The sequence below is a fragment of the Dipodomys merriami genome, unplaced genomic scaffold, assembly GCF_024711535.1.
Source record: "Dipodomys merriami isolate MVZ:Mamm:240054 unplaced genomic scaffold, mDipMer1.0.p SCAF_25, whole genome shotgun sequence".
NCBI lineage: Eukaryota > Metazoa > Chordata > Mammalia > Rodentia > Heteromyidae > Dipodomys > Dipodomys merriami.
In genome coordinates, this window is record NW_027203937.1 from 13,697,931 (window position 1) to 13,976,103 (window position 278,173).

The following is a 278,173-nucleotide window of genomic DNA, read 5'->3' on the forward strand; positions in this document are numbered from 1 at the left end:
AAGTATAGTCTGGTGTGGAAAAAATAGCTTCTTTCCAGGTTCTGCATCTTTCTGGCATTGACCATGTGAACCCGATTAGGAAGTAGCATTTATACAAAGTAACCTCACTGACAGATATTTCTCATTCTAGGAAGTTTGTGCATATTTTTTTTCTTGTCCTCCTCTCTGCCTCCCTCCCTTTTCTGAGTCAGGTCTTTTTATGTAGCTCAGGCTGACCTTGAATTTGTGATCTTCCTCCCTCAGCTTCTGAATGCTGGAGATTGGTTGTGCATTACTTTACTCTGATTAATTTATCATTCATGTAGGGCTCGACACTGCTGAGTTACCATCCACTGGGGCTGTCTTGCCTTATGTTTTAAATAAATAAAATATCAATGTAGGTAATATAGAAATAGTCCTAGGGACATAGGCATTAAGAGCTTGAGGGAGGGGCTGGGAAGGTGGCTCAGTGGTACAGCGCTTTCCTTGCCTGCATGAGGCCCTGGGTTCGATTCCTCAGCATCACATAAGCAAAAAGCCGGAAGTGGTGCTGTGGCTGAAGTGGTAGAGCGCTAGCCTTGAGCTGAAGAGCTGAGGGACAGCGCCCAGGCCCAGCGTTCAGGCCCCACGACCAGACCCAAAAAGAAAAAAAGAGCTTGAGGGAACAGATCTAGAAAGAGCTTGTCATCTCACTAATACAGATAGAGTTGTATGAAGGGCACTAAGCAAGACTTCCTTAGATTCTCTGTGTAGAACTCATTCCTGGGGTTTGGAGCCAACAGGTCTATTGCTAGAAAGAGATCAAAACAGTGTTGAGTACTAAGTTTAGCTCTGCTGCTTGCTGGGTGAAGGTGGAAAATACCTTCACTTTCCATTCTGATTGTCTTAGTTCCTCCCTTCTTGCCAAGCCACATCTTAAGTTGCTGTCTGGTCTATGGCCCAGTCAACGGGGCCAACCAGATGGTAGGATCACATAGAGGAAAAACCAGCCTTCTAAGGCTGTTGCTTCCACAACAGCAAGGGTAGAACAATTAGTTAAAGTTGTGATATCATACCAAGTAAATGTCTACCTCAAGTGGTTTCCAAGTAAATGTTTGTTCAGTGAATGAGTGTACATTTTCATTCTTTAAAGACTCAGCCTAAGTGTCATATCCTTGGTATCTTTCCTAATTACCTTTCTATCCTGAAAGGATACATTACTTTTTATTTATACCACCACTGAACCTTGTAAGTATTATTAAAGTACTATGTCATTGTCTGTTTCATCCACATAACTCCTAAGGTCAGGTACTATAATTTAAAATACCCTGTAGTCCCAAGATCCAGCAACAAGCAGATAAGAACATTAGCAATACAGTCTCGGTAAATGAGCATGAAAGAGACTTGCTGAATCAACTAATGTGATCATTCCTTTGGGCCCTAACTTTCTATGAATCTGTGAAATAATGAGATGCTATAAATAGAGCGATAAAATGAAACTAGTCAGTTTATACAGTAACTGTTAATGGAAGCATAATAGCAACAATGCTTTCCATTTATTGAGTCCTATAGGCCAGACTGTGAGCTCAGACTGAATTACCTCATTAATACCTGCAGTGATTCCAGTTACTAATATTAATATATCTGAAAGGTTAAATAAATGGCCAAGCAGTGAAATAGTACAGAACTAAAGTTCAAACTCAAGGCTATTAGACATCAAAGTCATACTCAACGCTCTTCAGAGGCAAAATATAAAAGTGTGATAGATGGCAGTGTAAAAGTTCTCTGTCTTTTTTTTTTTTTTGGTCATGGGGCTTGAACTCTGGGCGCTGTCCCTCAGCTCTTCAGTTCAAGGTGATAGCTCTACCACTTGAGCCACAGTGCCAGTTCCACCTTTTCCTATTTATGTGGTGCTGAGGAATCAAACCCAGGGCCTTATGCATGCAAGGCAAGCACTCTACCACTAAGCCACCTTCTCAGCCCTTCTCTCAATCTTTTCTAAGGCTTTACATGGGCCACTTGGGTATATAATAGAAGGAAGACCACAGAGTCAGCAGGGACCTTTAAAGGACATCCAGTCCAGCCCAACATTGCACAACCACAGGATGTCAGAACTGTGTGGCTCAGGTTTCAGGGATAGTTAGTAGAGGAGCATGCCTAGAACCCAATGAGGATATACTCCTACTGTCACTGTCGCTCAACTGCTCCCTCATTTTACTCTTCATAAGCCATTTTCAATACCCTCTATCACTTCTGCCTTCTTACTTGCTCTATTTTCCTTCCTAACTGACTTAATAAACAGCACACATTTTATTTGTTGCCTTATCTTCCTTACTAGAAATATAAGCTTCCTAAAAACAAGACAACATTTTCTGGCATAAAAGTATTCTAAAAAGTTAGTTGGCTTGATGGTCAACTACCATGTGATTTTAGTGCACTGAATTTTCTTTGGCCTTCAAGGTATAGCCTTTACTTTTGTCTGAAATTTCTGATTTTGCCAGCCTGTATAGAAGTTTCAGGGGGTATATGTGTTTGCTGATTTTTAGTAACTACAAGGACAGGGGTCTTGTCTTAGCCATTCATGTATCTCATTAGCCTGACACAAGATTTGACACAAGCTGGTGTTTAAAAAACAAAACAGAAAACCACACATACACACACAAAGCACAAAGGGAAGCAGGGCTCAGATGGCTTATGCTTATAACCCTAACTACTCAAGAGGTTGAGATCTGAGGACCAAAATTTGAAGCCAGCTTGGACAGAAAAGTCTATGAAACTCATCTCCAGTTAACCAGCAAAAAGCTAGAAGTGGAGGGGGTGGGAAAGCACCAGACTTGAAAAGAAAAAGCCAATTGAAAGTGGGAGAACCTGAGTTCAAGCCTCAGGACCTGCACCAAAAATAAATAAAAGTTTAAAAATGCAAAGGGGAAGCTAGGTGCTGGTGGCTCACACCTGTAATCCTAGCTACTCAAGCGGCTGAAATCTGAGGATCATGGTTCAAAGCCAGCTGGCACGGGAAAGCCCATAAGATTCTCATCTCCAGTTAGCCACCAGAAAAGCCAATAGTGAAGCTGTGGCTCAGGTGGTAGAGCACTAGCCTTGAACATAAAAGCTTAAGGACAGTGCACAAGCCCTGAGTTCAACCCCCAGGACAAGGACCAAAAAAAAAAAAGAGGTGAAGTTGGTGTGGAGAATGTGCAGAGTGACAGTCATAAGCATCATTGCTTCATGGTTTATTCTCCTCTTAAGACTTCATCAGCAGGTGGAATGGAAGACGCCTCCCACCCTGACCCCTTTGGCAGCCAAGGCATTGTACTCTTTCACTGCCCGCTCTGTCTGGAGGACCCGTACATCAATGCCTTGTTTCTCGAGGTATTCCACAGTGGATGGGGGCACCTGGAAGGAGGAAAAGAGATGACTACGTAGAACAAGCCTTCCCTCCCTCCCAGCTTAGTTTCCTGCCGTAAGGCAAGCACATGCTATAAAATTAGTAATAATTATCACTCCTAAATCACCTTGTGTGTTACCAGTCCCTAACTTGGCACTGAACCCAAATGAGTGAAAAAGGCATCTGAGGAGCTGGATGTTAACACAGTGGCAAGGTGGTAGCAATATATGAGGCCCTGTGTTTAATCCCCAACACTCAATGTGGGTGTGGAAGACCTTCTAAAGTTGTAATACAATAATATATATATATAATATATAATATCAGCTGTAATCATAATATCTATGCATAAAGCTCAAGTGAAATGGAAATGAGAAAAGCATGTCTTTTGGAGCAAGGTTTTTTTTTTTGTCAGTCATGGGGCTTGAACTCTGGGCCTGGGCGCTGTCCCTCAGCTCTTCAGCTCAAGGCTAGTGCTCTACCACTTGAGCCACAGAGCCACTTCCCATTTTTTCTATTTATATGGTGCTGAGGAATTGAACCCAGGGCCTCATGCATGCAAGGCAAGCACTCTACTACTGAGCCACCTTCCCAACCCCTTGGAGCAAGTTTTGTATTTAAGTCCTTGCTTCCAGTATAACTTGGATGAGTTCTGAGTCTTCTATAATTAAAGTAGGGGTACTAAACCAAGAAACAGTGTTTAATGAGACTAAGTAAGCAATAGTATGGAAAATGTCTAGTATTATGCGTAGTTAAAACCATGTAAAGTTTGAGTTGGTCCAACCTAAATCTAGATGCCAACTAGTTGCCAGGTACCAACCAAAAGACTTTGACCAGCTTTAAAAAAAATTGTGCCATACTGGGGGCTTGAACTCAAGGCCTCAAACTCTGACTTGGCTTTTTCATTCAAGACTAGCATTCTACCACTTGAGCCACCCCTCCACTTCCATTTTTTTCTAGTCCTAGGTCTTGAGCTGAGGACCAGGGGACAGTCCTTGAGCTTTTTAGATTCTACCACTTGAGCCACACTTTCATTTCCAGCTTGTTAGTAGTTAAGAGTCATACAGACTTCCCTGCTTGGACTAGCTTTGAACTGTAATCCTCAGATCTCAGCCTCTTAAGTAGCTCAGATTATTGGTGTGAGCCACCAGTGCCTGGCCATATCCAACTTCTTTGGAGTTAATTGGAGATAAGAGTCTCATGGGCCTTGTGCTGGTGGCTAATGCCTGTAATCCTAGCTACTCAGGAGGCTGAGATCTGACGATCATGGTTCAAGGCAGCCTAAGAAGGAAATTGGATGAAATTCTTTTTTTTTTGGTCGGTCGTGGGGCTTGAACTCTGGTCCTGGGCACTGTCCCTCAGTTCTTCAGCTCAAGGCTAGTGCTCTACCACTTGAGCTACAGTGCCACTTCCGGTTTTCTAGGGGTTTATTGGAGAAAAGAGTTTCATGGACTTTCCTGCCCAGGCTGGCTTTGAATCACAATCCTCAGATCTCAGCCTCCTGAGTAGCTAGGATTACAGGTGTGAGCCACCTGTGCCCGCTTCGAGGAAATTCTTTTTATTTTTTTTATTTTGGGGTCCGGTCATGGGGCCTGAACTCTGGGCCTGGGCACTGTCCCTCAGCTCTTCAGCTCAAGGCTAGTGCTCTACCACTTGAGCCACAGCGCCACTTCTGGCTTTTTTCTTTTTGCTTATGTGGTACTGAGGAATCGAACCCAGGGCCTCATGCATGCAAGGCAAGTGCTCTACCACTGAGCCACCTTCCCAGTCCCTTCGAGGAAATTCTTATCTCCAGTTAACCACCAGAAAACTAGAAGTGGAGGTGTGGCTCAAAGTGGTAATGCTAGCCTTGAGTAAAAAAACTAAGTGACGGTGCTCAGGCCCCATGACTGACCAAAAAAAAAAAAAAGTCTCACAGATTTTTCTGCTTTGGCTAGTTTCAAACTAAGATCCTAAGATCTCTCCCTCCAGAGTAGGGTTATTTATAGTGTGCTTTTTTTTTTTTTGGGGGGGGGTCCAGTCGTGGGGCCTGAACTCTGGGCCTGGGCGCTGTCCCTCAGCTCTTCAGCTCAAGGCTAGCGCTCTACCATTTGAGCCACAGTGCCACTTCCAACTTTTTTTTTTTTCTGCTTATGTGGTGCTGAGGAATCGAACCCAGGGCCTCAAGCATGCAAGGCAAGAACTTTACCACTGAGCCACCTTCCCAGCCCGTATAGTGTGCTTTTTAAAAAAGTGACTCAGCCCAACTTCTCAAATAAAATAGGAGTAATATTTACATCAGAGGGTCTGCATAGGAAGATATGATCTAATGGAATGTATACTGTAGTTCAACTGTTTTCTCAAAATCCTTTCATGGCCATCTTATCTCTCCTAAATACTATTTTTGTAGCATTTGTTTTCTGAAATTTTCTAGTCATTAATTATCCATGAGTGGAATACACTTGTTTCACTGTCTTCAGTGCCTAGAATGGTGTGACCTTGCTTGCTAGTTACAAATGAACATATATAGGAGATATATCAACAGTGGCAGCTATTATTGGATAATTTCTTGGATCTGGCTTGTCCTGAATATTTTAAACAAAAGATTTCCATCAAAGCAGCTCTGCTGGGGCAGAGGTGAGTATCAATGGGATCTGGGAGAGCTAATGGGTAGAGTAAATAAGGACGAATGTGGGGGCTGGGAAGGTGGCTCAGTGGTAGAGTGCTTGCCTTGCATGCCCGAGGCCCTGGGTTCTATTCCTCAGCACCACATAAGCAAAAAGAAAAAAGCCAGAAGTAGTGCTGTGGCTCAAGTGGTAGAGCACTAGCCTTGAGCTGAAGAGCTGAGGAACAGCGCCTAGGCCTCACAACTGGACCCCCCCCCAAAAAAAAAATTACTGTAATGGAAAAAAGTAGTTTGAATTTAAAAATTTTAAGTACCACTTTTTCAGTAGGAAACAAGATTGTAAGATATCTATACAAAGAAAAGAATGAGGTAGAGCTCTGTATACTTATGTGAAAAGGCATCTGTAACAAGTAGAGGGGAAAGTAAAAAAACAATACATACAGTATTAGTAGTATTTATGTGGTGTGGTTGAAAGTATACATACAACCTATTATCTCAGCTACTTGAGAGGTCAAGGCAAAAAGATACTGAATTTTATGCCAGACTAGGCTCCATAGCAAGATCCTGTCTGAAAAACAAAACAGTGTCTATACATGTATGTCTGTACACACACACACACACACACACACACACACACACACACACACACACACACACACACACACACACACACACACACACACACACACACACACACACACACACACACACACACACACACACGAATGTATCTGCAGATGCAGAAAAAAAAATTGGAGCAGTTTACACCAAATATTGGAGACTGGGAAGTGAGATCTTCACCTTTTTACTTTCATATTTCTTCATTGACTGTAGAACTTACTTTACAGTGAACATGTGTTATTTATAAAAAAAAAAAATCTTTCCCCAAAAAGGGAAAAGCATAATGTGAATGTGTCTAAGAAAAAAAAGGAAAAGGTTCTTTGAAACAGGTTATAAAAATAACAAGTAATAAAATTTACAGGACCAACTAGTCATGGGCCTCATGATGGCCTTTTCAGTCAGCAAAGACCCCATGCACGAGGGTGGTTCTATAGATTTTATCACCTTGTGACACTGTGTGTATGTACGTTAGGTTGTTTACAGAGTGATGAAATAAACTAATGATGCACTGTTCAGAATGTATTCTTGCCATTAAGCAAGAAATGATTTTATTGGTAAGTGTGGAAGCTGAGAAGCTCTGGGGTTGAGGCATTTCTAAGAGCTAAAACAACATTCTTGGTTGGGGTGGGTCTAACCCTGATGAAGCAGAGTAAGTAAACTTTCATTCTAGGTCATCTACTGGTTCAGCAAATGAGGTAGAGAGGTGAACTCCAACAAAGGACAGATCTGAACAGGTTCAGGCCCTGGACATCACCACTGTCCTCACGGGTACTATCTGGTACCTACCTTTAAGGCCTCACTCATCCCTCTGCCAATCACTAGGGTCTGTACACCCTTCTCAGCCACTTCCTTTACATCTGCGGGCTGCACACCAGGAGAGTGCTAGATGTGGAAAAAGAAAACAAAAATACTGATCTTTCTTCACAATAGGCATTCTTAGGGGATTCATGCATTTAAGACATGCTTACTGAATTTCTCTGTAACCAAGTTATTTTTCTGAGCCCTGTGAATAACAGAGAAGATGGATATAGAGCTGCCCTGAAGGACATACAAGCCAAGTGAAAAAATATAGAAGGGTAAAAAGGAAGCTGGGTGCCGGTGGTTCATGCCTGAGGATCATGATTTAAGCCAGCCCAAACAGGAAAGCCCATGAGACTTTCCAATCTCCAATTCATCAGGAAAGAAAGAAAGGAAAGGAAGACAGGAAGACAGACCCTGGAAATGTAGCTGTAACTCAAGTGGTAGCATACCAGCCTTGATTGAAAAAGCTAAGGGACAGTACCCAAGGCTTGAGTTCAAGTTTCAGTGCACACGCGCCTCCCCACCCCGCCAGAATTCGATAGTTTTACAAGTGGCCCTTTGAATAAATGTCAAAATCCCTGAATTGTTTTGTAAATTCCAGCTGTTTCTCTGTATTCTTTTCTCCTGTCCCAACTGCATCACACTGGCTTCTGTCAGGGCACATCCTCCCTCACCTCTGATAAGATGATGGAAATACTGAGCAAGACAAATGCATTCATAAAATGACATGTTGATTGGAATCCCTTTTGTACAATTAAAGATTATAAAGAAAATAAGATGAAAATAAAATCTATAAATTATAAAGAAAATAAGATGAAAAAATCTATAGATTGGTGAAAATATCTGTATATCACATATCTTTTTATTTTTTTGTCGGTCGTGGGGCTTGAACTCTGGGCCTGGGCGCTGTCCTTCAGCTCTTCAGCTCAAGGCTAGCACTCTACCACTTGAGCTACAGTGCCACTTCCGGTTTTCTGGTGGTTTATTGGAGATAGGAGTCTCACGGTCTCTCCTGCCCGGGCTGGCTTTGAACCGCGATCCTCAGATCTCAGCCTCCTGAGTAGCGAGGATTACAGGCATGAGCCACCAGCGCCCGGCTTGTATATCACATATCTGACAGTGGACTTATCGTCAGAAGATATGAAGAACTCTCACAGTATCAGACAGAAACTTCTGGCTGGAGATAACAGAACTGAAACTGAGCCATGTATTATAATCACACTGGCACGGTTTTAATAGATGCTTCATGTCTGAATGAAGAGATGAACTGAGGGGCTGGGAAGGTGGCTCAGTGGTAGAGTGCTTGCCTTGCATGCATGAAGCCCTGGGTTCGATTCCTCAGCACCACATAAGCAGAAAAAGCTGGAAGTGGTGCTGTGGCTTAAGTGGTAGAGCACTAGCTTTGAGCTGAAGAGCTGAGGGACAGCGCCCAGGCCCTGAGTTGAAGCCCCACAACTGAAAAAAAACTGAAAAAAAAAAAAAAAAAAAAAAGATGAACTGAGAGAGAATGAGTGAGTGATCAGGCTGCCCATAAAAAAAGGTAAAGGTTTTTAAGTGCACAGATAGGATAAAGTCTGGGAATGTTTGCTGGTCCTCTACAGTTTTAAAAGGTGTTTTATTTTGTGTAAGATTCTAGCCTTGAGGAATAAGATTCTAGCCTTGAGGAATGAGTTATCAGATTTAACAGGCACCTTTATATTCCTTTTGTTAGTACTCTGCCATCCTACACAAACACCCCGGTCATGTGATAAGGATTCTCTGTAGCTGCTAAAATACATTCATGTGAGAGAAGAAAATTCCTGTTATCATTTAAGGGCTCAGGAGATTGTTTGCCGTCTGTCCTTTTGTGGGAACCCTTTAACAGTCTCATTCTAGTTTATTTTTGGAGAGGTTCTAGGGGTGGTGTCCTAGATTTATAGTGCACCTGATTTACTGTGATGGATTAGATCTATTGGAAGAGAGAGGGGGTGGGGAAGAGAATGTATCATGCTTCAAATGGCTAAGAGGTTACGAGCTAGGGCCTCAGGAGTACTCTTTGATCCCCAGGTAGTCTCTGATTGTCTCAAATCAAAGCAAGGAAACAATCTAGGTGTTTTTGTTGTCATTGTTGTTGTTTTATACATGTCCTGGGGCTTGAACTCTGGGCTGGATTCTGTTTCTGAGCCTCTTTTTTTTCTTTCTGTTTTGGTCTCGGGCCTGAACTCTGGGCCTGGGCACTGTCAGCTCTTCAGCTCAAGGCTAGCGCTCTACCACTTGAGCCACAGTGCCACTTCCGGCTTTTTCTGCTTATGTGGTACTGAGCAATCGAACCCAGGGCCTCATGCATGCAAGGCAAGCACTACTGTACCACTGAGCCACCTTCCCAGCCCTCCAGACTGGCTTTGAACTGAGATACTCAGATCTCAGCCTCCTAAGGAGCTGGGATTACAGGCATGAGCTACTGCCGTCCAGCTTAAGAATATAGTTTTTAAAATAGGCAAAATATTTAGCACTTTATCAGAGAAGATTATATGGATGGTTAATATACACTTGAAAAGAATCAATATCATTCACCACTATGGAAATGCAGATTAAAAGCACAATGAGGTATCAAGTGCCAGAGAAGAATTTGCTTAAGAAACGGAATCTCTCATATACTGCTAGTGGTAGTGAAAAATATAGAGCTACCCTGGGAAATAGTTTGGCAGTGTGTCATAAAGATAAACATATTTATCATGCAACTCAGCAATCATACCTCCTGGATATTTATCCTAAAGAAATTAAAACTTGTATTCACACAAAAGCTTTTAAGTGAATGTTCTCAGGAGCTTTACTTATAATAACCTAAAACTGGAAATAACTCAAATGCTCATCAACTGGTAAGTAGGCAAGTAGATTGTTATATTCAATAGTGGAATAGTACTCATCAGTATACATGAATAATCTAAGGATGTATGTGGAAACATGGATGAACCTAACTATATACCAAGTGAAAAACACAAATCTGAAAACGTTACATAATTACCCAAATAAGTTATATTAGATAATAGTATCTGTTAATTTCCTTATTTTGATCATTGTGATTATGATACTGTCCTTTTTTTTGGGTCCGGTCGTGGGGCCTGAACTCTGGGCCTGGGCACTGTCCCTCAGCTCTTCAGCTCAAGGCTAGTGCTCTACCACTTGAGCCACAGCGCCACTTCCGGCTTTTTTCTTTTTGCTTATGTGGTGCTGAGGAATCGAACCCAGGGCCTTGAGCATGCAAGGCAAGCACTCTACCACTGAGCTACCTTCCCAGCCCATACTGTCCTTTTTTTGATATACATAGATATTTAAAAGTAAAGGCTTATAGTATTTTCAATGTTCTCTAGAGTTTTGCCAAAAGGGAGGAGAAAAAGGTGGGGAGGGACAATACAAAACAGATGGTCCAGGTAGAGTGCTTGCCTTGCATGCATGAGGCCCTGGGTTCGATTCCTCAGCACCACATAAGCAAAAAGAAAAAAGCCGGAAGTGGCGCTGTGGCTCAAGTGGTAGAGTGCTAGCCTTGAGCTGAAGAGCTGAGGGACAGCGCCCAGGCCCAGAGTTCAGGCCCCACGACTGGACCCCCCCCCAAAAAAAACAAAAAAAACAGATGGTCCAGGAGGTGCAAATTGATTTCCAGGTCCTACTTGTCACTCTCCTGAGTGGCCTTTACTTTCTCTTTACTAAACTCCTTACAGCTATGAAAAAAGTTTAGATAAACATTTTATCTATAAATGAAGAAAATGATTAAAAAATAAAATATCAACTTCTGGATCTGGGTGAAAGATACATAAAAACCCTTGGAGCTGGGTGCCAGTGGCTCATGCCTGTAATCCTAGATACTCAAGATGCTGAAACCTGATGACCATAGTTCAAGGCAAGCCTCAGCAGAAAAGTCCGGGAGTCCCTTATCATCAATTAATTACCAGAAAACTGGAAGTGGCACTGTGGCTCAAAGTAGTAGAAGCAAAAAAGCTCAGGGACAGCTCCCAGGTCCTGGAGTTCAAGCCCATGATGAACCAAAACAACAACAGAAACTTTGTATAGTCTTGTAATTTTTTGTAATCCTAAAATTATTTGAAAATGAAATACATATAACTTAGTGTGTAAGCTGTATATGCAAGTTATAAATTACCCAGAAGAGACCACATCAGGCATATGCACACACCCACCTACTCCCTGATTTATTTCACCAGGGACACTGAGCTGAACAGAAGTCAGGTGGCTACATAAAACAGAAGGGAGGAGTACATTTTGTGGGCTTCCTATAGTCTCAGTTCCTCGTGGAGTGTGCAGTTGCTGGGATGTTCTTTACTAATTCAGTTGTTTGAGAAAACAAATTTGCCTTTTGTATTCATGCTTCATGACTTAGCATCTTCCTGAGGAGTTTACACTAAGGCTGTCTGCACTCATGTTTAAATATCGAAATGTGAGCTAGGTTAGAGCACCTGCATGTCAAAGGGCATCCACATTTTGGGACAAGGTGTAGAGCTGCTACCAGTGTGTTTGTAAAGAATATAGTGCCACTGCTCTAGCTTTATCTGTTTCCCACAAAGATCAGAAGAAGAGTTGGGGAAATGAATTAATTAAAAGAAATTTTTTGTCAGTGCTAGATACAACCCATGGTATTGAACTTGCCAGCATTTGAGCTATGCCATAGCTCTAGATTGTTTTCTTAAATGTTTTCTAAACTTGCCAGGTACCAGTGGCTCATGCCTATAATCCTATCTGTACCCGAGGCTGAGATCTAAAGATCTTGCTTTAAAGCCAGCCCACAAGACTTCATCTCCAATTAGCCAGCTGGAATGAGCAGGCCCTCATGGACTTTCCTGCCCTGGCTGGCTTTGAACCGTGGTCCTCAGATCTCAGCATTCTGAGTAGCTAGGATTACATGAGTGAGCCACAGGCACCCAGCTGTGGTTCACTCTTATAATCCTAGCTATTCAAGAGGTTGAGATCTGATGATTGTAGTTTAAATTCATCCCAGGTAGACAAATCCAAGAGACTCACGTCTAATTAATCAGTTAAAATCCAGAAGTGGAAGGTGTTCAAGTGGTAGCATGCCAGCTCTAAGTAGAGAAAAACTGAATAAGAGTGGTTATATCCTGAGTTCAACTCTCAGTGCCAGCATACACACACACACACACACATACACACACAAATTACACACACACAAATTACCTAAGCTTGTCACTTTTTAAAAGGAGAAGCAAAATACCAGAGGTGTTTTCACTCAGTCACACCTAGCTCTTAAAGACTGGAAGAAAGGTGGATTAGATGCTCTTTAGTTTTCATTCTAAAGTAAGTGATCAAATCTAGGATTACCTTAAGCTAAACAAATATGATTTAAACAACTTAAATATTTTTCTAGAGATAGTATCACAATTAATAGTTATTAAAATAATAGATTAGGATTGGAGAGCTTCACTTTCCTTAAACAAATGCATTTACATGAATTTTGAATGATTCTTCTTTTAATAAAGAATAGCAACTTCTCTGAACACCACTATGTTCCCTAGACTCCAAGTTCACTTTCTAGTATAATGAAATAGGCCACCACACTAGAAATCAAGTGAAAGGTCCTAAGAGTGCAAAACTATGATCCTCTGGAGATTCAGAGATTGGAGACAGCCACAGATCATCAGAGTTGCTGGATCAATGGGAAGTCACGTGATGAATTTGGCCATGGCTGCTGTACTGCAGGGTGTCATGGACAGAGCAATGAAAGAAAACTGCAATGGCCTGTGGAGCCAGGCACTAGCAGTGATTATGCTCAAGTTCGTGCAGAGGCCATGATTGGAGCATCAACTGTGACTGAGGCATCTTCTGCCTGCTGGTTGCTCCTGTGCTTCTTCCAATCTGGGAAGGCACCACTAAGGCTCCTGTCCTACTGAATGTCAGATTCAGTTCCTCTTCTGTCATATAACCTCAGGTTATAAAAGCTTATTGTTCTTTCCCTTGTGGAAACATTTCTAGTTACTATACATTATATCCACTAAACCATAGGATTGCATCCCTTGTGGGCTCAGCCATTTTATGATTAATTTGAAAAGAAAACTTACCTAAATTAAAATTTCAAACAAGCATTTACTTCTGCCAAAATTAAGGGAGCATAAATGAGTAGAAGCAATACCATTAGCTGACAAAAGCAGAGTGAAGGTTAAAGGATCTCTGTGATGCTGCCTGAGTCACATTCTCATTCTCATTTGTCTGAATGAACAGCCTCTTAAATGATCTCTCTGCCTCTCAGGGTAGTGGCCTCCTTTGGTGCCACAGGACCTTCTAGTAGCCTGACAAGACCTTTGGCTTCTTTCTCTAAGTAGTTTTTAAAATGCATAAAATAAAATATATAGGATTAGAAAGGAAACTGACTTTATAGAAATGACCAAATTCTTACTATTTTGGTGGTCCTGGGGTTTGAACTCAGGGCCTCACTCTTACTAGGTAACTGCTCTGTCACTTGAGCCATTTCAAATTTAGCTATTTTGCAGATAGTGTATATCCAGTCTGACCTAACAGGAAACCTTATACTTAAACCTCCGATGTAGCTCAAATCAAGGCATGTGCCTAGGTTATTGGTTTAGATGGACTCTCACTAAATTTGTGCCTAAGCTGGGCTGGACTACAAGCATTCTTATCCCTGCTTCCTGAGTAGATGGAATTACAGGTGTGAGCTATTGTATTCAGGTGAACTGAAGAAATTCTTATTCTCTTTTTTTGGTCGGTTGTGAGGCTTGAACTCTGGCTTGGGAACTGTCCCTGAGCTCTTTTGCTCAAAGCTAGTGATCTACCATTTGGGGCCACATTGACACTTTTGGTTTTTAAGTTAATTGGAGATAAGAGTCTCACAGGGACTTTTCTGCCTGGATTGGCTTCAAACCACAATCCTCGGATCTCAGCCTCCTGAGCAGTAGGATTATAAACATGAACCACCAGTGCCTGGCAATGAAATTATTTTAAGGCTAGGGAAGTACTTCATTATTAGAGCTACTCCTAAGTACTTTCCTAGCATGTGGCCCTATATTCCTTCCCAGTACCACATATATGAAATTAATGTGAGGTCTAGTAATCTATGTGGGGTATTTGGGGGAAGGGGGCTAGGGTTTGAACTTATGACCTTGGCACTTTTGAAACAGTGAATTTACATATTTTCTACACTACCACAGATGGACATTTATAAAAGTCCTACCAGCCGGGCGCTGGTGGCTCACACCTGTAATCCTAGCTACTCAGGAGGCTGAGATCTGAGGATCGCAGTTCAAAGCCAGCTGGGGCAGGGAAGTCCATGAAACCCTTATCTCTAATTAACTACCAGAAAACTGGAGGTGGCACTGTGGCTCAAGTGGCAGAGTGCTAGCCTTGGGGTGAAGAGTTCAGGGGTCATGCCCAGGCTAAGTTCAAGCCCCACAACAACAACAACAACAAAAAATCCTATAACCAAAGTCCTTTCCCCCTGATTCTCAGAATATTCAACTTTTCCTCTCGAATCATAACAAGCTTATAGAAACACAGGGATATAAAGACATATGAAAATTTTTAAATTTTTTAAAAGAAAAAGTATCTGTCATTACAAGTAACTGAAAACATTAGTGAAGTTGGCTGTAATCTAACTTTGACTGTTAGTATCAGTCTAAATTTTTGAAAAACAAAAACTTACTTGATTTTCCAAAGCAATAGGCAGCTCGTAAAGTACTCCAGAATTAACAGGTCATAAAAATGGGAAAATTTTTGGTGGAAACTTAATTAACATCAACTAATTCTCCTGCAGAAAGTTCTAAAATGCCAAGGAGAGCTCCACAAGGATCTATACTAGGCTGCCTATTAGGACAGACCACTCTTAGGTCTGCTTTAGAGGTGTAAGAATATTGGCAGATGACTGTTCAAAGTAGGCCAAGAAGCCTGGAGTGAATTATTCTGGCCTTTCATGCGATGGGGCTTAAACTCAGGACCTGAGCTTTTATGCTGAAGGCTAGCCACAATTCTACTTCTAGCTTTTTGGTGGTTAATTGGAGAGAGAGTCTCAAACCCCTGCCTGCCTGGGCTGGCTCTGAACTTAGGTCCTCAAATCTCAGACTTCTGAATAGCTAGAATAACAGGTGTGAGCCACTGGTGCTCAGCTTTAAGACACTTTTTAAAATCTTTTAAATTGTTATTATAAAGGTGATGTACAGAGGTGTCGGAGGCATGGACTCGCAAGACCTCATCTGAGCTCCTGTGTGCCACAAGCATACATGCTAGCATGCATTCCTCTGGGGGATGCCGGGGGACGCCCCTTCCTCCAGGCCCGGCAAAGGTCCTGTGCCAGTGCCAGACTCAGGTGATAGCTTTCGGGAAGTGCCATTCATGCTACTCCTAGTTAATTGTGTAAAACTATGCCTCAAGATTCCTCTTGTGTTTTTTTATTTTTATTTTTATTTTTTGGTCCGGTCGTGGGGCCTACTCTGGGCCTGGGCGCTGTCCCTCAGCTCTTCAGCTCAAGGCTAGCGCTCTACCATTTGAGCCACAGCACCACTTCTGGCTTTTTTCTTTTTGCTTATGTGGTGCTGAGGAATCGAACCCAGGGCCTCATGCATGCAAGGCAAGCACTCTACCACTGAGCCACCTTCCCAGCCCCCCTTTTGTGTTTTTTAATGGAGCCCCACCTGCACCTTGCTTCCTCTTTTATTACCTTGAACGACTCTAATCACTGATTAAAGGTTGCTGATCGTCCACATTCCCCAAGAATTGGTTAAGATCATCTTTTTGTCCTGTGATGATTGGCCGCTGACTACAGCCTTACCCTCTATGCCCCTATGCCCAATATAAGCATATGTTTTAATAAACTTTATCTATACCCGCATGGTGTGGTCCGTTTCTACCTACCAGACACCGTGTTCCTGGGTCTTGCTGTGCGAACAGCAACACAGAGTTACAATTACAGTAACGTAATTCAGGTAGAGTACATTTCTTTTGAGAAAGTGTCATCCATGCCCTCCTTCTCTCCCACCCACATTATATAGTTTATTTTCAACAGAGTGTCTAGTGAGTACCACTGCTACATTTGTTCACCTTTTGTCTCACCATTTCTATGACACTTTATTTTTATTGTTATTATAAAGGTGATATGCTGAGGGATTACAGTTCTATAAGTCAGGGGACAATGTCACCCTTTCCCTAGCCTTCTCCCTTAAGTCACTTTGTCGGTCATGGGGCTTGAACCCTGGGTCTGGGCACTGTTGCTCAGCCCTTCAACTCAAGTGTAGTGCTCTACCAGTTGGGCCACGGTGCCACTACAGGTTTTTTGGTGGTTTACTGGAGATAAGTGTCCCATGGACTTTCCTACCCGGGCTGGCTTTGAACCATGATCCTCAGATCTCAGCCTCCTGAGTAGTTAGGATTACAGGTGTGAGCCACCGGTGCCCAGCTTCAAGTCACTTTTTAACACAATGCACTGACTGTACACCTAGGTGTGATAAAAAAAAATAATGACCCTGACTTTTATTGTGTGAGGTTAGTGTATATAGCAGTATTAGTAAAATGATTAAAAATATTTCATAAATATAATGACAGCAAATAAGTAATCATACTGATGGTTTGATAAATGAGGGTTCTCACTGTTGGAGAAGGAAGGTACAGATTGGGATGGGGGAATAAGAATATTGAAAACTGGATACTCGTGGCTCACACTTGTAATCCTAATTAGTCAGGATGCTGAGATCTGAGGACTGAGGTTCCACGCTGCTAGTCCAGGTGGACAAATCTAAGAGACTGTTATCTCCAATTAATAGCAGAAAGCTAGAAGTAGGGAAGCATGACCCCGGAAGTAGAATGCCAGCCACGTGCAAAAAAAGCTATGCAAGAGCATGAGGTCCTGAGTAATTAAAAATAAAATCTTGAGGTGTTTAACTAGTGATATCTCTATCTGTCTATCATCTATTGATACATATATTCTCTTGGCATGGGTGCATCTACTCATTTTCTGACTCTTTATACAGAAAAGCTTTAAATGTATTGATTCCTAGCAGAAATTAGTATACCTAGTATCCAGACTGGTTTTCCCACTAGCAGGGATTCTTGAAAAATGGCTGGATTCAGGGAAATATGTCTTGCTATGCCAGAAAGCAAGGAAATGCTCAAAAACTGACAGGAGCATGATTAAAGGACACTGGCCAACTTAAACCTCAAAAATACCAATCATGGTAAGGGATTCAAACAAATTAGAACAAGAAACAGAGTCCACAGTAATAGTAAAATGCTGAGTAGCAGAAGGGAAAGCTCTTCTTTGGAAAAGAATATTAGCTAATGAATGTAAAGAAATCATAGAAGTACAAAAACATTTTGCAACTATTATTGAAATTATTAATTCAAAATAAATTGCTGAGGAATAAGATATTGACAAAGTCTAAAATTACTTAAGATTATTTTCTGATAGAAAAATGTACCTTTATAATGGGGAAAATTTGTTGGATAACATAACCAAGTGATTGAACTTAAAAGTCATTATTGGGACTGGGCGCTGGTGGCTCACGCCTGTAATCCTAGCTACTCAGGAGGCTGAGATCTGAGGATCACGGTTTAAAGCCAGCCCGGGCAGGAAAGACTGTGAGACTCCTATCTCCAATAAACCACTAAAAAACTAGAAGTGAAGGTGTGGCTCAAGTGGCAGAGCACTTGAGCTGAAGAGCTGAAGGACAGCGCCCAGGCCCAGAGTTCAAGTCCCACGATCGACCAAAAAAAAAAAAAAAAAAGTCATTATTGGGGCTGGGAAGGTGGCTCAGTGGTAGAGTGCTTGCCCTGCATGCATGAAGCCCTGGATTTGATTCCTCAGCACCACATAAGCAAAAAAAAAAAAAAAAAAAAAGCCGGAAGTGATGCTGTGGATCAAGTGGTAGAGTGCTAGCCTTGAGCTGAAGAGCTGAGGGACAGCGCCCAGGCCCAGAGTTCAGGCCCCACAACCGGCAATAAAATAAAAAATAAAAATAAATAAAATTATTAACTAGACAAACTGACTTTATAGGTTTCCTTGATATAATGCATCAAAGGACTTGCACCATTTCAAAAAAACTTTTTTTTTTAGTCAGTCATAGAGCTTGAACTCAGAGCCTGGGTGCTGTCCTTGAGCTCTCTTGCTCAAGGCTAGCACTTTACCACTTTGAGCCACAGTACTGCTTCTGGTTTTCTGGTGGTTAATTGAAGATAAGGGTGACATAGACTTTCCTGCCCTGGCTGTCTTCAAACTATGATCCTCAGATCTCAGCCTCTGAATAGCTAGGATTACAGGCATGTGTCACCAGTGCCAGACTCCAAAACATTATTGAGAGGCAAATAATCAGAGAAATCTAAATTATAGAACATTTTACAAATAACTGGGTTGGACACCTCAAAACTGTCTGGTTGATGCAAGGCATAATCCTAGATACTTAGGAGGCAGACAGGAAGATCACAATCTGAAGCCAACTCAGATGAGTTAGTAAGACCGTATTTCAAGAACAAGCCAGGTAATGCTGAAAGGGGTGACAGTAATCAAGATGCATTGTAAGCCAGGGATTGCTAGCTAGTCAAGGATGGTGGGATCTGAGGATCTCTCAGTTCTAAGCCAGCTAGGACAGTAAAACACATGAGACTCTCATCTCCAATTAACCACTAAAAAACTAGAAGTGAAGGTGTGGCTCAAGTGGCAGAGCACCAAAAAAAAATGCACTGTATTAATAAACAGTTTTAAAGATAAGATTTTTTTTCTCTTTTTTTTGTCAGTCCTGGGGCTAGAACTAAGGGCCTGAGCAAACTGTCCCCTAAGCTTCTCTTGCCCAAGGCTAGTACTTTACCACTTGGGCCACAGCACTACTTCCAGCTTTTTCTGGTTCTGAGGAATCGAACCCAAGGCTTTATGCATGCTAGGCAAACTCTCTACCACTGAGCAATCTTTCCAGCCTCTACAGGTACGTTTTTAAAAACTGAAAAAAAACAAAAAAAGAACAAATCTGGTATGGTACACACCTTTAATTTCAGCTATTGGGGAGGTGGAAGTAGGAGGATCACAGTCCAAAGTGGCCAGGGTAAAAGTATAAAACTCTATCTGAACAATTGAAAAAAAAAAAAAAAAAAAAGGAACTGGAAGTGTAGCTCAACTGTTGCATTCAACCCCAAAGCCCTGTATTCAAACCCCAGTACTGCCATATTAATTAGTTAATTAAGCTCCACTTAATTAATTAAGCTCTACTTGTTTAGGCCCATGGCCAACCATAACATTACCTGATCTTATACCTCTTCAGGTTTACTTCAGTGGAGCCATTTGGTTCAAGTAGGTCACAAAATATATGACTTATTATTACTTAGCCTTCTTTTACTCTGTCTCTGCTATATCTCCATTCCTTTCTTTTTTTAAAAAAGAATTTTATTGTCATGGTAAAGGTTACACAAGTCAGGTAATAAGTACATGTCTTTTTAGATGATCTCACCCTTTCCCTCCCTCTCTCCAGTTTTTCCTTAGGCTTCCCATCTCCATTCCTTTTTAATTCCTTTTACCATTCCAAAGAATACCTGATGGACATCTTTATAGTGGGATGTGCTTACATAGGCACAATTGTTTACTTTGAAAAACAACGTGATATTTACAAAACAATGTGGTATTACACACCTGTACTGTTTCTTTAAACTGAATGTCTTTGAAATACATAACTTGAGCTCATAAAAAGGAATACATAAACTTGAGCTCATAAAAAGGAAAGGGAAATTTCCAGGAGCCACAAATGGAGAAAGAGTTAAAATAAAAATTGTAAACTGATACTAAGTTTACCTTCAGGCATTTGTCAATCTCTGCCTTACATTTAAATTTTTTAGTGTTATTATAAAGGTGATCTACTGGGGGATTATAGTTATATAAGTCAGGTAAAGAGTAATTTCTTTTTGGATAATGTCATCCCTTCTCTCCCATTCCCCCCCCCCACCCCCCCCACACCTATCCTTACAAGTTGTATAGTTCATTTTCAACATAGTATCTAGTGAGTAGGACTGCTGCATTTGCTCACCCTTTGTCCCTCTATTTCTGTGCCTCCTCTTATACTCCCAAGGACATATAAACGAACAAACAACAAAAGGAAGAGAAAACAAAAACAGCAAGAAAGAAAAACCTTGTTTCCATTTCCTGGAGTTCATTTCAATAAATATTATGTTGTATGATTAGATGCACATAGGCATTGTGCCTTCATGTTCCTCTCCTGAGTCTTACTTTTTTTTTTTGTCGGTCGTGGGGCTTGAACTCTGGGCCTGGGCGTTGTCCTTCAGCTCTTCAGCTCAAGGCCAGCACTCTACCACTTGAGCTACAGCGCCACTTCCGGTTTTCTGGTGGTTTATTGGAGATAGGAGTCTCACGGTCTTTCCTGCCTGGGCTGGCTTTGAACCACGATCCTCAGATCTCAGCCTCCTGAGTAGCTAGGATTACAGGCGTGAGCCACCAGCGCCCAGCTTGTCTTACTTTTTAAATAAGCATAATTAAATTAATCACAGCAGGGGGTTTCATCATGAAATTTCCTTGTATGCATGTAGAATATATACTATTATTGTATTCCCTCCCTCTATCAATCTTTTTTTTTTTTTTTTTTTGGTCAGTCATGGGGCTTGAACTCTGGGCCTGGGTGCTGTCCCTCAGCTCTTCAGCTCAAGGTGAGTGCTCTACCACTTCAGCCACAATGCCACTTCCCATTTTCTAGTGGTTTATTGGAGATAACCTGCCCGGGCTGGCTTTGAACCGAGATCCTCAGATCTCATCCTCCTGGGTGGCTAGGATTACAGACGAGAGCCACCAGGGCCGGCTCTATCACTCTTTCTTATCATCTTATACACCCTTCCTCTCATTGCCTTTTTTTCTTACCTCGTATTAGTTCCTCCTTAATATTTGTAACCTTGCTCCCACCCTCCACAATAGCTTCCTTGCCTATGCCTATATCTCAAGTGTTCCCTTATATTTTTCTCAAGTAGTTTCAAAATTTTGGGACTTAAAGTTGTTGATCTGTTCTTGTACAGAGTGAATGACAGGGATCTAGCTTTAGTTTCTACATGCAAATATCGTTTTCCCAACAACACTTGTTAAACAGGCTGTCTTCATTCTGAGGTATGGTTTTGGTACCTTTGCCAAGGTTCACATAGCAGTACATGCTTTGGCTTTTTTCTGGATTCTTCTACTCTCGTCTATGTTAAGCTGACGAGTTAGCTCTTCTTTTCTCTATTCTTCCATGTGTCTGTTTTTGTGCCAGTACCAAGCTGTTTTTATTACTATGGCTCAGGATAGCTTTGGTTATTCAACATCTTTTGTGTTTCCATATGAATTGTAGGATTTTTTTTATTTCTGAGAAAAATTTCACTGAAATTTGGTGAGGAATTGAATTAAATTTCCTTTAAATGTTCCATTACATGTTCTTTCAGTAGTAGGGCCATTTTAGGCACATTCGTTCTGCCAGTCCCTTAATACGAAAAGTCTTTCCATCTTCTAATGTTTTCTACAATTTCTTTGGTTAGTTCTAGATTTTGAACGCAGGGTCTTGTACTTGGTAGTTAAGCACTGCTACTTGATCTATTCCTCTGGTCCTTTTTTTTTTTTTTTTTTTGTTGGTCATGGGGCTTGAACTCTGGGCCTGGGCGCTGTCCCTCAGCTCTTCAGCTCAAGGCGAGCACTCTACCACTTGAGCTACAGCGCCACTTCCGGTTTTCTAGTGGTTTATTGGAGATAGGAGTCTCACAGTCTTTCCTGCCCGGGCTGGCTTTGAACCGAGATTCTCAGATCTCAGCCTCCTGAGTAGCTAGGATTACAGGCGTGAGCTACCAGCGCCTGGCTCCTCTGGTCCTTTTTGCTTTGTTTTTTCAGGTAGGCCTTGCACTTTTGCCAAGGCTAGCCCTGGACTGCAGTCCTCCTAAGTATGCTTTTTGCATAGATGGGATTTCAGGCATGAATTCCAGCTTGCTGGTTGAGATGGACTATAACATTTTACCTGGACTGGCCTCAAACCCTGATACTTCAAATGTCCGGTTTTGTTTTTTATTATTTTATGTTTTGTGGCTGTCCTGGGGCTTGAACTCAGGACCTGCAACTGTCTCTGAGTCCTTTTGCTCAAGACTAGTGTTCTACCACTTGAGCCACAGCTCCACTTATAGGAATTTTATTTCACTTTTTGGTAGTTTATCGGTGATCAGAGTCTTACAGACTTTCCCACTGAATTTGCACTGTGATCCTCAGATTTCAGCCTGCTGAGTAGTTAGGATTGCAATCATAAACAACTAGTGCCTGGCCCAATATTCTATTTTAAATATGTCAAAAATGGTTCAGTGGTAGAGCGCTTGCCTTGCATGCATGAGGCCGTAGGTTCAATTCCTCAGCACCACATAAGCAAAAAAGAAAAAAACCGGAAGTGGTGCTGTGGCTCAAGTGGTAGAGCGCTAGCCTTGAGCTGAAGAGCTGAGGGACAGCACCCAGGCCGAGAATTCAGGCACCATGACCGGACAAAAAAAAAAAAAATGAATAAATATATAAATATAAATAAATAAATATGTCAAAAGTACTAAAGGAAACAAAATCCAAATATATCCATAAAGAAATAAAAATTATTTAAAAAAATCAATCTGGGCACTGGTGGATCATACCTGTAATCCTAGCTACTCAGGAGGCTGAGATCTGAGGATTATGGTTCCAAGCCAACCTGTGCAGGAAAGTCTGTGAGACGCTTTAATAAACTACTCAGGAGAAGCCGGAAGTGACACTGTGGCTCAAGTGGTAGAGTGAGAGCCTTGAGCATAGAGAGACATGGGGACAGCGCCCAGGCCCTGAGTTCAAGTTTCCAAGACTGGCATTAAAAAAAGGGAGGGGAAAGTTTAATGGTTTAATGGTAATGTTATATTTCAGTAGCATGGGATGGGAGTGGAGAGAGGAAGGGAGGGAAGGAGGGAAGAAGGGGGGAGAGAGAGAGAGAGAGAGAGAGAACATACTTTTTGCTTTGCTGGTGGAAATCACTTGGTCAGACTCATGTGCTATCAACCAAACACTAGTAACTTACCTCAGTTCCTGTTTCTCTCCAATCCCAATCTCGGCTACCACCTGGCCATACTTTGCAATCCTTATAGGTTCTGGTAGAGCCTTGTACTTTCATCTGTCCCCATGAGAGGGAAGCTATTTCAGGGGAGGACATAAGGAACTGAACTGAAATCTGAAATTAAAAGAAAAAACATGCTAAATCAATTATAAAACAGGGTTAAAACAGATCCAAGATACAGAGTTGGTAAGTGCAGTTATCTATGATGCAAGAAGCATCTTTCTCATTTAAATGGTGCCACGTTTCCCCTTGAAGTGGAAAAAGTATCTGTTATATCTTGAGATCTGAATCATCCAAGCATGGAAGCCAGACACTCCAATCACTTCTCATACTCCCAAGAGAATCCTCAGGATATTGTTTGAGATAAAATTCAAGGGTGGAGATTTACTTCAGCATGATGGGGGAAGAAGCTGACACATCCTCCCCCATAAGAACTGGTACAGCTGGGGAGAAAAGCTGTCAAAAACAATGATTTGTTGCTCTAGAAATAAAATTCAAGGCACAACATAAACTGAGAAGTGCTTATTTATGTAAACCGTGAATTTCAGGTAAGAACAGTAGGTGTTTTTATTGTCCTTGTCTGGGACTATGCCAATGCCCCACCTGGATTTGCTGGCACTGAAGTGCAGTGAGGTTCAGCTTGAGACTGAACAGCCTTGCTGCCAATGCCAGAGGGAAGAGGTGCACTAGATTTGGACCATTATCAGTTGAAAATGATCTTATTGGCAGACAAAAGATTGGCAGACCAGGCAGGGACTTAAGAATTTCTCAGAGGTAACATAGTCATTCATAGACCTTCTAAGCTCTCTATAAATCCCCAATAGGCCAGAAGCTAAGAGCTTATGCATCCAAGACCTTATAATTTACCCAAATATTCCATGCTGGTGCCTGTGCACATGCCTTAGCATGTGCACAGAGGCAAAACGGAAGGGCTTACAGGGGCCCATGAAAGGTAAAAGCCAGTGAAAGCAGGTGGAACTTTCAGTATACACCCCAGAGCACATACTGATGAAAGAAGGCATGGACAACATGAAAGTCTTGCTGGCTCAAGGTGTTTGAGTAAAATCTTAAGTGGATTTTTGGTTGAACCACTAAGCTATGTAAACACAGAGGAGACCCCTGGAAAAACAGGATTAATACAAACAAGAACAAACAAAAACAATAGATTTCAGTGGCCACACAGTGCATGAGAGACAAAATCCACAGATTAGTGCTATGGTTTGGATGTCTGTCCTCCAGCATCCTATGGAAATGTAACTGCAAGATGTTTAATAGCTTTCATAGGTGGGACCTGGAAGAAGGGCATTACTTCAGTGAATTCTTTAGGAGTAAGCTCCTCAGGATGAGGTACCCTCAGGTACCCTTGCATCTCTCTTCCTCTTGTCCTCTCTGACCTTTCACCATGTGGCACTTTGGCCACAGGATGGTGCAGCAAGAAGATGCCTGCTATATGTTGGTTCCTTGACCTTGGACTCCACAGCTGTAGTTATCTGTGAGAAATACATTTCTTCCTTTTCACTATAACTTACACAGTGTTGGGTATTTTCTTATAATAGCACAAGATAGACTAAGATACATAATATAGGAAAGTGACTACACACAAAGAACAACTTTCAAGACTTTCTATTTGTTTTATTTATTGATTCTGAAGTAGTTGGAATTTTGAATTCAGGGCCTCATTCTGGCTAGGCAGATATGCTACCACTTAAGCCACATCCTCCTATAGTATATTATCCCAGATGTCCAATTTTCTTTTTTTTTTTTAATTTAATTTTATTTTATTTGTGAACATACTGTACAAAGGAGTTACAATTACATGGGCAGGATAATGCGTACATTTCTTACCAAGCATTGCAGCCTCTTCCTTTGTTTACCCTTCACATCCCTTCCCAGCCTCCCCCCTCCCCCCCAATCCCAATCCTTCTCCTTCCCCCCCCTTCCCCCCCCCCCCCACGTTGTAAAGCTCGTTTTGGACATGACAACTTGTACTTCTCATTGTTGCAACAGGTCCACCTGTATCCTTAAACAACTGGTTTTTCCCCATCTCCTCCACAAGTTATACTGACATCAAATATAGTGAAAGCAGGGGTTATACTGTGGGGGAGGGACATACAAAGCAACAAAGAGATAATCTTATAAATGCGTTAGAAACACATGCATGAAAGAAAAAAACAAGATGTCCAATTTTCAATAAAATATGTAAAGAAACTAAAAAGTGTGGCCTATACTATCACTTGAAACCCTATGCGTTATCAGATGTATCATTTATGTAATGTTTCATAGATGCTATTATAAAGGAAATATGTATAAGGAGGTTAATGAAAGCCAGGTTTAGCCAGGCATCAGTGGCTCATACCTACAATCCTAACTCCTGAGGATGAGATCTGAGGATCACGGTTATAAGAGTTGAGGCAGGAAAGTCTGAGTGACTCTTATGTCCAATTAACCACACACACACACACACACACACACACACACACACACACACACACACACACGCACGCATGCACGCATGCACGCACGCACGCACGCACGCGCACGCGCGCCAGAAGTAGAGCTAGCCTTGAGCACAAAAGCTCAGGGACAGTGCTCAGACCCTGAGGTCAAGGCCTAGGACTAGTGTGTACACACACACACACACACACACACACACACACACACACACACACACACACGCACACACGCAGATCTCCATCAAACATCAAATTGCACCATTTTGGAAGCTAAGAGGAGGATTAAGACTAATGCCAACCAGCCTAGGCTACATAGCCAGACTCTGTCTCAAAAACAAAACAACAATGCTATTTTGTTTCTAACATATTTATAAGATGATTTCTTTGTTGCTTTGTATGTCCCTCCCCCACAGTATAACCCCTTCTTTCATAGTATTTGATGTTGGTATAATTTGTGGAGGGGAAGGGAAAAAACAATTGTTTAAATAGGGATACAGGTGGACCCATTGCAACAATGAGATGTACAAGACGTTATGTCGATAAAATGAACTTTACAACTTTGGCATGGGGGTTGGGGGAGGGAAGATGGGAAGGGATGGGAAGGGGAAACAAAGGAGGAGGCAACAATGTTTGATAAGAAATGTACTCATTATCCTACTCATGTAACTGTAACCCCTCTGTACAATATTTTTACAGAAATATATGAAAAAGGGCTGGGAAGGTGGCTCAGTGGTAGAGCGCTTGCCTTGCATGCTCAAGGCCCTGGGTTCGATTCCTCAGCACCACATAAGCAAAAAGAAAAAAGCCGGAAGTGGTGCTGTGGCTCAAGTGGTAGAGCACTAGCCTTGAGCTGAAGTGCTGAGGGACAGTGCCCAGGCCCAGAGTTCAGGCCCCACGACCGGACAAAAAAAAAAAAAAGAAAAAAAAAAAAAGAAATATATGAAAAAAAGCATTTAATGTAAGTATCATGTCAATGACTTGATAAGTATATAACCTCAAATAAAGAGACATTTCAACTAAGGATCAAATGGAAATTCCACTATTATTGTTTATGGGATAGTTGTGACAGGTCCTTGTCTAAACTCATGGAGAAAATTTGCAGTGGTGTTGGAAAGTAGAATCTTTAAGTGAATAACGTCCTTGTCCTGAGATTGACTAAGTTTTCATTAGTGCAGGTTGCTATAAAGTACATCAGCTCTTTTGTTGCCTCCTTCCTTAACAAGCTAGCTGCTGGGTCTGCTTTTTCACTATATATAGGGCATCCTGTGGGACTGAGCTGTTGCCAGTCCTATGCTTTCAGACTTCCAGAACCATAATCCCAAACAGACATCTTTGCTTTATAAATTATCTAGACTAGGCTATTATATTAAGGCAACAGAATATGGAACAAGAGCCAGGCACTGCTGGCTCACACCTGTAATCCTAGCAACTCAGGAGGCTGAGGTCTGAGAGTCACGGTTCAAAGCCAGCCCAGACAGCAAAGTCGGTGAGACTTTTACCTCCAATAAACCACCAGAAAACTGAAAGTGGTGCTGTGGCTTAAGTGGTAGAGCACTAGCCTTGCATGCATGAGGCCCTGGGTTCAATTCCTCAGCACCGCATAAGCAGAAAAAAAAAAAGCCGGAAGTGGCGCTGTGGCTCAAGTGGTACAGTGCTAGCCTTGAGCTGAAGAGCTGAGGGACAGCACCCAAGCCCAGAGTTTAGGCTCCACAACTGGACCCTCCCCCCCCCCCCAAAAAAAAAAAGAATATGGAGGAAGGCAGATGGTAAAGCTCAGCAACAAATAGGTGCTTGTATTACTTGGAGTTCTCCACAGAATCAGAAGTAGGGACATATATTACAAACATATACATACACTAGCTTCTCAAGAAAGTGGCAAACACAATTGTAGAGGCTGACAAGTCCAAAATGAGTAGGAAATGTTGGTAGGCGTTAATCACAGGGGCAGGAGTTGTTGAGAGTAGTACTTCATTTTTTTGTCCATCATAGGACTTGAGCTCTGGGCCTGGGCACTGTCCCTGCGCTCTTCAGCTCAAGGAGAGCATTCTATCACTTGAGCCACAGTACCACTTCCAGTTTTTTGGTGGTAATTGGAGATAAGAGTCTCATAGACTTTTCTGCTGGCTTTGAACCATGATCCTCAGATCTCGGCCTCCAGAATAGATAGGATTATAGGCGTGAGACACCAGCGCCTTTCTTTTCCTTACCTCCCTCTCTTCCTTCCTTCCTTCCTTCCTTCTTTCCTTCCTTCCTTCCTTTCTCTTTCTTTTTGTCGGTTGTGGGCCTTAACTCCAGGCCTGGGCACTGTCCCTCAGCTCTTCAGCTCAAGGCTAGCGCTCTCCACTTGAGCCACAGCGCCACTTCCAGCTTTTTCTGCTTATATGGTGCTGAGGAATGGAACCCAGGGCTTCATGCATGCAAGGCAAGCGCTCTACTACTGAGCAACCTTCCCAGCCCCCAGTATTTCTTTTTCCTCAAGGAAAAAGGCCTTTAAACTGATTGAAGTCTACTCAATGTATCAAGGATAATCTTTATATATATATATATATATATATATATATATATATATACATTACAATTGATTATAAAAGGTAACCATATATACAAAATAACTTCACAGCAATACCTAGATGAGTGCTTGATGGAATAACCAGACACTACAGCTAGCCAATTTGATATATAAAACTAATAGTAAACCATTCCTTGATAATTTGGTACCCGTCTCCTTAAGCTATACTTCATCTTCAATAATGATAATTACAAAGTCAGATTTTGTTTACCTAACAATACTAACAAATACAATTTTGCTAATTCAACTTTGGAATATTCATTTAAAGAATATATAACAAAGAAGGTAAGCACACTGTTTGGGATTTATGGGAGGAGGATAAAAAACTTACATGATTTTTTTTGAGGCACTAATATTACATTAAAGAAGACATATACAAATTCTTATAATGCAAGGTAAGGTTTTTAAAACAAAGCCAGGCACAGTGGTACACACTTGTAATCCCAGCTACTTAGGAGACACAGATATTGTGGTGGTTTGATGGCCAGCTGGGTAAAAAGTTAAAGAGAGCCAGGCGCTGGTGGTGCACGCCTGTAATCCTAGCTACTCAGGAGGCTGAGATCTGAGAATCAGGGTTCAAAGCCAGCCCCGGCAGGAAAGTCTGTGAGACTCTTAGCTCCAATAAACCACTAGAAAACCGCAAGTGGTGCTGTGGATCAAGTGATCGCGTACTCGCCTTGACCTGAAGAGCGCAGGGACAGAGTTCAAGCCCAGAGTTCAAGCCCCACAACTAAGAAAAAAAAAAATTAATGGCCCCCTTCAATTTCAACAAATAAGCCAGGTGTAGTGGTGTATACTTGTAATCTAGCAGTGCAGGAAGTATAGGAAAGAGGATCATGGTCTGAGGGCAGTTTCAGGCAAAAACACAAGATATCAAAAAGATCAAGGTTAAAAAAATCAAGGTGCCAGCATGGTTAATTTCTGATGAGGTTTTTTTTTTTTTTTTTTTTTTCTGGCTTGCAAATAAATGCTTGCTTATTCTGTTCTTACATGACTTTTCTATTAGCACTTTTTCTTTCTTTGTTGGTCATGGGGCTTTAACTCTGGGCTTGGGCACTCTTCAGCTCAAGGCGAGTGCTCTACCACTTGAGCCACAGCACCACTTCCAGTTTTCTAGTGGTTTATTGGAGATAAGAGTCTCACGGCCTTTCCTGCCCAGGCTGGCTTTGAACCACGATCCTCAGATCTCAGCCTCCTGAGTAACTAGGAATACAGGCGTGAGCCACCGGCTCCTGGCTTACGAGCACTTTTTCTTTGATACACTTTTGGTGTTTTCTTCTTCTTCTGGTAAGTACACCAGTCCTATTGGATTCGGGTCCCACCCTTATGACATCCTTTAACCATAACAACACTTCCTAAAAGAATTTCTCAAATATAGTCACATTTGAGGATAGTGTTCAACATAGGAAGTGAAGGGTACTGACCAGTCCATATCAACTTCTAAGTAGGGCACAAAAGAAACCAGATTCAGGACAGTGTTGGAACTGGAAAAGAAGGAATTTAATATTTACTGTGGACCAACATATGCCAAGTAAGTCAGAGTTTTTTCTTGACACCTCCACAATTACAGTAATGAAGAAAATTTCTCCAGATTACATAGTTAATAGATAGATCAACCCAGATTTGAATCCAGTCCTGTAGAATATCCAGCTTGTGCTCTTTAACTTACTTTGCTGTTTCACATTCAACAATTAAATAAGGAGATGCACTGAGAATTAATTACCTAGGAATTTTTTTTTTTTTTTTTGGGTCCGGTCATGGGGCCTGAACTCTGGGCCTGGGCGCTGTCCCTCAGCTCTTCAGCTCAAGGCTAGCACTCTACCACTTGAGCCACAGTGCCACTTCCGGCTTTTTTCTTGTTTATGTGGTGCTGAGGAATCGAACCCAGGGCCTCATGCATGCAAGGCAAGCGCTCTACCACTGAGCCACCTTCCCAGCCCCTACCTAGGAATTTTGTAGTAGCAAAATAATTTCCTGGAGATAAAATGCTACTGCTTTTATAAGTATGAAGGAAGATGGTCTGAAGTAGAAAATAAACCATAATCATATCAATTAAATATTCCTGAAGCATGGTGTGTTAAGAAGTTTAAAGTCCTGTGATAATCGTTAAATAGGGCAGGCAGCAAAGTTATTGACAAAAGCAGTATGAAAGTTGCTTACAGCTTCCCAGTCTTGAAGATGGGAAGCTGTTAGCACATCCACATGCCAAGCAGAATGTAGAGAAAAAGTAGGAAGGGGCAAAGGGCATATACCAGATGCCTTTAAGAAAATTTCTTGGAAGTTTCATGTAATATTTGTTTGTTATTAGAATATGGTGAGATAATCACCCTGAGATTCATGTACTGTTCATTCTAAGAGTCAATGTACCCACTTATAAATTAGGGACTCGAACGTGGGGGGAATGAATAGTATATCATGAGAAACTACCAGAATCTGATAAGTTATTCATCCCAATAACTCAGGTTAATTTGAAAAAGTATGGATACTATTTGGTCTAGTCTGACTTAGTTCAGTAAATTCTTTTTATTTTCCTCTGTATCTCAAGATGGTTATTGATGGAGCTACATGGACTTGTCTGCTCGGGCTGGCTCAAACTATAATTATAATCAAGTGTGTTTCCTGGGGAGCTGGCTAAGTTTTTATGTAATGTGATGAGATGAAAGTCCAAATTCATTAGTTTGCAAGTAGTCTGCACATTTACTACCGTGGAAAAGACAACTATAGATTTTAATTTTATTTTTTGATAGTACTAGGGTTTGAACTCAGGATCCTGAGCTTGTTAGGCAGAAGCTCCACCACTTAAGCCAAGCTCCCTATTATGGACTTCATTGAAAGTTCTTGGCACACTGGCGTAAACACAATTTACCATATATAGATGTGGGTTTGGTTTTGCCTCTTAATTTTATTTCACTGAACCACTTATTTATCATTCTTGAAAAACTATGATCTTGATTAGTATAACTCTGGAATTTACCTTTTGCAGAATGTCTTTGGCAATTCTGAACTCTATGCCCACTGTGAAATTAGTTATTTGTATTTTTATTTTTGAATTATGATTATCTATGTATTCTAGGTACACATGCTTTGTGTACCTTCACTCATGTGGGCTTATGTGTGTGTATGTGTGTGTGTATGTACAAGTATTGGGGTTTGAACTCAGGGCTCCTCACTCTCATTTGGCTTTTTCACTCAAGGCAGGTTGGTACTCTATCACTTGAGCTACACCTCTGCTTCTGGCTTTTTGGTGGTTAATTGAAGATAAGAGTGTCACAGACTTTTTTGGCCAGGCCAATTCATAATATTAGACATCTCAGCCTCTTGAGTAGCTGGGATTACAGGCATGAGCCACCAGTGCGTGGGTATGAGGGATGTTTTGTCATATTGTTTACAGTATCCTTTGATTCAAAAGTTCTTAAATTTTGTGAAGCATATTTTACCTATCATTTTTTCTTATTGCTGTGTCCTTGATGTCATACCTATAAAACCACTGTCTAACCCAAAGCCAGAAAGATTGATGCTTGTATTTTCTTCTAACAATTTTAGTTTTAGGTATACATTTATGTGTCTGAACAATTTAGAATTGTTCTGCGTATGGTGTGAATGATGGAATTCACCCTAATTCTTTTGTATGTGGCACATCAGTTTTGCCAGTATTGTTTGTTAAGAAGACTACTCTTTCTTTGCTGGATGGTCTTGGTTTCCTTGTTAAAAATTAATTTTCTCCATATGTATGGATTTAAATCTTGACTCTTTATTCTATTACTTCCATTTATTAGTCAACTCAATTTTTTTTTGTTGTTGTTTTTTTCCTTTGGTCGATCATGGGGCTTGAATTCTGGGTCTGGGTGCTGTCCCTCAGCATTTCAGCTCAAGGTGAGCGCTCTAGCGCTTGAGTCACAGCGCTACTTCCAGTTTTCTGGTGGTTAATTGGAGATAAGTATCTTATGGACTTTCCTTCCCAGGCTGGCTTTGAACCATGATCCTCAGATCTCAGCCTCCTGAGTAGCTTGGATTACAGGAGTGAACCACTGGTGCCTGGCCATGGGACTTGAACTCTGGGCCTGGGCGCTGCCCCTGAGCAAGGCTACCACACTCTACCACTTGAGCCACAGTGCCACTTCCGGTTTTCTGGTGGTTAATTGGAGATAAGAGTCTCACAGACTTTCCTGCCCAGGCTGGCTTTGAACCGCGACCTTCAGATCTCAGCCTTCTGAGTAGCTAGGATTACAGACATGAGCACCGACACCCAACTTAACTCAATTGTTATAACTACTATATCTCATTTCTCATTCTGGAGGCTGGGAAGTCCAAGGTGGCCCCAGGATGTGGTGTAGTGAGGCCTCTCTCCTTGGTTACAGATAGCCATTTCTTGGTACATAAATGTGGAGAAAGGAAAAACTCTCTCAATCCTTCCTCTTTTTTGCAACACTTTGAGCTCAGGACTGTAACTTTTAGGTAGGTGCTCTACCACTTGAGTCATGTTTCCAGCTCTTCTTGTTTTTGAAGTTGTTCTATATCTGACCTCTAAGCCAGAATTTGCCATCCTCCTGCTTCAGCCTCCTGAGTGCTGGGATTATAGGCATAAACTGCCATGCTGGGTTCAATTCTTCTTATAAAATCAGCAATATGCCAATTTCCTCATCAAAGATAAAGAAATCCCTACACTGGCTTCACAACTAAGTTCATTTACATACGTACTTATAAAGACTATATTATCTGTAATTTTTTTTTGTCAGTCATAGGGCTTGAACTCTGGGCTTGGGCACTGTCCCTGTGCTCTTCAGCTCAAGGCAAGCACTCTGCTTGAGCCACAGAGCCACTTCCGATTTTCTGGTAGTTAATTGGAGTTAAGAGTTTCATGGACTTTCCTTCCTGGGCTAGCTTTGAACCATGATCCTCAGATCTCAGCCTCCAGAGTAGCTAGGATTACAGGCGTGAGCCACTGGCACCTGGCAGTAATTTTTTTTGATAACAAGTATAAGGATAACATGTGGGGAAGAAAGAAATAAGCATAAACTTACAACTCAGTGCTAACCGAAGCAAGACAGTGGTTTAAATCCTTAGCACCAAAGGGTAGATGGAAAAATACATATAAATTTTACGATAAAAAAAAAATAGACTGCCGCCAATGCAATTTGCGTATACGTAGAGATAAACCATTAAAATTTTAACACAGATGGGCTGGGAAGTTGGCTCAGTGGTAGAGCACTTGCCTTGCATGCCCGAGGCCCTGGGTTCGATTCTTCAGCACCATATAAGAAAAAAGCCGGAAGTGGCGCTGTGGCTCAAGTGGTAGAGCGCTAGCCTTGAGCTGAAGAGCTGAGGGACAGCGCCCAAGCCCAGAGTTCAGGTCCCACGACCGGACCCAAAAAAAAAAAAATTTAATACAGCATGATTATATTTGCTTAAATGTACAGATGTTACCTATGGTTAGTTTTGACAGACTTAACAATTGAGATACAAAATACATCGACAAAGACTCCTTCTCCTCCTTTTCTAATTCAAAAGAAACAATTATTTTTGTTTCTATTTGCATAGATTAGTGGAATTGTGTAGTACTTTTGTGTTTGCCTTCTTTGTTGTTGTTGGTCATGGGGCTTGAACCCTGGGCCTGAAAGTTGTCCCTCAGCTCTTCAGCTCAAGGCTAGCATCCTACCACTTGAGCCACAGAGCCACTTCTGGTTTTCTGGTAGTTTATTGATAAAAGTCTCACAGACTTTCCTGCCAGGGCTGGCTTTGAATTTCGATCCTCAGATCTCAGCCTCCTGAGTAGCTAGGATTACAGGCGTGATCCACTGGCGCCCAGCTTTGCCTTCTTTTATTCAACACTTTTTTTTTCCACTGCCACTGGAGCTTGAATTCAGGGCCTTGTATGCTTGCTTGGCTTATTCGCTCAAGCCTGGCACTGTACCACTTTTGGCTTTTTGCTGGTTAACTGGAGATAAGAGTTTCTCAGATTTGTTTACACATACTGGCTTTGATGCTTGATCTTAAGATCTCTGCTTTTTTTGAATAGCTAGGGTTACAGGATTGAGTCACCAGTGCCCGACTCTCTCAACATAGTTTTAAGAATCACCAATATTTTGTCAATAGTGTGCACAGGTATGCACGGTACTATAGTACAGTAATTCATAAATCATTTTTATTTTCTGAACATGGAAATGTTGTAAAAGGGGATTAGAATTTCATATATCTGTTTAAGTGTCTAATACTTCTCAATCAGAGTCACTTCTGTAACTTATCAATTCTGTTGATGGATATTTGGATTATTAAAAAATATTTTATTGTTATTACTAAGGGGTAGTACGGAAGAGTGTTATTTTTGACATTTATTTTAGAATTGTGTGCAAATATGCCATTAATTCTAACTTGTCAAATTAATTCTTTTCGTAAGAGGATGTGGGTATTTATCCAATAGAGCACAAACAAGGAAACACTAAAGCATTCACCATAACCATGTTTATTACAGCATTATTTACCACAGCCAAGATATGGAATCAGTCCAGATGTTCCTCAATGCACATATGGATCAAAAAAAATACGCACACACGTGCACGTGCACACACACACTCGAATTTTACTCATCCATCAGAAAGAATAATATGGTACTATTTGTAAGGAAATGGAACAATATGGAAAAAGTTATATTCAGTGAAGTAAGCCAGACCCAGAGAAATACAGGTTGTAGGAGCTAGGATGTGCCTATAAATCTAGAAGTAAACACACTGGGTGACACCAAGGCAGTTAACATAAGTTAATATAATATAATATAAGACTAAGTCAAAGCCCAACAAAGTAAGTACCAGGAAATGGGTACTAAAGGGGGACAAGGGAGAGAGGTAGAAGAATAAAGGGGGAATGAGTAGAATGAAGGCAAGAATGCATTGTATATGCCACAGAACTGAGAAAAATAGTGGAAGGGGTGCACTGAGGGGGTGAAGGTGTTGAAAGATGACATAGATCAAGATACATTGTATAATAAAATGCTTTGTTAAATGGCAAAAATTCAATATATAACCTAAAAATTAAGAAACATGAGGCTGGGCGCCAGTGGCTCATGCCTATAATCCTAGCTACTCAGAAGGCTGAGATCTGAGGATTGAGGTTCCTAGCCAGATGGGGCAGATGGGCAGAAAAGTCCTTGAGACTGTTATCTCCAATAAACTACTTAAGAAAAAGCTGGAAGTGGCACTGTGGCTCAAGTGGTAGAGTGCTGTAGCCTTGAACTGAAGAGTCAAGGGACAGCACCCAGGCCCAGCGTTCAAGCCCCACGACCATGACCACCACCACCAGCACCAGCACCAGCACCAGCACCACCACCAGCACCACCACCACCAACAACAAAGAAGATGTGAAATTTCAACTACCTTAAGAAATTTCTTACAAAGTTAAACTATGTGTAATTTAATGCTTAAAGGCCTCTTCGTAAAAGTAGCAATACTGTAAATTAATAACAGGCTTTAAAAATAGCTTGTTTTTACTACCTTCACACTTAAATCTGAGAATATATGTGTGTGTATATACTTATATTTATATATGTATGTGTGTATAAATATAAAACTCAGATTAGACTGTTATAACCTACAATTTCACTTGGCCCAGAAAGCCTGATATGATAAGTGGTATCTGGGTGTGTGTTGCTTATTTTCAAGAATGGACTTTGTGAAGCATGACCTGAACCTTGCTTGGTCCTAAAACATGTCTTATCTTCTGGGTGTATATAGTTTTCTGATACTCAAGAGATTTTGTTCCCATGCCAATCTGGATTAGAAAAGGCAGACATTCTAAACTCATTGTCAATCTCCTTTGAATACTACTTTTTTTTAAAGCTTTCATTTCTTTTTTTAAAATATTATTTTCCAATCTCTTGGGAGAGCGGAAGGCAAGGTGCTAGAAAAGCTGAGAACTAAAAAAATCTGGGTTAAGGTTTATATGATATGTAATGAAATCTTCCTTTTGTTTGGAAGGGCCTTCCATACATACTACTTCACAAAGATCTGTACCTGTTGTGTACTTGGCTTTTAAAGTTGAGCTGTTAACTAATGATTATATAATTTTCCTTTAATTCTAGTCACATAGTGGTTGCTAGAGATGCATGTGGGTCAGATTTTTCTTAAATTGGGCTCTTTAGTTCCCCAAGGGTGAAAGATAAGTACAAAGTTCTATCAAAATGTTGGATGTCTTAATTTAGTGGTTGTTTAAGAACACCTTATTTCCCTAAAACTATTTTTGCCAAGTTTCAAAACAGTCTTTCCTTTAAAGGGCTTGCATTTTCCTCAGATTAAGAATCACTGTTTTAGGTAATAAAGTTCTCTTGCATAATTTTTTTTCTTTTGGTAACTGAATATTCTTTCTCTCTTTCTTTCTTTTTTTTTTTGGGGGGGGTTCGGTAGTGGGGCCTGAACTCTGGGCCTGGGCGCTGTCCCTCAGCTCTTCAGCTCAAGGCTAGCGCTCTACCACTTGAGCCACAGCGCCACTTCCAGCTTTTTTCTTTTTGCTTATGTGGTGCTGAGGAATCGAACCCAGGGTCTCAGGCATGCAAGGCAACCGCTCTACCACTGAGCCACCTTCCCAGCCCTGAGTATTCTTTCTTTAGATAACAAAAATGATATGGAAAAGTGTGGTTTTCTTTTCTTGCTCACTTCCCTTTTTTACCTGCAGATGGAACAACAACAACAACAACAAAACCCCACAATGTGAATTCGGAAATCGTGATATAATTATTAGCCACTATTTATCTTCCTTTAGTCCCACATTTTACTATTTCATATGATTTGAGTTGTACATCCCTTTATTTTTAGGAAGTACGCTGCGAATGTACTCTGAACATTTTGGCTCAAAGTAATAAACTGTAGACCTCGGATACCTACCTTCATTCTACTGAAATGGCACACCTTTGCTGGCAAAGAACCAATTTTAAAACACGACATTGTGCTAATCACTTAAGGGGTCCCCCCACCACCACCACCATGAGGTAGGTACAACTGACACCCTATTTGCTCCAAGAAATGTCATGCAGTGATGTCATGCAGTGATGCCAGCAGGATTCAAGTGTGGCTGAATCCGAAATTCCAGCGGCTCCTCAGCATGGTGCACATTCTATTTCCCGGTGTTAGTGGTCCCCCCCCTCCCTCGGGGATTCTCTCTGGGAGAATGTCACCGGCTAGCCCACGCTCCCGCCCCCCACGGAGTGGAACTCGGTCTCCCGACAAACTTTTTTGTTTGTTTGTTTGTTTTTTGCTGTTCCACGGCCTCCGACCACGTTCTTCTCCTCCTCAGTGGAACTCTGCTCCAGCCCTCGCCGCTGGCGTCCACAGGGCCTCCTCCCCCTAGACGCCCGCAACCTCGATCGGCCCCCCTCCCCCTCCCCCCCCCGGCCTCGGTGCCGCGGTCCCCCCCTCACCTGCTGATCCCCACGGTGCGAGGCTCGTTCTCCCGGGCTCGGGTCCCCCCCCCCCCCGGCAGAGCCCGCCCGGTAGCACAGCCGCGATTCCCGGGCCCCAGCAGAGAGCTGCTACCCCTCGGCATAACTTTCGCAGATCTCCGGCACCGCTTCAGTCCCAGCCTGACCAACCGCGGGCAGCTCCTTCCCTTTCCTCCCCGCACCGGCGCGCTCCCACGCCCGCCAGGCCCCCCGTCTTCGTCTCCTCATACTTCCCCCTTTCTCTTTCTCCGGACCGAGTTAGCTCCTAGATTCCCGCACCCCCTCCTCCCCCCCGCCGCCCCGAAAACTCACGCGGAGCTGCTGGTCTCAGAAATACTCTTCCCGGCCGCTCCGAGGTTTTCCTCTCTCCCCAGCGGTCCGGCTCCGGGATCTCTGCCGGCGGGCGCTCCTCCAGCGCTCCGCCTGGGAACCAGCCAGCAGCGGGCTGGACACTCCAAGCCCCGCCCCCTCCGATTCTATTGGCCGTCGTCCCCGAGAAGTCCCGCCCCTCCGGATTGCAGCTCGCCTCCCCGCCCCGCTTCCCTTGTTTTCATTCCCCCTGTCACACGAGGCTGTGGCGGACCCGAAGTGGGAGGGGAGAAGCCCAAGAGGGGCAGGCGGTGGAAAGAGGGCGGAAAGTGAAAGGCTCAGGGCGCCTCTCTGTCCCTCGTCTGGCTGCGCTCTCGACTGCTCTGGGCCGCCGTTGTATTGTGGGATCGCGGCGCCGTCCCTGAGTCGGTCGGATCCTCAGGGGGAGGGCCCGCTCGAGAGCGCCTCCTGTCGCCCGTGAGGTTGTCCTGCCATTCCTCGGCACCCCAACTCCTCCCGCCCCCCCATCGCCGCCTCCTCCATCCTCCAGTTCAAAATGGCGACGGCGGCGGCGGCGGCAGCGGCGGTGATGGCTCCTCCAGGCTGCCCGGGTTCGTGCCCCAACTTCGCCGTAGTCTGCTCCTTCTTGGAGCGCTACGGGACGCTGCTGGACCTTCCCGAGCTGCCGTTCCCCGAGCTGGAGCGGGTGCTGCAGGCGCCGCCGCCCGACGTCGGCAACGGGGAAGGTAAGCCTGGGGCCCGAACGCCCGGCGGGAAGCGGCCCTGGTGCGCTCGCTCCACCGCCCCGCTCCTCGCCCACAGCCCGGGCCGCGACGCCTCGGTCTTTCCCCCCTGGCCGGGGCCCGTCTTCCCCGCCGGGCCCCCGGGGTCCCGGGCTGTGGGGAGGCGGGGCGGTGGCCCCCTGGGGCCACGGTGTCCCGCGGGGAGCAGAGGTGGGGGCGTCGGTCGCTGGATGGGGGCTGGGGGCGGGAAGGGGGCTCATTGTGCCTCCGGGCCCCGCGGCGGGGCCGGCCTCCCCCCCACCCCTCTCTTTAGGTGGCGGGGGAAGGGGAGCGCAGGTTCCGGCCAGCTTTGCGCTTTTCTCCTCTTCCCCTCCTCCCACCCATTCTCCAGACCTTCTCGGGGGAGGTTAGGCCCATCTCCGCGCCCCCTGATCTCCCTCCACCTGAGTGGGCGGGGGCCGGCGGTCCCTCGACTGTCCCTCCCTCTGGTGGGAACTCCCCCGAGAGAGTAAGCTCATCCCCTCTCCTCTTCCCCTCCAGGGCTGGTTTAACTCCCCCCCCCCCCCTCCACTCCCTCTGCCCAGTCGGGAGATCTGCTCCTCCAGCCAAAGGAGGGAGGTTCTCCACCATTCTCGTCCGGGGGGGGGGGGGGGGAGAGGATGAAGTCAGTTCAGCTTCTCCACTTTGGGGAGGAGAGGGTTAATTTCTCCTCCATAGTTTTCTTCCTTCTCGACACCTCCCCCCCCAAAAAAATAATAGAAAAGCATCTCCCCACTTTTCCAATCCCTTCCCCCCTTCATCTCAGCGGCAAGGGGAAGAAGTCGCCCTTCCATTTGCTGGGTGGGGTGGGGTGGTTAGTCTGTAAGCTGGAGGAGGGGCTCTGGCGACGGGGGAAACAGTTGAAGAAGGTGCTTGTTGCTCATGTTTCTCTCTCTGGTGCCGCTGGTCTATTATTGGTGTTCGCAAGTGGTGCTCCTTCCACATAAGGCCACCGCGCGGTGCAGGGCGCATGCTCTGCCCGGCCCCATTGAAACTTCCTGCTGCTGCTACTGCTGCTGCTGCTGCTGCTGCTGCTGGTGGCGGTGATTCTTTTGCTGGAGCATCTCAGCGTTGTGCCTGCTGCCTCCAGCCCTCACACTGAGCGCTGAACACTCACCCTCATTTATTCCCGTCCGTGCCTCTCCCTTTTCTGGCACATTTCTTCCCTCAGAGAAGGCTTGTGTACTCTGAGCATTGCTTTTATCTGGGTACAGCCCCTGGCTGGAGAAGAAACGTTTCCAAAGAGGTTTTTCTCTCGTTCTTTTTTTTTTTTTTTTTTTTGATTTGTATTAGATGGCCAGAGTGGAATGGGGATTGTACAAGACAGATAGCTGTTTCCTCGCCAAGCAAGAAGAATCGTTCTTCTAATTTCCTAGGGAAGTGAAGAAGTTTCTGATTAACAGAATGTGTGCATTTTGCAAGGAAGGGCCCAGGTGTGAAAGTTGATCCAAGTATTATATAGAGAATATGAATGATGCTTTGGATATCCAAGACTCAGATTAATGCAGCAATTATAGTACAGGACTGTATCTCTTCACCTGGCCATTTCCTCTGACTTATCAGTGACATATTTTTAAAATAGTATAAAATAGGAGCATGATTTCATAAAGACTTTCTGCAGAATTTATTTAAGCATTAGGCTCCTAATGTAGTAATTTCACTGTCAAATTGGATTTACATTCCTTTTTAAAAAGAAATGGCCATTGTGAAATAGGATCCCTTAATAAGTTACTTTTAGAATGCATTGAATAATTAGAGTAATGCATCTTTCAGAGAGGGTGTTTGGGGAATGAACTGCTGGTAAATTGTTCTTGGAATTTGCTTGGACCAAGTCTAGGCACAAGCATAGGCTTGGGGAGGGAGGGGTGGAATTGTATTTTGAATAGTGTACAAGATTTGTTGTTTATCCATTTCTATTAGGTATTTTGACCAGTGCATTCAGTTTATATTAGTAACAGAAGAAACAAGACAAAAAATATTAGAGTTAGTGTTGAGTACTGGGCCACTAGCTAAGTAAAAGTGAGAAATTATCTGGGTTAAGAGGAATCATTTAGCTGAGCCATGGTTTTAACCATTGGTATAGTTGCTAAGAGCAATGAAAAGAATAGATACTGTCAAGATAACCTAAGAATAATTGTTAATTGTCACACAGTTCACAGTTGGCAAATAAAACCTCTGTAGGTGAAAGCCTTTACTGTCCAGGAAGAGGATTTTCAGAACTTTGATGACAGCCTGTATATATTGGTTGATAAAACATTATTAGTTCAACTAACAAGACTTGTACTGTGTGTTGTTGCGGAGGAGTTATGATATAGAAGAAAAGGTGTGGACTTCAATGTTGAGTAGTATAATATATAGATTGCAGACTGGATCATTTAATTTATATGGATGTAAGTTTATAACTGAGCATCAAATTAAATAATGTTTTAAAAATCTTTCATAAGCCAAGTATTTATTTTTGCATTACAAATTTTATTAACGATGTCTTCCAAGTAAAAGGCAGCACAGGCACACTAAAGCATTTGGAATTAAAATGTTAAATTTTATGTATGTTTTCTGCAAAGAATGCTCATTAAAAGTCTTAACTACAATCAAATGACTTTTACTTTGTAATTTGTTTTTATTTTTTGAATTTAATTGTTTTTAAGAGGCAATGCTAGTGCCTTAAAAAAAAAAAAGAAAGAAAATGAAAACTCTTAAGCCAGGCACCAGTGACTCATGCCTTTAATCCTAGCTACTCAGGAGTTTGAGATCTGAGGATCATGATTCCAAGCCAGCCCAGGCAGGGAAGTCTGTGAGATTCTTCTCTCCAATTAACCATTTTAAAAAAGATAGGCATGGAGCTGTGGCTGAAGTGGTATAGCACCATCCTTGAATGAAAAAGCTAAGGGACAGTGCTCATGTTCTGAGTTCAAGTCCCAATATTGGAGGGAAAAAATGTATTCAACTTTTGCTTTTTTTCCTTACAATATACTTTTAATATATATTCTGCAGTGTTGCTAGATTAGTACTTTTTACATAGCATATATTGTATTAAATGTATCCACATTTTGACATGTGTGGAGAAAACTAATTTACTGATTTGACCTTGTTTAAGCACTTTGTGATCTTTTTCCTTAAAAAAGTTGTTTACAAGTTTTAAATTTGATATTGTAGCTTCGAAATCATGAAAATCAATGTGGAACAGAGAATGGGAGAGAAGTATCCACCCTGAATTTCAAAATTTGAGAAGTTGTACAGTACCCAACAATAATAAATGTTCTATAAGCAATTATGGTTATTTAATTATGTTATTATGGTTATTTAAGAATGAAATGAAAACATGAGTCTTTTTCTATTTAGGAGATTTTCAAATGTCTGCCAAATATTTAATATGTAGAACTGTTGTTTCTTCCTCCTCTTCCTCCTTCTCTTCTTTCTTTCTTCATTTTGGTGCTAGCGCTAGGGCTTGAACTCAAGGCCTGGTTGCTGTCCTTGAGGTTTTTTGTTTGTTTGTTTGTTTTGGCTTGTGATCTACCACTTGATCCATAGTTCTATTTCTGGCTTTTTGGTGATTAATTGGAGATAAGAGTCTCGTGGGGGTTTTTTTGTTTTTGTTTTTTTTTTTGCTCCAACTGGCTTTGAACCACCATTCTCAGATCTCAGTCTCCTGAATAGTTTAGGATTACAGAGGTGGGCCACTGGTGCCCAACAGAACTGTTATGTGGGGTTGCTGTGAGAAAATTACTGAAGTACTGAGTACCATAAGCCTAGAAAGTTTGATGATTTGTGTTCTAGAGGACTTATTGCAATTTTAGGAGCAGAAAGGACTAATGTATTACTTTTGCTTTTATTTTTCAAGGAAGAAAATGAAGGTATATACAGATTTTTAGTGCATACAACTAACTGTTGGTGTTATTCACTGTTACTTGAACTCCACCTATAAGCCAAATTGTCAACAAAAAAATTAAATTCATAGTTGATGTTAAAATAGTTTGAGCATCATAGTACAAAGCCAGCCATGGTAGAAAAGTCCATGAAAGTCTTATCTGCAGTTCATCAGCAAAAGGCCAGAAGTGGAGCTGTGGCTCAAGTGGAAGAGCCCAGGCCCTGAGTTCAAGCCCAGTACTGGCACCAAAAAAAAAAAGACATTTCAAATGAAAAGAATTATATTGTCTTCCTTTACTTACATGTATGCTATTTTAATTCTCCCAATTCTGTACTTGGTGTGGAGTTTGATACTCCCTCATTGGAGGTAGATTATTTTGGAATAGAGATTAAAAATGAAGATGGACATTGACTCTGAGCGTGTTGATACACAAGATCTCTTTTTTTCTCCTTAAAAAAGAAAATATACTCTGTGTGTGTGTGTGTGTGTGTGTGTGTGTGTGTGTGTGTGTGTGTGTGTGTAGGTGTGATATTGGTGAAAGTAGCATATATATATAATAATAAGTCTGTCAAAGTATACATGGATGAATGGATTCTCATAGATATACAACTTGGCTGAATGATTTGCATATTAAATAAGTTGAATTGTGAGTGTTTTAATTTCATTATTTTTCTTTGAGATGATCTTATGTACCTATATATACTATATATAGTATTACTATATAGTATAGTATATAGTATACTATATACAGCATTACTATGTAGTATATATAGTATGCATAGTATATAGTATATGTAGCATATAATATGTATATTTGTATATATATAATATAGGTTATATATATTCAGTAACCACACTGTTTATCAGGCTGACCTTGAACTGATGATCCTCCTGCCTCAGCCTCCTGAGTGCTGGGACTATCTGCATATTCATTTATTCTTACATTTAATGTTTATGACTTAAAGCTTTAGTTTATAGTCACGTATAAAAGGACAAAACTTTTGCTGGATGCTAGTGGCTCACACCTGTAATCCTAGCTACTCAGGCTGCTGAGATCTGAGGATCACGATTCAAAGCCAGCCTGAGCAGGAAAGTCTGTGACAAATTTGTGTGTGTGTTGGTGTGGGTGTGTGTGTGTGGGGGGGGGGGGGTCACCAGGCTTGAACTCTGGGCCTGGGCACTGTTCCTGAGCTCTTTAGCTTAAGGTAAGTGCTCTACCACTTGAGCCATAGCACCACTTCCTGTTTTCTGGTGGTTAATTGGAGATGAGTTTCACAGACTTTCCTGCTCAGGCTAGCTTTGAACCACAGTCCTCGGATCTCAGCCTCCTGAGTAGCTAGGATTACAAGTGTGAGCCACTGCATCCAACTGTCAGAATCTTTTTTTTTTTTTTTTTTTTTTTTTTTTGGTCGGTTGTGGGGCTTGAGCTCTGGGCTTGGGCACTGTCCTTCAGCTGTTCAGCTCAAGGTGAGTGCTCTACCACTTGAGCCACAGTGCCACTTCTGGTTTTCTAGTGATTTATTGGAGATAAGAGTCTCACGGACTTTCCTTGCCCGAGCTGACTTTGAACTGTGATCCTCAGATCTCAGCCTACTGAGTAGCTAGGATTACAGGCATACCCGGTAGCTGTGAGATTCTTATCTACAATTAACCACCAAAAAAAGTATGGTATTAACCTTGAGCAAAAAAACTATAGTCCCCCCAATAAAGGATATACCTTTATTTAAATGATATATTTGAATATAATAGTAATTTTTTGTTCTTTCCTGGAGGGAATTGAATTGTGAGATAATACATATTTTAGGCTGATAAAATGGAAACATTGCTACCATAACTGGGTTCACTATCTCTTAATTTAAGTAAAAGATGCATATGTCATAGTTTGTATTGCTTTGTTGTAGTGTTGATTGTTGGTGGAAACATTGCTACAACCAGAATGATAAATTTTGTTCGGGCTCTTTGACCTTAAAGAATAAATATTCTTTTTTTTTTTTTTTTTTTGCCAGTCCTGGGGCATGAACTCAGGGCCTGGGAACTGTTCTTGAGCTGCTTTTTTTCCTCAAGGCTAGCACTACTACTTGAGCCACAGCACCACTTCCGGCCTTTTCTGTTTATGTGGTACTGAGGAATCGAACCCAGGGCTTCATGCATGCTAGACAAGCACTCTACCACTAAGCCACATTTTCAGCCCAGAAAAAATGTTCTTTAGGGCATTTATTAGATTACTAAATGATTATCATAATGTGAAAGTAACCAAAAGTTTACAGAGTGGTTGTTAGTATTCTACTAGGACAGGAGGTAAAAAGGACAGGGGCACTTTTTGTTAATGCAAACTATCCTACTTTTAAATTTTTCTAGTTACTTAGAAGTTTACTTTAATGTTTAGATAATGTTAAAAGGGGCTGGGAAGGTGGCTCAGTGGTAGAGTGCTTGCCTTGCATGCAGGAGGCCCTGGATTTGATTCCTCAGCACCACATAAGCATAAAAAACTGGAAGTGGCTCTGTAGCTCAAATGGTAGAGCGCTAGCCTTGAGCTGAAGAGCTGAGGGACAGTGTCCAGGCCCAGAGTTCAAGCCCAATGACTGACCAAAAAAAAAGTCTCACCTAGGCAACTTCATTTAATGTGTATAAAGTCTAGTAAATACTATAAATTTTAAAAATAACAGACATGAACCCTTTCAAAAGAATTCTGGTGGGCTGGGAAGGTGGCTCAGTGGTAGAGCGCTTGCCTTGCATGCATCAGGCCCTGGGTTCAATTACTCAGCACTACATAAGCAGAAAAAATAAGATGGAAGTGGCGCTGTAGCTCAAGTGGTAGGGTGCTAGCCTTGAGGTGAAGAGCTGAGGGACAGTGCCCAGGCCCAGAGTTCAGGCCCCACGACCGGACCCCCCAAAAACACAAAACAAAAGATTTCTGGTAAGAAGTAGCTAAACTGAAGTTTGAACTGTTGTCACCCTTCATAGACTAACTTTTTCCTTTTGGTTTCATTAAGTGATATATATGTATATATATATATATATTTTTTTTTGTCATAGACTAAAATTATCTATACAAATCCTTAGTAAAGTAAACATGAATCATCACATGCTCTGTAGAAAAGATTGAAGTATGTTTTAACTTGAACCATGTATTCAAGCAAAGGCATTTATGTGTGTTGCTGGAGTTAGGGAAAATTTTTGATTCTGTATAGTCATATTATGCTTATTTTCTTTTGGTTGTTGTTTTTAAAATTAGTGCTGGTACTGGGATTTGAACTCAATACCTGAGTGCCATTCTTGAGCTTTTGTTCCAGGCTTATCACTTGAGCCCCAGTTCTGACTTTTGGGGGCTGTTTTATTGGAGATAAGAGGTTCATGGACTTTTCTTCCCTGGCTTTGATCTGTTATCCTCAGATCTAAGCCTTCTGAGAGCTAGGATTACAGGTGTGAGCCACTAGAGCCTGGCTCTAGGTGTTATTATAAATGATATAAGGATGTTTGGGGTTTTTTTTCCCATGCTAGAAGTTTTATAATATCAAATACTGCTTGAGCTTCCTTTGGGGCAGTATTAGGGTTTGAACTCAAGACCTTGTGCTTGCCAGGTAGGACATCATTCTACCATCAAGTGGTAGAATGAGAGAATAATCTGAGGCTTCATTTAAAAAAAATTTTTTTTACCAATAGTATATGCCAGGTATGTTACTCTTGGGGTATAGTAAAAGAAATAATACCCTTGCCTTCATGGAGCTTACAGTTTAGTAGTAAATGTAGACATTAAAGCAATAAGATTTTAAAAATGTAGATTGATGGAATGTCTCAAGTGGTAGAGGACCTGCCTACCAAGCATAAGGCCCTGAGAATTCAAATCCCAGAATCATCAGAAAAAAAAAAAGCTTATTATGTAGTTAAGTATAATGCATACTTTATAAAAAATAGTAATGGCCGGGGGCTGGTGGCTCATACCTGTAATCCTAGCTATTCTGGAGGCTGAGATCTATTATCAAATAATATTTCATTTAGCCCTAAGAATGATTTTTTTTTAAGGTAAATGTCCAGTTTATAAAAACTTCTTGCTTTTATTCCTGGGTTTAGGGATGTGTGACTACCAATTAAGCTCTGATATCATTTCTTCATCATCTTCCTTTTATGGATTCTAAATGACAAACTTTGATCTCATCCTTTTTTCTATTAATCATTTGACACTGATCCTAAGTACCCTTTATTTTCAAATTGCTCAGGATTACTTAATACTCATTTAAAAGCATTTACCATGTAAAATTTATTTCTCCCAAAATAAGTCTATGAGGGCCCATTTTTGCAAAATTTGTGCATTGTATTTATTTTCTCAAAAATTTATTTTTGCTGTGCTGGAATGAAACATGACTGCCTTGCTCAGGCTAGGCAAGTTATCCTCAGCCCTTTATGTTTAAAAATGCTAAACATTTGAGAAGGAGCAGAATGTGGGGGGTAGGAGTGGGATGGAATGGGGTAGTTGCAGTGTTTGTCATCTTACTAGTTTAGAGGTTGGTGGGTTGGTCACTTTGACTCAGTGTGACAAAATATGTCAGAAAACAATTTAAAAGGATAGAAGATTTATTTTGGTTCCTGGTAGGTGAGGTTTCAATCCATGGTAGGCTTGTTCCATTGCTGTGGTCCTTTAGTGAGGCAAAACATCATTGTAGAAGGATGTAGTAGAAAAATGCTGTTCTGTGCTTGGTAGCCAGTAAAGGGTTTATGAGGATCCAGGACAAGGTATACCTTTGAAAGCCATGGTCCCAGTGATCCACTTCCTCCAACCAGGCCCCCCTCTCAGCTATGAACTGGTGAATGGATTAATCCATTGATAAAGTTAGTACCTTCATGATCTAGTCACCTCTTAATAGCATTACCATCTGGGGACAAGCCTTCAGCTCATGGACTGTTTTGGGTGATACTTCATACCCAAACCATAATGCTGGGCAAATTAATAAGAACTAACTATGCTTGGGAAGTATTTTCCTTAAACCAGTGTAACCTCTGTAAGAACAGAGGTTCTAAGAGTATATTGAGGTTGGGTATGTGGCTTAGTGGTAGAGTGCTTTCCTTGTAGGCATGAAGCCCTGGTTTGATTCCTCAGTACCACATAAACACAAAAAGGTGGAAGTGGTGCTGTGGCTCAAGAGGTAGAGTGCTAGCCTTGAACAAAAGAGGCTTAGGGACAGTGCCCCAGGCCCTGAGTTCAAGCCCCAGGACTGGCAGAAAAGGAAAAGAAAAGAATACATCAAGCAGAAACTGCACCAAGTTAGTAGTTAGGAAGAAAACAAAAGTGAACTTGACAGATGCTTCCTAACAGACAGACCGCATTGCAGACTTAGATACTTGAAGAAAGTTGGCTTTAATGAATAGACAGTATAGTGTGTATTGCTCCTTAAGCAAAATTCAAGAAAGCATTCAGAGTAAAGGCTGTTTGTATTTATTGTAGTTTCTAAGACTTTTTCCTATATTTGTACTTGTTTATATTGATCATTTTTCCTGAAGTAGGATTATTTTCCCCATTCATACTTCACATTTTATTTTCTATATTATGTATCTTTTTATTAATTACCAAAATTATTTTAAAGTAGTTTTCTATAGAAGCTTTATAAAGTAAGTTGAGTTGCTGTTTTTATTTACTTCTATATTTATTGTTTGGTAGTAATGGGTCTTGAACTAAGGGCCTGTTCTCCTGTGTTGTTTTATTTATTTATTTTTGCTCTGGTACTCTGCCACTTGAGCCACAACTCTTATTTCTGGCTTTTTGCTGGTTAATAGAGATAAGAGTCTCTCAGGTTTGTCTGCTTGGTAGCTTGCAATTTCCATCCTCAGATCTCAGCCTCTTGTGTAGCTAGTATTTTAGGCATGAGCCAGCTGGCTTTTATTTACTTTGAATCCTGAATCTCCTCTTACACTGAGTGTTGCCATCATCCACTCAAAGTCACCTAGATTACAACCAAGCTCTTCTAGGTACTGACGTACTTTCTATTCTGCTGTCAAAGGTTGTTGAGTCTGTTTTCATTATCCTACTCTATATTCAACCTCACTTTTCTATTGTTATGACTACAGTTTTAGTTATGTTGAACTGCGAACAGGTCTCTGAAGATGTAGAGAGTTTCACATCTTTTCCCCCTCTTCCCTTGGAGTTGCATATTTGCTCCCTTTTCTCCTTTGCATGCACACTGTACCATTTACCCATCTGGTGTGCTCTGTGAAGAATTTCTTTTTTATTTATTTTATTTATTTATTTTTTTTTTTAGTGGTTGTGGGGCCTGAACTCTGGGCCTTGGCACTTTCCCTCAGCTCTTCAGCTGTAGACTAGTGCTCTACCACTTGAGCCACAGCGCCACTTCCAGCTTTTTCTGCTTATGTGGTGCTGAGGAATTGAACCCAGGGCCTCATGCATGCAAGGCAAGCACTCTACCACTGAGCCACTATCCCAGCCCCAAGAATTTCTTTCTTGTTCCTTGTCTTGAAGATTCCATAGCCACTTCTATACACACACACACACACACACACACACACACACACACACACACACACACACACACACACACACACACACACACACACACACACACACACACACACACACACACACACACACACACACACACACACACACACACACACACACACACACAGAAATCATAATATATCATTCATCTAGCCTGGGAGACAATAAGCTGCTTGAGAATGAAGGTTCTTGAAGGTTCTTGTTTATTGATTTATCCCTAGTGACTAATGAGTAATAGTGTTTGATAAATGCTATGGAATGAATAACTTTTTCCTAATTTCATACAGAATCAAAGCCTTTTTTAAAAATTAACTTTTACATAAAATGAACTTTTATATTAAACATTTGCCCAGTAAATGAGAGAAGCATTCTTTTTATTAATCGTTGGAAGTAATAGACATATTGGCTGCCACTGGAATTAAGCAGAGTTCATGATGTTTTCTTAGATGTGACATTATAATTAAAAGAAATGCATGTAATAGAAAGTTAGTGCTTATCTGTGATAGTTTACTACTGGGGTGGTCAAACTACAGCCTGTGGCCTGAATCTGGCTTGTCATTTATTTTTGTAATAAAACTGTTGCCCCACAGCCATGTTCATTTATATATTGTCCTCTTTGCTTTCATACTACTGTAGCAGAGTGGAGTAATTGTCCCAAAGAACTTACTGCCTGGGCTGGGAAGGCAGCTCAATGGGAGAGTGCTTGCCTTGCATGCATGAGGTCCTAGGTTCAATTCCTCAGCACCACATAAGCAGAAAAAGCCAGAAGTGGTGCTGTAGTTCAAATGGTAGAGCACTAGCCTTGAGCTGAAGAGCTGAGGGACAGTGCCCAAGCCCAGAGTTCAGGCCCTATGACTGACAAAAAAAAGAATTTACAGCCAACAAAGCCTTGTAAGTAAAAGCCCTTTCCAGAAAAGAAAAATGCTAATGCTTATTCCAGTATATGAACAAGAAATTGTATCAGGTGATTATCCCTGTTTTTAAAAACACAGATTCAATGCCTACCGTTTTCTATGAATGAAAATATTGGTAGAGCAGTTATTTCCTTATGTACTTTTTCACACAACTCTTCTTTCTTACATGAGTTGACTTTTTAAACTTCTGTTAACAGTGTGAAATATTATATTAATTTCTCCCACTCAAAGGTAGCCATGGGTTTCTCTACATAACTGTCATAAGACAATCTAAGATGGGGGCCTACTGGCACAATGATTGGTATTCAGGGCAGGTGTTGTAGTCTTGCTCTAATCTAGCCTCAAAGTCTCATTCAAGTGGGCTGATTGAAGATCTGATCTGGCTGTGTGGATTCCAAGTCTTGGTGAGATGAGCGATGATACTATTCACTCAGAAAAATATTTATTTAAACTTCAAAAGTTTAGAGGACAGAAGGTTGGGAACATTTTAGACTACTTAGTAGTAGTAGGATTATTAAGTGTCTGATCAGCCAGTATTTCCTTGTTTTTGGTGGTACTGTCACTGAGTCTAGGTGAGGATTTGTGAAGTTTCCCTCTACAAGTTGGGACTCTACACTTAGGGCCCATCACTTCATTTGAAGTGTAAGAATTTCTGGACAGGTCATAAAGGTAAGAAAACTTGGCAGAGCAAGCAGACAAACGGACAAGAAGCAGACAGCAGTCCGGAAGGCAGAGGCACACTAACAGTGTGGTGCTCTCAAAGGGAAAAAGACACTAAGCTCTTTTACTTCAGGGTTATTTGTATGATAAAGGCTAAAGGCAGTGTGTGTGGGGGTCTGACCTCAAAGTTACTCAAAGAAAGGTGTTCATCTTTACTCTTAATCATTCTTGGTGTTACATTTGGTAAATTCCTGGCACTTATTATGCACTCTAATTATGCACTCTAATTCTTGGGCATTTCTCTCAGGAATGCATCCTGCTACCAAACAAATGCTAATTCTTGAGGTAAGGAATTCATCCAGTTGTCTCTCTTAGAAGTAAAGATAGTACTTCTGTTTGTGAGGTGCCCTCATTGGGCCTCATTTTCCTTAATCTGTCATGACTCAGTACTACTGCTCACTCTGCCACTTAAGCCACACTGCAGCCCTTTTCACTTTAGTTATTTTTCAGCTAAGGTCTCATGTTTTTTTCCTGAGCCTGCTTCAGATTGTGATCCTCCTATATAATAGCTAGATTACAGGCATGCTTCAGCCTACTTGGCTAGTCAGTGTTTTACAAGAAAGTATAGTGTGCTAGTTATAAGGTCCTGGTACTGGGGCTGGGAAGGTGGCTCAGTGGTAGAGTGCTTGCCTTGCATGCCAGAGGCCCTGGGTTCGATTCCTCAGCACCCCATAAGCAGAAAGAAAAAAGCCGGAAGTGGCGCTGGGGCTCAAGTGGTAGAGCGCTAGCCTTGAGCTGAAGAGCTGAGGGACAGCGCCCAGGCCCAGAGTTCAGGCCCACGACCAGACCCCCCCACCTCCCCCCCCCAAAAAAAAAGAAAAAGAAAAAAGTCCTGGTACTTAGTATGTTCTATGCCTCAGGAAATACATTTTGCTATCTTTTCTGTTTCTTTTGTCCTGAAATCTTACAAGGGGTGCTACAAATAAATGCAATTGCCACTTTCTCACTATTTAAATGTTGAAAGCCTTTTAGGAAAGCTATTAGGTAGAATGGTTTGTTCCCATTTGTTTTGATGTCTAGAGTTTGGAATGTAGCAAAATAGTGACATATTGAAATAGTTTAATCAGAAATCTAGAAGATATTAACTCATATTTTCTAATTTATATTATTTTTATTATAGTGTTTCTAAGCTCTATTAGAAACATAAAAGAGCTGTCCATACATGAGAAGACATCTAGATTTTATTTATTTATTTATTTATTTATTTATTTATTTAGTCAGTTGTGGGGCTTGAACTTTGGGCCAGGACACTGTTGCTCAGCTCTTCAGCTCAAGGCTAGTACTCTACTACTTGAGCCACAGCGCCCACTTTTGGCATTTTCTGTTTATGTGGTACTGAGGAATACAACATAGGGCCTCATGAATGCAAGGCAAGCACTCTACCACTGAGCCACCTTCCCAGCCCCAAACATTCTGACTTTCTAAAGCAAATTTGTCTTATAAATGTTGACTGAATCAACTGATTGGCCTTGCTGTACCTCATTTTTCCACCTCCTCCTCTTTTTTTTTTTTGTTTGTTTTTTTTGTTTTTTGTTTTTTGGTCCGGTTGTGGGGCCTGAACTCTGGGCCTGGGCACTGTCCCTCAGCTCTTCAGCTCAAGGCTAGCGCTCTACCACTTGAGCTACAGTGCCACTTCGGCTTTTTTCTTTTTTCTTATGTGGTGCTGAGGAATCAAACCCAAGGCCTCATGCATGCAAGGCAAGCGCTCTACCACTGAGCCACCTTCCCAGCCCTTTTTTTTTTTTTTTTTTTGGGTCCGGTCATGGGGCCTGAACTCTGGGCCTGGGCGTTGTCCCTCAGCTCTTCAGCCCCCCACCTCCTCCTCTTCCTCCTTCATCTTTCTCTTTTGATATAGCCTGTATTCCCTTCCGAAAGTGGTTTGATTCACCAAGGTAATTATATCTTTTCCTACTGCCTGTACTTTGGACCTCTTTTTTCATCATTAATCATATTCTCCATTTTCTCTTTTATCTATTTGTGGTACTAGAGATGGAAATCAGTTCCTCATACATACTAGACCAGGTACATTACCATAAGCCTTCTCCCCTTCTGACTTAGGCTTTTGAGTTTTTATTTATAGTGTTCTTTTTCATTCATACTTTTTGCTGTTAAAAATTCCAATTTTAGCCGGGCGCTGGTGGCTCACGCCTGTAATCCTAGCTACTCAGGAGGCTGAGATCTGAGGATCGCGGTTCAAAGCCAGCCCGGGCAGGAGAGACCGTGAGACTCCTATCTCCAATAAACCACCAGAAAACCGGAAGTGGCGCTGTAGCTCAAGTGGTAGAGCGCTCGCCTTGAGCTGAAGAGCTGAGGGACAGCGCCCAGGCCCAGAGTTCAAGCCCCACGACCGACAAAAAAAAAAAAAAAAAAAAAAAAAATTCCAATTTTAAGCTGGGTTTCAGTGGTTCAAGCCTGTAATCCTGAGGATTGTGGTTTCAAGTCAGTCAGAACAGAGAAGTCTGTGAAATTCCTATCTCCAGTTAACCACCAAAAAAGCCAGAGGTAGAAATGTGGCTCAACTGATAGAGCTTTGATTGGGAGAAAGCTAAGGGACAGTGCTCAGGTCCTGAGTTTAAGCTCCAGTACCAGTATACACACAAAAATAAAAATGTTGGGCTGAGAAGGTGGCTCAGTGGTAGTGCGCTTGCCTTGCATGCATGAGGCCCTGGGTTCGATTCCTCAGCACCACATAAGCAGAAAAAAAAAGCCGGAAGTGGTGTTACTGCTCAAGTGGTAGCCTTGTGCTGAAGAGCTGAGGGACACTGTCCAGGCCCAGAGTTCAGGCCCCCTGACCAGACCCCCCCAAAAAAAGTCTAGTTTTATTACTATTAGCATTACTCTTTTATTGTTGTTATAACAGTGATGTACAGAGGGGATCATTACTTTTGTAAAAGGTGTAATACATGAATGAAATATTGAAACATAAGTACAAGTTCATAGACACAGTGAATTTCTTGTATATGAATCTTCATAGATGCAGTGAATTTCTTGTATATGCATTTTCACCTGCTCATCATTGCTTAACCATTGTCTTAAACTTCTTCCCATTTAGAGATCATTTCTTCTTAGATATTTTGAAATAAAACTTCCATCTCTTGTAGCTATAAATTTTTTGTGCAGATGTCAAATAAAGTTCTCCAGGTTGACAGGCACATGCTTGTAATCCTAATTATTCAGGAGAGAAAGATCTGACAATAGCAGTTCAGAGCTAGCTAGGGCAGGAAAGTCCCATGACACTCTTACCTCCAAATAATCACCAGAAAACTGGAAGTGGCACTGTGGCTCAAAGTGGTAGAGTATTAGCCTTGAGGAAAAGAGCTTAGGGACAGCACCCAGGCTTGGAATTCAAACCCCATGATGAACAAGAAGTCTCCAGGTTGTGTTCTATTGGAAGTTACTGGAATTTACCCTAATTAGATAATGGTCTTACTTTTCCTTCTAGTTCAGTGACTTTCAACCCTTATAGTCAAATGACCCAGTTAACTATGTCTGCCTGGACATTGCAGTCACTCAAATCCTTTTTAAAAAATGCAGGTGTTTGAGACTTTTGCAGCATTGTTAAAATCAAAATGTCTAGAGTTTGAGGCTTTTGCCTCACTTATCCTAATGTGGGGCGAGGAATGTATATCCCCATCATTGTTTCAAATTTTGCTTTAAAGTCTGTTTTGTCTTAACATTAGATAGCCCTTACAGCTGTCTTTTGCTTGCTGCTTTGCACAGAATGTAGTTTTCTATTCTTTTATCCTTCTTGTGTCTTTAATTCTAAAATGTGTCTCTTGTAGACAGCATGTTTATATTGTGTTTACATGGTCATGTTTCCATGATTCTAATTAAGCAGTTTATAATTCAGAAGTATTACTTCTATTTAAAGGAAATATGAAGGAAGAAGAATCTAGCTTTGCTCAGGGGAAAGTCAAAACATTACTGTAATAATTATGTAATTTCAGTGGTTGAATAGAGATTGGAAAGCATTCCAAGTAGGAAACAGCATCAAAAAAAAGCACAGTTGGTTTATATATATATATATATATATATATATATATATATATAATATAATTATTATATATTATATATTAAGTATAATATATAATGCTGTGTATTCAGGAAATTGCAACTAAACTGTAGGCATTGGATTTCTGATAAGATTTGTGATTGAGGAATATAAGACTGTTAGAAAATTATACTGGGAATCAACACTCTTTAGTATGGCTATTTAGTCAACAATAAATCAGTGTGATATGTATTTTTCAAAAGGCTGAGGTATTTCTTGTGTGTACACTTGTCTAATAAATTCTGTTAAGTGGGAAAAAATTATATTAGGAGTTGTTAACTGTCTTAGAAGTTCCCCTTCCTCCTTTGCCGCCTCACTTCCTTTCCTTTCACTACCTTTCTTTCTTCTCTCTCTTTTTTTTTTTTTTTTTTTTTTGCCTTTCTTCTTTTTCTGGTACTGGTGATTGAGCCAAGACCTTGAGCATGCTAGACCAGCACTCCATAGCCTACTTCCTTTTTTTTTTTTTTTGGTAATGCTGGGGATTGAATTTGTGCTCTTGTCCTTGCTAGTTTAGAAGTCTATCACTTGAACTACACCCCCTCAACTGAGATCTCAACTGAGATCTGAGCATCTCAGCCACCTGAGTGCCCACCTGAGCCACTGGTGCCCAGTTGTGTTTAGGTTTTCTGTCATCCTTTGCTTACAAGGATGACATTTTTCAGGGTGTAATATCCCTTTTCTTTTTGGATATTTCTTATAAAGAAAGATAAAAATGAGTCATATATGTCTTCCTGGATCCTTCTTACCTTAGTTTTATAATGAAGTACCTTTCAAACCTGAGACGAAAATCTTTGGTTAATTTTCTCAGTGTTTTTCCTGAATTATATGATAATATCACATGGTGACTTAATGCCAAAGTGCATGTTGTTGAGCCCTGCTTTCTAAGGATATTACCTTGTACAGAAATCTTTAGAGCAGTTTTAAAATCAGGGTTTTTTTTATCTTTCCCTAGACAAAATGTCATTATTCCTTTGTGTTATTTATGTTTACTTTTTTATTTAAATCATCATCTTATTATGTGGCCTAGGCTGTACTAGAAATTGTAATTCTACTTCAGCCTCCAGACTAGCTGGGATTACATGTATATGTAACCAAGCCTGGTTTAGGATGGGATATTCCCTCCCCTCCTTTCCTCCCTTTCTTTTCTTTTCTTTTCTTTTTAATATGAAAATATGGTACAGAGGGGTTACAATTACATGGGCAAGATAATGAGTACATTTCTTATCAAGCATTGTTGCCTCCTTTGTTTCCCCTTCCCATCCCTTCCCATCCTCCCCCCCCCCCGCCACTCCACCCAATCCTCCCCCCCCCCCACCAAAGTTGTAAAGTTCGTTTTCGACATAACAACTTGTACATCTCATTGTTGCAATGGGTCCACCTGTATCCCTATTTAAACGATTTGCTTTTCCCCTTCCCCTCCACAAATTATACCGACATCAAATACAGTGAAAGCAGGGGTTATACTGTGGGAGAGGGACATACCTAGCAACAAAGAAATAATCTTATAAATGTGTTAGAAACAATCGCATGAAAGAAAAAAAACATTTGAATACATATCTTAGGGTTCATTTCCCTAACATCATCCATCACCTTATCTGACCTTTTCTGCTCGACTCAGACGTATACCTCTCCTCCCATTCTTCTTCCCTCTCTCCTCCCTTTCTCCTTCCCTCTCTCTCTTCTCTCCTCTCTCTCCCCTTCTCTTCCCCTTTCTCCCTTCTTCCTTCTCTCTATTCCCTCTCTCTCCTTCCCTCTCTCTCTCTCATCTCCTCCCCCCTCTCTCTTTTGAGACAGGGGTTTGCTTTGTAGCCCCAGCTAATGAACTTGCCTTCCTCCTGCTTTGTCCTCCTGCTCCCAAGTGCTAGAATTACAATGTGCAACATATACCCAGCTGAGATTTATGTGTGTGCCTGTCCTGAGGCTTAAACTCATGGCCTGGGTCCTGTGCTTTTGCTCAAGCCTAACACTCTACTACTTGAGCCACAGTTCCACTTCTGTCTTTTTTGGGTAGTTAGTTGGAGATGGACTTTCCTGCCTGGGCTGGCTTTGAACCATGCTTCCTGAGTAGCTTTGCTTGGTTAAGATTAATAATAGATGGGCATGAGGTAGAGCTAGGAGGATGGTGAATTTGAGACTAGCCTAGGCTGTGTAGCAAGACTGTCTTTTAAAAAAGTTCCCACTCCAGTTTCTTCTTCTTTTTTTAATGCTCTCTAGTGGGTGATTTGAAATTCTCGTTTCTAAAACTAGTATTTTTTAGAGTTGTTGGAAAGGCAGTGGGTAAGTAGAGAATAGAGAAAGCAGCTAGAGGTTGTTACAATTTGCGAGTGTATAATTTGTATATATTTGTGAAATGTGAGTTTGGATGTTGGTTGTTAGGAAGTTTTTTGCCACTGGAAAGATCTTGCTGGTAGAATTTAATAATGGCTTTGTGAATAGATTTCTTACCACAGGAAGAGCTTGGTATGAGTTCTAGGTTTCTGGCTTGTAAGTAATAGTTCCATTGACTAAGGAAGGAAATAGCTGAAAAGGTGTATCGTTTATAGGGCAAAAGTATGATTTCCTTTTTTTAAATATTATTAATAAGTTTTTATTGTGAAAATACCGTACAGAGGGGTTACAATTACATGAGCAAGGTAATGAGTACATTTCTTATCAAGCATTGTTGCCTTCTTTGTTTCCCCTTCCCATCCCTTCCCATCACATCTCTCCCCCTCCGCCCCCCCCAAAGTATGATTTTCTAATTTAAAAAAATTAGAATTCTAATGAAGTGGTATTCACTAGACACTTTTTTGAAAATGAACTATACAACTTGTAGGTAGTGACAGGAGGGAGAAACTGGGAGAAGGCAAGGGAAGGGGTGACACTGTCCAAAAAGAAATGTGCTCATTACCTGACTTATGTGACTGTAACCCCTCTCTGTACATACATTTATAACAGTAAAAAAATACAAAAACTCAGAATCTGTTAATTTACATTTAAGTACTGTTTGAAGAACTCAGGTGTTAATTTCATAGCTTTCTAAAAGCTTTCTTTGAATAGAGAGATTATAGAAATATCTTACTTCATTTCTTTTGACTTTTGTAAATTATTTAAGCTGTTAGATGTGTATATTCGATGCCTGTTAAGTATATAGAACTTATTTTGTTATACCTTTAAGAATAGTTTTTAGAATTCTTTGTATATTTAAGGTAATTGAAATTAGCTTTGATAAACTACTTTGGCTTTTGCTCATGTTTTTTTGTTTGTTTGCTTGTCTGTTTTGTCTGTATCTGCCTTGCTATCTAATCCAGTTGTCTGTAGGCCTGTGGATATTCCCCCTACCCCAGCTATAAAGCTTTTCTTTTTTTCTGTACTGGGGATTGTACTTAAGTTTGCAGACTTATTGGACAAGTGCTCTACCACTTGACCTACACCCCCAGTTTATTACCTTTTTGTATATGTGTATGTATATGTATGCAGGTCCTGGGACTTAAACTCAGAGGCTGGGGGCTGTCTCTAAGTTTTTTTTTTCTCAAGGCTAGCACTCTAGCCTTTAACCACAGCTCCACTTCTCCACTTCTGGCTTTTTTAATGGTTAATTGAAGATAAGAGTTTCATAGACTTTCCTTCTGGGCTGGCTTGGAACTGTGATCCTCAGATCTTAGCCCCCTGGGTAGCTAGGATTGCAAGTATGAGCCACCAGTGCCTGCTGTTAGCTTTCTTAAGCAGAAATATAATGCCATTTTTATTTGCAAAAAACACTTATAATTTTGATAGTTGCCTTTTTTGTGAGTATAGAATTGATAGTCTTCACACATTTTTTTGATCCCTTTTCCCTACAAAGAAGCACATGAAACTTCCAACAAATTGAAATGACAAGTATATATATTGAACATGTAGTGTAGATTGAGTTCACTATATAGATGAGAATTATATTTGTACATTGTTGGCTTGGAAATTGATAAGGAAGTGAACTAGGCCTGGTGGCATACCTCTGTAATCACAGCTCTTTGGGAGGAGGGAGCAAGAAGATCATGGTAGAAGACCAACCTGGGCAAAGTTACTAAGTCCCCTGCCACAAAAAGCAGAAACAAAACCAAAGCCTGGGATATAGCTCAAGTGATAGAGTGCTTGACTAGGAAGCATAAGGCTCTGGGTTCAATCCCTAGGACCACCAAAAATAGAAAAGAAAGTTGGAAGAGTTAAAGGGTACATCACCTTTATAATAACAATTAAAAATTAAGAAATATCACAGCAGGGCAGGGGGGTGTGGGACAGTTAATTAAAAGGAATCTTGAAAGATTCTTCAGCAGAGATTTGGTTTGAAGTCCATGTGGAGAGTGGTTTTCTCCAACTATTACAAACACTAGAAAAAAAGAAGTCTGGTGGCTGGCTCATTTCTGTAATTCTAGCTTCTTGAGTTTGAGGACAGTAGGATCATGGTTTCAATACCAGGGTGGGCAGAAAAGTTTATGAAATTTCTTCTTAACTCATAGCTGGGCTCAGTAGTGTGCACCTGTCATCTCAAGCAATACGGGAGGCTGAGATAGGAGGATCATGATGTTAGGGCCAGCCCAGGCAGAAAAGTCCAAGAGATTCTGTCTCCATAGAATGGAAACTTGATGTCCCAGCAATGAGGGGAAGCCTAAAATTAGGCAAGTCACAGCTCAGGTGCACACAGGTGAGAAGCAAATCTCGGTCCTAAGAATAACCAGTGAAAGACAAGAGTGGGGGTAGGTGGCTTAGCAGTTTTTCCCTAGGTAAGTACAAGGCCCTGAGTTCAAACCCCAGTACTACCAAAGCCAAAGCACAACAAATGTAGAAAATACCACATGCAGAGATTTCTAAAGTTTAATGCCACACCATTATATTAGTGAAAGATAGTTCCATTGTGTTAAAGACAAAATGTGACCACTTAAAAATTATGTATAGCCAGGTGCTGGTGGCTCAACGCCTGTAATCCTAGCTACTCAGGAGGCTGAGATCTAAGGATCTCAGTTCAAAGCCAGCCTGTGCAGGAAAGTCCCTGTGAGACTCATCTGCAGTTAGCCCCGAGAAAACTGGAAGTGGTGCTATGGCTCAAGTGGAAGAGTGCTCGCCTTGAGCTGAAGAGCCTGAGGGAAAGCACCCAGGCCTGGAGTTCCCACGACCGACAGGAAGAAAAAAAAAGATGTATAATTCTTCAGTTAGCACTATCAAAAATTAAACTAAGTATCTACTAGGAAATTATGAGATTTTTCTCTTTTTTTCTATAGAGTTGATACCAGAGCACAGGATAAGAGTAGGTACCCACTCTTATCCTGCTTTTCAGTCCTATTCTCTAGCTGTTGTGTTTTAATTAGTTCAGATTTTTAATTCCATATTGTCTTTTACTTTTATGTTCTCCTAAATTATTTAATTATGTCTTGTTACTTTGCTAACCATTGTTCTTGATCACTATTTTCCCTGCTAGATTCATTCTTTCTTTTTCTTTCCTTTTTTTTTCCCCTTTGGCCTGAGACTGGGACTTGAACTCTGTATCTGATGCTTTTTTGTTCACTAGCTGCTACTCCACCACCTGAGTCATGCCTCCAGCTGCTAGTAGAGTCATTCTTTGGTTGTAGTCTATCTTCTCCAATGAAGGCTCTAAGTGAAAATTTTGAATTTTTCATGTCCAAAGTATATTTTGCTCTCTGTTCTTTTTTTTTCCCCCTTGGTCGATCATGGGGTTGAACTCAGGGCCTGGGTGCTGTCCCTGAGCTTTTGCACTCAAGGCTAGCTCTCTACCACTTCAAGCCACAGTACCACTTCTGGTTTTCTGATGGTTAATTAGAGCTAAGAGTCTCATGGACTTGCCTGCCTGAGCTGACTTTGCACCATGATCATCAGATTTGAGCCTCTTGAGTAGCTAGGATTACAGACATGAACCACCAGTGCCCAGCATTGCCCTGTGTGCTGACTGCTGGTTTAGACTGAATGTAGTATTCCTCTGTTTAACTAATTCCCCTGCCCAGAACTTTAACAATATTGTGTATTACATCTAGCATCTACTGTTGCTGATGAGAAACTTCAGTCTGGGCTGGGAAGGTGGCTCAGTGGTAGAGCGCTTGCCTTGCATGCATGAGGCCCTGAGTTTGATTCCCCAGTACCACAGAAAAAGCCAGAACTGGTGCTCAAGTGATAGAGCGCTAGTCTTGAGCTGAAGAGCTGAGGGACAGCACCCAGGCCCAGAGTTCAGGCCCCACGACCGACCAAAAAAAACAAAAAAAACCTTAAAAGATAAACTTCAGTCTGATTCCTTTGTTAAATGAGTTATTTTTCCCCTTCCTGAACGATTTTTATGACTTTTTTCTTCAGAAGCTCCTGGAATTCTAATTTCCTAGAATGTGTCTTTTTCTTTCAATTTTTCTTATTTTTGCTTTTACTCTGAAAAGTGTAAAAGTTACTGAAGTCCTACTTCCCATATACTGTTCCTATTCTGATTCCTTGCCACTGGCAAATCGAATTTTGGAGGCTATTTTTGAACTGCAGTCCTCAGACCTCAACCTTCTGAGTAGCTAGGATTACAGGCATAAGGCCACTGTTGCAACTATGATTTTCTTATAAAAGACCTAACATAAGCTGGGTGCCAGTGGCTCATGTCTGTAAGCCTAGCTACTTAGGCTGAAATACCAGGATTGTGATTAGAAGTCAGCCCAGTCAGAAAATGATACTTTTATCTCCAGTTACCTGCCAGCTTTGAGCCAAAAAGCGGGACTAGGGGCTGGGAAGTTGGCTCAGTGGTAGAGCACTTGCCTTTCATGCACCAGGCCCTGGGTTAGATTCCTCAGCACCATTGAAGCAGAAAAAGTCACAAGTGGCGCTGTGGCTCAAGTGATAGAGTGCTAGCCTTGAACTGAAGAACTGAAGGACAGCACCCAGGCCCAGAGTTCAGGCCCCACGACCAACCAAAAAAAAGGGGGGGGGGGGGCTAAGGTACAATGGTAGGCCCTGGGTTCAAGCCCTAGTATTAGTAACAAAGAAACAAAAACAAAAATGTTACTTCAGTTTAGCGAGATGACAAGACCTGTATGTCACCTTGTTGGCACAGCATTGTACTAGTCAGCAGGAGACAACAATATGCTTCAGCATGATAATTCTCTTAAAGGGGTTGTCTCTGTAATTGAACTCACTCTTTAGCCCCTCTCTGTAGGAGCTCTTGGGGCTAGTATGTGGCTCCAAACATTGTTACAAACATTTTTACAAACATTGTTCCAATCCTGATAAAGCTCACTTGGTTATGACATGCATTCTCATCCAGATGCTGCTGAATTTAGTTTGATGGTAATTTGTTGAAGATTTATAAAGGATACTTACCTGTAGTTGTCCACATTCATAAAGGATACTCGTTTACAGTTTTCTGGTGATACCTTCATATTAAAGCAAAAGAAAATATTTTTCCTGTATCCACAGAACATTTCTGACACCAAATGTGTGTTTTTTTTTTTTTTCATAACAAGTATGCCTAGTTAGTTCTTTGTGGACAAAAACGGAATGTCTTCCAACTTATTTCATTTTAAATACTGTTCCCCTATACCCCACTGGTCTAGTAACCACCACTCTGGTCTTCTATAAGCTCAGCTTTTGTTTTTGAGACATGTTCTTACTATGTAGTCTAGGTTGGCCTTTAAGTAGTGATCCTCCTGTCTCAGCTTCCCTAAGGCTGAAATTACAGATGTACCCTAATACCTGGTCTCTGTGAGGTCAATCATTTAGCTTCCATATATAATAGAGCATGTGATAATTTGCATTTCACTGTATGACTTATTTCATTGTATAATGTCCTCCACTTTTATCCATGTTGCTATAAATGACAGAATTCCATTCTTTTGACTGGTCCTGGGCTTGACTGTTTCCAGCTTCCTTTGCTCAAGGTTACCACTCTGCCACTTGAGCCACAGCACCACTTCCAGCCTTTTCTGTTTATGGGTTACTGAGGAATCAAACCCAGGGCTTCAATGAATGCCAGGCAAGCACGCTACCACTAAGCCACCTTCCCAGCCCTCTATTCTTCTTTATAGCTGGAAAATATTCTGTTGGTGTATATACTTTATTATCTTCATCCGTTCATCTGTTGATGGACATCTGTGTTGATTCCGTATCTTAGCTATTGTAGAAAGTAGTAAAATGTATGTTGTAGGAGTTCAGATAAGTTTCCCAAATACTGATTTTGGTTCCTTTGGATATATACCCAGTAGTGAGATTGCTAGCTCATACTTTAGCTAGTTCTAGTGCTTTGTTGAAGCACTTCCATGCTCTTTTCCATGCAGCTATATTAATCTGCATTCCTCCAATAATTACAAGTTCCTCTTTGTCTGCCTCTTTGTTATCATGTAGTAAAACTTACAGAAAAGTCTTCAGAATATCAGATTGATCTGAAAATAGCTAATTGCCCAAACAAAGCACAACTCTCTTTACAGAATGATTACAAAGTCCAGACACTCAGGCTAGGCATACTGGTTTATATTTGTAATGCCAGCTATTCAGGAGACAGAGATAGGAGGATTACAGTTTGAGGCCAGTCCAGACAAAAACTTGGTGGGACCCTACTCAAGAGACAATCCAAGTACAAAGGATACACAAATCCAGCAGTGGTACTCACTGGCCAGTAAATTGACAATGAACTATACAACTTGTGGGTGAGGATGGGAGAGCAAAACTGAATGAGGGAAGGGTGACATTGTCCAAAATGAAATATACTCTTTACCTGATTTATGTAACTATAACATCTCTGTATATCATCTTTGAAGTAGTAATTTTTAAAATTTACAAAAGAAAACCAGCCAGGTGTGGTAGCATATGCCTGTAATCTCAGCTACTCCTGAGATGGAAATAGAGGATCATGGCCTGAGACTGGCCTGGGCAAGACCCTACCTGAAAAATAAGTTTAAAAAAGGAGCTGGGAGTGTGCGTCAAGTGGTAGAGTATTTGCCATACCAAGTAGGATGCTCTGAGCTCAAACACCAGTCCTGTTATATGTAGAGAGAGATTGAGAGGCAGACTGAGACTTAACAATATCAGAGTAACATTGATATTTTTCAGCCTTCAAGCAGAAATGACCAAATATATTAAGGAACTGGCTCAGAATAACCCCTAGCTTGGAAAAAAATCAGTATAAAGGAGCACACTCAGATATGACAGAAATGTTTCATCTAGCAGATATTATTAGTCTTTATAAAAGTACTTAAAGAAAAAAGTGAGTATAAGATAAATCATGGTATAAAATAGAATGATATAAAACCTATAGTTATGAAAAATAGCATTTTTTAAAATAAAAGTTGTTGGACTGGGAAAGTGGCTCAGTGGTAGAGCATTTGCCTGGCATCCCTGAGGCCCTGGGTTCGATTCCTCAACACCACATAAGCAAAGAAAAAAAGCCGGAAGTGGCGCTGTGGCTCAAGTGGTAGAGCGTTAGCCTTGAGCTGAAGAGTTGAGGGACAGCACCCAGGGCCAGAGTTCAGACCCCATGACTGGACCCCCCCCCCCAAAAAAAAAAGTTGTTCTAAAACAATGGAAAATTAGAAAAACAAATGGAAATGGAAAATGTAGAAAAACAAAGAACTCAGAAGATGTATCTTTCAATATTACATGAATGAATAAATCTAGCTGTGCCAATAAAATTTTACAACACTAAAATTTGAACTTCATATAATTTTTATGTGTCACAAAATATTCTTCCTTCCCCCCAACCCCATCCAGCCCTTTAAAAATGTAAAAATATTGTTAGCTCATGGGCAGGATTGGCTCATAGGCAAGCTATGCTTATAGTAGCTAACCTTTAGTCTAACCCCTTTTCTCTAATATGGCACCACTAGCCACATGAGGTTTAGGTTATATTTAGTTAAAATTAAAGAAAGGTGGAGGTTGTCAGAATGGATTCAAAAGCAAGAGCAAAGTTTATATTTTCTTCCATTTAAACATAAAGATACAGGTTAGAGGAGGAGAGGAAATGACACCATTCCAAACTAATTATAGGAAATCTGGAGTCACTATACTAATATCAGAGCATGGACACTAGCAAAAGGGATATTAATAGAAGTAGATGGAATATTTATAATGCCAGAGTTGATACTATAATTCTCTTTCACCAGTAGCAGAGCTTTCAAATAAAGCAAAAACTGACTACTTAAGAAATAATGTTCCATTCACTTTATTTTTATTTTTGGTCCCTGTCCTGGGGCTTAAAGTCAGGGCCTCAGTGCTATCCCTGAGCTTTTGTGCTCAAGGCTAGCGTTCTACCACTTGATCCAGCTCCACTTCCAGCTTTTTGGTGGTTAATTGGGGATAAGAGTCTCACAGACTTTCCTCCTGGGCTGGCCTTGACTGTCAGTCCTCAGATTTCAGCCTCTTGAGTACCTAGGATTATAGTATCCAATACAATCCACATTTTATCTAAGTTTCCAGACCTCGTGATAGTGTATCTAGACAGAACACCAGTCAACATACAGAAGACATGAATGTGTTATCAACAATGAATGACACTTCATTCAAAGTAGAAAATGACTTTCTTTTTTAAGTGACTGACAATACCTTGCCTGGGTGAGGTTGTGAAACAGTAGGAATCCTGACATATTGATGATGAGTGTAAGTGGCTGGAGTAGCTGCTTTGGCAAAATGTTTGGGATTTTAAGTTAATAAAACTACGTCACACAAACTGTCAGTTCCACTACTATGTATCCAAAATTTAAAAAAAAAAAATAAGTGTCTAGCTCCTGCTTTCACAGCCATTGCAACACATTGAACTCCATAGAGCTGATGCCAGGGCAGTTGAGATTCCAGTGCCTTGGTGTCTCAGAAGAAAAACATCTAAACTTGGGCAGAAAAGATCGTAAGAAACCCAGAGGCAAAATGTCATCATGAGCAAATTCACCAGGAGGACAAGTGTCCAGATGCTTAAAGTGGAGAACTGTGTCTGCCACAAAGAAAGGAAAATTTGAAGACATGAAGGTGACCAAGGCCCATTATGAAAGGGAAGAAAACAATCTTAGAAGTCATCTGGTTCTTTGCTGAGCTCTGTAGTACCTGCCTATAATCCTTGCTATTCAAGAAGCTGAGATCTGAGGATTATGGTTCCAAGCCAGCCCTGGTTGGAAATTCTGTAAGACTCTTACCTCCAAGTACCCACCAAAAAACTTGGAAGTAGAGTTGTGGCTCAAGTGGTAGAACATTAGTCTTGAGCAAAAAAAGCTCAGGGCCAGCATCCAGTCTCCATTCTCTGAGTTCAAGCCCCTGGACCAGCACTAAATAAAAGAAAAACTTGTATTATTATTTATTCATTTGCTACTCAATCAGTTTTTTGATTAGGAAAGTTCATGTTTATAAAAATCAGATTATTTTTGTTGTTTTTGTTTTTTGCCAATTCTGGCGCTTGAACTCAGGGACAGGGCGCTTTCCCTGAGCTGTGTTTTGCTCAAGGCTTGCATTCTACCATTTGAGCTAGAACTCCACTTCCAGCTTTTTGAGGAATAGTTAATTGTAGTAATAATCTCATGCACTTTTCCTGCCCAGGCTGGCTTTGCACAATGATCCTCACTCAGATCTCAGCCTCCTGAGTAACTAGGATTACAGGCATGAGCCACTGACACCCGATTTGAGAATTGTTGGTTTTTTTTTTGGGGGGGGGTCCGGTGGTGGGGCCTGAACTCTGGGCCTGGGTGCTATCCCTCAGCTCTTCAGCTCAAGGCTAGTGAGTGCTCTACCACTTGAGCCACAGCACCTCTTCTGGCCTTTTCTTTCTGCTTATGTGGTGCTGAGGAATCGAACCCAGGGCCTCAGGCATGCAAGGCAAGTGCTCTACCACTGAGCCACCTTCCCAGCCCTGTTTTTTTTTTTTTTTAATCTTTTTAAGAGACTAGATTGATGAGCATTCTATGTGCTTGGCACTGTCCTAGGTGCTGAAGACACAGATTTATTTAGTATAGGTTACATGTAATCACAATTTATAATGCATTATGATTTATCATGACAAGTAGCGTTTTTTTTTTTTCGGATAACTCTCAAGAACGGCACTTTATTTTGCCTTGCATGATAAAGTAAAATGATCATTTCCTAATGAAGTAGCAATCAGTCTGAGCAGGAGAAAAGGAGATGAGGGATAGAGAAAACTATACATTTTAAGATTTGGAGGCTAGGAATAGTGTGGTATCTTTAGCAGCTTCAGGATTCAGGAGAGTGAGTATGAAAGAGTTGTTGAGCCATTAAACCAAAACTAGCAACTCATTACTCTGAGCTTCTTATTAACAGCCTTATAAAACCATTCTGTTAAGATGTTCTATTGTTTGAACATATTCTTCAGCCAGCACAGTGACAATAGTATATTCATAATGAAGCAGAGGAATTTAATTTGAGACAAAGGGAATGAAATTCTAGTTCAATGCCATGGCTCATGCCTGGAATCCTAGCTATTTAAGAGGCTGAGATTTGGAAGATCGAGGTTCAACAAAAAGTTCAAAAACTTCCTTTCAATAAGAAAAACCTAAGCACAGTGATGCATGTCTACCATCCCACCTATAGACAGGATTGCTGTTCAGGCTGGCCTGACTAAAAAAAAGTGAGACACTACTCAAAGAATAATGAAGACCAAAAGAGCTGGAGGAATAGCTCAAGTAGTGGAATGCCTGCCTAGCAAGCATGAGTGCCTGAATTTGAACATAGAACACTAGTGCCACCCCCCCCAAAAAAAAATCCAAATAGGACTAGCTTTCGAGGACCATAAGGCTTGCACAGGTATTTAAACGGGTATATAAAGAAGAGAAAATCTGAGAAGTGGTGCCACATAATATAATGTCCAAGTTTTGAGAAAAAAGATTCAGTCAGCAACAGAACATACTGCTGAGTTAAGATGAAAAGTAGAGTTCTTTTAATTAGTGAAGTCAGATTATAGTGGGTGCAGAGAACTCTTTCAGAAAAAGAAGACTTTTTGGGGGGGTCTTGCCTGGCACTAGGGCTTGAACTCAGTGCCACATACTTGCTCTGTTTGCTCATAGCTGGTACTTATCTACTTGCTCAGCATTTTGCTGATTATTTGGAGATGGAGTCTCTTGGACTTTTCTGTCTAGGCCGGCTTCAAGCCATGATCGTCAGATCAACCTCCTGAATAGTTAGGTGTCAGATAATGGCACCCAGCATAACCTTAATTTTGATGGAACACTTTTTTCTTTTTTGTTGGTCATGGGGCTTGAACTCTCAGCCTGGGTGCTGTCCCTGAGCCCAAGGTGAATGCCCTACCACTTGAGCCACAGCATTACTTCTGGTTTTCTGGTGATTAATTGGAGATAAAAGTCTCATGGACTTTGCCTGCCTGGGCTGGCTTTGAACCACAATCCTTAGATCTCAGCTTCCTGAGTAGCTAGGATTACAGGCTGGAGCCACCGACACCCAGCCTGATGGAACACTTAAAAAAACACACACACCATAATCTCAAGAGGATAGCTCTTTAAACTGGTATCTTGGAATGCTTCTGGATATTACATGTGTGTAAAATCTCATGAACACTTTCTTAGATTTTTTTTGTTTACTTTTTTTGTGAGACTCAGAAGTTATACTGTGTTGGGTTTCCCAAGAAACAAACCCTTGAGACAAAATTTTTAGTGCAAGTAGTTTATTTGTGAAGTGATGTTAGGAAACAATGGTGGGGGGAAGTAATGTGAGGGTGAGGAGGGAAAAAAGCCAATACAGCATGTGTATCCTGTAAATCACCTGTTTGGGTAGCTGGAGCTGATAGTGCTCCATTGAGCTCTAGGAGACAGTGTAAATAGAATCTCTGGTGGGTTACTGAGCTGGTCCCAGGAAAGGTTTAACTTCCTTACCGTATGGTCAAAAAAAGTCTTTGTGAAAATTTGGATATGCTGCCTGGAATCCTTGGTACTGAGGGTTAAGTGGGAGGTGCTGGGGGCATCTGCTACACAGACAAATAAAGTACACTTTAATTTCTTGGTTAAAGAAAGGTTTTAAAAATTCTTCAGTTGACTACAGATGGTATGACATTAAAGAGTTAGCCAAATTTTAGATGGAAACAATGGCATTAAGGTTATTTTGAAGTAATTATTTCTAGTTAGTACCATAAGGGTATGGCTATATTTAATGAGATAGTATGGTACTGGGATTATTTCATTGTTTGGAGATATGTCCTGAAGTATTTATGGATAAAATCATGATATCTGGAATTTGCTTAAAATAATACATTGAACTAGGAAAACGTCTTGTGTGATATATATATATATATATATATATATATATACACACTACTATATTATATGTATACATATATATCTGCATATATATATATATATATATATATATATATATATATATATATATATACTATTCTCATTATATTGCTTGTTTTGGCTCTTTATTGTTTATTTGCTTAAGATAGGCTGGCCCTGGACTCCCCTTCTGAGATTTTAGAATTAGAGGCCTGCAAAACTATACCCACCTACTCTGTTTTTTAGTTTATTGCCACATTTTCCTAACTATTTTTTCTAAAATGTTTCACCTCTCAGTTTTGATTCGTTTTTCTGTCTGTAGTTCACATAGTTGAGAGTGTAATAAATGACTTAATGACCTAAGATTGCACGAAAGACATGCATATTTGTGTTTTTCCTTCACTATCAGAATTATCAAGTGTTCATGGCATAAACCTGGTTTTTATTGCTTGTGATTGGCTGATGTTTCATGTACTTGTTTTGTTTTGTTTTTTAACATCAGTATGTTATTTTGACACCCTGATTTACTTAACTGGCTCCTATGTAAGGTGTCAGAATTTTCCTTTAATTAAGACACGATCACCATCTGGTGGTGAATAACAGTAATTGATTTGAATAATTCTTTGTGGCCTATAAAGTGTTTATACACATAATCCTGTTTATTGAAATATCTATAAATTACAAATAGCTCATTTCAGCAAGATCTCAGTTAACAGTGATATAGTAATCAGTTATCAAGCACTTCTTTGTGTTTGAAAGAAAAGTGTTAAGTGATCACTTGTTTGCTTATTTAGTGAGAATTCATAATTCTGTAGAATTTTCTGTAAAAGAAATATTAAACTGACTTCATAATACCTAAAATAATGGCAGTGAATCATAAAGGTATCTTTTAATGTGATGTTCAAGTTTTTAAATATTGTTGAGGATAGAAGCCTGGTACTTCAAAATCAAAAACAAAAACCATACAATTTGATCATGTGGTCATAGATGAATACTTTTCAGCTGCCCTATCCAAAACTATACCCTCTTACTATATCTCTGTATAAATTTTTTTTTTTTTTGGTCGGTCATGGGGCTTGAACTTTGGGCCTGGGCACTATCCCTCATCTCTTCACTCAAGGTTAGTCCTCCACCACTAGAGCCACAGTACCAATTCTGGTGGTTAATTGGAGATCAGAATCTCATGGACCTTCCTGCCCAGACTGGCTTTGAACTGCGATCCTCAGATCTCAGTCTCCTGAGTAGCTAGGATTGCAGACATGAGCCACTAGCACCTGATTGTATTAAATTTTTTAAATTTAAATTAATTCAGAATGAATAAAGTAGAAGCTTAGTTCCTTGATTTTGGGGGGGGGGTGGAGGAGTGGCTGGGGGTCGGGACAGTGGTACTAGGATTGAGTACATGCTGAACCATGTACTCTATCATTGAACTACCCTTCAAACTCTAATTAATTTTTCTAATGAATTTTTTGCCTTTTTTATATCAGTTAATAAATTCTGTGTTACTAGTGCTCCTAAAGGTCATTAACTTTAGCCACATGCTAGTAGTTTATGCCTATAATCTTAGCTACTCAAGAGACTGAGATTTAATTCATTAACTTCTCAGTTCTATTTATAACAAAGAATATAAGTAAATTTAATTAAATTGTGAACCACAATCCTCAATATGTCCTGTATTAGCTTTTTAAGAAGTTCCAAGGGATGGGAATGTGGCTTAGTAGAGTACTTGCCTAGCATGCATGAAGCCCTAGGATTGGCAAAAACAAAAACAACAACAACAAACAACAACCCAAAAACCCCCAGAAGTCCCAAGAATATAAAGGTATTCCATGACTTCTTTGTGATGTAGAGAGCATGTGTGAAAAACTGCTGTCAGAACCACTAGAAAGTGAAAGACATGGGTAATGTGGGTGACAGGCATTCCAAAAACAAAGGTGTCACTGGTGTTGGAAAGCCAGTCCCACAGAGACTTGGGACGTGTACTTCCTAGGCGTTGAAGGATGAATATGATTCACAGTAGAAAAGACAGTATGCTGGAAAGCTTAAATAAAGCTCACAAAGGGCTGATGTAAAATGGACCGACACTGAATAGTCCAAAACAGTTTCTACCAAGGATTTCATTGTAGAAGTGAGAGAACAGGATTGAGAGTTAGAATGACAATATTGGGACTATAAAGCTGGGGTGAGAGGGGCTGGGAAGTTGGCTCAGTGGTAGAGCGCTTGCCTTGCATGCCTGAAGCCCTGGGTTCAATTCCTCAGCACCACATAAGCAAAAAGAAAAAAAAAAAAAGCTGGGGTGAGAAATGGTGGGTTTAAACAGGTATTTAGGAGCTATAAAATATTTATCAGCTGGAAAGTAATAATAGCAACAATATTTTGGAAGATTGATTTGGTTTCAGACTTGCCTTAGCTATTTTTCTAAAGTGAGAAAGAAGTATAGTTATATCCTAGAGAAAGAGGGAGTTTGAGATGTAGGAAGGGAGAACCATGAAGATCACTGCATTCACGGAAAGGAGAAGTTGAAAGTGACCTTAGTTTTTGAAAAATCACAACAGAAATAAAAACCAAGTGCTTTAGCTTTAAATAGTGTTTTTCTGTTAGGAACTTCCTTGAAATAATTGATAGCCAACACTTCCTTTTATTACAGATAGCGAAATTGAACGTTTAAAGGACTTGACTACTTGTATAAGTGATAGAGCTGGAAATTGAGCTCAAAAATTTGTTTTCTTTCTTCTTAACTTGACATCCTAATCAGTTGTCTAACCCAGCACTTCAGTTTTTCATGACTCTCTATCACTACACAATTAGTCACTTGTTTTATTAATTTTATTTCCCAAACATTTCTTAGATCTACCTACTGTTCTCGATAGAACCTCTGCCTTTGTTCAAGGAACTCCTGTCTTTGTGGATTAATGTATTTCTGAATTTATATCTAATCTATACCTTGTACCATACTTTCTAAGTCTGACTTCCAAAGTGGCGTTGTGGCTCAAGTGGTAGAGCCCTCATCTTGAGCAGAAGAGATCAAGGACAGCGCCCAGGCCCAGAGTTCAAGCCCCATAACCGGCCCAAAAAAAAAAAAAAAAGAAAAGAAAAGGTCTGACATCTACTGGGCACCAGTGGCTCATGCCTATAATCCTTGATACTCAGGAGGTTGAGATCTGATGATCGTGATTTGAAGCCAGCCAGGGCAAAAAGGTCCCCAGGAGACTCTTATCCCCAATAAACTACTTAAAAAAGCTGAAAGTGGCACTGTGGCTCAAGTGGTAGAGCACTAGTCTTGAGCACAAAGAGGCTCAGGGCAGTACCCAGTCCCTGAGTTCAAGCCCCAGGACTGGCAAGAAAAAAAGTCTGTTAATGCTGTCATCCCCTGGGTGGTACTTCAGTAGAGATTAATTGTAAACATTCCTTGCTTAAAGGCCTGAGAAGCACTAGCAACATTTGGCTATAATTGTTTGCTAGTCAATAACTTCTAGGTCTAACCCCAGCCAAAGATGACAGCAGAAAAACATAATTTACACTGTGATTTATATTTTTGCTGAGGGGGTGGGGAATGTAAAATGTTTTGAAAATTAACTGCTACCTTTGTGGAAAGTTTCAGCAAAGGTTCTTGTATAGTGGGAATAGGAAATTTCAAAATAAAAAATTAAGTATATTCTGTGTTTTCATTTAAAAAAATTTTTTTTAAAGTCTGACTTCCTCCAATTTAGTCATTGAGGTATTTCTAAATCCAGAATAATGTAGTACTTAAACCTTGAAAAATCAAAACTTCTTAGTCTGGTCTCATGAGCTCTTCTCAATCCTGTTGAGGCCTCTGGTTCCATAATTACTTTTTTTTTTTTTTCCTGTTAATATCTGTTGTTTCTACAAGCAGTGTTCTTGTCACACTTTACTCCACCTTCAACCTCATATTTTTGCTTAGGGTGTCTATTATATTGTCTTTGACCACTCTTCCCTTTCTTCCTTTCCTCCTTTCCCTCCATCCCACCATCCTACCACTCTACCTCTAGAAGACTCAGTTCTCACAGGTTCATTGAGGACAGTAACTATGTTCTACTTGCAAATAGTCCCACAGAAATTGAGCAAGTGAATGTTTTTATTTTTTTATTTTTTTATGTTTGGGTTCAGTCATGGGGCCTGAACTCTGGGCCTGGGCGCTGTCCCTCAGCTCTTCAGCTCAAGGCGAGCGCTCTACCACTTGAGCCACAGAGCCACTTCTGGCTTTTTTTCTTTTGGCTTATGTGGGGCTGAGGAATCGAACCCAGGTCCTCAAGGCAAGCACTCTACCACTGAGCCACCTTCCCAGCACCCTGAATGTTTTTATACTGTAGAATTTTGAGGTAGATATGGCTTCAGTGGAGAATGAAGAGTGAAAGGGTAATTGAAAAACAATTAGGTCATCCATCCCAATGTCTGAGTGTTGCTCAGAGCATTTGTATCCACCTGGATATTGGATGAAATGTACTAGTGAGTGCTACAGACAAAATTTTAGTTTTGGAAAGTCACAGTATAACATAAGGGCTATCAATACGTATACTTGCAGAAGGCTATTGTAGAAAACTTTGTTTTTAACCTATCATTTTTCTAATATATTTAGTTATGGAAACTTTTTAGATAGGGTACCTTTCTTTTGGGATTTGAGGGATGTAGAATTTGGTGGTCATTTTTGTTCTTTATTTCCCTCCAATCTAGTTAATATAATTGAAAAAAATCAGATCTTCCCTAATGGATATTTGGAGGAACTCTGGTAGTTTGCAGTCACAGTAGAGAATCTGGGGGGAAGATAAAGCAATCGTCAAATATTTAAAGCGTCCAATAGAAAAGAAATTGAAGTCTTTTAAACAAGAAAATTGGAAAATAAACAAGTGCGTGTACGTGCTCGTGCACATGCATGCGCACATTCCCTGAGCTGCTTTGCTCAGGGCCAGTAGCCCTCTGCCATTTGAACCACGATTCTACTTTGAACATTTTGGTGGCTAATTGGAGATGAGAGTCTTTACAGACTTTCCTGCCTGGACTGGATTTGAACCATGATCTTCAAATCTTAACCTGAATAGCTAGGATTACAGGCATGAGCCACCAGCACCCAGCCCCAGGAGAGGTTTATAAAGGTGGATTTTTAGATAGAGTAAGGGTAACTCCCCAGAAAATGAAACTTGTGCTTTAGAAGAAAAGTAAGTTTTGGCTGGGAATGTGGCTTAGAGGTAGAGTACTTGCCTAACATGCATGAAGCCCTGGGTTTGATTCCTCAGTACCACATAAACAGAAAAAGCAGGAAGTGGCACTAAGGCTCAAGTGATAGAGTCCTAGCCTTGAGCAAAAGAAGCTTAGGGGCTGTGCCCCGGCCCGAATTCAAGCTCCAGACTGGCCAAAAAGTGAAGAAAAGTAAAGTAAGTTTTGTCTATGAAGGTTGTCAGGCAATGATCTATAGAGATGCTTTAGAGAAGTTTTGCATATCAAATAAAGAATAGTGAGCAGTGGCTCACACCTATAATCCTAGCTGTTCTGGAGGCGGATAGCTGAGGATTGCAGTTTGAAGATATCCTGTCTAAGAAAGTCTATGTGCCTCATCCCAGTTAACTAGCAAAAAGCTGAAAGTAAAGCTGTGTCTCAAATGGTAGAATGCCAGCCTTGAGCCAGAAAAGCTAAGGCCCTGAGTTCAAGCCTCAGTACTAGCACCAAAAGAACAAAAACAAAAGAAAGCAAATTAGAAGAGTAGTTTTCTGAAACAGTTTTGAAAAACATTAAAATCAAGTTGTCAGGTACATACTAACTTTAGAAATTTATATTTCTTGATTCCTTTTAAATTATATGAATCTATATATTTTCTGAAATACCAGTGTTGAAACCAATATGAGGTATCAAAAACAAGCAGATTAAAAGTTTTGGATGTACAGTGTTATTTACTGTTTAAATGATTGATTGTGTTACTAGGGAATGAATTAGACTTTGTATATGCTAGACAAGTAAGTACTCTAGTGCTGAGCTCATCTCCAACCTGATGTTTTATTGTTTTAAAATAGATTTAATTTTTGGAGGGGGAGCAGTTTTCTGTTCACAGAAAAATTAGGCAGAAAATTCTTAGTATTCACATATACCTGCTGTTCTCATAAATGCACAACTTCCCCTACCTATACTATGGTGGTACATTTGTGAAAACTAATGAACCTACAATGACTGTGGTTGACACCGTAGTCTGTAGTTTACATTAGAGGTCATTACTTATGGTAGTTGAAAGAAAATATGAATATTCCTTCTTACCTTAAAGAATATGTTTTCAGTCATTTATTGCTCTAATTCATGTTGTTGTTGTTTTTTGATTCAGAGGTCTAAAAATTAGAATTAATGTCATCTATTTTGAGAAAGGATTAGGGAAAAGTTCTCTGTTTTTTTGTTTTGTTTTGTTTTGTTTTGTTTTGGTCAGTTGTTGGGCTTGAACTCTGGGCCTGGGGGCTAACCCTGTGCTCTTCAGTTCAAAGCAAGTGCTTTACCACTTGAGCCACAATGCCACTTCTGGTTTTCTGGTGGTTAATTGCGAGATAAGAGTCTCATGGACTTTACTGTCTGGGCTGGCTTTGAACCATGATCCTCGGATTTCAGCCTTCTGAGTAGCTAGGATTTACATGTGTGAGCCACTGGTGACCGGCAAAAGTTCTCTTTTATTATAATCTTAAATGTTTATAAATAATACTTGTATTATGCTGACTAATTTTTCTTCTTCCCTTTAAGTACCAAAAGAATTGGTGGAGCTGCATTTGAAGTTGATGAGAAAGATTGGCAAATCTGTTACAGCAGACAGATGGGAAAAATACTTAATTAAGGTAACCCTTTATAAACTACTTTATCAGTGAAATAATATTACTCCTAGTATAAATAGACATTTACATCTCATAATATCTTTTGAAATAGTTTTCTTGAATTAACAAAATATGACTCCTTCATATTACTACTGTAATTTAAGTGTGTGATTCTTTTTCTTTTCCTTGTTACTAAGCAGTAGTCTTGAGTCCTACTGTTAGGTTTTATTGTTATATCTCTCTTGTGTGCAGGCTGTGTTTTGTGATAGGATTTCACTATGTAGCTTACTTGAACTTGTAATCCTCCTGCCTCAGTATTCTGAGTTCTGGGATTACAATTGTACACCACCACAGTTGGCTCTGCCTAAAATGTTGCTCAGGATTTTTTATATCTTCTCCCATTTAATCTTTAGGATTATCTTTATCAATCGAATAAAATACAGATACACAGGAATGTTATCATTTTTGTTTGTGATCACCCAATGTAGTAGGCAGTGGTAGAAAAAGATAAAACATTCAAAATCCATTAGGTCAATTTAAAACTCTTCTAAGTTATCCATAACACCAAACTTGTTAATGAGGATAACCTGAGTAATCATCTTTAGTTTAGGCTCTATTACCAGACAGCATTTGGAGTTGTATCCAAATGCTAAAACTCACATAACTGATTGAAATATAATTTTCTTGTTTACTTTAAAATATGTTTATGTATACTTAATATTTCATTTCTGTTCTTTTTGGGAAGGTTCTGAATATAGTATGGTATGAAAAGAGAAACCATCAGGGACAAAAATAGTTTTTATTATAAATAGTCTAAGTGCTCACCCAGTTATCTCTTTTGTATTGTACACCCCTACAAATGAAATAACATTAAACAGCAATCATTTTTCAGCTGGTTGATTGTGGCTCAGGACAATAATTCTAGCTACTATGGAGGCTCAGATTTGAAGATTCAAATTCAAAGCCAGCCTGGGAAGCCACTTACCTTAAATTAACCAGCAAAAAGCTAGAAGTAGAAGCATGTCTCATGAAGTACAGGGCCAGCTGTGAATGAACAAGCTAAGCCAAAGGTAGAAGCCCTGAGTTTAAGCACCAGTACACACACACACATACTCTCTCTCTCTCTGTCACACACACACACACACACACACACACACACACACACACACACACACACACACACACACACACACACACACACACACACACACACACACACAAACACACTATCATTTAAATCAGTTCAGTGGCTCTCTAGGTCAGGAACTTAGGTCAGTTCCATCATAATATGTTGACCTACCAGTGTCAAGGGAAAGTAGCTTCTAATATTAATATTATTGTCTAACTTTAAAAAATGTATTTTGCACAAATTTAAAGCACTGCAAAGTTGGCTTAGCATTTAAAATATTTGATACGAGATTCTCTGAAAGAAGTAATAATTGAATCTTTGAAATATATTAAACTGTGAATGACTGTTAGACATAGCTCTGGATGTTGGGTTGTCAAATAGGAATAGGGACACCAACTGGAAAGGAACTGGGCAAGGCAACTTTTACTTCAGCAGAAGGGTACGACATCTGCCAGGAATCTGGTAAGCAAGCACACAGAGCAAGCAGGCTGCTCCTTTTTTAATCGCTCTCCTAATAGGTTAGGCCCATTTGGGCCTCAGTTCTTTTGTAAGGTAGAATTGAGATGACAAGCCCAGATACCACAAAGATATCTGTGTTCATTGCTGCATTATATGGTACCTATACACAATAATTTTATATAGCCATTAGAAAGAATATTATGTCACTTGCAGGGAAATGGATGGACCTAGAACAAATCATGTTAAGTGAGGTAAGTCAAGCTCAGAGAGAGAAACAGCATGTTTTCTCTTATGTGAGCATAGATCTAAAAATACAGTGGGATAAGATAAATTATATAGAACTCTAGGCATTCATCCACAGTGAGACCAAAGGAGGATAGTCAAGAAAAAAACATAAAGGCACGCAATCTTTATGTACATCTGATCATATAAAATAACATCAAAATGAATTCTAGGAAATGGAAACAAGTTTTTTTTTTCCTTTGTTGTTTTTGTATCTTTTCTTTTTGTCCTGTTGGTTTGTTATCTGTCTTTGGGAGAGCACAGAGGGGCACAGAATGGAGGGACAAAGGGAGAACAAATGCATCAGTGATACTCACTAGATTATGTTGAAAATGAACATATAGCTTGTGGGTGAGGATGGGAGGAGTCAAGTGGTAGAGAGCAAGGGAAACGGTGACATTGTCCAAAAAGAAATATATTCATTACCTGACATAAGTAACTGTAACCTCTCTGTATTTCACTTTTATAATAACAGTACTTTTTTTTTTTTTTTTTTTAAGAATTGTGAGGAGTTAGGCACCGGTGGCTCACACCTATAATCCTAGCTACTCAGGAGGCTGAGATCTAAGCTGAGATCTGCAGTTCAAAGCCAGCCAAGGCAGGACAGACCTTGAGACTCTTATCTCCAATTAACCACCAGAAAACTGAAAGTAGAGGTGTGGCTCAAGTGGTAGAGTGCTAGCCTTGAGCAGAAGAGCTCAGAGACAGCGCCCAGGCCCAGAGTTCAAGCCCCATGACTAACCAAAAAAGAAAATTGAGATGACATGATTTTTATAAGACAGACTCTCCACTTCTGTGGTTGTGCTTCTAGTTCCAATTTTTTGAATTGAGACATAATCACATACCACAAATTTGCTCTTTTCAAGTTATAATACTCTAGTTTTTATTATGTTCACAAAGTTATGTTGCCATCACTTCATGTCTAAGGCCTTGCCTAGCCTTAAGTGAAAGTTTTGTTTTAGTTTATTTATTATTTATTTATTTTAGTAGTGCTAAGTATTGAATCCAGGTCTTCGTTGCCACTGGGCTATTCCCTGGCCCCTACAGTGAGATTAACTTCTCTATTTTGTTGAGTTTTCTAGTTCAGGCTCCTAAATTTAGAATTATGATTGTTTTTATGTATTCTGTGAGATAGGAGTCAAATTATATTCTTTTTTTGTGTGGAGGGGTGGTCCTGTCATGGGGCTAGCGCTCTACCACTTGAGCCACAGAGCCACTTCCGGCTTTTTTCTTTTTGCTTATGTGGTGCTGAGGAATCAAACCCAGAGCCTCAAGCATGCAAGGCAAGTGCTCTACCACTGAGCCACCTTCCCAGCCTCTCAAATTATATTCTTGACATAGGGATATCCAGTTGTTCTAGTACCATTTGTTGACGAGACAATTCTTTACCCTTATTGAATTACTTTGACATCTTCATAAAATTTTAAAAATATTTGATGGTGTGTTTCTGAAGTCATCCTCATCAGTGTGTACCATATTCTACCATACCAAATTACTGTCGCTGGTTCCTTGGTTCTTTGTACAAGAATAAAGTTAAAGTAGTTCTTTTCCTATAGTTTTTCCTCACTTTTATTTCCTCCCTAGTATTATTTTATTCTCTAAAATTGTGTTTACTTTGTGTGTGTGTATGTATGTGTGTGTATGTGCACATACATGTCGTCATCCTGGGTCTTCAATGCGGGTGCTGAGTGCTGTTCCTGAGCTTCTTTTTGCTCACAGCTAGCACTCTACTACTTGAGCCACAGCACCTCTTCTGGTTTTTTCTGTTTATGTGGTACCAAGGAATCGAACCTAGGGCTTCATGCATGCTAGGCAAGCACTCTACCACTAAGCCACATTACCAGTCCTCCCTGAGCATTTCTGCTCACCACTAGAGCTCTGCCTCTTGAGGTCTAACTCCATTCCCAGCTTTTTGGTGGTTAGAGAGGAGAGTCTTACGGACTTTTCTGCCTAGGCTGGCTTTGAACTATGATGCTCAGAACTCAGTCTCCTGAGTAGCTAAGATTACAAGTGTGAACCACTGAGTCTAGGCTGAAATTGTGTTTACTTTTAAAATGAAGGTCCTGGCCTTGAACTCAGGGCCTGGGTGCTGTCCTTAAGCTTTTCTGGTCAAAGCTAGCAGCTTCCCACTTGAGCCACAGCTCCACTTGCAGCTTTTCCTGATTAACTGGCAGTAAAGAGTCTCATAGACTTTCCTGTCTGGGTTGGCTTTAAACCACAATCCTCAGATCCCAGCCTCCTGGGTAGCTAGGGTTATAGGTGCCAGCCACTAGTGCATAGTTTGTGTTTCCTTTTTAAGAATCAAAGCTCTGTGATGGGATTTTTGTCAGTCTCCATAACATTTTTAGGACCTAAGCCAAGGGCCTCATACATAGCTGTCATTCAATAAATCTTTGCTAATTCTGTTACTAGATGAATATATACAATGCGTTTCCTGGAAGTGCCTTTAGTAACAGCAGCAATATCAGATAATATACATTGTTTTATAATTTTTCTTTTATTTTTCTATATCTTCCCCTTACCTTACACACTCCTGTATACAAAAATTGCAAATTCTATGAGATTAGGAAGGAATATAGTTTTCAATATTTTGCCATCAAAGGCTATACCTTAAAAAATGACATACAAAAATAAATGTTATATACTCATTGTAAATGTTGAAAAAGATTAAGTTCATATTTTTATCAGATGACAATTTTTGGTATTCAGTATTTTGAGTTTTTTTGTTTTGTTTTGTTTTGTTTTTGGTGCAGTTCTTGGGGTTGAACTTGTCCTAAGTGCTGTCCCTAAGCATTTTTGCTCAAGGTTAGTGATCCAGATCTCCACTTGAGCCAGATCTCCACTTCTGGCTTTTGGTACTAAATTGGAGATAAGAATGTTAAAGACTTTCCTGAGGTTGCTTCAAACCTGATTCTCAGATCTCAGCCTCCTGAGTAGCTAGGATTATAGGTGTGAGCTACCTGTGCCTAGCTACTCAGGGTTTTCTACTAGTAAGTTCTTAGATATTTTAGCTTTTATTACTAACCTATAACATTTTAAATAATGTCTGAGTGTCTGTCTGTCTATATCTAATGAACTACTAGCTGTCTGTTGTGTGTGTTCTGGGGCTTGAAATCATAGCTGTGCTCCATTGGTTTTGTTCTGCTCGTGGCTGATATTCTACTATTGGAGCCACAATTCCATTTCCTGCTTTTTTTGCTGGTTAATTGGAGATAAGTTCATGATTTGTCTGTGAGGGCTATAAGATAGTTTATAGAGGCTACAATGATTATATCTCAGTACTAAGGGAATGAAGTTGAGAAATGTTTCCTTCAGCCTCTTTTTTTTAAATTAAAAAATATATAAATTTTTTCCCTTAATTCTGAAACAGTTTATTTATTTAGTTATTTTTATTATTGTGAAAATGCCATACAGAGGCGTTACAATTACATGGACAAGGTAATAAGTACATTTCTTATCAAGCATTGTTGCCTCCTCCTTTGTTTCCCCTTCCCATCCCTTCCTATTTCCCCCTGGAAATGGCCCGTAATGACCTGGTTATGGCCTGTAATCCAAACACTTGGAGGACAATGAAAGGAAGGCCATGAGTTCAAAGTCAGTCAGTGATGGGAATCAGAATGCCAACAGCCCATGCTACTAGTGAATTTCAGGCCAGCCTGGGCTACATATTAAGAACTTGCATCAAAAATAAAGAAAAGGAATAATGTCTATATTTCTATCTCACCTAATTAAATGTTTTTCTGTTTCATTAGTCTTTTTCAGTTTTGCATGGAGGGCAGTACTGGGTTTGAGCTGAAGGCCTCATGCTTCAGGTAGCATCTAGCCTTTGTTTTGTTTTGTTCTGTTCTGCCAGGGCAGGCCTGAACTAAGGGCCTCAGTTACACCTCCCATCCATTTGCAGGCCACCACACTAAGATTGCAGAGATCAGATTATATTAAATTCTTGCCCATGCCGTTCTCACACTTGAGTCTTTCCGATCTCTTATCTCTTAAGTAGCGGGGATTACAGAAATGAACCACTGTGCTGGCTTTTTTATTTTTTTGGCATATACTTGAGATTTTAGTCATGCTAGTGAACATAGTACACTTTTTTCTTTCTTTCGGTTCTAGTAGTAGATCTTTTCTTTTCTTTTCTTTCTTTCTTTCTTTCTTTCTTTCTTTCTTTCTTTCTTTCTTTTTCTTTTTTAATTGGTTATGGGGCTTGAACTCTGTGCCTAGGTGATGTTCCTGAGCTCTTCAGGTCAAGGTGAGTACTCTACCTCTTGAGCCACAGTACCACTTCCAGTTTTCTGGTGGTTAAATGGAAATAAGAATCTCCTGGACTTTCCTCCTGGGCTGTCTTTGAACTGCCATCCTAAGATCTCAGCCTCTTGAGTAGCTAGGATGACAGGCATGAGCCATCGGCTCCCTGATGGTATGGGATCTTACACTTAGAGCTTCTTGCTTTTGTTTAGATTTTTTTTTGAACTAAGGGTGTCTTGCCCTCTTGCTTAGCTTTTTTGTCTCTAGGCTGGCACTTTGCTACTTGAGCCATATCTCCCATTTCCAGCTTTTTGTTAGTTAATTGGAGATTTTATTTAAAACCTCTCCAATTTGTAAACCTGGACTGGCTTTGAAACCTAATCCTCACATCAGAGCTCAGCCTCAAATAGCTAGGATTACACCTGTGAGCCTGTATATTCTCTGTTCTCCTTGTCCTTTTCCTTCTTCTTCTGCCTGAGCACTGTCCCTGAGCTTCTGTGCTCAAGGCTAGTGCTGTACCAGCTTCACTTCCAGCTTTTTAGTAATTAATTGGAGATAAGAGTCTCAGGGACTTTCCTGCCTGAGCTGACTTTGATCCAGGATCCTCAGATCTAAGCCTCCTAAGTAGCTAGGATTATGAGTGTGAGCCCCCAGTGCCCAGCTTTTCACTTGTTTTTAGGCAAAATTTTTTCAGTGCTGAGGATCAGCATTCAGAAAGCACATACTCTATTAATGTGTTATCTTTTCATTCATTAAGCACTTCTAAGCAGTTTTCTCAACTATATGATAAATTTCTGTCTTGCTGGTCATTATGAATACTCATTAGACATTTGATCATACTTGGAATAAATTAACTTAAAATTTAGTCTTAACATACAGAATCATGCCTTTTGATTATGGAACAAATATACAGAAAGTTTTATGTTTGGCTTGCTTTTTTTTTTTTTTGGTTACTTGTGGGGGACTTGAATCCAGTGTCTGGGCGCTGTCCCTCAGCTCTTCAGCTCAAGGCTAGCACTTTACCACTTGAGCCACAGCGCCACTTCCAGCTTTTTCTGCTTATGTGGTGCTGAGGAATCGAACCCAGGGCCTCTTGCGTGCTAGGCAAGCACTCTTACCACTGAGCCACCTTCCCAGCCCATGTTTAGCTTGGTTTAAGAATTAATATATTCAGTTAATAATGATAGGGGAGAATGGTAAAAAGGATGACATGGATAAAGATACACTGTGCCCATAACCTGAATTATGGAATTGAAACCCCTTTGTGTAAGTACTTAATTAAAATAAATTTCAAAAAGGAATCATTGTATCAGGCAATCTTTTACAAGTGATCATAAAATAAAAATTAGATTGTGCTGGTTTGCAGTATATAAAATTTGGGAGGGAGCAAGGGGATGGGTCGGTCCTGGGGCTTGAACTCAGAGCCTAGATACTGCACCTGATCTCTTTTGTTCAAGGCTAGTGCTCTGTCACTTTGAGTCACAGCTTCGCTTCTGGTTTTCTTTTCTTTTCTTTTCTTTTTTTTTTTTTTTTTTTTGGGGGGTCCGGTTGTGGGGCCTGAACTCTGGGCCTGGGCACTGTCCCTCAGCTCTTCAGCTCAAGGCTAGCACACTCTACCACTTGAGCCACAGCGCCACTTCTGGCTTTTTTCATTTTGCTTATGTGGTGCTGAGGAATCGAACCCAGAGCCTCAAGCATGCAAGGCAAGCGCTCTACCACTGAGCCACCTTCCCAGCCCTCGCTTCTGGTTTTCTGACATTCTCACAGACATTTCTACCTGGGCTGGCTTTGAAGCATGATCCTCAGATCTTAGCTCCCTGAGTAGATAGCATTATAGGAGTTTCTCTAGAATTCCTTTGGGAACACTGCATTATTAATCTTCTAGAGCTTCTATAACAAAATATCCCAGCCCATAGCTTAAACAACACAAATTTATATTCTCTGAGGTTTAGAGCCTAAAAGCATAAGATTATAATTCTGGAGAATTTGGTCTTGGGTGGGCTCTTTCTTTAGCTTGTAGACAGGTGCCTTCTTGGTGTGTCTTCATGTGGCATTTCCTCTTCATGCAAATGGGAGATATCTATCTCTGATCTGTGTGTGTGTGTGTGTGTGTGTGTGTGTGTGTGTGCACGCGTGTGTGTGTGTGTGCATGTGTGTGTGCGCGCGCGCATGCATGCGTGCGTGCGTGCATGCATGCATGCATACTCACAGGCGCATAGTCCTGGGGCTTAAACTCAAGGCCTGGGTACTATCCCTGAGCTTTTGTGCTCAAGGCTAGTGCTCTGCCACTTGAGCCATAGCGATGGCCCTGGCTTAACGGAGGCTTAATTGGAGATAAAGAGTCTCAGGGACTTTCCTGCCTCAGCTGGCTTCGAACTGCAGTTCTCAAATCCTAGCTTCCTGAGTAGCTAGGATTAACAGGCAAGGGCCACTGGTGCCCAGCAGATCTCTATCTTCATGTAAAGTCATCTGTTCTACTGGATTAAGGCCCCGTTTAACCTTTGTTAACTTCTCAGAGACCCTGTCTCTAATTACAGCCAAATTCAGGGTTAAAACTTCAACATTTAAGTTTTGAGGACATATATTTCAGTTCCTAACTACACATGAAGATTTAATTAAACGAAAAGGATTAACAAAAGGAAAGAAGAGATTGAAAATTACTGCTTTCATAATTGCATGATTCCTTCAATGTAAGAATTTCTTAAAGTTGCATTCAACTTAAAAAGAAAAAAAGAAAACCCTGTTTATTTGTGAAATGGATACTTGCCCTGGTCAAGTGTCTTTCCTTGGATTCTAGATTTTGCTTAATCTCTTAGTAATTTACATTTATTGTATCTGAATCAATTGAATACTTCAGGTATTATCATTGGCATTAGGGTTCATTGGGGACATTAAAATGTTGATAGTATAGTATGGTTCAGTAAGTTGCTGAATAGTTCAGTTTATTATAGTATAGTATGGTTCAGTAAATTACTGTAGAGTCTATAATGATCTCTAGGTTAAATATCAGAATTGTTAGCTGGGCATGCTGTTGCACACCTGCAACCCCAGCTAGATAAATATCTCAAGTTTGATAGGAAAAATTAATGAGACCCTATCTCAAAACAAAATATATGGCTGAGGACATGGCTTAAGTGGTAGAACACTTGCTTAGCAAACTTGAGCCCTGGGCCCAGGGTTCAAACTCTAGTACTACCAAATCATCTAAGTAATCATTTGAATCAACAATCAGTCAAAGACACAGCAAGGGATAGAGCTGTGACTTAAGTGACATACTGCTTTCCTAGCATATACAAAGCCTTGGGTTCAGTCCCCACTTTTGTAAAAAAGAGAATGCTAACAAATATTGAATTAAAAGCTGGGTATGGTAACCCACTCATATAATCTTCCACTCAAGTGGCAAAAGCATAAAGATCAAGAGTTTGAGGCCAGCCTAGGCCATGTATTTATATCCTGCCTCAAAACATTAGATATGAAACAAAACAAGTATTGGGTTAAAAAATAGGAGTTTGCCAAATGCGGGTTGCGTGCACCAGTACTCAGTACACTAAGGCAGCAGTCTCAGGACTTCAAGGTTAGCCTGAGGTATATTAGCAAGTTAAGTTGGGATTTTAACTTTCTTACTAATTAAATTTTGATCCTGATTAAGTAAGTTTTGCATTTGTTTCTTCCCAATTACAATATCAAAGAATATTAGGAATACCTATAGTCTCTTGCTAGTTTGGAGATTGGATAAAAGCATTGCTTGAGTCCAGGGGTTGGAGATCAGTCTGTACAACTTAGAGAGCCCAGATTAAGCTGGGCATTGTGGTACATCCTTATAATCTCAGCTCCTTTGTTGGAAGACCTAGGAATATCTCAAGATCAAGGCTAGTCTGGTTGAGTAGTGACAAGACAAAAAGTTAAGAAAGAAGGAAGTTTTTATTCTGTTTAGTTTTAGTAATTATTAGGTAGTTACAAACATATTCTGAAAATTTAAATTTTTAGGAATATAAATTGCCAATTTTACCAGTAATTTGCTTGAATTTCTCAAGTAAATAGTTCTATTTCATTTTGAATTTATGTTCAAACTCTCTTAAGAAGGGAAACTGTATTTATTTGTCATTGGCTAGCTTTTTTGTGTCAGCTCCTAAATAAAAATGTTAGATAGAATACACTCTTTTTTTTCTTTCCTAGTTGTTGAGATAACTTTGACTCTAGCATAATATGAAATTCCATCTATCATGGTTGTTGTGGTAATATCATCAGTTTCTATCCTTGTCTTTTAGGTCTGTTACATCTTATAGAATGTGCATTGGGAAACTTTTGACTAACATTTTGTTTAAAAATAGCAGTGCCAGCTGGGCAAAGTGTCCCATACTCCTGCAATTTTATTATTTTTTTTTATTTTGTAGTATTTATTTATTTATTTATTTTGGGTCCAGTTATAGGGCCTGAACTCTGGGCCTGGGCGCTGTCCCTCAGCTCTTCAGCTCAAGGCTAGCACTCTACCACTTGAGCCACAGCACCACTTCTGGCTTTTTTCTTTTTGCTTATGTGGTGCTGAGGAATCGAACCCAGGGCTTCATGCATGCAAGGCAAGCTTTCTACCACTGAGCGACCTTCCCAGCCCCACTCCTGCAATTTTAGAGTTCAGGAGGATCAAGAGTTCGAGGCTAGAGCTAGGTGCTGGTGACTCACGCCTGTAATCCTAGCTACTCAGGAGGCTGAGATCTGAGAATCGCGGTTCAAAGCCAGCCCGGGCAGGAGAGACCGTGAGACTCCTATCTCCAATAAACCACCAGAAAACCGGAAGTGGCGCTGTAGCTCAAGTGGTAGAGCGCTCGCCTTGAGCTGAAGAGCTGAGGGACAGCGCCCAGGCCCAGAGTTCAAGCCCCACGACTGACAAAAAAAAAAAAAAGAGTTCGAGGCTAGCCTAGATTACATAGCAAAACTCTGTCTCAAAAAGAAAAAAAAGTATAATTGTGTCTGTCTGTCTGTCTGTCTGTCTGTCTGTCTGTCTGTCTGTCTGTCTGTCTCAATTGTGGGGCTGGAACTTGGGCCTAGGTGCCCTTGAACTTGGGCCTCAGTTCTTCAGCTCAAGGCTAGCACTCTACCACTTGAGCCACAGTGCCACCTCGGGCTTTTTCTGCTTATGTGGTGCTGAGGAATTGAACCCAGGGCCTCATGAATGCAAGGCAAGCACTCTACCACTGACCCACCTTCCCAGCCCCAATACAATTTCTTTTAAAATGTATAATTTTTACTGCATATTATAGCCATGTTTCTCAAAAAATGTCCACATGTGCTCAGTTTGTGGTTTCACTTTGTACTGACACCTTCTCATCTGGTTTATACCCCACTAGCACTATCACAGTAGCCTTTGCTTGAGATTGTGCCATCCATGTCATTAACTGCACTTTTTTTTTTACTAAACGTGTTAAATTCTTCCTCAGTTATGGGATCTCAGCTTCCTTGGTGTTTCGTGTTTCACTGGACTTTACAGTAACATTTTATTCCAAAAGACAAAACCAGAATAGTCAGAAGCTGGAATATGTACTAAATAACTTCTTCAACCACATCATCCATCTATATATGCTGTCAGCCAACGAGCTGTTAAAACTAGCAGTGTTTTATCTACCTATTCAACAAACATTTTTTGCAAAACTTCTATAAGGGAATCAGGAAGGTAGCTACTATAGGGACTCAGGGATGTATATAAGACATTGATGTTCTTCAGTCTAGACCTAATAAAGAAAGAAAATAGGTGCACATATAAATATAATGCCAGGCAGAATGTAAATGTTGCAGTGTGGTAGCAAGAATAAAGTAGTTTGTGAGTGTGCAAAATACCCTTAAATTTTCTGTATCCTTTTCCCTATTCGTGGTAAAGATTATGACTAATAGAAAAAAGTAAGAATTGGTCTCTTTCTTTCTAAAAAATAATGCTTAGGTAATAATGTGAAAGATACAAGTGGTCCAAAGTGGTAAGGTCTAGAAAGTGTTCAGGATAAAAGAATAGTAGTAGTTGCTCATTGGCTTTTATAGAAGGCATTCAAAACAGCCATTACAGGTTGTATTGTCTGAAATTTCAACATTCTGGCCTCTGCTTTCTGATGTAACACTGATGAATATGTTACATGGTCCTATTGTTAGGAAATGGATTTTGCAAATAATCTAAATGATTTTGGAAGTCATTTTTTGTTTGTTTTTCGTGGTACTGGGGTTTGAACTTGGAGCCTTGTGCTTTCTTGGCAGGAGATCCACAGCTGAGCCAAACCTCAACCCATTGCTTTGTTTTTCTGAGAGCTTCCAAAAAGGAACACAATTTGATGTTAATTTTGTGGGGAAGTAGGGTAGAGCCCAGCTGAGCCTTGCAATACCTGCAGTACCCACAGAATCACTATGATTGTGATGAATTGGGGTTTTTGTTGTTGTCTTTCTTATGAGATTCTCATCGGTTTTATAGACAGGCTGGCTTGAATTCCAAGAGTAGCTGGTATTGTACCATGATGCCTATCTTAAAGGGTATTTTCTTTAGTTAATTTTTGTGCCAGTCCTGAGGCTTGACCTCAAGGCCTGGATACTGTCTCTGAGCTTCTTTTAATCAAGGCTAAGGCTCTATCACTTGAGCCACAGTGCCACTTCTGGTATTTTTCTGAGTAGTTTATATTAGAGATAAGAGTTTCCTGGACTTTCCTTCCCCAGGCTGGCTTTGAACCACAATCCTTAGATCTCTGCCTCCTGAGTAGCTAGGATTACAAGTGTGAGCCATCAGTGCTTGACAAGGGTGTTTTGTTTTGTTTCTTTTTTGTTGATTGTAGAACTTGAACTCTGGGCTTAGGCACTGTCCCTGTGCTCTTCTCAAGAGCAAGTGCTGTACCACTTGAGCCACAGCGCCACTTCTGGTTTTCTAATGGTTTATTGGAGATAAAAGTCTCATGGACTTTCTTGTCCAGGTTGGCTTTGAACAGTGATCCTCAGCTCAGTCTCCTGAGTAGTTAGGACTACAGGTGTGAGCCACAGGTACCCGACTAGGGTATTGTTTTTCAGAAGCTGTGTTTATGGCAATTTGGTATGTAGAAATAGAAAATAAATAGATTTCTTATTTTAATAGAAGATTTATAATGCAATGAGAAAAGCAAAGGCTGAAAGTTTCCAAAAATTACTTACAAAATTTTTCCTTTTTTTAATGAAAAGCATATTCTTTTTCTATAAAAACTGTGACCATAGTTTTAAAATTCCTAAATTAGTGGTTATAATTATTAACTCTAAACCTAATTTGTTTTACCAAATCAAATATGTATTTTGTGGTTAATGGAGAGATGGAGTGTTGGAAAATCTAGGCTTCATTCTTGACACCTTAGCACAGTTGATATCAGCAAAGCTGACCTTACTTATCTGAATCTGAGTTGCTTCATCTATAAAGCTAAGTGCCTGCCATTTTTCTTGAAGGGTTAGTAGAATTCAATTAAATAGGAAATACATTTCCAAATTGTCTGAACAAAACCGACTGAAAAGTTATTGTAGGTAGTGTAGTATTGAAGAAACTATTGAGGTTTATATGGTGGCTAATTGTTAAGGCATGTGAAAGCCTTTCAGATCTCAAAGCCCAACATTATTTACTACCTGGCCCTTTACTCAGAAAGTTTGCTGACCTCCAGTGTGTCTGGAACACTGCTTAACATGTGTACTTAGTAATTGTTAAATGAATTAATGATTGTATTTAAATAACTTTGTTAAATACACAAAGCCAATCCATATCTTTAATGGTATAACTTGAAAAAATGATGTTTTCTTTTTTGCAATAAAAGAAAAATCCCTAAGTTGTTTTAAAAAGTTTTTTTTAATTATTACTCACATACTGTATATTATTTTCTGAATAATCTGAGTGGTCACTTTATGTGATATTTGATGTAGTATGAACCTTGGTTATAGCTAATAAACATGATAATAAGCTTTGTTTTTATAAAGTTGTTAGTCATGGCTTTTCTAATATTTTGAAGGGCTGGGAAGGTGGCTTCGTGGTAGAGTGCTTGCCTTGCATGCATGAAGCCCTGGGTTTGATTCTTCAGCATCACATAAGCAAAAAAGAAAAAACTGGAAGTGGTACTGTGGCTCAAGTAGTAGAGCGCTAGCCTTGAGCTGAAGAGCTGAGGACAGTGCCGAGGCTCAGAGTTCAGGCCCCACGACCGGACCAAAAATAAAAAGAAATTTAGAAGTCCTTGGTACAAGTTTTACTTTTCTGAGACTGTATTTTTTTTTTCTAAGCCCCTCTTATCTCTATATTATTAAAAGCGTTATTAATAGTCTAGAACAGGAACTGGCAAACTTCATCCAAATTAACTAACTGTCTGTTTTTGTAAATAAAATTATATTGAAACACAACCAAATTGGTTTTTAGGTGATCTGTGACTGCTTTTAACAGAATACATGGCTCTTTAACAGAATACATGGCTCTTAAAGTCTAAAATGCTTACTGTTGGCCCTCCACTGATAAAATTTACTGATAACTGGTTGAGACAGCACATAAACTGTTGATTTTTCTGAGCTTATTTTCAAAATTAAAGCCAAAATAAAAAACATAATGTTAGGCAGCTGGATTGCTAGAAAGCACAGCAAGAAGCAGCAACTGGAGCTGCTTTTATCTATTTTCTTATCTCTTATGTTGTCTGCTGATTCATGAGCTTTGGAAAGTGGTACTGACTGCATCTACCTCTTTGACCGTGGTATTACTAAGTTCTAAGTACATCAGATATACACACACTTGGGTGCATGCATACACAGTAGTTAAGTTTTTTTTCCTTCTTAATTGTTTCTCTTCAGAGTTACCACTGTCTAACTTAGGCTATTATCCTCTCTTGCTTGATCCTTTACCTTCTAATTGGTCTTCTAGCTTTTCACCTTGGAGTTATCTCCTGCTATGAAAGTGTTCCTTTAAACTAAAAAGAAAAATAAAAAGTCACTATAGCACCTTCAGACTTAAAAGCATTTCCCTGTCACCTACAGATCTACTTATTCTACACAGATGGTACAGAGCTTACCGTCTTTTTCATCTTTCCTAGTTCTTTCACATACTGTGTCTTCTCACGAACTTGTTTTCTTTTTTTTCTTTTTTTTGTTGGTGGGGGTCCAGTCGTGGTCCTGAACTCTGGGCCTGGGTGCTGTCCCTCAGCTCTTCAGCTCAAGGGTAGAGCTCTACCACTTGAGCCACAGTGCCACTTCGGGCTTTTTTTCTTTTTGCCAATGTGGTGCTGAGGAATCGAACCCAGGGCAAAGGCAAAGCACTCTACCACTGAGCCACCTTCCCAGCCCCTAACTTGTTTTCTTGACAGACTCATTCATCCCGTTTCAAGTATCACTGTCTCCTTGACATCTATCTTTTCCTCAGAAGATGTTTCTTCGTGGACTTAAGTTTAACTTCATTATTGGAAATATTGTCAGATTTTTTGTTGTATTTCATGTTCATTCTGTATGTAGTAGACAATGTTTAATGCTTTTTAAAGAGTTGTCTCTACTTTGAAATGCTGATTATTTTTGCTTTATGTGCATAGAAAATTCTACTCGATCCAGAGAAAGTGTCCAGGACCTACTAGCTCTTTTTCTTTGTTAATTGCGGACATTACCAATCTAAATCTTCCATACTAAACCAGACGACTCCACTGTCAAAATTAGTTAGCACTGGCGACTACTCATCCTCTCTTGTTAGTGTCTCCATGAGATAGCTAAAGACCTATAGAGTGGTGAATTTGCTAGGAAATTGCCAATAGCCCAGCCTTACTGCAACACATTTTGAAGAAACGTGTTGTGAAAAAATGCCAGTTGAGAAAAAATGCTCTAACTGAGCAAAGAGGAGGCCAAAATTAAGGTTTAGGTGTTCAAACTATTTGGAAGGTAGAAATCAGTAACTCTTGATGATTGATAAGAGTAACAAAGTAAGATGTCTAGCAACTCAGCTCAACTAAGGGCATTCATTATTGATTTCTATCTTGTATTTGCAAACCTATTATCCAGTGTTATCCAGATTGGCTTAGAACTCAAAAATCTAGACTGGTGACTACCCTTTTTTTTTTTTTTTTTTAAATTGTAAAGGTGATGTACGGAGGGGTTTCAGTTACATAAGTCAGGTAATAAGTACATTTCCTTTTGAACAGTATTGTTCCTTCCCTCATTCTCTCCCAGTTTTTCCCCTCCCGACTTTCTTCTCCTCCAAGTTATATAGTTTATATCAACATAGTATCTGGTGGGTTTCATTGTTGAACTTCCCAAATCAGATAAACTTACATACAAGACAAAGGATACAGTAATAAATTAAAAAAAAAAAAAACAGTGGCAGAAGGGAATAAGCCAAAGGAAAAAGGAAAGAAGAAAAGAAAAAAAATGAAAAGAACTGCAAGTCCTGGGGCTTGATCTCAAGGCCTGAGGACTATCCCTGAGCTTCTTTTGCTCTACCACTTGAGCCTCTGTGCCACTTCCTGTTTTTTCTGTTTATGTGGTACTGAGGAATTGTACCCAGGGCTTCATGGATACTAAGCAAGCACTCTATCACTAAGCCACATTTCCCAGCATATCAATAAGCATCATTTTTTTTTTCTTTTTTTCTTTTTTTCTTTTTTTTTTTTTTTGGGTCCGGTCGTGGGGCCTGAACTCTGGGCCTGGGCGCTGTCCTTCAGCTCTTCAGCTCAAGGCTAGCACTCTACCACTTGAGCCACAGTGCCACTTCCGGCTTTTTTCTTTTTGCTTATGTGGGGCTGAGGAATCGAACCCAGGGCCTCGAGCATGCAAGGCAAGCGCTCTACTACTGAGCCACCTTCCCAGCCCCTCAATAAGCATCATTTTATATGGTCGTATGCACATAGCTATAAAGCCTTTGTGATTATCTCCTCTATGGCCAGTAGACATCTCTGGCCATAAAAGAAATGCAGATCAAAACAGCATTGAAGTTCTACCCCACCCAGTAAGAATGGCCATTATCAAGAAAACTAACAATAATGTATACTGGTAGAATGTGGCCAACTGTTACACTGTTATTGGGAACATAAACTTGTTCAACTACTCTGGAGAGCAGTATGCAGAATCCCCAAATGACTTTTTACTTTTAAGGTAGAATTAACCTCATAAAAATAAACCCAGTAAGTGGAAATTTAAACTACCTGACCTGCTAAGACCTCTTAGCATGCCATTTTACATGCATTTACATTTTAGTTTAGTTAGGTAGGCTGTGGACTTAAATACTTCACATTCCTTTTACTTGGCAAGGTACAAAGAAATTTCTCCATTTGAACTCTCATACTTCCGTGAAATGCTTCTCTTTCCTTTGGTTGTTAATGATAAGCAATTTCAGATACCTTAACTAATGAATACTACTTTACTAATACATATAAATTTGCCTTCACAAATTAAGCACCTGTGCCTCTCTTTTCCTGCAATCCTACTTCTTTCTGCCATCCTACTTCTTCCCAAAGCCATACGAAAACTTTCAAAAATAATAAGGAAAACAAAATTATTAATTGCATATCCTTTAAAAAAGAAAGAACAGTAGATGTTCTTTAGCCTCAGAACAATTTCTAAGAAACAGGGGGTGTGGGTTATTGCTGTTTAGTCTCTTCAGTGTTTGCCCCCTTAGGTGATTTAGAGGTTTTTAAAGAAGAAATATGATCCATTTTAGTTCAGTTGTTGATTTTTTTTGTTTTTGGTCGGTCGTGGGGCTTGAACTCTGGGCCTAGGCACTGTCCCTGAGCTTTTCAGCTCAAGGCAAGAGCTCTACCACTTGAGCCACAGCACCGCTTCCTAAGTTGTTGATTTTAAGAGGACCCAATTCCAAGAAATGTTTAAATATGCAAGCAAATATGCTTCTTTGCAAATAAGCAAGGAGTATTTCCTAGGGCTTAATACTTAGAGTGACATTTACTAGGAAATAACCTAAAGTGTCTCTTCTGGGGTGTATTTTGCATTTCAGCAGAAATTGATGTCATTCCTTTGTTCCTCAGAAGAAAAGGGAAGACAGAGTCATTTCTACTACTTGGTGCTAGCAACAGATTGAGAAATCCTTTGAAAATAAGTAAATTGATAATAGATGGCTTTGATCAAAACAATGGTTTGGGGGCTGGGAAGGTGGCTCAGTGGTAGAGCGCTTGCTTTGCATGCCTGAGGCCCTGGGTTCGATTCCTCAGCACCACATAAGCAAAAAGAAAAAAAAAAGCCGGAAGTGGTGCTGTGGCTCAAGTGGTAGAGCGCTAGCCTTGAGCTGAAGAGCTGAGGGACAGCGCCCAGGCCCAGAGTTCAGGCCCCATGACCGGAACCAAAAAAAAAAACAAAAAAACAACGGTTTTAAAAAAAACTGTATACCACTCTCCCTCCTTTTAGTCTTGCTGATTTTTTTAATTCCTTAATAAGGCTCATCAGAGCTGGGAAGGTGGCTCAGTGGTAGAGCGCTTGCCTTGCATGCATGAGGCCCTGGGTTCGATTCCTCAGCACCACATAAGAAAAAAAGCCGGAAGTGGCGCTGTGGCTCAAGTAGTAGAACACTAGCCTTGAGCTGAAGAGCTGAGGGACAGTGCCCAGGCCCAGAGTTCAGGCCCCACGACCGGACCAAAAAAATAAATAAATAAATAAATAAGGCTCATCAGTCATCTTTTGTCATTTGTTAATTTGGTCACATTTTGACAAGCTTCAGATGTTTCTTTACTGTTACATTTCTCAATAATAAATTAAAAGTGATATTTTTATTTTTTATCATTAAAATACTGTGTGTGTGTGTGTGTGTGTGTGTGTGTGTGTGTGTGTGTGTGTGTGTGTGTGTGTGTGTGTGTGTGTGTGTGTGTGTGTGTGTGTGTGTGTGTGTGTGTGTGTGTGTGTGTGTGTGTGTGTGTGTGTGTGTGTGTGTGGAGGGTGTGTTCATGTTAGTACCCGGGACTAAACTCAGGTCCTCAAGCCTGATAAGCAAGCATTCTACCACTTGAGCCTTGCCCCAGTTCTAGCTTTTTGATATTTAGTGGGATATAAGAGCCTGTGTATTTGCCTGTCTACAGGGCTAGCTTTGGACCTTGATGCTCACATTTCTACCTCCTGAGTTGCTAAGATTATAGGCATAAACCATTGGCACCTGTCCTGGTTTTCCCTTTTATTGAGATACAATTTACATTTTAAACTGTAAACGTCATTGGTTTTTAATATATTCACTGTGTTATGCAACCATAACCACCATCTAGTTCTAGAACACTTCTATCTACCCCAAAAGATACCCAGTAACTATTACTAGTCAGTTCCAATCCTACTTACTATTCTACTTCGCGTATTCTGGACTTCTGTATAATTTTCTAGCTTTTCTGGCTGCTTTAAAATATTGCTATGCAAATTTATACACAAGTTTTTTCTTTACTCTGCTGTATTTATCTAGTTGCTGAGTATTGGGAAGTCTGTGTTCAACTTTTAGAGGACCTATCAGATTGTCTACCAGAAATTTTTTAGTATTCTAATTTCTTCATGTTTTAAAATCAATAATGATAAAAGCTAATATTTGAAAACTTACTTTAGGTACCATGCCATTTTACATGCATTACCTTTTACTCTGTGACCTGGATCATAGACAGGTAAGTTACGTCCAGGGTCACATAGATTATAAATTAAGAAAGTAAGAATTGAAAGTAAGTAATACCATAGCATTAGCATAAGCGCTAAATTCTTTTTATTATGAAGCATTTTCACATTCTTTTTTACTTTGTAGAATGTTTCTTTTCTTTTCTTTTCGACCAGTCCTGGGGCTTGAACTGTCCCTGAGCTTCTTTTGCTCAAGGCTACACTCTACCACTTGAGCCACAGGAAGTTACTTCTGGCTCTTTCTCTGTATGTAGTACTGAGTAATTGAATCCAGAGCTTCATGCATGTTAGGGAAGCACTCTACCACTTAAGCCACATTCCGAGCCCTAGAATATTTCTTAAAGAACACCATTTTGCCCAGTGCCAGTGGTTCACATCTGTAAGCTTAGTTATTCAGGAAGCTGAAATCTGAGGATCATGGTTTGAAGCCAGCTTGGGCAGGAAAGTCTGTGAGACTCTTAGTTTTAATTAACTACCTTAATTTTTTAAAAAAGTTAGAAGTAGAGCTGTGGCTAAAGTGATAGCCTTGAGCAAAAAAGCTTTGAATTCAAGCCATACACGCACACAGAACAAACACCATTTATTCTATGGATAAGAATAACCCTAATTTTGGCTGGGCATCAGTGGCTGACACCTATATTCCTAGCTACTCAGGAAGCTGAGATCTGAGGATCACAGTTCAAAGCTAGCCCGGGCAAGCAAGTCCTCCAAGAGACTCTTATCTCCAATAAAGCACTCAGAAAACTGGAAGTGGCACTGTGGCTCAAGTGGTAGAGTGCTCTCCTTGAGCTTAATTGCTGAGGGACAGCACCCAGGCCCAGAGTTCAAGCCCCATGACTGACCCCCCCCCCAAAAAAAAAGACCCTGCTTATAAGTGAATTACAGGTAGTAGTGTACAACAAATACTGAATTTGCAATGGAGAGGCACCTGACTCTGCTAATTCTTTTTTTAATATTTTTATACTAGATATATAAATTATTTAAGTTTTGTGGTAAAAATTATCTGGTCTATCAAAAGTGTATTGCTTAAAAGTTCCTGCTTTGGCCTGGTAGCTTGGCTCTGGTTTAGGAAAAGAGGAACTGCTCTGGGATTAGAGAGGATTTTTGAAATGTAAGGTTTTTGTCTTAAAATGATTTCTTTTTAAGATGGAATTAGGACATGCCCCAGACTATTCAAGAAATAGCAGAGTGGGCTGGGAAGGTGGCTCAGTGGTAGAGTGCTTGCCTTGCATGCATGAGGCCCTGGGTTTGATTCCTCAGCACCACAGAAGCAGAAAAAACCAGAAGTGGTGCTGTGGCTCAAGTGGTGGAGCAGTAGCCTTGAGCTGAAGAGCTGAAGGACAGTGCCCAGGCCCAGAGTTCAGGCCCCACAATCAGCAAATAAAGAAAAAAAAAATAGTAGAGGGCGTGGTAAATTTTGAGATTACTTTTGTACTGTTAATCCTATTTCAAAATCATCTCATTTAAATACATTATAACTATTCAGTAGCCAATCGTAAGCAGATTGTGAACCTGATCCCAACCAATCTGAGCAGAGGAGCAGGACCTGCTGTATTAGGAATTAAGTATCAGATCTGCCTGCTCTGTGTGCTTGCTTGCCAGATTTTGGGCTGATTGTGTACATTTCTGCACAGGAGTAAATTTTGCGTTGCTGAGATAATTCTTTTATTTTCATGTCTATCCTTGTGACTTCAATGATTCTTGGAGAGCATATTTAAAACACTTTCTTGACCCAGATCTTCTCCCCACGCCCCCGTCCCCCTTCCCCTCCTCCCCTTCTGTTCCCCCCACCGGTTGTTAGGCAGTAGTCTACCACTTGTGTCACACCCAGCACTCCTAACCTTTTTTTTGGGGGGAGGGATAAGAAAACTTGGCAGAGCTTATTAAGTAAACAAGCAAGGAAACAGACAAAAAAGCAGACAAACAGAAGGGCAGGGGCATACTCTAGCAGAGTGTGGGTACTATGGAGGGACAGGACACAAAGATACAGACACACACAAGGAGAAACCCTTTTCTTCCTTTCTTTCTTTCTTCTTTCTTTCTTTCTTTCTTTCTTTCTTTTTTTCTTTCTTTCTTTCTTTCTTTCTTTTCTTTCTTTTTTTTTTTTGTGGGTGGTCCTGTTGTGGGGCCTGAACTCTGGGCCTGGGCGCTGTCCCTCAGCTCTTCAGCTCAAGGTTAGCACACTACCACTTGAGCCACAGTGCCACTTCTGGCTTTTTTTTTCTGCTTATGTGGTGCTGAGGAGTCGAACCCAGGGCCTCAAGCATGCAAGGCAAGTGCTCTACACTGAGCCACCTTCCCAGTCCCTCTTTTTTTTTTTTAATGAAGGTATATGTGAATTAAATAAGTCTATCTTATTTGTGGATTTATTATATACAGTTTTGACCAAATGTGGTTAAAAACCACTCAGAGAACCACTCAGTTTCATATTATCTTCAGTTGTGTTTATAAACTCTACATCCTGAGCACTCAGTTTCAACATTGTTTGAACCCAGGTATCAATATTAAGAATTCCTGCAACTTCATTATAATGCTTGTCAAATTGTTGGGACTCAGCAATATTAAATATTAGTACTAAATTACCATAGAACTAGCACATTGCTTTTATTTATTTAATTAGTAATCTATTTTATTTATTTATTTATTTGATGGTACTGGAGTTTGAATGCAGGGCCTCATATTCTACTTCTTGAGTCACACAGAACAATTTCAGGGACATTTTTTTCCCCCTAAAAAATTTCTGGAACTCATTCAGAAAATGATAATAACTTGGCTGAAATTGTTTATACTGTGGGTTTATAAATGTTGATTTTATTTATTTTTTTGTTTTCTATGGAATGTCTGTGACTTCTAGTAGTCCAGTGAATTGTATTATAACATATCTAAAAGCTTCCCCATAGAAAATGATGTACTAATACCTTAATTATGGCCAGAAAAATTTTTATGTAATGATTGCCCTTTAGATAGACATCAGAAACCTGTTCCTCTTAAGAGTTTTATGAAATTGTAACCCCTTTGTACAACTATTTAATAATAATAAGATTGTCTTAAAGTTCTTTCTTAGTCAGATACTTGCTCAGTAAGCATACTTACCAGTATATCAGTGTTTTAAAAGAAATTACAGCCGGGCACTGGTGGCTCACGCCTGTAATCCTAGCTACTCAGGAGGCTGAGATCTGAGGATCGCGGTTCAAAGCCAGCCCGGGCAAGAAAGACTGTGAGACTCCTATCTCCAATAAACCACCAGAAAACCGGAAGTGGCGCTGTAGCTCAAGTGGTAGAGCGCTCGCCTTGAGCTGAAGAGCTGAGGGACAGCGCCCAGGCCTAGAGTTCAAGCCCCACGACCGACGGGAAAAAAAAGAAAAACTTTCGCCTTTTAAGAAATTACATTAAAGTAGCAACCTAAAAGCATTCCTCATTGCTTTAAATTTGATCAGTATAAAAGGATTTGGATATCTATTGAAAACTACTATTGTACTAACCCATATTTTTTTTAAATCTTGACTGAACCGAAAATGAGAGAGACTATAATATAGATAATGTAAGATTTTATTGCCAGGCACTGGTGGCTCATGCCTATAAATCCTAGCTACTCAGGAAGCCGGAGTTGTGAGCATTGTGGTTCAACCAGCCCAGGCAGGAAAGGCCTTGAGACTCTTATCTCTAATTAACCAAAACTGGAGAAATAGTGCTATGGCTCAAAGTGGTAGCACACTAGCCTTGAGCAAAAGAACTCTGTCAGTATCCGGGCTCAAGAGTCCAAGTCCCATGATTGGAAATTTAAAAAAAATTTTTTTTTTTATTGAGTACTTACTGAGGTTCTTTTTTTTTTTTTTTTTTTTTTTTTTATGGTCGGTCATGGGGCTTGAACTCTGGGCCTGGGTACTGTCCTTCAGCTCAAGGCAAGAAGTGCTCTACCATTTGAGCCACAGCATCACTTCTAGTTTTCTGATTGGTTTATTGGAGATAGGAGTCTCACAGACTTTCATGCCCAGGCTGGCTTTGAACCGTGATCCTCAGATCTCAGCCTCCTGAGTACCTAGAGTTACAGGTGTGAGCCACTGGTGCCTGGCTTTGTTTTTGTTTTTTAAAGTGGTACTGGTGTTTGAACTCAGGGCCTTGTGCTTACAAAGCAGATGCTTTGTCACTTGAGCTGTATCTCTAGCCCATATTATTATTTTTGGCTGAATATAACAATTTCCAAAATACTATAGCTATCTACTTTATATCATATACAAAAAAGTACTTAAAGTGGATAAATAATATAAGTATAAGACATAAGTCTGTAAAATTCTTAGAAGAAACAATAAGAATCTTTGGGAACTTGGATTTAGCAATGATGTTTTTAGATATGACAACAAAGGATTGAACAACCAAAGAAAAAAATGGGTCATGGACACTTCATCATAACCAAAAGCTTTTGTGCATCAGAGGATTTGAAGAAAGTAGAAATGAACCTGTAGAATAGGATAGGTGATGTTGCAAAGTGCATATATTGCATCACATACCTGGGGCAGGAGGGTTATATTCCAGATTTCACAAATAACAGCTAAAACTGAGCAACAGTAAGAACCTATTTCAAAAATGGATAATGAATTTGTATAGACATTTCTGCAAAGAAGATATACGAAGACTAATAATAAGCATGTCAAAAGATGTTCAATATCATTAGTCATTAGGAAAATGCAATTCTAAACCACAATTATATGCTACTTTATACCTAACAGGATAAACAATTGAATGTGAATAGTGTGGTATGGTGATGGGGAAATTGAAGCCCTCCATATTCTTTATGGAAATGTGATATGGTACACCTGCTCTGGAAAAGAGTTTGTCAGATCTTCCAAAAGCTAATTGTAGATTTGCCATATGACTTAGAAGTTTCACTCATAGGCATATTCATATGAGCAGGGACTCATATACTTTACACCAATATTTACATGTTATTACTTACTGTAGCCATGGATGGAAACAAATCATATCCATCAGTAGGTGACTGAGTGTTGCATTAAAGATTACACTTTAATGAAAACATTATATCAAATGAGAAAATAGACACAAATGAACAATATTATGTGGTTCTAATTACACAAGCTATCTTGAATCTGGATTTGCCAATCCAGACACCAAAAGTAGATTAGAAAGTACTTTGAGTTGAGAGGAGACTTTAATGGCTAAAAGATGTCTGTTTGGAGTTATGCACTGGTGGCTTATGCCGGTGATTCTAACTATACAGGAAGGTAGAGTTTAGGGGATTGAGATTTGAAGCCAGTCCAGGTTCAAGTCTGCAAGATTCCATCTCCAATTAAAAAAAGAAACTTCATTTCCAGCAAAAGACAGACTGATCATGTGGCTTAAGTGAGCAAGCAGACTGAATAAGCACAAGGTTTTTAATTCAAACCATAGTAGTGACAAGGAAAAAAGGGAATTTCTTTGTAAGTGATGAAATAAAAATTGGTGATGGTTGGGGCTGGGAAGGTAGGTCAGTAGTGGTAGAGTGCTTGCCTTGCATGCATGAGGCCCTGGGTTCGATTCCTCAGCACCACAGAGGCAGAAAAAGCCAGAAGTGGCACTGTGGTTCAGGTGGTAGAGAGCTAGCCTTGAGCTGAAAAACCTGAGGGACAGCGACCAGGTCCAGAGTTCATGCCCCAGGACTGACCCCCCCCCCAAATAAAAATTGGCGATGGAGACAAAAATTTTGAGTGTAGGGGCTGGGAAGTTGGCTCAGTGGTAGAGTGCTTGCCTTGCATGCATGAGGCCCTGGGTTCGATTCCTCAGCACCACATAAACAGAAAAAAGCCGGAAATGGTGCAGTGACTCAAGTGGTAGAGCGCTAGCCTTGAGCTGAAGAACTGAGGGACAGCACCCAAGCCCAGAGTTCAGACCCTACAACCGGACCCAAAAACAAAAAAAAAAATTTTTTTTTGAGTGTACTTAAATTGCTAGTAAATAATTTTGTATTATACATTCATTATAAGTATGTAAGCTTATATTACCTATCTTCACCATAAGAAATATTTAGTGTTATAGAAAGGAAATTTGACTAGCTTTAGCAATAATCTTAGGCTCTAACATATTCAGTATCAAAATAGGTACATAACTTAACAATGGAAAATTTTAATATAAGATACTATTAATTCCCTAGAAAAATAAAAGCAGGAAATTATTTTTTTTAATATTATTTTATTTTATTTGAGAACATACTGTACAGAGGGGCTACAATTACATGGGCAGGATAATGCATACATTTCTTACCAAGCATTGCAGCCTCCTCCTTTGTTTATCCTTCACCTCCCTTCCCAGCCTCCCCCCTTCCCCCACCCAAAAGCAGGAAATTAAAGCAAATCAGTCACTAGTTATTTTATTTACATCATCGATATGCTTCATCTCCATATCTGAAACTAGGTGTTATTAAATATTATTTATGTAATTTTGACCATTTCTGACCTACCTTTTCGTAACTTTTAACTCAATTCCGTTTTTGTTCTAATTTATCTTTTTTTTTTTTTTTTTTTTCATTTTTTGCCTATCATGGGGCTTGAACTCAGGGCCTGGGCACTGTCTCTGAGCTTCTTTGTCTCAAGGCTAGTGCTCTACCATTTGAGCCACAGCAGCACTTTATGCTTTCTTCTGTTTATGTGGTACCAAGGAATTGAACCTAGAACTTCATGCATGCTAGGCAAGCTCTCTACCACTGAGCCACATTCGAAGCCCTCTAGTTTATCTTAATGGTGATTTTTCTGCAATAGTTTTTGGATCATATTTATGTAATAAAGCTGTGACATAGCAAGTATTTATTGGCACATATTCTTTTTTTTTTTTTTTTTTTTTTTTTGGTGTAGGGCCTGAAGGCTAGCGCTCTACCACTTGAGCCACAGCACCACTTCTGGCTTTTTTTCTGTTTGCTTATGTGGTGCTGAGGAATTGAACCCAGGGCCTCAGGCATGCAAGGCAAGCACTCTACCACTGAGCCTAACAAACAACCACTTGGCACATATTCTTGTACTTACCACAGAATCTACATTTTACAGAAGACAAATTTGAAATTGAAATAGGTGGCTGGTCCGACAAGACCGTTAGTAGAGAGAACCAGGATTTGGATCTCAGTCTGTATGATTTTAAACAGCTATGTCTGTTTATATTTACGCTGCTTCTAGGCTACTTACAGAACAATACTTGGAAAAGCTACTTTCCAATCATACTCTTTGCATTTGAGGCATGCTGTTATGGTTAATAAAATGTGTGAAAATAAAACAGCTTTATAGAAGTTTTATTTTTCTTGGTAGTCTATGTTAAATGTTTTCAGTATAACTTCTGCGCGCCCCTTCCTCCCCATCCTCCCCCCCCCCCTCCCCCAGTCGCGGGGCTTGAACTGTGGGCCTGGGCACTATCTCTTCAGTTCAGGGCGAGCGCTCTACCACTTGAGCCACAGAGCCATTTCCAGTATAACGTTTCCTTGAAGGAAAGAGTTTACCGAAAGATTGCAAAGTTGACATTATTACTTATTTTTGAGTTAGCATAGATTTATAGTATGAAGGGTTTTCTTTGTTATCTTGCCATACAAGGTCATAGTATACTTTGAAAATTTCACCTCAGGGGCATGGCTCAGGTGGTAGAGCACCAGCCAATGAGTAAAAACATCAGATACTTAGTTCAAATCCTAATGTGGTGGCAGGGGAGAAAAAAATATTACCTCAGAATTGGCACCTTTTTTATATGTGTATACTGGTACTGGAGCTTGAACTCAGGACCTGTCTTCTGACTTACCTTTCATGCTAGTGTATATAAGGAGTAAGCACCCTGTCTTGATTGCAAAATATTTTTTATTGCTAAACATTTTATTTTCTACCCATTAGAACTCATTGTCCCTTTGCCTATTCCTTCCCAACTACTAATATATTTTCTGTGGATTTTATTATTTGAAACATTTTGTCTACAGAGAATCAATAGAATCATATACTTAACATTTTTTTGTGTGTGGTGTTGGGTATCAAATCTAGAGTTTTATACTTGCTAGACATGTGACTGAATAAACTATTAAATAGATTGTACGTTTTGTGTAGCCATTTTAGTGGACATTTCTGTTGTTTTTAACCTTCAGTTATCTGTCTAGTTGGGGTAAAATGTTTTAGATCTTGATCTTTTAGCTTTTGATTCAATCACTTTAGGGTCTAACCTGTAAATACATTTAATAAATTTTCCTTTTACTCTCAGGTTCTCTCTTTTGCTCTCCCTCTTCATCTTCTCTCTCTCTACCTGTACCCCTTAATACCCCCTTTTTAAGTTCACTTATCTGACATTAGCAAACACTTCTGATGGATTTAGTCATTTTAGAGTGTAATTGGGTTAGTCAGCTTTCTCATGTAAATTCTCTTTTATAAATATATATTAACAAGAACATGTAGCTTCATATTAGGAGACTATCACTGTTGTGTTAGTAAGCCAGAGAGAGAGAGAATAAGAGTGGAGAGAGAAATCATCCATGCAAGTGATAGGAAGACATGGAGGAAGGGATCTAGGCCAAAATGTGCCTTCTACAACCTTCCAATACCCCCCAAGCTGGGACCAGACTTTGAGAACCAAGAGCAGTTGCAGGACATTCCCAATCCAACCTAAATGTTAGTAAAAGTGTTTTCTTGTATCAAGATATTAATTTTCTCTGACAGATATGCCAAGAGTTTAACAGCACCTGGGCATGGGAGATGGAGAAGAAGGGCTATCTTGAAATGAGTGTTGAATGCAAACTAGCGCTCTTAAAGGTAATAAGTGTATTATTTGTTACAGTTGTTTTTTAATTCAAGTTTTCACTTTTGACTACTTGTTAGATTAGAAAATAAATGAAAAATAGACATTGAGACAGAAGACTAGATTCTTTTAATCTTTTACAGTTCAGTGATTTTTAAAAGTGTTCTTTCTTTTTTGTGTGTTTTAAAATTGTACTCAAAACATAATGAATTTGAATTATTTCTGCTTCTAAGAACATTAATAGAATGGGCAAACAATTGCCTTAAATTCCATTTACCCACTGTTTTCAGTTCCTTGCTATATTATTCTAAAGAAGTTTACCAACCTAGTAATTCAATAATAATTTGATTACTAGTAATTTTATATTGTTTTTGAGATGACTAAGGGCATCCCATTGTATATGATTAAAATATACAAAAGCACTTGGTCATCTCAATATAGGCTTATTTTGAAGTTTGAGTTTTCCTTTTTTCTCATTTTCTAATTAGTAATTAGCCATCATAAAAGAGGAGAAAATATGCTTTGTGAAAAATGTAACAATAAATTCACTACTTGTAAGATTTGCAGTAATTTATAACTAGACTTATTGAAAGAACTTCAAGATATTTATGATGGTTCTAAAAATATATGTCAATGTGTCTGTGTTAGAGACAGGATATGGTTATTACTATAACCATAGAGATATTCATAGCTATCCCTTTAGTGCCACAAGTTAATACATGTTAATTGCTGTTTTCAAGATGCATATAGGAAACCTTATGCCTTTCAGGTACTCTGTTCATTCAGCATTTAAAACTTTAAAATGTCCAACTTTGTTTTATTTTATGTTGATATTATTTGTTTGTTTGAAATGAGATTTTACAATGTTGGCCGCAGATCTCAAATTTCTGGGCTCAAAAGATCCTTCTGCCTCAGGCAGCAGAGTACCAGAAAACATATTATTACCCTTTTTTTTGGGGGGGGGGTCCAGTCATGGGGCCTGAACTCTGGGCCTGGGCACTGTCCCTCAGCTCTTCAGCTCAAGGCTAGTGCTCTACCAATTGAGACACAGTGCCACTTCCGGCTTTTTTTCTTTTTGCTTATGTGGTGCTGAGGAATCGAACACAGGGCCTATGGCATGCAAGGCAAGCGCTCTACCACTGAACCACCTTCCCAGCCCATTATTACCATTTTTTAAATACCACTTTGAAACAAAAAGTAGGGATTTTCTCAGAAATTTTAAGATGGCACTGCCAAATGATTTAGTAATCCCACTGATTAGGTATGTAGTCTACAGAAATGGAATCTTTAGGTCAAATAGTCATGTGTACTCTGATGTTTACTGCAATAATGATGCAGTAATGGAATCAAATCTAACTTGAATACAAATGAGTAGATTGAACATAGTATATATACATAGTAGAATATTATTGAGCTGGAAAAAAAAAAAGAAGGAAATCCTGTCATTTGTTCCATGATGAACCTGGACAACATTAAGTGAAATAAGCCAGATACAAGTACCCCTTATAATATCTAAAAGCAACGTTTTATATGGTTGTGACCATAAGTTACAGTTAGGGTAGTCTGATTGGAGAGGTTTTTGGTCTGACTTTCAAAAATTGTGCTAGGCAGAAGATCTATCATACAAGATATAATATACAACATATTACATACTTGAAAATTACTAATTTTGTCAATCTTACCACAGAAATATGTACATTGAGGTAATAGATGTGTTAACTAGTTTGATTTGTCAGTTCTACATGACCAATGTCTCTCTATATCAAAACCTACTATTGTATACTATTAATATATAAGATGTTGTTTTCCAGCGTAATTCATTACTTAAAAATAAATGAAACCTTAAGTAAAGTTTTATGTAATTGTGATTTTTACTGTAATTAGACTTATTGCTATAGAAATATGATTTGACTTGCTAGATGTGGTAGCACATACCTATAATCCTAGTTACTGGAGATGCAATAGGTAAGGAGAATTGCGGACCAAAGCCAAGAGAGGCAAAAGATATTGTGACACACTGTTTAAAAAGCAGAGGACAGAGAAAAGGCCTGGGATAGACCTAAATAGTAGACAGCTTAAGTTCCATCCCAGTACTGTTACACAAATAGTCCTCTAAAAAGAGAAATAAATTAAATATAATTTGATTTCTGTGTCATATTGATACAATCAATTTGATTGTATTAAATTGATATATTCGTGTAAATTTAAATGTTAACTTAAAATATATTTTTATGTTTATTATTTTAAATGGATTTTACATAAAAGGTAGACAAGGTAGTGAAAATAGATGAATTGAGTGTTCTATTTCCTTTGTCCTTGAATAAACCAGTTATGTGCTTGTATATTTATTGTGATGAAATATCTGTGAGATATTTTAAACCATGTTATAACTATTTTTCAGTATCTCTGTGAGTGTCAGTTTGATGACAATCTTAAATTCAAGAACATTATTAATGAAGAAGATGCTGATACTATGCGTCTCCAGCCAATTGGGCGAGACAAAGATGGCCTCATGTATTGGTACCAGTTAGATCAAGACCATAATGTCAGAATGTATATAGAAGAACAAGATGATCAAGATGGCTCATCATGGAAATGCATTGTCAGGTACCTTTTATTAGAATACCTTTACATTTATTTAATTATTTCTTATTTTAATCTCTTCTCCACAAGAACATGTTCTAGATATCAAGGATGGTCCTTTTTTACAAAGTTGATAAATTTCTAGTACCCAATGAAGTGTCAGTAATTTGCGAAATAAATGTAAATAATTGACCATTTGGTCTGTATCAGGGCATATACTTTACACCTCAAAAAGTGTTATCTAGAAGTTGGGTGCTGGTAGCTCACACCTATAATCCTAGCTACTCAGGAGGCTGAGATCTGAGGATTGCAGTTCAAAGCCAGCCCAGGCAGGAAAGTCCGTAACACTTGTATCTCCAAGACCACTCAGAAAACCGGAAATGACTCTGTGGCTCAAGAAGTAGAATGCTAGCCTTAGGCTGAAGAGCTGTGGGACAGTACCCAGGCCCAGAGTTTAAGCCCCACGATCTGCAAAAAAAAAAAACAAAAGAACATTGTTTGGCTTCTTAGCTATTGTATGCTGTCAGGTGTTACATTTCATAATATATTAATTTGGCCAATTCATCTTGATACAGTGTATTTTGTATTTTGCTACATACACCACTCTCTCTCTTCCCCCCTCCATCTCCCCTTCTCCTTCTCTCCCTCTCCTTCTCTCTCTCCCCCTCTCTCTCTCCCTCCCCCTCTTCCTCTCCCTCCCTCCTTCCCTCCCTCCCCTCTCTCTCTTCCAGTCTTGGGCTTGAACTCAGGGACTGGGCACTGTCCCTGAGCTGCTTTTGCTCAAAGCTAGCAATCTACCACTTCAGCCACCACTTCTGGCTTTTTCTATTTATGTGGTACTGAGGCATTGAATCTAAGACTGCATGTGTGCTAGGCAAGCACTCTACCTCTTACCTCTAAGCCACCTTCCTAGCCCCATATGCCTTTCTTTATTGAAGTTTTAAAGAGCATTTAGAGAACTTTTGTGTCATAATTCTTTTTATTTTTTTAATTCCTATTTGTGCTGACAATAATATTTGAACAGAAACATTTAATGAAAATACTTTTAGAACACTCAATTGGCATTTCTGAATTTCATTATTGTTAAGTAGTTCTACAAAGAGGTTTTAATTCTACATATGAGTACAATGTATCTTCTTCTTTTTATTTTTGGTGCCATCTTGGGACTTAAACTCAGGGCCTAAGCCCTGTCCCTGAGCTCTTTGTGCTCAAGGCTAACACTCTTATCACTTGGAGCCACAGCTCCATTTTTGGCTTGTTTTTGCTGCTTAATTACAGACTTTCCTGCCCTGGCTGGCTTCAAACTGAGATCCTCAGATCTCAGCCTCCTAGGATTACAGGCTTGAGCCATTGGTGCCTGCCTTGGTGTATTATTTTTTGAGCAAATATAATTGCATGATCTTCATGTAGTTTTTCTAAATGTAGGTAAGTATTCCTGAAGTAAAATTAACTCACCATCTCTCTCTGTGAATGTAGACACTTAATGATGTTCTGTTTATGATGTTTGATAGTGCTTCAATGTGTACTATTCCATGTGTACATATATTAGCCTTACATAGATTGGAGGGGGGGGGTGCAGTTCTGAGGCTTGCACTCAGGGCCTGGGCACCACTCCTAAGCTTCTTTTGTTCAAGGCTAGCACTCTACCATTTGAGCCACAGTGCCATTTCCAGCTTTTTCTGTTCATGTGTCCTGCTTTATCTGTTTATGTGGTACTGAAGAAGCAATCCCAGGGCTTCATACATGCTAGGCAAGCACTCTACCACTAAGCCACATTCCCAGCCTACATTTTTTTTTAAATATCCTCTCTAGAGCTAGGTACCAGTGGCTCACTCTGTAATCATTGCTACTCAGAAGGCTGAGATTTGAGGGTCTTGGTTCAAAACCAGACTAGGCAGGAAGGTCTGAGATTCTTTTCTTTTTTTCTTTTTTTGTTGGTCGTGGGGCTTGAACTCTGGGCCTGGCTGCTGTCCCTCAGCTCTTCAGCTGTAGACTAGCGCTTTACCACTTGAGCCTCAGCCCTACTTCCGGCTTTTTCTGCTTATGTGGTGCTGAGGAATCGAACCAAGGACCCCATGCATGCAAGGCGAGCACTCTACCACTGAGCCACGTTCCCTGCCCCAAGAAAGTCTGAGATTCTTATCTCCAATTAAGCACCAAAAAAGCTGGAAGTGGAGCTGTGGCTCTAGTGGTAGAGCACTAGTCCTGAGCAGTAAAGCCCAGGACCTGCGCAAAAATGAAAAAGGGGAAAGTAAGTGTGTGTGTGTGTGTGTGTGTGTGTGTGTGTGTGTGTGTGTGTGTGTGTGTGTGTGTGTGTGTGTGTGTGTGTGTGTGTGTGTGTGTGTGTGTGTGTGTGTGTGTGTGTGTGTGTGTGTGTGTGTGTCTTATTTTATAGAAGAAAATATCTAAGGGGAAAATCAATCACAGTCATACATGCACCAGACAACTTCTCATGTGCACTTAAGTTTTTACCCTAGGATTCATGTTGTAAAAAAAAGTTTTGTGGTTATATTTACTTTTTAATATCTAGTGGGATTGGCTAATAAAATTTATGTTGAGAACTGTTGCACCTGAGGGTTTAGGGTGTGTATTTGAACATTGTCTTGTCTAGCTGGACTGAAAGAAGGCTCAGTTCTCCTTGGGACTTGGAGCAGTTTTCCTTAAATTTTTTGCTAAAGTTAACAGGTTCAATCTGTTGTCCAAGAGGCAAGTTATCATCTCATTTCTTTGATCTCCTTTCCTTGATCCTTGTTAATTCCATTTGGAGTCCTCCCTCAGGACAACATCTCTTCCTTAGGGGGTTTCAAGGACCTTATCAGCCTAAGCCTCAGCTAGTAACCAAATTGTAGATCTTTCCTCATAAGTACAGAAATGTCTAAGATGCCCAAATGTTATTCCAGGGAATTCCTTAATAAAAATGGAAGAGTCTTGGCTGAAAAGCCAAGCCTGGCTGGGAGGGTGTTATTCTTGTATATTAAGTGTCCTGATCTAGTTGGTGAGCATGATGTAAGATTTATGTTCAAATCTAAGTTTATCCATTGATTCTTTGTAGCTACATTATTTCCATGTGTTACTTTTCTGTGCTTTAACTCCCCGCCCCCACCCCCCAAATAGTAAGGAATATATGACAAGACCCTGAAAGCTTTTAAGGATGTGGATGACAAGGTTGATATGACTGGATGATGGAAGAACTTCAAGTCCAAAGTCTTACTCTGTCAGTACATAGGAAAGTTGCTTAAGTTTGAGTAGAGATGACTGTTGAGAAAGTGGCCTTTACATTGTTGGACCAGGAGGGCTGTAGTTGTCACAAAATGAAGCAGACATTACAATCAACAGTAAAAGGCACTCAGTAGCCTCTTCCACAAGAAGTTTATCCATCAGTCCTGTTTTATCCAAGGTGACTTGAGCAGACAGTGTCATTTGCAAGTCCATGTGAAGTGTCACTTTTTTTGTTTGGTTATTTTTTGTATTTGTTCCAGTACTGGGCTTGAACTCAGGACCTGAGCATTGTCTATGAGCTTCTTTGCTCAAGGCCAACACCAGAGCTGTAGCCACAGCTCCACTTCTGGCTTTTTTGTAGTTAATTGGAGCTAATAGTTGCACCAGTTTTCCTGCCCCAGGCTTGCTTTGAACTTTGATTCTCATATCTCAGCCTCTTGAGTAGCTAGGATTACAGACATGAGCCATTGGTGACTGCAGACGTGTCACTGGGTTTTTTGGTGTTTTGTTTTATGTTTGTTTTTTTTAAAAAACAGAAACAGTTTAATTACCTCTTGTAATTTTCTCTACATGTTTTCAGTCCTAAGGGAATTTGTGTGTTGGCTAATTTAATTTTGTAGCTTCCTGAATGACAATAAACCAGTATATGAGAAGGGGAGAACCTAAATATCAAAGCCCCATTATAAAGCAGAAGTAGTAGAGGTTGTCAAAGTCAGAAGACATACCATCCTAGATACCAGGAAGGCTTTAGCATTAGATAACCATAAGAACTCTTTTTTCTATAACCTCTAGTTTTTAGTTACTATCAGAAAGCCTGGTCCCAAGTGATTCTTGTTTTTGCTGTAGTTTAGGCTGGCCTAAAGTAGTTATGTCGCCCAGGCTCACTTCAAACTCCTTCTGTTCTAGCCTGTCAAGTGCTAGTACTACAGTCATGTACCTCCATACCCAGTTTGATTCCACTTTTATTGTGACCATTTCACATTATATCTAGACAATTTGCTCTTAAGATATTGGGGATTAATCACTCTGTGGCTGGCTTTAATTGTCCCTAGCCACTGGGATATTTCCTTTTCAGTCTGATTTGAACCCCTATTGGGGGAGAAGTGATAACAGGTAGAAATCAATTTGTATAACTAAAAAACTGAGAAGGAATAGTTTTTCCTCTTAGCCTTACCTAATGTCCATTCCAGTCCTGGGGCTTGGACTGAGGGCCTGAGTGCTGCCCTGAGCTTTTTCACTCAAGGCTAGCCCTCTACCACTTGAACCACAGCTCCACTTCTGGCTTTTCTTATTTATTTATTTTCATTTTCAAATATATATATATATATATATATATATATATAAGTTTTTTATTGTGAAAATACTGTACAGAGGGGTTACAAACATAAGAGCAAGGTAATGAGTACATTTCTTATCAAGCATTGTTGCCTCCTCCTTTGTTTTTCCCCTGCCATGGCTTTTCTTTTTAGTAGTTGACTGGATATAAGTGTCTCACACTTTTCCTGCCCTACTGGCTTTGAACTGCAATCCTCAGATCTCAGCTTTCTGAATAGCTAGGATTATAGGTATGAGCCACAGGCACTCAGTCTTATGTCCATTCTTAAGTTTAATTCTATCTTAAGTTTAATTCTATCTGTCCTATAGGTGATGTCTTTTCAAACAGTACTGCTCTGATAGTTCATAGTTGCAGTGACTTGTGTGGAAGATGAAGATTGGTGGAAATATGTTTCAAAACCAACCTCGCCAAGAATCTGTTGAGATCCTATCTGAACAGTAGTTAACAACAAAATCATCTAAAAATAGTAGGAGTTCAGTCAACACCTCTGGGGTAAAAACTCAATATCCTATCTCAAAAATAACCAAAGCAAAAAGGAAAGAAATGTTACTCAAGTGATACAGAAGCTGCCTAGCAAGTGAAGTTGCACTTCTGCTAACGTCAACAAAAAGCCAGTAAGAGCAAATATTTAAAGAAAACTAATTCATTTGACACATAAGTACTTTCAAGAGTCATCTTCTATGAGGCCAACTGCAAATGCTCTGAAGAAGAAAGCAAAATTTAGAATCTATGGTTCAGTAGGACAGAGCTAAGCCAATCACCAGAATAGTAACTATTTGGGGGGAAGGGTGTTGATATGATCGCTCTCTGGATTCATGCTTGGCCATATGCTATGACCATTTTCCCAGTCATCTCCAGAATAAATAATTGTAGGATGGTGTTCTTATCTTAGAGATCCATTGGTCAGCCAGGATTTCATAGAGAATGCTGCAGGGGATAAAAATAACACATTTTTGTTTGGGGCTTGGGAGCTCAAATTTTTCAAATTTTACAACTGGGGGAGATTTCTGAGATGTGAAGGGATGGTTTCCCATTTGAGGAAGAGAGAGGTGTTGGACATATAAACCACCATTGAAAGCCTAGAGGTATTCCCTCAAAGGGTACTTCCATATAAACCTACTTACTGGGGGGGAAAGTTCCCACCTTCCAGCTTGAGGCTAGAAGGTGTCTGTCTTGGCATGCTGCTGAGCACATTGACCTTTGGGTATTCACTTTGTAGTTTACAGTGATTCAGGGCACCCAGGTTGCATGCTCGTACCCTTTGAGCAGAATTGAGTCATAGCACCAAATTGTTACTGGTGGTGAGATTGTGTGAGCCTCTTAAATACAAGGATTTTATGTGTGAACCCAATGCCGAGCTTAGGATTCTGTTGTTTTTTTTTTCTTCTTGTTTTGTCATTTTCTTATGACTGTATTCTTCACTTCATATATGGTATATATGTGTGTGTGTGTGTGTGTGTGTGTGTGTGTGTGTGTGTGTGTGTGTGTGTGTGTGTGTGTGTGTGTGTGTGTGTGTGTGTGTGTGTGTGTGTGTGTGTGTGTGTGTGTGTGCACAACTGAGAGAAGGTTGGAGGAGGGCACAGAATCAGTGGAAAACAGGTGAAAAAGTACAGCAGTGGAGCCCACAGGCCACACTGGTCATTGATGAAAGTGAACTATGCAACTCATGGGCGGAGATGAGAGGGAAGGAATGGGAGAAAGGGAGGGAACATGATACTATGAAAAGGAAGGAAATGTACTTATTACCTGACATATGTAAAGGTAACCCCGCTATATATCACCTCTAAAACAACAATAAAGTAAAAGAAAAAAAAGCCACAGGAGGCTCTAAGGCCCTGAGTTCAAGCCCCAGGACGAGCAAAAAATAATAATAATTTGTGAGGAGACAAAGTAGTAAAGGGAGTGATTTCAATTAAAGTACATTATGTACATGAAAAGAAATTATAAAAAGAATCTAGATTAAAATGTTATTTATTGGGAATTTTCTAATATTACTGAATCAAAATGAATTCCCATGTTGTACTTCTAAACTATAATTTTCAAAAGAATATCAGGTAAATTTTGAACTCTATTATTAAAATTGACTTTCTTCCATAATCAAAAAGTTATAGATAATTTATAGCAGTATCAAATAATATTAATCTCAAGATAGAAACTTATTTTTCAAATGAATCATGAGCTTGAATTGTTTGAAAAATTTTGTTTAGCTGTACTAGTGTTTTGGATGTTCTTAATGTATTTATCTTTCTGTAATTTTAATTTCCATTGGGTATTACTCAGTTCTTTGGGATAAGAAAAAGATTTTTATATTGTCTTGTTTTTTTCCCCTTGTTTAGAAATCGAAACGAGTTGGCTGAGACTCTTGCACTGCTGAAAGCACAAATTGATCCTGTACTATTGAAAAACTCTAGCCAGCAGGACAACTCTTCCCGGGAAAGCCCCACCTTAGAGGATGAGGAGACTAAAAAAGAGGAAGCAACACCTAAACAAGGTTTTTTTGTGTGTTTTTTGGCTTTTTTGCTTTGCTTTGTAATCTTTTAATCTTCTACTCCTCTACAAACTATATTTGATCCTAGTTTGAAAAATTAAGGAGTTTCCTATACATTAAAGCTTTGTTATTTAAAGGGGAAGAAGGCAAAGAATTTTTTTTAGCATTCTAAAATATAAATATAAATCAAATATTTTCTAACTATTATAACAATTATCTTTTTTTTTTTAATTTTAATTGTGTATTTTGTGGATTACTACATTGAACCAGACAGGTCCGCCTCAGTTTTGCTCATCAAAGTTTTATTAATTTAAGAATGGTAAAACATATAGTGAACTTTTGTGGGAAAAAATACAGCATAGAATTGACTGTTTAAAGCATTTTTAAGTATATGGTTCTATGGTTCTATTAAACACATTTACTGTGGCATACCATTACTACCATTTATCCTTTTTTTTTCCCCCTAACTGAAACTTCCTTCCTGTAACATACTATCTTCCCATTTTCTCATCTTCAATCCCTAGCATCTACTTCTGTCTATGTGAATTTTTTTTTGGGGGGGGGAGGGTGGGTCCGGTCATGGGGCCTGAACTCTGGGCCTGGGCACTGTCCCTCATCTCTTCAGCTCAAGGCTAGTACTGTACTACTTGAGCCACAGCACCACTTCCAGCTTTTTTTTTCTGCTTATTGAACCCAGGGCCTCATGCACACAAGGCAAGCGCTCTACCACTGAGCCACCTTCCCAGCCCCTGTCTATGTGAATTTGACTACCAAAAACTTCATATGAGAGGAATCAAAAAATATTTGTCCTTCTATGACTGGCTTACTTTGCTTAGCATAATGCTTTTAAATTATCTGTATTATATCATGAATGAACCATATTCATATTATATATATATATATATGTGTGTGTGTGTGTAGATATATATATGACATTTTACCACTTTAACAGTGGTCACTTGACGCTGAGTACCAGTGGCTCGTGCTTGTAATCCTAGCTATTCAGGAGGCTTAGATCTGTAGAATACAGTTTGAAGCCAGCCTGGCAGGAAAGATTCTGATACTCTTACCTCTAATTAAACACCCAAAAAGCCAGAATTGAGCTGTGGCTCAAGTGGTAGAGTGCTAGCCTTGAGCACAAAAGTTCAGGGACAGTGCCTAGTCCCTGAGTTCAAGCCCTAGGACTGCCCCCACCTTTGGGCTATTGTGAATATCCTTTGAATGTGGTGCACAGATAGGGTTGAGCCTTTTATTAGGTATATATCCTGAAGTTGGTATTATTATGTTTAATTTTTTGAGGAACCACTGCAGTATTTTCCATAATGGTTATATCATTTACGTTCATACCAGCAATATTCAGGACTCCAATTTCTTTGTGTCCTTGTGAGCACTTGTTAATTTTTGTTTTATTTGCTTTATTTTGGGGTATTTTTTGTTTTTTGTTTTTTTAGTCAGAGCCCTTCTTAATGACTAATGGTAAATGAGCATCTTTTCAAGTACTTATTGGCCACTTATATTTCTTATTTGGAAAAATGTTTGTTCAAGTCCTTTGTCCATTTTTCTGCACGTGTGCTTTTGTGATAGGGTCTACTTTATGTTGCTCGGTATAGTCTTGGTTAAAAATCCTCCTGTCTCAGCCTTCCAAAGTAGCTGTATACATGCATGTCACCATGTCTGGCCTGACCATTTTTTGATGGCGGTGGCGGTTGTACTAGCATTTGAGTTTGGGCTTCATTTTTGTTAGGTAAGCACTCTGCTTTAGCTTAACTTAGTTTCACTTAGATCATTTTTCTTCTGGTTATTCTTGAGATAGGATCTCACTTTTTGCTGAGCCTACCTCAACCACAGTCTCTTATATATGCTTCCTGTGAAGTAGTAAAAACAGGCTTTTCCCACTTTGCCCATGTGTTGGTGGAGATGTGGTCTTGGAAACTTTGCTTGGCTGGCCTTGAGCCACAATCTTCTCAGTCTCTACTTTCAGCCTGTCCATTTTTAAATTGTAACATTTTTGTTGTTGAATTTAAATTTTTTTTTTCTTTTGGATTTTTCAAACTCTTATGTCTATGAGAATTACAAGTATTAAACTTGGTTTCTGATGGAGCATCTTTTTTAATTTTTTTATGTTAGTAATGGGGCTTGAACTCAAAGAATTGTACTCTTTATTTTTTTATTTTTATTTTTTATTGTGAAAATACTGTACAGAGGAGTTACAATTACATGGGCAAGATAATGAGTACATTTCTTATCAGGCATTGTAGCCTCCTCCTTTGTTTCCCCTCCCCATCCTCGCCCCCCCCGTCCCCCCACCCAATCCTCCTTCCCCCCCCCACCAAAGTTGTAAAGTTTGTTTTTCTACGTAACGACTTGTACATCTCATTGTTGCAGTGGATCCACCTGTATCCCTATTTAAATGATTTGTTTTTTTTCCTTCCCTTCCACAAATAATACCAACCTCAAATACAGTGAAAGCAGGGGTTATACCATGGGGGAGAGACATACAAAGCAACAAAGAAATAAAAGAATTGTATTCTTGATGAGCTTTCTTGCTCATAGCTGGCAAAATTGTAGGAGTGAGCCACTGGCTCCCGGATTGATCGAGCTTTCTAATTTCCCTAACTAAGCAGCTGAAATCCTTACCATTCTGGATGTAAAGAGCCTAGTTTTAACCTTTAAAACAAAACCAACATAAGTTGGTTTTTTGTTTTTGTTTTTTGCTGGTCCTGGAGCTTGAACTCTGGTCCTGGGTGCTATCCTTGAGGTTGTTTAGCTCAAGGCTAGAGCTCTATTACTTCAGCCACGGGGCACCACTTCCAGCTTTTTCTGAGTAATTCTTTCCTGCCTGGGCTGGCTTCCAACTGCAATCCTCAGATCTCAGTCTCCTGAGCAGGTAGGATGACAGGCATGAGCTACCAGCACCCAGCTCCAGCTTAAGTTTTTGTTTACATCTTTCTAGTCAAACTTACTGATAACAATAACAAGGGAAATTAGTTTTACCTACCTTTTTTTTTTTTTCTACTAAAGACTTTTAATTTTCCTCTATTCTTCTGTATAAAAGCCCAGACTTTGTATTCTTTACTTGATGCTTTGAAGGAACTCTTTATAACACATGCCATATATATGAAATGTATTGCCTGAAAACAAAAAATGAAATATTTTCATTGAGACATACCATTCCTACATGTTAAGTATTCCTTTTAGTTCATATCCTCATTATTTCCCTGCTTATTATTTCAGATATTGGTAGTACTTGATGCATTAGCCATCTTTCTGATTTGAAATTTCTCTCTATATAATTTGTAAGTTGCCTCAATAAAATGTAGTAATTTTAAAGTAGTATGAACACTTCATTCAGTCTTTAGACTTTTTACTATCATCTTATAAAAATTTGTTCTAACTTTAACCTTAATTTGTGTTGTTTTGGTTACTCATTTGTTCATTCATGTTATTTGATCATTTTATTCATGGTATATATTTCCATGCACAATTGAAATAAAAACTAGAAAATGTGAGTTTCAAAGAAACACCAGGGGGACTGGGAATGTGGCTCAGTGGTAGAGTGCTTGCCTTGCATGCGTGAGACCCTGGGTTCCATTCCTTAGCACCACATAAGCAGAATAAGCCAGAAGTGGCGCTGTGGCTCAAGTGGTAGTACCCAGGCCCAGAGTTCAGCCCCACAACAGAAAGAGAGAGAGAGAGAGACAGACCGACAGACCGACCGACTGACTGACCAGGATAACAGAAATTTAAGAGACTTACTATTACTGCCATGAAACTTTTTTTTTTTTTTTTTTGGCTTGAACTCAGGCCCTGTGCACTGTCCCTGAGCTATTTTGCTCAAGGCTAGCACTCTTAACACTTTCTGTTTTTTTTGGTAGTTAATTGGAGATAAGACTCTAGGATTACAGGTATGAGTTATGGGCCTTCAACTTTTTAAGGTTGTTACTATTTCTATTCAATTTCTTAGAGTGGCATTCAGAATCTTAAGAGTTTGGCTTCACCCCCTCTTTATAGTATGGTCTTCCATTTCCTTACATAACTACTAGTTCTGTTTCATTTTCTCTTTATGTTGTAACCATTTCTCTTTGGCTTTATCATGTTGTCCCCTCAGATACTGCCTTCTTCTATTCCTTATAGAAAGCCTGAATGTACTTCAGGAATCATGTGAAGTAGGTTCACATGAATTCAGGGTGTGGGTGCTATCCTCAGCTTTTTTGCTTAAGACTACTCTGCCACTTGAGCTACAGCTTCACTGCTGGCTTTTTGGTGGTTAATTGGAGAGAAGATTCTAACAGATTTTCCTACCTGGGCTGACTTCAAACTGGGATCCTCAAATCTTTGTCCCCTGAGTAGCTAGGATTACAGGTATGATCCCTTTCTCAGCTCTTCTAGGACTTTATACTGTTTTAATCTTATATTAGAGCTAGTCATAGCACTAGGCTTGAAGCTGTCAAATATTAGTTGAATTGCTAGTTTAAAAGCATGGTAGATGTTTAGGTGGGTTTTAGGAGCCTTTTATAGCTGTTGAAGATTTCAGTATGTCATCTTAGGTACCTGATAATTAATTGTGCTTTTAAAACTTTATAGCATTTAATACACAGTTTCATTCTATAGTAGGTACTGCATTCTAAGTTGGAAGGTACCAGAAAATTTAAAGGGAACTTTTCTGAGATAAAATTGAGGAAAATTCAGCCAACCAATCTATAATTTGGCTAATTGGAAAAAGACTATCCTTTTGTTATTTTTTTATAGTTATATACTTTGTTTGTACACATGAAAAGATAAAGCATTATTTGGGAATCTGTGGTAGAAAATTGAATTTGCAGATTGGCATCTTATAAGCAGTAAACAAGATTAATAAATAATACATTACTTGTATATTTAGTATATATACTATATGTGCTATAGTATTTGTATGGATAGTAATGAGATATAAAGAAAGCAAATAATTTGGGGAAAGAGAATATGTATAATCTCAGATTGGGGCACTAACAGGCCTCATTGAAAGGGTAACACTTGGGTTAAAGACAAAGGATCATTGTAGATTTAGAAGATACCTCAGAAGTTTGTGTGTGTGTGTGTGTGTGTGTGTCTGTCTGTCTGTCTGTCTGTCTGTCTGTCCTTGGACTTGAGCTCAGGACCTGAGCCTGGTCCCTTAGTTTCTTTTGGAGATTAGATTTTCACAGACTTTCCTGCCTGGGCTGGCTTTGAACTGCCATCCTCAGGTCTCAGCCTCCTGAGTAGCTAGGATTACAGGTGTGAGACACTGGCACTTGGCAACCTGAGACCATTTTTATACAGGCAAAAAGAAATGGGTGACTATAAAGTAGGAGCAAGTCTACATAATTTATAAAGAAAATCAGACTAGATCAAACAGGTCCAATTTTACCTGTCCCCTATTTTGTTCATTTGTTAATCCTTTTCTAAAACTTTAATACAGGATTTCATTACATTGTTCAGACTGGTCCCAGATTCCTGGGCACAAATGATTCTCTCCATCTCTAGTTGCAGGGGCTGAAGTCACATCTGGCTTGTACTTAAATTGTGTTTATTTAATATCTTAATTGTCAGTGATGGTTTGTACACTATAAATGCAACGTTTAGACTTAGGACAGATGGTTTTCAAAGATTAAATTACTTACTGTCTGACCCTTTATGGCATAAGTTCCTAGCCACTGTGAGCAATGTAGCTAAAGCACAGTAAGAGTGTAATATTGTAATATAGAGAGAAATGAGATCAGGTAACTTAAGTCTTGGAAAGATGGAACAGAAAAACAGATTGTATACATTTCCTTAAATTTATTGAAAATTTTTATTTAAAATCTAAATAATGTGAGATGGCCATGAAGAATTGTCATTATTAATTATCTTCCAACATTTTTTTTTCCTCTCACTTAATTTCAACATTGCAGCCAGAGAGAACTCATTAAATCCGGGAATGATAACAATGTACTCTAAAAATTCTGAGTAGCCTGGAAGAATGAGATCTGAAACTTGGGTGGAAGCATTTGCCTTAGTTTTAAATAAGCATCTCTGTTTTTACAGGAGCAAGTTGATAGGCCTGGTGATTGAAAGGAGCTGCTGCCTTGTGCCTTCTGTTTTCCCTGTGCAGTTGAAAGCAGAATCATTTGAAAATGTGAATGTAACAGAGAGATTGGAGGTTTAAGGATAAGGAAGAAGATTAAAAGAGTTGTTGCAAAAGAAAATAGATATCTAGGCAGTGGCAGTGTGTCAGGGATACCTGGTAGCCCTGGATTCAGTGTAACACCAATTTTGTTTTCTTTTGTACTAATAAACATGAGTACCTGATGGACTTCTACTTATAATCGGCTCATTGTGCCTGTTTATTATGAATTAACTCTAAATATATCTTTTTTTGGGGGGGGGTCCAGTCGTGGGGCCTGAACTCTGGGCCTGGGCGCTGTCCCTCAGCTCTTCAGCTCAAGGCTAGCACTCCACCACTTGAGCCACAGCGCCACTTCCGGCTTTTTTCTTTTTGCTTATGTGGTGCTGAGGAATCAAACCCAGGGCCTCATGCATGCAAGGCAAGCGCTCTACCACTGAACCACCTTCCCAGCCCTCTAAATATATCTTGATAGAATAAATACAACTTTGAATCAATTCATGAATACTGGAATCCAAAAAAAATATTTTGGACAAGATTAGATTTTTATTTTTGTGCTATAATCTATCTTTCTCTTTCTTTCCTTCTTTCCTTCTTTCCTTCTTTCTTTCTTTCTCTCTCTCTCTCTCTTCTCTCTTTCTCTCTCTCTCTCTCTCTCTCTCTCTCTCTCTCTCTCTCTGTCTCTCTCTCTCTCTCTTTTGTGGGTTATGTGACTTGAACTCTGGGTCTGGGTGCTGTCCTTCAGCTCTTCAGCTCAAGGCAAGCACTCTACCACTTGAATCACACCCCCACTTCCGGTTTTGTGGTGGTTTATTGGAGATAAGAGCCTCATGGATTTTCCTGCCCCGGCTGGCTTTGAACTGCGATCCTCAGATCTCTCCTAGGTAGCTAAGATTATAGGCATGAGCCACCAGCTCCCGGTTTTGTGCTATAATTTTCTTAAGCCCCCAATTGGCCATATTACAAAATGCTCAACATACTTTACTCAATTGGTACATTAATTAAGAACCTCTGATTTCAAATATATGCAGCAGTATAAAAGCAGTAACTGCTTTTAGTTTTAGTGACAGTTCAATGTGAATGGAAGTGGTATAGCCCTCTTATCTTGACATATTTGGGGTTTTTTTAGTATTGAAAGACCCATTTCCTAAGAAATCACTCTTGGGGAAAAATCAGGATATTTGGTCATCCGAATTTGGTCTTTTAAATTAGGTTCCTTATGATTTATCTGAGTATAGCGGTATTACATGTTCACAGTAGAAAACATGAAAGAATATAAAACAAAAAGTAAAAATGAATATTCTGTGATCAAGAAGCAGGACCACTATTAAATAGTTGCTCTATTTCCTTCTGGTCCTATTTTAGCCATGATTATTTATTTATCTGTTTGTTTGTTTGTTTGTGGTTAACATTGTGTGCTCAGAAATTTCTCATGTTTTTATTTCTACAAAAGAAAGTTGTAGATTATACTAACTGCAAGTGTTTGAACATATTCCTATTACTATAGACTTAAAAAAACTTAAAAACATATACGTTACCTCTAGAAAACACTTTATTGACTGATTTGCTTTTTCAATTCAAATTTCTTTGAGTTATTTGTTGGTATCCATAGTCCATTTTCTTAAAGTCTTTAGTTTTATGTTTTACTTTAAATGGTCATTTAAGTGAATCTATTACTCCTTCAGTGCATACCATAGTATTTGTTAAATCTTACTATGAAAGTGGGTCAAATGCACTTAAAAGAATTTTAAATTAAATGAGATTATTGGAATATGTTGTACATGTGGAAATGTAACAATGAAATCTTCCTTTGTTTAACTAATGTGAAGTAATAAAAACTAAAAAAAAGGGCTGGGATGTAGCTCAGTGGCAAAGCACTTGCCTACCAAGTGCAACGTCCTGGGTTCGATCCCTAGTACCAAAAAAGAAAAGACAAAAAAAACAAAAAACTAAAAAAAAAGAATTTTCAATTAAACTTGATTTTACAATTTGTATAAAAAGAATTCTTGTTAATAAAACCTATATCTTAGTAGTTATTGTAAATAAAACCTGTATCTTAATAGAGATATCTGAATAGCTAATGGTGTTCTTTGTCAACATTTAGACTAAACTTTGTTGAAAATCCAGTTTATTCAATTTAGTTAGCAGGTATTCAACCATCTTCCTGATGAATAATCCATGAATTTGCCCTAAAGAAAGAATTCTATAGATTAGTAGACAGAACGATTGTGAATAATTATAATTCTGGATAATAAATGTTACAGAAAAACCTTTAACCGGGCATGGTGGTACACATTTGTATTCCCAGCACTAAAAGACTGAGAGAAGAAGATCATAAATCCAAAGCCAGCTTGGGTAAGCCCCAGTATGTATAAACAAAAAAGGAATAATTCTTTATAGAAAAGGAATCCATAATGACATTAACTGGGCTCAAAGGATGCAAAAGTTTAATCAGCCAACATTGATGCTTTCCGTGCAGTTATTAATAGTCCTAGGAAATAGTTGCTGTTAGAAAGTGCTTCATATGCCTCACTTGAAGTATTTAAAAAAGAGTAACTCCATGAAGATGGAGCTTGTTTTTTTGTTTTTTGTTTTTTGTTTTTCCTTTCAAGACTAGTACTCTACCACTTAAGCTATAGTTTTACTTCTGTCTTTTTGGTGGTTAATTGAAGGTAAGAGTCAGACTTTTGTGCCTGGGCTAGCTTTGAGCTTGATCTTCAGAGCTCAACTTCCAAAGTTGATGGCCCCTGACAAAGTATAGATATTTGTATTTCAATGTTAGTGACTTCAGAGTCAGCAAAGACTTAGCAGTTCTCTTAATTTTCCAAAGGTCTCATTGCTGGTCAGTGTGGATATGACTTAAGGGCAGTAAAATTTATTTAATTTATTCTTTATTTTTATTGAGTTAGTTCACATTGACAGGAAATAGCCTAAAACACTTTGGTTCTCAGCATTTTGGCCTAACAGCTCTCAGGGGTTTGCTAATGTTTGCTTTTTCTTTTTGTTTTTGTTTTTCTTTGGACATTGTGGGGCCTGGGCACTGTCCTGAGCTCTTCAGTTAAGGGCTAGCACTCTACCACTTGAGCCACATCACCACTTCCAGTTTTCTGGTGGTTAATTAGAACTAAGAGTCTCATGGACTCTTCTGCCTGGGCTGGCTTTGAACCGTGATCTTCAGATCTCAGCCTCTTGAGTAACTAGGATTACAGGTGTGAGCCTCTGGCACCTGGCTTTCTTTTCATTTTCTATCCATCCCTCTTTTCTTTTCCAGGAACAGCAAGAATTCTCTGAATCATTCCCACACATTTATTTATAATTGTGTTGTATATGTACACAGCCATATCAATATCAGACAATTTGTGTTTTAAACTTCTACAAATGCTATTATAGTACAACTTACTTTTCCAGTTGATTCTGTTTTTGAAATCTGTATTGATTCATGTATACTTGAGTTTTTCTTTTTTACTTATTATGTGGTGTTTATCCCTTCCCCTGATTCATAGTCATGCTTATCTTCTTTTGTATTTAATGTAAGTATACTCCCTAGAAATAGAATTGATGAGTGATATAGAATATTTCAAGCTTTCATGTAGATTGTTCTAATTTTTTTTAAAGCTGGTCTATTTTATTTTCTTTTTTATTCTAATTTTTTTGTTTATATTATTTGTACTAAAATTTTGGTAGAGTCTGAAACTTTCATACTAGTTTGAAATGTTTTATTTCATTATAGTAGCAGAAAAGAACTAGAAAGAAAACTAATAAACCTTACCAGGGATTAGTCACCCAAACAATGACAAGTCCAACATATACAAAGTAGATAAAGTTTTGTGCTTATGAGAAAGAGGAAGAATAGGAAATAAAAGTGGAAGAACATCAGAAAGTATTGTTAATTTTTTCTTTTATTGCTTGAAATAAAAAGTCAACTGGTAAGTCTAGGTGTGATACAGTATTTACATAAGACCATCAAGAAACTTATTTAGACTGTTGACTAAAAAGTCTGTTGATTTAGTCAGTCTGTAACTTTGATTGCTGCTGCTTCAGGTTGTGTGTTTGTCTGGACACAAGGACAGGAAAAGGGCAAAAGGCCCAAGTCAGCTGAATCTTGTATCATGACCCCAAATCTTCTTGATCATAACCAGATCATATGACTTACCGCTATAAGGTGTCCTGAGGCCAATATTAAAAAGCATGAGGCCCCAAGCTTGACTCCTAGTACCAATAGTAATTTACATACCAGTAATGTAATAGTGAAGGTTATTTAGTCCAGATGTGTACATGAAGATGAGGATGTAAGGCTCAGACACACTACTAGCTGAATATTAGGATCCGTGAACTTGATGGTCATATTAGGTTAAAGCTGATTTTCAAGATATATGTTTGTTTTGTTTTGTTTTTGGTCAGTCATGTGGCTTGAACTCAGGGCCTGAATGGTTGTTCCTGAGCTCTCTGCTAGCACTCTACCACTTTGAGCCATAGCACTACTTCCAGTTTTCTGGTAGTTAATTGAAGATAAGAGTCTCACAGATTTTTCCTGCACAGGCTGGGTTTGAACCTAGATTCTCAGATCTCAGCCTCTTAGTAGCTAGGATTATAGGCTTGAGCCAGCAGTGCCCAGCTATGATCTATAATTTAACTTAAAATATTTAATTTGTTTTCCTGCTATACTAGCCAAGCTCAGTGAATAAAAATTTACTAAACCTGTTTTGAAAAAGAAATTGAAGACAGACGCGCACGCACGCACACACACACACACACACACACACACACACACACACACAACTACAGTGATAATATCTCTAAATATTTTTAGCAATAGACCGAAAGCATTGATGGTGTAAAGAAAAAAAGCTAATATTCACATCTCAGGCTGTGTTTTGTAAGTCTGTTATTTGCCTCATAATTGCGCAAAAAAGGGAAGGTTACAGTGAAGGCATTTACTTGTAATGAAACACTGTATTCTTATTTTCTAAAAAGCCCTGTTTTATCTCCTCCCTTTTGTCCATTCCACTTATTTCTTTATGAAATAGATTCTTGTTTATCAATAAGTATTTGCAGGGGCTGGGAAGGTGGCTCAGTGGTAGAGCGCTTGCCTTGCATGCCTGAGGCCCTGGGTTCGATTCCTCAGCACCACATAAACAGAAAAAGCCGGAAGTGGCGCTGTGGCTCCAGTGGTAGAGCGCTAGCCTTGAGCTGAAGAGCTGAGGGACAGAGCCCAGGCCCAGAGTTCCTCAGGCCCCATGACCAGCAAAAAAATAAAAAAGAATTTGCAAACAATTTTAAAAGAAATTTCTTTTTTAATAATTTTTTATTGAGATTAAGTGATTGCACAAATTTCATAGTATTGTGAGATAGTGATACTTAATTAAAGTCACAAACAAATTTTAACTTTCACAAGGCAAATCGTCATTATCGTGGTCTATAAAGTTTGTGAATTTTATGAGCTTTGACAGTACAACTAAGAAATTAATGTCTTAATAAACCTTGGTTTAGAATTAAGTTTTTCACTTTGCAAAGACAAGGTGAAGAGATGAATAGTATACTAAAATTAGTAGTAACAGCTTCAGAAAACAGCTTAATTTGTGACCTCATTCTGTTTACCGGTGTGTACTTCTGTCACATTCAAATTTTCTGTATTGGATATTCCATAGAAGTAGAAAATATGTAGTCATTCAGGTAAAAATGATGGATATATCTAGAATGTTTCTTTATAAATATTAACTTTTCGCCGGGCGCTGGTGGCTCACGCCTGTAATCCTAGCTACTCAGGAGGCTGAGATCTGAGGATCGCAGTTCAAAGCCAGCCCGGGCAGGAGAGACCATGAGACTCCTATCTCCAATAAACCACCAGAAAACCGGAAGTGGCGCTGTAGCTCAAGTGGTAGAGCGCTCGCCTTGAGCTGAAGAGCTGAGGGACAGCGCTCAGGCCCAGAGTTCAAGCCCCACGACCGACAAAAAAAATAAAATAAATAAATAAATAAATAAATATTAACTTTTCAATAGTGAAATTTGATAAATTGTTATACAACCACCTTATGACGTTTGATTTTTGAATATAGCCCTTCTTTCCTAAGAAATGTCAGTGTTTCTATGAGATTCTTAAGGCAGCAGGACCCCAACCAACTTTGTGAGAAATAAACAAGAACAAAGGAAATAACCTAAAGCATTACTAGCAGTTGTCCTATGGTAGCAGGATTATGGGCATTTTTCTTGCTTTTTTAAAAAAAATTGTTGTGTTCATGTTGCATCAGTGATTTGAAGTGATTAGTAACTTGCAAAGCATGTATGTCTGACTGGAAATATTTTATGTAACATTTTTATTTTATAGTTTTGAACTATTGAGCTCGTATAAATGGAGTTGTATAATATTTGCATTCCAATTGAGAACACTAAAGCTAAAAATAAGATGCAGAAACCCAAGATAGTTGTTTTTTACGCCTTTTATTATTATCATTGTCAAATGTTTTTGTTGAACATCCAGGGACAAAAAAAAATCTCTCTCTCTCTCGCTCTCTCGCTCTCTCTCGCTCTCTCGCTCTCTCTCACTGTCTCTCTCTCTCTCTCTCTCTCGCTCTCTCGCTCTCTCGCTCTCTCGCTCTCTCGCTGCCAGTTCTTGAGCTTGAACTCATGGCTGGGGTACTCTCCTCAGGCTGGTGCTCTACAACTAGAGCCACACATCTACTTCTGACCTTTTTTTGCTAGTTAATCAGAGATAATAGTATCATGGGCTTTTGGTTAGCTTTGAACTGTAGTCCTCAGATCTCAGCCTCCTGAGCAGCTAGGATTATAGGCATGAGCCATAGGGCTCAGCAAAAGCCACCTTTTTTAATAGAGAACTTTCTAATGGTAAAGTCTCTTGTATTTTCTAATCTTGAAAACTTCTGTAATTAAACTTTTCTGGTTTTTAGAGGAACAAAAAGAAAACGGAAAGATAAAAAGTGATGAACGACCAAAGGATTCAGTAAACCATTCTACAGCCAGTGTTCTAGAAGAGACTACTGTAAAAATTGAAAGAGAAGATGAAACAGAACTTGTGAAACTACCAGTCATAGTAAAACTAGAAAAACCTTTGCCAGAAAATGAGCAAAAAAAGATTATCAAAGAAGAAAGTGATTCATTCAAGGAAAATGTAAAACCAGTTAAAGTAGAAGTAAAGGATTGCAGAGGAGATCCCAAAGACAGCAGAGGTAGTGTGGAAAAGCTTGGGCTACAGGAGCCTGAGCGCCTAGAATTTGGTGTCAGCATCAAATCTACTCAAGACATTTCAGAGAAATCTACTGAAGAAACTGAGAAACTTAAAAATGATCAACAGGCCAAGATACCACTAAAAAAAAGAGAAATTAAACTGAGTGATGATTTTGACAGTCCAGTAAAAGGACCATTATGTAAATCAGTTACTCCAACAAAAGAGTTTCTGAAAGATGAAATAAAACAAGAAGAAGAGACTTGTAAAAGGGTCTCTACTATCACTTCTTTGAGTAATGAAGGGAAACAACTAGTAAATGGAGAAGTTAGTGATGAAAAGATAACTACAAATTTTAAAACAGAACAAATAGAGACAAAGTTTTATGATATAAAGGAAGATAACTCTAGCAGCCCATCTAAGGACAAAAATGTTCTCACAGAGGAAAATGGAGGTGAATGTTTAAATTCTGTTATAACAAATATGAAAACAAATGAGCTTGACAAAGAAGCTGTCCCTTTTGGTGTAGATAGTTCATTGTCAGTCTTAGAGACTCACAGTCAGAGGGGGCAGTCAGAGGAACCTGGTTCTCCAAAAATGGAAACATCTCATGAGTTTTCTGAGTTTCCAAAGGATCTTTCTTTAAAGACTATTTCATCTGCTGCTGAATCTTATACGATGAAAGTTGAAGCAAAGTCCCCCAAAAGTAAGAAAGAGAACCTCCCACCCATCATAGAATGTCTTGAAAAAATAGAGAAGTCCAGAAAGTCTTTTCTTGATAAAGATACACAAAGATTAAGTCCAATACCAGAAGAAGTTCCAAAGAGCACTCTAGAATCAGAAAAACCAGGGTCTCCTGAACCTACTGAAACTTCCCTACCAACTAAAATGAGTGGCCACAATGAGAAACTAGCCTCAGAAAAAGAAGCAGAATGCCAGAGTCCAAGTTCTGTTGAAGCTCAGTCCCTGGTAAAAGCAGATCCAGAAATTCTAAAAGAGAGTTCTGAGTCCATGAAGGTGGAATTGGATAATCTGGATAATGCCCAGACTTCTGGCATAGAGGATGTTTCTGAGACAAAGAGTTCTACCCAAAAAAGCAAATTTAAATATAAGTTGGTTCCTGAAGAAGAAACCACTGCCTCAGACAATACAGAGATAACCTCTGAAAGACAAAAAGAAGGCATCAAATTAACAATTAGGATATCCAGTCGGAAGAAGAAGCCAGATTGTCTCCCCCAAATTCTAGAACCAGAAAGCAAACAAGAGAAGACAGAAAAAGAAGAAGAGAAAACAAATGTTGGTCGCACTTTAAGAAGGTCTCCAAGGATATCTAGACCCACAGCAAAAGTGGCTGAAATCAGAGATCAGAAAGCTGAAAAAAAAAGAGTGGATGGGGAAGATGAAATAGATGAAGAGTCAACAGCTTTACAAAAATCAGACAAAAAAGAAAATATGAAAAAAAGCGAGAAGGATACAAATTCTAAAGTAAGCAAGGTAAAAGTTACATTCTTTTACATTTTAATTGGAAATACAGTCTATAGCTTTGTGTTTTGGGCTAAAATATAGTCATTCAAAGACAACTAAAAACTTTCTTTATCTTATCTCATCAGTTATCCCCACATACTAAATTTCAGACCTTATAATCCTATTATCTTTTCAACTTTTAAAAAATTATACGCAGTATTAGGAATATATTCTTTTTATACACTCTTCAAGTTGCAATCAACCTATAGAATTATAAAATGAAAATTCCCCATAACCACTATTAACAGTTTGGGGTATATAATATTTTGATCACTTTCTATGCACTTATATCTATGTTTATAAGCATATTATCAATTAAAATAAATTGAATGAAGTCTGATTATCAAATAAGAAATAAATTAAACCAAGTGTTCATTCTGCTAGAGTTTTTCACACAGGAAGTTTCTATATTTTTCCATGTCAGGAGATATAGTCTACGTTTTGTTTTATTAATGACCACATAGTATTTCATAGTGTGGATATACCTCAGTGTATTTAAACACTCCCTTATTAATTGACATTTAGGTTGTTTCCAATTTTTCACTATTACAGGCAATGCTGCATTTTGAAGATCCTTTTGGACATGAGTGAGTATTTCTTTAGAATAGACTCCTAGAATTGGAATTGCTGGGTCAAGGGGCATATGTATTATATATTTATATATAGTTTTTGCCACACTGCCCTTCACAAAGGCCCTAATCATGTACTGTGTCATTATCAGTGTCTTGACAGTACCTATGTCCCTCATTTTAATCATTAGACTTAGAATTAAGAATTTGGTTCCCCTCTCCCCTCCCTGTCTCTTTTTTAAGCAAAGTCTTGTACTTGGCTAGCATATATGAATTTGTTATAATTACAGATGCTGCTTTTATTTTTTATTAATTTAAACCAATAAATTATCATTGTATATGATCTCTTGTTTCCTGGAATATGGAACTTTTAATTCTTTCTTTTTTATTATTGTGAGAATACCATACAGAGGAGTTACAATTACATGGGCAAGATAATGAGTACATTTCTTACCAAGCATTGTTGCCTCCTCTTTGTTTGGAACTTTTAATTCTTTTGAAAAAGTACTTTTCTTTTTTGTTGGAGACATAGAAATGAAGTGAAATATTAGTTAAGAGATTGAGAAACTAACTAGGCACTAAAATGTAAGAACATTATAAATTTATTCTCTAGATAATACATTTTTTTTTCAGGATTTTGACCTTTAAGTTCATCTAAAATATATGCTTTAAAATTTTGCATAACTGTGACTATACTTTCCTATTACTGATTGAGCCTTTAAAATTTACTACATGGCCTTTGACCCAGAATCCTCTTCAAGGAATTTATCCTAACCACAAGGACTTTTGTAAAAACAGTATATATACAAGGAAGCATAGTGAAAGTGAACAAATGGGAAACAACTATCTAAATGTCTAATAGGGGACCAGACAAATACAGCCTTGATCGCATATTACAAAATGATTTCTAGTGATTTTAGAAGGATATTTTATGACTAAGAAAAATGTAGTGGTCATTTTAATGCCATCTTTAAAGACTCCAAAATACAGAAAAAAATGGTAGAAGTATATTCCAAAATTTAATCAGATATATTGATGTATATTTTTTGTATATTGGCCAAATACTATATGAGGGATATATAATCAAGAGACATTTTCCCAAAACTTATAGCAAATTTATCCCAATTTTAATTTTATGCAAGGTAAAGCCCAAAGGCAAAGTTCGATGGACTGGTTCTCGAACACGTGGCAGGTGGAAATATTCCAGCAATGATGAAAGTGAAGGATCTGAGAGTGAAAAATCATCTGCAGCTTCAGAAGAGGAAGAAAAGGAAAGTGAAGAAGCTGTCATAGCTGATGATGATGAACCCTGCAAAAAATGTGGCCTTCCAAACCATCCAGAGCTGGTATGTGTCTTGTCTGAAAGAACAGTGTTTATATGATCAGTTACACTGTGGCTGTCTGGAGTTGCCTAACTCGCCTGGGTTTGATTATGTATTACAAGTGATTTACATTTCTATTTCCCAAGTAACCCAACTTGAGGAAGGGCAAGAACTAGAATCTTGTTTCTATTTTACTTAGGTTATATGTTAAAACTTTCCTCCTTGTGTCCTTTAATCAGTGGACTTAAATATTCTTCTGACTTACTTTTTTTTTTTTTTTTTTTTTGTCGATCATGGGGCTTGAACTCTGGGCCTGGGTACTGTCCCTGCAGTCTTCAGCTCAAGGCGAGTGCTCTACTGCTTGAGCCACAGCACCACTTCCAGTTTTCTAGTGGTTTATTGGAGATAAGAGTCTCACGGAGTTTCTTGCCTGGGCTGGGTTTGAACCGTCATCCTCAGATCTCAGCCTCCTGAGTAGCTAGGATTATAGGCGTGAGCCATCGGTGCCCAGATTTCTTCTGACTTTTAAATTTATGTTTCCCTTTAAGAATGATTGAATGAAGCTGGTGCCGGTGGCTAAGTAGCAAAGTGCTGGCCATAAGCTGAATTGTTCAGGGACAGCAGCCAGGCCCAGAGTTCAAGCCCCACAACCAACCAAAAAAAAAAAAAAAAAGAATGATAGTTTATCATAGAAAGATAATTTTAAAATGTTAAGCTAGAAAGAAAATAAAATGTTAGACTTGAGACTTGATCACCTGTCCATAAAAATATAAATCAACTAGTCACCAACTAGGACTTTAAAGTTTTTAAATAGTCAATGTTTAAAAAAAATAAAGATATCAAATTATAGCTGAGTTATACTCATACAGCTTACCCAAAAAATAAGTTCTTCAAAGATGGTTTACAGGATGTGAGGTGAATCTGGTTGCAACATCTGTCCACCCATTGATCATTAGGGTTGATCATGCTTATCTGGATGGCTGGGAATATGCCCTTTTCCCTCACTGCTACATGTACATTTTTCCAAAATCTGCATGCTGTGTCAGAGGACAACCTTTCCCAGTAGAGGAGACAATTCTTGGGTCAAGTAGCCGCACTCTCTTGCTAGAACCTCCACACAGGCTCTCAAAAATAGTCTACATCAGAACAAACTTCCTAATCTACATACCATGTGCAGTAGATAAATGAGTCTGCTGAGAAACACTCAGATTTTGCTTAATCTGTGCTACTCTATTGTTCTTTTGAATAGATTTGACTTTAAGGAAAACCTCCAAGTATTAAGTAGAAAAAAATGAACAATCCTTCTATATGTTGAGAACGTGAGGACTGAGGATAATTTGAGGTGTAGTAAGGTTTGCAATAATCCTAGGAGGTGCTTCAGGTTCATTTTTGTATGAAGCAGTGTAATCTGAGAAAGCATGGGGCCACACAGACAGCAAGTTAGATCCTACCCCCACCCCCAACCTCATAACAGTTACCACCCTTGGTTGTTGGGTTGGTTTTTTTTGCCAGTCCTGGAGTTTGAATTCAGGGCCTGGGCACTTTCCTTAAGCCTCTCTGCTCAAGGCTAGTGCTTTACTAACTTGAGCCACAGTGCCACTTCTGGCTTTTTCTGTTTATGTGGTACTGAGGGATCGAACCCACATTTCCAACCCCCACCCTTCGGTTCTTAATGTCTTCCTTGTACAATAAAGCTAGCTCCATGTGCTTTTGAGGTGTTTTTTAAACAGCTCTTATAAGATTGCCTGATATGTATTATATGCTGGCTTAACGTGAATTCTGGTTTACTTATTCTTTTCTTCCTTACTGTTAAAATCATTCTGTTAAAATTAAGCAGTAACATTTATTGTATCACAGTAGTTTCTGAGGATTCAAGTAAAAGATTTAAGCTAGAACCAGAAAATGAGTTATCTCTGATAAGAATAGGTAAGCACTTATAATGAAAAGATCCTTTTAAGCATTTTATGATTATCAAGGCTATGAAATTTAGGTCAAGAAAAAAGGGCAAGAGAAAATAGTTTTGCAAGGGCAAGAGAAATGTCTTTTTTGCCCTGTGTTCTCTCTTTACAATTTACTCCAAATCATCTCTTTAAACTAAAGAAATATATCTGTCAGTAACAAAGAAGGTGTAATGAAATTGGAAGTAAAATCCCGTAAGCCAAAATGACAAGATGAGATAGTTATCCTCCTTCTGTAGTACACATATGAGTTTTATTTATTTGGCTATTTAAAAAATTTTTGGTGGTTATAAAGGTGATGTACAAAGGGGTTACAGTTACATAAATCAGGTAAAAAGTACATTTCTTTTTGGAAAATGTCACTCCTTTCCTTATTCTCACCCAGTTTTTCCTTCCCATCTCCACCCAACAAGTCTTTAATTCATTTTCAACATAGTATCTAGTGAATACCACTGCTGTATTTATTCACCCCTTGTCCCTCTATTTCTGTGTTCCTCCTCCCCTTACTTATTTGGCTATTTAATAACCACTTGGAAAATCCCATTGCTGTTTACTGTGCCAAGGAAAATGCCATTAAAAACCAAAGATCCAAAATGTGATGGCCAAGGGTATATAGATAATTCTCAAATCAAAATAACAACTGATAACGTTAAATGAAAGAAATGTGATGCTAATGAGGAGATGTAAAGTCCTTGTCCTCTTGAGCCTATAGCAACAAAGTAAGAAACTAAGGAGTAAAGAGAACACTCTGGGAGGACAAAATAGTGAGGACTAGAAAGGGAGAGAAACACATTCTCCAATACCCAGAGAAGAGGATCTGATAGGCTGGCTGGCTCCTCCAAAAGTGTTAGTTGAAATAAATAGATCAAGTAAAAGTAAAGTATTTTACTACAAGATTGGAAGTCTTGTTTGTTGTTTGTTTGTTTTTAACAATTTTTATTAGCATACCTTAGTTACACCATAGGGATTTCGTTGAGTCATTCCATACTATACAGTGTATCCTCATCAACTCTCACCACTCACTCTCTTCCTCCCTCTCCTGTCTAAAAGAATGTCAGCTGGTTTCATTATTCTATTCTCATAATGTGCAAATAAACAACTTGAGCCATATTTATCCTCATTCACCCTGTGAGTTCACCCTTCAGAAACCCCCTCTCTTTTTTTGTTATTGTAAAAGTAATGTACAGAGGGATTACAGTTAATATAAATCAGCGGGGGCTGGGAAGGTGGCTCAGTGGTAGAGTGCTTGCCTTTCTTTCATGCATGAGGCCCTGGGTTCGATTCCTCTGCACCACATAAGCAGAAAAAGCCAGAAGTGGCGCTGTGGCTCAAGTGGTAGAGTGCTAGCCTTGAGCTGAAAAGCTGAGGGACAGGACCCAGACCCAGAGTTCAGGTCCCACAACTGCAAAAAAACAAATAACAACAACAAAAAAAGAATACATTTGGCTTTGGACAGTGTCACTCCTTCTCTGGCTCTCCCAGTTTTTCCCTCCCTGAAACCTCTCTTGAAGAGAGTCTGGTTTAGTTTTCTGTCAACCATTACCACAGGATTTTACCATGTTATTTCATATGTACATGTATCATATTCGTGTAATAATAACCCTCTATTCTTTACCCCAAAATGCCCTCTGAGCAACATTTTCACTGAGATTCCCTAATGGAACTTAAAGCTCTTCTTTGGGGGCTGGGAAGGTGGCTCAGTGGTAGAGTGCTTGCCTTGCATGTATGAGGCCCTGGGTTCCGTTCCTCAGCACTACATAAGCAGAAGAAGCCGGAAGTACCATTATGGCTCTAATGGTAGAGCATTAGCCTTGAGCTGAAGAGCTGAGGGACATCTCCCAGGCCCAGAGTTCAGGGCCCACGACCAACCAAAACAAAAACAAAACAACTCTTACGTGGTTGTTTTTTTTTTTTTTTTAGTATTTTATTTTGGTTGTGAAGTAGAGACAGTCTTTATTTTAGAGGTAAGTTAAATGTTGAAGTTTTGTTAATTTTTAACTTAAATAATATATATATTTTTAAATTTTATTTTTATTTATTTATTTATTTATTTATTTTTGGTTGGTCGTGGGGCCTGAACTCTGGGCCTGGGCGCTGTCCTTCAGCTCTTCAGCTCAAGGCTAGCACTCTACCACTTGAGCCACAGCACCACTTCCAGTTTTCTAGTGGTTTATTGGAGAGAAGAATCTCACGGACTTTCCTGCCCCGGATTGCTTTGAACCGTGATCCTCAGATCTCAGCCTCCTGTGTAGCTAGGATTACAAGTGTGAGCCACCAGCGCCCAGCCTAAAAGTAGTTTTTAAAGCTTTTTTTAAATTAAACACTTATAAATATAATGTCCCAAGTTTTAGAGTTGGTCATCTTTTTACACTCAAATACCAATAAAACACAAATTCTAAGGCTGGGATGTAGTTTAGTTGCAAAGCACTTGCCTAGCAAGTACAACATCCTGGGTTCAATCCCCAGTACCAATAATGAAGATAAATAAAAATACAAACTCTTAACACTAGCCGTTATTACTTATGTTGGTGTTTGAACATGACAGTTCTAAATATAGTTTGAGTTCTTTTCTATTCCTGTCCATTTCTTATTTGAATTTACAGGATTAAAAAGAACCATGAGTGTTTTTCTTTGCATAAACAATGTTATTATCATCCTATGGTGTATGATAGGATAACTCTAATTCTAATTAAGAAAGCACTTACTATGTTTTACTAAATTTTGTCCCTTTATATTTTCTTAAGTATTAGTGGAGAGATTTTTTTTTTTTTTTTTTTTTTTTTGCTGGTCATGGGGCCTGAACTCTGGGCCTGGGCGCTGTCCCTCAGCTCTTCAGCTCAAGGTTAGTGCTCTACCACTTGAGCCACAGCGCCACTTCCAGCTTTTTCTGCTTATGTGGTGCTGAGGAATCGAACCCAGGGCCTCATGCATGCAAGGCAAGCGCTCTACCACTGAGCCACCTTCCCAGCCCCATGGAAAGGAAAAATTTTAACTGTTGAAAATATTAGCATTTCCGATTCCTACTTATTAGAGCTTTCTTTTATTCATTAACCTTATGCAAGTAAAATTTACTTTGCAGTAGCATACTAAGAAACACTGAAATATTATCTTTTTTTTAAAGTATCTAAAATTTTAGTTGGGTTGATATTGATGTCGTTTATTTCAGATTCTTCTGTGTGATTCTTGTGACAGTGGCTACCACACTGCCTGCCTGCGCCCTCCTCTGATGCTCATCCCTGATGGAGAATGGTTCTGCCCTCCTTGCCAGCATGTATGGCCCAGTCCATTTCTGTCTCCAGTCTTTGGTTTTATGTTCAAACAAATACTTTTTAACAGTCACTGAACATCTTCCATTTTCAAAACAGTTTGTAAATTGTGTTTATTTCTTGCTTATTCATCTACCTTTTGTTAATAGTTTTTAGACTCTTTGCTTTTTATTTAAAGTAATTTTCAGGAGCCCTCTAACACCCTCGGACTTGTACAAGAGTACCAATGTAAGCTATATATGAGTCAGAAATAAATTTCTGTAGTTTATCCCTTTATTTCATTCTTTTCATTTCCACCTTTTTTTTGTTAGTAGTTTTGTAGTTGATATTATAAGGATTCTTTTGTATTGATTCTCCTATATTTCTTTTGACAGTTAAGGATTTCTGTGTCGCTGCTCTATTTAGATACTGTATCTTAAAAGCCCAGTTCATTTTGCTTTTCAAATGATGAGCTATATGCATTTCTTGATTTCCAATGGCTTAGCATAACTCTCTCAATTACATTTTCAGGCTTTTTGTGGTGTTTTCTGTCTTGTTTTTCTTTGTCAGTTGTGGGGCCTGAACTCTGGGCCTGGGTGCTGTCCCTCAGCTCTTCAGCTGAGGAATCGAACCCAGGGCCTCATGCATGCAAGGCAAGCACTCTACCACTGAACCACCTTCCCAGCCGTCTGTCTTGTTTTTTAAAACAATAGTTAATGGTGTGTGTGTGTGTGTGTGTGTGTGTGTGTGTGTGTGTGTGTGTGTGTGTGTGTGTGTGTGTGTGTGTGTGTGTGTGTGTGTGTGTGTGTGTGTGTGTGTGTGTACACACTAGAATTGGGGCTTGAACTCGGCGTGTGTGTGTGTGTGTGTGTGTGTGTGTGTGTGTGTGTGTGTGTGTGTGTGTGTGTACACACTAGAATTGGGGCTTGAACTCGGCCTGGTGTACTGTACCTTTTTCCCTCAAGGCTCACTCTCTACCACTTGAGCCACAACTTTACTTCTGACTTTTTGGTGGTTAATTGGAAATAACCTCAGATATCAGCCTCTTGACTAGCTAGGATTTCAAGCATGAGCTACTTGTACTCATCTACTAGTCATTTTTTAATTTTTTTTTTTTTTTTTAGGTCCAGTCATGGGGTCTGAACTCTGAGCTGGGCACTGTCCCTCAGCTCTTCAGCTCAAGGCTAGCGCTCTAACACTTGAGCCACAGTGCCACTTCCGGCTTTTTTTTCTGCTTATGTGGTGCTGAGGAATCGAACCCAGGGCCTCATGCATGCGAGGCAAGCACTCTACCACTGAGCCAACTTCCTAGCCCCTCTTTTTTAATTTTTTTAATTGTACATTAAAGCTTTCTAAATATGTCTTGAAATCTGTGCTTTAATTACACTCACTTTATTGACTGAAATGCTATTTTCTTACTTTTTTTTTTTTTTTTTTTTTGCGTTGACCACAGTAGGCACAAATGTGTTGGGTTTTTTGGTTTTTGGTGAAAGTATACATTTCTCTGACATGTTTTAATTAAAAAATATTATGCTTTCCTTAAACACAAGAAACGTCAGTATTCATTCACCATGTGGCTTCTTCTCAGGGGTTTAATGTTCATGTGATAAATGACTATGGGAAGGTATTAAAAATGACACATATATTTTTCTCATTCAGAAACTGCTATGTGAAAAATTAGAAGAACAGTTGCAAGATTTGGATGTTGCCTTAAAGAAGAAGGAGCGTGCTGAACGAAGGTATCTTATTATGTGTTAATGTTTTGCTAGGAATTTGACTTGTAATAAATGTATATAAACACATTTGTCTAAAACAACTAGCAAACTGTGGTCTTTGACCCAAATCTGGCCTACTTCTTTTGTGCTACTCATTGAGAGAGAGAGAGAGAGAGAGAGAGAGAAAGAATGTGTGTATGTTTGTGTGTGTGTGTGTGTGTGTACTGTTTCAAAGCTGGCACTCTACCTCTTGAGTGACACCTTAACTCCCAGCTTTTCACTGATAAATCACAACTTTTCTTCCCAGGCTTGCTTCAAACCTCAATCTTCAGATCTCAGCCTTCTTAGTAGCTAAGATTACAGGCATGAACCACCAGCACCTGGCTATGGTTTATATTCTTAAAGAGTTGGAAAGAAACCAAAACTAGAATCATATTTCATGATAGAAAAACTAAAAAGTATTAGATTTAATTGACTATAACTAAGCTTAATGAAATACATCTTTGCTAATTTTTTATATGCTGTGTTTGCTTTTGCTTTACAGCAGTAGAGTTAAGAAACCACAGAAGAGACCTATGACTCACCAGTAAAGTTTGCTAACCCTTGATTTTTAATATATATATATTTATATATATCAGAATTTGCTGTGAATAAATTCTGGCCCAAATAATGTACCTAAGTATTAAAGGAGACTGTGATTAGTCATGTCATCTCTTTTGATGGGAAGTATTAAAACTGGTGAGCAAAGACCATTTAATCATTGAACTGTGTCCTATTGGCTGAAGGAGATGCTCCATTTTTATTATGCCACTACAGTATGGTATAAATGAAGAAAAAAAGATGAGAGAATAAACCCCTTGTTCATGTGGCACTCATGAATACAGGTGTTTCAACCAATGATATAATAAAATACAAAAATGGAGATATATTAAAAATAACACCAGAATATTTTAGAGTAGCAATTTAGTTTTCTTAGTTGTTACTGTTATCAGGAAAGATTTCAGAATGTAAGTTAGGATTATATAAGTGAACATGGAAAGAAAAGATATTCTAGGCATTGAGCATAAAAGGCAAAATGTCAAAGTGAGGGATAGGATATTGTTAAGGAACAGGACCTCTAAAAGCAGAATGAGTCCAAATTGCAAACAGTTTCCCATAGCTGGTTAGGGAGTTTGAGTTATTTTCATTAGAAATCAGGGAGCCATTAAAGAAAATATGTAGAAGAAGGAATTAGAGTTGGGATGTAGCTTTAAAGAGTTTGAGAGATGTCATTATCATTCTAAGGTAGATGGGAATGACTTTCAGAGGAATAATCTATAAGATAAATTTCCCACCTATATCCTAGTATAGTTTGAGAAAATCTAAGCAGTGTGTTCTGATTGGCCTTATTTACATTCATTTGCTACTTCTGTCTTGAACTCATGCTAATTTTTCCCCCCAAAATTTAGTTTACCTTAAGACAGCAAATTCCATATTCTGCTCAGGGTGAACCTAAACAATAAGTTTAGCTTTTAGAAATCTGGCTTTGGTTTGGTGTAGTATTTTACTATTAAATTGGAGCTATCTGGCACATAAATGATGCTACTTAGTTTATAGGCAAGTTAAGAATGGAGATGTAGCTCAGTGGTAGTGTACTTGTCAGTTTCACAAAAGGCTCTGAGTTGATCCTCATCACTAAACACACACAAATACACATTCATCTTTAAAGTTTACTAAGGAAGAAGCACTTAGCTTTTGAAAGTTATGTGATGTAATCTCAACCTTAAAGAGTGGTAATCTGATGGAAAAGAGGTACCAATGTGTACTAATCAGCAACTGTGTACAGATCTGAACTATTGTATGAAATATGATGATTTCAAAGTCCACTCAGTAATTCTTTTTTTTTTTTTTTTTGGCCAGTCTTGGAGCTTGAACTCAGTACTTAGGGTTTGGGTGCTGTCCCTGAACCGCTTCTATTAAAGGCTAGCGCTCTACCACTTTGAATTATAACATCACTTCCAGCCTTTTCTGGGTATTTTATTGGAAATGAGTCTCACAGACTTTCCTGCATAGGTTGGCTTCAAACTGCAATCCTCAGATTTCAGCCTCCTAAGTAACTAGGGTTGCAGGCATGAGCCACCAGCACCCAGCTCCACTCAGTAATGTTTAAATGTTTCCTCTAGAGCTAAGTGCCAGAGATTACTTAGGCATTCAGACAGCCTGTATTCCTAAGACACTATTTCTAGTGCTTTTTTAGAAGATAATTGGATTTAATCAAGTTTGGAATTTTTCAAGTAATATAACAGAGGGAAGGAGAAAAGGAGACAAACAACTCAAAAGTATATGCAAATGATAGAGCATTGAGTCTAAGCCAGGTCAGTAGGCGTAATGGATAATGTTTAACAGAGGATAGACTCGACAGGCACTGGTGACTCACACCTGTAATCCTAGCTACTCAGCAGCTGAGATCTGAGCATTTTGGTTCAAAGACAGTCCAGGCAGGAAAGTCCATGAGACTCAATCTCCAGTAAACCACCAGAAAACTGGAAGTGGCGCTGTGGTTCAAGTGGTAGAGCACTAAGCCTTGAGCTGAAGAGCCCAGGGACAGTGCCCAGACCCAGAGTTCAAGCCTCTCCCCGCCCCCCCCCATACACACACCCAAAAAAATAGGATAGAATCAAATGTTTGAGATCCTATTGTAATTGAAGAATTGTTGGAACCAGTATATATAACTGAGCAAATTAGAAATGGAACTAGGACAAGTCAAGAGAATAGGATATCATTTGGAATTTATTAAGAGTGGAGTTTTTGTTAACTATTAAGACTGGCCAAAACCAAGGTGAACTAAAAGATGTATCTTTACAAACAAGATAATGATTTGATGAGACTGCCTCCAACTCAAATGTTAATGTATTTAAAGCCTCTCCAAATTCCTCAGTTCTTCAGACTAAATCTATACTTTTTTCGTTTCTTTTATTCTTGTTCAATAATCCTTGTCTGTAAATAATTGTAAGACCAGAAACAGTATCTTACTTATGGATTCCCAAACCCAACACAGTCCTAACCTAATATGATGAATGTGAATAAATGTTTGCTCAGTTAAATTTAGGAAAAAGGGGGCTGGGAAGTTGGCTCAGTGGTAGAGCGCTTGCCTTGCATGCCTGAGGCCCTGGGTTCGATTCCTCAGCACCACATAAGCAAAAAGAAAAAAGCCGGAAGTGGCGCTGTGGCTCAAGTGGTAAAGCACTAGCCTTGAGCTGAAGAGCTGAGGGACAGTGCTCAGGCCCAGAGTTCAGGCCCCACAACCGGACCAAAAAAAAAAAAAATTTAGGAAAAAGTAACCAACTGAATGTAGAGATTTTGAGTTGTAAGGGAGAAAACTGTGATCTCAGTAAAAGTGATTATGACAGAGATAAGTTCACTTTATATAACAGAAATAATTCAGACCATGCTGATACTGTTGGTAATGTTCTTACCTTTCCTAATTAGTACTTTATTAATTGTATTTTTATCAGGTCTTATTAAAATAATTTATTTTCATACATGCCAGTTCTTATTTAATTGCTTTATAACTTCTCTGACATTCTTGTTAACAAATCAAGATTTTGTCAGGCAGTAGAGGCTGATCTCTAAAGGACCTAGATAGGTAGACACATTAATTTCCCTCTGGAAGAGATATGACAAGTAAGGGAAGAAGATTGCTTTGTATTTTACTTCACTTGTACACATGCCCTGACAGGTTGGAGCTCAGCTGCCCTTAATGAACCAGATTAATGTTGTTATAGAACTAGAGATAGCATCTACTGTATATAACTAGATATGTGCTCCATCACTTACACAAAGTGACTAGAACCTTTGGCATATAATTGATTATACTTATAATTGAATATATTACTCAAAACTTCTAACACTTCAAAGATCTAGTCTGGAGCTAGCAGGGGGCATGCCTCAAGTGTTAGAGTGACAGCCTAACAGGTACAAAGGCCCACAGATCAAATCCTAGTACCAGTTCCACCCCTTACTCCCCAATTTTTTTTTTTTTTTTGTCAGTTGTGGGGCTTGAACTCAGGGCCTAGGCACCTGTTCCTGAGCTGTTTTTGCTTGAAACTAGTGCTCCACCACTTTGAGCTACAGCTCCATTTCTGTTTTTCTGGTGTTTTATTTAGAGATAAGAGTCTCACAAACTTTTCTTGCCTGGGGCTGGCTTTGAACCACAATTCTCAGATCTCATGTGAGCCACCAGCGTGCAGCTCAAAAAAAAAAATTTTTTTTTTAATGAAAAAAGATGTAGTTTGATCTAGAGACAACTTTTCAAACAATGTCATCAAGTTATGACGTTCTTCATGAATTTTTTTGTCTTAATTTTATTTACAGGTTTTATGTAGCTAATACAGGTCAACTGTAAAATAATAATTTTATACCTTCAGGTAGTTTTTGCTCAAGTTATTAATACTCAGAAGTTTCATAACTAATATCTAATATGTCTGTAGTAGTCTTTATATATACCTGTAATTGTAACATTATTATTTGCATTAATGATATTTTTGTAATAATTTTATTTTTAGCAAATCTTACATGTGTGTGTTTTTACTTAAAGGAAAGAACGCTTGGTTTATGTCGGTATCAGTATTGAAAACATCATTCCTCCACAAGTAAGTTTCTTTAAAGGGGGTATTTTGAGAAGCACTGTAGAGAAATTATTCATAATCTGCAGTGCTTGAGATTATATGTATATAGATAACCCATAAATGTGATTACCATTTCTACACTAAACGTGTAGCTTACCACTTTGGGGTAATGTTCTGTTGTTTTCATTCTAACCTGGATAATTTGTGTTTAGCTTTTTGTATGTTATTCATGTAAAATGGTTAGATAATGGGTTGAGATTTTATTTTTAGCTTCCTGCTTTTCAGTTATTGTAAACTTTAATTTGTATTTTTTACCCGAACTTCGGTTTCTTTAAAGAATTACCATTGTTTTACATTTGTTAGTACATAATTAAAAGATGTTATCTCAGGTCGGGAACTGGGGGTTCAGGCCTGTAATTCTAGCTACTCTGGAGCTGAAATCTAAGGACTGAAGTTCAAAGCCAGACAGGCCAGGAAAGGCCATAATACTCTTTATCTACAATTAAAGAAAACTGGAAGTGGCACCATGGCTCAAAGTGGTGGAGTTCTATCCTTGAGCAAAAGAGCTCAGGGACAGCTCCCAGACCCTCAATTCAAGACCCATGACCAACAAAAAAAACATTTATTTCATGAATCTTCAAAGGTACAAGGAACTTGATTTCCCATTTAGCATGAACACACTTCCATAATTTTATAGGCAGTTTCATTTAGGCTTAATTTATTAATTACAGACTTAAATACCCCATTGAGTTATTTTCCTTTAGCATCAAACTCTTTATGTCAATTATTTCATGCACTTGACATACATATCTACTGAATATTTTCTGTTTGCTATATTTAAATATTGGTTAAAAAACTATATTAGTGCCGGGCGCTGGTGGCTCACGCCTGTAATCCTAGCTACTCAGGATGCTGAGATCTGAGGATCGTGGTTCAAAGCCAGCCCGGGCAGGAGATACCGTGAGACTCCTATCTCCAATAAACCACCAGAAAACCGGAAGTGGCGCTGTAGCTCAAGTGGTAGAGTGCTCGCCTTGAGCTGAAGAGCTGAGGGACAGCGCCCAGGCCCGGAGTTCAAGCCCCATGACCGACAAAAAAAAAAAAAAAACTATATTAGTGGCAAACTTTTATTTCATTTCTATTTTTTTGTTGGTCATGAGGCCTGAACTCTGGGCCTGGGCTCTGTCCCTCAGCTCTTTAGCTCAAGGGTAGGGCTCTACCACTTGAGCCACAGCTCCACTTCTGGCTTTTTCTGCTTCTGTGGTACTCAGGAATCGAACCCAGGGCTTCATGCATGCAAGGCAAGCACTCTACCACTGAGCCACCTTCCCAGCCTTATCTTGATTTTTTTTTTTGGGGGGGGGGTCCAGTCATGGGGCCTGAACTCTGGGCCTGGGCGCTGTCCCTCAGCTCTTCAGCTCAAGGCTGGCGCTCTACCACTTGAGCCCCAGCGCCACTTCCGGCTTTTTTCTTTTTGCTTATGTGGTGCTGAGGAATCGAACCCAGGGCCTCAGGCATGCAAGGCAAGCGCTCTACCACTGAGCCACCTTCCCAGCCCCTATCTTGATTTTTTTTTGGGGGGGGGTCCGGTCATGGGGCCTGAACTCTGGGCCTGGGCACTGTCCCTTAGCTCTTCAGCTCACGGCTAGCGCTCTACCACTTGAGCCACAGCGCCACTTCCAGCTTTATCTTGATTATTTTTAACAGGCTATTGTAAACCCACAATATAAGAATTTCAGTACAGAAATCTTTCATTCTTTGATTATTAGTATTCCTCTTTCCTCCTATATAATTAAGCTTGTCATGTATATTCAGTTTGTAGGGGTTGAAAACTCACATCTTTTAAAATCTTTCATATAAAATTACAAAGGAATAATGTCAAGAAACTTTTTTCATGCTTGTATATTTATTTTTGAAGGAACCAGATTTTTCAGAAGATCAAGAAGAAAAGAAAAAAGATACCAAAAAATCCAAAGCAAACTTACTTGAACGGAGGTCAACGAGAACACGGAAATGTATAAGTTACAGGTATGAAAAAAATAGAAGTAAATGACAGAGTATATAATTATTTTATAATTAGTATAACACAGAAACATAAACTTTTCTTAGGTTTGTAGGTACAGTTATCCCTTGTTATCTCTTAGGGACTGAGTGCAGGCCCCAAAGTGCAGGGGTAGAGATTAATGATAGCTAAGGTAATAGACAAAAGACCCTGGACTGGATCCCTAGGACACCTTTAAAACAAAAGAGAAAATGCAAGACTTTCAAGGATACCCATGTCTGCAGATGTTTAGTTCCCTCCAATTTTAGTATGACCTATGTTTACCTTCCTATACACTTTAAATCTTCTTTACTTATGATGTCTAACATTGCAAATGCTAGGTTAGTGTTGGATTTGCTGTACTGTTTAGTAACTACTAACAGGGAAAAAAAAATCTATACATGCATTGGTTTTTCCTTAATATTTTTAATCCAAGTTTGGTAGAACCTACAGATAGAGAACATTTGAGGACCATCTGTAGAATTTTACAGATGACAGTGATCTTTTCCAAATCTAGTCTGCTCCTGTCATCTTTTTTTGCTTAACCTGCTTTATATTTGTGGATTTTTTTATAGCTCTTAGAATAAGAATTGATACTCTAATAAGGTCTATAAGACATTTATATCTTCTATTTACTTTCCCAACTCCATCTCATTAACATTCTTTCTCTATGTATTTTCTACACTGTCCTTTAGTTTCTCTTGCATATGAGATTTACTTTGCCTGTAATTACTTTCGCATTTTTACCTTAATTATCTCTAGACTCAGACCTCAAAATGGGCACTTGGTCTTGTTTCCATTACATATCACATGATGTGGCAACAGATTCCTATCCAAAGTTCTTCATCTGAATTATATTTTTTTTTTCTTTGTGTAAAGAAAAACTTAGGTCTGGGTGCTATCTTCTTTTCCCTCAAGGATAGCTCTCTGTCTGTTGAGTTATGGCTCCAATTCTAGCTTTTTGCTTGTTAATTGGTGATAATCCTGAGTCTCACACACTTTTTGAACCATGATCCTCAGACGTCAGCCTCTTGAGTAGATAGGAGTGAGCCTCCGTTGCTGCCTAGTATTGTAAATTAAAGCCACTTGTTTGTGTTAAATACGATAGCAGATCTTCAGCTAAGGGCAAGAAGTTTATTCTTAGTGAAAAATAATGTCTGAAGTTTCTGATGGTTTTTAATTTTAGAAAGCAGGTTGTTTTTTTGTTTTGTTTTTTGTTTCTTTTTTGTTTTTGGTTGGTCATGGGGCTTGAACTCTGGGCCTGGGTGCTGACCTTCAGCTCTTCAGCTCAAGGCTAGCACTCTGCCACTTGAGCCACAGTGCCACATCCAGTTTTCTGATGGTTAATTGGAGATAAGAATCTCATGGACGTTCCTACCCAGGCTGGCTTTGAATCATGATCCTCAGATCTCAGCCTCCTGAGTAGCTAGGATTACAGGCGTGAGCCACCTGTGCCCAACTCTAGAAAACAATTTTTTAGTGAATAAGAAAGTAGTAGTAAGTGGGAGAGAATGATAGAAGGGGTAACATTCATCAAGGTGCATTATACTCATAATCTAACTTTAAGGAATTATAACATCTGTTTTGTTTTGTTTTGTTTTTGGTGGAGGGGGTCCGGTCGTGGAGCCTGAACTCTGGGCCTGGACACTGTCCCTCAGCTCTTCAGCTCAAGGCTAGCACTCTACCACTTGAGCCACAGCGCAACTTCCGGCTTTTTTTTTTTTTTTTTTTTGCTCATGTGGTGCTGAGGAATAGAACCCAGGGCCTCATGCATGAAAGGCAAGCTCTCTACCACTGAGCCACCTTCCCAGCCCTTATAACATCTTTGTACAACTACTTAATACAATTTTTAAAGATAAAAGTTTATTCAAAGAAATAGGTTGTTAGGGTACTTTTCAGGCACAATATGTCCTTTATACAAGTAGTCATTTTGATTAATGTTGTATCTATCTTTATATCTCATTGTATCCTGATGAGTAGATGTGTAGGTGTTTTACTTTAAAAAAATATTCTCTTCAAGTATAGTTGTATAAAGGGGTTTCAGTTCAACAAGTAAATTTATAAGTGCATTGCATCTTCATTAATGTCACCCCTTGTATTGTTTTTCCTATCTTTCCCAAAATAGTCCTAAAGAAAAAAGTCAAACTGTTGCAAGGATATTATTCATAACATATGAACACTGAAAAAATTCAAAGGGAAACTGTTTAACTAATGTTATATCTATAAGATGAGATACTATCCAGTCATTAAATATGTTATTGTGTTTATAGGTGTAGCTCAGTTTAGAGCACTTGCCCTGCAGTAGCAAAGTGTCCTGGATTGGATCCTCAGCACCATGAAAACAAATCAATAAATAAATTACAAATAACATGCATCAAAATTTAAAATCTGCTCATATAAATACATATGCTCACACATATATCCATATATATATATATATATATATATATATATATATATATATATATATATATTCTCAACTCAGAACCAAATACTATTTTATTCTTGATGATAATTGTTAATTAACTGGTGCCACTCTTTCTAAAACTACTTAATGTGGTGATAGAAATACTGTATTTCTTTGATAAACAATGGCCAATAGCCATTTGCCACCATTGAGTACATAAAATAGAAGGAATGTGGAAACAGTTTTAAATTTTTACTCACTGAAATATTCCCTTTTGACTAGTATTACTATATTTAATTTTTTATTATTATATAATAATTTTCCAAAGAGTTTTCATTGTGATATTTCCTTAGGTGCATACTTCGATTACATTCATTCTCTGTGTTGCCCTTTGTGTGAGGGTGGGAGGGAGGGTCCTGGAGATTGAACCCAGAACCTGGGCACCATACTGAGCTATTTTTGCTGCTGCTTGAGACACAGCTCCACTTAAAGCATTTTGAGGTTAATTGAAGATGAGAGTGATGAACATTCCTGTTCATTCTGGCTTTAAACTACAATCCTCAGATCTCAGTCTTTTTATTACAGGTATGAGCCACAACTGGCAGGCTTGTTGGTCTTTCTAATCTCCCCCTTTTAAAGGAATTTTTAATGAGTTCCATTAGTCTTTTCATACATAAATACAAGCTACTTCAATCATGTTTACCTTTGTCCTCCATGTTCTTGCTGGTACCCACCCACTAAACTTATTTTCCCATTCACACTGGTGTCACCTTTTTAAGGTCTAGATTCTTTCTGTACATGAAAGAACACATGCAATATATTGTCTTTTTCGGTCTGGTTGATTTTACTTATTATGATCATTTCCAGTTCCATCCATTTTCCCACAAACTACATAATTTCCTGTTTATGACTGAATAATACTCTTTAAGTTACTGTCTTTTATCATTTGATGGACACTTAACGCTGATTCCATAGTTGGCTATTATGAGTAGTACTGCTTGATAGCCATTCTGAATTACATTATGATTCATATTTTTATGGATCAGAATATTAAATATCTCTTCATGTATTTATTGGCAATTTGTACTTCTTTTGAGAACTGTCTAATTCATTTAGCCATTAATTGGATTGCTTATTCTTTTGGAATTTAATTTTTGGATTTTTAAAATATATTCTGGATATTCTTTACTGAATTAATGAAGAGCTGGTACAATTTTTCTCCTACAAGATTGTCTTTTGATTCTGGTTATTATTATTAACAGTGGGGTTTCATTCAGAAAAGCCTTCAGACCTGTCTGATGTAGGTCTCAGAGGTGACCCTAGGCTATGTATCTCACCTGATTTCTGGGCTCACTGTCCTCAGATTTACCTAAACCAATACCTACAGCCAGAAGGCAAGCCCTGGAGGCCCAGATACTGTGCCAGCTATTGGCTTGGTGCTGTTTCTCTTACAGCCCTCAGAGGATAGGACTGGCTCCCTGCCAGAGAAGATAGGGCCTCCAACCACCACTTAATTTTTTTACAGTACTACATCTTTCCTTCTCCTACTCCACAACCACCTCTCCTATCTTCCACTCAAACACTGGTAGGCTGTCCCAAGACTCTAGACATAATAGTTTCTTGTTTTCAATTAACCCCCTTTTTTTCAATAAGCCTCCGTTCCGAGACAAGAACATCTCTGCCCAGTCTAGTCATCTAGCCTGGAGCAGTCACTGTCTCACCAAATCCCCACACTGGGGATCTTATGGGAAGGGGGACCATCCTGTAGCTAGTATTGGCCTTCTATTAGCGGGGTTATCTAGCTTACCTTGAGATTTTATTTTCTCATCTGTTCCCCTTCGCGACTGGGCAGTGACAGGGGTGGCACTGTTTGAAGCTTTTTCCTGTGGCCTCAGTTTGTCGATGCTCTTCTGTTGTCCTGCTGCCTCTTTCATGATTCCCCATGCTCTTTTTCTCTTTCTCTCAGAAAATACTCTCTCCTATGCTTCCCATCTCTTATTCACTGAATCAAAACAGTGGATGATCATAATCTGCCATATTGCTCTGCCAGCCTATTTTTCTTCTTCACTATTTTACTTTGCTTTGCTTTTTTACCTTTTTTTTTTTTTTTTGAGACAAAGTCTTATTATGTTTCCCAAGATGGCTTCATACTGTTTGATGTTCCCAACTCAGACTCCTTGTTGGGATTACAGGTGTGTGCCACCATACCCAGCTAGTGATTTATATACTAGCATGATTTTAGAAGAATCGGTTCATAGTTCTGGTTACTTAAACTCTGGAGTGAAAGAGTTGTATATATAAAGAAATCTTGGGAATTATTTGCTCTGTCCTTTTAAGACAAAGGAAAATGCCCTTTAAGCAAAAATAGATTTATCTGGTTCTACTCTTTGATCATCTGTATATGAATTTTATTTTTTTATTTTTTGCAGTCCTAGGGCTTGAACTCAGGGCCTGGGCACTGTCCCTGAGCTTCTTTTGCTTAAGGCAAGGATTCTATCACTTGAGCTACAGTACCACTTCCAGCTTTTTCTGTTTATGTGGTACTGAGGAATAGAACCCAGGGCTTCATGCATGTTAGGCAAGCACTCTTCCACTAAGCCACATTCCCAGCCTATATATGCATTTTAATAATACTACATTTCTGTACCAATAATTAGTCCTAACTCCCTCCCCCACAGTATAATCTCTGCTTTCACTGTATTTGATGTCGGTATAATTTGTGGAGGGGAAGGGGGAAAACAAATCATTTAAATAGGGATACAGGTGGACCCATTGCAACAATGAGATGTACAAGTCATTATGTCAAAAATGAACTTTACAACTTCAGTGGGGGGGCAGAAGGGGGTTGGGAAGGGGAAACAAAGGAGGAGGCTACAATGCTTGATAAGAAATGTACTCATTATCTTGCCCATGTAATTGTAACCCCTCTGTACAGTATTTTCACAATAAAAAATAATAATAATAAATGTAATAATTAGTCCTATTTATGGAACAATAATTTCAATAACTTACCTAGATATATGATTTGTATAATTAGAGGTGGGGCCTAGAAACTAACTACCAGTTTTTTAATAGCCCATGAGCTAAGAATGCTTTTGACATTCATAAATGGCTGAATAAAATGAAAAGAATGCTATTTAAAGCTGGGTGCCTATGGCTCGCATCTGTAATTCCAGCTACTCAGGAGGCTGAGATCTGAGGATCGCAGTTCATAGCCAGCCCAGGCAGGGAAGTCCGTGAGACTTTATTTCCAGTTAACCACTAGAAGTGGCACTGTGGCTCTAAGTGGCAGAGTGGTAAAGTGTTAGCCTTGTGCATAAAAAGCTCAGAGACAGCACCCAAGCCCTGAGTCTAAGCCTCATGACTGACAACAACAACAAAAAAATACTATTTTATAAAAATTACATGTAATTCAAATTTCAGTGTCAAAGTTTTACTCGAACTTAGCAATATCAATTACTTAACATATCTGTACCTGTTTTTATACCACATTGGCATAGTTCATCGTTACAAGCAAGATTATAGAAGACTGAAAAGCCTAAAATGTTTACCTTCTAGCTCTTCAAAGTTTTTTGTTGTTGTTGTTTGCATGCTTATTTGGTATTTTTTGATTGTCTGGGAGCATAACATTATGGTTTAATGTATAACTGTTGTTGCTGACACTGTCTTAGTTCATTTGTTAGTTCATATTTTGTGAAGGACTGCCTTGTCATGTTTGTTTGTCTTCTAATTTTACATAGTGGATGGCTCTTGCTTCTTTTATGAAGGCTTTAATTCTGTTCATTAATAGAATTAATACTATTACCTTGGTACTTCAGATTTCAGCATTTAAATTTTGAGACTCAGCCAAATCATATTAGATGCCTAGTATAAATGACCTTTAGAAATAAAAAATCAGGGCTGGGAATGTAGCTTAGTGGTAGAGTGATTGCCTAGCATGCATGAAGCTCTGGGTTTGATTCCTCAGTACCACATAAACAGAAAAGGAAGTGGAGCTGTGGCTCAATGGTAAGAGTGCTAACCTTGAGCAAAAGCTCAGGGACAGTGCCCAGGCCTTGAGTGCAAGCCCCAGGACTGGCCAAAAAAGAAAAGAAAAGAAAGAAAGAGAGAAATAAAAATTAGGACAGGCAGTAATTTGATCATATATATATATTTTAGATTTGATGAGTTTGATGAAGCAATTGATGAAGCTATAGAAGATGATATCAAAGAAGCTGATGGAGGAGGTATGTATTATCATTTGCTCATTTTCTAGTACTCTGGTAAGTTGCTCTCCCCAATATGGACCACTAGACTTCTAATGTTAATTGTCTCCGATAAAAAATAATCTGTTGAGCCAGGTGCCAGTGACTCACGCCTGTAATCCTAGCTACTCAGCTGGCTGAGATCTGAGGATCACAGTTCAAAGCCAGCCCGGGCACAAAAGTCTGTGAGATTCTTTTATCTCCAGTTAACCACCAGAAAACTGGAAGTGGTGCTGTAGCTCAGTGGGAGAGCACTTGCCTTGAGCTGAAGAGCTAAGGGACAGTGCCCAGGCCCAGAGTTCAATTCCCAAGTCCAACAACAACAAAAAAGGTCTGTTGCCCAGGTACCAGTGGCTGACTCCTGGATTCCTATCTACTCAGGAGGCTGAGATCTGAGGATAGCCATTCAAAGCCAGCACCTGCAGGAAAGTCTGTGAGACTCTTATCAGCTGAAGAGCTCAGGGACAGTGCCCAGGCCCAGAGTTCAAGCCCCACGACCAACAACAACAAAAAAATCTATTGAAGCCATTGCCAGAGGCTCATGCCTGTAATCCTAGATAGAGAAGGATGAGATCTGAGGATTACATTTCAAAGCCAGCCTGGGAAAGAAGGTCCAATAAACTACTCAGTAAAATCCAGAAGTGGGGCTGGGAAAGTGGCTCAGTGGTAGAGTGCTTGCCTTGCATGCCTGAGGCCCTGGGTTCGATTCCTCAGTACCACATAAGCAAAAAGAAAAAAGCTGTAAGTGGCGCTGTGGCTCAAGTGGTAGAGTGCTAGCCTTGAGCTGAAGAGCTGAGGGACAGCGCCCAGGCCCAGAGTTCAGGCCTCACATCTGGACCAAAAAAAAAATCCAGAAGTGGTGCTATGGCTCAAAAGTGGTAGAGCATTAGTTTTGAGCAAAAGAGCTCAGGGACAGTGCCCAGACCCTGAGTTAAATCCCCATAACAGACAAAAAAAAAAAATCTATTGACATGGATTTTACTCATTTTTAAAGTAGTTTTTTAAATTAGCTAATACAAAGTATTAATTACTTCTACATAGATTAAAATTTTTACATTTTGTTACAATTAGAATACTGAAGAACTGTCCTGTTGTTTTTGAGACTACAGAATTTCAAGATCTATACATAATGAAAATGTAAATGACTGATTAAATCTGTTAAAATTAGTTGAATAATTTTAGTCTTTTAAAATAGCATTAATAATAGAGGAATTTTAAGGTAATTTACTAAAGCATTTTAAGCAATTACTAATATGGTTTCTATTCAGTTATTATAAAAGCTTCTGAAAGGATTAATAAGTAGGTAGTTTTTAAAGGAACTAAGATACTGCAAAATACTGCCAAAACCTGTATCTCTCTCTATCTCTTTCTCTCTCTCTCTCTCTCTCTCTCTCTCTCTCACACACACACACACACACACACACACACACACACACACACACACACACACACACACACACACACACACACACACACACACACACACACACACACACACACACACACACACACACACACACACACACAGAGAGAAGTTATTACAGTATAAGAATTTAATCTGGAGCCTAGAAATGTGGCTTAGTGGTAGATTTGCTTGCCTAGCAAGCATGAAGCCTTGGCTTCAATTCCTCAGTACCACATAAGTAGAAAAAAGCTGGAAGTTGTGCTGTGGCTCAAGTGGTAGAGCACTAACCTTGAGCACAGAGAGATTCAGTGCAAGTCTGAATTTTAAAATACGAAGTTTTCAGGGGTAGGCATCAGGGCGCAAGTAATAGAGCTCTTACCTAACAAGCAAAAATTTACAGTTTAAATCTTACTACTGGGAGGGTGAAAAAAAGGTAAAAATACATGGTTTTCTACATTGTGAACTTCTATTCAGATGTAGATCTTAATAAGAGCTCTATCAACTGAAGGTGTGAGAAGTATGCGTATTTGAAGGAAGAAAATAACCAAGCTCCTCTTTACTAATAGTAGAACAACCTGCACATTAAGGGAATTATAACCAATTAACTAAAATGAAAGGAAGTTGACATCTTATTAATTTCCCTGAAAATTAAAGGAAAAAAATTAATGAACAATTACCTCTCCTCCTCAGGAGTTGGCCGGGGCAAAGATATATCTACCATAACAGGTCACCGTGGGAAAGATATCTCTACTATTTTGGATGAAGAAAGAAAAGAAAATAAACGACCTCAGAGGGCAGCTGCTGCTAGAAGAAAGAAACGCCGGCGACTAAATGATCTAGACAGCGACAGCAACTTAGATGAAGAAGAGAGTGAGGATGAATTCAAGATCAGTGACGGGTATGTGCTGAAGACCCATTCTCTAGGTCCAGCTTAAATAGCCACCAGAAAGACTTGGTCATGCTATATTGCTATATTGGTCTTTTGTTTTTCTTTTCTTTTCTTTTCTTTCCTTTTCAAGCCAGCTTGGGCAAAAAAGTTCCCATGAGACTCATCTCCAGTCAACCACTTAAAAACCAGAAGTAGAGCTGTGACTCATTGTGGTATAATACTAAGCCTTGAGAAAAAAAAAGAAAGAAAGAAAAGAGCTCAGGGATAGCACCCAGGCCCAGAGTTCAAACTCCATGACTGACAAAAAGTAAAAAAAAGATAAGATAAAAATGAGGATAGATACTAATTATTTTGATTAGATAGGTGATAATAACCAGATACCAGGCTGGGGAAAGAAGAGAAGTAGTTTGCAAGATAATGTCATCTTTGGACATGCTGAATTTAGGGTACATGTACACATGGATGTACACATCCATCCCAAATGTTATTTTTTTACAAAAGTCAGTTTGTCTTTATAGCTCTTCCTAATAGAATAATTGGCAAGATATTTCATTTTATAGACAAATAATTGCCCAAGTATATTACATTAAATATTACTTAATGTTTTACTAAGTTTTATCTGTTTTTTTTCTTGGACAGATCTCAAGATGAGTTTGTTGTATCAGATGACAACCCTGATGAAAGTGAAGAAGATCCACCATCTAATGAGGACAGTGACACTGATTTCTGTAGCCGTAGACTGAGGCGGCACCCATCCCGTCCAATGAGGCAAAGCAGGCGTTTGCGGAGAAAGACTCCAAAGAAAAAGTATTCTGATGATGATGAAGAAGAGGAATCTGAGGAAAATAGTAGAGACTCTGGTAAAAAAAAAAAAAAAAAAATAACATGTGTCAATAAGTCTATATGACGAGTTCTTCTAGTTTCAAACTTCCTGATTAAACCTGAAGTTGTTTTTTTGTTTTTTTTTTTTAATTTTTTTTGGTCGTGGGGCTTGAACTCTGGGCCTGAGCGCTGTCCCTCAGCTCTTCAGCTCAAGGCTAGTGTTCTACCACTTGAGCTACAGTGCTACTTCTGATGGTTTATTGGAGATAAGAGTTTCACAGACTTTCCTGCTCGGGCTGGCTTTGAACTGCAATCCTCATATCTCAGCCTTCTGTGTAGCTAGGATTACAGGCGTGAGCCACTGGTGCCCGGCAGTTTTATCCTTTTTTTTTTTTTTTCTTTTTTTCTTTTTTTTTTCATTTTGCTGGGTCCTGAGGCTTGAATTCAGGGTTTAGACGCTGTCCCTGAGCCTCTTTGTGCTCAAGACTACAGCTCTACCACTTGAGCCACAACACCACTTCTGGTTTTTCTGAGTAGTTTATTGGAGATAAGAGTCTCACAGACTTTTCTGCCTGGCTTGGCTTTGAACCGGGATCCTCAAATCCTAAGTAGCTAGGATTACAGGTTTGAGCCACCAGCACCCAGCTATTCTTTTCTTATGAATCATTTGTGACTCATTTTTCACAAACATCAATTGAGAAAAACCATACAAATGGATGTATTAACTTCATGCCAAGATTGATTTACAGTTGTGATGGCACCTTTTGGTGTGAATGTTGCCATGCTTAAGCATCATCGTAGTGTTTCTTGGGGAATTAGTCTCAAAACAGTGAGAATATTTTCTTCATATACCCAGAGGATAGAGAGAGAAAAGAATGCCAAGTGTCTCAAATATGTAGAACACAATCAGTGATTTGGTTTTTCTAGATTGTGGTTACTGTTACAATAGTATATATTTATCCTTATTATCTGCAGAAATACTAAGAGATACACAGCTTTAAAACAATAACAAAAACACTTTACGGGGCTAGGAATGTGGCTTAGTGGTAGAGTGCTTGCCTAGAATGCATGAAGCCCTGTGTTCGATTTCTCAGTAATGCATAAACAGAAAAAGCCAAGGGCTGGGAAGGTGGCTCAGTGATAGAGTGCTTGTCTTGCATACATGAGACTCTGGGTTCAATTGCTTAGCACCACATAATCAGATAAAGCTGGGGAAGTGGCACTATGGCTCAAGTGGTAGAGCACTAGCCTTGAGCTGAAGAGCTGAGGGACAGCACTCAGGCCCAGAGTTCAGACCCCAGGACCAACAAAAAAAAAGAGGGGCTGGGAAGGTGGCTCAGTGGTAGAGTGCTTGCCTTGCATGCATGAGGCCCTGGGTTCGATTCCTCGGCACCACATATGCAGAAAAAGCTGGAAGTGATGCTGTGGCTCAAGTGGTAGAGTGCTAGCCTTGAGCTGAAGAGCTGAGGGACAGTGCCCAGGCCCAGAGTTCAGACCCCACAACCAAAAGAAAAGAAAAGAAAAGGTTGGAAGTGGTGCTGTGGCTCAAGTGGTGGCCTTGAGCAAATTAAGCTCAGGGACAGTGCCCAGGCCTGGAGTTCAAGCCCCAGGACTGGGGGAAAAAAACTGGGTTATGTGATTAGCACATCTGGAAGTGCCACAAATATGGGTGTTGTAACCCTGCCTGGCCATCATTATGGTTGTTTCTCAATCTTCTAAATCTTTGAATAAGTGGCAGAAGAATGCATCTTTGTGTGATTATTTGGAAAAAGACAAGAATATTTCATTATATAATCACAGTGCAATTATCAAAATCAGAATTTCCATTGATCGAACACTATTATCTATCAACAATACTTAATACAATCAATACAATGTCCCCAAACTGTCATGTATATCCTTTTTTCCTAGTCTATAATTAATCTAAATTATACGTTTTATTTACTCATAGTCTTTGTTTTCCTTAAACTTGTAATGCCCCTTAAATTTTTACTTTACTATTACATTTTGAATAAATATGTAGGTACCAGTAAGCCTCATTCTGGTTTATTGACCAGAGATGACAAAAAACAGTTCTATTTAGCAGTGCTTTGAGAGTTTATGTAACCCTATGTGTCTTACTTACCAGATTTACATTCCAAATACAGAAAGGTAAAAATGTATTCTTCTTTGGAATAGGATGATGAGTTTTCTTTTGTTAAAGAGTTTCGAGTGTAGCCACAGTAGGATCAGCAGATTATCAAATGAAGATTCTGATGACTTGTCCACGAAGAAGTGCACATATGACAGCTTTGTACCTGATCAGGAAGCAAAAGGTTGAATACAATAAATATCATTTTAAAATATATTTATGACATTTTATTTGTCCTTTTGTTTGTTTGCTTTTGCATCTCTGAGGATTAAGCCAATTACCAAAACAAGCACTGTGCCCTGAGTTAGCCCTATTTGCTCCAGCTCTTTTTTCTACTTTCTTCTTCTTTCTTTGTTTCATTTTTCTTCCACACTTGGTTATCTTGAAAATTAACTAGTAATAGTATATGTATAGAGACTTGGCATTAAAGACTTTCATAGATGACTCATTAGGAAGAAAATAAGATTTAAAAGTTACTATTCATGGAACATTTTTTAACTAAATTGTAGTTAGTATCCTTATATTTTTTAATAGCCTTATTCTAGTTATACTGCTACTAAACAGACATAAATTTTCTACTTCTTTTTTCTTTTTAATAGAAAGTGACTTTAGCGATGATTTTAGTGATGATTTTGTAGAAACTCGACGAAGGCGGTCAAGGAGGAACCAGAAAAGACAAATTAATTATAAAGAAGATTCAGAAAGTGAAGGTTCCCAGAAAAGTTTACGGCGTGGTAAAGAAATAAGGCGAGTTCACAAGCGCAGACTTTCCAGCTCAGAAAGTGAAGGTAAGGATTAAGTGTCCTATTCATGGAAGTACGGACAAGGCAGAAATACACTATAGAAGTGAATTCAGATTGTGATTTTTGCAGAATTTTTTTAAATTCCTGTAAGAAATAGCTTTGAAATCTTTCTTTTCAATCACTAATTATAGTGTAAGCTGAGCACTATAGCTGACACCTGTAATCCTAGCTACTCAGGTGACTAAGATCTGTGGATTGAAATAGAAAGCCAACTCAGAAATTTCCAAGAGACTCTTCAGTTAACTAGTAAAGAGCCAGAAGCAGAGGTATGGCTCAAGTGGTAGAACACCAGCCTTGAGTAAAAAAACTAAGTACAAATGAGAGGCCTTGAGCTCAAGGCCCAGTACCAGCACACACAAAAAAAAAAAACAACCAAAAAACCCACAATCCCCATAAATATAGTTTAAATAAATGACCCTTGATACGATGTTAGTTTTTGAGAATTCTTCATTGAAACTGAGTCTTTAGAGGTCTCAAAAGAGTGTAGTTTGCTTTGTAATTGTCTCTATTCCTTTTTCTGCCCATTATTTTGGGCCTTTGTAATAACTTCCTATGCCCTAAAGAGCCAATTTTTAACTAAAGTATCTACTGTCTCTCTCCATTCTTACTGTGTCCCATCCCAGAAGGTATAGGGAAAATTCTACTTTACAAGTTTGTCCGTGTAGTTTTTGTATTTAAAATTTAGAGCTCTTCCAAAGTTCATTTTAAATAATCTTGCTTTCCTACTTTGTGTATGTGTGTGTGCATGCATGCTTATGTTCATGCACACGTGAACCTAGGCCCTGGCCACTGTCCCTAAGCTTTTTCTGACAATGCTAGTGCTCTTCCACTTGAGACACAGCTCCACTGTGGATTTTTTCTGGTTCATTGGAGATCAGTCTCATGGATTTCTGCTTGGGCTAGCTTTGAATCTCAATCCTCAGATCTTAGCCTCCTGAATAGCTAGAATTACAGGTAAGAGGCACCACCAATGTTCAATGCCACCTTTTCTTTTTATACATTTAATTCATCACTATTTATGACCTGTTTTGAAAATGATTTTGTTTTATAGATTAAACATAAGAAATTGAATTTACATGAAATCCAGAAAAAGAAGAATGTATGAATGTATTACATGCTTGTTTTCCTTCACATGTAATGGATAAATTGATTCAGCCATTAAGTATATGTTAAATTTTACTGTATTCTAATTTAATTTAACAGAAAACAAACTAGCCCTCATGTAACTTAGGGAGGGGGAAAACCAATCTAGATAAATAAGTAGAGTGTGAAGCATTAGATGGAGATATGTGTTAGGATGGATTGAAACAAACAGGAGATAGGAGCTTGGGAGAGTAGTTGGGACTTCAGATTGTGTACTAAAGAAAGTCATTACTGGAAGGGGTATAGCATTTGTGTAGGATGCAAAAAGCCCTGAGTTCAGTCCCAGAAAGGAAGGATGGAAGAACAAGAGCAAGAGAGGAATGAAAACAAAGTTTAAGTAAAGAAGGAATATTGGGTATGAGGCAAGCAGTTAACTAAAAGAATGATACTGACAGATGGAACAACACATGTGACAGCCTTGAGCCAAGTTTGTGCCTGGCATGCTAAGGAAACAGAAGGGGGTCCATGGTTGTTTTAACTGAATGAGTAAAAGCTTCCAAATAGAGAATGAGATGAAGCATTGAGATCAGTGGGTGCCAGATCATATAGAATAAGAGTCCATAGGGGCTGGGAAGGTGGCTCAGTGCTAGAGCGCTTGCCTTGCATGCATGAGGCCCTGGGTTCGATTCCTCAGCACCACATAAGCAAAAAGAAAAAAGCCGGAAGTGGCACTGTGGCTCAAGTGGTAGAGTGCTAGCCTTGAGCTGAAGAGCTGAGGGACAACACCCAGGCCCAGAGTTCAGGCCCCATGACCAGACCCAAAAAAAACAAAACAAAAAAAGAGTCCATAAACTGTATCATACTTGTTTGTACAAATAAGCTTTTCACAAAGTTTTACTGAAAGGTAGCTATACCACTTTGTTTATATAATATGTAATTGTTTTCATAAAAAGTTGAGTAGTTGGGACAGAGTCTGGATCTACCCTTTGCAGGGGAGAAAAATGCTGGTGTCTGATGTAGACCAGGGCTATACTGCTGTATTTCTACAATGATGGCAATATTCTGTGTCCATACTCATCAGTTCAGTGAGCAGTAATATTATGTGGCTGTTGAGCACTTAAAATGTAGCTAGTTTGATCAGAAAACTGAATTTTGTTGAATTTTAATTAAGTTAAATAACCACATGACTAATTCTTAATCATTGGATAACATGGCCATTGTAGATTTTATTCTGTGTGAACTGAAAAGCAATTGGAAGATTTTGAAAGTTTCATCTGACTTTAGTTTTAAGTTGCTATGATAGTTGTATTTATGAATAAATTGAAAGGGACCAGGGAATAACATGGAGACCAGTTAGGAGGTTCTTAAACCATCTTAAGTGGGAGATGATGGTGACTGGTACTAGGGCCATAGCAGTCAAGTTTACGGATATGTTTTGAAGCTAGAATTTATTGAGGACTGGGTGAGATATAGAATTGTGAGAGCCAAGCACTAGTGGCTCATGGCTCAATCAGAAGACTGACATTTGAGGATCAAAGTTCAAGCCTCCTCTCCAGTTAAGCCACCAAAAGTGGAGCTGTGGCTCACATGGTAGAATGCCAGCCTTGAGCAGAAAAGCTAAGCTTAGGACAGTGTCCAGGCCCTGAGTTTTTTGTACTCAGTACTGTCACACACAAAAATAGAAATTAAGCCAGGCACCTTTGGCTCACACATGTAATTCTACTACTCAGGAGACTGAGACCTGAGGATTGTAGTTCAAAGCCAGCCTGGGCAGGAAAGTCTATGAGACTCTTATCTCCACTTAACTACCATGAAACCAGAAATGGCACTGTGGCTCAAGTAGTAGAGTGCTTAGTCTTGAGCAGAAGAACTCAGGACAGTGCCCAGGCCCAGAGTTCAAGCCCTACAACCAGCCAAAAAAGAAATTAAGATGGTAGAAACCACAGTGCCACAAACTTAAAGGGAATGTTTTGTTTGATATGTTTATATGTTTGTTAAGTTTATATCAAAGCTCTTTAAGTTGAGGAGGCAGTTTGACAGGGGACTCTGGAATATAGTGATTTCATCTAAACCAGAAAGAGGATTATCAGCATATAAGTGGTATACAAAGCTACAAGAGTATATGAGATCATTTTTGAGGTAAGTATAGACAGAAGAAGACATTTCTAGACTATCAAAGGCATTTAATAACATGAAAATTGAATGGTATTTCAGATGAACAAAGGGCTGCCCAGTTTTAACTTGTCTTTAGTGTAAGTCCTAATTTTTAGGACTAGTGAGAAGGGATTTCCTCGTCTGTGATCAACCTATCTTTCAATGCAAGGATCATCAGACTTCACTAGGAAATCTTCTCTTTCCTAAAATCATAGGTTGAGTCCATATGAATTCTTTTTTTTTTTTTTTTGCTAGTCATGGTGCCTGAACTCTAGGCCTGGGCACTGTCCTTCAGCTCTTCAGCTCAAGGCTAGTGCTCTACCACTTGAGCCACAGCACCACTTCCAGCTTTTTCTGCTTATGTGGTGCTGAGGAATCGAACCCAGGGCCTCATGCATACAAGGCAAGCACTCTACCACTGAGCCACCTTCCCAGCCCCCCACATGAATTCTTGGACACTGTTTGTTAGAGGACTGAAAGCGGCCATTTACTGAAGAGAAATACTTACGTACACTTAGACGTGAAAGCAGACTATAAGTGCATATAGATAGGGAAGGAGCACTGTTTATGGTTCACTGTGCCAAAAGTTTAAATATGCTGTTTATTCTAGAGAGCTATATGTCCAAGAACTCTGAAGATGATGAGCTAGCTAAAGAATCAAAGCGATCAGTTCGAAAGCGGGGCCGAAGCACAGATGAGTATTCAGAAGCTGATGAGGAAGAAGAAGAGGAAGGCAAACCATCCCGAAAACGGCTACACCGGATTGAGACAGATGAGGAAAGCTGTGACAATGCCCATGGAGATGCAGACCAGCCTACCCATGACAGCCAGCCCAGAACCCTGCCCTCAGAGCAAGAGAGCACCAAAAAGCCCTACCGGATAGAAAGTGATGAGGAAGAAGACTTTGAAAATGTAGGCAAAGTGGAAAGCCCATTGGACTATAGTTTAGTGGACTTGCCTTCCACCAATGGACAGAGTCCTGGCAAAGCCATTGAGAACTTGATGGGCAAGCCAGCTGACAAGCCCCAAACCCCCAAGGACAATAGCACAGCCAGTGCAAGCCTAGCCTCCAATGGGACAAGTGGTGGGCAGGAGGCAGGAGCACCAGAAGAGGAAGAAGATGAGCTTTTGAGAGTGACTGACCTTGTTGATTATGTCTGTAACAGTGAACAGTTATAAGACTTTTTTTCCATTTTTGTGCTAATTTATTCCACGGTAGCTCACACACCAGCGGGCCAGTTATTAAAAGCTGTTTAATTTTTCCTAGAAAACTCCACTACAGAATGACTTTTTAGAAGAAAAATCACAACAGACCCTGAAGTCTTTCTGTGAAGTGACCAGTTTTGAACTTTGAAGATAAATAATTGCTGTAAATTCCTTTGATTTTCTTTTTCCAAGTTCATGGTCCTTGGTAATTTCATTCATGGAAAAAAAATCTTACTATAATAACAACAAAGATTTGTATATTTTTGACTTTATATTTCCTGAGCTCTCCTGACTTTGTGAAAAGGGTAGATAAGAATGCATTCCATATCTATCAGGGCCCAAAACAGAATTTAGGGGTGGGAGAAAGCACTTGTGCTTTAGCTTTTTCATATTAAATATATATTATATTTAAACATTCATGGCATAGATGATGATTGACAGATTGTCTAAAAGTCCAAATCTGTATCATTGCAGATTGAGAATTGTAGGTAACATCATACATGTGTTAATTAGTAATAACCTTCGCGAAATCAACTTGGTTTTTATTAAAGTTACCACACTTTAAATAAAGAAGAGACCGTGAAAGTATCATCATCAAAACACTTTTACCCAAGTTTCTGTTACAGCGGAGTTTCTTGTTTGGAAAAAGAAAAAAATCATCTGAAAAGCATTTGTATAGTAAAGTGTGTAATGAAGCTTTGACAACCGGATCATGCTAGTAACAAATGTTTTACATTAGCTTTATGCAGTGGTAATAAGGTGGCCTCTCTAATATCCTGTGTCTCCAGGGAAGTTAGTGAAATGAGTGTGATCTTTCCTAAAAAACCCTGGTGGACTATGTACTTTGCTGGTACTCAAACCCTTGTCTTCTGGCCACTTGATGTTTAAAATCTGAAATGTCATTTTGAGCGAAATAACATCCATGTATAATGTACATAAAGAGATACTAATCTGACAATGGCACATTTTGAAGACTGGAAAGGGATTTTCAGGTGAATTTTAGCTGGTCTATTCTTGCCCTTAGTACCTACTTCAAATTGAAGTCTACAAACAAAGCAGTTCCTTTGGGAGGTTTTTAATTTGAGTTTTAATGTGTGTGTATGTGTGTGTGTGTGTGTGTGTATGTGTGTGTGTATGTATGTGTGTTGAAATTTTCTATCTGCCTGGATATATTAGCAGGGTTTGAATGTAGTTTTGGCCTTTGGCCATTAGACTTATATTAAAATTCATGAGTAGTCACACAACCAATATAGAATTGAATGAGAACTGCCAATATACCTAAAAAGCTTGGTATCCATTTCAAACATCTCAACACTTTAAAGAACAATAAGCCCTGTTTTGGTGGTTTGTAACTAAATAACTTAACAGAAGCTGACACTAAAATATGAACTTCATTTTCTTTTCTGTTACAGCTGTAAATTTTCAGGCAGAGCCATAACATTGTACAGAGTATAGTGCTTGTGATCAAATCTTGCCTGTAACGTTCTGAAACCTTTAACCATTAGTTCTGTGAGTGCTCTTGCCCTGAGGTTTGGGTTTTTCTGTTCCAGTGTTGTCTGTTGCCGGCAACTGACACACCATATCTGCTGCTGGCCCAGGGAACTTCATTTCTCTTTCCCAATTAATCATTATCTATGGTAGTCAGTGTGTAGTGTGAACCACTCCTTTTTATTACAAAGCTGGCTTTAGACTTACATTACAAATATCCCACCCACCCACCCCCCCAAAAAAAAACTTTATACTTCCTATTTGTCCTTCCTCAACAGGTATTGATTGCCCTTAAATCTTCTTTGGGCCTTGAACATTTATAGCTGTTATTTTGCAGTTGTTATTTTTTTTTGTTTTACTTTATTTCTATAGTACCTGCCCATTAATATTTTTGCTTTGATTCTAACAATGTATATGTATCTGTATCAAAATAAAATAATGAAAGCAGCCTAAAAATAGGATGCAACAAGAGCATATGGTTCCAAGCAAGTTGTGATTTTTATTTTGAGATAATGTTTCATTGAAAAGGGAGGGGACGGTTTATCACAAGCAGCATAGTAGGGCTTTAAAAAAAAGGAGCCCATTAACCTTTCTAGGTAGGTTTGTTTCATTTATTTGAAAGTCACTAAGAATTTTAATATTTTTACCTAAAAGGATTTCTATCCATGCAAGGTAAGTGGTTCAACATTCAGGCAGTCTTTCCTGACACCCCGTCTCCCTGCCCTGTTTCACTCCTACAACCAGGTAAAGCCACTAAATAGAAACTCTCCCATGTGCCCTGCCTCTCTACCTCTGGATTGCCTCAGCTCCTGCTTCCCCTATTATTCCTACTTCTCAGTTAAGCAGTTGTTAGTAGTATTAAATGGATAATTGAACAACAGATTTCCTGGTATGAAATAAGGAGTTTTCTCTCCTCCCATAGTAAAGACTGAGTGTACCATTAGCAAATGTCCCAACATGGGTTACAAAACCACTTGTGCTGCCTGACACTTATCAAACTTGAATAAACTGTCAACTTGATACTCTTATGTGGCTAAATTCCCATTAAACCAATTACTTATGGTTCATCTACTAAGAATGTAATCTAGGCAGCTAATTCTTACTGTACAGATAGACTGATCAAATGGTGAACAGTTGTACTGCTTGTTTTTTTTATTCTGGTTTTGTTTTTGATCTGTGCTGAGGAATGAACCCAGGACTTCATCCATGCTAGGCAAGTGTTCTAGCACTGAGCTAAGTCCCACCCTTGTTTAATGTTTATAGAGTCAGTCCTCAGAATCTATTATTTCTCAGAAATACGTATTCTGAACATGTTCTGAAGAAGTACTCTTTAAAATGGAAAAAATATGTTTATATTTAAAGGCATGAAACAATCTTCAGCACTGGACAGAAAGGAAAGCAGCAATTCATCTTTTGGTTCTTTTCAACTATGGATTTAGTGTCTCAACAACTGCTATAGAATAGCGCCCTTTCCTAGTTTATACCTCCCTTTTACTGAATAAAGGTGGGCTCCCAATATTAAACTCTAGTATAAAGCAAATATATTAAGGGAAGATATAGTTTAGTATTCAGACTGTTTAGTTTGCAATTTCTGTAAAGGTTTGGAAACTAGCTAAATTTTCACAATGCAGAAACTTTGAACTGAATTATATGAAAAGGACTCAGACTGGTTTTGTACATTTGTCCTGATGAAATAATGTTTAATGTAAAACATTCTGTTGTCACATTACTATGAAAGGGTGACAAGTACTTTCAAGAAGAATATATGTGATATACTAAAGTTGATTTTCCTTGACATCCTTTTCCACCTGGCCAAGGTTGTAGATTAAGAGGATAAAAAGAAGTTCCATTAAAAATAAATTCATGTATACTGGTAAATCTATTTTTTAAAAAAGTGACCAAAGAATCAAGAACTTTGAGTGATAATGATATTACTGAATAAAAGGTTTTTTTAACAAATTTATTTTCAAGAATATTACATGCCAGTTTTCACTTCCTTGTTGACCAGAACCCATCGTACATATTTACAAAAAATACATGTATTAAGACAAATGTGGACATTTACTTGTTTAGTCAAAATGAGAAAATATTTTTTTTAAGTAGAATTGATGGAATTTCTTTTGTCACAAGGAATGCCTGCTTAGCTTGTTTGTAGGCATAAGAGATGTTCAAGATCCTAATGAAACTACAGGTTCAACACACAGAATGTGTGAACTTCATTCTTTACCAACAATGGAACAGATCCCTAACTGTTCCCTCACAGCTTTAGAACAAGTATTTAAAGACAGATTCTTTTTCAAATGGAATACACACACACACACACACACACACACACACACACACACACACGACAGTTTACTAGAATGAAACCACATTAATTTGTAAAAAGAAGGCCAATAGTTGCATTACAAATGATTTAAAAAAATAAGAATATCATTTGATTATAGAATTAGCCTGGAGAAAAATAGTTTCTCTTGTTGGTTTGAATCTCTTAAAGTGTATTCCAAGAAGCAGAGAATGCCAAGAGTGAATATGTGCCATAATCTACCCAGTTCTCAGCTGCTTAAAAGTAGTACAGGTGCATATTAAACTCTTTGAATATCCATTCCTCTTCTACCCACCATTCCCAGTATAAATGTGTAATTCCCTATAAACCTATCTTGGAAGTGGTAAGTAACTGCTGATTTTTGTTTTCATTTTATACCAATCATGAAAGATTGCTGTCAATGTTTTTAAACTGGGCTATTGTGTTTTACTGATGTCTTTTCAAAATATTTCACTCCAACTTAAATTATTCTAATGTTTTTTGAGTGCCAAGAATTGCTAAAGAACTATATAACCACATTGAGGATTGTCATTCCCAAGTCAACAGTCATAGGCCAAAATACAATAAGCTAGGTGTATATTCACTGTAGATAGTGCACCCAATACTTTTTTACTCATAAAGGGCCTCTCTGGTATTTTATTAGAGATGTGTTCCCTTAGTGGATTTTTTTTCCCCACATTTTGGCCATGTAAGCTCAATTACTTTTTCATTTCATACTTACGCCACTTAGTTCTGGGAGATTCTGTCAATCCCGTTTTGGTACATTGTAGTTTTGGTTACTGAAGATGTTATGTTAATAATTTTAAGTATGTCTATCCTGTACATAAGGAATAGGAGAGGACATAAGTTATTATATAAGTAGGAATTTATTACGCTGTAGACATTTTGAGTAACAAATTCTAAAAAGAGAAATTAAAAAAAAAAAAAAAAACATTTGTGCTTTTTTTTTTGCCAAACCAGTACAAGCTAGAAAATGTGCAAAGGACTGAATAACCTGCCTTGTTCTTTTTTGCCACTGGATGATGTAAGTTGAGAATGGAGTTGTTAACCTTAACTATATTTTCCTGACTTTCATCAGTTGCTAAGGAAATCTAATTTAAGTGTTTGGGGATTTTGTTTGATCTGTATTTATTGAGTTCTGATCATAGACCAGGAGCCTGCCTATCATGCTTATAGGCAGCCAGAACACCTTCACTGAGAAATTTAATGGCTCAAGACCTGAATCATTTAACTTATTTTGTATGTTGGGGGAAAAAAAAGTTTATTTTGCTCGAGAGTCACATTTTTTTATAACTGTACAGCTTTTAAGGGATGGGAGGTGGGAAAAATACCCTAAAATAGGATGTAGATTTTTACAATTGTGTTTATGCTAGAACCTCTACAGGTGCATTATGTAATTAAACCTACAATTGTTTAAAAATTTGTGCCATGGTCTTTTTCATTCTACTGCCTTTAAGCAGAGTTAAGCATGTCAATACTGCTGTATGGAGAAGACTTGAAATTAGGCTAAAATTTGTTTCCAAAGCTTTGTGATCATTGCATGATATACTCACCTACATGTAGACATACACACAAACACACACACACACACACACACACACACACACACAAATCTTTATATTAGAGTCAGTGGACTTTTCAGGATCAGAACAACTGTAACAGCCCAATTTTGACAGCCAACAGCATATTCTTTCAGTGCATGGTTTTCAAGATGCCTTATAATTTTCAATGTTGGTCTGGTGTTTTATTATCAAAGTAGCTTCAGAATCATAGTATCTGAACAGTAGCTTGCCCTTAACTGCTATATGCACTTCAGAGAGGATGGATGTCCTGTGTTGGTAGGGATAGGACAGGGCTTGTTTTCTAGTTATTCAGAAGACTCAGTTACCCAGGAATACTTGCTGAAAGATGGCTGGAAAGGATATATTCAATTTGAGAAATCTTGAAGAACTGCTGGTTTGATCTGTGTGACACATTTTTATCAGTACATTGACACCTTTTTTTAATGCCAGGACTTTTTGCCATCTGATGATTTACTATTCTAATTTCTCATCTTTGTAGTGCAAATGTATTTTGCATCATCTAGCAGGGCACCAGTGGCTCACACCTGTAATCCTAGCTACTCAGGAGCCTGAGATCTGAGGATCATGGTTCGAAGCCAGCCCAGGCAACAAAGTCCATGAGACTCATCTCCAAAAAACTGCCAGAAAACCAGAAGAAGTACTGTGACTCAAGTAGTAGAACAGTAACCTTGAGCAGATGAGCTCAGGGACAGCACCCAGGCCCAGAGTTCAAGCCCCATGACCAATAAATAAGTAAAATCATTTAAATCTGTAATAATTTCTAAGCAAACTTTACTGTCAATGTAGGAAGTCTGTTGGGTTTTTTTTCATATTACTTGGGGCTATGAATATCCACGTGAACAATACAGATTCCAGATAAGATACAATAAATAGTCTAATTGATCTTAAATCACTGGAATCCAAGAAGCATTTGCTCTAGATCACCTGGATTTTCATATGTACTTTAGTGAAATGCTTTATTTCTTACGCATAAAAAAGTTTCCAGATAAACACTTGGAATATTTTATTTGGAGATGAGGGCTAAAGAAGAAACTCCAAGATAGGCATAAAACTCTTCAAGTTAAGCTAGAGTGCTATCATATAATAATGTACTTCATGGTGTGAGGGAGGTGGAAAGAGAACTGAAAACTAGAAATGTGATTCTGGTAACACTAAATTTTGTGTATAATAAACATGGCGATTCCTGATAGCTTAAAGAGATTCAGGAATTAACTGCAGTGTATGAACACCTGGTGTGTTAGAATTGCAGTGGATAGTTTAAATACAATATTCCTTGTGACAACCAAAATACGTTGTGGCTGGTGCCAGTATTTTTGTTAACAAAATGTTTAATGTCTCACTACAGTCTGGTCAGAACTTAGTGTTATAAGCTAGGCCTAAAGCCATTTTATAGCTGCTGGCCTAATTGTGTAATTTTTCTTTAAAATGTTTTATTATATACTGTCATTTCTTTCATTTAATATATGTCAATTGTCACAATAAAAAATTTAAATACTTTGACTTACTTAGCATGTGTTTGTAAGCCCAGTTTGTTTTAAATTTTGTGACATCTAATAGTTTTCTGTTAAAGGCTCATGAAGGTTAAGATATTTTAATACCCGGTTACAGACTTATTTTTCACTATGTATAAAGCAAATTTGCAAGTGCACCAATTTCTCTAAAATAATTTGTTTTTTAAAATACAGATACTTAAATACAAAGTATTTGTGCATTCATATGTCAACATTGTAACAATTCGAAGTAATTTTAAGGCAACTTGCCAATTCAGTATAAACAGATAATAGAAAACTATTTTTTGACTGTGCTGTGTGGTCCCACTGGAGCTCTGAACTATACACCACTGAAACAGCCAGAGACAAAAGTTCTGTTCTTTGCAGAGGGTGAGGGAGTAAATGAGTCAAAAAAAAAAAAGCTCTTTTGTAGTTTACTTACTTTGGGTGTGAATTCTTGAAATAGGGGACATTTAGGTAGAGGCTGACTTGCCTACCAGTAAGCAGGTGCATGATATAGATCAGCACATTTAAAAAGGGAATAAATCAGATTAATGGACCAACCCTGAGTATGACTCTCATCACCAATTTATTTTTATTATTATTAGCAGGGGTAGCCTAGACTGGCTTCAAATGTGCCATCCTCCTGTCACTTCTCAAGTGGTGGGATTACAGGTGTGCAACACAATACCTGGCGCTCATTTCCAAATTTTGATTTGACAGTTCTTCCTCATTGTTGGAATACAGTAAAATTCAAGCTGAACTTTTTACTATTGCCTAACAATAGACTGGCAGACTTTTTGCAAATTGTGATCAGACATATTAACTAGGTGAAGAGCTTTTGAAGTTCAGTCAATTAATAGAGTGAAAGCTAGTCCATGGAGAGAAAATGATGATTTATTTGAAGGTTGTCGACATTGGTCTTCATTTTTTTTTTAATTTTTCTGGGGCAAAGGTGGTGGGAGGCCGCATTTGTTTCGATGGCCTTAGGGGATTTGGAACTGGGTTTGGCCCTATCAGTCCGGAATGGTTTTTTTTTTTTTTTTTAGTTTTTCTGCATTGTGAACATTTCCACCGCGGTCAGTGCCATCTTCATAATATCTGAGACCCCAGGTTCTGCCATATTCCCAAAGCGGGCGCCGGGGATTTGTTAGAACAAGGACTATTATGTGGGACCCATGTAGCAGAATTTTTGCATTGTCGTTTGATTACCCTAATATGGGGGTTGGCACGAGATGGAGTCCAGTTAGTGGCTATTGTGTCACACCCCCAGTAGAATTGATCTGGAGCGTTACAAGGTGGGGCTGCGACACTTGGACACATATAAAAGTGGTGGGGCCTAGTAACCCTGGTAATGCAGCCAGATATGGGGGGGGGGGACAGCTGGCACAGGGACACATTACCTTATACAGTTTGGTGGGTTGTGTTTTCACTACTTTGTATGAGCTTTTTTACTTCTCCTGATTTGTCTTATCTCCCAGCTGTTTTTCTGTCATGTGAGGTGACTCAGAAGCTCCCATACCACCAGGCAACAATAAAGGCAACAAGGAAAACAATAAAGTCATGGTCTTCTGGGTCTCAGTTTTAGTCCACGGTCGGCGGGGTCCATCGGCAGCGGCTTCCATCTCTGGGGGTGTCCTCGTCCTCGGCGTGTTTCACGTGGCACGTGTGAATGCGGGTCCTCAGACCTGCTACTTTGAAGGTCACCGGGGGGGGGGGGGGTCAAGATGACCGTCGATGGTCCCTTCTGATGATCTCCCACTTGGTGGCTCAGATGGCTGCGTGCAGATGTACGCCTGCAGTGACTGGAGCGCAGGCTGCTCAGTCATTTCCGCCAAGGCAACCTCTTGTAGTGCGCAGAGTGGAGGGGGGTCCCCCACGCATTACCTCAAATGGGGTAACCTTGTGTAAAGTAGGGTGTGCTGGGCACCCTAAGGAGGGTGAAGGGAAGGAGATCCACCCACCCACCGCCAGTCTCCAGAATTAACTTTGTCAAGGGCTCTTTGAGAGTCCGGTTCGTTCTACTTGTCCACAGCTCCGGGGCCGGTAGACACGGTAGTTTCCCATTAGTGCCCGCGGACTTGGCCAAGGCCTGGGAGACTGAACTCACAAATGCAGGGCCGTTATCTGACCCGACCGCGAGAGGCACCCCAAACCTAGGAATTATTTCCTCTGGTAGCTTTTTGGCCTCTAAGGTTTGGTGGAGAAAGCCTCTACCCAGAAAAGGTATCCACAAAAACTAGCATATACTTGTATCCATACCTTCCCTGTTTCATTCTCTGTGAAATCCACTTCCCAATACATTCCTGGTGCCCTCTCTCTCTTTCTGTCCCTCTCTGTCTCTCTGTCTGTCTCTCTTTCTCTCTCTGTCTCTCTCTCTTCCCATCCTGGTTCCCCCCGCGTTTACCGTCTGACATTGAGCACGTCTGTTTAGCACATCTTGAACCACACGTCCTAGCTTAGGAACATGACAAGTCTTAAGCTTGCGTGTCCCCAGAGGAGTGCTGCTTTGTCCCCAGCCTTTGGGGAAGAACCAACTTTCCTTGTCCTAATTTTGGCCCGCTCCCCTTCCCCCACTAGTTCGCCCCACTTTTGTAAATATTTTAAATCCTCTTCGGAATAGCTTGGCTTTTCCTGTAGGGCTGGAGCCGGGAGGGCAACCAGTTCTTGCGCCTTTTCTCGGGCTGCTTGCTTTGCGGCTCGGTGGGCTAGGCCGCTCCTTGGCTCAGGGTCCCTAACCTGAATCTAAGCCCTCCACCTGCTTTCCCGGCGCTTAGGCTTTTCTCTCCACTGACCATCTCCTACCTGCCTCTTTCCTTTCCACTGACCTCCTTCCCCGTTTCTTTCCCGCCTCATGGAACGCCAATACCTTAACCATTTTCCTGGTCTGCCTTTCATCCTCTTGCACGTCCCTGTCGTTGAACACCTTTTCTGCTGTGCCCACTAATTCAGTCAGGTTTTTCCCTTCAAACCCCTCAATTTTCTGGAGCTTCCTCCTCCTGTCTGGGGCCGACTGGCTAGCGAAGGCAAGGCTAATTGCTCTCAGATTTTTGGATGCCTCCATAAGCCTTTCCAGAAAAGCCCCTGGGGACTCATCCTTACCTTGAGTCACCGCGCTGATCTTAGATTTATGGGCCTCCTTGTAGCCGCATGGAGTCCCCCCAACAGAGTCTGGAGGTAGAAATGAGGCTCTCCTTACCTTCATTGGTGTTTGGGTCCCAGTTGTGGGGGGGTTCTCTTGGGCAGTAGTCTTCCATTTTCCGGGGGACTCGGCCCAACCTCTCAATTATCACTTGATGTGTTTCCCTTATAATGCAATTCCTTTCCTCTGCATTAAAGCGGGCCATAAGGAGCTGTGGTTGGTCCACCCAGGTGGACCAGTGGGTAAAGAAGGCAGTTTCCAAGAGACTAATCAGATCCTGGGGGTGGGCACAGAAAGACTTATGCTGGGCTTTCCAGTTATAGATGTCAGAAGAAGAAAGGGAACATCGGTTAGGTGGGGGCGCCCTCTCCCATCCGGTGGAGCTTCCTCGCGAAGGGCAGCATTGGCGCCTTTGGAACTGGAGGGGGAGAAGGTGGCAGAGGAGGGTAGAGGGAGGGGGAAGAATTGGGTTGGTCTTTCTGTTCAATGGGTCCATAAGCGGTTCCCTTCCGCGTATGGGGTGAGCTGGTGAGAGTTCCTGGGCTGAGACTTCAATCTAGAGGAAGACTAGGGAGGTGGGAAGTCCAAATCATCTGTATCCGTCCAAGGTAGGATGGTCTTTTTATTTTATTTATTTATTTATTTATTTGCCGGTCGTGGGGCCTGAACTCTGGGCCTGGGGCACTGTCCCTCAGCTCTTCAGCTCAAGAATAATGCTCTACCATTTGAGCCACAGTGCCACTTCGGGCTTTTTCTGCTTCTGTGGTGCTGAGGAGTCAAACGCAGGGCCTCATGCATGCAAGGCACGCACTCTACCACTGAGCCACCTTCCCAGACCCGGATGGTCTTTTTTAGCCTCCCCTTTTCTTCTGTTTCTAGTTTCGGGGACCTGGCCTGCCTCAGAGAGATTTTTTTTTTTCAGGAGAAAGGTGTGGTTTTAGCCATGATGGAGGCTCTTTGACCAGGCACCACCAGGCCACGATGTTCGGTGGAAATCCAAGACCTTAGTCTGGGTAGACTAGATTTGGGCCAAAGCGAACATCCCCTCCGGCGGTCATCCTGTAAAGAAAGTGGGCCACTCCATCTGGTAGTGTTTTTAGTTTTTCCGGATAAACTTTGTCACCCAACTGGGTGGCTTTACCTTGAAAATCCTCCAAGTGTTGCAGAACAAGATTCAGCGGTGTCACAGGTTCCTTGCTCCCTGCCTGCCCCATTTCTTCATTCACAACAAATAACAGGACAGACAACGGAAAGACAAGACAAAGACAACCGCAGACCCAGCAGCCCCTCCTCGACAAGATAGCAAGTCTAAGGGCAGACAAGATGTAACCCCAACTCAAAAACGCAACCTACTGCTAGTGGTGATTTACCCAATCCCGACTGCCTCGGGGAACTTGAACCCCCTCCTAGCGATCTACAGACGGAGGGATGGGGCGTCCCTGCATCCGCTCCGGCCCTGGGGAGCCAGTTTCTCCCCAGTGGGCCAGAAACAGAACAGGATCTAGCAGAACAGGACCTCGAGATCTTACCTCCGGAGATTTTTTTTTCCTAGAAATTCTGATGTTGGCTCAGTCCTCGTTTGATCCCGGACACCCCATTATTTTGGGATCCTTGATCAAAGGAACGAGACTCATACAAGATGAAAGTCAAGCAGAGCTTTATTTCGCACCAAGCATCGAGAATCAAACTGACCGGTCAGGGCCTTCTCTAGGGCAAGAGTGGACCCCGCCTTGTCTTACAGGCTAACTTTTATAGGGCAAAACCGCAAAAAACGCAGGCTAACTGTGAGCACATAGTTGTTATGAGCTAACCCTCATCTTCATTGGTTAAAAGCAGAAGGGTTACATAGGTGCTTTTTGCTGATTGGACGCCTCCACCAGGCCGGCCCCGACCTGGTTTGGCGGGCGTTGTTATGGGGAACTCGCTGGTTCCTTGGAATCGTTTTGTAAATAAGTTTCAGTTGCACAAACAACAGGTTTTAGTTTCTTTGTGGGCAAGGTCGGCTTGTACTTACTTTACAAACACCAAATGGCTGCCCGGACAAAATGGAGTTACTTAGGCTAAACCGGTCCTAACACCAACTCCGCGTCTGGCTTTTGGAAATAAGTTATCGTGGACTTTCCTGCCCGGGCTGACTTCGAACCGCGATCCTAGATCTCAGCCTCCTGAGTAGCTAGGATTACAGGCGTGAGCCACCCCCAGCCCGGCACAAAATACCCTTCTTCATGCTTCCTCTCCCACGGAGCTGCCGTGATGACCTCGAAGCAGCCTGTCCCAGAGAACATGCGGTATTCCCAACCTAGAGACACAAAAAGAAAGAGATGGGCCACGGCGTCCGGTAACAAATGCCCTAGGAACGACAAAGACCTCCAAACAATTTCCTAGAATGCCTCATCTCTATGATCCGCAGCGCCTAAGCTTCCGTGTAGGCAAGGTTGTCTTTCCGGGTGGCTGCGATCGCTTCCGGGGCGTGCCGCCTGGAGCTGTGCTAGCTGCGCGCGCGGCTGCCCTAGGTTTTTGTGTTTATATTCTCCCGACTGCAATGAGCTTCCTCAAAAGTTTCCCGCCGCCGGAGCCGGCGGAGGGGCTCCGGCAGCAGCAGCCGGACACCGAGGCTGTGCTGAACGGGAAGGGCCTCGGCACCGGTACCCTCTACATCTCTGAGAGGTACGGTCCCCCCGTGCGCCCGCGGCGGCCTCCCTCGCCGCGCTGCTGGGCTGCTCGTGTGCCGGGCGCCGGCGGGGCGGGACGCGGGCGAGCCGGGACCCGCTGCCGCGGAAGGCGTCGGGGGGTGGCGGGGACGGGACTCGGGGTCGCAAGGGAGTCCGGAGAGGGCGGCGGGGACGGGACCTGGATGGCTGAAGAACCCCGGGGGCGGCGGGGACGGGCCCCGGCGTCGCTGAGGGAGCCCGGGGTCGGGGGGGGGACGGGGCGGGGACCGACTCGGAGTCACTGAGGGGGCGGGGGGGGGCGGGGGGGGGAACTCGGGGACGCTGAGGGAGCCCGGGGTCGGGGGGGGGACGGGGCGGGGACCGACTCGGAGTCACTGAGGGAGCGGGGGGGGGGCTGGGGGGGAACTCGGGGACGCTGAGGGAGCCCGGGGTCGGGGGGGGGGTACGGGGCGGGGACCGACTCGGAGTCACTGAGGGAGCGGGGGGGGGGGGCTGGGGGGGGACTCGGGGACGCTGAGGGAGCCCGGGTGCCGGGAGGCCAGTTGGAGGACTCCAGGCCTGAGGGGAAGATGATGAATTCTAACGTCCCCTCAGCCCCGTGTGAAAAGCATCCAGTGAGTTTCCACAGAGTCTTTGGTGCTCTTGAGGAAAGTAATTTTCTTTTTTTTTTTTTACTAGTGGAGAATGGGGACAAGCACATTCCTATCTCCCCCCCCCCCCAGATCCGTATTGGTGGTCATGGCTTTGTTCATTCTGTCTGTAATTCGTTTTTGGCCGGTCCTGGGGCTTGAACTCAGGGCTTGGGCTTTGTTCCTGAGCCTTTTTTGTGTGTGCTCAAGGTTGCCCTACCACTTGAGCCACAGCGCCACTTCCGGCTTTTTCTGTGTATGTAGTCCTGAGGAATCGAACCCAGGGCTTCATGCGTGCTAGGCAAGCGCTCTACCACTGAAGCACCTTCCCAGCCTAATTCCTTTTTTTTTTTTTTTTTTAAAGATAAGAATGTAATTTTGTCATTATTTAAGTAGCTGTACCAAGGGGTTAAAATTCCGTGAGTCAGGTGATGAGTACAGTTCTTGGACAGCGTCACTCCTTCTTTTGCTTTCCTCCAGATTCTCCCACCTTTCACTGCCCACAAGTTGCATAGCTCGTTTTTTTCTTTTTTACATAGTGTATATTGAATACCATGACTGCATTTGTTCAACCTTCTTCCCTTTATTTATAATTCCTTTTGAGGGGAAGATTCTGTACTTGTTTTACATTATCTATTTAAAAAGTTCACATTCCAACCTTTCATAAAAATACATGTAAAACTTATACAGGTTATGTATACATGATTTGAGAATTATAATTAACACCTATATACGCACCACCCTCCTAGATTAAGAATGCAGTACTACCAGTGCCTTAGACTCCTCTGTTTTGGCAGTACTGAGGTTTGAACTCCAGGCCTTGTGTTTGCTAGGCAGACATTCTACCATTTGAGGCCCCCCCCCCATCTCTTTTAGTTATGTTTTTCTGGTTAGGGATGTTTTACCCCATTCAAGAATAAAGAAGAGGGCTGGGAAGTTGGCTCAGTGGTAGAGCGCTTGCCTTGCATGCCTGAGGCCCTGGGTTCGATTCCTCAGCACCACATAAGCAAAAAGAAAAAAGCCAGAAGTGGCGCTGTGGCTCAAGTGGTAGCGTGCTAGCCTTGAGCTGAAGAGCTGAGGGACAGCGCTCAGGCCCAGAGTTCAGGCCCCACGACTAGACCCCCCCCCCCAAAAAAAAAGAATAAAGAAGAGTTATCCTACTCGTGAAGAAATGTTAAGAGTTTTGCAAAACATTTTTCTCCATATTTACCGGCTTTCTGATTCTTGTTATATTTTGGGTTAGCTAGCATATATGAGATACAAAGACTAAAACTTAATAGTAAATTAAGTATTGTCTCTTTTTTTTTTTTTTTTTTTTGGCAAGTCCTAGGGCTTGAACTCAGGGCCTGGGCACTGTCCCTGAGCTTCATTTGCTCAAGGCTAGTACTCTACCACTTGAGCCACAGCATCACTTCCGGCTTTTTCTGTTTTTTCTTTTTTTTTTTTTTTTTTTCAGTCGTGGGGCTTGAACTCTGGGCCTGAGTGCTGTCCCTCAGCTCTTCAGTTCAAGGCGAGCACTGTACCACTTGAGCCACAGGATCACTTCCATTTTTTGATTGGTTTTTGGAGAGTCTCACAGACTTTCCTGCCCAGGCTGGCTTTGACCCATGATCCTCAGATCTCAGCCTTCTGAGTAGCTATGTTTACAGGCATAAGCCACTGGCACCCAGCCTGTTTTCTGTTTATGTGGTACTGAGGAACTGAACCCAGGGCTTCATGTATGCCAGACAAGCACTCTACCACTAGGCGACATTCCCAGCCCCAGTATTTTCTTTTTTTCTTTTCTTTTTTTTTTTTTTTTTTCGGTGGTGGTGGTGGTGGTGATGCTGCGGTTTGGACTCAGGGCTGTGTGCTTACAAGGCAGGTGCTCTACTGCCATTAGCTAAGTATTACCTTTATGTGCAGTTTGCCTTTGTGCTGTGGAGTGCAGAATCCACAGCTATGTAGGAGGTGATCCAGACAGAAGTGGTCTTAGGGAACACCACTGGCAGTAAGTGCTGTGCTGAGGCAGCATCCTGTCATCCTGGAAGAACTACAAAACAATTACTATGTGCTTTCAACTAAAGGCTATAATTTGATAATTCTAGTTCTGTTACTGGATTTCAAACTTTCCACCTCCCATTTGAAGCATTGGTGTTTTGCCATACTGGAATTATTTTGGACATTTAAGTTTGGATTGAGCCTTTCTAAATCATGATTGTATCAGCAGATTTTTTTATTAAAATGATTGCTTTAGTAGAGTGATTCTTCCTTGATCTGAGAATAGTTTTTCATCTCCACATTAAAAGCACAGCATCAAGCAAGAAAGGGGAGAGCCCACTACACACAGCCTAATTATGTAGTGAAATCAGTTTTTATCACCACAATCCAGCATTTATCATAACTGAGGGTCTTATGTTTGACTTGGATACTGCTATTACACATTTACTTTCTGGGGGAAGAGGTATCAAATTCATTCTCTTGCAATGACCTGGAACAGGTTCACATTACTACTGTCATTTTTTCTGCCCCAGGGAATCCTAGGATCTCTCACTGTACTGTGGTTTTGCTTGGTTAGAAACTAGTTGCCCTGAGCTAAAGTTAAGTTAAAAGTTATGCAGAAAATACAAAAATTCTCCTATATTAACTTTTTTCCTTGGTGCCCAGGATTTTGAGTATACTAACCCTATGCTCTTCTGCTGAACTATACCCTCAGTCCTTTAACTTCGTTAAGCTTTTTTTCTGCGTGCGTGCGTGCGTGCGTGCGTGCGTGCGTGCGTGCGTGCGTGTGTGTGTGTGTTTGTGTGTGTGTTTTGTCGTCGTCGGACTCAAACTCTGGGCCTGGGTGCTGTCCCTCAGCTCTTCAGCTCAAGGCTAACATTCTACCACTTGAGCCACAGTGCCACTTCCGGTTTTGTGTGGTTTTTGGAGATAAGAATCTCACAGTCTTTCCTGCTCAGGCTGGCTTTGAACCTCAATCCTCAGATCTCAGCCTCCTGAGGAGTTAGGATTATAGGCATGAGCCACCGGTGCTTGGCTGTTCCTGAGCTTCTTTTGCTCAAGGCTTGCACTCTACCACTGAGCCACACAGCTCCACTTCTGGCTTTTTTGGTGCTTAATTGGATACAAGAATCCATGGACCTTCTTGCCCTGGCTGGCTTTGAACTGCAATCCTCAGATCTCAGCCTTTTGAGTAGCTAGGATTATGAGCTACTGCTCATTATGAGTGCACTGCTCCAAATGCAAATATATTATTGATAATTGCATTTCACCACTTTGAAAGGAAAAGTAGACCTACCTTGTCAGGGTTTTTCTTAAATGTGGTACTGGATAGAAAATCTTCATAGTTTATTTTTCAAGGTAATAATTAACTGGTGAATGTTCTTAAGGCTAGTTCCTGTGTATTTCACTTAATATAAGGATTAGTAAAGAAATTGTTGATTACAAGGTATTTATTACATGTTTACCTGCTGTGAACTCTGCTAAAGTTTTTGGAAAATGTTTAAAAGAACATGACAGGCAGTGTTCTGCTGTCAGGTAGCAAAGAACATGTAAGATTTGTTGCCATAGAGTTAAGTTCATAGTATATTATGAATACAAATGAAGAGTAGAACAGAAGAGGTCATTATGGACTGTAGCAGTTGAAAGGAGGCCTCCTACATTGGAACTACTGGGGACTTAGGTAGGTGAGGACTTGGAAAAGCAAAAAGGGCACCTGAAAAATTCCAGTGAAAATGATAGAATAAAAAAATAAAATCCAAACAAAGCCCTGAAAAGAAATGGGGGCTGGAAGCATGACTCAGTTGGGGGCTAGAAGCATGGCTCAGTTGGTAGAGAGCCAATCAGTGAGTGAAAGTGTCGGTTATCCTGTTTGAGTTCTGATCTCTGGCCTAAGAAAATAAAAAAGTAAACTCCTGAAGAATGGTAGAAATACACATGATTAGAAAAACAGTATTTTGTATTTGAATTTATAGCTAGGAGAAAATAAGCTATAATACAATTATCTTAAAGAAAATTAAGTACCTGCTGCTAAATTTATTTTAGGAATACATCTAAAGAAACATCTAGGTTGAACCTTTGTAAACTTTGAGATATTAAGTTAGGGTTGAGTTTCTAATCTACTTAAAACATGTTTTTCAGCCGCCTGTCTTGGTTAGATGGTTCTGGATTAGGATTCTCACTGGAATACCCCACCATTAGCTTACATGCAGTCTCCAGGGATCTAAATGCCTATCCTCGAGAACATTTGTATGTTATGGTGAATGCCAAATTTGAAGGTATGTATGATGTAACTTTTTTGTTTTGAGGTATTGGGGTTTTAACTCACAGACTCACACTCAGCTTGCTTGCTAGGCGGGCATTCCTGACTTGAACCACGTCTCTACCTGGCTTTTTGTTGGTTGTTTTGAAGATGGTATCTCACACTTTCTGCTCATTTTGCCTTTACACTGATCCTTCAGATCTTGTTCCCTGAGTAGGATTTTAGGCATGAGCCTAGTTCTTGGCTTATAGGGTATCATTTAATTCAGTGCTTCTTTTGATAGTAAAGTATATTTTAGAAAATAACGTTTATTTTTCCTTCCTTTCTTTCTTTTTCTTTTCTTTTGGCTTGAACTCTGGGCCTGGGCACTGTCCCTGAGCTCTTGGGCTCAAGGCTAGTGTTCTACCACTTGAGCCACAGTGCCACTTCTGGTTTTCTGGTGGTTTATTGGAGATAAGAGTATCATGGACCTTCCTGCCCAGTCTGGTTTTGAACCTTGATCCTCAGATCTCAGCCTCCTGAGTAGCTAGGATTACAGGCTTGAGCGACTGGCACCTGGCTCTTACTTTCTTTTTGGTTCCTGTTCTTGGGCTTGAACTCTGAGCCTGGGTGCTGTCCCTGAGCTTTTTTGCTCAAGGCTAGCACTCTACACTTGAGCCACAGCTCCATTTCTGACTTTTTTTTTTGGGGGGGGGGGTAGTTAATTATATGAGTTTCACAGACTTTCCTGTCTGTGCTGGCTTTGAACTGTGATCCTCAGCTAAGATTATAGACATGAACCACCAGGCCCAGATTACTTTTCCCGTGTGTGTGTGTGTGTGTGTGTGTGTGTGTGTGTGTGTGTGTGTGTGTGTGTGTGTGTGTGTGTGTGTGTGTGTGTGTGTGTGTGTGTGTGTGTGTGTGTGTGTGTGTGTCTGTCTGTCTGTCTGTCTTTATGTGTGTGTGTGTGTGTCTGTCTGTCTTTGTGTGTGTGTGTGTGTGCGTGTCTTTGTGTGTGTGTGTGTGTGTGTGTGTGTGTGTGTGTGCACACATGCCTGAGCATATGTGTGCCAATATTGGGGCTTGAACTCAGGGCCTTGAACTCTCTTAGTTTTTTCACTCAAGGTTGGTGCTCTACCACTTGAGGCATACCTCCACTTACAGCTTTTTGTTGTAGACCCCTGCACTTTTCAGCTCAAGGCTAGAGCTCTACCACTAGAGCCACAGCCCCACTTCCAGTTTTCTGGTGGTTAATTGGAGATAAGAGGGCTGTCTTTGAACCTCTATCCTCCTGAGTAGCTAGATCACAGGAGTGAGCCACTGGTACCAGGCTATTTTATTTATTTATTTATTTATTTATTTATTTATTTATTTATTTATTTATTTATTTATTTATTTATTTATTGTCAGTTGTGTGGCATGAACTCTGCCTGGGTGCTGTCCCTGAGCTCTTCAGCTCAAGGCTAGTGCTCTACCACTTGAGCCACAGCACTACTTCCGGCTCTTTCTGTTTATGTGGTGCGGAAGAATCGAACCCAGGGCCTCATTCATGTGAGGCAAGCACTCTACAACTGAGCCACCTTTCCAACCCCTCTTTCTTAATTGAGAGACTCAATTATGAATTTTGTGCTTCCATGAATTTTGGATAAAACTGTGTAGGCTTTTGTTTTTCGTGCTTTTTGCTCTTTTTGTTGTTGTTACAGCAGTGGTTCTCAGCAGGTGAATGGGAGGATTATTATGTACCTCAAGTTAACCTTCTATCCTCTCCCCCCATCAGCAATGACAGTGGCAGAGGTGCATCTGGCATGTAGAAGTTAAGGTGGCAAGAAAGTTGTATAACATTCTACATATACAATTCTGTGGCACTTCCACAGAATTGAACTTTTAGTGCCAAAGTTGAAGTGTTCTGGTAACACAATTCCCAAGTTGTGCTTTTGAAGATAATTGAAGATTTATAAAAATCTAGTGAAGTTTTTTACTATTAGAAAAATGACATGCTACCCAGGTGCCGGTAGCTCACACCTGTAGTCCTAGCTACTCAGGAGGCTGAGATCTGAGGATCTCAGTTCAAAGCTAGTCCAAGCAGGAAAGGCCATGAGACTCTTATCTCCAGTTAACCACCAGGAAACCAGAAGTGGCACTTTGAACTTAAGCCCCATGACAAACAAACAAACAAACAAAGACGAAGAAGAAAGAAAAATGACGTGCTTTTCTATGAAAATAGTGTGCAACAGAAAATCCCATGAAACTATTGAGTCTTTCCTGTGGTTTGAGATTCACTGTGGCCACTTATCTACAATAGTCCTGACACTATTAACTTTTAGAGCTTTAGTGAGCTCTGTCTTATTAATTGATAATGTCTGATTTAGCTATCTAAAAATATTTTTGTTGTAAGTTTTTAAATTGTTACTACTGGGAAAGTTTCAAAGTATATAAATACTTGGTGGAGTTTGAAAAAGAGAGTAAAAGACCATTCAGAACATGAAATGTAATAAGACTTCCTAAAGAGTTATTAGCCACAATTCACTCATAATGTAAGTATATGTAGCTATGATTTTTTAATTGTTAGTCAACTTTCTGCTGCTGTGACAAAGTCCCAGAGATAATCAGCTTAATAAGAAAAAAGTTTACTTTTGCTTAGTTTCAGTCTGTTGTCATTTGGCCGTGCCTCTGGTGTCACAGTACACTGTGGCAGAAACACATGGCACTAGAGGCCTGTTGATCTCCTGGCAACCAGAAAGCAAAGGAAAGGACTGGTGAGGTTTCAATAACTTCTTTAAAGGCATGTATCCCAAAGACCTACTTCTTTCCACCAGGCTCTTCCATTTCCCAATAGTACTTTAGACTGGTGATGAACCTTTTACATACAGGCCTTTGAAGTGAGATTCATGATCCAAACTATAGCAGTAACTAAGAAAAATATGTGTCATGTTGAAAGTATTCATTCAGTGATAGAAATGCAAAACATTAAAGATAACCTTGTTAGTCACTTTGAAATTGGCATCTTGATGCTCAGAGTATAGTGTAGCTCAGTGGTAGAGTCTGTATTTAGCATGCATGAGACCACTCATCCAATCCTCAGCACCAAAGACCAGAACAAAAACAAAAAATACTCCTAGATAATGTCCAACAATGACTTTGGACAAAGGTGCCTGTCCAGAAAAAGGGCCAGAGAGGTATTATTTCAATAAATGGTAGCTAAAATGTGGTTAACTTGCAAGGCAATTTATTTTCTCTTAAACTCAATTTTATCGAGAAAATTAGAGGGTTCTTTTAGATTCCAACTCTAAAGCCTGCATATTAGAAGCAGCTGGGGAGCTTGTTAAAAATGTAAATGTAGCCGGGTGCTTGTGGTTCATGCCTGTAATCCTAGCTATTCAGGAGACAGATCTGAGGATTACGGTTGAAAGCCAGCCTGGGCAGGAAAGTCTGTGAAACTCATATCTCTGATAAACCATTCAGAAAACTGAAAGTGGTGTTGTGGCTCAAGTGGTAGAGCGCTCGTCTTGAGCTGAAGAGTTGAGGGAAAGCGCTCAAGCCCAGAGTTCAAGCCCCATGACCAACAAAAACTGAATGAATGAATGAGTGAATGAATGAATGTAGATATAAACTAGGCACTGGGCTCAGATCTAAGAATTACAGTTCAAAGACAATCTAGGCAGGAAAGTCTGTAAGACTCTTAACTCCAATTATGTACCAAAAAGCCAGAAGTGGAGCTGTGGCAAAAATGGTAGAGCACTAGCCTTGAGTTTTAAGCTCAGAGGCCCTTAGTTCAGGCCCTTAGTTCAAGCCCCAGGGTCAGCCCCAAAACAAACAGACATAGTTCAAGATACTTTGGAGGCCAACCAGAAAGATTACAGCTATAGTTGGTCCTAGCAAAAGTGCTAGACTTTCATGGAAAACAGAAAAGGGCTGAAAGGTAGAACACCAGAGTCCCTGAGTTCAAACCCCAATACTGCAAAAAATAAAAATAAAAAATAAAACTACTGCTGGGCATTGGTGGCTCATGCCTGTAATCCTACCTGCTCTGGAGGCTGAGATCTGAGGATCACAGTTCAAAGCCAACCTAGGCAGGAAAGACTCTTATCTCCAATTATCCACCAAAAAAACAGAAATGGCAACTCTGGCTCAAGTGGTAGAGTACTAGCCTTGAGCTGAAGAGCTCAGGGACAATGCCCAGGCTCAGAGTTCAAGCCCCACAACCAAAAAAGAACTATTAATTTTGAATGTTTCAGGGGCCTATTTAAATTTTTTTAATTTGTTTTTGCATGTGTGTTTGTGCTCAGACCTGGTCTTGAACTCAGGGTCTTCCTGCTCCTTTTTTTTTTTTTTTTGGCTCACATTTGGTGACCTACCATTTGAGCCATGCCTCCAAGTCCAGCATTTTACTGGTAATTAGAGATGGAGTTGTGCAGACCCTTGTGCCTACATTCGTCTTTTTTTTTTTTTTTTTTTTTTTGTCAGTTGCCGGGTGCTGGTGGCTCATGCCTGTAATCCTAGCTACTCAGGAGGCTGAGATCTGAGGATCACGGTTCAAAGCCAGCCCGGGCAAGAAAGACCGTGAGACTCCTATCTCCAATAAACCACCAGAAAACCGGAAGTGGCGCTGTAGCTCAAGTGGTAGAGCGCTCGCCTTGAGCTGAAGAACTGAGGGACAGCACCCAGGCCCAGAGTTCAAGCCCCATTACCGACAAAAAAACAAAACAAAACAGAGTAGCTAGGATTACAAGCATTAGCCACTGACACCCAGCTTATATTTTTCTTTTTTTTTTTTTTTTGTCGGTCGTGGGGCTTGAACTCTGGGCCTGGGCGCTGTCCCTCAGCTCTTCAGCTCAAGGCGAGCGCTCTACCACTTGAGCTACAGCGCCACTTCCGGTTTTCTGGTGGTTTATTGGAGATAGGAGTCTCACAGTCTCTCCTGCCCGGGCTGGCTTTGAACCGCGATCCTCAGATCTCAGCCTCCTGAGTAGCTAGGATTACAGGCGTGAGCCACCAGCGCCCGGCCCAGCTTATATTTTTCATTATGAAATAACTCATATGTAACACAAAATACAGAATGATTAGAGATTTGTTTGATTTTTGTTTTTTACAGTACTGATGATTGTACAAAAAATGTCTGTGATTCAATACCAGCATGAATTGTAGCACTTTTCCATAATTACTCTAAACTTTTAAAGGAACCCACTGTTGTACTGTTGTGGCCTGTTTTGTATGGCTCCAACATCATTTCCTACTCTTGGAGTTAAGCAGTATCATGAAGGTGACGTGGTCCTTCCTTGCTGTGCTTTAATTTTTAACTGATTATATGTGCCCATGATCAATATAATGGTTTTGTTTTATATGTTTCAATTTTTTTGCAGGGGGGGGTTCCGGTCGTGGTGTCTAAACTTTGGGCCTGGGCGCTGTTCCTCAGCTCTTCAGCTCAAGGCTAGCGCTCTACCACTTGAGCCACAGCGCCACTTCCGACTTTTTTTCTTTTTGCTTATGTGGTGCTGAGGAATCGAACCCAGGGCCTCAGGCATGCAAGGCAAGCGCTCTAGCTCTATATTTCAAATTATTAAGTAAGTGATACCATATGCATTCTACAACTAGCTTTTTTCATTGTTATATTTTAAAATCTAGGTTGGTATACACATACATATATGGTATTTTTTTTATCTTTTAACTGCTCTTATCTGCCTGTCTATATTTCAGTGTGAAATATGACTAGGTTACAGTACATTCTTTTTTTGGGGGGGTAGGGGTTCATTTGGGCTTGAACTCAGGGCTTGGGCACTGTCACTGAGCTTTTTCGTTCAAGGCTAGGTCTTTACCACTTTGAGCCACAGCTCCACTTCCGGTTTTATGATGCTTAATTGGAGGTACTCATGGATGGGATGTAGCTCAGTGGAAAAGGCTTGCCTAGCAAGTGGAACATCCTGGGTTCGATCCCCAGTACTCAAAGAAAAGACAAAAAAAAAATACAGTTAAAAAAAAAAATTGCCAGGCGCTAGTGGCTCACACCTGTAATCCTAGCTACTCAAGAGGCTGAAATCTGAGGATCAAGGTTCAAAGCCAGCCCAGGCAGGAAAGTCCCTGAGACTCTTAATCTCCAATAAACCACTAGAAAACTGGAAGTGGTGCTGTGGCTCAAGCGGTAGAGCGTTCGCCTTGAGCTGAAGAGCACAAGGACAGTGCCCAAGCTCTGAGTTCAAGCCCCACGACTGGAAAAAAAAACAACAACTAAAAAACACCTTTGAAAAGCCAGGCACCAGTGGCTCATGCCTATAATCCTCGCTACTCAGGAGCCTGAGATCTGAGGAAGACAGTTCAAAGCCTATACCCTGGGCAGGAAAGTCCATGAGACTAACTACTCAGAAAAAGTGGAAAGTGCTACTATGGATCAAATGGTATAGCACTAGCCTTGAGCAAAAGAAACTCAGGGACAGCATCCAGGTCCTAAGTTGAAGCCCCAGGATAGACAAAAGAAAAAAAAAATAAGTATCATGGACTTTCCTGCCTGGGCTGGCTTTGAACCCTCAGATCTCAGCCTCCTTAGTAGCTAGGATTACAGGCATGAGCCACTGGTACCCGACTTGGATTTTTGTTGTTTGTTTTGTGTCAGTTCTGGGACTTGAACTCAGGGCCTATGCATTGTCCCTGAGCTTTCTTTTGTTTAAAGCTAGCATTCTATCACTTGAGCCACAGCTCCACTTCCAGCTTTTTTGGTAGTTTAATGGAGATGAGTCCTACAGACTCAGCTGTCTGGACTGGCTTTGAACAGCTCTCCTCAGATTTTAGCCTCCTGAGCCGCTAGGATTACAGGTATGAGCCAGTGGCACTTGGCTGTTTTTAAAATGTCAAGTAAAGGATACATTAAAAAATATTTTTATTCCTTTTCTAGAAGAATCAAGAGAATCTCTTTCTGATGAAGAAGACGACAGTGATGATGATGTGGAACCTATTACTGAATTTAGATTTGTGCCTAGTGATAAATCAGCATGTGAGTGTTCTATAATATTGATCTTTTTGCATTTGCATGTAGGCAGTCTTCTTCCTCCCCTCTCCCACACACACCCTAACTCCTTTATATCCACTTTATTGTTTTCAGGGGATCATGGTTTTGGTATGTAGTACAGGCTGGCCTAAAATTCCTGATCTTCTTGCCTCAGCCTCCAGTGATACATGTTCCACCACACCTGGCTGTCTGTTTTTCTTTTCTTCATTTTATTATCTGTAATTTCATTGAGGATCAAGTACATATTAATATGAAAGATAGTGAGAGGATTGATATCTGGTATGTTACCAATCTGTTACCTGGTATATTCTGTAAGTGGAGGACTCTGCTTCCTTTTATTGAGTGATATTGACTGAATCTCACCTATCAGGGGGGACAGGAGTCAATAACAATTCCAAAGCGGAAGATGCTAGAATCATTGGAAAGTGACTTGTCAGCTGAGAAGGGCTCGTCCTGATTCATCAGACCATGGACTGCTCTTTTTCTTAGACAATCCAGCAGCCATGAAGAGATCTCAGTGAAACCTTGACTTCTTGGTTTGGGACTGTCCATTGTCTTGGCACTTTCAGGGTCAGTCCTACTTGGAGTTTGGTAGGTTTTATAAATATTGGCATCGTTGTGTACCTCTTGAGCCTAGTCAATTTATTTATATCCATGTTTTTATTACAAAATGTTAATTACAATCTGAAAGACATATTAGTAACAACTTAATGTCTTTATTCAGTGGAGGCAATGTTCACTGCAATGTGTGAATGTCAGGCCCTACATCCAGATCCTGAGGATGAGGATTCAGATGATTATGATGGAGAAGAATATGATGTGGAAGCACACGGTCAGTGAAATGTATTTTAGTATTTGTTTTACTGTTTCATGTTAAGCTCTTATTTTTGCTGGAGGCAGAGGATTATGGTTCTTTGTTCTACATGAGGTATCCAGTATAAAATGGTTGTAAATAAAAGTGAACCTATATAGTGGCACACTTTGTGTGTAGGTCCTTCTGGGGTAGGCAGTACTAAGATTTAAACTGGGATCTTGAACTTGCTGTTGAACCACAACCCAAACCCTTTTTGCTTTCATTATTTTTCAAATAGGGTTTCACATTTTATGCTTAGGCCAGCTTGGACTGCCATCCTATTCTGTATAGTTGGGATGGCAGGCTTGTCATACCACCCCCAACTTCTGCGAACAGCAGAGTTGGAGTCTCAAAATCTTTTTGCCTAGTCTGGCTTTGAACCATGATCCTCCTGGTCTCTACTTCCTGAGTAGCTAAGATTACAGCCATGAACCACCAGGCCCAGCAGTGTGTCTTGGCCCTTTGAACAGAAAAATTGGGACGATTTATGGCCTTCCCAAGCTTGAAGGTAAAATTTGGAAAATTTTTTCTAGAAAGAAAATGGATAAATAGAGACAAATGAAGTGAAAGAAAAGTAGTAGCTAGAAAATGAACAGTCAGAAAAGCCTTTTAGCTGGGTGCTGGTGGCTCATGCCTGTAATCCTAGCTACTCAGGAGGCTGAGATCTGAGTATCAGTTCGAAGCCAGCTGGGGCAGAAAAGTCCTTGAGACTCCTATCTCCAATAAACTACTCGGAAAAAGTGGGAAGTGATGAGGTGCCTCAGGTGGTAGAACACTAGCCTTGAGTACAAACAGCCTTGGGGGCAGTGCCCAGGCCCTGAGTTGAAGCCCCACAACTGACAAAAGAGAAAAGAACAGCCTTTTAGGCTAAAGTAGCTGCCCCCAGGAAACAGCCTTTCTACCATTTGAGAAGCTAGCTTGTTTCTGTCTTTATTTAACAAGTTTCTTGAAATGGCTCAATGCCAGGATCATTTTTCCCCCCACAATACATTTCACTGCCTTTTCAGACTAAAATACATTCACTGGTAAGGTGCTGTTACTCAGCTTTTCTGTATATACCACTTGAGCCATGTTTCTAGACTAGCATTTTGCTAGCTAATTGGAATTAAGAGTCTCATGGGCTTTTCTACTTGGACTGGCTTCGAATCTCAATCCTGTAGGTCTCCACTTCCTGAGCACTTAGGATAGGTGTGAGCCACTGGATGCCTGCCCAGTCTCATAGCTTAAGGAAGGTGTTACTCTTTTTCTTTTCTTTTTCTTTTTTTTCTGTTGGTCATGGGGCCTGAACTCTGGGCCTGGGCACTGTCCCTCAGCTCTTCAGCTCAAGGCTAGCGCTCTTCCATTTGAGCCACAGCGCCACTTCCGGCTTTTTTCTTTTTTCTTTTTTTTTTAAATTTTATTTTATTTTATTTGTGAACATACTGTACAGAGGGGTTACAATTACATGGGCAGGATAATGCATACATTTCTTACCAAGCATTGCACCCTCCTCCTTTGGTTTACCCTTCACATCCCTTCCCAGCCTCTCCCCTCCCCCCCAACCGGCTTTTTTCTTTTTGCTTATGTGGTGCTGAGGAATTGAACCCAGGGCCTCATGCATGCAAGGCAAGCACTCTATCGCTGAGCCACTTTCCCAGCCCCCCCTCTACTCTTTTTCTTATCCCCACTGGTCTTACAAACACTTGCCTGGATATCCAAAGCTCTTTCCTGCATAAGTGCCTGGTCTGAGACATCCTCATTTCTGGGATTCTCCTTTATATAACTTATTTACTTTTTTGTGTTTTCTGGAATTTCAGATTTTTTTTTTTTTTTTTTTTTTTTTTTTTTTTTGCCAGTCCTGGGGCTTGAACTGTGGGCCTGGGCACTGTCCCTGATCTTCTTTTTTGCTCAAGGCTAGCACTCCATCAGTCAAGCCACAGTGCCACATCTGGCTTTTAGCTGGGTGCTGGTGGCACATCTGGTACTGAGGAATTGAACCCACGGCTTCATGCATGCTAGGCATGCACTCTACCACTAAGCCACATTCCCAGCCTGAATTTCAGATTTTTTTAATGAAAGGATCATATATGTTAATGAGATTAAAACTTCAATATCAAATTAATTTTTGTTGTTGGTCGTGGGACTTGAACTCTGGGCCTGAGCACTGTCCCTGAGCTCTTCAGCTCAAGGCGAGTATTCTACCACTTGAGTCATAGCACCACTTCTGATTAATTTGACATAAGAGTCTCATGGACTTTCCTGCCTGGGCTGGCTTTCAACTGAAATCCTCAGCTTTTAGCCTCTTGAGTAGCTAGGATTAGAGGTGTGAGCCATCAGCGTCTAGCTTCAAATTAATTTTTAGTCAACTTGCAAAATTACTACCTTGAGATTATACAGGAATCCCTTAGTTTAGGAGCACCTTCTTTTCCATCAAGCTTCTAAACAGGTCATTTCTCTGGGAATTACTGTTATTATCTCTCAGAATCCCTTCTCTATCCTGAAGGGTAGGGATGTTTTCTTTGTATCTCTTCAGCAGTATCTTTGTCAATAAACATTGGCAATATAGTTCCTGGAAACCTCTTAGAACTGCACCTTGTAAGTGCATTGTTGATTATCCATTTTCTTTTTTCTTTGTCAGTCCAAGGTCTTGAACTCTAGGCCTGAACGCTGTCCCTGAGCTCTTCAGCTCAAGGTGAGCACTCTACCACTTGAGCCACAGCTCCACTTCCAGTTTCCTGGTTGTTTATTGGAGATAAGAGTTTCATGGACTTTCCTGCTTGGGCTGACTTTGAACTGTGGTGCTCAGATCTCAGCTTCCTGAGTAGCTAGGATTATAGGCATGAGCCACCAACGCCCAGCCCATTTTATTTTTTTCTAATTGTTGTATCATAGCTTAAAAGTTTTCTATTTTATTTAGAACAAGGACAGGGGGATATCCCTACATTTTATACCTATGAAGAAGGATTATCCCATTTAACAGCAGAAGGGCAAGCCACACTGGAGAGATTAGAAGGAATGCTCTCTCAATCTGTGAGTAGTCAGTATAACATGGCTGGAGTCCGGACAGAAGATTCAATAAGAGATTATGAAGGTGAGTGTCCTTTTTCTTCAGTGTGAACAAATGACTACCTGGGCAAAGAGAGAAATTACAGAGAAATGTGGGTTCTTTTGGAAACTGTAAGACAAAGAATTCTCAAAAGTAACTATGATATGAAAAGCAAATCTAGACTTTTTTTTGTTGTTTTTAGTCCCCCATCCCCCACCCCACCCCCAAATACACCACCAGCTATAAAGTAATCCATGTTTTGGTCAAATTTTCTTTTTTTCTTTAAATTTGGTTTTAGCTTTGATTTTTGGTGTTTTGTGCCTTTGTGCTGTTCCTAAGCTTTTGTGCTCAAAGCTAGCATTCTACTACTTGATTCTTAGCTCTACTTTTGGCTTTTTTAGTGCTTAATAGGAGATAAGAGTCTTGTGGAATTTCCTGCCTGGTCTGGCTTCAAACCACATTCCTGAGATAGCCTAGGATTACAGGTATGAGCCACTAATGCCTGGCTATCATACTTACTTAAAGGGCTATACAGCTCCAACAACCCTGAGTTCAGGCAGGTTTCAGTGGTGTATACTACTTAGAAGGCTGAAGGAGAATTTCTTTTTTTTTTTTTTTTTTTTTAAATTTTTTTTTTTTTTTGGGTCCAGTTGTGGGGCCTGAACTCTGGGCCTGGTTGCTGTCCCTCAGCTCTTCAGCTCAAGGCTAGCGCTCTACCACTTGAGCCACAGCGCCACTTCTGGCTTTTTTCTTTTTGCTTACATGGTGCTGAGGAATCGAACCCAGGGCCTCAGGCTTGCAAGGCAAGCGCTCTACCACTGAGCCACCTTCCCAGCCCTGAGGGAGAATTTCTTAAGCCCACAAATTGTCCAACTTTTTATTGGTTGAGGCACGGTATTTCAAGTTTTTTACCTAGGCTGGCCTCAAAATGAAATTTTACTGATTTCTGCCTCCCTTGTAGCTACAATTATAGGCATAAGCACTATGCCTGGCTTACTGGTTCCATTCTGAATCCCTTCATGTTTCATATAGAACCTTGAAGTATTCTTCTTTTGACCCAATCTTTCACCATTAATTACCTTTTTCAGTTTAATAACTTCATGGATTTTTTTTTTTTTTTTTTTTGGCCAGTCCTGGGGCTTGAAGTTGGGGCCTAAGCACTGTTCTTGAGCTTCTTTTGTTCAAGACTAAGCACTGTACCACTTGTCATAATGCTACTTCCAGCTTTTTCTGTTTATGTGGCATTGAGGAATCGAACCCAGGGCTTCATGCATTCTAGGCAAGCACTCTACCACTAAACCACATTCCCAGCCCCATTCCATGGATTTTTTTTTTCCTTCATGTCTTCTTGCTAAGACTTCAGCCATACTCTAAGCCTAAGCCCTTTTTCCTATGCGTTGATCCATTCTTGAGTTTTTGTGTTGATATTAGGGGCTTGAACTCATGGCTTTGAGCTCTCTTACTTGGCTTTTTGCTCAAGGCTCTACCACTTGAACCATATGACTTTTCCATACATTGTGTGCGTACACACACACACTAATCCTGTGGACTGAACTCACTGACTGGGGTGCTGTTCCTGAGCTTTTCTGCTCAAAGCTGATGCTCTACCACTTAAACCACAGTTCCGATTCTGACTTCCTTTTTGGTACTTAAATCTCCAGTCCTCAGATCTCAACCTTCTGAGTAGCTAGAATCACAGTGTGAGCCACCACCTTCCCTTTTTTTTTTTTTTTTTTTTAAAGACTCACACTGTTGTCTAGGGCTGGCCTTAGACAATTCTTCTACTTCCTACATATCTGGGATTACAGGCATGTATGACCATACAGGGTCTACATCATTCTTACTGCCTTTTAAACACTCATTGTCTACCAATAGCATTTCAGTGTTCCCATGTATTCATTTATATAAGAAGTATTTAATAAGCTGCTGTGTCTGGTATACTGAGTACTGTAGTCTTTGGAAAGATCTCTGTCAAGCATTCTACTAGAGAGAATAATAATTGACAGTATGTGGCAATGTAGCCATGAAATACAGGAGATGCTTAGGAAGCTGTGGAGCCTTAGAGGCAGGGCCCCTCACCCAGTAGGGATAATCAAGCCTCTTAATGTAAGTGGTATCTAAACCAAGACTGAAAAACAAAGAGAAGTAAATCTAAGGACTTACATACAATTGGAGAGAGAGGGACAGGCAAAGAGATGAGCCATGTGCAAAAGATCTAGAGACCATTCACCTTTGGCTAATTATAGTTCAGTGTGTCAGTGTGTTCAGTGTGTGAAGGATGAATATTATAACAGAATGGTGGAGAAGTAGAAGGGCCTTGTGTTAGAGGAACTTGAAAGACTCATTAAAGAATTTGAACAATACCCATAATTCAGTGGATAGCAACTGAAAAATGATTACATTTGGTATGACAATTATGCAAAATAGATTGGGGAGGAAAAATACTGAAAGAATGAAGAGAAGCTCTGTTTTGTGACTTTTATATTAGATTACAGATGGAAGCCCAAATTTTACTAGAGGGTGTGAATACAAAGGATTTGACTGAAAGAGATTTAAGAGACAGAAACAGAAGTTAGGGATGTAACAGGATTTTCTGGCTTCAGCAAGACTGGAAAGAGAAGCATTTTTATGTGGAAAGATGATTAGTTAATTGTAGACATATTACATTTGCATGTTCAGATGCTGGGATGCCAAGGGGCTTCAGCAGAAGTGTGTGGTAGGCTGAAAGGTTGAGAGCTGAGGGGCAGTAAAGAAGTAGAGAAAGCCGGGCGCTGGTGGCTCACGCCTGTAATCATAGCTACTCAGGAGGCTGAGATCTGAGGATCACGGTTCAAAGCCAGCCCGGGCAGGAGAGACCGTGAGACTCCTATCTCCAATAAACCACCAGAAAACCGGAAGTGGCGCTGTAGCTCAAGTGGTAAGAGCGCTCGCCTTGAGCTGAAGAGCTGAGGGACAGTGCCCAGGCCCAGAGTTCAAGCCCCAAGACTGACCAAAAAAAAAAAAAAAAAAAGTAGAGAAAGCACTTGCAGAAGACTTTGCAAAGGTCTTTTCTTCTCCTCAACCCCTCTCCGCTTTCTTTTTAGTAAGATGAAGAAAACAAATAGGCAAAAAGTTTGTTTTGCTGGGTTTGTCTTCTCTCCTAAATTGTGTTCTCTCCTAAATTGTGTTATAGGCTTTGTAATCCAACTATCTACCTTTAAAAAATGATCTCTAACAATAAACATTGAACACAGACATGTGAAGAGTGTATAGCTACTAGCAATATTACACTTGAATGTTCCCACCAGCATTAGGAGGCATAGACAGGAAAATCATTAGGTTGAAGCCATCCTAAATTGTGTAGAAGAATGTCTCAGAAGCAAGAAAGGAAAAAAGAAAGCTACTGTAGACTTAGAGTTTTATTAGTTTTGAGGTTGAAAATTTAACAAAGTAAACTTAGATATATAGACCTATTTCTTGTGTATGTGCCGGTCCTGGGGCTTGAACTCTGGGCCTAGGAGCTGTCCCTATACTTTTAAGCTCAAGACCACTTGAGCCACGATGCTGCGTCTGGCTTTTTCTATTTATGTGGTACTGAGGAATCAACCCAGGGCTTCATGTATAATAGACAGGCACTGTACCACTAAGCCATGCTCCTAGTCCTTTAGACTAATTTTAACTTGCCCTAAATCTAGAAAGCAGCGCAACTTTATATACCTGGACGATTTAAAAATAAAATGAAAAAGCAGATCCTACCAGCAGAGGGCACTAGCCTCTTTCTGATTGAATCTTGTCCTATGGTTCAGCAATTCATTTATTTGTACAGATGGCATGGAGGTGGATACTACACCAACAGTTGCTGGACAATTTGAGGATGCAGATGTTGATCACTGAAAGGGCTTCAATTTGCTTTAAGGTGAGTAGTTTCTGGAACTTGAAAATCAAGAAATTTTTTGTTGTGTTGTTTTTTGCAGTATTGGGAATTAAACTTAGCCTCATGCCTATTAAGCAGGTACTCTATCCCTTGAGCCACACTCCAACCTTTTTTTATTTGTTTATTTTATTGTTATTATTAATGGTTACTGTTGCATAAGTCAGGTAATGAGTCCAGTGCTTTTTTTTTTGGGGGGGGGGGGCAGTCGTGGGACCTGAACTCTGGGCCTGGGCACTATCCCTCAGTGGTAGAGCGCTAGCCTTGAGCTGAAGAGCTGAGGGACAGCACCCAGGCCCAGAGGTCAGGCCCCAGGACCGGTTCCAAAAAAAAATTTTTTTTTTTTAAACACCAAAATGTACATACCCAAAAATGCACATACCCGAAATCCTAGCTGTGTGGAAGGCTTCGGTAAGAGAGGCTAATGGTTTCTTGCTGGTCAAAAAGTATAAGAATCTATTTGAAAAATGACCAAAGCCAAAAGGGCTATGGCAGCGTGGCTCAAGTGATAGAGTGTTGGCCTACTAGTCTGGAGACCCTGAGTTCAAATCCCAGTAATACACACAAACAAAAAAGAAGTAAGAACTCTACAAGGTTATCAGTTTGAAAAAAGGTTCCTCATCTTTGAAATAATGGAAAATTATATAGCTTTTTCCCTAAGAAATCTCAGGATCTGCTGTATACCTACCACATGCCAAGTACTGCCAGGCATGGTAATTGAGAAGCTGACATGGGGATCATGAGTTCAGAGCCAAGTCTGGGCTTACATAATAGGAAAAAAGAAAGAAACATATGAGATGTAGCTGTTGGTGTTAACCATTTGTTCAGAAAGACTTCCTTTTCGACTTACATTGGAGTAGTCGAGTATAAGATAATGGCTTCCTGTCCATTTGATTCACCTTTCCTCACCTATAGAACCCATAATGTATTCACAATCCCTGCAGCTCACTACTTTTCAATTTAGGAAGAAAATAGAAGATAATTCCAAATTGAAGCCATTAATCATAATTTTGTGTTGGTTTCTGACCTCCTGTAAACAGTGGGAGACCAAGGTTCTGGTACCATTGTGTTTCAAGGCTGAAATAACTACATTTGTTAATCATAACAAGTCCATGTACAATCATCCAAAGGCCACCATTTTCCAAGTTGTTTGTTTCTTGCCTGGTTTTCATTCATGGCTGATAGACAGGTGCTCTGCCAGTTTTATCTCCTGAGCATTCTGGACTTTGCCTTAAGTTTATCTGTATTTACCATTTTGTTATTGTGAGAAATACATTGTCTTTTCTCAGCCTAAGTCTTTAAACTATATGAAAATAATGAAAGATCGTAACGTTATTTTATGTCATGCAGAGTGTCTACAGTAGTCCTGCCTTTAAGTTGTTACTCATCTTTCCTGTCCTCTTGCCTATCTTTCCAGCTTTTAGCCATTGCTCTCTAACTTGGTAAGAGTTATGTACCTTGCTTAACTCTGCTACTACCATCAGTCATCCAGTTAGGTTAAGTGCCCTCACTCTCCCCTGTTGTGGCTAACATGCGCAAACCCCTGAGTTCCAACCTCAGGCCACCAAACAAATTTCTTTGTTCTGGTTTAAATTTTAGTTCCAAACATTAATAATCAACAGGGTTGTTTTTTTTTCCAAGTTAAAAGTTTTAAATTCTTCCTGGGTACCAGTGGCTCATACCTATAATCCTAGCTACTCAGGAGGCTGAGATCTGAGGATTGTGGCTGGAAGTCTGTCTGGGTAAACAAATCCAAGAGACTTTTTTTTTTTGGGTCCAGTCGTGGGGCCTGAACTCTGGGCCTGGGCGCTGTCCCTCAGCTCTTCAGCTCAAGGCTAGCGCTCTACCACTTGAGCCACAGCGCCACTTCTGGCTTTTTTCTTTTTGCTGATGTGGTGCTGAGGAATCGAACCCAGGGCCTCTGGCATGCAAGGCAAGCACTCTACCACTGAACCACCTTCCCATCCCCCCAAGAGACATTTTTAACTAGCATAAGGCCCAAAGTGGAGGCATGACTAAGATGGTAGAGTTCCGACTGTGAGAAAACACTAAGCGTGCAAGGCTCTGAGTTCAAGACTCAGTAACACACACACACACACACGCACGCACGCACGCACGCACGCACGCACGCACGCACGCGCGTTTAAATCCTCTATCCCTGTTCCATTTAAATCACTGGTCTTTAAATTATAAACCTTCCAAAATATTGCCATTGAGCATAGCATGTAACATTACTTCTTCTACCAGCCGTGAATTGTGATCTCTGCTTTCTTCTCAGGTCCTACTAGTAGAACTGTCTGAAAACAACTTCCTAGAGGGCTGGGAAGGTGGCTCAGTGGTAGAGCGCTTGCCTTGCATGCATGAGGCCCTTAGCACAAAAAAAAAAAAGCCGGAAGTGGCGCTGTGGCTCAAGTGGTAGAGCACTAGCCTTGAACTGAACTGAGGGACAGCGCCCAGGCCCAGAATTCAGGCCCCACGACTGGACCCCCCCAAAAAACAAAACAAAACAAAACAAAAAAAACAACCTCCTAGAGGTCTATGAATTATATCTTTTCCCATAAATACTGAATTATTATTTCCATTTTTACTTCTGTCACTGGTAGCCATGTGGTCTTAAAACTAGCAGTCTCCTCTGCTGAAATGATATCCTCTTATGAGTACTCTGTAACTAAAATTCTCAGCTCTCACAGTTTTATGTTTAAAAGTTCACTTTTTTTACTCATGGGAAACTTTATGAAACTAACTTATTTCTCATCATATTTCATAGCATGTTGATTTTTCAGTTTAATTATAGTTGTTAGTAACTTTTGTTGAAACTGGAAGACACAGGGCTGGGAAGGTGGCTCAGTGGTACAGCGCTTGCCTTGCAATGCATGAGGCCCTGGGTTCGATTCCTCAGCACCACATAAGCAAAAAGAAAAAAGCCGGAAGTAGCGCTGTGGCTCAAGTGGTAGAGCGCTAGCCTTGAGCTGAAGAGCTGAGGGACAGCGCCCAGGCCTAGAGTTCAGGCCCCACGACCGGACCCAAAAAAAAAAAAAAAAGAAACTGGAAGACACATTTTTGGATCATGGGACTTTCACATTTGTCTTCTTGAAGAATAGACTGTTCAGAGGACATCAGCCACTCTGTGGCTAATGACCATGAGAAACTCATTTGCCAAGTCACTAATGGTTGCACAAGTGGGATGCTACTGTACTTCCTGGCAAGGATTCTTAGGATTCTTTGTAATAGTGAAGTAACCATAAAATAGCCACAAATATCCTAATGAGTTAATATTTATTTGTTCATTTCATGGTTTCTGTTTAGAGAAATATTTTATAAAGCTCATTGTTCATGTTCTTCTATACAATAGACCTGACTCCAAACTATGTCTGTAAATTTTTAATCATTTAAAATTGTATGCCCTTTTGAAAAATGAACTAAGGAATAATTAGAGTGTTTATGCAACCATCACTAATATCTAGATAATTGGAACTCTTCTATGGCAAGGGAAGGCACACAAAGAGGGCCTGTCAAATACTGCTTCATGCCTTTATGCAAGGTTTATAACTTATCTCATCTTCAGTTTTATCATCTGTAAAGTGAAGATGATAACTACCTGGGAAAAGTTGTTGCAAGGACTGAGTTATATAATATATTTAAGTTCCCTGGCACTCTTGATAAGACTTTCAGTAAATAATTGGTATTGTTGTTATAAATGCTGTAAAACTTTTGTTTTTCAGATTCTGCTTGGGACTGTAGGAGGAAAGTTGGTGCCTCTTCCACTGTGGAATGGGGCTGATGAAAGGCTTTTTTTCCTTCAAAACTCACTTGAACCAGTTCTTTCTTAAGACAACTATGAGGCAGCAGGTTGTCACCAGCAGAAGAAACTATGACCTTTATTAACAAAGGTGAATTAACTTAACCAAGGGGGTGTTTGTACTTTATCACTTGCCCTTCTGTGTTTGGTGTTGTCTGAGTAGGCCACTCCTTCCTGCCTTTGATGCACTTCTCTGACCACTAGCAAGTCTCGGGTGAAACACACAGGAGCTTGGGGTATGGGTTGACCAGGGTGGGGTTTGCAAGAGAGAGTCTGAAGCTGAAACGCCTTTGTAAGGAAACCTTTTCCCTTAAGAGACAAAGCCAAGATCACAGAGAAATTAGCCTCTGTTGTGTTCCACATGGACATGACTCTTTATAATTTTGAGCCCAGATGAATGAATTCAGACCTTGCTGGCAACTCTGGAAAACCCCAACTGAATCCCACCACTGATGCAGTGGGTAGCTTCTGCCCTGCTTTACCATCTTCTCTGGTCTCTTAAGTTATAGCCTTGAATTTCCACTCTCTTAGGTTCTATAACAGATCAAAAGAACTGCGATGAAGTCCTCAGAGTCCTTCCCATGATAATTGTTTTGTCTTTGTAATAGCTTAACAAATAAATCTAGATTTTCTATATTACTGTGCTTCCTGAGTTTTGTTTTGTTTTTTGTTTTTAATGGTTCTGGGGCTTGAACTCAGGGCATGATGCTGTTCCTGAACTTTTTAGCCCAAGACTAGTTCTCTACCACTTGAGCCACAGCTCCACTTCCAGCTTTTTTGTTGGTGGTGGTGCCAATCTTTGTGCTGTACCACTTGAGCCATAGCTTCACTTCTGGCTTTTTGGTGGTTAATTGGAGATAAGAGGCTCATGCACTTTCCTGCCTAGGCTGGCTTTGAACCAGGATCTTCAGATCTTATCTCCTAAATAGCTAGAATTACATGTGAGCCATTGTCTCCCAGCTAATTGTTAATGAAATTTAAAGGAAAAAGGCAGTGCTGGAAAAAGATGAGGAAACTGAGTTACAGAGAGAGGCGACTTGCTTGAGGTTTTTTTTTTTTTTAATTTTTTTTTGGGGTGCGGTCGTGGGGCCTGAACGCTGGGCCTGGGCCCTGTCTCTAAGCTCTTCAGCTCAAGGCTAGCACTCTACCACTTAAGCCACAGCACCACTTTCTTTTTGCGTATGTGGTGCTAAGGAATTGAACCCAGGGCCTCAGGCATGCAAGGCAAGCGCTCTACCACTGAGCCACCTTCCCAGCCCCTTGCTTGAGGTTTCATTGATATTACTTAGTGGTTTTGAGCCTGTGCTCCAAAACACCGTACAGTATCAACTACTTTCTGGCTGAAAGGAAGCAAATTTTTGGCTGCAGGGATTTTAATGTTAACATTTCATTCAACAGTACAAGAGGCACCAGCATTCAAAATTTTATCCTAGGAAATTACAATTTTTCAATAAAGGATTGGGATTTTCTTCTTCTTCTTTTTTTTTTTTTTTTTTTTTGCCAGTCCTGAGGCTTGAACTCAGGGCCTGGGCACTGTCCCTGAGCTGCTTTTGTTCAAGGCTAACACTGTATGAGCAACAGCACGACTTCCAGATTTTTCTGTTTATGTGGTACTAAGGAATCGAACCCAGGGCTTCATGCATGCTAGGCAAGCACTCTACCACTAAGCCACATTCTCAGCCCAGGGTCATGATTTTCTGATGGGCTGATTTTAGATATTCCATTTGAGAGGTTGTCTAGATAAATGGATAATTTGTGACTTGGTGAAGCAAGAAATTCTGTACATAGTGTCTTACTGTTTTGTTCAGGTTAGTATGGTACCTACTGTGTCTATTCCCCCTACTTATTCCTCCATATTGATGGGATTACAGGTGCACATTACCATGCTAGGTTTACGTGTTTAAGATGAAAGTTTCACTAATGTTTGTTTTTTTGGCCCACGTTGGCCTGGAACTGTGATCTTAATCTCCATCACTGACCTGTCTCACTGACAAAGTTCTAATTGTAACCTGTAGCTGAGTTAAATCAATAGTTTTGAGAAGAAAGATGAGAGTATTAAAGATATAATTCATAATTATCAGCAGGCCAACATTTATTAATTCTATTTGAGCTTAATTTTAGTGTTGCTGGAATTTTTGCTTGTGTGTTTTTTGATGTAGCGAAACTTTAAAAAGCATAGACATTTTGTCCTTCCTGCAAATGTGAGCATCTGTAGTATTCTTACACCAGGCACTGGTGGTCATGCCTAATAATCCTAGCTATTCAGGAGGCTGAGATCTGAGGATCTTGGTTCAAAACTAGCCTTGGCAGGAAAGTCATGAGCCTCTTAGCTCCAACTAACCACCAAAAAGCTTGTAGTGGAGTTGTGGTGCAAGTGGTGTAGCACCAGCTTTGAGTGAAAAGGGACAGTGCCCATGCCCTGAATTCAAACCCCAGTACTGACATAAATCCATAAAGAGGTTAGTGGTTGTTCTAGGTTCTGTTGATGAAAATAGGATCCCCTTGGATTTCCCTTCTTCCTCAGATCAGCTTGTCAGATGTCTGTAATATTCAAAAGCTTGTTTTGAGGTTCTGTTAGGCTGTTCTTTGGTATTAGTAAATATGAGAGATTATGCAGATGATCATAATATATAACCTTTACTGTTAGACGGCAGGTGTGACTAGTGATTGTTCATGTACAATTTGGAATTTGACTTAGGATTCCAATAGGCTTATTACTATATAGGTAATTCTCATACAAAATTTATTTTTACAGTATTTCTAGAATGTGTGAATCCATATCTTGCAACCATCTTCTGCAACCAATGTATAGTAAGTAAGTTGCCAGAATCATGCCATCCCTAATGAAGGAGCTGGGACATCTTTACCTTAGTGTCTTATTCTGTTTTATATATACATAGTAAAAGCAATATCTAATTTGGAGGACTTTTAGTCCTAAATGAGAAGTAGAAAATATTCTGAGAGAGTGAACATGATCAGAATTTTTTATTTTTAAATTCCTGAAGATAGGGAAATGGCATGATGATATGCATGATGAAATCCCAAACTTGGGAAACTGAGGCAAGAAGATTGGGAGTTTGAGGCCTCAAACTGGTGACTCATACCTGTAATCCTAGCTTCTCGGGAGGCTGAGATCTGAGAATCAGGGTTCAAAGCCAGTCCAGGCATGAAAGTCTGTGAGACTCTTATCTCCAGTTAACCACAAAAAGCTGGAAGTGTCGCTGTGGCTCAAGTGATGGAGTGCTAGCCTTCAGCAAAAGAAGCTCAGGAATAGTGCCCAGTCCTTTAGTTCAAGCCCCATGACCAAGAAAAAAAACAAAGGGGCTGGAGAGGTGGCTCAATGGTAGAGCACTTGCCTTGCATGCCTGAGGCCCTGGGTTCGACTCCTCAGCACCATATAAGCAAAAAGAAAAAAAAGCGGGAAGTGGTGCTGTGGCTCAAGTGGAAGAGCGCTAACCTTGAGCTGAAGAGCTGAGGGACAGTGCTCAGGCCCAGAGTTCAGGCCCACGACCGGACCCAAGAAAAAAAACAAAACTGTATTCAGCTTTTAAAATAAAAATAAACTGCAATTTTTTTTCCTAAGGACTGTAAGTCTTCACCACAAGCCTCTACTTTACATTATAAAAAAGTGAATTGCATTAGAGTGTCTAGATTCTAGGCATACAATAGTGAGTAAAGGAGATGAGAGTGGTTGCATCAGGCAGGCCTATCAATAATAGTTGTAGATAGCTAATAACATGTAAAGATGTATTCACTGCTCTCTTCCCTTCCGTTCCCCTTGAGTAGTCTAGGCCTATGTAGCATATAGTGCCCATAGTGATGGTATGGGGAATGTACATACTGGAGCACTTTTCATAAACATATAGCTTTGTGTCTGTCCAAATTCTGGATTGGGAATCAATCAAAACTGGCTAGCTGAAGAGGTAACAGTCATTAGAGAACTGGGGATGTAGCTTACTGGTAGAGCACTTATCCAGCATGGATAAGGCCCTGGATTGGAATACGGCATTGCCCCCTCCCCACAAAAGTTCTTAAGTTATATATCTGGTGTCCTGTATGATAGGAATGCTAAAATAAACCAGGCTCAGAGAATAAATAAGTTAAAGGACTGGGAGTTGTTATACAGATGTTAGAATTCCCATGCTGCTGTTAGACTGATTTTTTTTTTTTTTTTTACTGTCTCCATGTCTTTTACCCTTGGCACTCTGTGCCTTAGTTATAGAAGACAGGATATCTATCCCTTCTATCCCTACTTCTATAGTGGGAAGGCACTGCCTCATCCAGATTCTGTAAAGTGATGTAAAGAATACTTCGATGGTGTCTTTAAAAAAAAATGTAGTTATCTGATACTGCAACTTCAAATGTTTAAGGTTGAGTGTTTTGTTGCATGAGTACAGTAAGCAGACAGTTGTATTTATAAAGGTGTGGTAGCCAGGAACCAGTGGCTCATGCCTGTAATCCTAGCTACTCAGAGGCTGAGATCTGAGGGTCTTGGTTCAAAGCCAGCAGGAAAGTAGTCCGTGAGACTCTTACCTCCAATAAACTACCAGAAAACGGGAAGTGGTGCTGTGACTCAGGTGGTAGAGTGCTCCACCTGAGCTGAAGAGCTCAGGGACAACACCCAGGAGGAGAGTTCAAGCCCCATGCCTGACCCGCCCCCCCCTCAAAAAAACAAAAAAGAAAGAAAGGTAAGTTTCATGAGTATGCTGAAGAGATGGAGGAGAGAGTTGGGGTGGAAGCAGGCAGTCTGTGCCAGTGACTGGCCAAGTAAAATGAGGTGCTTAGGAAGAAGAAAGTACTTGGGAGGGGTGAAAATGTGGACCTCATCAGAGGGGTGAAAATGTGGACCTCATCAGTGGACAAGATAGCCTGTGGATCAGAGGATCATTGAAGATGGAGAGCGAGGGAAGAGGAAGCTGAAGAGAAAAAGAGTTTAGAGTTTAAGAGTAATGAGTTTCAGCTCATACTGATTATTGGTAGTAATAGGCTCATAGTTCAGGCAGGATAGAAAAAATTACCAGCTGGATGTGATAGTACATTGCTAATCACTTGAAAGATTCAAGGCCAGCCACAGCAAAAGTTAGCAAGACGATGTCTAAAAGAAAATATGGCCAGGTGTCAGTGACTTACACTTATAATCCCACAAACTTAGGAAGTTGAAATCTCAGGATCCAAAGCCAGCTTGGACAAGAAAGTCCCTGACATTTCCAATTAACTACCAAAAAGCCGAAAATTGAGCTGTGCCTTGAGCACAAAAGCTCAGGGACAGCACTTAGGCCCTGCATTCAAGTGTTCCCAGGGCTGGCGCACATGCACACACACACATGAGTGAAAGAACCGGGAGTATATAGCTCAAATGGTAGAGTACTTTACCTATCATTCATGTGGCCCAGGTTCAATTCCCAGGATGGCAAAAAAAGAAGTAAAAGATTTATCGGTGGAGAGACGCTACAAACTCGGAGGCCAAGACATTGAATCATTTTTTGAGCACTAATTGCCAAGAAACAAAACAGGAGTAGTGTTGCAAAAAGTGAGACTGAAGCCAGTGCTGGTAGATCATGCTTGTAATCCTAGCTACTCAGGAGGCTGAGATCTGAGGATTGCAGTTCAGAGGCAGCCCAAGCAGGAAAGTTTGTGAGACTCTTCTCTCCAACTAACCACCAGAAAACCAGAAGTGGAGCGTGGCTCAAAGTGGTAGAACACTTTTACCTTGAGCACAAAAGCTCAGGTACAGTGCCCAGGCCTTGAGTTCAAGCCCTACTACTGAAAAAAAAAAAAAAGTGAAACAAGAACTATTGGCTTGCTTACTTGTGGCTGATGCTATACCACTTGAGCCACATCTCTAGCTCAGCTTTTTGCTAGTTAATGGAAAATGGAGTCTTGTAGGCTTTTCTTCACTGGCTTCAAACCAAGATCTAGGTCTCAGCCTCCTAAATAGCTAGAATTACAGGTGTGAGCTACCAGTTCTGGGCAGTAATTGAGATCTTAAAGGTGGGTAGGAATTTGAGAGGACTGTACAGTACATAATTGCAACAAGTACCTGAATATCTGTTTTTAACAGAGGAGGGGAAGCATCGTGACACAAAACCTGTTCTACCAGGCCTGGTAGTATGAGGTGTGGGAGAGAGAAGGGTCACTGCCTGAGGACCATAGTATTATCAGATGTTACAAAGTCACAACCTGACAGATTGTGATTTTCATAAAGTAATACCCAGTTTGCTTAAGCCATGATGTCCTCATTCTGGTGACAGGAATAAAAAACTAGTTCTCTGTTACATAAAATAGTCTGTGAAACTCAGCCACATGTTTGAAAGGGACCATTTAAAGTGAACAGCCATTATTTTATGTTTGTGCCGTGGCAGAATTCAGACCTAGTATTGCATGATCTGTTTGTTTTACAAGGGAATTTACAACTGGAATTTGTGTTAAAAAAAAAAAAAAAAAGACTTGATAATTGCCTTTTTCTTTTAGATACTATGCAAGCCTCCTAGGACACATCACAGCCTGCATTTAGCCAGTCACCATTTTTTAAAGTCCTAGTATGGAGTGTTTAAGGTAGAGACAAAATCCCTGATCATTACACTGAGTTGAAATAGAAGTCTAATGATGTTTTTTGGCTCTTTGTTACATTGGGCAGAGCAGCAAACTAAAAGCTCCTCTATACTTAGCCTCCTTATCTGTACAATAGAGATTAAAAATACATTAATTCTACCTACTTCACAAAGTAGCTGTTAGATTCAAATGAGGATTTGAAAACCCTAAATCTTGACTTCCTATGTTTTATCCTATTAAGTAATACAACTTGGCTGAAACTAAGGAGATTGTTTAGAAAAAATGTTTTGCTGATACTAGAGTATATTTAATATTAAGGGAAACCTGTTGAGTGGATATATAATCTATTTCCAAAAGCAACTTTCCTATTGAAAGACAATACTACTGATGGTATCACTGAGGTAGTGACTGAGTAGCACCTGCTCTCCAGTTCTGTAAGTGAGACTGATGTTCTTTGGTTAAAAATCTTGCTCCTTCAGGTGACACCTGATACAGTTTCTTCAGTCCTCCTATCATGTTCCCTTTCCTTTTGAGCCTGCAGTCATTTGTTTCTTGTCTAAGTTTTCAATAATCACTTGAGATTTACATGAAGTTTAATGAACAGTCTTTTCTAGCAGCATTTAATACATCACTTAAAACAACCAAGTCTTAACTGAGAAATACAGGGTACCTCATTTTCATAGTATTTTTTTAAGTCCCAGTGATAAAAGACTTTAATAAGACTGCTTCCTCAAAGGAAGTTGAAACATTGATGAGTCCCGTGCAGCCAGTGTATAGAATCTGAGGTGATAAAATCTTTATCATCTCCAGTTTGATTGTCCTGTAACTTAGTTTGAGGCTTTTGGAATGGTTACTCCTTTTTGTTAGCTGTACCACTGTTATGCAGCCATGGAAGGAAAAAGTTGAACATTGAAATCATCAACAGTATACCTGAAAGATAAAAAACAGTAAAATGAAAACCATCTTAAGAAAAGTTATAATCACTAAAGTAAGAGTAGTATTAAGACTACAATAAATCAAGATCACTGGGCTGGGAATGTGGCTTAGTGGTAGAGTGCTTGTCTAGCATGTGTGGAAGTCCTGGGTTCAATTCCTCAGTACCATATAAACAGAAAAGACTGGAAGTGGCATTGGCTCAAGTGGTAGAGTGCTAGCCCTGACCAAAAGAAGCTCGGGACAGTGCCCAGGCCGAGTTCAAGCCCCAGGATTAGCCAAACAATATTATTATTATTATTACTGTTCTCACATTTTTATTCAACCATGAATTCTTAAAAACAGTATGTACTTGGTAAAGCCAGTAGGACCTGAATAATGAATTCAAAGGATCAAAAGATTAATGGCTTTAATGACTGACTCTGACTGACTTGTTGAACAAGACTGGACTTGGGTCTTAATGCTCCTCATTAACATGGTGACACCCTCTGTATATGGTGAAGGGACCTTTTTTTTGTTTTTATTTTTGAGGTGCTAGGAATCTAATACAATACCTTGTACCTGGTTAGTCTTTCACTAGTGGATGAAGCAATTCTTTTTTTTTGGGGGGGGGAGGGGGTCCGTTCGTGGGGCCTGAACTCTGGGCCTGGGCACTGTCCCTCAGCACTTAAGCTCAAGGCTAGCGTTCTACCACTTGAGCCACAGCGCCACTTCCAGCTTTTTTTTTTTTTTTTTTTTGCTTATGTGGTGCTGAGGAATTGAACCCAGGGCCTCATGCATGCAAGGCAAGCGCTCTACCACTGAGCCACCTTCCCAGCACCTGAAGCAATTCTTTTACATCATGGGCCCATTCAGATTGTTCTGGGAACATAATAAATATTGTAAATCTTAATAATTGTTGGTTTCAAGTAAGACAGTGGTGGTAATTTTCATTGTAAAGTTTGCTATAGTTTTTGGCCAGTAGATCTTCCCAGCCTTTTAAACAGCTTCCTTTAACTTAAAATTCAAAAGTAGAGGACATTTTTCTATAAAGACATTCTTGCAAGACATTTGTAGTCTGTAAGATTGCGGGGGAGGGAGGAGCCCAGATTGGGGCTAGGAAGGTGGCTCAGTGGTAGAGTGCTTGCTTTGCATGCATGAGGCCATGGATAAGCAGACAAAGCTGGAAATGGTGCTGTGGCTCAAGTGGCAGAGTGCTAGCCTTGAGCTGAAGAGCTGAGGGACAGTGCCTAGGCCCAGAGTTCAGGCCTTATGACCAGCAAAAACAAAAAACGAAAACTATTATTAGCCTTTTAAATTATAGGTTTTTCTGATATCCTTTATTATTGAGCATAATTGATACTGCAATAGTGGGAAAGAAGATGACTGAAAGGAATAAAATGTGGCAAGTCAGTTGTGGTGCCGGTGTTCTTTCTATACAAAGTAAGCAATAACTAGTTAACAGAAACTGATAACTAGACAGAAGGGTGGTGAAATAACAGGATCGGGCACTCTCTTGTTCCAGATAGGAGTTAGAAGTGCTGATAGCTATTGTATGACGTTTTGTTGTTACTTGGCCACTCTTTCTAGAGGGATTTTATTGATAGTTTTTTTTTTTAATGGTACTGGCTATTAAACCAGGGCTTTAGGCATACTAGACAAGATTTTTACCACTAAACCATGTCTCAGCTCTTGTAGAAGAGTTATGTATCTGATCTTTAGCAAAAACATACATATTTTAACTGAGGATGAACACAGGACCTCCTCTCCCTTTACTGAACAAACACTATACTCCAAGTACGGATAAAAGTAGTTTTAAAGAATACTTACACAAATGACCTTTTCATTCTTTTTTGTGCCTATTCTGGCTGTGGAAATTGGCATGTTACAGTAACAGTCCATTTCCTATTTTAAAATAATACACTCAGCTGGGTGCCGGTGGCTCATGCCTGTAATCCTAGCTACTGAGGAGGCTGAGATCTGAGGATCACAGTTCAAAGCCAGCCTGGGTAGGAAAGACTCTTATCTCCAATAAACCACTAGAAAACTGGAAGTGGTGCTGTGGCTCAAGTGGTAGAGCGCTCACCTTGACCTGAAGAGTGCAGGGTTAGCACCCAAGCCCAGAGTTCAAGCCCCACAACCGACAAAATAAAATAAAATAAAATAATACTCTTTCAGTATTGAAATTAATTGAATTAAAAATATGCTTACCTAAAGAAGGAGCCAGGCAATATACTACAAAAAATTGATGGAAAGCTTCATCAAAACACATGAAATGAAGGGAAAGTGCCAAAGCTGGATTATATAGAGCTCCAGTTAAACTTCCTCCTGCAACACATTTTAAACAGAGTAATTCCAAATAATTCATCTTACATTTCCTTGTAACTAGAAATAAATGGGTTATTAAGTGCAACTTTTATTTGAAATATTCAGGTATTCTTATTCTGTAATCTTCTTTTGGAGGGTCACCTGACAGTATTGAAAACAAAAAGTAAATGAGACCATCCAAGGCATTATCCTCGTTCCATGTTAACTTGTTGGCAGAGTCCTTAAGAAATTACTGTGAATGCTGTTGCAACAATGAGAAGTACAAGTTGTCATGTCCAAAACGAGCTTTACAACGTCGGTGCGGGGGGGGGGGGGGGAAGAGGGGGGAAGGAGAAGGATTGGGATTGGGGGGGAGGGGGAAGGCTGGGAAGGGTAAACAAAGGAGGAGGGTGCAATGCTTGGTAAGAAATGTACGCATTATCCTGCCCATGTAATTGTAACTCCTCTGTACAGTATATTCACAAATAAAATTAAATTTAAAAAAAGAGAAAAAAAAAGAAATTACTGTGAATGGTAGATCTCTATGATGTGGTTATGTGTTTCCTCTAAAATCAGGGATGAGACAAGATGTCCACACTCTCCAATTATTCAATATAATACATGAATTTTAACCAGAGCAATAACACAAAAGAAAATAAAGGTTACAAATAGAGGAAGTCCAATTCTTATTTGCAGACAATATAATCTAATATTTAAAAGACCCTAAAGAAATCACACATACACCCCTCTCTTAGATCTGACAAACATTTCCAACACAGTAACAGAATAGAAGATCAGTGTTGAAAAATCAACTTAAAAAAAAATTCAACTTAACCAGGCGCTGGTGGCTCACGCCTGTAATCCTAGCTACTCAGGAAGCTGAGATCTAGGATCACGGTTCAAAGCCAGCCTGGCCGAAAGTCTATGAGACTCTTATCTCCAATAAACCACCAGAAAACTGGAAGTGGCACTATGGCTCAAGTGGTAGAGTGCTCACCTTGAACTGAAGAGCTGAGGGACAGAGCCCAGGCTCAGAGTTCAAGCCCCATGACCCACAAATAATAAATAAATAAATAAATAAAAATCTGTTTCTTGCTATGTAGGCTGCTGCTTTAGCCATTGCTACAGCTCTTTTTGCACTGGGTTTTCTTTTTTTTGGGGGGGGGGGTGGGCATTGCTGGCACACAACCATTTGAGCCACACCTGTAGTCTACCACACCTGCAGTCCAGCTTTTTTTTTTTCGGGGGGGGGGAGGGAGGAGGGTCTGGTCGTGGGGCCTGAACTCTGGGCCTGGGCACTGTCCCTCAGCTCTTCAGCTCAAGGCTAGCACTCTACCACTTGAGCCACAGCACCACTTCCAGCTTTTTTCTTTGCTTATGTGGTGCTGAGGAATTGAATCCAGGGCCTCATGCATGCAAGGCAAGCACTCTACCACTGAGCCACCTTCCTAGCCCCCAGTCCAGCTTTTTTGCTGGTTAATTGGAGATTGAGTCTTGAGGACTTTTGTACCTGAACTGGCTTCCAATCATGATCTTCAGATATCAGCCCTTAATATTACAGTTATGAGCCACTAGTGTTCTACATACTCTGGTTATTTGTTTTAGATAGGGTCTCACTTTTTCCCAGGCCAACATGTACATTGAACTTCCTAATCCCCTATTTTCTATAGCTGGAAAGGCAGGTGTGCATTTCTGTAGATATGGGGTCTTGAAACTAATTTCCCAGGCCAACCTGGAACCTTGATCTTCCCAATCTCAGACTCCCAGGTATCTAGGTTGACAAATATAAGCCACTTCAGTCAGCTAAAAATCAGTAGCTTTTGTAAACATCAATAATAATCTAAGAAAGAAGCAATGAGGAATACTGATTACATACCTTGAAAAATTTTTTAACCTGGGCATAAGCCTTATAAGAACATTCTCAACTCTAAAAACAAGAAATCAAAGATGACACACTAAGACCCAGTGTTGGTTGCTCATGCCTACAATCCTAGTTACTCAAAATCTGAGGATTGAGGTTCAGAGCCAGCCTGGGCTAACAAATGACAAATGGAGAGACTTATCTCTAATTACCTAGCAACAAAACAATGAAGAGAAGGGGGAGAGAATGCAATCAAAATTCAATGCATATCATGCAAAATTAAGAAAATAGAGCTGGGTGCTTGTGGCTCACACCTATAATCCTAGCTACTGAGGAGGCTGAGATCTGAGGATCAGGGTTTGAAGCCGACCCAACCAAAAAACAAAAATTAGCACTGGAATTTTGATGGAGATTGAAAAGAATCTGTATAATCATTTCCACAATATTGACCTTTTCAATCCATGAACATGGGCGGTCCTTCCAAATGTTTTATATGTTTTAAAGAATTAAAAAAAAAATTCCTTCTGTTTTGTTTTATGCGGGGCCTGGGGTAGAGTTCAGGACCTCTTACTCTGTTTGCTTACAGTTGGCGCATTACCACTTGAGCCATATTTTTACTCACAGCATTTTAGTAAAAGGCAAAAGACTTATATGATCTGAAGAGAAAACAGTATATCACAGCTTTTTAAAAAATTATTTTTTATTATCTTTAAGTAGTTGTACAAAGGAGTTGCCATTCAGCAAAGCAGTTTATGGACACACTGCATCTTGATCAATGTCACCCCTGTCATTATCATTATTCTCTCCCATTTCTCCAATCCCATCTCTTACCTCAGTTTTTTTTTTTTCAGACATGGGGCTTGAACTAGAGGCCTGGGCACTGTCCCTGAGCTCTTCTGCTCAAAGCTAGTACTCTACTACTTGAGCTACAGCACCACTTCCAGTTTTTCTGGTGGTTAATTGGAGATAAAAAGTCTCATGGACTTTCCTGCCCAGGCTGGTTTTGAACTGCAATCCTCACATCTCAGCCTCCTGAGTAGGATTACAGGTGTGAGCCACCAGCACCTGGCCAGTGCTAATTTTTTGTGTCTGTGCCAGTACTGGGCATTGTACTCAGGCTCTTGTGTTTTTGCTTGGCTTTTTCACCCAAGGCTGGTCCTCTATTCCTAAGCCACAACTCCACTTTTGGTTGTTTGCTGGTTAACTGGAGATAAGAATCTCAGACTCGGGCTGGGAAGGTGGCTCAGTGGTAGAGCACTTGCCTTGCATGCATGAGGCCCTGGGTTCGATTCCTCAGCACCACATAAGCAAAAAGAAAAAAGCCGGAAGTGGCGCTGTGGCTCAAGTGGTAGAGCGCTAGCCTTGAGCTGAAGAGCTGAGGGACAGCACCCAGGCCCAGAGTTCAGGCCCACGACCAGACCAAAAAAAAAAAAAAAAAAAAAAAAGAATCTCATAGACTTTTCTGCATACACTGGCTCTGAACTGTGATCCTCAGATCTCAGCCTCCTGAGTAGCAAGGATTATAGTCATGAGCCACTGACACCCACTCCAGTGCTATTTTTTTTAACAGAAATTGAAAACTTAATCCTAAAATTCATATGGAGTACAAAAGACTCAAGAGTAACCAAAGCAATCCTAAACAAAATGAGCAATGTAGGAAGTATCACAAATACCAAAATTAATAATAATTAGTTTTCAGAATACACTCTTTTTTTTTTTTTTTTTTTTTGTCGGTCGTGGGGCTTGAACTCTGGGCCTGGACGCTGTCCTTCAGCTCTTCAGCTCAAGGCGAGTGCTCTACCACTTGAGCTACAGCGCCACTTCCGGTTTTCTGGTGGTTTATTGGAGATAGGAGTCTCACAGTCTCTCCTGCCCAGGCTGGCTTTGAACCGCGATCCTCAGATCTCAGCCTCCTGAGTAGCAGAATACACTCTTTAGGTAACCCTATGACATTTCTAGTAGTTTTTCCAAGAAGAACTTCCAACTTCTTCCAAGGTTCAGTGCATACATGTGTTTTCACTCACCACCAAGGTAGATCCTAAAATCTTCAAAAGTTTTATAAGGACATACTACTACAGCAAGTTAGTTGTTTTAACAATATACAGTAAAGTGAAACTAAGTCCTAAACTTTTACTGATGAGATTTCCCACTGGACAGACTTAAGAATAATGAAGCTGGATTGAGTGATGCTGTTACACACTAAGCTAAACAGAATCAATGGAATTGTTTGAGTGGCTGCTGGTCATTTAGATCCAATTCCAACAATATTCAGTTCCTATATACTAGACACCATGGGCAGGAAGACTCACAGATCTTTATAATATGCCATTTGAGTTACGATGTACGTCATCTATTTTTTTTAAAGCATTTACCAATAGAAATGGACTGAGCCCGCACTCAATACTATAGACTTGGCTATATGAAGACATTCCTTTGTATGGCATCAGTCTCAATTCCATCCTTCAGTTTCTTTATCTTCTAATCCCCTTAGCAGTTCTTACTGAGACTTGGAGGGAACTACTACCAAAGATAAAGAGTTGAGCAGGGCACCAGTGGCTCATGCCTATAATCCTCCATACTCAAGAGGCTGAGATCTGAGGATTGTGGTTCAAAGCCTGCCTAGCAGGAAAGTCCATGAGACTCCTTCAAACCACCAAGAAGCCAGAAATGGAGCTATGGCTCAAGTGATAAAAAATGCTAGTCTTGAGCAATAAAGCTCATGGGCAGCACCTAGGCCCTGAGTTCAAGCTCCAGGACCGGCACACACAACAAAGAAGTATGGAGTTTATTCTCTATCTCTTGAGTAGGGATTGACTTTGCAGTGTGTGTGTGGGCAAAATTCAGAAGTAACACTGCAATCTAAAAAACAAGAATGACACTTAACTCTAACCAATGAGCCCATCAACATGAACTATTTTTGCTGTCTTAGAACAGTACCCTAATCATAGAAGTAAGCTGGCCTAGGCTGTTGGAGGAATAGAGGCCACAGAGAACCTAGACATCCCAAGGACAAGTGGCACCAAATGCCAGACATGAGGCAAGGCTCAAGTTGCACAGCACTAGTCCAGCAAGCAAGAAGCTTGAGGGGGGAGGGAGAAGGAGCCAGGATAAGCAAGATGCTATTGCTTGACATTTTAAGGGACATAACTGCATATTGAAGAAGAGGTGACGTATCACTGGGGAGATCTGGTTGGCTGATCTTGAGGACAGCATGATCTTAATGGAATGACCACAATTCTGTGCACTAACATTTCTCAGTAGTCCTACAGTCCTCTTGACAGTAGAACACTAGTTAAAATCAGTTGAGGTTCTGCAGGCAGCAGGTCCGTTTATTAACTTAGTTTCCTACCTGGAATCAGTGTCTATCTGTCTTCTCTCTTTGGGTTTCCTGGTAAGAGCCCCCTGGAAAGCCAACTACCCATCAGCAGTTACCCAGTAGGTATGTAATCAGAGCAAACATGATGAGACATGAAGCTGTTTAAGCATCATTGTCCAGAACTAACACCTTTAATGACAAGCTGTTTGCCCCACGTTGCACCTTTCCCTCCATCTCCAAACACCACTTTTCATTGCTGACTGGCTAATTTACCAAGGAAGCTAGCTAGCTGTTTTTAGGCTCCAATTCTTCTTACAGACCTGAAAGACTGACATTAGACTATTCTCCAGGTTATAGGGAATACCTAGGAGTTTATATTAAAAAAAAAAACAGAAAATTTATTTGTGGATACATTTATTTCTATATAGAAATTACTAATTTAATTTTCCTGAACTTAATCTCAAAAAAAGTTCTGAACAAAATTGTCAACTATGTAAGAAGGATCAAGTTATACTGGAGGCCTCTGGGAAATTAGTAGTGAAAGAACATTTCCCCAGCAATTGGTACATACCAGGAACTATGCTAAGAACTTGAAATACTATTCCTCAAGCTCTTATCATATAGTATTATTCTCCCTTTTCAAGATGAAGAAATTGAAACCCAAATTAAGTATCTAGCCTAACAGCACTGCCTAGCTTCAAACCTGGCCTCTTCCTCATATTATACTGGGGTGGTACAAAAAGCTTGCATCCTTTTGTAGCTGAGTTTGATTTGTATTGGTAATAGCATGGATTTTGTATAGCTACTGCCTTAACAGGACACACAGAAAGGATTTAGTTCCTTTCTCTATTGACAGATAATCTTAACTACATTGCTTAGAATACTAAATAGTCCTGAATGGAGTAATGAAGTAAAAATACTATAGTTTTAAGGCAATTTATTAGACTTTTGTTGGAAGCCTTTGGACATAAAATATGGATTACTGAGACATATTTCACTGTTCTGTGCAGTTTCTTTTAGGTGAACAAATTTTTGCTTTCACTTATTTGCAAAATTCTTACCCTTTATACCAAGTGACATAAGCTAAATCTTGGTTTTACATTGTAGTGAATTAGCTGGGTGGTGGTGGCTCACGTCTGTAATTCTAGCTACTTGGGAGGCTGAGATGTGAGGATCATAGTTCAACGCCAACCAAGGCAGGAAAGTATGTGAGACTCTTATCTCTAGTTAACCATCAAAGAGCCAGAGGTAGAGCTGTGGCTCAAGTAGTAGCCTGGAGCAAAAATCTCAGGGACAACACCTAGGCCCCTGAGTTCAAGCCTCAAGACTGGCACACACACACAAAATGTTATGATGAATTCAACAAACTTGGTCTCTCTGTTCAAAAGTTATGATAGAAGAACAAACATTATATAAAAAGAACAGTCTATAATTTATTTTAATGTTTTACAAACAAAAACAGGGTACAGAGCTGGGTGCTAGTAGCTCACGCCTAAAATACTCCTCAGAAGACTGAGATCTCATTTTGCCTTTGCCTCACAGAACAGGCACTAAACTTGTCACAAGATCATCTCTCTTCCTTACGGAGCAGGGTTGTTTTGTGTCCATAGGAAACAATGGGAATGATGGCTTTCATGTGGCATTTCCCAAAATTGATTCTCTTCCGTTGCTCATGCCTAGACAAAGGAGCTCATCAAGTCTGAAAAGCCTGTGCCATGTCTACTTCCTCGAGTATCACATTATGCACTCCCATGGTAAAGGCTCTGTGAAATCTTAGCCTGTTTCATCCAGTGGTTACCAAATTCATCTGGCAACAGAATCCTTAAACAATTTTTTAATGTAGTAACATATATATTAGAGCACAATATGCTATTTTATGTTCTTTTCATACGCAATGCTATTTGGCTCTATTAAATAAATCCCCATTCTTTCCTCCTCCCAGTCCCTGTAACCTCTATTCTACTTTCTGACTATAAATTTATCTGTTTTAGACAGTTTATGTAAATGAACCATACAATATTTGTGTTTCTGTGTCTGGCTTATTTCACTCAGCAGTTTTTCCCCTGAGTTTTTCCTTGTAGTATATGTCAGAACTGCATTCCTTATTATAGCTAAATAGTATTCAATTGTGTTTGCTTTTGAAATTCTGTGTGTTGGGGTGGGGGAGGGTAGGCATGCTGATACCAAGTCTTGAACTCAGGGCCTTGAATTCAGTGCCTCATGCTCTTGCTTGGCTTTTTCCACTCCTGGCTGGTGCTCTAACCACTTAGCCATGCTTCTAGTCCAGATTGTTTTGCTGATTAATTGGAGATGGAATCTCTATAGACTTTTCTGTTAGGCTGACTTTAAATTGAGATCCTCAGATCTCAGCCTCCAAATAACTAGGGTTACAGGCATAAGCTGCCAGTGCCCACGTGGCTGCTTTAGTAACTCTTGAGGAGCACACTGTGGAAATGCAGATGGTGAAATAAGTGTCAAACTGACTTTAGCATCAGTCTGAGCCATGGTTCTAGCACAACCTAGCTGTGTGCCCTGAGACAAGTCATTTTACTTGTCTCTCTTGCTTTACTTAAAATGAGAAGAATGTACTCATCAGTGAGTTCTTGTAAGGCATAACTAAAGCAACCTATATAAATCTCCTAGCAAGATCCTATGCCCTAAGCTAGGCATGGTGGTTTACTTCTTGAGTCCCAGCACTGGCGGCTAAGGCAGGAGGACTGTACAGTTTTGAGACCAGCCTGGATTATACAGCAATGCCCTGTCTCAAAATAAGCAAAACAAGCCCCCCCCCCAAAAAAAAGTTTTGTCCTATAACAAACACTCCATGCATAGACATTCTTCTCTCCCTTATACTGACAGAAAAGGAATATCTAATACATTCTCCATTTTGGTAGCTGGTAGTAATCAGCAGTGATCAGTAGTCTATTTGGCTCTACCCCTGCAGACTCCAGCATAGACCAATACTGTAGAAACTAGCTACAGTACAATGTGACTACTGAACATTTGAACTTTGGTCTAGGCAAGTGAAGTGCTGATTCTTTCATTGTAGTTCACTTGAATAACCACATGAGGCTAGTGGCTACTGACTGGGCACCATGGCTTTCCTTAGTTCCCTAAGGAATTTAAAATATACCATTGCCTAGGCTCCTTTGCAAAGCATTTAAACTTTAATATCGGTGACCAATGGGAATATGGTTTTAAAGCCCCCCTGGTGAACCCAATGCAGAGAGAATGTTGAACCACTGCTGTAGTGATCTATTTACTCCGTCCCTTCTTCTCTACCAATTAGTATCCACATTTCAAGGAAAATCATCTGTGTTTTGCATCCCTTAAATTGATATTTTAAAGATTTCATCCAATTCCTTTCCTTGAATCTACCTACAACTTCAAATATTATCTTGTCTTCTTTCAAAATCTCACTGATAAACTTTTTTTTTTGGTAGTGGTGCCTGGTTATTGGACACAGGGCCTTACAATTCTAGCCAAGGGCTCTAGTACTGAGCTACATCTCCAGCCACAGAATGGCTAACATAATAGAGAATATTATTTATGGAACCCTAACTATGATTTAAAACTATAAAAACACAGGGAGAATACCAACTTCACAATATTAACAAAGAGAGGAATGACTAGGTAAAGATCTGATTGTAGTTTTGGTTTTTTAACTAATTTTTAAACTTAAATTTTTACTGCTTTCAATTGTACAAATATAGACTAAAATGTGGCATAACTGCTTGTTTAAAACCAGGAACAATCTTGTTGATATACAGCAAATATTTCTGTTTTAGGTAAAACTATAATAAATAAGCAACTATTCTCCAACCCCTCAAATATGCATATATTCTTCCATGCAGTTATACAATTTATTTTCTTATACTTTTTTTTTTCTAAAGAAGGGAAAATGGACTGGGAAGCCTTTCATTTTTACCTAAGGTGGAAAAATATATGTTGAGAAGTCCTTATCTTGAGCTGGATGCCTTTGACTCCTGCCTGTAATCCTAGCTACTGAGAAGGGTGAGATCTGAGGATTGCAGTTCAAAGCCAGCCCAGGCAGACTCTAATCTCCTGCTAGCCCTCAAAAAGCTGGAAGGGAAACTGGCTCAAGAGGTAGAACTGATAGTTTTGAGCAACAAAAGCTCAGGGATAGCGCCCAGGCCCTGAGTTCATGCTCCAGGACCACACACACACACACACACACACACACACACACACACACACACACACACACACACACACACACACACACACACACACACACACACACACACACACACACACACACACACACACACACACACACACACACACACACACACACACACACACACACACACACACACACACACACACAGAGAAAAGAGAGAGAGAGAGAGAGAGTCCTTGAGGTTTGCTTCTACTAAATGTCACTCTAAATGCACCTTAGATAAGACTATTAATCTCAATTTCTGCTGTCATATCCATCCCTCCAAGACAATTCCCAAATGATACACTTCACCATTAAACATTTGATAGTTTTGAGTTCCTTGTCCCATTCAGAATATCTGCCTACTGAATCTGAGCTTTGTCAAGACAAACTATGTAGAAGAAATCAAAGATTTCACAAGAAGTGTTTCTTTTTTAAAACTCATCGTTTAACTTATTCAAACGCATCTTAATTTTAAAGCGTCTTTCCTGTTAGTCTATTTAAAAGTCCATTTGTAACTCAAGATGAATTAAGGAAACAGGAAATGACAAGCGATTTGTAGAAAAAGGCTAGGAAATGAAACAGAATTTGTACTCCCCACTCAATCCTGAGCCTCGAGCTCTGCACTTTCTAGACAGGGATCTTTTTTTTTTCAGCGAATGTCTGAAACGATCTACACCACCTTGGCAGGAAAAAAAAAAAAAGGTAGCAGATCAGTTGTCTTTGCCCTAGAACATTAACACAATCCCTTTGTAAGATATTTGAGCCTTTGGCATTATCTAGAGGAGCTCGGTTACGGTTACGGTGCCCCAGTGACTTCTTTCTCTGGGGTGTCAAAAGCAGCACTGAATGAAGGATCTGTCGGCCCTATTGGCTGAGAACAAGTTGCAAAATGGTTAGAATAACTGGGGGGGGAGGGTTGGGGAGGTTTACATCCCACTAGTGGAGGAGTGCCAGATTTATCTCGGTAAATAATTTGGAGCCTTGGGTCACAAATGGCTTGGGACGCGCCACGTGGGAAAGACAAACCTGCATAAGCCAAAAAGGTGATGAGGGCAGCCAGCAGGTGGATGCGAAGCTTGCTGGAGACCTCCTGGCTGTGCAGCAGAGCGCTGTGGAAGATAAAGGAACAGATGGCCTCGGTGACGACCGCTTTGGGCACGTCGGTGTGGATGGGATTCTTGCAAGCTAAGCTCCTCTCGGTGAAGTGGTGCTCCGTCAGCCCCAGGCTCCACAGGGTGCTCACGCAGTACCTGCTGCACAGGGCGCTGAGCAGCTGAGCGGACAGCCGGACGGCCCCCATCTCGGGGGACATGCCCCCCAGCAGCATCTGCATCATCACGGCGCACGGGTTGGCGGAGGTGCCCGCCAGAGTCAGGCCGTGCACCAGCGAGAAGAAGTAGATGAGGGTCAGCATCCAGGAGGGGCGCGCGGACTCCTGCGCGCCCAGCAGCTGCAGCTCGTGGGTGCAGCAGCAGAGCTGGAAGGTGGCGAGGAACTCCAAGGTGAAGGCGTGGACCCGGGGCCTGTGCCGCTGCTGCCGGGCGACCACGCGGGCCAGCCCCGACAACAGCACCACCGCCAGCAGCAGCCCCAGCGACGCCAAGGTGTCCCGCACCTCCGGCCAGCGCCCCTGCGCCGCCGACATGGCTCCCCTTCGCCGCCCGCCGGACCAACCGACCGACAGGGCCGACCGCGGGTGCGCGGCCGGCGGCGGCCGGGGGACTGAGTCCCAAGTCCGCGGCCCCGCCCCTCACGCCCCTAGGGGCGGGGCCGGAGGTGGGGCGCGCGGGGAGCCCCGCGGCGGCGCGCGCGGGAGGGCTCCTAACTCCTCCCGCGGACCCCCTTTCCCATCCCGGGCTTGAGGATAGGTGTGAAGACCCGAGCTGGGGAGGAGGGAAGCGAGGGGGTCGGCGCCTGGGCGCTGGCTGAGGTGCCCACAGTCAGCCGGGTCGGACTGGCACACGCCCTCCGCGGCCCCTCCGGGCCACTGGTAGGGGGCGGGGAGGGGCCGGCACCTCGGGCGGCCGCGCGCGCTGCGAGCCACTGCGCCTGCGCGCCGCGGCAGCCTCGGGGCGTGGTGGGGCGGGGCGGGGCGAGCGTGCCTCCGACTTCGGACCTGGTGACCTGCAGGTAAGAAGTGTGCCACCTGCAGCCGCCCCCCGCCCCCCAGTTGCTTTTCCACCGGACCTTGAACTTTCCTGTCTTCATTCCTAAAACGGGAACGCGTTGCGCTGGAAAGAGCTCTAAAGGTCATTTCCACCACTGCCTGCGTTTTTATGAATGAGGGGATGGACACCGAAGCGGGGGGGGGGGGGGGGGTGCCCGGCGGGGATCGCCCGCCGCGGGGTCGGGGTGCGTTGGTGAGAGCAGGCTTGTGAACCCGGGACTGACCCGTGTCGCGGGCACTCGGAGCCTTGGTGTGGTCCATCTGCTGGAAACCCTTTTCGGAAGGGGAGCGGGGTGGAGAAGGCAGTGGTAACCTGTGACATTGAGAACCTTGAGGGGAGGCCTGGGGGTGGGAAGGGCGAGTGGAGAGTGATCGCTCAAGATGCGGTGTATTCATAAACGGATTTGTTGCGTGGTAACTCCTTTGTACAGCTACTTAAAGATGATAAAAGTATACCTTGAAGTCGGTCGCTGGTGGCTCATGCCTATAACCCTGGAAGGTCCGAGAGACTCATCTCTTACCACCAAAAACCCCGAAAAAAGCCAAGGGCTGTGGCTCAAGTGGTAGAGTGCTAGCCTTGAGCAAGATAGTTCAAGCCCAGAACTGGCGCGTGCGCGACACACGCACACGCACGCACACACACACAAACAATATGTTTAAAAACTTTTTGTAACTGGTAAAATGTCATTTGAGCCATTTTAACTGGGTAAATTAGAAGCATTAATTACATTCACACTATTGCTTAACCATCACCACTATCTATGTACATAAAACTTACTTATTGGTGTATTTATTTTGGTGCTGGTGCCAAAGCTTGAGCTCAGGGACTTGCATTCCTGGCTTTTGGCTGTTTTGCTCACAGCTTGCACTCTACCACTTGAGCTAAACTTTCTTTCTTTTTTCCTTTCTTTTTTCCTTTCTTTCTTTCTTTTTTTCTTTTCTTTTCTTTTCTTTTTTTTCTTTGCCAGTCCTGGGGGTTGAACTCAGGGCCTGGGCACTGTCACTGAGCTTCTTTTGCTCAAGGCTGGCACTTTACCACTTGAGCCATAGTGCCTTTTCTGGTCTTTTCTTTTATGTGATACTAAGGAATGGAACCCAGGGCTTCATGCATGCTAGGCAAACACTCTTCCACTAAGCCACATTCCCAGCCCTTGAGCTGACTAACCTTTCAATCCATCCTTCTTACTGGTTATTTGCAGATAGTCTCAAGGCCTTTTCTGCCTCCCGCTGACTTCAAATTGTAACACTCAGATCCTCTTGAGTAGCTAATATTACAGGCATTAGCTACCAACTGATACTGAGTTGTATCAAGAATTTGAGTGATCCTTTTAGAAATGAAGTCCTCCAAATTTATAAAGTCTCTATAATCTTCCTCAATTTTTGGCATAGATTATTCAGTGTTAGGCAGTTGTTTCTTTTTGATTATCATATATATATATATGTATGTATGTATATATATATATATATATATATATATATATATATATATATAAAACCACTTGAGCCACAGCACTACTTCTGGCTTTTTCTGTTTACGTTGTACTGAGGAATCGAACCCAGGGCTTCGTGCATGCTAGGTAAGCACTCTACCACTAAACCACATTCCCAGCCCTATCATATAATAATTGTACAAAAGAGTTTACTGTGCTATTTCCATATGACTACATAATATACTTTGATCAAATTAGCCTTTGCTATTATTCTTTCTTATCTTTCATCTACCTGTTAGGTTTTTAAAAAGGAGGTAGCCGAGTAAGAACTGCACCACGCACGTGGTATTCAGGTAAGGGGTTTATTCAGTAGACCTGCTGGGACCAGGCAAGGTTGGCACTCCACGCGGCTGGCAAAGGAAAAAAAGAGCGGTCTGGCGGCGGTTTAGGCCTTATATAGGGTAGGGGGCGGGGAAGGGTGTGTCCAGGTAAAGGGAAGTGGGATCAGGTGGGAGAAAGGTGTGGCCACATCAGGTTAGGATGTGACCTCAGCGGATGCGGATGTGAACTCTTCCAGGTGTCCCAGTTGCCTAGGTAACGCAGGTACTGGGCGAGGTCTGTTCGTAGTCCAGGAATGGACCTTACACTACCCTTTAATGGTTATTTCTTCAGTATGCATCATTTTTTTTTTTTTTGAGTCCGGTCGTGGGGCCTGAACACTGGGCCTGGGCGCAGTCCCTCACTTCTTCAGCTCAAGGCTAGCGCTCTACCACTTGAGCCACAGCACCACTTCCGGCTTTTTTTTTTCCTGCTTATGTGATGCTGAGGAACCGAACCCAGGGCCTCAAGCATGCAAGGCAAGTGCTCTACCACTGAGCCACCTTCCCAGCCCCTTCTGTATGCACCTTATGTGGGAAGGAAACCCAAAGCTCACTGCAGAGGTCCACCTCAGGCACTAGTGATCACATGACTTTCCTTTGATACGTTTGAGAAAGAATGAAATCCTCCAGCACAGAGCCTAGCACACAGGAAGGTTTTTGGCAGCAGTGAGAAGTTGAAACAGCAGTTTTCAACAGCTCCAGTCCAAGAGTCCATGGCTCTAGCCACCACACCCCACTCTCAACATCTCAGCGACGGACTGCTGGGACCTTTCCCCAAGCAAAGTTTTGCACCAGTCGAATGGTGACATCCACGGCCCAGTGTGAGGTTGCAGTGCCTCAGCAATGCCCCACCTCAGGTCTGCTTCCACTAGCTTTGATGACCACAGGTCCACAGTTCACGGTCCTGGGAAGAGAAGAAAGAAATGAGGTCCTCTTCATAATTCCCAGTTTTCCTTCCCAATCTTAACATGCCCTTTTATAACCAGGTGGAGATTCCCTTTTAAAATCTAAGGTTTCTGTGATGCCAACAGGAAAGAAATTTGATTCAAGACACACAAATTATGTAGAGAAATGAAGTCCTTTCTTCTTTCCTATTTGATGCCTGGTAAAGAAGACTTAAAGTAAATTAAAATTATTTTTTAGTCACTGCTGTTTGAAGATATTTCTTTAAAATCAGTTCTATGTGTATAGCCCTCTCACTAATCCCTTATATCAAAAGTCATTAGAAGATTAAAGTAAGTGTATTAGCTTGCTGCTATGCTGATCATTTACTAATGATAGCCATGGAGAAAACCGGTCTTTTGGACTTTGGTACAAAATTCAAAAATCATTACAATATACAGGATCATTAAATGGACTTCAGGCACTGTTACATTTGAAGAATCTAAGGAGAAATCTGAAGGATGAGGAGGAAATTAAAAGGAGAAGAGAAGAATTGAGTACAGTGGCTTATATCCATAACCCTAGCTATTAGAGGGGCAGAAATCAGGAAGATCACAATTCCAGGCCAGCCCAGCAAAAAGTTAAGAAGAGCCCATCTCAGCAAATAAGCCAGGTATAGTGATGAATGCCTGTGATCCCATCTCCAGCAAAGTGTAGATAGGTGGATCTGTGGCCTGAGGTCAACCTTGGGCAAAATCATGAAAACTTACCTGAAAAAAAATCACTTAAGCTAAAAGGTTTGGGGTGTGGCTTAATTGGGAAAAATGTGGAAAATCAGGAAAGAAAGGTTCAGAAAGAAAGCCCTGGGCTGTGAGGACACTCAACAGGCTGAAATACAAAGGAGGAAGTAGCCAGAGGTCAAGTTTTGAAATAATGCCTGCATGGATAGTGCATAGCTCAGCACCTAGCTTACAAAGGTTAGTGTACAAAGTAGAGCTGACTGTCACCTAGTGAAATAATAATAGATTTTGGACTGAAGCTTCAGACAAAGAGACAATGAACCAGAGTTTAAAATCGAACTCTAGTGAAACCTGTGGAGGGGTGAGAAATGCTTTAGAGCTTCTGCAGTGAACAGCCTGGCCTCTGGTTCTGCCTTTCCTAGAAACAAGATGGCCTCCTTGCTTCAGCCCAGGGTGTCCTGTCTCCTATTCTGGGATCCTCAGCTGCAGTGCACGTGGGATGCCATCCGCCTTGACCAGCTTTCCTGAGCCTTGGATGCCGACAGGGAATCTCCCTTGCCAGGAACCTGTAAGTAACTTCCTGACTCATGTAACTTGTGGGGAGGATGTTCCTCCTCACCTGCCTCACACAAGCGGCTCCAAGTGCACGGTGCAACCCCTTCACCAGGACCCAGGTTTGCCCTGTGCTTCAGCATCCTCTGTGTAACAGGGAGGCACCCACGCTGAACTGGGATGGTGACTCCATAAGATTCAAGCATTGCTGGAGACTCTGTGCCTATGCTCTATGTGACTCTCCGCTCAGGAAAGAAGAGAAGGAGGAAGAGATGTGGAGGAGGGGGAGAGGGACAGGAGAACCAAAAACCTTGAATATGTATTTTGCCAAAGAAGATCTGCAAATGGCCTCTAAGCACCATCACTCATCATTAGGGAAATAGAAAGCAAAAATCATGGTTTACCTTTTAAGATGGCTAGTCCTTTTTTTTTTTTTTGTCATCATGGAGCCTGAACTCTGGGCCTGGGTACTGTCCCTCAGCTCTTCAGCTCAAGGCTAGTGCTCTACCACTTGAGCTACAGCGCCACTTCTGGTTTTCTGGTGGTTTATTGTAGATAAGAGTTTCATGGACTTTCTTGCCCAGACTGGCTTTGAACCAGGATCCTCAGATCTCAGCCTCCCGAGTAGCTAGGATGACAGGTGTGAGCCACCGGCACCCGGCTAAGATGGCTAGTCCTTTAAAAATAAAGTGTTGGAATGAAGTGATAAATTGGATCCTTTGTGTACTCATAGTAGTATGTAAAATGTTGCAGCTTCTATGAAAATCAGAAGGGCAATGCCTCAAAAATTAAAGAGGGCCGGAGGCATGACTCAAATGATAAGTGTTTACCTAGCAAGTTCAAAGCTCTGAGTTCAAACTCTAGTATCATACACACAAAAAAATAGAATTACTTAGATGATCAAGCAATTTCACTTCTAGGTGTGTAGCACAAAGAATTGAAGCAGGGTTTCTTTTTTTTTTTTTGGGGTCCGGTCGTGGGGCCTGAACTCTTGGCCTGGGTGCTGTCCCTCAGCTCTTCAGCTCAAGGCTAGCGCTCTACCACTTGAGCCACAGCGCCACTTCTGGCTTTTTCCTTTTTGCTTATGTGGTGCTGAGGAATCGAACCCAGGGCCTCAGGTATGCAAGGCAAGCGCTCTACCACTGAGCCACCTTCCCAGCCCCTGAAGCAGGGTTTCTAAGGGATATGTATGTACCTGTGTTCATAGCAGGATTATTCAAAGCCTCCCAAAGACAGAGCAAAGTTGGGTGTTGGCTCATGCCTGTAATGCTAATTAATCAGGAGGCTGAGATCTGGGTATCACAGTTCAAAGCCAGCCTGAGCAGGAAAGTCTTTGAGACTCTTATCTCCAGTTAGCCAACGAAGAGTCAGAGGCAGAGCTGTGGCTCAAGTAGTAGAATGCCAGCCTTTAGCAAAAACGCCAAAGGGGGCTGGTAATGTGGCCTAGTGGTAGAATGCTTGTCTAGCATGCATGAAACCCTGGGTTCGATTCCTCAGTACCACATGAACATAAAAAGCCGGAAGTGACATTGTGGCATAAGTGGTAGAGCATTAGTGAGCAAAAGAAGCTTGGGAACAGTGCCCAGATCCTGAGTTCAAGCCCCAGGACTAGCACACACAAAAAAAGGCTAAGGGACAGTGAGTACCTAGGCTCAAGTTCAAGCTGTAGCACACACACACACACACACACACACACACACACACACACACACACACACACACACACACGAAGAAGCGACCTCAATTGATGGATATTTTAGATAAGCAAAATGTGGCATATACTTACAGTAGAATATTATTGAGACATTCTGAGGCTGTGTTATGTTTAGGTAGCAACCTAGTTTCCACATGAAATATAAATATGTAAGATCGAGATCTAGAAGGGACTGTAGTCAGAACCCTTCAGCCTGGTTGACCTATGGTTGTATGGAAGCCCAATGATGAGCAATATCAATAAGAGATGTCCATCAGCTGAAGCTGTAGCTATAAAACTACATACTCAGGAGGCTGAGATTTAAGGACTGTGGTTCAAAACCAGCCCTGGCAAGGAAGGTGTGTGAGACTCTTATCTCTAATTAACCACAAAAAGCTGTAGCTCAAGTGGTAGAGTGTTAGCCTTGAGCAGAAAAGCTCAGAGACAGTACCCAGAACCTGAGTGCAAGCCCTACAACCACCCAACCCCCCTGTCCCCCCAAAAAAGATGTCAGCTGAGTGTTAGGACACTGAACCTGGACAGGAGAGAGAAGAGAACACCTAGGTGAAGATAGGAAGAAGAAGCACATACACTACCACCGTGCTACGCCCCGACCCACATTTTACAAAATCATGTAGGAAGATAGGGGATCCCAAAATGGAATGGAGAATGGAATAAAACCACCTCACTGAAGCCGATGGGAGGAAACACGGTTGACCTGAGGAACTTTGGGAGTGAGTAGAGTCTGTAAAACTAAACATGAAAGGAACGCACAAGCTCCACTCTAGTCAGGATAGTTGGACAGTTGCCTAAGTTCACAGTTCTGAAGTCACTGTGAATCTAGAGGGAATGGGACAACTGAGCCAGTGGGATTCCAGGCTTCTTACTGTTGGATTGCAAGTTTACAAATAACCAAGGGAACCATGTGGTAATAGAGTTGGAGTCATCAGGATGAACCTGTTTTTTTGCTTAATATAGCTACAGATGGCCACATACAGAAATGCTTGTAGCCATATGCATGTGGATTAGTAGACACCCACACCTCTTCTCCTGAATTAGAAGATAGGCTTCTTTGCTAGTGGCAATGAATCACTTAGGGCCCAGATCTTTGTTTCAACGCCATGAGCCATACAATGTAAGAACAGGGCTTCTCAGAGAAAGAACTGGTGCAAGGACTAAGGCAGGAGTTACACAGGGAGAGCCTGCTAGGGAGTACTGTCAGAGTGCCCCAGGTGCCAACTAAGAGCTGGAAAAAGTGGGCACTGTGGGTAACCAAAACAGAGTAGGAGTGTATTATAATCCAAGTAGAAATGAAAGGCCTATGAGAGCACACTGATGTACATAGATAATTGAATAAATAAATACATAGGAGAGGAGTGGGCGATGTGGCTCAGGTGGTAGAGTACCAGCCAGTGAGCAAATGAATCAGACACTAAGTTCAGTCCTGGTCTTGAACAAAACAAATGTCTTGACAATACTGCAGATGACCTGAGTACTGTCAGTACCTGCAAATGACCTGACCAGTACTCATCAAAATTGTCAAAATTATTGAGAGGCTGAGCTTCTGTATACTACTAAAAGAAAAAAAAAGTGTCCAAATTGTAAAGACTAATATCATGAAAAATAAAATTTAAGAAATAAAGTCACAGCCACAAGGAGCCTACAGTTATTAAATGTTATATGGTGTCCTGGATGGAAGGTTGGCAGAGACAAAGGATATTAGGTAAAAAGTCAGGAGATCTCAATAAGATATGGGCATTAGTAAGTAATAATACAGGTTCAAAAAGAAATGTGCTCATTACCCAACTTGTGTAACTGTAACCTCCCTGTACATCACCTTAATAACAACAATAAAAAGTAGTCATATTGGTTCATTAACAATGACAAATGTGGGCTGGGAAAGTGGCTCAGTGGTAGAGCACTTGCCTTGCATGCATGAGGCCCTGGGTTCGATTCCTCAGCACCACATAAGCAAAAAGAAAAAAGCCGGAAGTGGCATTGTGGCTCAAGTGGTAGAGCACTAGCCTTGAACTGAAGAGCTGCGGGACAGCGCCCAGGCCCAGAGTTCAGGCCCCACGACCGGACCCAAAAAAAAAAAAAAAAAAATGACAAATGTTTTATACTAATATAAGATTAATCATGGGAATTGCACTGATGTATATCGGAACACGACTGCATTTGTAATTTTTCTTTAAATGTATGATTCTGCACTACTAAAAAATAATTTCACACACATAAAAAGATGTTGCTTTTAATGCTTTTATTTATTTTTTTTTTTTTGCCGATCGTGGGGCTTGAACTCTGGGCCTGGGCGCTGTCCCTCAGCTCTTCAGCTCAAGGCTAGTGCTCTACCACTTGAGCCACAGCACCACTTCCAGCTTTTTGGTGGGTAATTGAAGATAAGAATCTCATGGACTTTCCTGCCCAGGTTGGCTTTGCACTGCAATCCTCAGATCTCAGCCTCCTGAGCAGCTAGGATTACAGGTGTGAGCCACCGGCGCCTGGCTTTTAATACTTTTTTTTTATACAATTGGACCCAAAGAAGTTCCAGCACAGTCTGGTGTTAGCAATGGTGGTTTGGCAGTGACAGGAGGTGGTGAGAACTTTGATAGCTGTTAAGAAGAAAAGGGCCTCAGTGAAGGGCCTCCGTGGCCTTGAAGCTGGCAGCTGTGGGGCAGACAGCTGGGAGGCAGATAGACGTGTGCAGCACTGCGGGTGCTTTGAGCAGGAACTGCAGGCTTGTCTGTTCCTTTCGTGCTTCAGTGGAAACACAGGGTCTGCAGAGAGCCTGAGCTGGAGTGGGCTGGAGGAAAATAGTGGCAGAAGGTCTTGTCTGTCCTGCAGTTGCACTTGGCTTTCACAAAACTATTTGGGCAAAAATAAGTAAGTGTGGCATCCTGTAGAACGTGTGGAAACAAGACCAAAAATGGCTCAAGTAGAGCATTCATCTAGCAAGCGTGAGGCCCTGAGTTCACTGCCCCCTGCCTCAAGTTATTCCTCTTTGTGATGTTACAGTCCAACCATTGTGGAGGATGCTGCAGCCTAAAGAACAGCTGAGCTATGAAATGAAGGGTTCATCTCTAAGGTACCTCTATGAGTCTAAGGTTTGTTCATATAAAATGTAAAATAAAAATCTAAATGTATATTATATATAGATATATACATATGCATTCACAGGCACATACAATATAAATAAATTACCTGGGCCAAAAAGTAGTTGGTTTTCTTTTTTTTATCTTCTCAAGTATAAATAAAAATTTAATCAGTATACTGATGTTAGGAATACCTTTCATTTGATTCATTCCGTTACAATACAAATTTCACTTGACTGGTTTATGGGTTTTTGGGGGGTTTTTTTGCTTTGTTTTTGTGCCAGTCCTTGAACTCAGGGCCTGTGCACTGTCGCTCAGCTTTTTCACTCAAAGCTGGCACTCATCACTTGAGCCACAGCTCCACTTCTGGCTTTTTATTGGATAATTGGAGATAAGAATCTCATGGACTTCCCTACCTGGGCTGGCTTTGAACTGGGATCCTCAGATCTCAGCCTCCTGAGTAGATAGGATACAGGCATGAACCCCCAGTACCCTGTTCTACTAGCTTTTTAACTTCTTATGTCTCTAAAGACAGGATGGTGCTTTTGACAGACACCTACATATCTGGTTTTGAGTCTAGTTGTATAACCTGGATTCTTGCCAGAATAATCAGGATTATAGCTGTGGGAGTTTCTCTTACCCACTCCCACCCCCAGACCTCTTTCTTACACTGTCCTGATGCTCAGCTAGCTACTTCATTTTTCTTATTAGCATACATGAATTATACAAGGCAGTTGGAGGGTTCATTGTGACATTCCCACACAGTGTCCACTGTATCCTGATCATGCTCACACCCCCTATCACTCTCCCTTCCCTCTTTCTCCCCTCCTAAAAGAATTTCAAGGGGCTGGGAAGGTGGCTCAGTGGTAGAGCGCTTGCCTTGCATGCATGAGGCCCTGGGTTCGATTCCTCAGCACCACATAAGCAAAAAGAAAAAAGCCAGAAGTGGCGCTGTGGCTCAAGTGGTAGAGCGCTAGCCTTGAGCTGAAGAGCTGAGGGACAGCGCCCAGGCCCAGAGTTCAGGCCCCACAACTGGACACACACACACACACAAAAGAATTTCAATAGGTTCTGTGTTCTGTTTTCAAACCGTTGACTTCTGCCATCCTTATTCACCCTCCTCCTTAGTTTAATCCCTTCTCACTAGTAGCCACCCCTTATTTCTTTTCCTTGCCCCCCAACCTCAATTGATAACAACTTTCATTCAGATTGTTTATTTCACCTTCATGTATAGGAGCAATGTATCTCAGAATTATTCACCCTCTGTCTTTCTTTTTCCCTCTCTTCCCTCATCTTCTATAGCTACTTCAACTCTACTCAACTTAGGACTGACTCTTCTCTGTTAAAAGACACATTTATGGGATTTGGTAAGATGAATTCTTCCCTTATCTCTTCCTGTGGGCAAGACTCTAACTGGATCTACCAAGAGGCACCCTAACTCCAACACAAAGTCTGTTCAGTGAACAAGCTTTAGTTATTCAATAATTAAATTAATTAATGATTAATTATTGGGCTTTTTTGTTGTTGTTGGTTGTGAGGCTTTAACTCGGGGCCTGGGCGCTGTCCCTGAGCTCTTTTGCTCAAGGCTAACACTCTACTACTTGGAACACAGCTCCACTTCCAGTTTTCTGGTGGTTAATTGAAGATAAGAGTCTTATGGACTTTCCCGTCCAGGCTGACTTCAAACTGCAAACCTCCGATCTCAGCCTTCTGAGTAGCTAGGATTACAGGCATGAGCCACTGGAGCCCAAAAAGGCTTTTTTTTGGGGGGAGGGGGGAAACAGGTCTCTACTATATAGCCCAGTCTTGGCCTCAAACTCATATTACTTCAACCTCCTGAGTGCTAGGATTACAGGTGTGTGTTACTACTCCCAGCCTTTATTCATTCAAGTATTTATTGAACATCAGTTAGGTGCCAGCCAGTACTCTTAAGCACAATAACAGTTAGGATAGCCCTGTCCTTTTTTTTTTTTTGGTGCTTAGCCAGTTGAGAAAGACAGGCTAATATTAAACAGGGATTAAGTTATATATACTGATGGGAACAGTGGGCTACTATCCCTAACAGTATATCTTTTAATCTTGAGGGGGCGTGTCACAGACCCCTTGAACTTGATCAAGACCATCAACCCCTCCCCCAGAAAACAAGCAACATATCCCCCAATAGTTTACCAACAGTAACCAGCTTGTTTATAAATTCTTGGAGGCCTTCCCGTGGACTTTGGGTTTAGGAATTCTTCAAGGATACCAGACCAGATGGAATCAGAAGCAGAAATTCTAAGAGTCACGTAGCAGCAGCAAGAAAGAAAAGTAAGTTTCTGTAGCTTTATCTTCCATGTGCTACCATCTCAGCTGTAAAGACCAGTCTTGAGCCCAGTGTCCGCCCCAGCACCTCCCTCCCGCAGAGCGCAGAGGGGCTTCTGAGGGACTCACCTCTGCCCTCCTTCCCAGGTCACCCCTGCCTTGAAGCAGGTAGTGTCCTCTAGGAGAGGTGACAGGGCAGTTTCCCCCTTCAGCTGCTTTTGAATCTTCCTCTCAGGTTATGTCAGAGCCCCGTGACCAGGCCCCAGATCCAGATAGCCAGGGGAGCAGGGGGTGGGGGGCAGATCACTCCCGCTGGCTGCCTCAGGCATTCTTTTCCAGCCTTCACTGTATACATGTTGTGACTGCTGCTTCTCTGCCACTGATCTGTATGGGCCTATGCACCTGGTCACGGTGAAACCTGCTAACCACAGCACCCAAGAGTGACTAGAGCCATGGCAGACATTTTTACTCTGCATACCCCATCCAGCTCCCCCGGCCCTTCTGCAAGGTCCACCACACACACAGCAATCCTCAGAGCATGCGTGGGCCCTCCCACTCTTCGGGCTTTTAAATAGCTCCTCAGTACCACAGAATCTACAAGTGGGTTATCTCCTGCCCATTCTAGGCACATTAACCAAGCCAGATAATGGACTTCCACTCAACTACTCTCCTGTGGGTGGAGACGGGTCCAACCACATTAGCAAGAACGTTGAAGAGATGCAGTGACTGAGACAAAGCACAACTGGAAAGTGGGTGATGTGTTGGTGTTGTACGAGCACCTGAGATGGTGCTTTACCACAGGGGATGCTGGGAACAACTGCATTCATGCTCATCCTCAGTGAAGCACAGCAAGAACCTGTGACAACCTTGCTGGCAGCCATGGTGCAGGAAGAAATGGTTCTCAGAAACAGCAGAGGCAAGACCTGTATTGTTTTTATGAAAACGAGATCCAAGCAATCATTGCATTTTGAAGACTAGCATTGATTGCTACCTTTTCTTCAGGAGTGAGAGATATGAAATTAGCCAGGAAGAGTGCATTTGAAAATAAGGAACACCAATGAAATCCCTCCCCCTAACTGATAGAAGCCAATTAAAAAAAAGAATAAAAATAAAGAACAGAACGATTGCGTGCAGGGGCTGATGCTTGTCATCCCTGAAGGACGGACCCCCGCTCCATTACCCCAGACACATATAGACATCAAGCAAAATAATAGGTGGGTGTAAATGCACCTGACTGTAGGTGAAACATTCCCCAGGCCTGACCACAAGTTCCTGCCATCTGGGGTGTGGAGGGGGGTATTCGTGAGCCTGACCAGAAGTCCCCCCCACAGACCTAAAGGTCATTTGATTTCCAAACCATTTTTCCCTGTCCTAAACCCTATAAAAACCCGGCTCCAGCCCTACCTCCACACACAACCTCCAATCCCCCCTGAAGGCTGAAGTCCTACACCTTGACTAAGAAGCCAGGCATATGGAGTCTCAGATATACAGGAGGCCATAGGTCTGAAGGAGGCATGGTCTGAACCAGCTCCAGGGCAACAACAGAAGACCCTATCTGGAAAACAAGGCGGGGAAAAAGCGAGGGCTGTGGCTTACCTGGTAGAGTTTTGTCTAGAAAGCACAAAAATTCTTGAGTTCAAATCCCAGTACCCTCCTCCCCCTCAACAAAGAACATAAGGAAGAATCATAAGAGATAGGTCTGGACCTAACAGGAAGAGGGGACAGCCAGACACTTCAAAGAGTTGAAGCAAATATTGTCCTTAGAACCTCTTCTTTACCAGTAAGCCACCGGAGCTCATATGGACTTACTGTATTTACTTCCAGTGCTAGAGATTGAACCCAGGACCTTGCAAATGCTGGGCAAATGTTCTACCACTGAGAAACAGGACAAGAGAACTTTATTATTCTCTCTCCAGTGCATGCCTGTTTTTCCATGTTGCTGACATTGATTCTTTTTGTGTTTGGAGAAACAAATGATGTAATGGGAGGAAGGCCACAGGAGGATGGCGAGGTGGCAGGACTGTCTAGGACAGCATTCACTTGGCCATCCTTAACCTGCCACAACTGCAAAGAAAACAACCCTGAGATACCACCTTATCCCAGTCAGAATGGCCCACATCCTAAAGTCAGCCAACGACAAATGCTGGAGGGGATGTGGAGAAAGAGGAACCTTACCGCACTGCTGGTGGGAATGTACACTAAACACAATCACTTTGGAAAGCAGTCTGGAGATACCTCAGAAAGCTAAATATTGACTTCCCCTATGGTCCAACTATACCACTCCTAGGCATCTACCCTGAGCAACAGGAATCAGGATACAAGGACACATGCACCTCCATGTTCATTGCTGCACTGTTCACAATAGCCAGGATATGGAAACAACCTGGATGCCCACCACAGATGAATGGATCCAAAAATTGTTGTACCTATATATAATGGAATATTATGCAGCCATTAGGACAAAATAATAGCATTTGCAGGGAAATGGATCAAACTAGAAAAAATCACTTTGAGCAAGGTAAGCCAAGAGCAGAGAGATGAATGGCACATTGTCTCCCTGATATGTGGATGTTAAATCCAAAATGCAAAGAGATATGACAGAGTAAACAGGACTTGACAAAGGACCTCTACTCAATTCGTCATATCATTTCTAAATGACTCCATGTTCTTGACCACATATATGGTGTGTGTGTGTGTGTGTGTGTGTGTGTGTGTGTGTGTGTGTTTGTACATCTGAGGGAAGCGAGGAGGAGGGCACAGAATCAAGAGGGAAACGGGAAAATATACAACAAACACTGCACTGGACATTGATGAAAATGAACTAAGCAACTGAAGGGCAGTGTTGGGAGGGAGGGAATGAGAGGGAAAGAGGGAACAGTTTACACTAAGCAAAAGGAAAGAAATGTACCTATCACCTGATGAAGAAATAGTTGTATTGTCAAAGCTCATAGAATTCACAAATGTTATAGACCATGATAATGACGATTTTCCTTGTGAAGGTTAAAATGTGCTTGTGACTTTAAGTATCACTCTCTCACAATGCTGTGAAATTTATGTAATCAATCCCAATTAAAAAAATTATTAAAACAAAAACAAAACCTGCCACAAGGTGGCAGCATTTCATTTCTTTGATTTCATGGCACTGGAGCTCCAGGTCAACTTCAGTAGACAAGAAAAAAAATGTATCCATGATAGCCCATGTTTAGAAACGGAACCATTTTAACCAGAAATACTGGTCTAGAAAAAGAATAAGGCCTCCTAAGTTCACAGAAATATTTCACTCATTCACAAGTATTAGGATCTTCACATTTGCCTTCTAGCAGGCAGGATTAAAAACAACTGTAGCAATAACACACACACACACACACACACACACACACACACACACACATACACACACAGAGTCAGTGTGAATGGTAATACCTACCTTCAATCCTAGCACTAGGGGAAGTTGAGGCAGGAGCTTGGTGAGTTTGAATCTTGCCTGGGCTAACCAGTGAGCACCTGATCAGCCTGGACTATGTACATAGCAAGACCCTGTCTCAAAACAAAAAACACTTTTCCAGGTCTGGGAAGGTGTCTCAGTGGTAGAGCGCTTGCCTTGCATGCCTGAGGCCCTGGGTTCGATTCCTCAGCACCACATAAGAAAAAAGAAAAAAGTCAGAAGTGGCGCTGTGGCTCCAGGGGTAGAGCACTAGCCTTGAGCTGAAGAGCTGAGGGACAGCGCCCAGGCCTAGAGTTCAGGCCCCACAACCGGACCCAAAAACAAAACAAAACACTTTTCCAGTGTCATAGGGAAGTTACACAAGATAGAATTCCCAGGCTGGCCTTGAACTTTGATCCTGCCAGTCTTGGCCTTACAAGTAGCCAGGGTTACAGGTGAATGCACTGGAGCCAAACTAGAAGTTTTGAACACTCTGTAGATGATTCTATGCAGCCAGGGTAGAAAACTGTTCCTGTGGTGCTGGGAAGGTGGCTCAGTGGTAGAGTGCTTGCCTTGCATGCATGAGGCCCTGGATTCGATTCCTCAGCACCACATAAGCAAAAAGAAAAAAAGCCAGAAGTGGTGCTATGGCTCAAGTGGTAGAGCGCTAGCCTTGAGCTGAAGAGCTGAGGGACAGCGCCCAGGCCCAGAGTTCAGGCCCCACGACTGTACCCAAAAAAAGAAAAAGAAAAGAAAACTGTTCCTCTAGACCGGCCTCCTCACTGTAGAAAGAGACCTGGAGAGTGGATGCAGCCTGTTGGTTGGCTCAGCCCTGGGCTGTCTCTGCATGTGCCCACACAATGCCACCCACAGTGGCACACCATGAAACTCCAGTGCTTATTATGCCCGCTGAGCAGCCAAGGAGTCTGCGACATGGGATCCACTCAGCAAGCCTTTTTTTTTTTTTTTTTCAGTCCTGGGGCTTGAACTCAGGACCTGGGCACCAAGCCTCTCTGTGCTCAAGGCTAGTACTACCACTTGAGCTATGGCACCATTTCCAGGTTTTTCTGTTTATGTGGTAGTGAGGAATAGAACCCATGCTTCATGCATGCTAGGCAAGCACTCTACCACTAAGCCACCTTCCCAGCCCTCAGCAAGGGTGTGCAAGGCAAGTGCTCTACCACTGAGCCACCTTCCCAGCCCTCAGCAAGGGTGTAAGTAAAGGAGGAAGCTATTGTTTAGTGACTTCAAGAAGCTAAAGTCACCGCCAGCAAAGGGATCACGCAGATAGTTGGTCTCAACTCTGATGCGTAGGTCCTCCATCAAACTCTGGGCCTTTTCTCCTCCATTTACTGGCTTATTCTCTTTCAACAACTAGCTCCAGGTGGAGCACTAGTGGCTCAGGCCTATAATCCTAGTTACTCAAGAGGCTGAGATCTAAGGACTGGGGTTGGAAGTCAGTAGGCAAATCCAAGAGACTTAAAAATTTTTTTGTTGGTCATGAGATTTGAATTTAGAACCTGGGTATTGTCCCTGAGCTTTTTTGCTCAAGGCTAGAGCTCTATCACTTTGAGCCACAGAATCACTTCTGGTTTTCTTGGGTTTAATTGGAACTAAGTTCCATGAACTTTCCTGCCTGGGTTGGCTTTGAACTGCTATTCTCGGATCTCAGCCTCCTGAGTAGCTAGGATTACAGGTGTGAGCCACCAGAGCCTGGCTAAGATACTCTTCTCTTCAGTTAACCAGTAAAAAAGCCAGAAGTGGAAGAGTATCTCAAGTAGTACAATACCAACCATCTCTCTCTCTCTCTCTCTCTCTCTCCTTCCCTCTATCTCTCCCTCCTCCTCTCTCTCTTTCTCTCTCTCAAGTGCACCCCCCCCCCCCCCAGCTCTAGGTGATCAGCATGAAGGCTTTCACCAGGCCCTGATTCAATCTCTAGTATTGAAAAACAAAAGCAAAAAGCTCTCCAGCTCTCCCTTTACTCCCAGGTCTTCCACCCCAAATCTCAGGTTCCTTACTGACTCATGTGTGACCACACTCATCACCACATTAGCTGTGACAGGACCATCTCATATGGAAACATTTCATAGAGTGTCTGCCTGTTTCCTGCTCCATGAGGCTGGAAAGGACCTCTGACAGGGAAGACCATAGCATGTCACTTTTTGTTACTGTCTTGCATTGCAGAGGATTGAATCCTGGGTCTGGCACATGCTGGGCAAGTATTCTACCACATGATCCACTTCCAGCCCTTTTGTTTCCTTTGTGAGGTTCTATCTATCTTTGTTTGAGCGGGTCCCTTAAACCTTAATTTCCTTGTGTTCCTCCTCCTTAGTAGATGGGAGTATGTGCATGAGCTACCATGCCAAGCTTAATATTCTTTTTGTCTTGATATTCCACCCTTGATATGATCTGAAGAAGAAAAACACCTGTAGGCCCAGGTGGTGCTGAAAATGTGCATTGAGAAGCAATGGTAGCTTTCCTTTTGGGCTCAGATTGCAGGTGATATTCGCTCTTTGACAAGGATGCCACTAGGTGTCAGTCAAAACCCTACTTGTGAGAATGTGAAAGGCTCAATTACAATTAGAAAAATCTCACACAGCCCAACATAGGTGGCTCATGTCTGTAATCCCAGTGACTCAGGAGGCTGAGACCTTGAGGGTTGTGGTTCAAAGCCAGCCAGGGCAGAAAAATTCTCAAATGTCTATCTCCAATTTAGCCAGCAAAAATGCTTGGCTGGGGGTACGACTCAAATGGTAGAGTGCCAGCTGTGAGCAGTGTTAGGCCCTTAGTTTAAGCCCAGGTACTATAAAAACAAAAGAGAAGGAGGTAGAGAAGGAAGGAAGGAAGGAAGGAAGGAAAAAAGCAAAGGAGGAAGAAAGGAAGCAAGGAAGGAAGGAAAAAAGCAAGGGAGGAAGGAAGGAAGCAAGGAAGGAAGGGAAGGAAGGAAATCTCAGGTTGTTCATTTTTCTCCTCTAACCACTAACAGAAAGGTAGACTTTCCAACAGGCACAGCAAACTTCTCAGTTCCAGGGCCAGTGAGGAGGAATCCACTGTGTTAGAGACATCTCCATGCATGGACAGCTTTATTAGAATGTTTTTATGTGAGATTCTACATTGTTGTAGCTTCTACCTACTCCATAGGAAATTAAATCTCCCTGGGCCTCCAGGAGGCCCTCCATGCAGCACCTCTGTGTATCCACTGTTCCCAGCTGTCTTGGCTATGAGCCTCACCATAAAAATTGTCCACCTGATGGACCTCTGGCAGAGAGGTGCCTTCTCAGACCCAGGGATGGGGCAGGGCCTCCCTCCAGCAGCCTGAGGCTCTGGAGACTGAAGGTGGGTGTTATTGAGAAGGCTCCTCCTTCTCTCCAAGGAGCCTGGGCTTTGTTTACCAAAATCCATACATGCTTTCTTTTATTAAACTAGTGTATATTAATTGTTCAAAGGGTTTTTCACATGTGTTGTTTCCCACCTACATATATTGTACACTGATCAAATAAACACACAATGTGAACGACTGCTCATTAGGCAAGGCTAGATGTTTGTTATTATGTCTTGTGATCATCCTCCGATAAGAAGTTCTCTACATCTCCTTTTTACAAACGGGGAAGCAAAGAGTGGAGAGTTTAAATAACTTGACCAAGGATCCACAGCTAGCCGAGCAGTCTGGTTAGAGTCTCTACAACCACAAAACACTACAACCCTGGCCTTGCACGAGGCTCCCTAGAACAGTTAAAAGGTTCCTTATGTCTTGTAACACGTTTCTTTTTTAAACTTTCCAAGCCAAATCCTTCATTACCTGGGCTGCTTCTTCCCTATCCCACTTTTGTTTTTCTTTTGTTAGTCATGGGGCTTGAACTCAGGGCCTGGGTGCTGTCTCTGAGCTTTCTCGTTCAAGGCTAGTGCTCCAGCACTTTGAGCCACAACACCATTTCTAGCTTTCTGCTGGTTAATTGGAGATAAGAGTCTTACAGACTTTCCTGGCCAAGCTGGCTTCTAACTACAATCCTCAGATCTCAGCCTCCTGAGTAGCTAGGATTACAGGTGTGAACCATCTGGGCCCGCCCCTTCTTCCTTCCTTCCTTCCTCCCTCTCTTTCTTTCTTTCTTTCTTTCTTTCTTTCTTTCTTTCTTTCTTTCTTTCTTTCTTTCTTTCTTTCTTTCTTTCTTTCTTTTCTTTCACAAAGTGATTTTCTTGTTTTTATTTGCCGTCAAAGTCACATTTCCTCTCAATACCTTTCCATTTTACACTTGGATCTAGGGCAGAGCACATAAAAATCAGTATCTGTAATTTGAATATTCACTAGTTTTAATTTGTTCAGAATTAGGTCTCTGATGATTATATTTATTTTTATGCAACAGTTGCCATGACAAGAATATCGAAGGAAGAATTCAAGAAAATAAAAAGATGACTCTGAGTCTAGCAACCTGATACAGCCATTTAAAATTCCAGCCCACCCCATGGCTCTGCTTTTTCCAAGTGCAAATCCTTTGTTTTACTTTTTGACATTTTTCACTCAACATTATTTAAGGATTATGTACTCATATTTCTCTTCAGCCTTCCGCTATACTTTGGATCTGGACTGTTACCCAACGCTCCATTCTGTGGCATTTCTAGAAGATGTAGAGTTATTAGAGGCAGGGCCTGGCAGGAGGTTTTAGGACATTGGAAGTGGTCTCTCTGAGGGGATTGCTGAAGCCTGGTCTCTTCCTTTATTTCTTTTTCTTCTTCCAGGCCACAGCCCCAAAGGAATATGGTCAACTGGTCAATTGAGTGCTTTAGAGTTTACAGCTATAGAAGACTGGATCTGGAAATCAAAAAGTAGAGGAAGCTGGGTGCCAGTGCCTCACACCTAGCTACTCAGGAGGCTGAGATCTGAGGATCACGGTTCAAAGCCAGCCCAGGCAGAAAAGTCCGAGAGATTTTTTATCTCCAATAAACTACTCAGAAAACCAGAAGTGGTGCTGTAGCTCAAGTGGTAGAGCGCTAGCCTTGAGCTGAAGAGCTGAGGGACAGCGCCCAGGTCCAGAGTTCAAGCCTCACTGACAAAAAAAAAAAAAAAAAAATAGAGGAAAGGCAGAAGCAGAGAAGCTGGGCAGCTGGCAGAGGAAGAACTAGACTCTTTCAGTGATGACAATGGTGGATGGGTCTTCAGCGAACTGCTCTGAGATCAGTTTTGAGTTGAGTTTTTTTTTTTTTTTAAGTTTTCACTATTTTTTGTTGTTGTTGTTGGTCATGGGGTTTGAACTCTGGGCCTGGACACTATCCCTCAGCTCTTCAGCTCAAGGCTAGCTCTCTACCACTTGAGCCACAGCACCACTTCCAGCTTTTTCTGCTTATGTGGTGCTGAGGAATTGAACCCAGGGCCTCATACATGCAAGGCAAGCGCTCTACCACTGAGCCACCTTCCCAGCCCCTCAAGTTGTTTTTGGAGTTTGATGTGAATTAGCCTTTCTTTCTCAGATTTTTCCCTAAGAGAGTTCTTAACACACAAACTTGGAAAGCCATACTTGGGGGGAAGGTGTGGAAGGTGAAACTGAAAAAAGGAATGAGGTGTTCAGCAGCAGAAGTGAGAAGTAGAGATCAGGTCTAAAATGTGATCTAGAATTACTATAATCCTGGCTATTCAGAAGGCTGAGATCTGAAGATCAAGTCTGGAAGTGTGGCTGGAGTTTTAGAGAACTAGCTGTAAAAAAGGTAAGCAAGAACAAAAGGCCCTATGTTCAAGTTCTAGGACACACACACACACACACACACACACACACACACACACACACACACACACACACACACACACACACACACACACACACACACACACACACACACACACACACACACACAAAAAGCACTTCCTCACCCCAGCAAAAGCATCCAGAGATGTTGGTAAGGGCTTGAGTTTCATGATGTGTTCAGGATAGGGGTTTGAGCCAGATTCCTTAATATCTGAAACATTAGAGTGTCTGCAGAGATTTAGTGGACCTTGTAAAATACTTAGAGTAGGAGGAGACAGAATGGGAGCAAATTATTTAGTCAGATGCTAAGATTGTGGCAGTATTTCTTTTCTTCTTTTTGTGCATCTGTGCTTTGATTCTCCAATGCTGGATCCACATTACTTGCATAATTTTTAAAAAGAAGGAGAATGTAGTGTGACACTGGGCAAGCCCACAGACCAACAGGCAGACTGGCTGGTGGTTGTCTTAGGCTGCAAGATGAGGGAATTGGCCGGGACTTTTCTTCTGGGGGGAATATAAGTATTTCAGAATTCAACCAAAGAGGTGGTGACTGTATAACAAGAATGTACTAAATCCCACTGAACTGTGCACTTTAAAATAGTTAATTTGATGTTATGTGAATTGGAAAAAGAGAGATCTACTAAGGAAAAATACACAAGACAAATCAGGCGCTGTCGCCTCCGTTGCTTGGCAGACAAGACACCATCCTTGTAGCCCAGTCCTGTTCCTGGGCAGCCTAGCCACCCCTCCCTCTAAACCACATACAACCCGGCACTGAGCCCAGGCACAGTGCTCTGAGATGACCTGTCTTTCCCACCTCTGGGCCTTTGTGGGCCTTTCTCTTCCTGGAAGGCCCTCCCCTCAGTTACTTTCCACTCATCCTTCAAACTACAAACTAAACTTCTCCTTCCAGAGTTTCCCCCTGATTTTGATCAGCTTATTTTTAATTTACAAATATTTTTGGTAGATAGAGTCTTGCTATGTGGTCCAGGCTAGTCTTCTCTTCCTAGCTGCTCTGGCTTCCAATGGGACTATAGGTGCACATCAACGTTCCTGTCCCTTCTGTTACTTCAGAGAAATTGATCATGGAACTCTAGTAGACAGGGCCTGAAGCTTCCCTCTGTTTAGCATGAGATCCTGACCTAGGACAGAAAGCACAAGGAATGTGGAATAAATAGGAATAGACTTAGGACTACTGATATTACCATCATTTTCCAAAGTAAAAGGTACTTGCTGGCCGGGTGCTGGTGGCTCATGCCTGTCATCCTAGCTACTCAGGAGGCTGAGATCTGAGGATCATGATCCAAAGCCAGCCCAGACAGGAAAGTCCATGGACTCTTATCTCCAATAAAAACCAGTAGAAAACTGAAGTGGCGCTGTGGCTCAAGTGGCAGAGTGCTGGTCTTGAGCTGAAAAGCACAAGGACAGCTCCCAGGCCCAGAGTTCAAGCCCCACAACCAACCAAAAAAAAAAAAAAAAAAACTACTTGCCATGGGAATGAAATTTAAAAGAATTCAGTAATGTTGACATGGTTTATTGTGTGGCATTGAGCAGAACTGGCCATATCTACTTCCCCCTTCTCAATTTTCTTCTTTCTTTAATTTGCTTCCTTTTTATGTATTATTTGGAAATTGAACTGTGGATAAAAATTCCAATAACCAATGAATAGAAATGACAATACAAATGGGGCTTTTGAGGTTGCAACATACTGATTATCTTAGGAAATAAGGTCAAAATCTTGCAAAAATAGCCATCTTGCATGATAGAATTTGGTTTTGGATACCTTATCCCCATACTAAGATAAAGTATTACTATCTCGGGATAGTGTAGAAAAATACCTAACTCTTGCAGGATTAAAAATGAACCTAATCTCTAATCATGTAATAGATCTAGGCAAAAATCATCAATGGATACTAAAAGTACTAGATGACAGGATGAGGAGAAACTTCTAGATGATCATGATGACAACTCTCAAACCTGCTGTACAATCTTAGCCTTATTAGGAGTAGAACATGCAGGCTAGCCAGCAGGGGCTCATGCCTGCAATCTGAAGTACTTAAGAGGCTGAGATCTGAAAATCTAGATTTGAAGCCAAGTTAGGTAGACAAATTCCACTGACTCATCTCCAGTTAACCAGCAAAAAGCCAGAAGTGGAGGTAAGGCTTAGATGGTAGGGTTCCAGCTGTAAAGGAAAGAGAAAAAGCTGAGTAAGTTCAGGGCTGGTGGCTTGTGCCTATAATCCTAACTATTCAGAAGGCTGAGATCTTAGGATTGTGGTTTGAAGCCAGCCCAGGAAAGAAAGCCCATGGAATTCTTATCTCCAGTTAACCAGCAAAAAGCCAGAAGAGGAGCTGTGGCTCAAGTGGTAGAGTACTACTTCTGAATGAAAAAGCAAAAGACAGCTCCCAGGTCAGGTTCAAATAGTACTGGTGTATACGCACATATGCATGCTCACGTGCACACACACACACACACACACACACACACACACACACATACACACACAATTTTTTAAAAACCTAAGCAAGAGCACAGGCTTGTAGTTCAAGACCTTGCCCCCTGATATTTTATAGTGAGAAATTCATAGATCCATTTAGGACTTTTTTTTTTTTTTGGCAGCTCAGGGTACTCTACTGTGGAGCCTCCTGCCCTTTTGGTCACTGGCTGTCTTATTTTTTCCAGTACTAAGCTTTGAACTCAGGGACCTCACATTTGCTTGACTGGTGCTCGACTACTTGAGCCACACCTGTAGCCCAGCTTTTGGCTAGTTATTTTGGAGATGAGAGCTCCTAGACTTTTCTGCCCAGGCTGGCTTTGAACTGAGATCTTCTATATCTAAGCTTCTTGAATAGTTAGTATCACAGGCATGAGCCCAGCTTAACTCTACTACTACTACCGAACTTTAGGGCCAAAGAACCACCTACAGTAGTCACTGATTAGAGTGATGACAGGTAGTGACATAGAAAGGACATTTATTCAATACAGCTGCGTCTAGAAGACTAGAGAAAGGGGTTCAGTGAGCCCAAGTCCATCTTCAAGGGGCTTCCAAGAACTATGAGATCTTTTAGAAAAGGGAGGAGGCTAAAGACGAGCTAATTTATGCTCGTCTTGTTTCACAAGATTTCTCTTAGGATCTGGTAGTACCATTATTTGGAAGTAGTTTTTGCCTGATCCACTTGTCTCCAGAATCTGAGGTGACCCCAGGACAGACAGACCTAAGAGAAAAAAGGGGCATGAATAGAGCCACAGAGGTACAAAATAGTGTGAGTTAGGCCTACGACTAGAATCCTCCATTATGGGTGACAATACAATTGTGTTTATGATAAATTGTTTGTAGAAGTTCTTTCCTTTTGAGATAGAAATATCTATGATGAAATAGTATGATAGCTTGAATTTGCTTTACAATGTTTTTCATAAAAATCACACATGGTGATGCACATCTATAATCCCAGCACTCTGAAGCAGGGAGGTTGTGAGTTCCAGGCCAGCTTGGGCTACATGTGAGATGCTGTCTCCAAAAAACGGAAGTAAATAAACGTCCATTTCCCAGTTGATGTGATGGAATAAAGCAATGACACAGAATATTAGTAGTTACTGATTCTAGGTGATAATCTGCACATAGGATCCATTACACTGTTTCTTCCTCTTCTGTGTATGTTTGTTTGCAATTTTCCATAGTAAGTTTTTAAAAACAAACCTAGCTTCCCAGAGTCCTGTAGCGGTGTGAATATCCTCTATCAAGCTAGGGCTATGTTACAGGGGATGGCCTTGTCAGACCAATGGAAAGATCTAGGGCTTGGCAATCAGAAAGGTCTGAGTTTGCTGGGCATTGGTGGCTCAGGCCTGTAACCCTAGCTAATCACGAGGCTGAGATCTGATGATCAAAGTTCATAGCCCCTGCAGAAAAGTGCCCATGAGACTAAAATTGGTAAGAGAGCTGTGTCTCAAAGTGGCAGGGCCCTAGCCTTCAGCCAAAGAGCCTAGTTCCTGAGTTCAAGCCCCACAACTGACAAAAACAAAACAAAATAAAACATAAAAGGTCTGAGTTTGAATCCTAGCTCTGCTTCTTACCAGTCACATGACCTTTGGCAAGTTAAAGGCTTCTCTGAATCTGTTTTTCTATGTAAAAACTGGGTTAATTAGTATTAACTATCTACTACAGAAGGTTTGAAGAACAAGTTCCCCTCAGCTAAGAATTTACTGTATTTCTTTCCAGCCTTTTATTCTACATCTATAAATATAAAGATATATGCATACACATGCATGTGTTTTTTTTTTTGGGGGGGGGTGGTCCGGTCATGGGACCTGAACTCTGGGCCTGGGCGCTGTCCCTCAACTCTTCAGCTCAAGGCTAGTGCTCTACCACTTGAGCCACAGTGCCACTTCTGGCTTTTTTCTTTTTTGCTTATGTGGTGCTGAGGAATCGAACCCAGGGCCTCAAGCATGCAAGGCAAGCGCTCTACCACTGAGCTACCTTCCCAGTCCATGCATGTGGCTTTTTAAAACAAAAATGGCATCTCATATATTTCTCTAATATTTACTTTTTCTATTACAATATCTAGCATACTGCTTTTCGCATCACTCCATAATACAGTTTAATAAGTGATATCATTCCTATGCCTTTGCTCCCAGCTACGTCTTGGGTCAAAGTTATGCATAGTATTATATATATATATTTTTTGTCGGTCATGGGGCTTGAACTCTGGGCTTAGGCGCTGTCCCTGCGCTCTTCAGCTGAAGGAGAGTGCTCTACCACTTGAGCCACAGTGCCACTTCCAGTTTTCGAATGGTTTATTGGAGATAAAAGTCTCACGGACTTTCCCGCCCCGGCTGGCTTTGAACTGCAGTCCTCAGATCTCAGCCTCCTGAGTAGCTAGGATTACACACAGGAGCCACCGGCACCTGGCTAGTATTATATTCTGATAATACTGAAAATGGCTCTCTGGCCCTCTATAAATTATTGGGTTATTTTTAACAGTAAGATTTCAATATTCTGTTTTCTGTATGGTTCTAAGTTACACACTGAGAAGTACAGTTCTTTTTAGTACCACTTATTTTTCAGGGTATCAAAGAAGAAATGTACTTGACTAGCAAGAAAAAAACCCTTCAGCCTCATGGGAACTGGTCAGGCTCCATTTTGCTGTTTGTCCCTGTTCCAGGATAGTGTTCTGTGTGCTGTTTTTGAGGCTGAGTATAGTGCTGGGTTGGATGAAATAAATAGGAGTCCTAGTTTTCTCTGTGAACAGCCAGGGGAGAGTATGTGAGGCAAGATCCTGTAAGAAAGCAGAGGAAGAAAACCTTTTCTCAATACAACTCCCAATGGATGGCAGCCCTGAAAGGGTAGGGAGGAGTGAAGAAAAAAGAAATCAGTCTCGGTTCCCTGAGAACTCAAGAGCCCACTTCCCCCTCCTCTTGTTCCGGTGACTTTTAAGGGAGATGGTTCCAGAAAAAGATTGTTTAAAAAAAAAAAACACTGAGTCCAGTTTTGCCTTACTTACGTAAGAGCACCTGGGCTGTGGTGTACAATCCGTCCCAGCAGGCTCCTGAGAAAGATCACTTTGTAAAGTGTCCTTCTGCTGAGAGGAGGCCAACAATTGTCCTTTGTCCTTGGGGCCCTCCCATCAGCCCTCTACAAAGCTGCTTCTCCAGAACTCTGTGAGGTCTGGACAAGAAGAAATCACTGCATTGTCTGTTAGCAGTGAGATCATGGGATGATGTCATACATGACTATGGCTTCCTTGGATCCCAGCTGTTCCAGATGGTGGAGCTCCTATGTCACACCCATGCAGCATGTATTTCTTTAGGTCCATAGGCCATATGGGTTTATAGAAAATGATGTGCTCCACTTTAAGACCCTACTGTAGTTCTGAACAATCAACATTTTAGCTCACTGTTGTAATTTTGGTCTCACATGTTGTACATGTAAAAACAAAGTTATTAATTTCCTGATTATTCTTGGACTTCAAAGTAGGTTTTTATTTCCTACTTTTAAATCCAGGTTACTAACTCAAAAAAAATCTGGAAAGCATTTCATTGTACTCAATACCTAAAACACTTTTTTTGTGTGTCTTTAATCTGCATTTAAGCCCCAGATCAAAGCTTCTGCTAATCCAGAGATTGGCTGGACATTAAGAATGGCCAATCTGGCTGAGAGCCAATGAGTCACATCTGTAATCCCAGTGCCAGACCCTGAGTTGAAGCCCCAGGACTGGTACACACGCACGCACACACACACACACACACACACACACACACACACACACACACACAAATGGCCAGTTGTGGATATAAGCCTTAGTATGAGCATCTTTTCCTTTCAGAGGTAACTTATTTTAAATCATCTTGACGACTGTTTATTTGTTAGGCAAGGTCCTAGATGATAATGATAAAGATATAAATGATAATGATAAAGCGGAACAAAACATTAAAAATCCTTGTCTTGTGAGTTTACATTCAGGAGAAGAAATCTCACACCTTCTTTCACTCTTATTGATCTTGTAAAATGTTTGGGGCCTTAAGATACCAGTGTGAATTTCATGCCTTCTCTAGAATCCAGTGAGGGAAGTAAGACATTGCACTTTCCTCCTCCGAAGTCCTAATACAGTGATGGTTCAAAGATTTCTCAGGCAGAAGCTGGGAGAATGAACCAACGAAGGCAGGCAGACCAGGAAGGGATGAAACAGAGCCTGGCTGCGCTTCGCATGAGGCCTCGCATCAGTGCAGCAAGGTGCTGCCTGGATGCCACTTCTTCAGCAGCATGTAAATGTAAACTCCACAAGGCACATCCTGGCACCTGAAAGTCCTTCTCAGGGCCCAGCTCAAACATTCAGGGATGGGCAGGTGGGCCTGGGGAAGGAGGCAAGGTCTGTTCTAGAGGCAGGGCCTGTGGGGACCTTTGTCCTCATGACAGGCATAAAAAGTAGTAGATCAGGAGCTGGGAAGGTGGTTCAATGGTAGAGCACTTGCCTTGAATGCCTGAGGCCCTGGGTTTGCTTCCTTAGCACCACATAAGCAAAAAGAAAAAAGCCAGAAGTGGTGCTGTGGCTCAAGTGGTAGAGCGCTAGCCTTGAGCTGAAGAGCTGAGGGACAGCACCCAGGCCCAGAGTTCAGGCCCCACGACTGGACCCAAAAAAATAAATAAATAAAAGTAGTAGATCATTTTCAAAACCAACATGATGTTGTCTGATCAGGCTTTGTTTTCTTAATGAAACTGTTATGTGTGTGTGCTGCTATTATTGTTTGTTTATTTGTTTTGTGACTATCCTGGGGCTTGAACTCAGGGTCTGGGCACCGTCCCTGAGCTTTTGTGTTCAAGGTTAGTACTCTACCACTTGAGCCACAGCTCTACTTCCAGCTTTTCTTTTTTTCTTTTTGTTGGACATAGGCCCTGAACTCTGGGCCTGGGCGCTGTCCCTGTGCTCTTCAGCTCAAGGCTAGTGTTGTACTGCTTGAGCCACAGCACCACTGCTGTTTTTCTGAATGGTTTATTGGAGATAAGAGTCTCACGGACTTTCCTGCCCGGGCAGGCTTTGAACCATGATCCTCAGATCTCAGCCTCCTGAGTAGCTAGGATTACAGGCGTGAGCCACTGGCGCCTGGCTTCTAGCTCTTTTTGTAATTAATTGGACTTTTTGTAGTTTCATGGACTTTCCTGCTTGGCCTGGCACTGAACTGCAATCCTCAGATCTCTGCCTCCTGAGTAGGTAGGATTACAGGTATGAGCCACTGATGCCTGGCATGAAGCATTTTAAAGGTTTTTTTTTAAAAGCATTTTAAAGTTTTATGACTAACATATCTTTATTTTAGATGACTGCTCAATCAGCATGTTTTTGTTGTGAGCAGCAATTTTTATATTATTTTTATTACTGGCATGTTGCACATCTCTCCTCCTCACTATGTGTGGGAGAACCTTTCTCTCTTATTAGACTTGACACAGACTCTCAGTAAGGATTTGCTGTTGTTTATGTTCAAAGACACTGGGAAGGTTCAATCAGATTAAACCAGGCTAAGATTTGGCTGGAATATCATCCTCAGAGACACTGGAGTCTCCCTGACAGGAATATTTAATGATTTGTATTGTTACTTCACTGGCATTGTATATATATTTTTCTTATGGTGTGTGTGTGTGTGTGTGTGTGTGTGTGTGTGTGTGTGTGTGTGTGTGTGTGTGTGTGTGTGTGTGTATGTGTGCACGTGCACATGCATGCTGTTCCTGGGGCTTGAACTCGGCCCTGGGCACTGTCCCTGAGCTTTTTTGTTCAAGGCTAATGTTCTACCACTTAAGCCACAGCTTTACTTTCTGCTTTTTTGGTCATTAATTGGAGATAATTGTCATGGACTTTCCTGCCCAGGCTGGCTTGGAACTATGATCCTCAGATCTCAGCCTCCTGAGTAGCTAGGATTACAGGTATGCCCAGCACTTGTTTCATAAGTTTCAAGTTAGTTTTAATTATGATCCAAATGAAGTCTAGATAACTATTTAGATGATGTTTCATTTTTCCTTTAATTAACAGATTCTCTCTTTTTCTTTCTCTCTCCTTTTCTTTTTTATTTAACTGCAGGCCCTTAATCAGAACTGATAGACCAAAGATCTTGATTGGTTAGTTGATTGATTTGATTAATTGAGGTACTAGGGATTGAACTCAGGGCCTCACATGTTTACTAGAAAAGCCCTCTACCAGTTAAGCCAGGCCCATAGCCCTTTTTTTTATACATTGTTTTTAGGAAAGGTCTCAATAGCTTTTCTTAGGTTGGCCTTAAACTCAAGATCCTCATGCCTCCACCTCCCAAGTAATTATAGTTATATGCCAACATACAGAATTTTAGAGGTAGTATTTTCCTTCATGCTTATCTTCACTAGGTTTTATCCCTGGCAAGTTCTTAGGTTAAAAATTACATCGTACTATTGTAAGACATGCTTCTAATTTATGAAGCATATTTATTATTGTCTGCTAGATAAACTTTATTCATACATCAAAATCACGTGATAAGCATACTATACATCAAAACACACTATAAACAGAATAAAACGTATTAAAAATGAAAAACCATTTTAAAAATAAAGAAAATGGAAACAAAGAATGAACATAGTTTCAGAAAAAGCTATCTACATAGAACCAATGAAAGCTATCACAAAGGAAAATACTAATTAATTGACATCAATGCCAGCCAACAAACACAAAATAAAAGGACAGATAACAAACTGGAAGGAAATCTTTGTCATCAATGGCCAGAAACAGGTAAGCAATCTGAATATCTTAATACATGGAACCTGATGGAGCCTGACCAGATGGACGCCACTCTCATGATTACTCCAAGTCCTGCTTCTATGAACCTGTCTTTTTACCCCCTTCTTTTCTACTTGAGTTTGAACTCAGGGTCTTGCACTTACTTCAGTGGAATTCTACCACTTGAGCCAAATATCCAGCCAGCTTTTTGTTAAAATTTCATTTCATTGTAAAGATGCTGTACAGAAGGGTTACAGTTACATGAGTAAGGTGCATTTCTTGTTGAGCTTTGTTACCACTCCACTGTGGTTCTCTCAATATCCCTTCCCTCCACTGACTCCTCCCCTCCCACCCCCACCCCTGCCCTCTGAAGTTGTAAAGTTCATTTCCATCATAGTGTATTGTGAGTATCATTGATGCAATGGTTCATCCTTTGTACTTCTTTCATAATTTTGTTATTTCCCTTGTCTTCCCCAAATCAGATAAATATATATACAAGATGGAGGGTGCAAGAATCAAAGACAGAGATTGCCAGGGATAAACCAATAGAAAAAGAAAAATGAAATAAAATAAGAAGAAAGAACTAGATACAATACATAGGTGACATCAAGGTTGACATCTGGAAAAAAGACCTGTTGTTTCCATGTCTTGGATTTTATTTAAATTAGCATCATTTTGTATGGGCATATGTACATAGCTATTGAACTATTCTAATTCTCTGCCAGGACTATCCTAGGCAAATACTAATTATTGCAAATGAGGGAAAACATAGAGCCTATGTTTCTTTGCATCTGGCGTACTTCACTTAATATGATTTTTTCCAAAAATTTCCATTTCCTTACAAAAGATGCGATGTCATTCTTTCTGATAGAAGCATAAAATTCCATTGTGTCTACCACATTTTCTTGATCCATTCATCTATTGAGGGGCATCTGAGTTGGTTCCATATCTTAGCTATGGTAAATAATGCTGCAATGAACATAGTTGTGCTGGTAGCTTTAGTGTGTCCAGCCAGCTTTTTGTCTGAAGAGTTTTTTTCCAGGGCTGGCCTGGAGCTTGGATTCTCCAGATCTTAGCCTCCTGAATAGTTAGGATTATAGGTGGAATCATAGGCACTTGGCTGAACCTGTGTTATCAATTACCTGGAGTTCAGTGTTTTTCCTCAGGACACCTTGCTCCAATGAAGCCTTCCAGGAGCTTTTGGGATGCAGGCAGGAATTTGTGCACGTACTCTTCTGTTTCGTCTGATGGCCTCATCATACTTTTGGTCTATGGACCCTATGACCTCTGCCAGGCTTCTGATCTCATCTCAAAGGAGATGGTTTTCAAAGAAGGTGAAATACTTTCTTCCCCTCCAGGAATACAATTATTCAAAAGGGTTTTCTGCAAAAGAGCTGCAGGGTTCCTCATGACTAGCCCTTTCTGTTATGCCACAATCCCCTCTGCCCCTAAACTCACAGGCCCTCTACAGCTGAAGAAAGACAACAGAGGATGACCAGGCCCCATAAAACCTAAAACCATCCCCCATCTCATCCACAGAATCCGCTGCATCAACTATTTTCCTTCAGCTAGTGACAGGCTGAAGCAGACAGACTAGGCAGGGAAGGGTTTGAGTGGCTCAGAATTGTTAGGCGGGCTGGAGAAAATAGTCCTGAAGCTAAGTTTAAAAACAAAACAAAACAACAACAACAACAACAACAACAAAACGAACACCCACAATTACCCAGCAGAACTGGTTTTATGAGAAAATGCAGCCACTGTCCCATTACCACTCAACAACTGCCAGGGCACCAGTATTCTGATGCACAGAGGGGAGAAGGAAGGATATCTTCTGCCTTCTGCCTTGGGACTCAAAGGGAGAAAAATTCCTCAAACATCCAAAGGAGATATTTCCCAATGACCACAACAAATGTCTACCAGAATGAATGACAGGCTAGGTATGGCAAGAGACAGCTGTTTCTTCCTTTCCTTTTCTATCCCTTCCTCTTCCCCTTTCCTTTCTTTTTCTATGCCTGTACCAGGGCTTAGACTCAGGACCTTATGCTTATGCTCAGTTTCTTGCTCATTGCTTGAACTCTTTATCATGTGAGCCAGACCAGCATTTTGCTGGCTAATTGGAGATAAGGTTCACTTGTGGGGGTGGGGGGAGCGGGAGGGAACTGGGAACATGGTTAGTGGTAGAGTGCTTGCCTTGCATGCATGAAGCCCTGGGTTTGATTCCTCAGTGCCACATGAACAGAAAAAACCAGAAATGGCACTGTGGCTCAAGTGGTAGAGTGCTGCCCTTGAGCAAAAGAAACTCAAGGACAGTGCCCAGGCCCGGAGTTCAAGCTCCCGGACTGGCAAAGAAATAAATAAAAAGAACGTTACCATGTAGCCACTAGTTTTGCCAGGCACTGGTGGCTCATGCCTATAATCCTAGCTACTCAGGAGATCTGAGGATCATGGTTCAAAGCCAGCCTGGACAGGAATGTCCATGAGACTCTTATCTCCAATAAACCACTCAGAAAACCAGAAGTGATGCTGTGGCTCAAGTGGTAGAGTGCTAGCCTTGAGCTGAAGAGCTGAGGGACAGCGCCCAGGCCCAGAGTTCAAGCCCCATGACTTACAAAAAGAAAAAGAAAAGAAAATAAAAAAAAAGATTATCCTGGGCTTTCTTGCCTGGGCTGGTTTCAAATCTTTTTCCTCTGATCTCAGCCTCCTGAGTAGCTAGGATTACAGATAAGTCACTTAGGAGGATGTCTACTTTAGGTAGGTAAGACTTTTACCAATTGATTGTGGACTGAGTGAATAAGAGCAAGGATGTTGCCGGGCGCTGGTGGCTCACGCCTGTAATCCTAGCTATTCAGGAGGCTGAGATCTGAGGATTGCGGTTCAAAGCCAGCCCGGGCAGGAGAGACCATGAGACTCCTATCTCCAATAAACCACCAGAAAACCGGAAGTGGCGCTGTAGCTCAAGTGGTAGAGTGCTCGCCTTGAGCTGAAGAGCTGAGGGACAGCTCCCAGGCCCAGAGTTCAAGCCCCACGACCGACAAAAAAAAAAAAAAAAAAGAAAAAGAGCAAGGATGTTCGTCTGAGATTAGTTGTAGTAGTAGAAGACTGAGAACTTGAAATGTCCAGTTACAGAGATTTTGTTACATAAAAACCATAGAAGTCTCAATACCATGAGGTAAAAAATAAACTTTTTTCTATGATAAAGAACACAGGTATTTCAAGCAAATAACTTAGGTATTTTCTTATAGAAATACAAAATAGGCAGAGAAACACTTGCCTTTCTAATACAGTGCATTTTGGGAAGACCAAATAACCCCAGCTGACAAGGAGGAATTCTTTACAGACTAATCCCAGCTAATGAATATGGAAGAAAGGACATGATTATAAAAGTGACCATTTTGTGAAGGCCAGAAAGGGATGAAAGCAATAGGGAAGTAGCTTATAGCTAGCTCTGGCTGACACCCTGAACCTGCCCACTGATCTAAACTCCCCTCTGAGTGGGACAGCCAGTGCTCTTGAGCTAGCTAGCACCTTTACAGGAAAGAACTTGCACTTTCCTATAAAGGGAAACTTTTTTTCTATGAGATAGATGCATACAATAATGGAGTAGATGCTCAAGTTTTCTGGTATATGTTGTGTTGCATAGACTTGTGGTTTGGGTACTGAGGATCAAACCTAGAGCCTCATACTTACAAACCAAACACTCTATTACTGAACTACATGCTCAGTGAAGAGACTCAATATGTTACCACAGGATATAACTGGCTAAATCCCAAATATGGAAAGTCCCAAAGAGCAACTGAATGAGTTTAAGCAGGAAGTCAATGTCATGGGGGAGGAGAAGGAGGGATATATTGTAGACTTTAAAAGATGAAATAATAAAAAAAAATGTGAGGACCCTTGGTCCTGATTCCACCAAACAGCCATCCAAAAAACATTTCTTGCCAAGAGTCAGTTGCTTATGCCTGTAATCCTAGCTGCTCAGGAGGCTGAGATCTGAAGATCACGGTTCAAAACCAGCCCGGGAAGGAAAGCCATGAAACTCTTATCTCCAATAAACCACCAGAAAACTGGAAGTGGAGCTGTGGCTCAAGTGGTAGAGTGCTAGCCTTAAGCTGAAGAGCTGAGGGACAGCACTCAGGTCCAGAGTTCAAGCCCCATGATCCACCAAAAAAAAAAAAAAAAAAAAACCAAATATTTCTTTAGACATCAGGGATGTAAGAAATTAGTCAAAGCATTATTAGAAACCAAGGAATTGCTATTTGGTTGAGTGGGTTACTAGCGATGTAGATCCGTAGGAAAATCTCAGAATGTGAAGCATCCAGGGGGGATGTGAGGTCTAGGTTTTGCTTTGAAATGAAGGAGAGGGAGAGATGAAGCAAAGGTGGGAAATCCTGATCATGGACGACACTCTGCAGTGATGTATGATACCATCATGCAAATAATGGATAAGTATTTTTCCTCTCTCTTTCTCTCTTTTTCTCTCTCTTTTCTGTACCACCTGAACCACGCTGCCAGCTCTTGTTGATTTAAATCTTCATAATAAAACAGACAGAACACTTCTGGATGACAATTCAGCCTGATGGATGCCTGTATATCCGTGGAGTGAATATTGGAACCCCACACCTCACTGTTCTTTAAGTCCTCTCCCACTCTACCATAAAAGCACAGCTGACATCAGCTGCACACCTGCCTGATGAGATCGTCTGCGAGAAAGGCTGCAGGATGCAAGAGTTTCTCTTTCTCACCTTCCCTTTTTACTAACACCTGAGGTGGCACCTCAGCAAATCCAAGCGCAGTGCTGCGGAGTTTGCAATGTTCTTTTGCATCTCTAATGTTAATCACACTACACATGGTTGCTGATTCACCGGGGAGTAATTTTGGTTTTGTAGGATACTTTCTTTCTTCTTGTCCTCTTCCTCCTCCTCCGCCTTCTCCTTCATCCTCTTTTTCTTCTTCCTTTTAAAATGAGGGATTGCAAAACTCAGAGATGGCAAACACTGCCATCACTCTGTCACTGTGTACCCCCACCCACTTTCCATTCTAGACCCTGGGGCAGCCAGATATCTGTGGCTCATACCTGTAATCCTAGCTACTCAGGAGGCATGAAGATTGAAGTTTGAAGCCAGCCAGGGCAGAAAAGTTCAAGAGTGTTATTGTTTTTAAATCTCCAATTAACCAGTAAAATGGCAGACTGGAGGTATGGTTCAAGTGGCAGAGTATCAGCTGAGATCGTGTGGGAGCAAAAACATCAAGCAAGAACTCAAGGCCTTGAGTTCAAGCTCCAGTATCAATACATACACAGACACAGAAGGAGAAGGAGAAGCTATGTTGAAAAACAAACTTTACAACTTCAGGGGCAGGGGGGGGAGTCATGGGAGGGCAGGGAAGGTAGGGGGAAAACAGAGGCAACAATGCTTGATAAGAAATGTACTCATTACCTTGCTCATGTAATTGTAACCCCTCCTCTGTAGAGTATTCTCACAATAAAAATAAACTTATTAATAATAAAAAAAGGAGAAGGAGGAGGAGATGAGGAGAAGAGGAAGAGAAGGAAAAGGAAGATAAAAGAAAATTTAGAAACGGGGGGCAGCCAAATACCACTAATTAATCCCAGCTTTCCATCCCACTGGACTTGGCTTTTTGCCACACTACTCCACATACATAGCACCATGTTCACAAAATCCACATGTGTTTCTTACTCAGGAACTCTTCAGTGAATAAGTTGCCCAGTTGTTTTTTCATTTCTATATGGAACAAACAAGAAGAAAAACACATTGAATTAAAAGTAAAAGGAGTCGATGGTTCATACTTGTAGTCCTAGCTACTCAGCAGTCTGAGTAGCTAGGTTGAGATTTGAAGCCTGTCTGGGCAAGAAAGTCCATGATTCTTTTTTTTTTTTTTTTTTAGGTCTGGTTGTGGGGCCTGAACTCTGGGCCTGGGCGCTGTCCCTCAGGTCTTCAGCTCAAGGCTAGCACTCTACCACTTGAGCCACAGCGCCACTTCCGGCTTGTTTCTTATGTGGTGCTGAGGAATTGAACCCAGGGCCTCAAGCATGCAAGGCAAGTGCTCTACCACTGAGCCACCTTCCCAACCCCAAGTCCATGATTCTTATCTCCAATTAACCAGCAAAAAAATGGAGCTGTGGTTCAAGTGGTAGAGAGCTAGTCTTGAGCAAAAAATCCCAGGGACAGCACCCAGACCCTTAGTTCAAGTTCCAGCACTGGCACAGGAAAAACAAGCCAAAACCACTGTAGATGCAACTCCAATAGAACACGTATTTTGCCTTCCCGAGGCTCTGGGTCCAATCCTCCGCGCTGGGGGAGTTCTGACTTTGTAGATTTAAGGAAGAACCTCAAATAAAGATTACTGAAAATGTGGAATATCACTTAGAAAGACTAAGATGTTTTTCTTAAAAGACCTATTTAAACTGGGCAAATGCTAAATCGTCTGGGACGATTTAGTGCTGGTGGGATTAGCTCCTATTTCTTGGCCTGTGTCAGGGCATCGGATACTTTTTCTTTCTCAGTATCCCCTTCCCTTCCTCCTTTGGGGAAAGTCACTCAAGTATAGCACTCTACCACTTGAGCCACAGCTCCACTTCTGGCTTTTTTTTTTTTTTTGATAGTTAATTGGTGATAAGAGTCTCATAGATTTTCCTGCCTAGGCTGGCTTGGAACCACGATTCTTAGATCTCAGCCTCCTGAGTAGCTAGGGTTACAGGGGTGAGCTGCTGGCATCCAGCAAGAATATTTGTTCCTTGGAAGGAATCTTTGTTGGCACAGGGACACTACTCTCTGCAAAAGCAAGGGGACCTAGCCAATCAACTTGACCCATTTCCTTGACCATGAAATTAATACAGAGCTGGACACATGACTCAAGCATGGTACAGGTCATTTTAGAGGAAAAGCCGTTTTGGCATTGCATTTACTAATGTAGCTGACTATGAGGTTTGGGTAGCCTAACTCCCTCCACCAGGAGAGAGACAACAAAACACAGATGCTAGGGACCTGGGGAAAATTATTTGGCCCTTGGTTATAACAGCCTGAAGTGAGGTTTCTTCTGTGGACTTTAAAATAGAAATATCAATCAATCATTATCCCTATAGTTGGTTTGCATTAGATTTGTGTCATCTCTAAGGAATATTTTGCTCGGCGTGGCATGTGGGATGCTCTGTTCATTCAGTTAGCATTCATGACTCTAATAACTGCTACTCTGGAGTGCAGAACGGAAAGACAGCCCCTGCCTCCTACTCCACAGGTAGACACAGCTACGATATAGAATTACATAGTAGATAATGTAACTATGTGGATTAGACATTTCATATACACTAATTCTTACAGCAACCATTTGAGATAGGTTCTATTGCTTCCATTTGAGAAAGGGAAAACGAGGCACAGAAAAATTCCCGGACTTTCCCAGGGTAACCTGATTGCTAAAATAGCCTGGCTTTTAATCACCACAATCTAGAGCTTCATGGCACGAAACTATGGGTTGAAGAATGAGCATTATCTGCTCAGTCCTGTGGGTTAGGTGCATTTCTGCCTTAATACGTTACACTTTCTCAAGGATCCAATGTGGGGAAGGTTTGGCATTGTGTAGCTGAGGAAACTGAGGCTCAGAGAATTAAGCTGCTTATTTAGATCACATAGCTGAGAGGGATAAAGCCCAACTTAGGATCTGATTATGTCTACCTCCAAGGCCTTCTCTCTATCATCTCTTCTAAGAGGCCTTGCCTTCCAGGGTTTTCACTAGGAATGTAGCATATCATGGATCTGATTGGCTGTCAGTGACAAGGAAGTAGAGGCTTTTTTTTTTTTTTGGTTAATTTTGAGTCTCCAAAAGCAGATAGTGGCATCGCTTCTCTGGCCGTTGCTCTTCGAATAGGTGTCCCCAGCAATGGATCCTTCACAGAGCTGTGCCACAGTCCTGGAAGAGATTAAGAAACCCACTGTAGGGGCTGGGAAGGTGGCTCAGTGGTAGAGCGCTCGCCTTGCATGCCAGAGGCCCTGGGTTCGATTCCTCAGCACCACATAAGAAAAAAGAAAAAAGCCAGAAGTGGCGCTGTGGCTCAAGTGGTAGAGCGCTAGCCTTGAGCTGAAGAGCTGAGGGACAGCGCCCAGGCCCAGAGTTCAGGCCCCATGACCAGACCCCCCCAAAAAAAGAAACCCACTGTAAGGATCCCATTGCAAGTACTAAAAGGACATCATTTATTTATTCACATGGCAGCCATCCAAAAGTTGGAGACATCACTTTTGCTTGCTAGGGCAGATCTGTAAGCAAGGAGGCTTTTTGATAAGGACTAAATCAGGTATCCTGAGGACAAAGTGTCATTTCCTTAGAAGACCAGAAGTGAGAAGACAGGATTTGGGTGGGAAAGTTGTAAAGTTTTCCATGACCCACAGCAGATGTTGTTGCCAGGAAAACCATCCCCTAACCCAGGAGACACTTATGTTCCTCCTTCATATAATCAAATCTTAGGCTTTGCCGGGGCTTCGCAGGCCTTCCCAACAGCATTCCAACCAAGAAACACCTGTGTGCTTCTGTGCCCCAACATGCACTGAAGGCTTGCTGCTCCCTTTAAGTGGATGAACACTGTTTTGCAAACGGAAAATGGAAGGGTGAGGAAGTCAACACCGTGCTAATTGGATTAGGTGTTCACCAAGAGTCAATGATGTTTTCTCACACTCCAATGTTTCCAGGCACACATAGTCGACTTTAATTAAAAACAGTGAAATATGAATGCAAAAAGAAGTTGAAGTATTATTTCTGTGAAAAAGAAAAGAAGCCTTTCCTTATGTTTCCTTCCTTCAAACACATCATCCAGCATCCAGCTCAACTGTGACCTTCTCTGAGAAAGGCCATAGCCCAAGCTCTGCCATTCATTAGTGACATACAGGGCCTTTGAGAAATGACTGTTGAGAGGAGTAGGTAAGACGATGTTAGGAAGTTACCTGGGTCATAGTAGGTACATAATGGCAGAAATTAGGGTTCCCTTGGCCCTATGCCTGGGCCACGGAAATAAATGACATGTAGCCTGGTGCCACAAAGTTTCAGACTTGCTCCACATGCCCTCCACATTCCCTTTTACACAAATGTAAAAGGGAAATATTTTTGTTTCTTTTGCTGTTGTTGTTGGGGTGTGTGTGTGTGTGTGTGTGTGTGTGTGTGTGCACAATCACTTGAGCCACATTTCCACATCTGGCTTTTTGCTGGTTAATTGAAAATAAGAGTCTCATGGACTTTCTTACCCAGGTTGGCTTCAACCTGCAATCCTCAGATCTCAGCCTCTTGAATACCTAGGATTACAAGTGTAAGCCATCAACACCCAGCTCTAGTATTTTTTTTTTCACGCCATCATATCATCCAACTTCTCATTATTTGGTGAAATCATCCACAGGCCTGAGGGGCACCAGCACACACTCAGCCTCTTCAGGGACAACTTTTTAAATAAGTGTTTTATTGTGAAAATACTGTACAGAGGGGTTACAATCACATGAGCAAGGAAATGAGTACATTTCTTTTTTTAATTTTTATTTTTTATTGTGAAAATACTGTACAGAGGGGTTACAATTACATGGGCAAGATAATGAGTACATTTTTTATCAAGCATTGTAGCTTCCTCCTTTGTTTCCCCTTCCCATCCCTTCCCAAGCATTGTTGCCTCCTCCTTTGTTAGGGACAATATTTTAAGTCACCAGATGAATTGTCCTGAAGTTAAAAGGGGCCATGGAAGTAGCTTCCAGAGAAACAGTTTTGATCCATGAAGGCCACAAGAGAGCAGGCTGTGGAATCTCTGCAAATGGGTTCAAATCACGGGTCTATCATTCACTGGCTGTTTGAGCTTGGGAAAGTTACTCAATGATATCAAGTATCAGTTTCCTCATCAGAAAAATAATGATTCTCACTTCATCAGATGTAATAAATGGCAGATGAATGAAGTGCCAAGTGGCTAACACAGTTTCCTGCACAGTCAATTCCTAGAGCCTGGTGGCCTCCAGGTAGGGGAGCTAGACACTCTCCTAACCTTAAGCTAAAGAATTGCAAGCAGCCATTCCTCTGTTCTTCCTTTGTGCCATTGTCACAAAGACTTGTCTGGACTGCCCCTTGATCTGACCCTACAGTGGGACCTTTATACCTTTAGTATAAAGACGAATATATAGATTCTTGTTCTATTATTTACGTGTAGGGCTTGCCTGCCTGTCTGTCTTCTCTTCTTCCCTCCCTCCCTCCTTCTCTTCATCCCTCCGGTCCCCCCTGTCTCCTTCCCTTCCTTCCTTCCTAAATTCCTTTTGTACCAAGAATTGAACTTAGTACCTTGTGTGTGCTAGACACCTCCACCACTTGAGTTTCACCCCCTGTCCTTTTGTTTTGTATTTTCTTTTGGAGACAGGGGCTTTGCTAACTTTGTCCAGGCTGGTCTTGAACTCGAGATCCTCCTGCTTGTGCTTCCCATGTAGGTGGGATTATAGATGTGAACCAGTACTCTCAGCTACAGGAATGGTTAGTTGAAGGAGATAATAACCTCTGGGAATCTCATTTTCTTTATCGCTTGCAGATACAAGTGTATCCACCTTGCAAGAATGATGAAAGAGTCAGAAATAGTAGAAATATCTGAGACAGAGTTCACACATATGCGGTACTCAGAGTTGTAGCTAGGAAGATACACTAGGTTTTGCCTATGACCTAGAAATGGTCAGCTAATTGAAAAGTCGATTAGGGGATTTTAGAAAATGGCCCACCTTCTTGATTTCCTACCAGTACCATTGAGATCACCAAATCTGTTCATTTCATGCCTAGAGTAGCTCCCATCCCCACTCCTGGCCTATTCAGACAGACAAGAGGCATCCACTTGCAAAGGCTAGAAGTAGTGCTCCAAACAGCTAGTTTGGTCTACAAAGTTCCAGATTTTCCTGCTCACAGAGACCAGATAAATGACCACAGGCTATGTAGAAGAGAGTCCCTCTCCATGGGCCACAGAAGAGGAAGATGTGGAGAAAACTGAAGGAGAAACCAGAGGTGGGGAAGTAGGGGAGAGGGAAGGGGAAGCAGGTTGGAGGGAAGGGGAACCAGGATGGGGGAAGTGCTTGGTGAACAGTGGCTTCTCATGAATTGTGATCATCCTCTGTCTGCAACATGCATCGCTCTGGAGCAGCTCAGTTGGAATGAGCTCCTACCCAATTTCCTTTCCCAGGATTAGATGCATCAACTCTTGGAGACTCCAGAATAGAAGGCAGGGGTGTGGACTTCTTCAGAGGTTATTGAGCCCCAAAGTGAAAACTTTAATCTCATCCAAAGTGACCAGGTAGAACCAGCCCGACCATGCCATTGAGTTGTGATGGTGGTGAAGCCCCCATCTCCTTTTTTTTTTTTTTTTTGGTCGGTCATGGGGCTTGAATTCTGGGCTTGGGCGCTGTCCTCAGCTCTTCAGCTCAAGGAGAGCACTCTACCACTTGAGCCACAGCGCCACTTCCAGTTTTCTGTGGTTTATTGGAGATAAGAGTCTCACGGACTTTCCTGCCCGGGCTGGCTTTGAATCGTGATCCTCAGATCTCAGCCTTCTGTGTAGCTAGGATTACAGGCGTGAGCCACCAGTGCCTGGCCCCATCTCCTTTTTATGTGTAGTGTGAGCTGCAAACCAAAGATCGTGGGCTCAGTCTTCCTTCCTTTCTTTCTTCCTTTCTTCCTTCCTTCCTTCAATCCTCTCTCTCTCAATCTCTCTTTCTCTCTTTCTCTTTCTCTCTCTCTCTTTCTTTCTCTCTTTCTCTCTCTCTTTCTTTCTTTCTTTCTTTCTTTCTTTCTTTCTTTCTTTCTTTCTTTCTTTCTTTCTTTCTTTCTTTCTTTCTTTCTTTCTTTCTTTCTTTTCTTCCTTTCTTTTCTTCCTTTCTTTGCCAGTCATGGGGCCTGAACTCTAGGCCTGGGCTCTGTCCCTTAGCTCTTCAGCTCAAGGCTAGTGCTCTATCACTTGTGTGCTCAATATTTCTAAGTGAAACTAATGACCTCCTCACTTGGCCCTGGAACCATCTAGTCAATGCCCACCTGCCAAAGATGGCACTCACATGGGACTCATGCACAGTTCTGATTTAGTTGTTCTTGCAGCTTATAATTAGACCTTGTTGTCAGGAAGAAAAAGCAAGTTGAAAGCAGCTGTGTTTCAGTGCTATTCCGATCTGTGACTGACCCAGTTTTTAAAAATTAAAAATGTGGCATTGCTGCTTGTCACGTCTTTACACCTCGTTCACACTCATTAAAGATGAATATTAGAACTGTTTTCTGAGCTGTGAGCCCAGAAAGAGAAGAAGAAGGGTCTTGTAGCTGAGATCACTGGACAGCCCTCAGGAAAATTCCAGAGACAGAGCTCTGCCAGGTTTATCTTCATCCATGGCAAGGAAGATGGCAAAATAGTGCCAAACTCAAAATGAAGCAGAACCAGGAAGAAAAATCTGAAAAATCAGAAGCAAGTTCCCTCTCACAGAAAAAAACCATGCTTTCTCAGCAATTTGTTCAAGGCTGGCATTCTATCACTTGAGCCACACCCCTACTTCCAGACTTGCTATTGAACTAGAGACAAGAGTCTCTTAGATTTGTCTGCCCAGACTAGCTTTGAACTGAGATCCTCAGATCCCAGCTTCCTGAGTAGGTAAGATTGTAGGTGTGAGCCACTGGTATTCAGTAACATCACCTTTTTTTTGTTCAGGTCCTGGGGCTTGACTCCAGGCTTGGCCACAGTCCTTAAGTTTTTTGTTTTGTTTTTGTTTTTTTAAATCCTCAAGGCTGGCATTCTGCTAATTGAGCCACAACTCCACTTCCGGCTTTTTGGTGATTAATTGGCGATAAGAGCTCAAGGATTTTCTTGCTTTTAACCATGATCCTCAGATTCAGCCTAAATCCTCAGATCTCAGTTTCCTGAGTAGCTAGGATTGGAAGAGTAAGCCTCTGGTACCAGGCAAAAACTTTTTTTTGTTTGTTTTTAGCTCATCTCTACTCCTACATTTCAAAGTAGAGGTGTTTTTCTCTCCATTTCAATTTCTTCCTACTTTATTTTGTTTTACTAGTATAAATCTTTGCTAGACTTCTATCTCATAAGACTCTGGGAAATGGTTTTCAGTGTGGATCTCAAGTTCTTGTGATTTTCATGGTAACTGGGAAGTTTAGAAAACACTCATTCCCCTTCCCCTTCTCTAGTAACAAAATGAACTAGAGAGCTGTTACCTTCATAGTCATGCTTTCCACCCTGCCTACCTGAGTGCAAGAGTCAGACCACCAGAGTCACTGGAGTAGGGCTCTTGGGTGGACAAATGGTGGAAATGAGACTTACCCAGAGGGGTAATAGGTAAAGCTTTTTTATTAGGACATCTGCTTTGGCTACATAGGAAATGCAGCTTTGACTAAGAGTTAGTCAGATAATTCCTCCAGGTAAAGGAATATTTAATATAGGAAATGTTCTTGCCAAAATTCTTATCCTTTATGCAAATTAGCAATTCAAATTTGCAGTGTCCAGTCCTGATTGGTCAATATTGGGTCTTTCACATGACGAAAGGGATTTATGGCCAGATGCTGGTAGCTCACACCTGTTATCTTCAGAGTGGAGTTTTAGGCTATAGATCCAAATTCCTAGGATTGCACATGTCAGGTCCAGCCACTTGTTTTTATATGCCAAATAAAGAGAAACAGTGGAGGGCAGAGAAAGGAAATTTGTTATATGGCAGGGGCAGCTGTGGGAAGTCAGCACTTTAGTTTTTTGTCTGCCATTTTGGGGTGCAGACATTGTAAGCTTTAGCTTTAAATAGACAAATGAGGAAAAAGGGACAAAGGTATGCATAATTATTCAACAGTCCCAGTCACAGGAGTATCCCAGTAGTTACTAGTGGTGGCAGGTGGTCAGGATTGTCAGATGGGGCCAGCTCATCATGTTCTACAAGATTCTGAAAAAGTTATTACTGCTATAATAACAATCAGGTTACTCCTGCTCCAGGGTGCAACCTCACCACTGGAGGTAAATGTCCTCATTTAGAGGCAGTCTGTTCTGTTGGGTTCTGCTGTTCCTTAGGGGCAGGTTGAGTCTCTGGTCATAAAGATGTTATAGATCAGTCAGGTCCTTTCTGGGATTCTAAGGTGACTTCAAAGTGAATGGCTTAGAACAAAGGACATAGATACCAAATGGAGGCTGGGAAAGCCAAGCTTTTCTCCCACTTTAATTCATTTGTAGGCCAAGGTATAGAGTCAGTGCTTGTCAACAATACAGTTTAAGTACCTGTTACATTCTGAGCATGTGTAAGGTAAGCTCAGTTAAGCTAGGATGATCAGTAGGTTATGTGTTTTAAATTCTTTCTCTCTTTCTCTCTCTCTTTCTCTCTCTTTCTCTCTCTCTCTCTCTCTCTTTCTCTCTCTCTTTCTCTCTTTCTCTCTCTCCCTTCCTTCCTTCCTTCCTTCCTTCCTTCCTTCCTTCCTTCCTTCCTTCCTTCCTTTCTTCCTTTCTTTCTTCCTTCCTTCCTTCCTTCCTTTCTTCCTTTCTTTCTTTCTTTCTTTCTTTCTTTCTTTCTTTCTTTCTTTTTCTTTCTTTCTTTCTTTCTTTCTTTCTTTCTTTTTCTTTCTTTCTTTCTTTCCTTCTGCCAGTCCTGGAGCTTGAACTCTAGGCCTGGGCACTGTTGCTGAGCTTCTTTTGCTCAAGACTAGCACTCTACCACTTGAGCCACAGTACCACTTCTGGCTTTTTCTGTTTATGTGATACCAAGGAATTGAACCCAGGGCTTCGTGTGTACAAGCACTCTACCACTAAGCCACATTCCCAGCCCTTAAATTCATTTTTGATGTAGGGTATCTTAAATGGGACATAACTCCATCATAAGTAGAGGGATATCTGCACTTTAAAAGCATTTGTAGCTGGGCACTGGTGGCTCATGCCTGCAACCCTAGCTACTCAGGAGGCTGAGATCTGAGGATCATAGTTCAAAGCCAGCCCAGGCAAGAAAGTCCATGAGACTCTTATCTCCAACTAACCACCAGAAAACCAGAAATGGAGCCATGGTTCAAAGTGGTAGAGTGCTAGCCTCGAACAGAAAAGCTCAGGAGGGATAGTGCCCACGCCCTGAGTTCAAACCCCACAACTGACCAAAAAAAAAAAAAAAAAAAAAAAAAAGCATTTGGAGGGCTGGGATGTGGCTTAAGCTATAGAATGCTTGCTTAACATATCCAAAGCCCTGGGTTCAACCCTAGCATTACCAAAAACAAATTTTCTTGACAGGCAGGTTAGATGCTATGTTATTTGGCACAGTAATAATTGCATAAGGCTTTAGCCAGCCCTAGAGAACCTCATCTTCGTATGAAAATATGGAGGATCTGAAGTTGTTTTAGTAGGGATGTGTTGGTCTACTTTCTCACACACTTGTCTAAGGACTATCTTCCTCTCAGGTAAGTGGAGGGCTAGATTGCTAATTGTGAACTGAATGCATACAAACACTACCTATACAGTGCATAGAAATGTGTGTCTCTCTATTATATATATAATTATATATATGTAAATATATATATGTTTACTTGTGTATTTTTATTTAAAAAAAAGCATTTGAGATAGCACCAGACATAGTAAGTACCAAAATGAGGCCAGGTGTGGTGGCATACACATGTAATCCCGGCACTCTGTACTGTAGGTGGAAATAAGAGGATCACAAGTTTGAGGACAACCTGGGTTATGTAGCAAGACTCTGTCTCACAAACTAAACAGCAACACAAAAGAAACAATTATCATGTTATCCAGAAATTCCTTCTATATTAAAAAAAAAAAGCCGCGAACTTTGCCATTCTGAATTTGGGATTAAGAAATTAATTATGTGGAGCTAAAAGTACAGCTCAGCATTACTGTGCTAATCTAATGAGCATGAGACCCTGGATTAAATTTGTTCAAGCACAAAAATGGTATCTAGCCTTCTGTACACACTTAAGAAGGGCTCATCATCTCCTATAAGGCTATTGGAATGTTTAAATGAGTTACAATACCAAGGGCTGGGTAAACAGCTCAAATGGATGGCTTACCTAATGTGCTTTGGGTTTGATCCTAAACATAGCAAAAAATCAAATCATGCAAATGGCTTAGCACAGTGCCTGGTCTATCATAACTTCTGCAGTGCCAGTTTTTAGTGTCACCCTAACTTCCTTTCTGTCTCTTTGTCTACCAGATCTGACTTGGAGCCCTGCTGGGCTGGTTTCAGGCCTTAGGCCTAGATAGTGGAGTCTCTTCTTCCTCTTTCTCATCTTCATTCTTCTTTCTTTCTTTCTTTTTGTTGGTCGTGGGGCTTGAACTCTGGGCTTGGCGCTGTCCCTGTGCTCTTCAGCTCAAGGCGAGCGCTCTACCACTTGAGCCACAGCACCACTTCCAGTTTTCTAGTGGTTTATTGGAGATAAGAGTCTCACGGACTTTCCTGCCCAGGCTGGCTTTGAACTGCGATCCTCAGATCTCAGCCTCCTGAGTAGCTAGGATTACAAGCATGAGCCACCGGCGCCTGGCTTCTTTCTTTTTTCTTTTCTTCCTTCTTCCTTCTTTCTCTTTTTTACTCTACCTCCTCCTTTTTCTCCTACTTGCTTGGAGCTGTCTCAGCCATTTTGCCCAAGGCTGGCATTCTATCACTTGAGCCACACCTCCAGACTTTTGCTGGTTAACTGGAGATAAGATTCTCTCAGATGGGTTTTCCCAGACTAGCTTCGAATCGAGATCCTCAGATCTCAGCTTCCTGAGTGGGTATTTTTCTTTGTTTCAGAAGTTACATTTCATAAAAACCATCTTTATATTAGTTGACAAAGTATTTACTAAGGTTATTTTAAAACTTTTCAGCTTCAATTATGGATATAATAAACATTGATAGAGCACCCATAAACAATGTTCTGGGGGTACATAGTCAGTGTTAGTGTGAAGGAGTCCTGAGGATAGATAGTTTGATAACTGCTGCTCTGGGACAGGGGGTCTCCAGTGTGGCCAGAAACACCCCAGGCGATGGGAAGGTCACCTCCTCTGTGGCAGCTGGGCTCACCTTTGGGCTCCTCTGCCTGCCAAATAAAGCTTTGGCCATGAGTAAAAATCTGACTCTTGGCATGGGTCCCCCACAGACGGGCCTTAGACTCACCATGGATTGCACACATTGCAGTCTGGAGCCACCTTTAGCATCTGGAAGGGTCTTCGAAGGCCCTTACTGATGTCCCCAGAGGACACCATCCACCTTGGCCTGAAGGGCAAATGCATTTTCTGAGTCAGAGAGATTTGGAGGAAGTACTTGCCAGCAGCTGCTTTTCCAGGAACCCTTTATCTCCAACCCCCGTCCCTCCTCCCCCACCAACTTTGAGAAACTGGTAGTATTGGGCCTTTCTCCCCTTCAAAAGGCAACTTTTTCTATTATAAATGGCACATTCCTATTAAGGAAAATAAAGTAAAAAGAGGACAGGTTTACAAAGAAAATTTGATCACGATTAGCGCTGACTTTCTTGTTTTGGCATCTCTCCCATTCCAACTGGCCTTGAATGCATTCTTTCCAATCCCTGCAAGTAGCCAGCCTCAGAGTTCCTCGGGCATCATGTGGTGAAGCAGGAGAATGGTTGGTCAGTCCATAGCCCCTTAAAGGCAGCTGAGGTGGGAGCCAGGGGAACATGAAGGGTCATGATTCTTCTGCTATCTCAAGACACTGAGCCTTGTGGGAAGATTGCTTCCAGTGGGGTCAGAGGACAGTCTGCTATAGCAGCATCTGATAAATGTTGTTCTGCATTTTTAAAATGTTAAAGTATGAAAATCTTCCAGGTATTCTACCTCTGTGACTCTGTCCTAAGGAAATAATGAGCAGTTTAGACCGAGTTATGCGTTGATATGGCTTTCAGTATTCATAAAACTTGGAAACAGACAGAGTTCAACTGTAAAAGATTGATTTCGAAACTCTGTGTGATTGTGTCTTCTGGGCTAGTTAAACAAGAGGTAAGACATTCTGCAAGGCACAAATTGGGAGGAGTAGAGCCAGTCAGAGAAAAAAATTAGTGACACCCCCATCTCAACAAAAACCCTGGATGTGGTGGTGCACTGTTTTCATCCTAGATACATAGGAGGTAAAAGTAAGAGGATCAAGATCCAAAAGAGGGAAAAGTTTCTTTTCAGGTTGACACTAACATGTTGTCATCAGAAGGAATTTGTCTTTGTAAAAACTCTTTAAAGTGACAAGCGATTACAGATGTCTGCAGATGCTCAGCTCAGAGAACAGGAAGCTGCTTTGTTTGAAACAAGAGGATTGGGTTTGCTGCTTCCAAAACTAGGGAAAAGAAAAGTATTGCTCAGAGCTCTCATAGGGACAAATTACAAAGAAACAATCTTGCTAAAACAACAGCAACAACAGGTATATAATTAGACTGTATTCAGAGACTGAAACCTTGTCATTATTATGAATCCCTACTTCTCCCCTCCCCTCTCCTCTGCATTCCCACCTCTCCTTCCCTTCACTCTCCCTTCCTCTTTCCCCTCTTTTCTATTCTCCATTCCCTTCCCCTCCCCTCTCTTCTACTCTCTCTTCTCCACCCCTTCTTCTCCCTTCCCCATCCTCTCCCCTCCCCTCTGCTCTCCCACCCTTTCCTCCCCCCTCCCCCCTCCTCCCAACTCCTGCCCCCTCTCCTCTATCCTCATCTCTCCTCCCCTTTTTGTTCTTGTTCTTTTTCCTTGTCTTCTTCTCTCTTCCTCCTCCTCTCCTTCCCTCTCTTCTCCTTCCATCCCCTTCTCTCTCATTGGCTTTTCTCTATGTTGCCAGGGCTAGTCTTGAATTCCTGGACTCAAGTGAGCCCCTGTCTTAGCCTCCTGCATGCTGGGGCTGTAGGCTTGTTCCACCTAACTCAGCTCTCCTTCCAATTCTTCATTCTGTTCTCCTTTGTTGTGATTGTCTTGTGAGTAGGCTCTTCACAAGAGTTCTGTGTGTGTACAAAGATGACTACTAGCAATGGAACCTTCCTGCTAGCCCAGGGAACCCAGGGGCGGGAGGCCTTTAGTTACCAGAAGGCATCTCCACAGGGCTCTTCCTGAACAGCAGAGTAGCCAGGGGCTGCACTTCCCACGGGGATGGGCTTGCTCACTTTTGGAACACAGAGACAGTGCTGAGACAGCCTTTCTTAGGACATTTGAAAGAATAAATAAAGGTGTTTCCCCAAGGGGAAACTGGTGCTTATTACTAGAGACAAGGGACCTGAATGATGGATGCTGAAAAGGCACCCAGAAGAGAGGCCCACTCAGAGAACTGAGAGTAGAGGATAGAGGAAGGGAGGAGTCAGCATGGAGAGGGGCTGCAGGGGGGGGGGGAGGTGATGGTCTCCAGAGGTAGGAGGTAGCTCTTCCATTGGAGTTGATTGCTTGGTCATGGTGTAACTTATCTCTAATTTTGTTCTTCATGTCCCAGATTATCATTCAATTCTACAAACCTTGCCTACAGAATGAACTCTGAGGGCCATTGAAGGAGGTCAGTTTTGGCTCTAGATCCACACTGCAGAATAGAGGAAGAAATGGGGAGCCAGGAGCCCAGTGGCCAGGGGGCTATGGTATGTGGAAGTATTAGAAGGCTGAGAAAGAATGGACATATTGAAGGGGTTTGGGTTTCCAAGAGATGTGGATCCAGAATGGAGGACTCCAGCCACTTACAATTTAATCTGTTGGGTTTTTGTTGTTGTATGAGACAGGTTCTTGCTTGTAGCAGACTACCATAGCCCAATGATCTTCCTGCCTGCCCTTCCTAAATTCTGGGATTACAGGTGTGCCACCATACTTAGCTTATAACCATCCTTTTAAGAGTTGGATGTCTCCATAGATTTAACTTTGCTCTATGACACATATGTTCATAAGCTTTCAATATTATGAACTGATTACAACTTTTCCAAGTGAGCAAAGCTTTCACTCACTTATGGCCACAACTTCTTATCTCACCTGCATGTGGTCAGAGGCCTTCTTGTCACGTTCAAAGGCTGGTGTAGTGTAGTGCAGAGAACAGAAACGTTGGCAGATGCAGGATAGGGAATTATCAGGTGAGAGCAAGAGTAAGTCAAGGTGGTGAGACATTCAACCCGGCATTCACTCTGTTCTGATCTGTAGGAGCCAAAGTTCCCTGCCCGTGTGTGTGTATGTGTGTGTGTGTGCTCACACACATGTGTGTATGCACATGTGCATGCATGCATGTGGGTGTGTGTAATGGCAACAGACACCAACTCAGGAGGTAAATGGATCTAGGGCCCACAATGACTCACTGAAACTTGTTCCTATTACAAATGTAGATGACATTTCTTACTAAAGGTCACAGTTCAAAGAAAAAAGGCTAGATATGGTGATGCAATGTTTGAAATTCTAGTACTTGGGAGGTAAAGGCAGGAGGGCCCTGAGTTTGAGGCCAGATTGGATTACATAGGGAGATAAAAGGAAGAAGAAAGGATAGAGATGTAGGTCAAGTTGTAGGACATTTACTAACCAAGCATGAGGTCCTAAATTCATAACCCCAATCCACTACACACACACACACACACACACACACACAATCTGTACAGAAACACCTAAAAGGTATTCTACCAGCTACCAGTGGCTCATGTAGTCCTGGCTACTCAGAAGCTGAGACCTGGAAGAATGTGGTTCGAAGCCAGCTTGGGCAGAAAAGTCTGCAAGACTCCATCTCCAATTAACTAGCAAAAAGCTGGACTGGATTTGTGGCTGCAGTGAAGGAAGTCATCTGAGCAAGTGCGAGTCCTTGAGTTCAAGCCCCACTACGGGAAAAGAAAAAAATATTGTTTGCCATTAAGAAAGTGAGTATTCTGGTGAAAAAAAAACTAGACAAACATTTATGTGCACATGCTTACAAGGTGAGAAAATGTAGGAAAACACAGGCAGTGTAGGGGACAGAGTAGGGGACAGTCCTTGTTCTTTCTCCCTGTGCTGATGTACTCAACAGCTTTGCAGTAAAACAGAGCTCACTCGCAAGCTGCCGAGCTGGGTGCAATTCTTGGATGAAGCAGCTAAGTAGAACACATAACAGCGTGGAAACATGCCCCTCCCTGCACGACCTCAGAGCCTGGCACTGCTCTCTCTGGGCTCTCTTCGAGGCCCAGCTGTGCCCCCTTGTAAATGAATTATTGGCTGTGAAAGCAGTTGGTAAAATGCAATTGGTCTAACCACATTGTGTTTCTCTTCTATGTCTCCATCTCGTGGTTTATATAATGGGGGCACAGCTCTAGCCTGGCTCCATCATAGGGCTTTTGAAGGGCCAAGTGAGAAAAAGTGTTGACTAAATGGTTTAGGGTTGCACAGACCTATGTAAAACTGATTGCTTCCAATGTGAAAATTGCCATTGGTATGATTGCTCTTTGGCCATCGAATCTTTGACAGCAAGGATTATATGTTATTTATTTCCATACTTCCTCCCTTGCCAGCCCACAGAGACTCCGCTCCATGAAGGGTTAAGACCTTGGCAAACCTTAGCTTTGCTGGACTTGCTGTGTTTAGTCACCCAGTTCCTGAAGGCATTGTGAGCCATGTGTTGCTTGTCCATACATAAGAGAGTCAGGCTACATCAACTCCATTGGCCTAGCATATTCAGGTGTGAGTGTGGACCTTTCTCGCCTGCCTGGTGGAAAGCCTTCTTGGTGGCTGCTCTGACTGGTTCTTGGATCAAACCATCCAATTGTTTTGTTTTTAAATGGCAGTACTGGAATTTGAAGTCAGGTCCCACTAAACAAGTGGGATTCATGCCCCTAGCCCTTTTGGCTTTATTTTGTTTTTCAGACAGGGTTTCATGCTTGTGCTTGGGCTGCTCTCAGAGTGAGATCCTTCTTACCTCTGCCTCCTGGGTATCTGGGATTTCAGGTGTTGAATGCCCATGACTGGCTCTGATGATTCCATTTTTTTTAATTTTATTTTTGTGGGGCTTGAACTCAGGGCCTGGGCACTGTCCTTGAGCTCTTTTGCTCAAGGCTAACTTTCTACCACTTTGAGCCACAGATCCACTTCCAGTTTTTGAGTGGTTAATGGGAGGTAAGAGTCTCATGGGGACTTTTCTTCCTGGGCTGGCTTTGAACCGTGATCCTCAGATCTCAATTTCCTAAGTAGCTAGGACTACAGATCACCTGGCTCATTTTTAATTTTTTTAAAGAAAAAAATTCTACATGTATCCACATGTATGGCTCTTCCATTGCATACCTTTATCAACAAGCAGGGGATTACAATCTCTATATTCTTAGCTAGCACTTGTTTCTGTGTTTTTCTCTTCTTTTTCTGGCCATACTGGAGTTTGAATTCAAAGCTTTATGCTTGTGAGGCAGGCCCTATCAATTGAGTCATGTCCTTAGCACCCTTTCTGATTTTTTTTTTTTTTGCATAAGATCTCACACTTTCTCTCACAGGCCTGGACTGTGATTTTCCTATTTATGCTCTTACGTAGTTGGGATGACAGGTGTGAACCACCATACACAGCTTTTTATTGGTTGAGATGGAATCTCTCAAATTCTTTTGCCCAGGCTAACCTTGAATTTGATCCTTCTGATCTCTTTCCAACCAGCTAGGATTACAGGCCACCATGCCTGAACTTTTTTTTTTTTCTTCAATAGTAGCTATCCTGAGGATATACTGAGATATCTATATACTTACATGAAAAACAAATATGGTATCATATTATATAAATCACACGCATTTTTTCCTTGCAGTTCTGAAGATTCAAAATAACTTACCCTGCATTTCATTGTGTTTATGGATCTAAAAGATGCATTATCTCAGGCTGCAGTTTTAACCCACTAGTTGGAGCTTTGGATCATGGTTTATATTCTTTCTTACTCTCCCTCCTCTTTTAGACCATAGAGAGGTTTTATTTTTATAGTTAGTTTCATGTGCAGGTCCTAGCACTTGAACTCAGAGCCTCATACTCTTGTTCTACTTTGTTGTTCATGGCTAGCATTCTACTATTTGAAACATACCAGTTCCAGCCTTTTGCTGGTTAATTGGAGATCAGCATCTCTAGGATTTGTCTGCCTCAACTGGTATCAAACTGTAATAGGTCTCAGCCTCTCAAGTAGCTAGGATTATAGACATGAGCCACTAGTGTCTACTCTTCATTATTCATAGATACATACGTTTAGGTTAGACAAAGTAAAAAAGACAAATAGTTATTGGAAGAGATGACTTAGAGATGAACCTAGAGTACCTTGCAAAGGTAAGTCTAGATTAGAATCAATTTCTTAGGTTGTGACTTGGGGTTGTTATTTTATCCCTGTGTGCCTCCGTTTTCTTATCAAGATGTATCTACCTCTAAGTGTTGTTAGACATTTAAGGACAGTGTTTGTAGTGTGCAGAACACTTCTCAGCACATAGTAAATACCATATGAACACTTAAGTAAATACATTTTAACAACAGATTGCAACTGTGCATCAAGCAGTGTTCTCCATAGTAGAGATATGGATAGAAATAGGACTTGTTCTCAAGGAACTGATGGTCTCAGATAGATAATTACAACTACCATATTGTGCCCTGCATGCCGTGAAGATAGTAGCTCTATAGGATTTCTGCATTGTTAAGGCTCAAGGAATCTTTAGAAATGCTAGTCAAATGAACAAATGAGTTCAGCTTTGTAGAATGACTATATGTTGGACAGTTAGATAAGTCAGAAAGTATCTGTTCAAAGAATGTAAAGTAGGGAGGTGGCACTGTGGCTCAAGCAGTAGAGCGCTCGCCTTGAGCTGAAGAGCTGAGGAACAGTGCCCAAGTCCAGAGTTCAAGCCCCATGACCGACAAAAAAAAAAAAAAAAAAAAGAATGTAAAGTAGTATTTCAATGTAGCTAGAAACAAGAGATATACTGTGTGAGAGCTAGAAGTGCTGGTGTAAGTCTCAAGCTACGGACTTTGGGCTTTATTCTGGAATGTGAGAAAGTTTAAACAGGGAAAAACATCAGGACATTATCAGTTATTTTTCCCCCCTAAGATGTCAAGTTTGAAGCCTTGTACATGCTAGGCTGGTGCTGTACCACTTGAACTATACCTTTAGCCCCGATTTTTATTAGTTATTTTTAGAGATTGAGTCGAACAAACTTTTCTACCCAGGCTGGCTTTGAACCATGATTCTCCATATCTCAGCCTTCTTCTTTTCTTTTTCTTTTTCTTTTTCTTTTTCTTTTCTTTCTTTCTTTCTTTCTTTTTTTTTTTTGCTTGAACTCCAGCCCTGGGCACTGTCCCTGAGCTTCTTTTGCTCAAGGATAGTACTCTACCACTTGAACCATAGGGCCACTTACAGCCTTTTCTGTTTATATGGTACTGAAGAATTGAACCCAGGGCTTCATGCATACTAGGCAAGCACTCTACCACTAAGTTACATTCCCAGCCCCAGATCTCAGCCTTCTGAGTAGCTAGGATTACAGACATAAAGCACTGGTACCTGGCTAGACTTACAGTTTTGTAATGGGGAAAAAAGATTGGTTTAGAAGAGGTTGAAGGTTGCCCTAGTTGTCCAGATGGTGGTGTTGTGGTTGAACATAAAGACAAGAACTTGTCAGGCGCTGGTGGCTCATGCCTGTAATCCTAGCTACTCAGGAGGCTGAGATCTGAGGATCCCGGTTCAAAGCCAGCCTGGGCAGGAAGGACCGTGAGACTCCTATCTCCAATAGACCACCAGAAAACTGGAAGTGGTGCTGTAGCTCAACTTGTAGAGCACTCTCCTTGAGCTGAAGAGCTGAGGGATAGTGCCCAGAGTTCAAGCCCCACAACTGACAAAAAAAAAAAAGACAAGAACTTGAAGCCAGGTGCTGGTGGCTGGTGGGTCATGCCTGTAATCCAAGCTACTCAGGAGGCTGAGATCTGAGGATCACAGTTCAAAGCCTGCCTGGACAGGAAAGTTTGTGAGACTCTTATCTCCAATAAACCACTGGAAAATCAGAAGTGGCACTGTGGCTTAAGTGGAAGCCTTGAGCTGAAGAGCTCAGAGACGGTACCCAGGCCCAGAGTTCAAGCCTCATGACCGACTGACCAAAAAAAAAAAAAAAAAAAAAAAAAAAGACAAGAACTTGAAAAAAATAGGAGAAGCCATCAGTCTGGAGTGAATGTTGAGAGTGGGGTTTTAGTCTAGGCTTCTGGCTTGGCCATCTGCTGGTTGGAAAGACCAGGAAGGAACCCAAAAGTAACAAGTTTGGAGATGATAATAGTAATAGTCAACATCCTATAGGGTAATATGGGCTAAATTGTAGTTACTATTGTGGTAAAGCTAAGCCTTAAAGACACTAAGATATGATACCCAGGCACTAGTTGCTATAACAGAGAAATTATGTGTGGGGATTTAAGATCCTAGTATGTACAACTGGGATTTGAAACAAGGCAATCTATTCCAAAGTCAGTCAATAATGCTGTCTTGGTTTTGAAAATAGGGAATTACAACAGGGTGTGCAGATCATGCTGTTGGCAGGCTTTGGGAAATACAGAATCTGAACTCAGGAGAAGTTACCTCCCTCAGTTTTTAGGAGCAGTATAGGAGAAGCAGGAATTGCTAATAACCATCTCTGCTACTCCTAGAAACACCTAGGAAGGATAATCAAGCAGAAAGGGGGAAGTATTCCAGGAAAAACAGACTGGGAGGCTTCCCCCAGGGGTGGCATTTCTTGTCTCCAGACAGCTTCCATGACCTTTCCACTCACTGCCCTCTCTGCACAGGATGCTCTGGAAAGCTAGGGCAGCATCCCTGGAATCCCATGTAGAGAGGCTCACAGCTACTTATCCACCTCCTTCTGGCACTGGACAGAAGACTTTGCTGGATGTGTGGGGCACATAGCAATGTGAATTTCCTGCCTGGGTATCTCTGGCAGCTATGTGAGTCCACCATGATGTCAGGATCCTTGGAGCCCAGGGTCTTTCCCTAGGCCATAACCTGGGCTTTGTCCTCCTGTAGACCATCAGCTTGTAGACACGGCCTATAGCTTTCCCCTACCTGTGTGTTCCATCACCAGGCAGACATGGCCTACAGCTACATTTCTAGGTTTTTGGTTGTTAGTTGGAGTTGAGTCTCACAGACTCTTACACAGACTGTCTCCCGAGTAGCTAGGATTACAGGCATGAGCCACTGTTGCCCAGCCAATGGCCTTTTCATTTTTGAATGAAAATCTGTAATGACTTTTAGGTTTTAAAGGCCTTATCTACAATTAGGTGTTTCTTTCTTATTTAAACCTGGAATGACTGGTGTGGAAAAAAAAAAAGATGGTAGTGCTTCATGGGTATCATGGTACTCTTTTAAAAAATTCCCTAAGACACCATGGGGTATACATTAATTATTATTATCTATGGGGCTGAGAGAGTTCATAATTTTCCCATAATCTCCCCCATCAGACTTCTTATCAACCCACTGCATTACAACCCAGAAGGCAGAAGGGTTAATGAATTTAAAATGAAGAACAAACCATTAGTGGAGGATCTGATAGCCAGACGTAGTGTTTTTGACATAGTAGTTAGAAATGGAAGCATTTCTGGGGTGTCTCAGTCCTTTTGTGCTGTTGTAACAAAATCCTTTAGATGACTGGATAATTTAGAAATTTATCTCTCACAGTTCTGTAGGCTGACATGTCCAAGATCAAACTACCAGGAAATTCATTGTGTGTAGAATTTGCTTTTTCTCTCTAAAGTGCTACCAGGTTACTGTGTTCTCACGTGGTAGAAGGGCTAGAAATATTCTTTAAACAATATAGCAGACACATTTGCAACACTATCCAGATTTAACAAATGAGATTTTACTTTATTAGCTTCAGATCTTCTCTGCTTCCCCTCTTCTTCCTCCTGCTCTTCCTCTTCTCCCCCTCTTCGTTACTCCCTCCTTCTTTCCCCCTCTTCTGGGACTGCTTTTACTTCTTTTCTTTTTGAGGCAAGTATTTCTCTGAATAGCCCAGACTGGCTTGGAATTTTGTAGTCTCAGCTAATCTTGAAATCAGTAATCCTCCTATCCCACCCCACTTTGTGTGGGTACTACTGTGTGTGTGTGTGTGTGTGTGTGTGTGTGTGTGTGTGTGTGTGTGTGTGATCTCATCCTGGGGCTTGAACTCAGGGCCTGGGAGATGTCCTTGAACTTTTTTTTTTCTGAAGGCTAGATCTGTACCAGTTGAGCCACAGCTCCATTTCCAGATTTTTGGTGGTTAATTGAAGAATCTCATGGACTTTCCTGCCTCAGATGGCTTCAAACCACGATCCTCAGATCTCAGTCTCCTGAGTAGCTGGGATTACAGGTGTGAGCCACCAGCATCCAATGTAACTATTTTGTTTTGGGCATACATTAATAATTCAAAGGAGTTTCATTGTAACATTTCCAAATATCTGTAGTGTATTGAACAAATCCATCTCCTTCATTATCTATTGCCTAAACTGTTCTCCTTCTTTCTTTTCAAAATTGAACATATTTTTGTCCTCTTCATTCCCCAGTACCCTCTCCTTTTCCTTCCCCCAGACAGTCCCCATTTTACATTTATGTCCCATTTTCATCACCATCACCATTATAATCATCATTATTTTAGGTTTAGATTTCACATATGAGAGAAAATATGGTAGGTGGCTTTTTGAGCCTAGTGTATCTTGTTCAGCAAGATGATCTCCAGTTCCATTAATATTTTTTTAATTTTTAATTTTTTAATTTTTTTTTATTTTTGGGTCCGGTCGTGGGGCCTGAACTCTGGGCCTGGCTGCTGTCCCTCAGCTCTTCAGCTCAAGGCTAGCACTCTACCACTTGAGCCACAGCGCCACTTCCGGCTTTTTTTTTTGCTTATGTGGTGCTGAGGAATCAAACCCAGGGCCTCATGCATGCAAGGCAAGCGCTCTACCACTGAGCCACCTTCCCAGCCCCTCCATTAATATTCTTGCAAATGATTCATTTTTCTTTTTCTTTGTAGGTCTTGGGGCTTGAACTTAGGACGTGAGCTTTTCTGTTCAAGGCTATTGCTGTACCACTTTAAACCATAACTCCACTTCCTGTTTTCTGGTAGTTAATTGGATATATGTCTCATTGATTTTCCTGCCTGGGCTGGCTGTGAACCATGATCCTCAGATCTCAGCCTCCTGAGTAGCTAGGATTAGAGTCTTGAGCTACCAGTGCCTGGCTGATTTCATATGTCTTTATGGCTGAATGATCCCCAATGATTATTGTCTATACCAAGCATTATATACTACATTAAAAAATCCATTCATTGATTGTTGAACACTTAAACAGTTTCCCTAGCCTGGATACTGTGAATAGAGCTGCAATAAACATGGGTGTGGGCAGTATCTCTTATATGTTGAATTATACGCTCCTTTGGATACATTTCATAAAGTAAATGTATTTTTAGTGTTTTGATGAACCTCCTTACTGATTTCCTTAGTGGTTACTGTTAGGTTTTTAGAAAGAGGTAGCCGAGTAAGAACACTGTCCACACGTGGTATTCAGGTAAGGGGTAGGTTTATTCAGTAGACCTGCTGGGACCAGGCAAGGTTGGCATTCCATGAGGCTGGCAAAAGAGGGTGTCTGGCCCTGGGTTAGGCCTTATCTAGGGTAGGGGCAGGGAAAGCTGTGTCCAGGTAAAGGAAGTGGGACCAGCTAAGAGGTGGGACCAGGTGGGAGAAAGGTGTGGCCACATCTGATTCAGATGTGACATCAGCGGATGCAGATGTGACCTCTTCCAGGTGTCCCAGTTGCCTAGGTAACGCAGGTACTGGGCGGGGTCTGCTGGCCATCCAGGAATGGACCTTACAGTTACCATAGTTTCCATTCCCACCAATAGTGTATGAGGATTTCCTTTCCCCCACATTCCCACCAGCATTTATTGTTTTCTTAATGATGGCCATTAAGATGGTCTTCTTTTATGGTTAAGAATGCTGGCCATTTCTTCATATATTTATTAGCCATTTCTACTTCTGAGAACTGTGTTCAATATGTATGCTCATTTATTAATTAGATTATTTGTTCTTTTTGCTGTTTAATTTTGTGAATTTTTCTATGTTCTCATTATTAATCAAGTATCCATTGAATAGCTGGCAAAGATTTTCTCTCATTCCTAGGTTGTCTCTTCATTTTGGTCATTTTTTTCCCTTTGATGTAAATCAGCCTTTTAATTTGATGAATCCCATTTGGCAATTTTTTACTCTTGTTTTCTAGACAATTGGAGCCTATTCAGAAAATAATTGCCTAGGTCCGTTATCTTCAAGTGTTTTCCTTTAGAAGTTTCAACGTTTCAGATCTGACCCTGGGATTTTTGCACCATTTCAAACTGATTTTCGTACAGGGTGAGAGGTAGGGAGCGGGTGTCTAGTTACAGAGTCTTCTGCATGTAAAGAACCTGCTTCCCAGAACCATCTGTTGAACAAGCTGTTTCCTCCGACGTATATTTTTGGCTCCTCGGTCAAAAGTCAGATGGTTAGGACAAAGGTTTAAGAAGGGTGAGACAGTTCCCGATGTCCCTTCGGAATACCTCTAAGTTCTCCGTCATTTTTCCTCCGCGGCCCTGTGAAATGCGGAGTCCTAGCTGTTGGGCTGAGATCAGAGAGGTCGGGGCTCTGGCGATGAACCTGTGCTACTCTGTCACGGAGTGTCAGTCCTGTTTGATCCTGTCTACACCACGGTAGAGTCATCCACACCGCCCCCAACCCCCGCACAGAACAAAACAAAACTTCCGGGAGAAACCCCTCTCGCACAGAGCCCGCGGCCGGAGAGCCGCGACTCCGTGACGTCACGCAGCCGCGGGGTGATTCCCGGCCTCTGGCGTCACGCGCCGATGACGTCACCCGGACGCCCGCCGCTCCCTCGCCT

General features: G+C 40.9%; 4 protein-coding genes and 1 long non-coding RNA gene across 8 annotated transcripts; 3 read left to right on the forward strand and 2 right to left on the reverse strand.

The window, feature by feature from the left end:
• Positions 1-3,175: 3,175 nt before the first annotated feature.
• On the reverse strand, positions 3,176-38,304 carry Aamdc (adipogenesis associated Mth938 domain containing). Its single transcript, XM_070034931.1, has 4 exons — positions 38,187-38,304; positions 23,393-23,542; positions 7,356-7,451; positions 3,176-3,354 (listed from the first exon to the last, which is right to left on the reverse strand). The coding sequence occupies exons 2-4, from the start codon at positions 23,522-23,524 to the stop codon at positions 3,214-3,216; spliced, it is 369 nt and encodes a 122-aa protein (XP_069891032.1). The 5' UTR covers positions 23,525-23,542; positions 38,187-38,304; the 3' UTR covers positions 3,176-3,213.
• Positions 38,305-38,715: 411 nt separating this feature from the next.
• Positions 38,716-166,750, forward strand: Rsf1 (remodeling and spacing factor 1). Of its 2 annotated transcripts, none has more exons than XM_070034934.1 (16): positions 38,716-38,929; positions 75,960-76,051; positions 104,384-104,476; positions 106,864-107,069; positions 113,937-114,091; positions 127,115-128,874; positions 130,625-130,828; positions 135,929-136,033; positions 137,667-137,746; positions 142,299-142,353; positions 144,248-144,357; positions 150,936-151,003; positions 153,117-153,324; positions 153,955-154,175; positions 156,868-157,056; positions 160,919-166,750. In XM_070034934.1, exons 1-16 carry the CDS (start codon positions 38,740-38,742, stop codon positions 161,485-161,487), a joined length of 4,305 nt encoding a protein of 1,434 aa, XP_069891035.1. In that variant the 5' UTR covers positions 38,716-38,739; the 3' UTR covers positions 161,488-166,750. The 2 variants fall into 2 exon arrangements, with proteins under 2 accessions (XP_069891035.1, XP_069891033.1); XM_070034932.1 differs by having other exon boundaries at positions 38,717-38,929; positions 127,115-128,883.
• Positions 166,751-174,025: 7,275 nt separating this feature from the next.
• On the forward strand, positions 174,026-198,286 carry Clns1a (chloride nucleotide-sensitive channel 1A). Its single transcript, XM_070034935.1, has 7 exons — positions 174,026-174,210; positions 178,964-179,100; positions 185,947-186,045; positions 186,785-186,892; positions 189,810-189,983; positions 193,744-193,833; positions 197,571-198,286. The coding sequence occupies exons 1-6, from the start codon at positions 174,086-174,088 to the stop codon at positions 193,809-193,811; spliced, it is 711 nt and encodes a 236-aa protein (XP_069891036.1). The 5' UTR covers positions 174,026-174,085; the 3' UTR covers positions 193,812-193,833; positions 197,571-198,286.
• A 6,488-nt stretch (positions 198,287-204,774) lies between these two features.
• Aqp11 (aquaporin 11) lies at positions 204,775-218,492 on the reverse strand. The gene is made up of 3 exons (XM_070034936.1): positions 217,808-218,492; positions 207,323-207,439; positions 204,775-205,129 (listed from the first exon to the last, which is right to left on the reverse strand). Exons 1-3 carry the CDS (start codon positions 218,424-218,426, stop codon positions 205,050-205,052), a joined length of 816 nt encoding a protein of 271 aa, XP_069891037.1. The 5' UTR covers positions 218,427-218,492; the 3' UTR covers positions 204,775-205,049.
• A 372-nt stretch (positions 218,493-218,864) lies between these two features.
• On the forward strand, positions 218,865-232,836 carry LOC138836162 (uncharacterized). Of its 3 annotated transcripts, XR_011374923.1 has the most exons (7): positions 218,865-218,911; positions 220,678-220,731; positions 222,803-222,948; positions 227,641-227,710; positions 229,020-229,084; positions 229,921-230,024; positions 230,644-232,836. It is a non-coding gene; the product is annotated as an uncharacterized lncRNA (long non-coding RNA). The 3 variants fall into 3 exon arrangements; XR_011374922.1 differs by lacking the exons at positions 229,921-230,024; positions 230,644-232,836 and having other exon boundaries at positions 227,641-227,729; positions 229,020-229,156; XR_011374921.1 differs by lacking the exons at positions 229,921-230,024; positions 230,644-232,836 and having other exon boundaries at positions 229,020-229,156.
• The last annotated feature ends 45,337 nt before the right edge of the window (positions 232,837-278,173 follow it).

What these genes read in the sequence shown, in the direction of transcription:
- Aqp11 (XM_070034936.1), bottom strand. Translation starts at nt 218,426, where the DNA reads ATGTCGGCGGCGCAGGGGCGCTGGCCGGAGGTGCGGGACACCTTGGCG. An exon ending in CACCTTTTTGGCTTATGCAG is followed by an intron (nt 207,440 to 217,807) that starts GTTTGTCTTTCC and finishes AATGTGTTGCAG; the next exon opens with GAGGAAGTTTAACTGGAGCT. An exon ending in TTGCCTGGCTCCTTCTTTAG is followed by an intron (nt 205,130 to 207,322) that starts GTAAGCATATTT and finishes TTTATCTTTCAG; the next exon opens with GTATACTGTTGATGATTTCA.
- Aamdc (XM_070034931.1), bottom strand. Translation starts at nt 23,524, where the DNA reads ATGTCCTCCCCTGAAATAGCTTCCCTCTCATGGGGACAGATGAAAGTA. An exon ending in GGAGAGAAACAGGAACTGAG is followed by an intron (nt 7,452 to 23,392) that starts GTAAGTTACTAG and finishes TTCCACATCTAG; the next exon opens with CACTCTCCTGGTGTGCAGCC. An exon ending in GGATGAGTGAGGCCTTAAAG is followed by an intron (nt 3,355 to 7,355) that starts GTAGGTACCAGA and finishes TCCTCCTTCCAG; the next exon opens with GTGCCCCCATCCACTGTGGA.
- Clns1a (XM_070034935.1), top strand. Translation starts at nt 174,086, where the DNA reads ATGAGCTTCCTCAAAAGTTTCCCGCCGCCGGAGCCGGCGGAGGGGCTC. An exon ending in ACCCTCTACATCTCTGAGAG is followed by an intron (nt 174,211 to 178,963) that starts GTACGGTCCCCC and finishes CATGTTTTTCAG; the next exon opens with CCGCCTGTCTTGGTTAGATG. An exon ending in GGTGAATGCCAAATTTGAAG is followed by an intron (nt 179,101 to 185,946) that starts GTATGTATGATG and finishes TTCCTTTTCTAG; the next exon opens with AAGAATCAAGAGAATCTCTT.
- Rsf1 (XM_070034932.1), top strand. Translation starts at nt 38,740, where the DNA reads ATGGCGACGGCGGCGGCGGCGGCAGCGGCGGTGATGGCTCCTCCAGGC. An exon ending in AAAACATCATTCCTCCACAA is followed by an intron (nt 142,354 to 144,247) that starts GTAAGTTTCTTT and finishes TTATTTTTGAAG; the next exon opens with GAACCAGATTTTTCAGAAGA. An exon ending in GGAAAATAGTAGAGACTCTG is followed by an intron (nt 154,176 to 156,867) that starts GTAAAAAAAAAA and finishes TCTTTTTAATAG; the next exon opens with AAAGTGACTTTAGCGATGAT.